At 48.0% G+C, this 238,547-nt stretch overlaps 12 protein-coding genes and 6 long non-coding RNA genes across 29 annotated transcripts; 7 read left to right on the top strand and 11 right to left on the bottom strand.

The window, feature by feature from the left end:
• Positions 1-1,280: 1,280 nt before the first annotated feature.
• Positions 1,281-15,742, bottom strand: SLC7A8 (solute carrier family 7 member 8). Its single transcript, XM_082197727.1, has 11 exons — positions 14,052-15,742; positions 10,728-10,932; positions 10,439-10,590; positions 5,107-5,232; positions 4,638-4,791; positions 4,168-4,291; positions 3,965-4,068; positions 3,291-3,387; positions 2,898-3,047; positions 2,023-2,200; positions 1,281-1,905 (listed from the first exon to the last, which is right to left on the bottom strand). The coding sequence occupies exons 1-11, from the start codon at positions 14,176-14,178 to the stop codon at positions 1,757-1,759; spliced, it is 1,566 nt and encodes a 521-aa protein (XP_082053853.1). The 5' UTR covers positions 14,179-15,742; the 3' UTR covers positions 1,281-1,756.
• Positions 5,239-10,176, top strand: LOC309518150. The gene is made up of 2 exons (XR_014213365.1): positions 5,239-7,588; positions 7,620-10,176. It is a non-coding gene; the product is annotated as an uncharacterized lncRNA (long non-coding RNA).
• Positions 15,743-16,821: 1,079 nt separating the features above from the next.
• LOC309518130 lies at positions 16,822-19,707 on the bottom strand. Its single transcript, XR_014213337.1, has 4 exons — positions 19,485-19,707; positions 18,765-19,073; positions 17,507-17,677; positions 16,822-17,394 (listed from the first exon to the last, which is right to left on the bottom strand). It is a non-coding gene; the product is annotated as an uncharacterized lncRNA (long non-coding RNA).
• Positions 19,708-21,584: 1,877 nt separating this feature from the next.
• RNF212B (ring finger protein 212B) lies at positions 21,585-34,510 on the top strand. Of its 5 annotated transcripts, XR_014213331.1 has the most exons (15): positions 21,585-21,721; positions 22,196-22,248; positions 23,146-23,220; positions 26,294-26,354; positions 26,542-26,570; positions 26,760-26,806; positions 27,193-27,235; positions 27,518-27,623; positions 28,083-28,128; positions 29,973-30,012; positions 30,148-30,272; positions 30,490-30,551; positions 30,641-30,672; positions 31,490-31,642; positions 34,152-34,510. XR_014213331.1 is itself a non-coding variant. In XM_082197905.1 (14 exons), exons 3-14 carry the CDS (start codon positions 23,156-23,158, stop codon positions 31,524-31,526), a joined length of 693 nt encoding a protein of 230 aa, XP_082054031.1. In that variant the 5' UTR covers positions 21,585-21,721; positions 22,196-22,248; positions 23,146-23,155; the 3' UTR covers positions 31,527-32,353. The 5 variants fall into 5 exon arrangements, 4 of the variants coding, with proteins under 4 accessions (XP_082054031.1, XP_082054032.1, XP_082054033.1 ...); XM_082197905.1 differs by lacking the exon at positions 34,152-34,510 and having other exon boundaries at positions 31,490-32,353; XM_082197906.1 differs by lacking the exon at positions 34,152-34,510 and having other exon boundaries at positions 21,592-21,721; positions 27,566-27,623; positions 31,490-32,353.
• LOC309518143 lies at positions 31,953-33,791 on the bottom strand. The gene is made up of 2 exons (XR_014213354.1): positions 33,329-33,791; positions 31,953-32,489 (listed from the first exon to the last, which is right to left on the bottom strand). It is a non-coding gene; the product is annotated as an uncharacterized lncRNA (long non-coding RNA).
• Positions 34,511-34,644: 134 nt separating the features above from the next.
• Positions 34,645-43,638, bottom strand: HOMEZ (homeobox and leucine zipper encoding). Of its 6 annotated transcripts, none has more exons than XM_082197740.1 (2): positions 43,518-43,638; positions 34,645-36,393 (listed from the first exon to the last, which is right to left on the bottom strand). In XM_082197740.1, the coding sequence occupies exon 2, from the start codon at positions 36,329-36,331 to the stop codon at positions 34,877-34,879; it is 1,455 nt and encodes a 484-aa protein (XP_082053866.1). In that variant the 5' UTR covers positions 36,332-36,393; positions 43,518-43,638; the 3' UTR covers positions 34,645-34,876. The 6 variants fall into 6 exon arrangements, with proteins under 6 accessions (XP_082053866.1, XP_082053863.1, XP_082053867.1 ...); XM_082197737.1 differs by lacking the exon at positions 43,518-43,638 and adding an exon at positions 43,254-43,472; XM_082197741.1 differs by lacking the exon at positions 43,518-43,638 and adding an exon at positions 40,177-40,302.
• A 4,520-nt stretch (positions 43,639-48,158) lies between these two features.
• On the bottom strand, positions 48,159-55,229 carry LOC309518091 (twisted gastrulation protein homolog 1-like; the record flags this gene model as incomplete). The annotated part of the gene is made up of 5 exons (XM_082197918.1): positions 55,035-55,229; positions 53,724-53,875; positions 49,911-50,010; positions 49,288-49,503; positions 48,159-48,379 (listed from the first exon to the last, which is right to left on the bottom strand). The coding sequence occupies exons 2-5, from the start codon at positions 53,835-53,837 to the stop codon at positions 48,159-48,161; spliced, it is 651 nt and encodes a 216-aa protein (XP_082054044.1). The 5' UTR covers positions 53,838-53,875; positions 55,035-55,229.
• A 1,388-nt stretch (positions 55,230-56,617) lies between these two features.
• Positions 56,618-66,583, bottom strand: PPP1R3E (protein phosphatase 1 regulatory subunit 3E). The gene is made up of 2 exons (XM_082197859.1): positions 64,415-66,583; positions 56,618-59,914 (listed from the first exon to the last, which is right to left on the bottom strand). Exons 1-2 carry the CDS (start codon positions 64,865-64,867, stop codon positions 59,435-59,437), a joined length of 933 nt encoding a protein of 310 aa, XP_082053985.1. The 5' UTR covers positions 64,868-66,583; the 3' UTR covers positions 56,618-59,434.
• LOC309518141 lies at positions 60,696-66,675 on the top strand. The gene is made up of 3 exons (XR_014213351.1): positions 60,696-62,385; positions 62,712-63,653; positions 66,578-66,675. It is a non-coding gene; the product is annotated as an uncharacterized lncRNA (long non-coding RNA).
• Positions 66,676-69,250: 2,575 nt separating this feature from the next.
• Positions 69,251-79,233, top strand: PABPN1 (poly(A) binding protein nuclear 1). Of its 2 annotated transcripts, none has more exons than XM_082197829.1 (7): positions 69,251-69,416; positions 72,371-72,485; positions 75,663-75,730; positions 75,818-75,924; positions 76,024-76,111; positions 77,095-77,249; positions 77,905-79,233. In XM_082197829.1, exons 2-7 carry the CDS (start codon positions 72,404-72,406, stop codon positions 77,942-77,944), a joined length of 540 nt encoding a protein of 179 aa, XP_082053955.1. In that variant the 5' UTR covers positions 69,251-69,416; positions 72,371-72,403; the 3' UTR covers positions 77,945-79,233. The 2 variants fall into 2 exon arrangements, with proteins under 2 accessions (XP_082053955.1, XP_082053954.1); XM_082197828.1 differs by lacking the exon at positions 69,251-69,416 and adding an exon at positions 69,755-70,198.
• A 5,577-nt stretch (positions 79,234-84,810) lies between these two features.
• Positions 84,811-107,879, bottom strand: SLC22A17 (solute carrier family 22 member 17). The gene is made up of 10 exons (XM_082197723.1): positions 107,708-107,879; positions 105,747-106,086; positions 104,096-104,199; positions 100,977-101,131; positions 98,598-98,763; positions 95,103-95,236; positions 94,412-94,517; positions 92,508-92,731; positions 88,642-88,753; positions 84,811-86,749 (listed from the first exon to the last, which is right to left on the bottom strand). Exons 2-10 carry the CDS (start codon positions 106,074-106,076, stop codon positions 86,434-86,436), a joined length of 1,647 nt encoding a protein of 548 aa, XP_082053849.1. The 5' UTR covers positions 106,077-106,086; positions 107,708-107,879; the 3' UTR covers positions 84,811-86,433.
• Positions 107,880-109,807: 1,928 nt separating this feature from the next.
• On the bottom strand, positions 109,808-126,318 carry EFS (embryonal Fyn-associated substrate). Its single transcript, XM_082197725.1, has 6 exons — positions 123,321-126,318; positions 118,830-119,174; positions 117,588-117,686; positions 114,334-115,008; positions 113,066-113,155; positions 109,808-111,543 (listed from the first exon to the last, which is right to left on the bottom strand). The coding sequence occupies exons 1-6, from the start codon at positions 123,324-123,326 to the stop codon at positions 111,130-111,132; spliced, it is 1,629 nt and encodes a 542-aa protein (XP_082053851.1). The 5' UTR covers positions 123,327-126,318; the 3' UTR covers positions 109,808-111,129.
• Positions 126,319-132,288: 5,970 nt separating this feature from the next.
• LOC309516708 (interleukin-25-like) lies at positions 132,289-136,336 on the bottom strand. Its single transcript, XM_082195503.1, has 3 exons — positions 135,053-136,336; positions 133,719-133,969; positions 132,289-133,089 (listed from the first exon to the last, which is right to left on the bottom strand). The coding sequence occupies exons 1-3, from the start codon at positions 135,095-135,097 to the stop codon at positions 132,822-132,824; spliced, it is 564 nt and encodes a 187-aa protein (XP_082051629.1). The 5' UTR covers positions 135,098-136,336; the 3' UTR covers positions 132,289-132,821.
• A 5,792-nt stretch (positions 136,337-142,128) lies between these two features.
• IL25 (interleukin 25) lies at positions 142,129-150,282 on the top strand. 2 transcript variants are annotated; one of them, XM_082197944.1, is made up of 4 exons: positions 142,129-142,247; positions 146,040-146,144; positions 148,165-148,388; positions 149,017-150,282. In XM_082197944.1, the coding sequence occupies exons 2-4, from the start codon at positions 146,127-146,129 to the stop codon at positions 149,282-149,284; spliced, it is 510 nt and encodes a 169-aa protein (XP_082054070.1). In that variant the 5' UTR covers positions 142,129-142,247; positions 146,040-146,126; the 3' UTR covers positions 149,285-150,282. The 2 variants fall into 2 exon arrangements, with proteins under 2 accessions (XP_082054070.1, XP_082054069.1); XM_082197943.1 differs by lacking the exon at positions 142,129-142,247 and having other exon boundaries at positions 145,754-146,144.
• Positions 150,283-150,546: 264 nt separating this feature from the next.
• LOC309518161 lies at positions 150,547-158,329 on the bottom strand. Its single transcript, XR_014213376.1, has 3 exons — positions 158,272-158,329; positions 151,722-151,870; positions 150,547-150,865 (listed from the first exon to the last, which is right to left on the bottom strand). It is a non-coding gene; the product is annotated as an uncharacterized lncRNA (long non-coding RNA).
• On the top strand, positions 153,819-159,594 carry CMTM5 (CKLF like MARVEL transmembrane domain containing 5). Its single transcript, XM_082197956.1, has 5 exons — positions 153,819-154,441; positions 157,270-157,422; positions 157,920-158,015; positions 158,292-158,370; positions 159,452-159,594. Exons 1-5 carry the CDS (start codon positions 154,343-154,345, stop codon positions 159,466-159,468), a joined length of 444 nt encoding a protein of 147 aa, XP_082054082.1. The 5' UTR covers positions 153,819-154,342; the 3' UTR covers positions 159,469-159,594.
• Positions 159,595-161,826: 2,232 nt separating this feature from the next.
• On the bottom strand, positions 161,827-216,854 carry LOC309517901 (myosin-6). Its single transcript, XM_082197468.1, has 41 exons — positions 216,766-216,854; positions 214,760-214,791; positions 213,177-213,378; positions 210,920-211,063; positions 210,140-210,296; positions 209,646-209,673; positions 209,401-209,509; positions 208,083-208,175; positions 207,233-207,296; positions 205,668-205,766; positions 202,929-203,032; positions 202,077-202,215; positions 201,142-201,260; positions 197,406-197,555; positions 196,454-196,624; positions 195,045-195,354; positions 193,138-193,211; positions 192,681-192,768; positions 191,344-191,461; positions 189,967-190,090; positions 185,163-185,299; positions 183,334-183,460; positions 182,421-182,549; positions 180,361-180,603; positions 178,375-178,551; positions 176,729-176,874; positions 175,233-175,323; positions 174,603-174,992; positions 174,077-174,203; positions 173,605-173,723; positions 173,186-173,382; positions 171,892-172,075; positions 171,610-171,775; positions 171,362-171,486; positions 169,803-170,111; positions 168,965-169,168; positions 167,982-168,107; positions 167,320-167,595; positions 165,216-165,311; positions 162,989-163,123; positions 161,827-161,963 (listed from the first exon to the last, which is right to left on the bottom strand). The coding sequence occupies exons 1-41, from the start codon at positions 216,829-216,831 to the stop codon at positions 161,943-161,945; spliced, it is 5,916 nt and encodes a 1,971-aa protein (XP_082053594.1). The 5' UTR covers positions 216,832-216,854; the 3' UTR covers positions 161,827-161,942.
• Positions 216,855-218,283: 1,429 nt separating this feature from the next.
• On the top strand, positions 218,284-220,525 carry LOC309518147. The gene is made up of 3 exons (XR_014213359.1): positions 218,284-218,486; positions 219,809-219,976; positions 220,210-220,525. It is a non-coding gene; the product is annotated as an uncharacterized lncRNA (long non-coding RNA).
• Positions 220,526-238,547: the final 18,022 nt, after the last annotated feature.

The following is a 238,547-nucleotide window of genomic DNA, read 5'->3' as shown; positions in this document are numbered from 1 at the left end:
AACATAAGGTGCAGGTGTGACCCAAGTCTCCCCAGCTGACACGCACTCTAACCACATGGGCATTTCGGCCATCAGACCTTTCCCTCCTGTTGTAGGGGTAAAGCTAACTCTCTTGCTCATCTGACCATCTTCAGTGGTCCTTTGGAGGCTTGGAACCTGTCAGTCCAGCTGACTCCAGCAGCAAGAGGACACAATTATTATTCAGGATTGTGCAAACCCCAAAAGCTCTGAAATGGCATTTCTAAACTGGGTGAATGGGCAGTGTTGTCTTTAGAACTCAGCAGGGAGGAGGATGGGGGCAGAACTATGAATTGGCTCTGCCTTTCATTGGCTCTGGCTCCACCTGCCATTGATGTTCCTACCTCCCACCGTACCAGTCCCAGCAGGGACCAGGCACCACTGAGACCTGTCAAGGCCTGTTTCCCATCCCAGTGAAATATAACCACTATGTTCTGTTGCCACTACTGTACATCAGGAACCAGTTGCTGGAGGAGGTCTGCGTACTACATGCCCAGCTTATGGGTGTGAAACTAGGCAGACCTTCAATTAAATCTAGTGGGACTCTTCTCATCTTCTTGGAGGACGGGGTAATTTGTGGGTGTGAGGGCCACTCCTGTCCCGAAAGCGAAAGTCTTCATGCCCTACCTTCTCACACTGCAGTGCAGGAGTTAACCTTTCCTCACTCCGTAAGATCTCTCTGATACTCCTGAGTCAGTTTCTACCAGCATGCTATGCCAATGAAAATATTACATCGCCTTCTGGCCAACGTGTTCTGGAAATGGAGGTTTATCTTTCAAAATTTCATTGAGTGGAAAGACTGGCATGCCCATCAAAATAGCGCAATACTTGTCAAGGTGGTAGCAATCTCTGTGAAATAATTCCGCTGCGAAAGCAGAATGGATGGTGTGTACAAAGCAGTACAGTGGTGCCCCGCAAGACGAATGCCTCGCAAGACGGAAAACTCGCTAGACGAAAGAGTCTTCCGTTTTGGAGGTGCTTCGCAAAACGAATCTCCTATGGGCTTGCTTCGCAAGACGAAAATGTCTTGCGAGTTCCTGCGGGTTTTTCCCCTCCCCCCTTTTTCTAAGCCGCTAAGCCGCTTATCAGCTGATCCGATAAGCCGCTAAAAGCCGCTAATGGCGCTAATCCGTCAATGGGCTTGCTTTGCAAGATGAAAAAACCGCTAGACGAAGAGAATCACAGAACGGATTCTTTTCGTCTTGCGAGGCACCACTGTATTTTACACATCCTAGAATCCAGCGTTTAAGGCAACAGGGATGGCAAGTTTAGCTTAATTTATTACATCAAAAAAAGAGAAAGAGAGAAAAGTGAAAAATACAAGGACACAAAAACCATGGGAGAGGACCCTCTCCCACGAAATGAGGTTCAAACCCAAAGAGAATATTCCCAACAATATAAGGCAACAATAACGAAGGAGCCCCTTCCAGCAGGGTGCGCCGGGGATGTGGGTGTGGGGTCGTTGGCTGTGAGGAGAGCTCCCATCTTTTCCAGCTCCAGCAGGGGGCACTGCTGGTGGGGAGTGGCGGTACTCCAGCCCCAGCAGGGGTTTAGTGCAGGAAACTGGGTGAGGCACTAGTGAGGCATTCCCAGCTATTCCAGTCCCAGCGTGTGGTGCTGTTGGGAGCAAGAAGAGAGCTTTATCTGTGCAGGGAGCTCCCATTTACTTCAGCGCCCCCAAAGGGTACTGCGCAGCCCATCACTGGCTGCTTCTTCTACCCCCAGCCACCAAGGAGGCTCAGTTCTGAGGATACTTCGTGTCTTCAGTTCCACACATTGGCTCCAGCTGCTCTTTGGTCTCTTTGCTGAGGTTGGTTTTAGGTTTCCCTGAATCCATTTCAGGGTACACAACAACACAAAGCTTCTGTCCTAGCCGAGTCACTACCTCTGCAAGAAAATAAGAGTAAGCGGGTGAGCTTTAAGATAGGAGAGGAAAACCCACAGCATCATTTTTCAAAACAGAATTGCAAAAAATTCCCACCCAATTATCTGCTCATGACTCACCAATAAACGTGTGGAAGGCAGGTGGTTTGTTCTGCCAATGCACACCTAGGTAGTAGACTGGGACACCTGTCAGCATGATGGCTAGGCCAATCCCACACACCACAGGTTCTGACCATAAGCTGAACACCAACAGGAAGGCCCAGAACAGCAGGTAGATTATGGGGAAGAACAGGCTCACCTGGGGAGGAAAGAGATGGGTTGGATCTGGGCAGGAGCATCAGGAAGTGGGATGCAAGGGAAAAGGTTGGGAGAATAGAGGTTTCTTTATCAAGAACAAAGCTAGCAGATGTGGGATGAATCCTAGCCCAGTGGTAGAGGACATGCCTTGCATCCAGAAGGTCCCAAGCTCAGCCTCCAGCACCTCTAGCAATGGGGATCTAGTCAAAATAGGCCAAAAGTGGACCCACACTCTAAGACACCCACCAGTTTTGTTAGCAGTGGTGGTGCCACGGGGAAATTCTTTGCTGAGTGCTGCAGGAACAAGAAGTGGTAGTCTGCTCTGCTCCAGTGTCTCCCAGACCCTCAGCCTTTGCCCTCACTCAGGAAACACTCAGGTTCTGGATTATGTTCCTAGGTCATATAGGATCCTGTGGCCCTTTAAGAGCATCTGAAGCTCCCATCAGCTCTAGCTAGCAAGGCCAATGGCCAGGAACACTGGGAATGTTCAGCAACAACTGGAGGACTACAGGTTCTGGTATAAAGGTTTGATTCAGTTGGAAACAGGAAATTTAAAACCATGTGTTTTAAATCAGTGATGTGACACTGATTCAGCTCAATCCATCCTGTGTGGTTCCAAGGGAAGACAACATTGGTGTGAGAAGGTGACAGGGGCTGACATAAATAGAGCAGCAGAAATGTGATGGCCGGCATCTTACCTTGATGGGACGGTGTCGGTGAGGTTCCCGCCAGCGCAGCACAACTTGCCCAGCCACAGTCACTCCATAGAACAGGTAGTTGATGAAGCCCACATAATTGATCAGGGTATATATATCACTTGTTACTAGCATAAGCAATGTTGAAAGACACTGCCAGAGACAGACAAAAGGAGAGAGAAAATGCAATTATATTGTTTTCAGAGAAATCGCCCAAGGCACTTGGTCTGCCACACTGACAGCACCTGCTGGCTAATCCCCTCAATTCCCAGGAAAATGCCCTTGCCAAGTTCTTCAGTCACTGGCAATTCTAACTCTGTACTGGCAGTCACTTTCTCCTCATCCCTCACTGATGCATCAACTGTCCCCCTCCCAACTCTTTTTTTGATGACTCACAGTGAAAAGTAGGGCAGGTATGGGAGTGCAGCGTCGCACGTGGATCATAGCCAATACGCTGGGCAGGTGGCCTTCCCGGGCTCCAGCAAAAAATAGTCTGTGAATGTTGGAGAGAGAACATCATAAATGCAAGCAGTGTGCTGCAATATTATTTACTTACTTTGATCAGCACTGAGGAAGGAAGCTGGCTCCACACTGTGAACAGGCCTTATTAAAGAAAAGATCCCGGGAAAGAATGGGGAAGGCTTAAATGGATGAAGGGCCAACTTAGTTCCCCAGTCCTAATATAGGTGTTAAAGTAGAGCTGAATTAGAGAGGCAGCACTATGAAGATATGGGTGAGCAATGCAGTTGTGTGTGGAAGGGGAGATGCTGCTGTAATGGAACTTGATAGCCGAGGATTTCAGCAGATGGAACTTGTAAATGAGAATACCTCACTGAATGTCTGCTGAAGGCAGTGGGTTGTGTCCACTGGTGCAGTGGGATTTGTGGTTCCTCTCCTCCTCCCATGCCCACCCAAATCTGCTCCAGGGGGTACACAATCCTTCAGAGCTGAATTTGAGGGTGCACAAGGGTGCTGCATGAGACAGAAGAGGAAGCTTAATTGCACACACAAAAGTCTGTTGTGCCAGCAGAGCTGCAGCTCTTGGGGTATATACTCCCATGTTTACTCACCTAGAGGAAGTGAAAAGTGATCCGTTTACTCCTCCAAAAGTGGAAAGGGCAACAGAGATGGGCATGATCCAAGCCATGACTCCTAACAGTTTCTCTCCAAATGTCTGTGAGGAAGGGAGCAGGAAGAGAGCATGTGGTTAGGGACATTGCATTTGGAAACAAGGGGAAGGTGAATTTGCACAATGGTGTAGATGGGGCCTCACCACTGCGACAGCATTGGAGGCCAACAACTCCTGGGGCGACATGGCAGTGACATAGGCCACATTGGCGAAGACGTAGACGAAGGTGACCAGGGGAATGGAGATGAAGATGGCTCGAGGCAGGTTCCTGTGAGGAAAAACAATTACAGTCGTACCTTGGTTCTAAAACGCCTTGGCTCCCAAACAAATCGGCTCCTGAACGACCAAAACCCAGAAGTGAGTGTTCCGGTTTTCGAACTATTTTCGGAAGCCGAACATCCAGCACGGCTTCTGCAGCTTCCAATTGGCTGCAGGCTGCTCCTGCAGCCAATCGGGAGCCGCGCCTTGCTTTTTGAACAGTTCCAGGAGTTGAACAGACTCCCAGAATGCATTCTGTTGGAGAACAAAGGTACGACTGTGTAGTGGAAGAGAGGAATAAGAGTCAACGTGGGTCTCATTCGCCTGTATCACCACCAAGGGGGACACTGACTCACTTGTAAGGGTCAACCAGCTCTTCAGTGACATAGTTGAGGAAGTTCCAGCCCCCGTAGGCAAAAGAGCCCTGTAAGAAGGATAAGGCCACCAATCCTACATCTGGTGTCTGGAAAAACTCAAAAGCATGCTTCGGCTCCAGCCAGAAGTATTCACCTGCACAAAGGAGATATTGAAATACAAAAAAAGTTCTTTAAACAAAACAGGTGGGCTGTTCTCTCTCCCTTTCCCTGGGTCAGCTAATTCTCCCCCTCTCTGATACAGACTGGGACAGGAAACTATGGAAGCCAATCCAGTCTCTAAATCTGCTTACTAAGGAATGTTGATAACCCTGAATTTAAAACCCTGCAGCTTATTCTCCTTGGGGTGTGTGTGTGTGTGTGTGTGTATGTGGGGCGGGTGGGGGGAGGCAAATACAGTGTGTTGGGGAGACTCCTGTCCCCTTCTTTGTCTGACCAGGCTGGGCCTCACCTTTGCAGATCTGTACGACTCCCATAACAATGATAAGTCCCAACGCCAGCAGTTTCCCTGCCGTGAAGATATCCTGGACACGTGTGGCCCAACGGACGCTGGCACAGTTCACCCAAGTCAGCAGTACTGTGGAGAAGCAGGAAAGTCAGTGGGGGAAGGGACAGTCAACATTCCTATTCTGGCCTAAATCTCTCAGTCAAGGCCAGTTTCATGACTGTTGGACACAACGCTGGAGCAAGATAATGCCGGGAGCAATGTGTTTCGTTAGGGGCAAATTCAGATGCTGCACTGGCACTTTCCAGGAACAAACAAGGGCAGCTTTCTGGTTCAGAGCAGCCACAGCCTTCCTTGGTTTTTGACTGAGATTGTGATTATGGCCTGGGTTATATTCTGTAAATCTCTTATGATATCACCACCTCTCATAATAAAATAATGGTACAAATATATTCTGCTCCTACAACTGTTTAAGGGTGAAGCTATTCAGAACAATTTATGATCAGCGGACAAGTGATCACAGATAGTATTTCCTGGGCTGTCCCTTATTATTTGAAGGGGACCAAGGTACATGACCCACCCCTCAGGATTGTAATCTGAGGTTAAATCTGTGCCCTGCAGTATATGGGAAGGAAAAAACCACAGTTCCTATAAATGTTCCTGGAAGTTTGAGGGAATGAAAAACAAACAGATGAGGGAGGGGGAGGTGGTGACCTATTTGGCACCCAGCCTGACTGCATCAAAACATCCCGTCAGCACAAACAGCCCCTGGCCCCTGGTAACCTAACACAACACAAACAGGGTTTACAGACAGGCAGATAGGTAGAAACCCTTACTCCCCTAAACCTTCCAGTGCCTACCCACCACAGCAAACAGGACTGACAAATCAGACCTTCCATTTATCCTGCCCAAATCCATCACACAATCCATCACACTGCCACACTCCCCACAATATAGGCACAAAACTTTCACAATAGTCAAAATGTAGAGGCAAGCTATCACACATACAAATGGTCTTATAAAAGGCTGCAGTCGCAACAAAGAATTATTTGGATAACTATGGGGCCCTCCAGATGTTGCGGGACTACAGGTCCCAGCATCCCTGACTAATGGCCATGCTGGCTGCAGGGGCTGATACGAGTTGGAGTCCAATGGCATCAGGAGGGCCACTGGCTTTCCCATTCGCCACTCCTGATATAGCATATCAATACTCAAATTCAGCAACCCCACCAAGGCATAACTGCATGCGCACATTTACACTCTGGTATACACAAAGAAGCAGTTCTTTTACAAAACATGCAAAATCACCCTAGCACAAGAGCTTAATGCTTTGTTTGCAATGCAGGGAGAAAAGAAACTTGACATCTAGGATCACATACATACACACGCTCTCTTTCATGTCAACTCTTTTTTAACTTGACAATTCCACAACAAGTTGGCATTAAAGTTTGAAAAAAAAATTAAACATCTCTGAGGAGTGAGGTACCTGTTCTCCAGATACATAGTCTGTTTACATTATATGAAAAGTGCCACCACTGTGGGGGGATGACAAAATGCGGGTGGCACTCTCCATGGGGCCTGCAGTGTGCCCGAGCCACACATTTCTCCTGGGAGTGACGCAGTGGCTTGGGCACCCGCAGGCTCCCCGCTGCCCCAAATGGTCCACCTGCTTCCTCCCCCTCAGCTGTAGGGTAGTTGAGTGGGAGGAGGCAGGCAGACTTCTTGGAGCCCCCCCACCCCGACACAGGGCACGTGCACCGCCCCAGCCACCCAATTAGCTTGCTTCGCCGCTGGCGAGAGGTAAAAATGTATCTCATTCGTGCTCTGTCTAATGTCCTCACATTGCTTTTTTCTTTGGCGGGTGGGAGAGAAGGAAGAGAGAGTTAACAGGACCCCCAAAACACAACAGACCAAGAGGAAGTGGAAACTTCTCTGCTTACTCTGCATCCCTTTGCACAATCAGTTCAAGTCCAAAAGGCTCAAAACAGGAAGCCTGGAGGCAGCTTAACAGAAAACCAGTCTGGAGCTGGGGAGAGGAGAGTGGTGTGTGCATTTATGTGTGCATTTTAAGGCTGCTTAACACATAAATTTTATCTATAAAACAGAGAGATTCTCCACATAGGAGATTATGTGGAGGTTGGCTGGCCATCTGTCATGGAAGCGTTAGTTGATATTCCAGCACTGCAGGGAGTTAGACTAGATGGCCCTTGAGGACCCTTCTAACTATGATTGTATTATACATAGTTATGTAATAGTTATGTACATTCGCTGCATACAAGTTGGAAACCTATATGACCGCCTTTAAACTATACTGTTTGTTAATCACCCTGAAGAAGCAACAGAGCATTTAACATGTCTTAAGAGGTAAGTAGTGCACATTTATTGCCCTTGAATATGTACTTTAAAGAACTTGGTTTCATCAGGAACATATTCCATACGCTTCAAGGGGGGTTGTATATGTGAGGGATTACAGTGACATTGAAGTTATGTGGTCAATTACGTATGAATGGAGGGTGAAGGTAGTGAGGATGAGAGTTTGATCTCCTTTCCAGGATAATGTTGGGTCACAGAGACCCAATCTGTTTCTGCAGATCCCCAAACAAGGATCAGAGATCAAGAGCTACATTTGGTTTGAAGATCCCAATAATAGATTAGGGCTGCCTAAGGTTTTGGAAAGGGATCTTAGGAGTAGTCCAGGAATAACTCCAGGATGAATGGGTGGATCTGAGTGTAGGATTCTATGGGGAAATATGTTGTGATTTGGTGTGGGGAGTAGTAGCGTCAAACTGGTACCGGAATGAGTATTTATGGGGTGGGAGGCGGGAGATCTGGCTTCACAATATTACAGGAACATATGTTATTGCCTTATGTTCCAACTCAGAGTCAAAACTCCTGGAAGTTCCCTTGTTTCTCAGTATCTCTGGCACTCGGCAGGACTGGATTAAGGCCAGTGAGTCTCCAATTCCATGGGATCCTTTCAGACACAGAATCTCAGAGCTGATGCTAGAGCCAGAGGGTGTGGCTCAGATCTGTTGCTAATTTTTTTAGCACATACTGTCCCAGGGGCTAATCAAAACCAGCCACCCTATTCCTGACCTCAAAATAGATCCAGTGCTTCATTCAGAGAGGTCAGAGACCAGCAATGCCACTTCCACGGCATCTCTGTGTCCTCCTTTAAAGTACCAACAAATTTATCCAGGCCAGTCTGTGACTACCAAGCTGGGACTGGTACAGGAAAACAACATTCTGGCCTGTTCTAGGCTGCTTGCTTACGTCAGTCAGCACTGGAGATACTAAACAGAAACCATAGTACACTAGATAAAGCGGATTAAGTCTTGCTTCACAAGGCTCTGGTGACACTGCCCAATTCCAGTCTCACAGCGATTACCTCCAATCATCAGCCATAGCCTCATCAGTCTTCCTGCTAAATTTTACTACTGGCTATTCTGAACCACCAGTATTATCTCTGTTTGAGTGATTGAATTAATTTATGAATCACTCCACACAAAGCATCCTGAAGTGATTTAACAATAAAAACATCAACATATAAATGAAATTTCTAGGTGAATATAGATAAAGGCTGGGATAAAAATCTTCACTTGAAAGGCATGCTGGAAGAGAAACAAGACTTCAATCCTTCAACTGTAATTGACAGTCTAATGTTATCTGTTTCCAATCCCTCCCGTCTGGTTGTTGTTCTTTACTAATTCCACAGCCTTTGCATTCCAGTATTCGATTTCAAAATTTGGCCAAAAGGCCCATTAGTAAGCAGCTCCTCGTTGTTGAGGTCTGGAGGCATACATTTTTCTTCTTCCCTGCCTCTCTTTCATATGCACATATAATCTCTCCCTTTTTAGCTGACTCAGCTGCTGAGTAACTGGCTTTAACTCGATGGATAAACTCTTGCTGAGCTGCTGCAGCTGGCTTGCATAAGCGCCTCAGCCAAATCCCCTCCCTGGCTGGTGCTTGTCTTTCCCCACCCCCACCCCTGCCTTGGAGCTAGAAAGGAACGAAACTAGTTCAGGCCTGATTTTTCCAGCAACTGATGTCCTAAAGTAACCTCAGGGGGAATTATCCCTCCTAAATGTCTTTGAGTTCATGGGGAGCACAGCTGCCCACTCCCCACTGATTCAGATTGGGGCAACTGTGCAGACATCCAAGACAGGACAGGTGGCGGGGAGCCTGTAGACAGACGGACAGAAATGGCTTAAAGCTTTGGTGGAAAGAATCTCCTGGCATTTGGGCGTTCCTTCTACTTCCTGTGTTCCTCACCCTGACCCTTCTAACCTTTCTGCTCCTGTCTTGTACTCATTGCATGTGGGGTGCTTTTAGAGTGAGGCTGCAAACACACCATACATTTAAAGCACACACACACACACTCCAAGAATCCTGAGCACTGCACCCCCTCACAGAGCTCCATGTCCCAGCACCCTTAGCAAACTATATTTCCCAGAATTATTTGGAGGAGAAATTCCAATGCTGCTTACACAGCTGTGGGTAAGGAGCCCTATTTCAGATTAGTAGGATACAAGATGCACACCAAAGGATGCTCAATAATAAATTGCAAAAAGTACCCTATTTTAAGAACGTTTGTTGTCACTATTTGTATTTTATAGCTCACAGTACCTAGAACATAGGTCAAGCAGTGATACACCTTTCCAAAAGAGTGGAAGAATTTGTTCTTTTGGTATGCAGACCAAATGCACATTATTCCACACATTTGTACCCACTCCAACTCCAAAGAGCTCAGAGTGGCTTACATAGATGTGAGTTAACCTGTTTTATTCTTACAACAACCTTGAAAAGTAGACTAGGTGTGAGAGAGGGACTGGCCCAAGGTCACTCAGTAAATTTAGTAGGCCAAACAAAGATGCAAACTTATATCTTTCTGGTCCAAGTATAACAGCCCAGCTTCAACATCACAGTGGATATTGGAATTACTAAATGTGTAGAAATGGTGAGTTGGCCATAGCTATACATGCCTCTGAGGAATAACTACACATGGTTTGAAACTCTTGATGGAGAATCTGCTGTTGGCTAGATCAACTGTAACATAACTCCAGGGTCTTTGAGTAGATAAAAAGTGCTTCCAGAATGTCACTATTTTGGAGTGTGATTCAGTCACATACCAGCAAATTCAGGTTGTTACATCATCATTGATGGGGGGGGGTTGCAGTAAGGAAAGTGATGGGGAAATGAACTGGACACTGTGTGATAACTCTTGTCTTGGCACAATGTCATCTAACCTCCCTGCAAGGAACTTACAAACTGCCAGTTCAGTCAATCTGAATCAGCCCAATATTCATGGCTAATGGATGGTAGTGGGCTCAGTACTTACAAAGGCAGACCCCAGCGAGCAGTCGCAATCCGGTTTCTGGGGGAAGGCAGGTAGGGAAGAGTGGCTGCAGTACGTAGTTTGAGAAAGTGAGGGCAATAACAGCCTGGTTGGTGGGATAGATCACCAGGACGGCAATCCATAACCGCAGGAACCTTGAGAGAAATATTCCAAGTGTGAAAGAGTTAGACAATCTGCCTCTCAAAACCCCTCCTACTTTTAATCCTGCTCCACTTCCCCATCACATACACAGCCACCTACTTACATCCTTATTTCTTCTTTCCTCACTTACCCAGCCAGTCCCCCGAAAATGTCCTTGACATAGGAATAGTCGCCTCCAGATTTGGGGATGGTGACTCCCAGTTCTGCATAGCACAGAGCCCCCACAGCTGTGATAAGACCCGTTACAATCCACACAATTAGTGCCAGTCCTACTGAGCCTGCATTCTCCAGCACACCCTTTGGTGACACAAAGATCCCTGATCCAATAATGTTACCTGGAGAAGAAACAAAGGGGTACAGAGAGATTAGAAATCATAGAGGGAAATGGTGAGAGGGAAGACTCTCTCTAGTGCAGAGGCTCTCCAGATGCCATTGGACTCCAACTCCCATCAGCTCCAGCCAGCATGACCAATGATCAGGGGTTTTGGGAACTGGAATGCAGCAAATTTCAGAGGGCCACATGCTAGCTACTGCTTCTCTAGTGCAACAAACATTGTAGTTATCTATATGGGTTTGCAGAGTCTAAGATATTGGCCCAAGAAGTGGAACTACCCTCCGTGTCTAATAAGAAAGGTTAACTTAGGGTGACATTTAAATGTCAGCTTCTTCATATATCACCAGCTGGAGAACACACTACCTCTTGTACTAATCAAATTCTCTGGTAAGAAGAAATAGAAATATCTATGTTTGTGTTATAAAACTTTTCAGAATGGAAATTGTTTATACCACTTTGTTATTTAACATATTTTCTATTTCTATAACACCAAAGATGATATAATGTAATATAATAATATATAATAATATATACCCATTTTTTAAGGTGAAAAGGAAAGTCTCAGACTGAGACTATTTAAAGTCAACTCATGTTGATTTAACGTAAGAATAATAGAAACAAGCACTTAATTCTTAGCAAATAGATTTAGGACTGGGAGGTAATGATCTAATTTTTCCCCTACAGGTGGCCTGATTGCACACATATGCCAAGTACTTGCAGATCACGTCTCCTGTGTCTGGGGAGGCCAGGACTGTATGCTTAGCAACTAGCCTATCTGTGATTCCAAACCTTCCATTTTTTGTAGCCTTGCTTTGCTTCAGCATACTGAATCTGTATTGCAGAAATGGCCCCATGGCCAAAGCAGGGAGGTTACCACTTTTAAAAGCAAACCTCTGGCCGTATAATTCCAGCTGTGGCTTCAATGCGTATAGAGGACATTGTGTGCAAGGGATGATCTTCTATAACCTGGGAGATGCTCCAAAGGCATCGCTGGGGATCTCAGTCTGGCACATTTCTCTTTGTGGAAAAGAGCTTTAAAATTATCAAATAAAATAAAATTCCACTGGAATATTCGTCCAGATCAGGCATAGGCAAACTCGGCCCTCCAGGTGTTTTGAGACTACAGTTCCCATCATCCCTGACCACTGGTCCTGTTAGAGGGGGATGGTGGGAGCTATTATTTATATATTTGTCCCTGTCACTACATTGCTGGCTGAATACCTCAGAGTGTGCACTGTCCAGCTTTCCATGCTTGTGGACACATTCTGGCTCTATTCCCATCGCACAGAATCATTCCACTATTTTTCATTAAGAAAATTAAAACTCTGCAGATGTGAATTGAAGCCAAAGGGCTGGGTGGAGGTGTGGCTGAAAGTACCAGCCGCAGGGTAGGGTTGGACTGCATTGCAACAGGCCAGTGGAAGTGAGAGGGGCCAGAGAATTATACACAAAACTTGAGAAGATGGGGCAGGGGGTGGCTAAGGGAAGAAAGAGGGATGAAGGAAAGGCTGGAGTGGTTTGAATTTGTGAAAAGAAATACAGGAGGAACTGGTTATGTGTCGTGCTTCGGGATAGTGGAAACTTACCCTAAGGTGGGCTTTAATGATCCTTCTGATCAAGAAGGAACCAAAGAAGCAGGGTAATGAATACTGAGAAGTGCGGATAGATGACAACTTGCCATCCTAGCATGCAGAGATGGAGAGAGAGCATAGAGCAGTGCAGTACACTGTGGAATGCGGGGCAGAGGCAGTGGGAGGAGAGCTCAATAAGTAGATAGAATTTGGGTATTAGTGAGGCTTGGACAAGTAGAGAAGCAAGGGTTTTCTCTTTCAAAGCGCGTCCTCATCCTCCTCTGTTTGTTCAGCGGTCTCCTGGCACCTGCTGAAACAAAGCCATCTGGAATGAGACTGATGGAGTTGGAACAAACATGCTCCGAGAGAGCCACGTTCCAGCTGCACTGGGGTGGAAAACAAACTCCAGTCACTAACTGTTTGGGGAACTGTAAAGGTACGATCTGCTCCTGCATGGCTCTGCTGGCAGCCTTTAAATCAGAAGTCCCCTAGGCCGTGGAACCCTACATAATTTTATTTGTATGCTGCTTTTCTGCGGTTCAAACCATGCTCACAGCAGCTTACATGGGAAAAAAATGCATAACTAAAGAAGTTGTAAACAATAAAACAAACATAAAAATACATAACCAAACTGAAAAAATTCCACATAAATCTCAAGATACAAAAAACCAAAAGCAACCATCTCCACAGCAAAAAAATCCGAACCACACCACAGCCCAAGAGTCTAAGTTGCATCTCCGTATGAGGCAGGGACAACTGGAGGACTTCATTGCTTGTCCAGCTCAGAGAGCTGGCTACTTTGGCAAGGGGGCAGTTCAGAGAAATCTTGCCCGCCATGAATTTGCAACCCCATCCGGTGCAAAGCAGCTGTGTATGCTCCCATTCTTGCTTGTTCCTGAGATCCATCTCCTTCTGGGCCATGACAGCAGTATATACAAGCATTCCACACCCACTGCTGAGATGCTAACGTTTTTAGGGCTGTATATATTTATCAGCGATTGTGTGTGTCCCAAAACATAGAAGGGCTTAAGGGTGGAGTACCACAGCAAAATGAGCTGGGAATTGGCCAGGAATCTGGTTATCTCAATGGAGAATGAAACAGGCTGGGGTTAAGAGGAATTCAAGTTGGTGGTGCTGGAACTGCTTCAGGGAGGGGAAGACTAGCTCTAATCGGATTGGTGATGTGAACTGACAGCTCTAAGGTATTTATAGAAAGGAGGGAAAGGAAGACAAACAGGAAAAAAAGAAATGGTGGCTAAATTTAGAAAGGAGCATAAATAAATAAAGAGAAGGAAGGTTTTCATCCCTCATTCTGGTAACTGCAGAATATGAGACACAAGCCTCCTAGCCAAGTTGGGGCATGGTGCTAATCACTGCTACAGGAAAGACAGAAGATCCAAGGCTAAGATAGAGGGTTGTGGCAGGACCTCTGCTTCCTGGGTTATAGGGGACGATGAATATCACCCAATGTTAGACGAATATGAGAAGATAGTATTGTCCAGTTCAGGGCAAACAGGGAAAATAACATCCCACCAGAGTCCCCACTCACCCACTATAATGCCACATGCGCTCATCAGCCCAATCTCTTTCTTGAGTGCAACACCACCTTCTTCTGTTTTTTCAGGGCTATCCGAACCCTTCTCAGAACCACCTCGATGACGTGCTCCATCCTCCATAGTGTTGAACTGGTCAGCACCAAGTAACTATGGGTTAGAGGTTGTGGACGGCTCTCCTAGAACTGGAATGACTCTGGATTCACTCTGTGTCTGCTGATCCAGTTACAGGCGTGAATCTTTTGAAAATGGACTTCTGCAAACTTTCCAGCTCCAAATTACAGTATACCTGTTCCTAGTCTTGCTCTGCCAGTCCACTTTGGGGATCTCTGTCTGAAATATTTAGAGTCGGGATGTCCCAGTCTGTGCTTCAGGTGATGGCCAGATCTGCTGTCTCTCTTCTAGAAGCAAATCAGTTGAATCTTCTTCCTGATTAGAAACTTCCTTTCTAATACCAGAAAATGCTGGATTTGCTTTGGTTCTAGCACCAACCTTGTTAGAACTGAGTTAGGTCTCTCTATCAGCTTTGATCTGGGTGTCCGCAGCAAGATTTTCTTTGGTTCTGATATCCAACTGACCCTCTCTCACATGCAGTAAGTACTAGATATTTTCCGCTCCAAATCACAGGTGCAGATGATGTGGGATTCCTCTCCCACGTTGTTGTTGCCGTGTCTTCTTGTGTAGTTTGCCCTGAAGGGAAGGAGGAGAACCGCACAACAGTGCAGGGGAAGCCGACTGGTTTGATCTTGTTTGTGCAGCTCCCACACACCCACTACCACAGTTTTATTCTGATCAGTGGCGGTTATTCTAAAGATTTCCCTAGATCTTCCTTGTGGCTCAGTTTGGACAGGGATCGCTCTAGGTGCCAGGGTGGTTTCTCATTACAGCGTTTCTCTCGCTTTGATGGTTGATTCGCCGGTTTTGTTGTCCCAGCTGAGCTTCTCTCCCCACCAGGTCTCTCGGCTTCTCATTCCTTCTCGCAGACCAGCTCTCGCGCTTCTCCGCTCTGCATTTGTTTTTCTCCCTCTTGAGTTTCTTTCCCCTGCTCTTGTGCTGAACCAGCCGCTGCCGGTCCTGGGGCGAGGCGGGGGGAGATAATTCTCCGCTCCAGGAGAGGCAGAGACAGACTCCTCCTCCCTCTCGCCTTACCTCTCCGCTTAAAACTCATCCACGGAAACTGGTCGTGTTGTCGCTTTGGGATCTCGCTCGCCTTCCGATGCCACTGGCTCTAGTTATGCCTTGTTCGGTCTCGTCTTCTAATAGTATCAAAGGTCCGCTGTTGCAGGGGGTGGGGAACACGCATTAGTCGACATGAGCCTAACCCGCGAGACACCAGCTCGTTACCTGAGCAGATTGATCCACCATAATCCGCGACCCCCGTGGAAACGTATCTGATCGCTCTGGAATCTAGCCCCAACAACTGCTACATTATTACATATCGTCGTGGGACCACGTGACATATAGTTCCTCAGGTTAACCGGTGCCTTTCATTTCCGAAAGAAATGACCAACTCTTTCATTGCACAATTTCAAAGAATTCTCACTATACATAAATATGTTCACACTATTGTACTGGTATTCCTCTTTCTACACCCCCTTTCAATCTTTTTCTCCACGTAAGCTTTTAGGTCACAGATCAAACTTAACTTTGCTGCATTGTTTTATTGTGCATTATATTATTTGCGTGTTTTATTACTATGACCCGCCCTGGAGTCATTGGAGGAAGGGCGGGATAGAATCCTAGAGTTGGAAGAGACCACAAGGGCCATCGAGTCCAACCCCCTGCCAAGCAGGAAACCCCATCAGAGCACTCCTGACATATGGTTGTCAAGCCTCTGCTTAAAGACCTCCAAAGTAGGAGACTCCACCACACTCCTTGGCAGCAAATTCCACTGTCGAACAGCTCTTACTGTCAGGAAGTTCTTCCTAATGTTTATGTGGAATCTTCTTTCTTGTAGTTTGGATCCATTGCTCCGTGTCCGCTTCTCCGGAGCAGCAGAAAACAACCTTTCTCCCTCCTCTATGTGACATCCTTTTATATATTTGAACATGGCTATCATATCACCCCTTAACCTCCTCTTCTCCAGGCTAAACATGCCCAGCTCCCTTAGCCGTTCCTCATAAGGCATCATTTCCAGGCCTTTGACCATTTTGGTTGCCCTCCTCTGGACACGTTCCAGTTTGTCAGTGTCCTTCTTGAATTGTGGTGCCCAGACCTGGACACAGTACTCCAGGTGTGGTCTGACCAGAGCAGAATACAGTGGCACTATTACTTCCCTTGATCTAGATGCTATACTCCTATTGATGCAGCCCAGAATTGCATTGGCTTTTTTAGCTGCCGCGTCACACTGTTGGCTCATGTCACGTTTGTGGTCAACCAAGACTCCTAGATCCTTTTCACATGTACTGCTCTCAAGCCAGGTGTCCCCCATCTTGTATTTGTGCCTCTCATTTTTTTTTGCCCAAGTGCAAGTGTTTTGGCCCAGTTCTCTAATCTGTCAAGGTCGTTTTGAAGTGTGATCCTGTCCTCTGGGGTGTTAGCCACCCCTCCCAGTTTGGTGTCATCTGCAAATTTCATCAGGATGCCCTTGAGTCCATCATCCAAGTTGTTGATAAAGATGTTGAATAAGACCGGGCCCAAGACAGAACCCTGTAGCACCCCACTAGTCACTCTTCTCCAGGATGAAGAGGAACCATTGATGAGCACCCTTTGGGTTCAGTCAGTCAGCCAGTTACAAATCCACTGGGTGGTAGCATAGTCAAGACCGGGATGTAAGTTTTAAAAATAAAGCTTTCCTTTAGTTAACCCCAATACTTTTCTGCAATACTGTAAGCACGCAATGCCAAGTTTACACGCTGCTGGATTTCCTCACAAAACTCATATCCAATCCAGAGCTTTACCAATCTCTTCTTTTCCTCCTCCACCCCTGCAACTGTGGCTCCCTCTTGTTACGTTTCAGATTGCAAGAACATCAGTTTAGGTTCATCCCACCCCCCCACCCCCGCCAAGTCTTGTAAAGTACCCTGTGCTGACATTCACTCCAAGCCTTTTGGTAAGGGCACACACCGACAAAATTGTTCTCTGCAAATAATAGCGATGTTTCCGGAAACAGGTTCCTCCGCCTCTGCTCCCCTGGGCCGCTACCATTCACTGTGGTGATGCTTCAGTTTATCTGTTTATTGCTCAATAGCATCTATTAACGATCTTAATCTTTCTCCCTACTCAGCTTGATGTGTGTGTGCACCGCCAATATACTGTAATCCCCTTGTAAAAGGGGCAGGAGTGCCAATTTTGCTCCATGATGGACCTGTTTTTTTGGAAGCCCCTCAACTTCCAGACCTGGAAAATCAGAAAAGAGACTTGACAACAGGAAAAAAAAGGACCAGAATGACAGGATTTTGTGTGCCCCCACTTTTCCTGTGTACTATTCCTCTTCCTTCTTCCCCCGCACCTTCTGTTCAATGTCCCCACTTCGCCTTGCTTGGCACATTTCTCCCTCTGCTATCTCTGCTGATCTCGCACGTTCTCCTGCAATGTGGGGGTGAAGTCCAGCCTTTGGGGAGCACCCTTGACTCTTTTTTATCGTCATCTCAGCAGGAACAGGCTAGAGCAAAGGTCAGGGCTGGGAAGGAGAGAAGATAACAGCAGAGGATGAGAAAAAGCAGGAGGGTGTGGGGACTCAGCAGCAGCAGCGACTGCACGACAATCCATTAGAGTTGTGGGCTAAGGCAGTCACGTGAACGAAAGAAAAAGGGGAATAACAAGATCAAAGTGGAACTGACATGAAGCAAAACTGCAGTAAACATCTCATGACTAATTCCTTCCTTCCACATCCCCATCTCAAAATTTATGGTAACTAGGATTCAACTGCTCCCTATAGTTTGAGAGTGCTTCTGGATCCAGTTCTCTGATTTGGAGACTCCACAGTGGCTAGAAGTGCATTTTAGCAACTGCGACCGGCATGGGTGTAAAGAAATAAAAATACTTAACTAACTGACCAATTGCATTGCAGATATCTTGGGTTTGCCCCCTCCGCCCAGCATGATGGCTGCCCCCCTAAAACAAACCCTGGCTACCCCCATGGTGCCTGGTTAGAGAGCTACGGTCATTCCTGGGCCATGAGGCCTTGCCACAGTAGTTCACACGTTGGTTACTTCAAGACCGGATTGCTGCAATGTGCTCTATGTGGGGCTTCCCTTGCGCTTGATTCAGAAGGTGCAGTTGGTGCAGAATGCTGCAGCACAATTGCTGACAGGGGCAAGGCCTTGTCAGCATATAGCACCTGCGCTCGGGGATCTGCGCTGGCTACTGATTTGCTACCGAGCCAAGCTCAAGGCATATTCATATTAGCATATAAAGCCCTGAATAACTTGGGACCAGTTTATCTCTGAGATCATACCCTTCAAGCATCTACTTGGCCGCTTCAATCGGCAGAATTGGCACTGCCACAGGTGCCACATAATCCCCGCTCCGCATTTGTAAGAGCTCAATTGTTTAGCGTGGCAGTGACACTTTGGAACTCCCTGCCAATTGACATCAAGCAGGCGCCTTTCCTGTACTCTTTTCCAGCACCTGCTAAAAACATTCCAGTTTAGACACACCTACCCAGATGCTTGGAAAATTGAAGCACTGCAATTTTAATCTGTTTTAGTATTTTAATTTATGTTTTAAAGTAGGGTTGTGAATTCGTCTTCATTTTACCGGATTACCTTTTTGTAAACTGCTTTGAGGGTTGTTGTGGTTTTTTTAAACAATCAAATGGTGTATTAATTCTATGAAATAAAATCCATCCTGGCCTTGCTGGTTCTGCCTCCTTCTGGTATCAGTTTAAAAGGACCACAGCTCCACAGATTAGGATCCCAAACCCTCCAGATTTAGGTTCTCCTCCCTGTTCTAGACTCCTGCTGCATCTACGGCCCTCAAAAGCCATTTTATCCCCTTACTGCTCCTCACTTCCTCCAAAGTATTTTGGCAGGTTTCTCTTATTAAGCAGCAGGAGATTCCAGCAGCGCAGCTTCCTGAGGCAAAGAAAAATCGGGTTGGAAATGCTTGGATCTGCTGGATCTCCCTGTGCAGCTTACTGACAAGTGTCGACCATTTCCCCTACAGCTAACCCAAGGACAGATCCAAGGAGCCAGCGAGGAGGTTGAGCTGGAAGATGCACAACCCGTGCCGAAACCCCTTTGCTTTTTCTCACCAACGAGGCACCACAAAATTGCCCACTGAGCTGGCGCAGATATTATGCCTTTAAGGGCAAGAAAAATAGCGACCAGAAACGTGTCCCGCCCCCATTCAAACCCCAGCTGGACCATGAACCAAACTCAGAGAGTGGGGAGGGGGACTCATGGAAATTAATGGGCACAAGTTGTTCATCGTTTTCAGCGGGTCAACTCTTGAGTAATACTAAATTGAATCCCACCCACTTTTACCTCAGAAACTCCCTGCCCGTCCTCACCTACTCTCGGAGCCCACTTTCAGATTCCCCAAACTCTCTCCTCGCCTCCATTCCTTTTTTCACACAGTATCCCCCTTCCTACCCAAAAAAGCCCCTTCCTCACCCACCCCACCCCGCCATTTTTATACGCCTGCTTCTCCAGAGCCACAACGCCGCCCGCCATCTGCGCCCCTCCCCCTCTTCTCCTTAATCCCCTTCAGTCCTCGCGCCGGATTCCTTCGCGCTCCCCCACTCCCCCGGCAACCCGTTTCCCGCCTTTTTTAACGGTCGTTTTTCGCTCAGCGCGAGGCGGCCAAGTAGTCTCGAGAAAAAGGCGGGAAACAGGCAGCGGCCGGGTTAGGAACTTGCCTTGCCTATGGGCGTGTGAAGCGAGCCTGCCTTGAATTATAAATTTGAGAATTTTATACAGTACTGTAATTGACTTTTCAGACGGCAATCGCTGCATGAAAAACAGGCGGGTTAGAAGAGTGGGGGTAGAAAGAAAAGAGGTAATGAAGGAGCTGGTGAAAATCCTTTTTATTAGTGGGGGTGGGACCCTGGTCCCTGACCCTCCTTCACTTAGAAATTTTGGGAAAGCTGCTTTCAAAATGTGGATTCCTTCAGCACTTCCTTTAAGTCATGTTCTTCCTTTCTTGTTCTCAATAGGAATTTGCCTCCAGCTGTCTCTGGATGGCAGGGACAGTCCCTATTTTCTAGTACCTGCCCCTGATACCATAAATTGTCCCTGCTTTCAGACAGTTGTCCCTTTTAGTCCGTTTTAGGAGACACAACATACACTTAAAAGACTAATACTAATCTATTGTGTGCATAAAACAGGTGGATCCTCCTAAATTCATTTGATTTTTGTGTGCAGGCCACAAAAAAACACCCTCAAACCATTTTCAACATCCTTTTCCAGGGACTGCACTATAAAAGCACAGACCTAAATGCACCTAAGGTGCTTCCATGGCGCAGAAACATGAATCCAAGATACAGATCCTGCCACCAAATCGCCACTCATATCTGTATCCATTGACTCGCATAGTAAAAAATAATCGATCAAACACACCAGGTTGTAAGTGTGTGAAAACATGTATATTTTGGATTTCGCCCTCCGAAATCTACCATCAAATCACACTCTTCAGATTGAACAGTAAAAAAATAATGGTTTCAGCACACTGGCACATCAGTGTGGTGCAAAAAATGAATCTGGATCCACATTGTTGCACATTACGGTACCTCAAATCCACTGTCAAATCCTAACCATGCATTCAGGTCCATGGGCTACATTGTAAAAGTCATAGACCCAGTGTTTGTTGCCATCCATATGTCACAGTGGAGAAGCATGCCTTTTGGGGTGAAATCAAAAACTGTTGAAAGGCTGAAGCACCTGTTGTGGCTGTAGAGATTGATACGCCAGTGGTGCAAACAACAACAACCCAAAAACCATAGTTATGAGGCACAGAGACCCATCAATCTGCTCGTGAATTTTGCATGCCACTGGGGTGGACTTTGGTAATATGGTGCCCTGACTGAGCCCAAAATTTGGTGCCCCCAAATGGATCTTCTCAATTACTGATTTTCTTGATTTTGTGTCCCCTGGCTCAGTACCCTACACGGGGCAACTGCCCAAACCAACCCTAAATCTGGTGCTGAGGCCAGAAAAAGCTGCTGCTTCACCAATGCAAACAAATGACACCATAAAAATTATAGATCTGGTTGCCTCTGTTGCAGCACCACTGTGGAAAGAAAAATCAATATGACAAAACAGATGTGAACTGTCATTTCAAAGCAGGAGGATAGTGTTGCTGTTAAAAAAAAACAACCATGAGGATCTGCACTTCAGATTCACGTTTCTGTCTTATGGTGGTGGCCACAAAGTACTGGACTCTTGGCTAAGAGTGCAGTAGAATTGCATCTCATAATATTTTCTTCTTTACTGCTACAGTTTTAAATCCTGTGATTTTCTGAACCTATTCAAAGGGAAGGGATTAAGTTTAACTATTCCATTGAAATCAATGGGTCTTAAATGTGCCATGGACTGGTAAAAATTGACATATCCTCCTTATATACTGCACCTTTCTTAACAGAAGCTGAGGGAGGACCTCTGCCTCACCTGTCCTTCTTGCAACATGGACTGGTTTCATTGCAATCAGTGCTTTATCCAGGACGCATCTGACTATTACGTCACCAGCTGTGGACACATATTTTGCAAAAAATGTGCTGGTACAGGTAAGAGTAACAGCGTGATGTTTATACCATGTCTGGGATGCAACATTCAGTCACCAATGCTGCCTTCCTACACACACCTTCAGAAGATGACTAGGTAGTGAACTTTCCTATGAGTTTCTTGCATCCTGCACATGAAAACATATTGCTCATGTTTGATTTGTCAGCTGTACAACAGAACTTGACTGATCAAAAGCCAGCAGTCAGAAATACTAAAATTTTCAAATCTGCTTTTTAAAGACCATCTAATGCAAGGGAAGCCAACATGGTACCCTCCATATATTACTGGATTCCCAACTCCCATGAACATGGATAATGGGACTCACATTTGGAACTCACTATATAGGTCACCTCTGATCTAACAAATTTGAAGATTGGTTCATAATTGGACCCATCTTCTGATATAAGAACTTTTATATTATTTATAATAAATTTCCACATATTATTCTAACACCTTTTGCATTTTAATCCTGACAGATAAATGCCCATCATGTGGAACCAGCTGCAAATACTTGTTTCTCAATAATAATGTAAGTTGTAGTTTTTCGAAAGCAGAATCTTATATTCTCCTTTGTTTTCATGGACTTTCTGAAACACAGATGTTCTAGTTGTACCACATCCATTTTGGCTAATGTATGGAGTTATTTCTTATAAGGCTAAAATGTTACAATTTTGAAAACACTTGTCTCATTTAATTAGCTGTTAATACAGGGCTGGGGACTGGCAGGAGTTGGACTGACCAAGGTAGCCCAGTAAGATTGTCTTCAATGAATATGGTCTTAACAGTGAGTCCGTAAGTGACTGTGGAGACAAATTCTGGATCTATATGTCCTTCCACAGTAGGGACATAGGTTTCTGGGCGGGAGTTGATCATGTTGAGGGTTTGCCAAACCCACCTTCCTCTTAGTTTGTTTCTCTGAACAGTACACCCATCTGGGGATGCAATTAAAATCCAGTATGTAAAATGCACTTTTAATTTGCAAAGTAGTTTCAATCCATATTCTTACTTACCTTTTTGCCCTACTCTTTCCAGTCACAAGTCCATGCTTAAAAGCTCTATGTCCTAGTGTTAGTTATTTTTGCCCTGAAGCTTTCCTTTCCCTGTGAAAACCCGCTTTTTAGTGCTCAATTGGAGCTAACATCAATTCAGGTTTTCTGAAGAAACAGTAAAGTGGCCATGTGTTTTGCTGTGAAAACATGCAGGTGTGTGCAGCAGGGCCAGGGAATGAATGAAGTAACTCTGCTGTTAATGCTTGCATGCTTGTGCATTCACACTTAGCCATGGTTTGTACAAGGGATTTGAACATCAGTCTCTTCAATACATTACCAGCTGATTAAACCTAGAATATCTCAGTTTGCTTTGCCTCTTTGGAAGATAATAAAGAGTCTGGGCCTTATCTTGTCCTCTTTGTGTTTCTGATCTACAGATGAAAGAAGATGAAAAAAAGTTTTTCAAAAGTCCTGTTGAAACTGCTCTCAACCATATCACCCATCTATCTCAGGTAAGAATGACATCCCTGTGAGCATTGTCTCATAGGTCCTAAAATGCTGGTGACAGTCAAGAAACATGGAGTGAATTTGTGGAATTGTGGGTCTCTGAGAAAAAGCAGGTTAGCTTAAAAACAGTGTCTGCAATCCAGTCAGAAAAGGCAGGTTAGCTTAAAGATAGTGGGAGAAGTGTATGATGAAAATGTATTCAGAAGTATGTTTAAGGGGTCCTTCCTGCAAACAAGAAGAAACCAAAATTGCTTCAGGCAACTTGTTTATTGAGCATTGATCTCATTTGTTTGCGCAATGTTTTCAGGGAGGTTCTGTGAAACTGGCTGCATAATGAACATTGATTCCAATTTGTTTGTAGGGAGGTTATACCAAGCAAATATCTCTCACTTTCCAGTACATGTTTTATCACTTTCCTTATCCCTCAAAAGCTTGTTCTTTAAAAATAGGCTTGTGTTAAGTAAACTAAACACTGAGCAACCTGGATTTGCTAATACTATATGCGATTGAATCCTGCTGCAAAATAGCAAGTCTGGAAGCAGCTGTAGCAGCTTAATTTCCTAGCCTAATAAACAAAGAATATGATTTGAAAAGAAGTTACATTTCACCCCATTTCCAATAGCTTGGGGCTATGGGGGTGGGGTTAAATCTAAGGTCATTTATAGGAGTAGTTAATAACCAATCTGGGGAAGGGTTAATAATAATAGTGGTCCTCTTTGCCAACTTAGCTAATTAATTACTATAACAAATCTAGATAAAAGAGCCATATAAATATACAGACCAACTAGTTAATAATCAGATAGAATTTCAGCAGAATCAGCAGCACCTGAACATTAAAATCTGCCAGGATTGCCATTTTATGTATATCTCACAAGCCTTGGTAATTACCCTGAGCAATATACTACTACTCCCTCCCCTGAGCAAGATACTACTTCTCATTGGTGGATATTACTGTAGTGACAATAATAAAGGTATTTATTTATTTGGGAAATGTGTATATATCACACCTTCAACAACAAAGTTCCTAAGGTAGTCTACAAGTATTTTTAAAAACAACAAAAGAATAGTCTAATGAAAACAGTGATAAAACAGTAGAATCAAGCAGTATTTAAAACAGTGAAAACATTTATAAGGCCTGTAAAAATTAAAGGGTCTTCACCTGCTGCTGAAAATATGGCAATGTAGATGCCGGGAAAGCTGACCATGGGAGAGAATTCTAAAAACAGGGTGCCACAAGTGTAAAGGGTGTCTCTCTATCTAGTAATTTCAGGTAGGTGAATATTGTAATTGCTGCATTTCCAATATTTTCAGGAAGCTCTCCATTTCTGACCTTCCCCTTTGCACTCCACTAGCTTTGCATGCCCACCACAGTACCTCAGATGTCTATCGACTTGATACACTTTTGCAACATGTTTTTCCAACATTTTTGAAACAGGAGTTTTATCTCCAAAGTTGTTATTGTGTCTTTATTTTGCACTTCAAGTACGTGGTAGATACCCTGTCATTCGTACTTACCTTTAGCCAACTGTTTGACTGCAGCAAGCTTTCAGCTCCCTCAAAGTATTAGCAGGCAAAGGCTAGGCACATATGCCAGAGTTTTCTGTCAATTTTCCTTTCTAAAAGCTCCCCCTAGCAAACTCATGGGTTGTTTCTTAATTTCTCAGAGTTAAAAAACAATTTAGGGACTCTTATCACTTTGTTCAATTACAGCCATTAGCACAAACTCTGAGTCGCTTGTGCAACATGATGTGCATCTCATATGACTGGAGTGAACATGCAAAACTATATAACCTTAAGTCCGACAACTCTTTCATTTAGCCCAGTCTACTCTGATTAGTAGACATTGAACCTGTGTCCTGTGGTGGCTGGTGCCCATTGGGAATGGCAGGGCAGCAGGCAAAGAGGTCCACCATAGGTGGAACCTAAGACAGACAGAGCCCACTAATTCTGGTTTTGTTCCTGTCTTTCTCCCTGTCGAGTTGCACAAGGGTAAAACTGAGTCCAAGGAGGAGGAAGCTGACAGCCAGTACCACTCACAGGGCTGGTTGTAAGGAGGTAGGCAAGTGGGGACTAACTGAGGACAGACTGAAGTGAGTGGGTCACTGCTCCATTTACCCTGTGACCATCTATATGTAAGGCAAATGCTGTACCACTGCACTATGCCACTTGCTTCCTGTCTAGTATGTTCCCTAGAGTTGAAAGGACCCATATTCCATTTCTGATCTCCTGAAGCAAGTCACAGTCCCCAAATTTGACCACATAATAATATTAACTTTATTATTTTTACCCCGCCCATCAGACTGGGTTGCCCCCACATGCTTTTCAATCCTTTTATTTCATTCCCTTCGTTTCTCTTCCTAGGTGTGCATGTTCCAGAAGGGCCAGATGGAGCTTTTAGTTTCTTTCTACAAACACAATGCTTCAAAAGCAGAGGGAGCTCTTCAGGAAGCTCACCAGAAACTAACTATCCAAGAAAAGCAGGTTGTGTTCCCATGAACTAAGGCAAACAGTGTTAGTTGTAGCTGCAGGATTTAGTAGAGCCGTCATGAGGAAGACCATCGAAGTGTTGAACTAGGATTGCAGAAGCCTAAGTTCAAATCCCTGTTTAGTCCTGAGACTCACTTGGTAATCTTGGGCCAGTCATTATCTCCCTATTCCCCCTCCTGAAAACAATATAAAGAAGGTTCATATGAAATATTCTTGAATTCTCGTTTAATTTGTAAGCAACTCTTTTATTATTGATTGATGGCAGAATCCTGGTAAGGGGTGGAGTGAGCTCCTGCATTAACATTATACACATAAAGCAACCAAATGGGGATAAATATGTATACTGTTATTTTAAAAGGACCATATTCCTATTCCATTAGTACTAGATATTATGACATGTTAATGTGAAATGGAACTATTGGTCTGCATGACCCCACAGACATACATCCCACATCTCTCTGCCAAAATGTTCTTGCCTAAAGGGTCAACAGTATAACTGGATGTAATATAATGTATTAATGTAAGGCAATGCAATATAATTAGTCAGACCACCTATCTTCCATTTCTTTCCCCTTACTCCCCTTGGCTTAGGAATTTGGAAGCAATACGGAGAGAGAACAGGGAACTGAAGAAAAAGTGTAACAACATGAAGGTAGGAGCCCTTTGCTGGAAACAAATCACATTTTTGGGGATTGAGTTCCAGACACCATCTGCTGGTAGAAACAAGTTCTGCTCCTCCGTGCCTTTGTCAATGTTGGGATGGGAAAAGTGAATCAACCTCCCTGCAGGTTACTTATATTTGCATTTGGTCCTGCAAACCCACCCTTTTCTCTCAACAGGCTTTTCCGAGACACCGCCAGAGTAGCAGGTCAGTGTGTTAGTTCTGCCTTCTTGGAACATTTGCCAGGAACTGCAGCACATAAAATGTAGACACCAACCAACGTATCTGTGGCAAAACGATAGAGCTGAGTTTGAGGCCACAGGGCAGCAAAACATCTGGGGCACAGTCACATGCCTTTGACCCTGACTGAACAAAATTCATTTCAATTTGCTGCAGAAACAGCACTCCGAGGCCAGTCGGTGTCACACACCCATCACCCAGAGGTAGGTAGAAAGATGGGGCCTCTGTAGGCATGCATCAATGCCCTTGAGCAAATGTTCACATTACAGTGTATCTGTTTGTTTATGAGCATGTGAATGCATGTGTTCTGGCCCTGAACACATAGCAATAAGTGGCTACTTACCTATCTAAAAAATGCCTTTGCACATGTACACACATGCAATCCAACATGTTTCCCTGAGAGGGATGGACAGGTACAAACATATGCTCAAATATTTCTCTATAAAATCAGGGTAAAGGTTTGCACATGTCTTTTTGGCCCTTGAAGATGCATATTTATTACCTTCCTTATAATGACTCAGACCAACATCTTTTCTCTAGCACAGTATGTTGTTACTGTCTCTACAGTAACCTATTTCATATTTTGCAGTTACACCACAACCTATTTCCCAGCACTCCAGTGAGGTAGTCAGGTAGGTGGATCAGGAAATTCATATTCTTTGGTTGTAGGTGTGAGGCATTGTTATAAAAACAACAGCAAAAATGTAGGCATTTGCTCACAATTCCAGAGGAATTTCAGTTTATTTTTTTCCTCTTTAAGTAAAACAAAATTCCAACTCTAAACACAGTACACTTCATGCTATGATCTTTCCTCTGTACAGTATCCTATCATCAAAAATTGAATTCTAGTTTAGGAATCTAGACCTCTTAGTAGAGGCAATGCATAGATATTATCTGTCTGCTTGCCTATCTAGCCTTCCCACCAGTGACTCCTGGACTTTTTGTGCCTCTATTCTCCGTAGTCGCTCATCTTCCATGGATGCCATCTCTTCCAGAGCCAGCCAGCTATCAAACTGGCAAGTGAGTCTCCGCCACTGCTGTCCTTTACCTAGAAAAGGAAAAGATAAGATGGATATGTTGTTTTTGTTCTTCAAAAACTCAGTGTCACAGAGAATTCTGAGAACCAGGAGCCATTGATATAATATGCCCATGAAAAGAGAAGCCTTGTCCTCGTCACACACTGTTTACTGTTTTGTGTTATCAAGGCTTAGTGCTCAGTACTTAATACATTGCCATGGCAAAAGAACTATTCTCCTGTTGCCAACAAGGACTCACCAAGGCAATAACTGCAACAAGGTCAGTAGGAGCTGTTAATATCATCTGTCTGATAAGGCCTACAGGACACATAAATAACAAGTGCAGATTGAATTGTAATGTAAAATTTAAAATTAAGGTGTTTATAATGTTGTTGCCTTATTTTACCATGTAATAACTTTTCTAGATAATATTAAAAAGCAGAGATTTCTCACTTGTACCCAGCATGCCACAGGATCCACTAGGATGACCCCAGCTGACTCTATAAATGGTAAGAAATAGCTTCAAATAAAAGGTAGGGAACACAACTAGACAATAAGAGATTGGGGTGGGGGAAATAATTCAAGGATCACACTACCAAAATCACTAAGAGCAACACTAAAGTATTTTTATATACATTAGAAGCAGGAAACCAGCTAGGGAGGCAGTTAGACCTGTGGATGATAAAGGAGTCAAAGGTGTGCTAAAGGAGGAAGAGGAGCTTGCAGACAAGCTGAATGAATGCTTTACATTGGTTTTCATTGCACAAGACATAGGGCAGGTCACTATGTCTGAACTAATTTTCTCAGGAAGAGAGCCTGAGGAACCAAGGGAAATAGTGGTGACAAGAGATGAAGTCCTAGGCCATACTGACAAATTAAAAACAAATTAACTTATCATATCCAAACGGCATCCATTCAAGAATTCTTAAAGAACTCAAAGGTGAAACTGCTGATCTTTTATTGGAAATATGTAACTTGTCTGTAAGATCAGCCCCCACACTGGAGGACTGGAAAATCGCCGATGTAACATCAATTTTTAAAAGGGGGATCCAAGGAGATCTAGGATAGTACTGCCCAGTTAGCTTAATGTCAGTTGTAGGAAAGCTGGCGGAGAGCATTATGAAGAATTGCCAAACATAAAAAGACTTGCTGAATAAAAACTAGCATGTTTACTAGAAGTGTAATACTTGTCCCATTAACATTATTCAGTTCTTTGGGAGTGTCAAACATAGTGCCAAACACTTTCAAAACATTTCTCATCAAAAACTCCTGAGTATGATTACCAACCATGGGATAAGAGGACAGATCCTCACTTACATCAGTAACTAGCTAAAGAGGGAACAGAGAGTAAGAATAAATAGAATTTTCATAACACTATATTTTATTACAATACTGGTCATCAATTAGTACTTTTGCTTTTTAACCTGTGCAGAAACGATCTGGAATAAGAGATGAGCAGTGAGATGCCTATGAGGCCAAATTGTACAGGATAGTAAGAGAAGGGGTGATATATCCAATACAATTATACACATCTATGGTGCAACCATACTTGAGAATACTGTGCACAGTTCTGGTAACACACCTTAAAAAATATATTGTAGAACAGGAAAAGGTTAAGAAAAAGGTAATGAATATCATCAAGGGACTGGAGCAACTTGCTTATGAGGAAAATCTACATGGGGGGGGGTTAGTTTAGAGAAATTGTGAATAAGGTGGAAGGACGAGAATGAAGTGTCTAAATTTATGCATGGTATGGAGAAGCTGCATAGAGTTTTTCTCCTCATAATACTAGAAGCCAATAGATATTTTATAATGAATTTGGCAGATGAAAGGAAGTTCTTAGTCACACATGGGGTCACAAAGAGTCGGACACAACTACTCGACTAAACAACAACTACTTAGTCACACAGTACATCATTTAACTCTGGAATTTGCTACCAGACAAAGTTGTAATGGTCAGCACTTTGGATGGCTTTAAAAATGTGTTTTAGACAAATTGATGAAGCATAAGACTATTGAAGGCTGCTAGTGGCATATACCTCCAGTATCAGAAATAGTATACCTCAGAATCCCAGACTCTGTTCTTATGAATGCTGTATATGTTTTGACTACAAATAATACAAAAGACCAAAAGGTGGCAATGGAAGACCAGGAATAGGAGAGTGCAAGATTCAGCCTCCAAAGCTTATTCAATGTCCAAGAGGGGAAATTGTCCCCTCTTTTAAATGGGCAAATACATTATTGTATCTAAGAAAAGTAAAGTCCTACATGCTTACCTTTGTTCTTCTCCTGTCACCTTTCCACAGACTCTCCAATAATCACTTGAGGCTTAATACTTTGTTCTATTTTGCAGCTACTCCTTCTTCAGGTTCCACTCAAAGTTTATTCTTCAGGTGAGTTCCAGGGTGAGGGATGATATTCCCTCCAGGATACTATTATCACATGACCATGAAAAGGCCATGGCACTAGTATTATTTGCCACAGTAATTTGCATTTCTCATCACCATTCATCTCTCCATTTCTTTCAGGCCTTCTCCTGCCTTTTCTCACACCTCCAGCATGAATGTCAACTCACACACCCCCATGGCGAGGCAAAATCAAAGTGCTAGGCAGCAACAAGAAACCCCATACTTCAACCTCAACATCTTCTCTGGTGAGAAAGTACCCTGCTGCTAACAGATGCACCTTTTATTCTTCCATATTCCCTCCAGTACTCAACAATGCTATCATTGTACACTATAGTTCACTGTAGTAATACCGTAATTACAATGCAAGCTGCATTCTAAGGGTTGGGTGACACATACCACTCAGCCTCAGAATCCCACCATATACTTTCTAATTATCCATTCTCTATTGGCTTTAACCCACAGATCAGACAGAGGGGGTTTCTATGCCAGAACATCGTAGCAGTGAGAGACTACGGCCTATACAGGTGAGGAGCAGTCTGTGAAATGAGTATGGACTGGGCAAAGCTTATCATTGGAGCATTTTGAACAACTGCTTTTCTTTTTGTCTTCTCAGCTGAGATTCACCCCTCGCTCCTTTCACTGCAGGTAAGTGGTAACCTGTTTAGTTCACCATCCTCTCACCCAGAGGCATACCTAGGCACACTTGTGCCCTTGGCATGGAGATGTATCAGTGCCTCTGAAGCTGGGAGAAACCATGGACTAGAAACTCAAAAAGTCACACTTCTAACAGCACCACTGGCTGACTGGGGAGAGAGCCCTCGCTCAGAGCAGCAGAGAAACAGCCTGTGGAGTGCATGGAGGGGCAGGTGGGCTCTTAGCCACTCCAAGCCAGAGTGGAGAAGTGAGGTTTTTGTGCCACTCCTGAGCCTGTGCACTTAGCAGGGGCCAACCCCTAGACATGCCCCTGCTCCCACCAGGAATTAGGGCTGTGCCCCCCACAACACATTATTTGTGGACACCTTTGGGCACTCCCATTTGGGTTTAATTTGAAGAGGGTTGCCTTTATTTTTTGCTTATGTTTTTTATTTTGGGCTGTATTTTGCCCACTTTTATGGGATCAGGCTTCAAACCCTCTAAGCCAAAAAATGTTGAGTTAGGAGACTACAAGGGCTTGTAAAAGAGAGCTTGGGAGGGGGGGGGTAATACAAGGTTTTGAACTTCTGGAATTTGCAGTATCAAGTATTCCGTCACTTCCTCCTTCTGCTGAGCCAAGCCAGGTACTTGATCTGCGTAAGACACAAACTCCTGCCTAAGCCCGATATTGTGCTCTAGATACAGGCTGAAGTGCATTACTTAACCACAAACAGAAAAGTTTTGTTGAACATAACTGAGTAATAAGCTGCATTTGTAACTAAAGTGTGAACCCTACAGTATGCAACTAGCTCATTTTATTTTCTCACAGGCATTCATCCAACAGCCAAGACCACCAACAAAAATAGGGAGGACAAAAGCAACTCTCTGCTTACCAATCTCAACATGGGCAAGATGATATTTCCTGTTTCTGCATAAACTCTGCTGAATTTTTGGGGCCTTGGTGAAAAGCCATCCACTAAAAGTATTCTCTCTCTCTCTAGTAACACTATAGTTTCAGGAGATCTAACATGTGATAGACTTAAGTGGTGTAATATATATTTGCAGGGTCTCTTGTTGAAGGAAAGGTGATCAAAGGCAGACTTAGTAGGCTTATTTCAAGGCTCAGTGTTACTAGGCTAGGGAATTTTCTAGCAGACTCTATTGCAACTTATTAAGCAGTTCGTAGATCATAAAATAAACTTGCCAAAATTGAAATCAGATTTATTTGTTGAGAAGATAGCAAGTATTTTTGAAGTTCTCAGCTGCAATTTAGCCACTAGTAACTCAGTGGGAAACTTCCTTCTTTTTTATTCCAGTTGCATGGAATATAGGACTACTTTCTCCATACTGTATAACCAAAGTTGCTTTCCAGAGTGAGGACCTGACAAGTATTTCTTTGAAAGATAAAAAAGAAGCTGTATTTTTATCATTATTATTAAGGAAAAGACTAATTATCAAGAGAATCCCTCAGTTATGGCTATTTGAACTAAATCCACACCTCAGTCTATTTTATTTATCTCCTTCAATATCACACAAGTTTGTACAGTCCCATGTTCAGCCTTCTCTCTCTCTGCACAACTGACCAACTTATACCAATATTTTTAGTATTTCTAGCAGGGGGAAGAGGTGTTGCCTTTTCAGCCACTCTGTAAAAATGCTTGAAACGGTGATTTAATAAATAGGGTTGTTGTTTTTTAAATGCAGATTAGTATCACTATGTACAATCTTCTGCCTACTCATCGCTCTATAAATCTCAGAATCCATCTTCCCCATAACCCCTTATAAATGATCTAAGGCCAGTTCTGAGAGTTTACAGCAGCTTTCGATCCCTAAGATCAGTGTTTCCCAACCTTTTTTGGGCAAAGGCACACTTGTTTCATGAAAAAAATCTCGAGGCACACCACCATGCCAGATGGGGAAAGGTCACTTTTTACTTATGTTAAAAAAAATAAAAAAATAGTAACAGCATAGAAAGTAATGGTTAGGCTAGCATCCCTCTTCCAAATATGCTAGGTTTTTATTTGCAGGGACTGTTCTACATGGGAAAGCATTCAGCACTGTCATTCTCCCATCTGCCATCTGAATTGGTACTATTCTGGGTCAACTTACTCTGCTGCATGTGTAGATGAAAATGGCACCAAGTGTGGGGGAGGGGGCAGAACAGATTTCAGATACAGGATATTAAGCATACACGTACTTCAGATTGAACTGGTTGCTTGCTTTGCAAGTTTTCATTTCCCAAATGACTGCCTTGGCAAGCGCAATACCTACCAGGCTCAACGCCGGTCTCGCGCTGCCGCTTCCCGCGCTCTCAAGGACCCGGGAGCAGGAAGGCGTGAAGGGAATCCCGAAGGCGCGAAAACCTCGCGCATGCGCAGGCCTTCCGCCTGCGACAGTAGGCCGGCCGAAGCGAGCGGCGATGGGATGTGGGAGGGAGCTCGCTCGCCGCCCCGCGTGTGCCTATGTGGGGCACGTTACAGCCCCGTGACGTCAGCGCCACGCAGGCAGCCAGGCAGGCAGACGGCGAGAGCCCCGCGCTGGGCGGCCTCTCCTCGCCGCTGCCGCCCCGCCTCTCGCCGCCCGACTCGCCCGCCTCCCTCCCACGGCACACCAGGCAACGTCTCGCGGCACACTAGTGTGCCGCGGAACACCGGTTGGGAAACACTGCCTTAGATTCTGGGGCGGGGAGCAGGGTAGGAAACACATTCCTGTCTCAATGATGGTATTGGCTTTGTGAATGGAACAAAGATGGCATACAAACAGCAATGCTTCCTCCATTTCTTCCATAAAGGAAATGGTCTCTACATCACACCTCACCTTCAAGTAAGCTGCTGTGGGAAGTGGTGGCTTTCAGTTCATAGCCATCACCCATCTAGTTCAAAATGGATATATGACCAAAGTGAAAACTGACGGATCAAGGCACCAGTAAAGGGAGAGCACAGGAATGAATAAAAAAGGGTGATGACATCCACCTAGGGAGCTCAGTCGGTAGAGCATGAGACTCTTACCCATGAGACCCATGGATCTCAGGGTCATGGGTTTGAGCCCCAAGTTGGGCAAAAGATTCCTGCACTGCAGGGGGTTGGACTAGATGATGCCCGTGGTCCTTTCTAACGCTACAATTCTATTATTCTAAGATCATCAAGAGCAGAAGAAAAGTTAGAAGCTGTACAAAGAAGAGGCAATTAAAATGCAAGGAGAGAATGAAACGGAAGACAACTGAGATTAAGGCACAAAGTCGCCATCCTTGATTGGCAACTGCCAAAAATCAAATATTTATAACTGTAATTTTGGGCCACAATTTTAAAAATGAAAACAAAATCCCATAAGTAAACAAACGGGGGGGGGGGGGAGCCAAGGAGGGGTGCGTTAGAGCTAAAAGCCTGGAAGAGCTTAGTCTAAATTACATTTTTTTAATGTGTTCTGTCAGTAAAGGGACTTTGATTTGTAAAGCCAAAAAAAAAAAAAAGTTTCTTCATTGTATTCCCTAGGTTGCTGCTTCACTTAGCAGAATGAAATAGGATTGATACATGGGAGAGTAGCCAGATGTTATATATTTTCTGGATGGAATTTGAAAAAAGACATTGTTCCGTAAATGAAGGTACAGAGAGTCATATAAGCCATGTCACTGTGCCAGTGAGGAAAACACTGACAGAAGCAGGAGTCAAATAATTAGTTGGAAGCAGTGAGACAAAGCAGAATCAACATGGTTTTCTCATCCCAGATACCCCCTTTAAAATGAGGGAACAGTAGCAGCTTTAGAACTCAAGAACGGCAAGAAAGAAAAATGCATCAGGATTCTAGAAGAAGGAAACAATTTGGACTCTATGAGCACAACACAAAGGCTGCAATTCGAAAGTTCGATAAGAAAGAAATTTATAGGTCCAGCACACTACTGAACGGGCTCATTCTATGGATTCTGGAGAAAGGGTGTGGGAAGCCCCCTATCCTACACCTTTTTAACTCTCTGATTAAACACACCACTGCATGGTACAAATTTGTTTTACTTCAATTCTAAAACTTGAAAAAACACACACATAAATATGCTGGAACAGAAAAGGGGACCAAATTCAGTGTTTTGGAATCATGGCTAAGGGCAGGAATTTGGTGGAACAGAACCTCATAACACATTTGCCAGTTGCATCTTGATCCCTCCCCCAGACCTATCTCAGAAGTCCAGAATCGCTAGCATCCATCCAACATTCACACAAGAGCCCTAGGCAACCCAGTCTTCATCGTCCTCCTCCTCCTCGTCCTCATTATCATCATCTTCCTCATAGTCTTCATCTTCTACTTTTACCATAGCGGCTGCCACCTCCTCATCTACTTCGTCCTCATCCCCCAAGCACACCTCTACCTCACATGGTGCTGGCGAGTGTGAATTGAAATACTTCAGCACCTGCTCAGCCTCTATGCCAGACTCATGGCACAGTGCCGACAAGTTGTTTTCCTGCAGCTGCAGGTCGCTTGCACGATACCGTTTCAGTGGGCTTATGTCTGGATGGTGAGCATGCAGTGGGTGAGAAGGTAATGAGGAGACAGGCTCTGGATTCTGTCCTGCATTGTCCCGAAACCATTTCAGCTGGCCGTGTTTGAGGGCATAGCGAGTGTCTCCAAACCACTGGATGATCTCTGCTCGTGGTAACCCAGTGATCTTCTCCAGCTGGTGATAATCCTCTCTCCTGGCCCACTGACGACGAAGGAAGAAGGACTTTAACATATCCAGTTGTTCCTTTGTTTTTCGCCTAGGTTTGCGAAGAATGTCCGAGAGGTAACCTGAAGCCTGCTGCTGATCCCCCACAGTGCACTGATAGTTCTGAAGGCTGTGTGACTCAACATTGGTTGTAGCTGTAGAGGATGATGGGGTAGCTTTGGCGGAAGAGACCGCTGGAAGAATCACTGGGTGATGCCCACCATTCACTGCAGGGGTGACAGGTTCAGCCGGCTGCAGGGATGCTTTGGTGAGACCCCAGGTCATAGGGTGAGAGTTATGGAAGTTGCGATCCAAGCTGGTGGTTGTGGTAGGTAGATAAGAACTAGAAAGAATTTCTTTGGTATTGTGAAGCTGCACGGAGGTTCCTGAAGGTTCACAGTTCTCCTGAACTTTGTTATGGTGGGACAAGACATTCCCCTTCAATTCCCAAATGTCCTGAGTGATTCTCCCAAGTTCCCTCATTCCTTGGGCTGTGGTGAAGTGGCTTAAGGGAGTTATGGAAGACTGCTGGTTCGGCGGATATTTAGTGGAATGGTGCACAGAGGTAGGAACCGATTGGTGATATTCCTGACTCTTACAAGTTTGGTGCCAGGGGTCATCATCATTCCTGGCAAGCAGGCAGCTAAAGTGAAGTTGGTCCTGATGGTAGATGAGGCGAGCTCGAGTCTCTTCAATTTCCTCTGCACTCCAACTGATGCCACAGCGTAGGCGCTGTGCCATGAACCAGGCCTTGACCTTTTCCATGTGGAGGCCATGACGCAGGCAGAGCAAGGCCAGATCAGAGAGGCTGGGGTATGGAAAATAGCTGAAAGTTTGTAGCAGATGCTGGTTGCCATCAAGGTCGCTTGTCTGTGCTGCCTGTGTCCACACCAACTGGAGGTCCTCAGAGATGGGTGGTAGGCAGATCAAACCGGGAGGTGAGCCAAGGCAGCCAGGGGCATCCTTGTTGGGGGGCATGACTGCTGTCGTCTACAAGAAGTCTTCTATCTCCGGGGATCAGCTTCTGTCCCTCAGAACAGCTAGAACCAAAGAGTAAGGGAAGAATATGGGTCAAAAGAAGAAGAAGAAATTACATCAGAGGAAGTGGGGACAGGAGAGATAGCACCACAATGAGGAAATTGTAGTGTTCACTTCCAGGTGAAGAAAAGAAATATTTCCTGTACAGTGGTACGTCGGGTTACAGACGCTTCAGGTTACAGACTCCGCTAACCAGAAATAATACCTCGGGTTAAGAACTTTGCTTCAGGATGAGAACAGAAATGGCACGGCGGTGGCAGCGGGAGGCCCTATTAGCTAAAGTGGTACATCAGGTTAAGAACAGTTTCAGGTTAAGAATGGACCTCCAGAATGAATTAAGTTCTTAACCTGAGGTACCACTGTATATAGCAAGCCACTGTGTTTGGGAGAGGAGTTCTAACCTAGCCTTCTATCTATGTGCAGAGAATTGGTCAGGGTGGTGTGGGGTGATAGAAAAGCATTTACAGTGGTACCTCAGTTTAAGAACAGTCCTGTTTGGTTTATGAATTCTGGAAAACCAGAAGTAGTGTCCCAGTTTGCAAACTTTACCTCAGTCTAAGAACGGAATCCGAACAGTGGAAGGGCACCGGCAGCAGGAGGCCTCATTAGGGAAAGTGCACTTTGGTTTAAGAATGGTTTTGGTTTAAGAACAGACTTCCGGAACGGATTAAGCTCATAAACCAAGGTACCACTGTGGTTATCATTAGAGGTGCCACCTGCAATCCCAAAGTGCTACAGCCTAAACACAGGCTCACTGCTTTAGAGTCACGGGACTGTTTTACTGATGCAGACCAACACAGCCTCCCTTCTAAATAACATTTAGCAATTAAATGGCCTTTTGGCCTGCTTCAGAAGTAACTTATCAGCCCCCAAACAAACTGCATGCCATTGCACTCATTCCAGACCCCTTCCCTCCTCTCATGCTCCCAGATTTGCTGCCAATATTAAAGGTAAAGGTACCCCTGCCCAAACGGGCCAGTCTTGCCAGACTCTGGGGTTTGTGCGCCCATCTCACATTTATTGGCCGGGGGCCAGCGCTGTCCGGAGACACTTCCGGGTCACGTGGCCAGCGTGACAACGCTGCTCTGGCGAGCCAGAGCCGCACACGGAACGCCGTTTACCTTCCCGCTGGTAAGCGGTACCTATTTATCTACTTGCCCCCGGGGGTGCTTTCGAACTGCTAGGTGGGCAGGCGCTGGGACCGAGCAGCGGGAGCGCACCCCGCCGCGGGGATTCGAACCGCCGACCTTTCGATCGGCAAGCCCTAGGCGCTGAGGCTTTAGCCCACAGCGCCACCCGCGTCCCGCTGCCAATATTAAGGCTTATTTAAACCAGTTTTCCATACATCCAAGCTGGCAAACAGTTTTAATTTCCTTCTTATTAAGCAAGCTATGAAGCCAGAATTAGATCTGGTTTGAGACTAGAAAAACACGTAGGGTCTGCAACAAAATGTTACAGTGTGCAATTCCATCGTTCAGGAGTCCAGCTGCTCCATCCCCCTCCCCATCAGTTCTCTGCCTCCGCTACCCTGCCCCAAACATCCAACCAGCAATTCTATGGCCACTGAATATGCTCAGTCTTCATTTGGGTGTTTGGGTTTCTGTTTTAGGCATTTTCCTCTGACTTTTTTTTGTCCTTCTGTAAACCTTGGGGTCCCCCAAAGCCTGCTGATGCCCCCTAAAACAGGGTTTCCCAAACATCTGAGTTCATTTACCCCATGATAAGCTTATAAAGTTGTCATCAACAAGTGAAACAATTTTTTGTTTTGTTTTTTAAATCAATATATAATAAACATTCCTCATAGGCAAGGAAGGTATCCTCTGTACACTCCCATGCCTTTTATTTCTGATAACTCATAATTCCTGATTAAATTTTCAAACTATACACAGAAATTTTATTTTCCACTCCTAGTCCTTTTCAGTGTTCAACACTCCCATTGTTCTAGGTTCATTTTGAGACAGGGAATTTCATTAGTGCAGGCAGTTTCTGAGCTAAGGGCTCAGTTCAGTGCCTAAGATTTCAGATTAAAACTGCAGAGTGGAAAGAAAGGAGGACCTTTTTCTTCCTCCCCTCTTCCAGCTACTCTCTGGAGGAGAGACCCTCTTAAGAATATTAGGGGAGTGGGCAGGGAAAAGACTAGACCATGTGAAAGATGAACACAATATTTTAGGTGCAGTTAATTCACTTTCAGCTTTGTATTCTTGTTATAAAAAAGCATACCAATACATTCCATTGTTGCGCCCATAACCTAGGTTTAAGGTGCCGTTTAGCTCCTAGCTTTCATATCTCAGTTTCTAACACTGGTCCTCTTCTGGTACGGGTTTGCCCCCTTTGACTCTGAGGTCTGTATTCACTCCCTGCACAGTTCTATCAACCTGGGGTGTGGGGAGCTATATTAGCCATCACTTTGGAAAAAACTGCTCTAGAGCATGGAAAGATATATAGCTCAGTTTCAACACTGTGTGCATCTGTTTAGTTCCATTATATATGTTCTAGAATTGTTCACTTGGGACTCCAGTTTGATCCAATTTCCGCATTTACCTTCTGCTATCTCACGTGTTCCTTCGTATTCATCCAAATCTTTTAAACTGCAAGCCTCTGGGGAGCCTGTTATGTATTTCAGCATACAATGATTTACACACACACACACACACACACACACACACGTACACACGTGTCTGTCTGTCTGTATATGTCTGTACACACACACAGCACTGATCAGCCAGACAGAAATTCCAATTTTTCTCTAATAGTTTTAGAAAGCAGATGGCCTTTAATTAAATAGGATAATGAAGCAACAATGGAGCAATGAATGCCAATTTCCAAAGGCACCAGAAGATTAAATGCCCCAAAAGTCAGCATTAATACAAAATAAATCACAAATCCATCAAAAAGCAGACAGCATTCTCCAAGGTTTTGCAACTAACTATGTAAACATCATAGTACTAGCTGCCCAGATCCGCTTCATTCGATCTTTGAGGGGAGGAATTTTGAAGAATATGTGTCTGTGTATAACTATTCTCCAGGTACTCAGACATAAGCATCCCCAAAGGAGGACCGTTTACTCAACCGATATCCTGAGATTTCACAGTCCCACCCCCTTTTGCCAGCAACCTACTTTAACTTCAACATTTCTCTTTCCAGCACTGCCTAACCTTCCCTCTTGCTTTTCCTCCCTAGGTCAAAATCCCCTCCCATCTCCCAAAGCCTGAATTCTCTCCTCTATACAGTACTCACTTTTCTCCCTTGACTCCTCCCCCACTTCAGGACTTTCCTTCCTTCTTTCTCTTCCCTGCTCCCTGCAGTGCACGCTGGGAAACAGAGGGAAGAAGGCGGGGTTTCTCAATCCCCAGGAAGCTGGCCCTTTAAGGGGAGCCAGACACTTCGGGTCCTCTATCCTAACTTGCATTTACTTGGGTTTTTTATTTATTTATTTATTTAAGGGGTGCTTTCCTTAACCTTTTTCATTTTCTCCATCAGCTTCTGCAGATCTGCTCCCATTAAGTTGCCCAAAACTCCCCACCCCTTTAAAAAATAGCTTAACCCTAGTGTTTATACACTGAAAATAAATACAATTTATTATAAAAAAGATTTAAGAACTTTTAACCCATCTTGTTTTCAAAAGAAAGTTAAAGTCGTTAACAAATTCTGACGTCGCAACAAAATGATTTTCAAAAACTCATAAAAATAAAGCCATCTAGCAAAAAGCTGAGGAAATAAGTGAAATAAATAAATAAATGTGGAGGAATTTGTCCACCTGTACTCAGAGCCAAGGCCCGTCCCACCTCTGCCACCTGCTGACTGCATAGCCCTTGGCAAAGTCCCTCTCTTTCAATCTCAGCGCCTCACATCCAGCTCCAGCACCTAGCAAGGTCCATGGGAGTTCAGAGGCCCACTGTAGAATGGGAATGGCACAGCAAAGACAAACAGAACAGCAACTGAATGGAATTCTGCATGTGAAATGGTTCTGCAGAACTGATGAGTTAACATTCATCCAGTCACCCCCTGCCACTGGCTCCTTAATCCCATATCTGGTGGCTGTCTGTGTTACTGGGTACACCCAGCGACAGAAAAAAGGTGCTGTGTGTAGCAGGAAACCCCCCCCCCAAGCATTCAGTTTGTACAAACTTCACACACACTCACACTCACACACTACATACGCTACACTTCTGTTATAAATTCATAGAAAATCAACCATACATCGGATTTGCACTGTTCCACTTTTATTTTACTCCATGAAGGAAAGACTACAAAATGGGGAAGGTTTGATACAGGGCACCATAATCCCTTCACCATACCAGCACATCCACAGGAGCCCTGCCCAGTTGCTATGCCAACCCTGATGATCCCAGACAGAAGACAATCAAGATCACAAAGAACTTTCATATGGGAGTGGATTCTGCATGGACCGGAACAAAGGACAATGATCAGATCTTCCCTCAGGGGGCAGGAAACTGCGACTACCTTTTGTCTTCAGAAAATGACTCATGGGGAGGGTAGAAGGGAACCAGCGAGGTGACAGGACACTCAGGTTACCACCACAACTCCTCCCTCAACCCCTCCTTTCTGTAATGTATGCATGATGTTTCTGGGGGTGGGCTTGACCTAGAGGATAGGAAATTCAAAAGTTTTTATAAGGTCTTGCACACCATTTTCTGTGTCTTTTCCTCTCTCCTGCAAGTGAGGGGAACACCCTGTTGCAACAGTTCAATAAAGGCCAAGCCTACAGGCTGCTGATTTGCTCCAATTTACTCTGGTTGGTGTCTTTACTTTTTGTCCAAGGGAGCCCTCAGATTTTTCCGGTAACACGTGCAGCCAAATCCCAAATGACTGGGGGTGGGGGTGGGTAGCCAATGTGTCCTTCAGATGTTGTTGGACTACAGTTCCCATCACCACTGGCCTTTTGCCATGCTAGCAGGGGCTCGTGGGAGCTGTAGTGTAACAACACCCAAAGGGCACCATGTTGGCAGTCCTGGACCAGATTGGCATTATGTTCCCTAGCCCACAAGGAGGGCATAAGCACAGTTCACTCTTTTGCTCATTCCCATCACCAGCAAATGGATTTCAGAGGCAGACTGCCTCCAATACTGCACACAGCCACCTCAACAGCTTTCTGCTTAACCAATTTGTTTAACTGAGTGTAGGTATTGTTCAGGAGTTCAGCGCCACTGAATTAAATGGGGCTTACTCCCAAGTAAGTGTGCATAAGATTGAAACCTTAGCATGTGTTCTAAGAATTCAAAGGTCTGAAATATAGAATAAATGTTCATAAATGTATAAGGCAAACACATACCTAAGTACCGTATATAAACCACGTGTCTGAAATAGTACAGGAGAACAATCCTGAAGCCATTTTGACTCTCCCAAATTGACCTCAAATATTTCTCTGCAAGGAGGAAGGAAATGGGGAAAGCTTTCCAATTGTCTTTTGATTGTAGGAGCTTACACCTCCCTTTTCAACTACAGCCTGGCAAGTCGAAATAAATAAAAAATTGTCCAGTAGCACCTTAGAGACCAACAAAGTTTGTTCTGGGTATAAGCTTTCATGTGCATGCATGAAATCTAGAGTCTGGCAAGTATCTGTTATCAATATGCGTAAGAGATTCAGGAACTAAGTATTTACCATCTCAAAGGAATGGCCAGGCAACCCAGAAAATGCAATCAAGTAAGGCATTACCAGGTATCCTAGCAGACAGGAGAGTTGCAACACTCTCAAATTTCTGATGGAGACTGCCTCCTTCTATAATGTATGTATGATTTTTTTTTTTTTTGGGGGGGGTCCTTGGGCCAGAGGGTGGGCAATTTCAAAGGTCTATACAGTGGTACCTCAGTTTACGAACTTAATCCATTCCGGAAGTCTGTTCTTAAACCAAACCCGTTCTTAAACCAAGGTGTGCTTTCCCTTATACGGCCTCCTGCCGCTGTAAACTCCTAGTGAAGGAAGAGGGGAACGGGGCAGGGACCTGTCTTGTTAGTCTGTAAGGATTCAATCCTGCCACCTGCAATGGTTTGCTTCTTCACTGCATTCCCTGCAGAGAACACCCTGGCAAAGCAGTACCCAGCAAAACTGAACTCTGCCTCCCTAGACTCTAGTCTCTGTCCATTAGCTGGTGTCACTTGGTAGTTGTGGGGAACCACAGGCCAACCGGGATCTCCCGGGCTGCCATTCCCAGCCTCTGCTGTAAAACTTCAGGCACACCACTGCTGACACAACCCCATACTGTCTCCCGCCCAATTCACCCCCAAATCTTTTTGCAGCATCTTGCAGTCCTCCCCACTTGCCCCCCCCCGTCCCTATCCCGTACCCCTGACTACCTGCTTTAACTACAGTCTCACTTAATTGTGAGCATGCCTTACTCTCTCCTCCTCTCTACTCTGCCACTTCTCTCCCAGGGCTCCCACTTTGCCCAGGCACGCTTCCCAAAACAAATAAGGAAGGAAACCGGAAGACTGCTGTTTATTTTTCTCCCCACCTTCCTCGCTCCACCGCAATATCGTCTTATTATAGCAGTTTTGGGAAGAGGTGGTAAACAAAAGAGAAAGAAGGAGGGATGGACAGGCCGAAAGAGGTGGAGGGGTAGGGCGAGTGGAGGAAGAGAAAAGGATGAGAGGAGATGGGAATCGGTGGAAAGGGGGAATATTTTGCATGTGGAAGACGAGAGAGAGAGAGCAATCTAAAGAAAGAGAGCAGAAAAGAGGAGCAGAGTTCCCGGGAGAAAAGCCAGGAAGAGGAAAAGGAGGGATGTAGCACCAAGGGGAGGCAATGAAGGAAAGGCTCAGTAGAGCAGGGATCGCAGCAGGCCCAGGCGAAACGGAAGAGGGGAGGGCGCAGCTGATGCTCCTGCCGACCATGGCCACTCACCCGCTAGGGCCTGCTCCGGCTCTTCTTCCCCCTTGCAGTCGGGTTCCGCCCGCTTGGGGAGCCGGCGGGGATGGAGGAGGTTGGGCTGGGCAGCCGTACGGGCCGGGGACCTGCCATTGGCTGGAAGAGGCAGCCGGCCAGCAAAGCCGGACTCCTGGGATCTCCAAGCAGAGCGAGGCGCCCAACCCGCAGGATTCCTGGGTTCCCCTCAGGACGGCCTTCTGTTTTTGAATAGGAACCAAGGTTCAAGCCACACCCCCTTACCTGAAACCCCAGCCCCTTCGCCCCACATGTGTGGGAATGGTTCTTTACTCTGAATGTGCTCAGAAGCATCTTTGCGCCCTCTCCCCTTCATTGTGGCTTCAGGCGTTCCAGAATGCTCAGGGCATAAAGGCTGCTCTGTGTCCGATGGGGAGGAACTGCGATTTTAATATATCTTTGTATGTGGAGGCTTGTGTGTGGGTGAATAAGTCGAAATAATGTCAATTGCGAGGATGAGAAAGCATCTGCTTCCCCCCTGAGGCTATTGGGATGGTATGGGACCACATTAGGGTAGAGATCTGAAGCTTTGTTCAAAACTCAGGGCGGCATTCAACTAAGTTTTATTCAGAGCTGACCTATAGAAAACAATTAACATGACAAACATTGCTCCATTAATTTCAGTGGACCCACGCTCTGAATGAAACTTAAGTTGATTAGCAGTTTGTTAACAGTCCAGCTGGGATTTGGTGACCTTTCTGGTCATCATATGTCTTGCACATAAACCATTACTCTACACCGGCTTTATAGTTGATTTTGGGGTGCCACATTAGTAATATAATAATAATAATAATTTATTATTTATACCCCGCCCATCTGGCTGGGCCTCCCCAGCCACTCTGGGCGGCTTCCATAAAAACCAAAAATATAGTAAAATATCACACGTTAAAAACTTCCCTGAACAGGGCTGCCTCAAGATGTCTTCTGAATGTCAGGTAGTTGTTTATCGCTTTGACATCTGCTGGAAGGGCGTTCCACAGGGCGGGTGCCACTACCTAGAAGGCCCTCTGCCTGGTTCCCTGTAGCTTTGCTTCTCACAATGAGGGAACCGCCAGAAGGCCCTCAGCGCTGGACCTCAGCATCCGGGCAGAATGCTGGGGGTGGAGATGCTCCTTCAGGTATACTGGACCGAGGCCGTTTAGGGCTTTAAAGGTCAGCACCAACACTTTGAATTGTGCTCGGAAATGTACTGGGAGCCAATGCAGATCTCTCAGAACCGGTGTTATGTGGTCTCTGCGGCCGCTCCCAGTCACCGGTCTAGCTGCCGCATTCTGGATTAGTTGTAGTTTCCGAGTCACCTTCAAAGGTAGTCCCACGTAGAGCGCATTGCAGTAGTCCAAGTGGGAGATAACCAGAGCATGCACCACTCCGGCGAGGCAGTCCGCAGGCAGGTAGGGTCTCAGCCTGCGTACCAGATGGAGCTGGTAAACAGCTGCCCTGGACACAGATTTGACCTGTGCCTCCATGGACAGCTGTGAGTCCAAAATGACTCCCAGGCTGCGCACCTGGTCCTTCAGGGGCACAGTTACCCCATTCAGGACAAATGGGTTAAACAAGATGACTGATTTTGCAGTGCTTCATTAGTAAAACAGGAATTGTTGATCTTCCATCTCCACTCAACTTCCTCTTTACTCTTTGAATCTATCATTGGACAACTGCCTTGTAGAAAGCATGTTCATAATGTCGAGGGAAAGCCATTCTGCACATGCTCAGAGGCACTATTGGGAAAAATACATTATATGTGAGGGATAAACTCTAGTGAGGGAGATGTGCACAGCCTTTGGCCCGCCTGACGTGACTGAACTACACCTCCTCTCATTCCTGGTCCATCAGCTATGCTTGGCCCTTAGATGCTGATGAGAATGGTAGTCCAGCCACATTTAGAGGTCCCCCACACATAAGCAGAGAGACGGCTGCAGGAATTCCTACACCAGATAAATATGCAGAGTTTACAGCACTGGTGATCTGGGTCCTTGCAGAAGGGACAGAGGTGGCCCGTCATGTTTGGCCACCTGAAGCAAAATTTTGGGAAGGTGCTGACCACCCCCTTGCTGCCCCCACCAAAGCCTCGCTTACCAGAGTTGTGCAGCTGTGGCTTCCAGTGAGACCTCGTAAGAGCCACGAGTGGAGACCTCCACGAGATCTCACTGGAACCCACTGCAGATTCTTCTCCTTGCTTTGGCAGGGCATCCCCGAGAAGGGATGGATGCTCGCGAGGGTCAGCCGTGTTGGTGTAATGTGAACATTGACTGAAATTAAAGTGTTTGGTCTCATGTCTTGAGTTAGCACATCCCCCATGTCTGGATGTCCTGAGATAAGGGTACCAGGTGCACTGGGTTACCGTAGCAACACCAGTGAGCTGGAGCGCATGACTTGCTGACTCTGCATTTGTGAGAGTCGGGGGAAGAGGCTGTGGGTTTTACACAGCATGGTGATGTTAGTGGATCTCTGTACATGTGCATCTTTACTTCAAGGACTAGAATAACTGTATATAGTACACAGTAGCATTGTGTTTTGTCTCGTATCTGGAGTCACCAACAAGTCAGAATGGCTTAGCCCTCTTGCTGAAGAGCAGGACTCCAGGATCTCATCTGGAAACATAAGGTCCACTATTGTACAGTGGTACCTTGGGTTAAGTACTTAATTCGTTCCGGAGGTCTGTACTTAACCTGAAACTGTTCTTAACCTGAAGCACCACTTTAGCTAATGGGGCCTCCTGCTGCCGCTGCGCAGCCGGAGCACAATTTCTGTTCTCATCCTGAAGCAAAGTTCTTAACCTGAAGCACTATTTCTGGGTTAGCGGAGTCTGTAACTTGAAGCATATGTAACCTGAAGCGTATGTAACCTGAAGCGTATGTAACCCGAGGTACCACTGTAGCAATGAAACTTTGGGGAGCTGTCAAATGGGAGTTTGGCACAGAGTGTCATCTCAACGCTCCTGTCATATCTCTGCATTCCATCTGAAGCCGGAGAGGCTGTGAAGGTGTCAGACCAGTGTCTGGAAGCAGTGATGGAGGCCAATAAACTGAGACCTCTGGGTGGTGTTGCACTCCCTCAGAAGAAACAAGCTCAGAGTCTGGGGATGCTGCCAGATTGCAACTTGTCACACAAGTCCGAAGAGGCTGCTGTGGCTAGGAATGCTCAGGCCCAGTTTAGGCTGCTTCACCAGCCACGTCTGATCTGGTCTTGTTTGTCTATGATCTGGTGACCTCCCGCCTGGACCGCTGCAGTGCGCTGTACGTGGGGCTTCCCAGAAGCTGCAGCTACTAAGCAGCTAGGCTGAAAAGTGGGGCAGCCTTGATGCTCTTTCCTGTGTTTCCCCCTGGAAAGCTAGTTTCTGGTTGTTTCTTATTATCCAGGTCGTGATAGCTTTGTCATCCCCATATAAAAGCTGTATGTAAGTAGAACAACCTATTAATAAGGACCTCAAGGACTGCCTCTTTCCCTATGAACCTACCCAGACCCTGAGATCATCTTCTGAGGCCCTCCTTCGTGTGCCTCCTCCTCGAGAGGTCTGTAGGGTGGCAACACGAGAACAAGGCCTTCTCTGCAGTGGCTCCCCGTCTGTGGAATGCTCTCCCCAGGGATGTTCGCCTGCCACCTTCATTATACACCTTTAGGAACCGGGCAAAAACGTTCCTTTTTAACCAGGCCTTTGGTTGATCTGATTTACATCCTATTTCCTTTTAAAACGTGTTTGTTTTGGGTGGAAGGCTATTGGCTTGTTTTTATTTTTATTATGTATTTTGTAGTTTTATGTCTTGATTTTATTCTGTGATCCGCCCTGAGACCTCCGGGTTTAGCGTGGTATAGAAATTCAATAAATAATATAAAAATCAGCTCAGAAGATAATCGGGCGGATGAGGCTTCTGCAACACAACTGCCTTGTCTTCTGAACTGCCCCGAGACCTTGTGATGAAGGACAATATATAAAATGAATAAAGAACAACAAGAACAACAACAGTACAGGTAAAAAGATTCATTTTATTATCATTACAAAGATGGGAAACTGACAAAAGTCTTTATATCTAGGTCCGTGAAGCAATTGACTTGGACGAGGAGTTCAGAAAACTTGGGGCTGCGGAGGGATTGAAAAAAGGGCATCCCCCCCCACAAGGTGGCTATAGGCAGGTACCTAGGATACCTTTTTCCCAGGTGCAGTGCTTATAAGCAGAAGGCGTTTTCTCTGTTGGGAGGGGTGCCTTAAACAGCGAGCATTAGGGAATACAGTGGTGCCTCGCAAGACGAAAAGAATTCGTTCTGTGATTCTCTTCGTCTAGCGGTTTTTTCGTCTTGCGAAGCAAGCCCATTGACGGATTAGTGGATTAGCACTATTAGCGGCTTTTAGCGGCTTATCTGCTGATCAGATCAGCTGATAAGCGGCTTAGCGGCTTAGAAAAGGGGGGGGAGGGGAAAAACAGCAGGAACTCGCAAGACATTGTCGTCTTGCGAAGCAAGCCCATAGGAAATTCGTTTTGCGAAGCAGCTCCAAAACGGAAAACTCTTTCGTCTAGTGAGTTTTCCGTCTTGCGGGGCACCACTGTAAGGCAAAGTCAGCTGGGTTGTAAGAAAAAGCAGAGAGAGGGGACTGTAGCTGGCAAGATACCCATAATAAGCAGAGGGAGAAGGTGGGGCAGAAGCCGCTGTTGCTTGGGAGGACCATCGTAGACCAGTGCCGGGGAATGGAGGAGTCCAGAGGGGTCCATAGAACCAAAAAGGTTAATGAACAGCAACAAAAAGCAAATGCTTCCTTCATGTTTGCTCAGTGAAGAAAGGAAGACTGGGTGTGACTGGGGCAGGCAGCCCAAGCAGAGGCTAGGGCAAGGCGAGTGGGTGTTTTTTGAGGGGGCGAGAGACCCAGAGATCTCAGTCCCGGCAACTGGAACATTGTGCGTGGGCTCCCCCATAGCCCAGGCAGTCTGGCCCCAGACATTGGCAGCAGGCATTGTGGAACCAGCGGTAGCGCCAGGCGCCCACCGACTGGCAAGCCGTCCGGCACCGGCTCATGGACAGGCACTCGTTGAAGAAAATGGACTGACACGGTGGCATGGTGGCATTGAAGCCCTTGGCATCTGAGAGGGCCAAGCCTGGAAGCGAGAGGAGAGAAGGTTTGCGGCCGTTGCGGTTGAACCCAGGACAAAAGCTGCGGCTCAGATGTCGTGTGTCTGCTTTGCACAAAGAATGTTCCAGGCTCAGTCCCAAGGTAGGGCTAGGAGAGAATCTAGACTGAGACCCTGGAGAGCTGCTGCCAGCCTGTGTAGGCAGTATGGAGCTAGCCTGGCCAATGGGAAGGCTGAGAGGCAACGGCTGGGAATGACGAGCTCATGTGTGAATTGAACCAGGGCCTTTTAGAAATAGAATCATAGAGTTGGAAGAGACCACAAGGGCCATCGAGTCCAACCCCCTGCCAAGCAGGAAACACCATCAGAGCACTCCTGACATATGGTTGTCAAGCCTCTGCTTAAAGACCTCCAAAGGAGGAGACTCCACCACACTCCTTGGCAGCAAATTCCACTGTCAAACAGCTCTTACCGTCAGGAAGTTCTTCCTAACAGAATAAGCTGTCTTATTCCGAGTCAGATTAAAAGTCCATCTAACCCTGTATTGTCTGCACTGACTGGCAGCAGTGCTCCAGGGTTTCAGACAAGACATTCCCAGTGCTACCGGAAGATGAACCTACGACCTTCTGTGTGCAAAGCAGATGTTCTGTCCCTGGGCAATGGCCCTTCTAGGTTACAGCACACGTCACTCAATTAACCCCCACGCCAATCCCAAAAAACCCTCAGGTGCCATTGTGAACAGGTATGTGTCAATCTGAATGTTTCCTGTCGTGTATTACTGTAGCTCAAGCCCTGCTCCCCGAGGCTCTAGTCTGAAGCTCTAACCACTATACCATGCTGCCTCTTAACCCACCTCCCCCATGCAAGTGCCATGTATCCTTCCAGCGCCACCTGTCTCCCAACAGCCCCCTCTCCCCCCACCACCACACGCGTACCTGTGTGAGGCCCCAGGAGGAGGTGGCCGGTCTCCGCGTGGTTCTGCCGCAGCTCCTCTTCGACTGGTAGGGTCAGGATGCTCCAGCCCATGGGAGGGTCGTTGTCGGAGATGGCCATGAGTGCCCGGAAGAGCGAGGGCACCGGGGACATCAGGTTGTGCATGGAGCTCCGCAGGGCAGGGCGGGGGGCCGAGGAGGGGCGTTCGTCACACAGCCCTTGCGGAGAGGAGAAATCAAGTCGGAATTCCTCATGGACCACAGTTCAGCCACTGGGAAGAAGCGGGCAGTTTCCTGCATCTGGTAACCCTCCTCCCAGCCATATTTTCGCGGTTTAGGGGATGGGGCCCAAGCTCAATGGTAGAACACCTCTTGCATGCAGCACCAAGAGGACTCCAGCTTCCTCAAAGGCCTCACGGTTTCCCCCCGGAAAAAATAAAAAAAGTGTGTGGAATATTCAAACTATATCAAACTGCTCTTTTCATTTTTTTCCAGGGAAAAAACGGCTTTGGAAACCCCCCTTATTTCCGTTTTTTCCCCAGAGCTTCCCATCTCTACTTTGGCCCCCACTTTTCCCCCCACCCTGCAATGTGACGGGCGTTTGGCACCCCCTGGAATTCACTCACCCATGCATTCACAGCAGGACTCCCAGAGATTGCCCAAGCAGAAAGCACATTCCCGACAGCATGGGCACCCGGCTCTGTTGGCCTCGCACTGGCACACTTCCTGCCAAGAGATATCAAGTGGGGGTGTTAACATTGACCTCCTGTAGTAAAGTAGACAATAATTAGAAATCATTCCTTGGTCAAGTAAAAGACTGTGGCCTTGTAGGTATTTCATCAGCCACAAGGACCCTGGGAAAGGGAGTTGTGTTTCTTTAAACTCTAGACAATCTGGCTCCTTGGCGTGAGAGGTTTATGGGAATAAAGGAATCCTTGATTTAATGAAAGGCCTGACACCTGGCTTTCAGGGTGTGAACCTTTCCCCCCCCCCCCCAATGATGTTATCTGTCCTTGAAGGGCTTGGGAATGAGGATCTGGTTAATTTCCGTGAAAGGGAGGAAATTCTTTGATTTGGGTTCGGACCCTATAAATTGACCCAGCTGCAAAAGGGTAAATTGGTTAATTAGGACTTATGATTGGCTGGAAAGTTACAAAGCCAAGAGCAAATTGTAAATAAAAGATCAAGGAATTGTTAGAGAAGTTGCTCTTTGCTCTCTGCCATTGCTCACTGCAATCCGCAAAGATGCCCGGCTGTGATGTCCACCTAATAGCCGTTTCGTCTTTTGAAATGGAAATCCTCAAACACCTTCAATACGCAGATGCTTGAAAAGACTTTGACTATCCTAGCTGTGTTTGTCTTTGTGAGTATGTAGTTTTTATTTTCCTTACTTGTAAGTTCCATAAGAAGTGCCTGTTGTTTCAACATGTTTTCTGTTATTCTTTTAAAATAAATTTTTAAAGAAGAACCTGTTTGGTATCCGTGCCTTTTCCGGGGGAATAGCTAAATCCTAGCCTTACGCTTAGTTACGCTCTACCGTGAGAATTTCTGTCTGCAAGTCTGTGGATTCAGCTTGTAGAGGCGGGGAATTGCCAGTGTGGATTCAGCTTGTAGAGGGGGGGAATTGCCAGTCTAACGGGACACACCTTTCTCCCTGGGTTGTGGCTCTGGGTTCCCCGGAACAAAGGGAGTGGTGGCAGCCCTACCGGGTGTGATTCGGCCTGTGTTTCTGAAAAAGTAACCTCGCCAGCCAGTGTGCTCAAGAAACCTGTTCTGGCCGGAGAGCAAAGACAGGTGAGGGAGGGGCAGCTGGGGGCGAAGGTTTACCACACCTCCCCCCTGCCTGGTTTCCCTTTGTAAAACGATCACACCAAACGCGCACACAAATCAGCCCGTTTTGCCCCCAAAATGAGGATGGCCAATTCGACAAGTACAGCCCCATAACCGAGAAGGCCCTCTGCCTGGTTCCCTGTAATTTGGCTTCTTGCAGGGAGGGAACCGCCAGAAGGCCCTTGGTGTCCGGGCTGAACGATGGGGGTGGAGATGCTCCTTCAGGTATACTGGGCCTTTGAGGCCGTTTAGGGCTTTCAAGGTCAGCACCAACACTTTGAACTGTGCTCGGAAACGCCCTGGGAGCCGATGCAGGTTCTTTCAGGACCAGTGTTACAAACTGACTTCAAATTAAATAGTTACATTTTTCATATATTGACTTCCCACCCACACCACATTGTTTTTGTTCATACCCATTTCTACTACATTATACTGTATATCAATATTTTATCTATTACAGAAATCCCTCTAATGCAATCACTTTATCCTTTCTTCTCAAATCCTGCCCGCAATTTCATTTTATAGTGCTTTTTCAAATAGTCCAAAAAAGTCCCCCATTCTTCCAAAATGTGTGAGTGTTGAGAAATAATTATTTTTAAAATAATTTTAATTAAGTTTTCATATTTAAGTACATCTCATTACACAGATCGTGTGTTGAGAAATAATTACCGTATTTTTCGCTCTATAACACGCACCCGACCACAACACGCACGTAGTTTTTGGAGGAGGAAAACAAGAAAAAAAATATTCTAAATGAAACAGTGGATGTATGATTTTTGTGGTTCATGCTGTGGCCACAGACATGTGATCTGACAGTGAGTTTGGAATAGCCCAATGCAAAAATCCTGAGGATCCATGTGGATCCATGCTTTGTAACCATGTTTTTGCACCACTGCGGCCCCAGGCAACAGTGGGTGCGTGATTTTTTTGGTGCAAGATGTAGCCATGGACATGCTATGTGATCTGATGGTGAATTTTGGGTGACCCAGTGCAAAAATCCTGAGGATCCATGTGGATCTGTGCTTTGTAACCACGTTTTAAGTGGGGAGGACAGGAAAAGCACTCAAGGGACAAGGAGCACGCGTGGGGTGGGTAGAGAACAATGCTGCTAATAATGCAGAAGAGGGGTTTAAGGGGAGAAGAAGCATGCGTGGGGTGGGTGGAGAAGGATGCTGCTAACAGTGAAGAAGAGGGGTATAAGGGGAGAAGGCTCCTCTCCTCTCCCGCTTTGCTCCTTTAAAGCAAGCAGGCTCTCTGTCCCTCTCTCCTCCCCACTCAGCGGCTCTTCTCCCGCTTTGCTGTTTCAAAGTGAGCCACGGAGGAGTGAAGGAAGGGGAACCATGGATCCTCTGCTCACGACTGCAGCAGATCCCACCCCCCCGCCACCCGTAGGTATTCCCTCCATAACACGCACAGACATTTCCCCTTACTTTCTAGGAGGAAAAAAGTGAGTGTTATGGTGCAAAAAATACGGTAAATACTTAGCAGATCCTGTGAACTCAGGTTTACCCTCCCAGAGGAGGAGGTTGCCCACTGCCTCTCTGCCTGATGCCCTGGCCTCAACTCTGTCCAGTCAGCCCCCTGCCATGAATGCACTGCTCTCCCCTGATTGCTGCATCAGCTGTGACCGGGTAGTTCAGCCTCCCCAAATGAAGAGGTTGCCTTGCTGTGCTTCTGCGTGAGTGACTGTTCTGGGCTGCCAATCCAAAGGAAGCCCGTGGTAGCGGCTCATGCAGATACATAGAGGGTTGATCACCACCGAGAAGTACTTGTCACGCATTCTAACCACATTTTGTGTGAGAGCACTGGTTAGTGGTGTGACTGAGCCTCCCATTCAAGGGGGAGAAGGGATCTCAGGAGCAGTGCTGGATTTACGTATAAGTTAAACAAGCTATAGCTTAGGGCTATATTTCTTGGGGGCCCAAAAAAATTTAAAGGGGAAAAAACTGGATGTGCATTTCCAAAATGTAAGGTAAAAAAAATACAGTGGACGCTTGGATTGCGAACGTGATCCGTGTGGGAGACACGTTCGCAACCCGCAGCATTCGCAACCCACAGCGCCGCATCTGCGCATGCGCGGGTTGTGATTCGGTGCTTCTGCGCAAGTAACTCGTTCCGGTACTTCCAGGTTTGGTGCAGTGCGCAACCCGAAAACACACAACCTGAGGTGTCTGTAACCCGAGGTATGACAGTGAAACAAAACCTACATACAGCAACAGTGTTTTGTGTTGTGTAGGCTCCTATGATGTAAGTCATGAGCCCCGCCTGCTAGCCTGTTCCCTAAAATATCACTGGTTTGCTCATTTCTATATATAGGGTGCCTACATTCTGCACGGACTGGTTGCATGGCAACATGGGCAAATGGCTTTAGAAACCTATTAGGCCCATAAATGACCATATAGCATATATTCAACGCGAAAAACAGTGACAATATGTTGTTGACAAAGGACAGCTGGACATATAAAGGGCCCCATTACCTTCAGTAGCTGAGGGCCTCATCAAACCTAAATCCAGCCCTGCTCAGGAGCTTGGAAAACGCCCGTCCCAAATCCAAGTCTGCAGGTCTGCAACAAGATCTGATGTGAGGCAGCGCTTTCCCAACCTCTTACCTGCAGCAAGCACTTGCTGACGTCGCTGGCGCAGAGGGCCTTATTGCACCCATCAGCACGGGAGACCACAGCCCATGTGGCTGCCACCAAAAGGAAGGCCACACCGTGGGGCATTGCTACAATGTGGGGCAGTAGGGGGAGGGTAGACAGACCTGGAAGAAAGTGGAAGATAAATGGTTACCTATGGGGAGAGGAACATCAATCAGTTGACAAAAAATTGAGTAGCCCACAAACACGTTTATTCACCAGCTGCCCCACAGATACCTTTTGGGTCCTAAACAAATGTGGGGGGCGCTACCCCTATCAACACAGATTCTAAATAAAAAAATTCCTTCCAGTAGCACCTTAAAGACCAACTAAGTTAGTTCTTGGTATGAGCTTTCGTGTGCATGCACACTTCTTCAGATACACTGAAACAGAAGTTGCCAGATCCTTCTATATAGTGAGAAGGTGGGGAGGGGTATTACTCAGAAGGGTAATACACACGAAAGCTCATACCAAGAACTAACTTAGTTGGTCTTTAAGGTGCTACTGGAAGGATTTTTTTTATTTTGACTATGGCAGACCAACACGGCTACCTATCTGTAACTGAAGCACAGATTCTGTAACACTTCCCTGATGCCTCTTTAATAAGTATTACAAATTTAGTTCCTGCAGCTGCAAAGTGGTTATATTAACATTTCCCCCTTTCCTCTGTTATACTTCCCATCTAGATCTACTCTAACCGACCAAGGGATCTGTTGATCTCCCCCACGACTTTTCAATACAGATTACTATGCTGGGGGATGGGGTCTCTTCTCTCCACTATAGGAACATTGGGGGAGAGAAGTAGCTAATCTGGGTTAAACTATTTATAGGTAGGTAGCCGTGTTGGTCTGCCGTAGTCGAAAGAAAACAAAACAAATAGAATTAAATTTTAAAATTGGTATGAGCTTTCATACCAATTAAACTAGTACTAGTACATTTCATACCAAGTTAAACTAGTACATTATAAAAGCATCTTGGGGATTGCATATCATGGGCTAAAGTAGCTAACACTCTTCCCCCCCTCAAGTAAATCATAAATAAAACTGAGTAGTAACAGGAGGAATTACAAAGATGTAGGACCCCCCACCCCCATTCAAAGTATGGACGTAGCCCGCGGCCAAGGACTCTCTCTCGACCCCCTCCCCATATTTCCAGGCCTTTTTTTGGGACGGCGTGGGGGCACATAGTGATGGCTAAGAGTTGGGGAAAGTGCTCGCCCCCTCCCGCATGCAACCAAGACGACGCGACGAAGAAGAAAACTTAGTTAAGTGTCGATCGACTTACCCGGAGAGGGGGGTGAAGTCTGCGATGGAAGTAGGGCTTTTTTTTGAGGGGGTCCGGACCACAGTCGCCCCCCTCTCTCAGTCTCTGTCTGGTAGGAAAAAGAGGAGGGATCTGGAAGAAGGGAGGGCTGAGAGGGGTTGGGAGAAGGGGAGATGGAGGAGGGAAGGGATAGGAGGGAGGGAGAGCGAAAGAAAGAAAGGAAGAAAGGAAGAAAGGAAGAAAGGAAGAAAGGAAGAAAGGAAGAAAGGAAGAAAGAAAGAAAGAAAGAAAGAAAGAAAGAAAGAAAGAAAGAAAGGAAGGAAGGAAGGAAGGAAGGAAGGAAGGAAGGAAGGGTGGGGGAGACAGCCAGCACCCAACTCTTCCAACTCTCTCGCCCCTCCAGAGGACCAAAGAGCAATCCTTTTGTTCTTTTTTCAAGGCTGCAGAAGAAATAAAATAATAAAAGCAGCGTGGCAGCAGGCGGTGGTTTGTTAAGCTTTCTGGGAACTGTAGCTCTGTGAGCGGTGAACTACAGTTCCCAGGATTGTTAGGGAGGAATTCGTGTGCTTTCAATGCATGGCGTGTTCTCAGCCTTTGTGTAGGGCTTGCTCCTGAGATATTTCTTCTCCCAAAGATATCCCACAAGGCAGCAGAGGTTTAGGATCAGGGTTTTCCTTCTCTAAGGTGGGCTCCCTTCCCTGGTTGACGAGCCCCACCTGCCCCTCACTTCCCTCTGTAGCATTTTGCAGGAACTGCATTATTGACCATTGGACTATTGGTCTTTCCTGCTCGATCTGCCAGAGCCTGTATTTGCCCGCAGAGGAAGTCCCAAACTCACTGAGGGTTTGACACCCGTCAATCACCCCCTCCTGGCTTAGCCTGCCCCTAGAAGCCATTTCTGTGGTGCGGCCGGTGTCACATGCAGGCAGCTTCCAGGAGCCAGAGGTGAGAGCTGAGTGCAGGGTGGAGACCAAAGGTGGACAAACTACCCCAGAAGCATGATGTGTCCCCCACCAGAGGTACTACGCCTCCCCTAACACCCCATATATCATGCTCTGAATACCCGTTGCTGGGAATTGCAAGTGAGGAGAATACTCTTGTGCTCAGATCCTGCTCACAGGCTTCCCACAGGCATCTGGTTGCCACCATGAGAATAAGATGCTCGACAAAAGAGGTTACTGCCCTGATCCAGTAGGCTCGTCTTAGATACCTAAAGGTAAAGGGACCCCTGACCATTAGGTCCAGTCGTGACCGACTCTGGGGTTGCAGCGCTCATCTTGCTTTATTGGCCAAGGGAGCCAATACAGCTTCTGGGTCATGTGGCAGCATGACTAAGCCGCTTCTGGCGAACCAGAGCAGCGCACAGAAACACCGTTTACCTTCCCGCCGGAGCGGTACCTATTTATCTACTTGCGCGTTGACGTGCTTTCGAACTGCTAGGTTGGCAGGAGCTGGGACCGAGCAACGGGAGCTCACCCCGTTGCGGGAATTCGAACCGCCAACCTTCTGATTGGCAAGCCTTAGGCTCTGTGGTTTAACCCACAGCGCCACCCACGTCCCTCTTAGATCTTTAGAGGTATGCAAATATAACGTGAGTCCGAGACTTTTCACAGTCTTTTTCACTTTTTTATTTCTTTGGTTTTTCAGTCCAATTGCTTGTTTTGGTCAGTTACAAACATTAATGTAAACTTTGGTTCACTGGTGCCATTTCATTGTTACATTATGGAACACACCAAAAGTACACATCACTGATCCAATTTCTGCCCAAGCCTAGCGTCTTCCCTCTGTGGTCCAGACAAACAGCCCATTTACCCCATAATCTTCTGCCTGGGTTGGACTAGGGAGCAGATGGCCCCCAGTAATTAGAGGTGATTTTAGGTAGCCAAACCAATCTATATTTTGGAAAATGGATTGTCTGTTTTCTATGGGTTCAGATACTACTTGAGACATGATCACCAAACTTCTCATGAAGGCTCCAGCAGCCTTCATCGATATTTGGATGCCAGTCACCACTTCAAATCAAGATAGTGAAGTAGAACATGACTGGTGTGACTTTGCCTGATTTTTGGTGTGATGGGCCCAAACTCACAAGTTGCACTAGCTATTTGAAAGTCACAATATTTTTGGGTTTCTACAGATTCCCAAGCAGTGCCAGGCACTCCTCATTAGTATGATATAAAGAGGTTATCAGTTATTTCTTCCCATTAATAACTGGAGGTCTGCCTTTTCCCTTAAACACCAGCCAGATCACTGCAATTTTCTAGAGAAGACCACCTGCCTGACATTGCCACATGTTCATTTAGCTTCTACTTGAACCAAGAGCAGTAGTACATCATAAGGACTGGATTAGGCCAAGGCTTTCAGTGTAATGGCACTGGTATTTTAGAGCATTGCTCCTATAGCAATTAGACAGGCACCTACAATTCTGATGTTCTCTCAATACTGAAAACATTTGTTTTGTCAAACATTTTCAGAGACTTCATTCTGCTAATTGTTGGCCTTTTGGTTTTGTGTTTTACGATGTTTTCATATTTTATTGTAGTTTTTCGTTGTACATTCTTGTTATACACAGCTGCACTGCTTTGCTCGTGAAAGGATGGTTTGAACTGCTAGTAGGCACCAAGAACGCACCTAGAACAATGACCGAGTCACGCAGAGAATGGACTATTTTTGCACACATTAAAATAAATATTTTCAGGTGCAAGAGTGAAGAATGCTTTCAATTGTAAGAGAATACATTCATCAGAACTTTGAGAAACACTATTATGGAGACTTCAGTTGTTAGGGGTCTTGTGGGTCATGGAAATTTAGAAATTGCACACATTGCACACCACTGTAAACTGCCCTGGACACCATTTTGAATAGTGCTGCTTCTACACAAGACTTTTTTTTGCAACATGAAGATAATGAATTTGGCGCAAGTGTTCATTACCACCCCACTCCCCGCTTAAACACACAGATCAGGCAGCTACTCTCTGCTTGATCAGTGAAGTGATCTCACAACGACATAATGAAACATGCGCAAGGAACCAGTTCAGAACACTCAAGTTGAGAGAACAGCAATACAATTACATGTAAACATTCATACATTCCACATTTCCCGTCTATTCATGCAGGGAGATGTGGGTGGAATTAGCATGTGTGAACAAGTCCTCAGGATGAAAACTCATTGTTCTTAGTGCCACCCAGAATCTGGTGACGGACGCCGAGGAAATCCACCTCCACGATATATAGCAGTGGATCTTGTCCATCTTTTGTTTCACCAGAATTCAGTCTTTTTCACCTTACTCCTAGGCCAGAATTTCTTCCTTCTCTCCCTCACGTATGTGTATTTAGCTTACACTTGCTCAATTCTCATGTAAAGGCACCAGTGAGACCCCAACAAAGGGAAGGGATCTCTTGATGACCCTCAAGATGCACATATGTTGCTTAGCAACATACAAGTTATATGGGGTGGGGATGGTACTTTGAAGGCTAGCCACTTTATGCGGATGTTGTTCAGAGAGCCCCCAGCCGAACAATGCTAGATTACTGGGTGGGAGTCTTGAGTTCGAATCCTAGCTTACAACAGATTCAAGTCACTCCCTTAGGACCTCCTGTTCCCTAACTGTAAAATGAGAACAAAGGGCTGATTTGCCTGACCTTTTCTCAATATTTCTCACTCGATATTTGTTTGGTGAAATAGACTGGTGAAAGCACACACAGCTAGATAGCAAGTTAGTATATTGTGGGAAACAGAGTATGTGGTGAACGTTACTGCCCTACTTCAGAGGCTGATTTTTGGATTTGTCAGATATCACTCAGGTAGAAACTCCACAGCAGACTTGCAGAATGTCATGCTAGGGAGCCTGGGAGCAAACCCAAATCATCTACCTCAAACCTTTGCATACATCTGCTATATGTATAATATATAGGAAAGTTGTTTGCTATGCATTTGGATGCTTCTTAAGAAAAAGTAACTGAAATTTGCATAATGGCTCTTGAGATCAAGAAGCAGGTTTCTGTCTATATTTTGATACAGTGGGATGCCATTTTGAATCCAGATGGCGGATGGAACCTTTCAAGAACGTGCTGAATTTTACCGCATTTTGCATGATTGTTCCTGAGATCAATGAGCCGTTTTTGGCCTATGTTTTGATACCGTTGGGTGCCATTTTGAATCAAGATGGCGGACTTTCAAAACTGATTTTAACCACTGATTGCACAATTGCACTGATCTTTTGGGTTTCTTTGAATTCCCAAGCGTTGCATGAGGCCTCTAGCATATTGATAGTTGCCACCCACCCTATTCTTAGGGCTCAGTGCAAGTACCCAACAGCACCCCCCTAACAGAGACATTTGGCAAGTCCCCCCCTTCTGCTCTGTTCTGTCCTTTGGTTCCTGCCCTTCCTCCTGTCTGATTGGGATGGCTCTATGTTCCCTTAGAGGAAGTGTATCCACCCTGTCTCACAGCAATCGGCCGTGGGGCTGGGGGGCTCCTCCTCCTCATCCACACAGGGCGGAGGCCTCAGGCAATAGTTGCGGCCTTGGTTGTTGTCCCAGAACTCTTCTGCCCCCACAAGGTAGCAAATGGCAAACTCTAGGACAACCCCAGGGACCAGCGGGGTGAGCAGCGGAAGGCGGAAGGCAAAGCGGTCGGCGTGGTCCCGATCCCGGCCTGCAGGAGCGGCGTAGGATGCCCGAACTTCGTGTTGCATAGCCCAAGAATCCCAGGTGTATCGCACGGAGACCCGTTTTTCGTAGGCTAGGTTGAGGACCCGGATGGTGCCGGAGACGCAGGAGCCTTCGGCCCGGGCTCCTTCGAGGAGAACGCACTGCGCCAGGAGGCGCGGTAAGAAATCTGGCATGGACAGGGGGTCTGGGAAGGTGGGCTCCAGCAAGTATCGAAGACTCAAAGGATCCTGGAGAGACAAAAGGAAGAGGGGAGTGAGAATTTTGGAAGGGCCGTGGCTCAGAGGCAGGTCACAGGTTGCTGGAGACAAAGTTGATATGTTTGATTGGAGAAAAACCATTGATGAAATTTATTATTGTTAATAATAATAATAATCAGAGAACCCCTTTTGGAGTTTTGGTGTAAAAAAGAAAATGAATCGGAGGCATTTGGGGTGGAAGACTGGGAAACTACTGCCTAACGGAAAGAAGATGAGTTGGATGTCATGCTAGAGCAAATATTTTGACTAATTTGATTGTTTGATTATTTGATTGTTGTTAGCCGCCCTGAGCCCGGCTTTGGCTGGGGAGGGCAGGATATAAATAAAATTTTATTATTATTATTATTATTATTATTATTAATTTCTTTTATGAAACTGACAGACAGAAAATCTGAAGTCCTTTTAATTTCTTCTCTTTCATTTTGTTTCTTCTATTTTTTTTTCTTTTCCTTTGGTTTTTTCATTTTTTTCTCACCTTGTTTTTATTTAGATTATTTCTTAGATCATATTTCATTATGAAAAAGTTTTAATAAAATTTTATTTAAGAAGACGGTCACAGGTTCAATTTTAGGGAAGTTTGTAATGTTTGATGTTTTATCGTGTTTTTAATATTCTGCTGGGAGCCGCCCAGAGTGGCTGGGGAAACCCAGCCAGATGGGCAGGGTATATAATAATAATAATAATAATAATAATAATAATAATAATAATAATAATAATAATATTTCTTGGCATTTCCACGTTGGTCTGGGAAAGATCTGAAACCTTGGCGAACCAGTCAGTGTAGACAGGATATAAGATGGACCATTCGGTCTGACTCAGTATAATAAGGCATCTGCCTATGTTCCTAATTAGAAAATGGAGCACATGAAGGACTATTTAGGTGTTAGGGACGAAATAGAGGGGATTAAGGGACAATAAAGACAGAATGACTGAAGAAATTTGTGGATGATGAAGAAAAATGAATAGGAAGGTATTAAAATAGAGGGTAGGGGGGAAATGGTGAGTGGGAACAAACCATGAGAATTTAGAAAGAAAAGACTAAATAAGACAGAAAGGGAAAGCCAATACATTATACAGGATACGACTATATAAATTTAAACAAGTGAAAAGAAAACAGAAGGAATTCTAGAGAACACAGGCAGAAAGATACTAAAGGCTGGCAGGAAACAGTGTGTGTCCATGTGGTAAAATGTTTTGAATGTGGGACTCGGACCTGGGTTCAAATCCTCACTAGGCCAGGAAGCTCCCTGGGTCAGTCTTTGTCTCTCAGATTAACATTCTTCACCCAGTTGTCATGAGGATAAAATGGGAAAGAGAACTGCGTAACCACCTTGAAGGAAAAATGGGATATAATAAGCATGTGACCAAGTAAATAAAGAGGAGTTGAGTTCTCGAATCAGGTCAGGAGGACCAAGAAGGAGGAAAGTCAATGAACGGGAGGTGAGGAAAAGGGGCAATAAAGATGAAAGATAAAGATACTGGCTGGCCAGCAGAAAAAGAACAGGAGGAAAACAAGAGAGGGAGATGGAGGAAGGGGATGAGAAAGAGAAAGAGGAGCGAGGGCTAAATATACACTATGGCCACATTTGCACCATACATTTTAGACACTCTGATGCTTCTTTAAACAATTATGGCTTCCCCCAAAGAATCCTGGGAACTGTAGTTTGTTAAGGGTGTTGAGAGTTGATTGGCAGCCCCTATTCCCCTCATGGAGTTACAATTCCCCAGGAACGATAGCTCCCAGAATTCTTTGGGGGAAGCGATGACTGTTTCAAGTGGTACCATAACGCTTTAAACGTATAGTGTGGATGTGGCTCTTTAAAGCACATTCTTTCCCCTCAAAGGATTCTGGGCACTGTAGTCGACCCCTCACAAAAGTGACAATTCCCAGCGACCCTTAACAAACTCCAGTGCCCAGAATTCTTTGAGGGGAAAAGAATGTGCTTTGAATGTGCCTTAAATGTACAAGTCACACAGGGGAAAGGAAAGAAGTCAGGGGGGAGATGAAAGGATGGGACAAGGCGGAGAAGAGGAGAGACTGGAGATCCAAGATGGCAGCATGTGGAGAAGGGAAGGGCGGGAGGAGGATGAGCTAGAAAGCGAGGAGGCAGGCAAGGTGGAAAGCAAGGGAGGCGTTGATGGATCCTGAGTGCCATTTGAGAGTCACTTTCAGGAAAGAGAAGAAGAGAGACTTCTGGTCTCCGGACAACATTTAAAAAACCCTTTTCCCAGCACCACCAGCCCATCTCTGTTAATTCCTTTGGCTGGAATGCAGTCGTTATGGAGTCATCCCTAATGCAGCCAGCAAAACTCTCACCAGCCCAAGCAAGCACAACCACTTTGGACCACAATTCCCATCAACAGCAGCCAGCCACAGAGTTATGGTCCAAAATGTCTGGAGGGCACCTGGTTTGCGAAGGCAAGGCTCCCTTTATACAGTGGTGCCTCGCAAGACGAAAAGAATCCGTTCTGTGATTCTCTTCGTCTAGCGGTTTTTTCGTCTTGCGAAGCAAGCCCATTGACGGATTAGCGGATTAGCGCTATTAGCGGCTTATCTGCTGATCGGATCAGCTGATAAGTGGCTTAGCGGCTTAGAAAAAGGGGGGAAAGGAAAAAAACCAGCAGGAACTCGCAAGACATTGTCGTCTTGCGAAGCAAGCCCATAGGAGATTCGTTTTGCGAAGCAGCTCATAAACGGAAAACCCTTTCGTCTAGCGAGTTTTCCGTCTTGCGAGGCATTCGTCTTGCGGGGCACCACTGTATAAAGGCCCTACGAGCAGACTAGTGAGGGCTGGGGGCCCAAAAGAAGAACCTTTTTTCGTGTTGGCATGACTGCGTGGTCTCAGAATGGGAGGAAGGGCTTTCCTTTAAACCTGAGGACTCTCTTTGGAGACGGAGGGATCCCCTCAGCTTGCCAAGGGTGAGGAGATCTTATATCCCCTCCCAGCTCCTTGCACAACCACCATCTTTGGAGATTTGGGGCCATCTCAAGAGATGCTCAATAATTCTCAGGGGGGAAAGCTTAAGGCAAACTGTGAAAGACTTTAACTGTCCAAAGGTGGACAGGATCCTGAATGCCTCTGAAGCCTTGTAGGTTAGCTCCACCTGGAAACTGCGGAAACAACCTTTCAAGGCATATTTTGGATTCATGCCTTTTGTATAGTCATAATAGATCTAAGGCCTCTTCTGGGGCTATGAAGAGGGAAATGTAAACGCAAAGAGAGGGGCAAAGCGGATTAGTATCCATGCCCCATCGCTCTTTCTGCCTCTTAACTCTTGGAAGGCGACTGACTGTAAGAAGGAGACACCTGTATCTGTGGAGGCCTCTTGACACGTTTTAAGAACCTCCTGTTATGCCAAATTTGAAAATGCATGGGGAATCTCTGTGGATACGAAAGGATCTGTGCTTGAGAGCGTTGCTTTGTAAAGTAGGAAGGCAGGGAGGGAGTGGGAATGATGGCAGAGAGGCTTGCATCTTCACAACACTCCTCTCTCAGCAACCACAGAATCACAGAATTGTAGAATTAGAAGGGACCCTACGGGTCATCTAGTCCAACCCCCTGCAATGCAGAAATCAATGCAGGAGTTCACTTTAACACTGAAAGAAACATACTGGCCAGTTACTTTTTCTTCCCTATTTACAGGACTCCTGCAAAGACTCAGAGACGTGGATATAGGTTACTACAGGTTAATGACATGTGACTTTATGGTAAGAAGCAAAGGCTCAATCCCATGTACACTTATCTTGGGACAAGGGTCACAGCTGGTCCAAGTTCAATCCCAAGTGGCAACTCCTCAGGTAAGGATGGGAATGCCCTCTGCTTGAAACCCGGAGAGCCACTGCCAGCTAGGGCAGCCCATGTGCTGCCTTCCCTAGTGTTACAACTCCCATCAGCCCCAGGCAACAGGATCAAAACTTGCAGCAAGTAAATACAGAGCACTATTTATTTAGACCTAGCTGCCTGTTTTGAAGCTGATGTCTCACAGCCTCTGGATGGCACCAGCTTCCCCCCATGGCCAAAAGCGGCATTGCACATGGGAATATGGGAAGCTGCTTTCTACTGAGTCAGACCTCTGGTCCACCTTACTTAGTATTGTCTGCACTGACAGGTAGCAGCCCTATCTGGGAGATGCCAGGGTTTGAGCCTGGGATCTTGTGCATGCAACACAAATGTTCTACCTCTGGGCTATAGCCCTTATCTGAAAAATCTACATCTTCCATTGCTAGTTGACACAATATGATGCATTTTGGACCAGTGCAATGCTGGTTATCTGGCCCTTTAAAGCCCTTGTGGGGGATAAAGAATAAGAATGATTATTCTCTATGGAATTAATGCTTCCTTTGCCCTCAGAAAGGAGATGCTGAAGGGAAATCTATGATTGATTTCCTTCCCTCCCACCTTTCTGCCACTTCCCATTCTGCCCCAAGATTCATCCCACCACTAGGCTGGCTTAACCCCCCCCCGTTACCTTCACAGGTGGGCAAAAAGGCAGGCATGGGGCAAAGTGGCTGAGTGAGTCGCGCCTCAGCTGGGCATGGACACGCTCCGGCACCTCTGGGAGGTCGTTGGGCCAGAACTGGCGGACGCTGGTGAGCTCCAGGCCCAGGGAGTCGGCGAAGCGAACCCTCTTGCGTGTCCCGGGGCTGCGGCTGCGCGAGGCCCCCCGACTTCTGCCCCGGGCAGGGGCCGAGCGAGTCCGGCGCCTTCCTTTCCGCTTGTGCCCTCCAAAGACGTGGCGTCGCCTCCGGGGCCTGCTCCGGGGCCTGCTCTCCGACTCGGATTCGGAGCCCTCGGTCCCCGAGTCCTCTGCTATGCTCGGCCGGGCGGTGCGGTAGTAGGCTCTCTCGTACAGGCCTGCGATGTAGCTCAGGTTCCGCGGGATGTTGCTAGGGGTCAGAGGTGACGGTGGGGCACGAGCCATGGGGGCAAAGCTGCAGACCCCAAGGCTTGGCTCTTCTACGCAGCTCAGGCCCAAGAATCACGTTTCAGGAGTATGTGGTGGCAACCCAGTTCTTCACGCCCTTCGCCGGACCTTCCTCCACTGTTGCTCCGTTTGGGACTGCCTTATCGCACGTTTGGGAGGAAAGATGTTCCTTTGCAGCTCTGCTGTCCACCGCCCTGCCTCTCAGTCTTCTTCAGCACTCTGGTTCTCCCTCAGCATGTTACCTCCTCTGATTTCTCCTGCTAGAGTCTCTTTGCCATGCTTCCGGTTGTCTGCAGGGCTCTCGGTCTGTCTGTGGGTCACTTCTTCATTTATTACCACTCCATCATCTTCTGCTCTCCCTCCCTCCCTCCATCTGGTCTGGTGTTTTCGCTCTGCCTTTCCATTTTTCAGTGTATTCCGCTGCTCTTCCTTCTGAAGACTTTCTCTCTCTCTCGTTCTACCTCATTCTTTTGCTTTGTCACTGTTCCTTTTGGAGATGCTCTGTGTTTTATTATTCCATCCGTGCTCTGTCTCTTTCTGTTGATTCAACTGTGTGACTTTGCCTTCTCCTTCCCAAGGACACCGTCACTCTCGTCTGCCTTTGAGGAGTCAAGTCGGTCAGGTCGTCTGTCTGCTCTCTCCTGTCTCTTTTCACTCTACTTGATCTCTGATACTCTCTGTGTATATTTAAAATTTTATATGTGTCTGTATCAAGGTATCTTTCCCTCGCTGCTGCTTCTTCCTTCTTCTATCTGTCCATCGCTTCACTTCCACGCTGTCCCACTCCAGAGATTCCCGGACTCTCTCTCTCTCTCTCTGGAAGATGCTGTTAAATATTTTTGCTTCCTGGAGAGTTTTCAGTCTCTCTAGCTTTTTATTCAGTGTGGTCCAGCTAAAGGTGACTCAGAGATTACCATAATCCTCAGAGCTGCAGCTCCTTGAAAACTGCCTGCCCATCCAGAATCTGAAGGTCCGGTACTCCAGAGTAGATCTCTCCACAGAATGCAAACAGGCACAACTCACTCAGTCAAGAACGGGAGGCTTGGGCTGGTGGGAAGGAGAAGATCTTTGCTTCCAGACCCAAAAAGGTTTTATTACTGCTAGGAAAAGGGCTCCCTCTCCCTCACACCTTGCCCCTCTAGGTTCCAGAGACAAGATGTACCTTTAAAAAGTATACGTGCCCAGAAATGTTTCTTTGGGAGATGAATTATTCAGAAGAGAAAATGGAACTAATGGATTATGCAAGAGCAAGAAAGCCCCACAAAGATCAGGAAAAAGGGGGGTGGGATTCAAAATTGGGGGCAGATTTGGCAGTCAGAGCTCAGATATGGGAAATGTGTGTGTTTGGGTGGGGTGGGGGGCTTCAAGCTGGCAGCAAGGGACACCAGTAGAACTGGGGAGGCTGTTTTGGGGGCAGAAATGAAGCTGTTAACTGAGATGGAGCTGCTCCTTTGGCTTCATGCCGCGTTAACCAGGTGCCTGAGAGCGTCTCTGTACATGAAACTGCAGGCATCCGGTCATGAATAATGGAGCAAGCCTAAAGCTTTCTGTCCTCCTCTCCTTAACATCCCCTCCTGCCTCCTCTCACCACAAAGCACAAAAGGGGTTACATGATGTTTACTGTACTACTTTTATTGCGAAGGAAGGAGCCTGTTCTCTCTCCCTTCCCTAAATTGATAGAATCACACCTTTCCTTTCCACTGACAGCCACCTCAGATCAGCTTCAGAAAACAGGCAACCACATCACGCCACCTCCCTGAATCTAATGAAGGTACAGAAATGGTTACGGACAGCTCTACAAATACGTAGCCTTCTCTCTCTCTTGGGAGCAGGGTGAGTTCAATGACATCCTCCTCATCTTATTTTTATTGCAGCTGCTCTGTCCCTCTGCTCAACCTGCCTCATTTCCCAAGGTCATAGGAAATTGAGCTTGGTTTGTCTCGGGCCCGAACGCTAACGCAATCCTTGCAGACACACGCAAACAGCCAATGTTTGTTTTGCACCTAAAACAATCCATCTGTCTCTTACACCTATGAAGTTTGGCTTTTTACACTGTGCACCATTTCTCTGGGACAGCCTTGGCTCACTAGGCAAAGGAGTTACAATGGATTACAATTCTCATCAGACTGTGCCAATATGGCTGTGTCAGCAGGTGTTGATGGGAGTCGTAATCCAACAATATCCGGAGGGCACCTGGTGGCTGAAGGCCGACATATACCTAGGAAATGACCGGGCACACATTTCCATGTTGTGCCTTTTTCACTTGCCTTTATCACTTGCCGAAAGGTGTTTCATTACCAGTTACCTCTCCACAGCTGGAGACAGCCCACAGGTCCACTGACAGACAATTCAGTGTCTTTGGGGATTAATTCCGAGCGACGGGATCCATTAAGCAGTAGTCTCAAAGAACCAAGGAGCAGGTGAATGTCGTGGTTAAAGAAATATTTTAAAAACACAACAGAAATGCAGCCCCAACCCCAAAGTCCACCATGATCTGCTGACTTCCAGTTCTAATTAGAATGAGCGCCAGGAGTGGTGAGAGCACAGAAAAAGAAAAAAATAATGTGAAAATGTTAACAAAGAAAGAAGCATTCATGGCACACTGTGAACCCGGTGTCACTTTGCGAGAATCACAAGAACAGCACTGGGCTCACAGGGCGGCATGAGCGAGGACGCACAACGTCCTGTCCCCCCAAACTGTATCCAGAGTGATGACCCCCCCCAGCCCCCCTGCTACGCCTCTGGTCTGACATTTGCCACAACATCCTTGAGCTGCATGCATCTATGTGGTGTTTTTTATCCAGTTGGCTGGTTGTAAGTCACTGTGCGTTGCTCTGGGCAAGATAAAGCGACTAACAACTTCAACAAATAACAATAATAATCTGTCTCCTTATTTTCAGATGGACTACAATTCTGAACTTCTTCTGGTGGTTGAACAGACTGGCAAGTAGACAGCAGACAAGAGAGACGCTTGTTATTCAGCAGATGAACTTAATGTCTCTTGCTTATAAATAAGAGATTTCCTGGTACTTGTAAATTTGGAAACATCCCTATGCATGTTTACTCAGAAGAAAATCCCACTTTAATTTTAAAATCTCATTTTGATGCAATATACTCCCAAGTAATTCTGCAAAGTGTTGCCAGCTCAGCAATCCTCTAAAGATAGGAAGCCGCCTTATGGCCTATATAGTCCAAAAGTGAGAGACAGCAAGTCTCTAGAGTTTAAGGCAGAGAGTCTTTCCCTTCACCTGGAATCCTTTCAGCCAGACACGACTTTCTGCCCGCAAAGCAGAAAAGCTCTCCTGCCTGCCTCGTTTTGCTGCAAGTAACACTAGCAGTCTGCTTAGAATTTAAATATCTGATTGACCCAAAATTTGAAAGAACCCATCAGAAAAATAATCCAGACAAGATGGTTTGCTAGCAGAGAGGCAGAAAAGGGTGGTTGTAGCCTGCTCACCCTGATAATGGAGTTTTGCCTTCAGCTGTCATGACCAAAAAGCTGCTGATAGGCCTCTACACCTCGTTCAATTTGTCTAACCTCCCTTTAAATCTGCCTTAGTCAAGCGCCACCCCAACATCTTGTGGCATCAAACAGCAAATATAAAGATCTGAAAACGCTGACAGCATTAAGACAAATTCAACAGTGTAAATAAGTTTTGATGGATTCAGTAATGGAATACTGAATGGTATAGTTTTTGTAAAATATGCAGGGATTTATGATATGTAAAATGAGCTATGGAACGAGAAGAATGGAAGTAATTTAAGGATGTAAAATGGGTATTTTGAAGGAAATAACAGTCTGACTGCAGCAGCCATGGGAAACAGGGCCTTTTCAGTGGTGGCTCCCGTCTCCTGCAATTCCTTTCTGAGAGAAATACAACAGGCTTCATTAGTTCCAAGTTTTGAAGAAAGTTTTCCCTGGCTTCTAATTTAATGATCTTATTGTATATTCTACTTCTGGAGTTTTTGATAGTGAAATGAATTTTTATTTATTTAAAACTGTTTTATTATCCTACATTTGATTGTATGTTTTCATATTACTGCTACTATCGATAACATTGTATATAATGCAGCCCCCCCCCCCCGGGAAGGCTTGTAGGAAGCACGGAAGGCCGTTAAACGGCTTTTCCAGTAGCTACAGAGACGTTGGCGCTATTAGCCAATCAGAAACTGCAGCTTCAAACGCGATAGAGAAAAGGGCCCGGACCAAAGCGGCGTTCTACCACTTACAGTAGAACTTGAGGAATCTCTCCTTGGCCAATAAGAGAGCTACTCTAGATATGATTGGCACAACTCCATCCAATGGTTTCAGACCCAATGAAAATACGAATGTATGTAATTGACAGGCATCTCACCCAATAATCACGTGAGGCGGGTCAAAAATGAAAAAGCAATCGTTATTTCTCTGTGGCTAACCAATAATGTACTACGGTCCGATTGATGGAAGCATAGCGTTAGCCGCGGAGAAGGCGGACTATGATAATTTGCCTGCCCCAATGAGAACACTCCGATTTGGTCCTTCAGCGCTCTGATAAATCATTTCCCTGTACGTTTTGATTGGCGTGCCTGCTCTCCAATTCAACTTCGCGACGGGGGCAAATCGGGCAGGCGGGCGGGAAACTTCGCGAAGCCACCCAATCATACAGAAACGCGGCTAAGGCGGGCGCAAGACAACCCTTTCCCAGCTCCGATCCAATCGCCGATCGAAACCTTTCGAGCGGCGGCGTTCCCCAGCCAATGCCTGCAGAGCCTGCGTTCGCGAGACGGCGGGCTGCCCCGCCGACCAATGGCAGGAGGGCGCCTGGCCTCTGGGCGAGCCAATGAGCGCGTCGACGGGCGGTCAGCCAATCAGAGCGCGTCGGCGGGCGGCTAGTGCGGCAGGCGGCTGCGGCGGGGTCTATGGCGTCCGTGCGGGGCCCGAGCAGCGTCGGCGGCGGGCGAGGGGCCGCGGCGGCCTTGGGGGGCGAAGGGGAGCCCGGCGGGGGGCTGGTTGGGGGTCCGCCTTCCTCCCAGTACGGGAACGGGCTGGGGGGGAGCGGACCCGGGGGGGAGCAGGGCGGGGGGCTCCGCGAGCTGGAGGAGGAGGAGGAGGAGGGGCTGCTGCTCGAGGCCGCGACGGGCGGAGGGGCCGCGGGCGGCGGCGGCGGCGGGATCCGAGGCTCCGGCCCGCGGGGCGCCCTTTCCTCCTCCTCCTCTTCCTCCCACGCGCCCTCCAGGGCCGGCCAGGCGGGAGTGGGGGGGCCCCACCACCACCCTCACTCCGAAGAGCTGGAGGAGGAGGCCGGCCTGGGAGAGAGCGACCCCGGAGACTCCGCCATCGAAGACCCGGTGAGTGGCCCCCGGGGGCGCGGAGGAGAGAGAGCCAAGGGGTCCGAATTGCTCTCCCGCGTGATCTTTGGCCCCCCCCCCACCCGTCTCTCTTTCAGCGTAGCCTACCTCGCAGGAGTGTCGCGAGGCGTTGCTTATTTATTTGCCGCCTTTATAGTCCGCCTTTCTCTCCCCGAGGGGCTCAAGGCGGCGCACGTGGCTCTCCCCACCCCCGTCTGATCCTCGCAGCCACCCTGTGAGGTAGGGGAGGATTGGAGAGGGGTTGACTGGCCCGAGGTCGCCCAGTGAGCTTCGTGGCTGAGTGGGAATTCGAACCCTTGTCTCCCAGATCACATAGTTCGACCTTAGTTCTAACCATTGCACCGCACTGGCTTAAGAGAAAGAGAGTGGTGGTGGATGAGGAGGTAACGTGTGTGTGGAATAATAGAATTACGGTGTTGAAAAGAACCACGAGGGTCATCAAAGTGATAAATAACTACCTGACATTTAGAAGACATCTTAAGGCAGCCCTGTTCAGGGAAGTTTTTAATCTGTGATATTTTACTGTATTTTTGGTTTCTATGGAAGCCGCCCAGAGTGGCTGGGGAAACCCAGCCAGATGGGCGGGGTACAAATAATAAATTATTATTATTATTATTATTATTATTATTATTATTATCTTCTTGTCCAGAGGTCAGCAAACTTTTTCAGCAGGGGGCCGGTCCTGTGCCCCACAAATAACGCAGAGATGCATTTTAAGTGAAAGGACACAGTTTACTCATGTAAAAACACGCTGATTCCCGGACCGTCTGTGGGCCGGATTTAGAAGGCGATTGGGCTGGATCTGGCCCCCAGGCCTTAGTTTACCTACCCATGATGTAGTCCAACCCGCTCCAATGCAGGAATCCTTAGCTCAATGTGGGGCTCGAACCCACAACCGTGAGATTGAGTCTCTTACTTTTTATATACTGGGAACAGTTGCAAAGAAATGATTACCGTATTTTTCGCCCTATAGGACACACCTTTCCCCCTCCAAAAACGAAGGGGAAATGTGTGTGCGTCCTATGGGGTGAATGCAGGCTTTGCGCACCTCTCTGCAAGCAGCGGGAGCCCGGCGCTGGGCTCCCGCTGTTTGCGGAAGGTTGCCTGCATGCTGAATCCTGCGCATGCTGAGCTCAGCGCGTCCAGCCTTCGCGCACCTCTCCGCAAGCAGCAGGAGCCCGGCGGTGGGCTATCACGGCTTGCAGAGAGCTGCCTGTTCTGGGGTCGAGCTTCCCCCGCGCCTGGGGGGAAATAATTCCCCCCCTTTATTTCATCCCAAAAAAACTAGGTGCGCCTTATGGGACGGTGCGTCCTATAGGGCGAAAAATACGGTATTCAGAAATTGCATATACAGCACACTTGGCTGCTTATTTTGCGTTTATATCCCACCTTTTTCTCCAAGGAGCTCAAGAGGGTGTATGTGGTCCCCCCCCAAAAAAAATCCTATTGTTCCCACAACATGAGGGAGGATTAGGCTGAGAGGCAGTGAGTGGACCCAAGGTCATGCAGTGAGTGGGGGATTCAAATCCTGGTCTATCTCTGGTCCTGGCTCACTACTTCCTAAGGAGAGAGCGTGGCTTCGGGGAGGGGATTCTTCTCTAATGGGGGATGGAGGGCAAAAAATGTACCGGAAGGTACATTCAAAACTATTAATATGGGATGCTCAGTGATAGTGCAGAAGCAGTTTTAATTTGCACCTGCTGACTTGGGCAGATGAGAAGTTCATTATAGTGTAAAAATGAAGTCTGGGGTTGCCATTTGGCAATTGGATGCAGATTATATCTTTGACACTGATTTGTAGAAGCAAAAAAGTGGGCAGAGCTAAGGCCCTGCGTAGTGGGTGGCGACAGTAAGATTGGAAAGAGCAGAGGCAGAGTGGGAAAACAGCTAAAACCGTGGGAAAGACAGCACTTTGAGGGAGAGATCAGATGAAGCAAATGCCGGCAGAGCTGTCTTGGCATAAACAAGTGGATGGGAGTAGATAACTGTAGAATGTCTTACAGCAGTAACCTTGAGAAGTACTAGTAATCAGTGGCATTAAAGAAGTGGAAGAAGAGAAGGGAGTCTCAGTTGGATGTGAGCTCTTAAGAACTGCAAGAATGTTTCTTAATTTGCTCCCCACTTTTCCCTGCCCGTTCTTCCGACTCTCAGGAGTTGGAAGCCATTAAAGCTCGAGTGCGAGAGATGGAGGAGGAAGCAGAGAAGTTAAAAGAGCTGCAGAACGAAGTTGAGAAACAAATGAATATGAGCCCGCCGCCTGGCAACGGTAAGTCTCCTTAAGTTTCTTATAATTAATTTGTGCTCGCTCCTCATCTTCCTCCCCCCACCTCCCGCAAAAGGTGGCAAGTATTCAGATACGGGGGGGGGGATGGGGAGAAGTTAGGAATTGTGTAATGGATAAGAAACATCTGTAGAGGTCTCTTAAGTACGCAAACGAGACGTTGTTGCTGACACTTTGAGGCTCTTGAATTCTGTGTTGGCCAGATCAAATTGATGTCCTTTTAAAAAATAGCCTAAGAGGGATGACATGGGAAAATTACATTGGAACAAAGGAAGATGCTTTATCCATGGTCCATCTAGCTCAGGTACAAGGGTTTATGCACATCTCGAGCTCCTCTACCTGCAGAAATTTCATTAATGTAGAATAGGCTAAATGGCTCATCTGGGCGTTGGAGTTGTTCTGGGAGATCGCATTCATGGATTGTTTTTTTTAAAGTTTTTGTAAACCTCTTCCATAGGAAAATATAGTAAGGCAGGATACAGCACAAAGACAACAACGGCCTTGGTTTAACCCCCCCCCCTAAAAAAAGTTTAATTTCCTTGGCATTGTCTTTACAGGGGTTTGTAAAAATCCCAGTTTGGGCTCTGGTATACATTAGCTAACCAGAGGCTGGAATTAAAACACTTTACAAGCTGCAGCATTGCTGAAGTACAAGAAATTACCTATCAGTATGAGGCACTTTCACTGCACTGTTTTCAACAGCTGCTAAAGAATATTTTGGTTAAGCAAGCCAGACATGTAACTTTATTGTGTCTACTTGTTTTTAAACAAAATAAATGCAGCATAGAGCTAGAACAATTCCAGTGCAGAGCAGAACAAAGCAAGCTACTTTCCTTAACAGTTAGGGTAAATGGAAGGTTAACCTGATGCCTTTAAAATTCACTTCTGGGAATTCATTTTTCCCTTGTCAGCAGAGGACATAGGAGTGTGTTTTAGATGATATGCGTTCACCCCATTCATTTATCGGCTGTGGGGTTCCAAATTCTGTGCGAGTCTTGTGGCATTGAAGTGGGATGAATGATTTGTTTCATAATATATATTTGAATGTAAAAAACTTACAAAAGCTTACAAAAGTTAAAATGGTAAAATCGAGACAGATTCACAACCCTACTTTAAAACGTAAACATTAAAATTACTTGAACTTTCTAAGCATCTGAGTAGGTGTGTCTAACAGACATGTTTAAGCAGACACGTGCTTGATCTCAAAAGGCGGGGAGTTCCAAAGTGTAGGCGCTGCCACCACACTTAACAATCAAGTTCTTACAAATGCAGGACACCTGTGGTAGAGAAAGGAAGTTGCTTAAAGCACGTCCAAACCTCTGATTCTCCATCGCAAATGGAATTACCGTATTTTTCGCTCTATAAGACGCACCAGACCACAAGACGCACCTAGTTTTTGGAGGAGGAAAACAAGAAAAAAAAATTCTGAATCTCAGAATCCAGAACAGCAAGAGGGATCGCTACGCAGTGAAAGCAGCAATCCCTCTTGCTGTTCTGGCTTCTGGGATAGCTGCGCAGCCTGCATTCGCTCCATAAGACGCACACACATTCCCCCTTACTTTTTAGGAGGGAAAAAGTGAGTCTTATAGAGCAAAAAATACGGTACATTACTTTAGCAAACAGCTTTGTGGAGATGACCTGATTAAGACTGGATTGTTTTGCTGTATCAGATGTGTAGCTAGTCACTTTTGAATATAGTTTTCTAGAAAGGCAGGATAGAAGTGTGTTAAATAAGTCTAAAAAAATAAAAATGTAGCTGTGCCTAAAGTCTGGAGACTTGTTTTGCCAGGTGTCTTGTCCCAAACGAAGATGTGCTTGTGTAGGTGAGAGGCATTTTGCAGATGAATGAAGAGGTGTTTCAGTTGGGTGTTTCAGCTCTTACAGCATTAACATTGTATGACTAAGGATTTTGAGCTCGCTTCTTCCTCTTTCCCACCCACCCCCTTTGCTGGAAACTTCAATCAGTCAAATACAGGCTGGTGCTGATGGGAGTTGCAGCCCAGCAAAATCTGGAGGGCGCCAAATTTTGCTTTATATCTAGGAAGTCTCAGGTTCAACCTCTGGCCTCCCCAGGTAGACCTGGTAATGCCCCCCTGCTTGAAATCCTGGAGAATTGCTGCCACAAAGGTGGCTTCCTTTGTTCCTAGTTAAGGTAAAGGGACCCCTGACCATTAGGTCCAGTTGTAGCCGACTCTGGGGTTGTGGCGCTCATCTCGCTTTATTGGCCGAGGGAGCCGGCGTACATCTTCCGGGTCATGTGGCCAGCAGGACTAAGCCGCTTCTGGCGAGCCAGAGCAGCGCACAGAAACGCCATTTACCTTCCCGCCGGAGCCGTACCTATTTATCTACTTGCACTTTGACGTGCTTTCGAACTGCTAGGTTGGCAGGAGCAGGGGCCGAGCAACGGGAGCTCACCCCGTCATGGGGATTCAAACCGCCGACCTTCTGATCGGCAAGTCCTAGGCTCTGTGGTTTAACCCTCAGTGCCACCCGCGTCCCTTGTTCCTAGTTAAAATTGTTCAAACCAACTTTTAGGTGCTAAAAGAAAGGTGCTGTGTTGTACTTACCTGGAGAGAGAATCCCATGCAGAGGGTTTGTGAGGCTGGCGGTGTCGCAGTCCAAAACAGTGTCAAGATTGCTTTGCCCAGGTGCTGGGCCTTTCCCCGCCTCATTTTGTTGCTTTCCTGCAGACTTGGCTTGCCACTTCTGGAGGAAGCACTGGCCAATCAGCATGTGCTTTTCCCCAGGCCCCAGAATCAGAGGCAATTCTTCCTCCTCCAGCATTTCCCCGGCTTTACACCAGTGTTCGAAATTTGCCAGATGCATTTTGTACCTGGTTATCAGCCACTTGCGACCAAGTGAAGATGCCCGGGCGCCAAGATGGCACCTGATGTTTCCACCATCTGGAGCTGCATGCCTGGGGATCCCTGGATTTTGACTGTTTTCACACACTAGCAACACATCCTGTAGAATTCTATCCGTTATATTTTATCTGCGCTATCGGAACGAATTTCAGGAACCAAAAGGTCGTATTAAAAAATACGATTTTCGAGCCATCTGGTCCATTTTGGTGACTGTAACCCTGGCTTAAGAAGCCATTTGCTGCCCAGCTTATATATCCGAGTGTCTTAACGCTGCCTTTCACTGTTTCTTTCTCTCCAGCTGGCCCAGTCATCATGTCTTTAGAAGAAAAGATGGAAGCAGATGCCAGGTCCATATATGTAGGCAACGTAAGTCTGTTCCCTGCAGCCCAGCTCAATCAGGAGGCCAAGAGATGTATCTTGGGTTTCCTCACCATTTTCAATCCTCGGTTTCAGGTGGATTACGGGGCGACAGCAGAGGAGCTGGAGGCTCACTTCCACGGTTGCGGCTCCGTCAACCGGGTGACCATCCTCTGCGATAAGTACACTGGCCATCCCAAGGGGTGAGTGCGTGTGACGGGGTGGGGAAGCCGGGTGTGTTTTTCCGTCTCGGTGAGTGATTGCCTTTTAAGCCTGCCCATTCTCTTCCCTCTGCCCTCCAGGTTTGCCTACATTGAATTCTCGGACAAGGAGTCGGTGAGGACGTCCTTAGCGTTAGATGAGTCGTTGTTTAGGGGAAGACAGATTAAGGTGTGTACACTCTTCGACCAGGCCCCTTCCGCCTCTGAAACATCATTTTGTGGGCAAGACGTTTGTGTAGTGCAGTGGCTGGGCAATGAAGGCTCTGAGTTGCTTGATCCTTTTCAAGGTTTTAAATTTATTTATTTATTTACTGATACTTAATTCAGGACTACACAAAAATTCATGCCCATTACAAAGTATCTTTTTATAATATAAGCAGCTACTTAGTCTAAAAAAAGAACAAAGGCAGAAAGGAGAAAAGGCAAGGAGAAGGAAAAGAGAGAAAGAGAAAAGATTAGAAAAATACAAGAATAAAAGCACTTCTGGCTTTCTGTCCTGCATCTATAGTATTCACTCCTTAAGATCCAACCATTCTATCTTCTATAGAGCAGTATGTAATGCAATTGTAAGCAGAGTTTAAAAACAGTTGCATAAGGGACATTTACCTTTGAAACATAAAAGTATCTTTCCGAAAAAACCAGAGTCCTTTTTGTTGGGGATAATTCAGAGGGAAATTCCCAGGTGTCAAAAAACGATGTATGGTACTACTGCGGCCCAAGAATGGAAACTTAAACTGATGGTATACACACAGCTTGCAGATTTAACATATAGAATAAGAGAACTAGAAGAATACACATTTAAAGAAGACTGGGAAATGTTTACTGAATATAGGAGTAAAAGCTGTGTTCATTTAAAAATCCTGTCAGCATTAAGTTGAATTCAACAGTGCAAATAAGATTTGATGGATGTAATAATGGATTACCGAATGGTTGAGTTCATGTAGAATATGCGGGGATGTATGTAATGCAAAATGAACCACCGAAAAAGAAGAAGGGAAGTCACTGATTTAAGGTTGTCTAAATGAATATTTTGAAATGTAACTTAGAAAATATAATAAAAATTATATATAGAAAAGTTGCAAAAGGATGGGCTGGGGGTGGTTTCTGGGATACCCTTGCTCTTGAGGCTAAGCGGATCTTCTCCTTTTGAAGGTGATTCCCAAACGGACCAACCGCCCTGGGATCAGCACCACAGACCGGGGTTTCCCCCGGACCCGGTACAGAGGGAGAGGATCCGGCTACAGCAGTTCCCGGGCCCGTTTCTACAGCGGCTTTAGCAGCAGGCCACCCCGAGGGCGCGCATACAGGTCTGGCACGACGGTGGCGGCAGGTTGGGGGAGGCGCTTCTATGCTCCTGCCTTGCAGGGGTTCCTGTGGGGTGGTGGCTGGAGTAGGGGAGATCTATTGGCTTAGAGTGGGAGGACTCTTGATGCCCCCAGACTGGAAGTAGACTGCACCAAGTGAGAGAGGTGATGGGCTGGGAACCACGACTGCTCTTGTTAAGCAGCAGTGCTGAGACAAAACAACTTTATAACTTGAACCAGCATTTTAATGACATTTCCAGTTGTAGATGCTGCTGGATTTGGGACTTCGAAGGAGGAAGCAATTCCAAGTATTGGAGTTGGGTCAGTTTTAATGTCATCTTGCCAGTATTTCAATCTGAGTGTTCTTCAGTCAGATTTGTTAACTTTGGAAAGCCAGAGTTTTGGGTTGGGGTGTTTATTATTACTGAAAGGTTGTCAGGTTCTCAATCACGGGCTTTAGAATTTTTTAGTCAGGGCAGAAACTTTGCAAACCAGAAAAAAAACACCTTAAAAACTCAAAACCTGGCTTGCACAGACGAAAGCAAGCCACTCTCAAGGAGCTGAGCATTGTCCCAACTCTGAGGTCTTTAGGGTTTTGAGTTACTTAGCAAACCTTTTGTCTCTCTTTCATTAACCTGTGTCCTTCTTCTCTCCACAGGGGCCGGGCCAGAGCGACCTCATGGTATTCCCCTTACTAAAAACAAAAAAAAAAGTGGTTGTTTTAGGAAGGAGGAAAAAAAAAAGAAAAAAAATGAAGATTGTTACCATGACGGAAAAAAAAAATACTGTTGGTGGGAGGTGGAAGTGTCTAATGCTGTGCAGAAAAAGAGGGCTGACTTATTGGGAGGGGGGAAGATGTAAACACGGGGCAGGGGGTCAAATCCTGTTGTCAAATTTCCACCTGCTGGTATTGCTGACTTGAGCCCTGTCCCCCCACCCCCCGTCCAGCTCCTCATCCTTTTCTCTTCCATCTGCAGAGATTGTTGGGCATAACCGAGCCATTCTTCCTCTCATGCCTTTTTTTTTAAATTGTTGCCCTGCATTTGGGGGAGGGAGCCGATGTGAGGGAGGGTTTGCCGACACCCCGAAACCTTTTGTGTTACTATTTTTTTGTGTGTGTGTGTGAGAGAGAGTTTTGTAGTTTTTGTTCATCTTCCCAACCTTTCCCTCTGCAGCCTTTGCCCATTCCGGTATGCCTGTTTCCCCCGCTCTCTCTCTCGTGTACTTGGTTTTCCCCAAATCTCGTTTCCTTCCCCTCCTCTTTGCTTCAGGAATTAGCAGGGAGCGGGACCTGGGGTTCCTGCCTCCCGCGGTGCTGATCCTGCCCATTCCCAGACGTCCACCACTCTTTCTCACTTTGGGCAGACGAGTCTCGGCATCCCTCTCTAGGTGTGTGTCTGTGTATGTGTGTCTACGTCAGACGTGGGGAGTCTGCCTTGGGGTTTTCTCTTACCCCATTGATCCCAAACTCCCCAATGGAGAAATGCCCCTGAAATGCTAATTCTAAAACGGGCTGGCGGGTGGGGAAGGTCCTGTAAAAATAGGCACCCCTCCCTCAGAGCCACACATAACTGCGGCTGCGTCCCATTTTGTTCTTCCTGTCTTTGCCCCTGCGTCGCTGCCTCTCCCACCACCCCTGGGGGTATGTTATATGCCTTGTTTGAGTGTCTTTATCTTTACAGGTTTCTTTATTTTTTAGCCTGAAGAAATGACACCGAAACCTGAAGCTGTAGAGACCAGGGGCCGGGGAGAGGACACCCTTTTTGGGGGCAGGGGGTGGGGGGATGGAGGGAGTGGGGAGGAATTGAGGCCCATATTTCCATGTGGGAGAATGGTTTTTTTTAAAAAAAGAGAGAGAGAAAGAGAGATAGGGGGAGGAGAGCCAGATTGGGCTGGAGGGCAGGGAAGAGGAAAGGGGGAGAAATAGAATAAAATGTTATGAGGGCAAAAAAAATTAATAAAAAATAAAGATGTTTTTTGGAAGAAAGATGAGTGTTGAGTGATTTATTATAATTTTTATTAGTTTTCGATTACAATCCACTAATAGCCTCATTGTAACGATTCCAATTTATAATACAATTATTAATACCAATCATTCAAATATCGGATTATATAATTTAGATAAAGTGGCCCTCCGCATGCTAGATTTGATGGTTTGGTTATTTTCTTTATTTCTGCGTTCAAGAAATAATTTCCATTGCATTCTGGTCATAATAATAATCCCTTACAACAACTGCAGTATTAATAGCTTCTATTCGTGTTGGCACATTAAATGATTTATAAAGCCGCAAGTGAAGAACTCAAAACTATATCCTCCTTCCTGTGTGTGGCAATTAATCTTTCTTTGGCGTTTCTTCCCGTCCTTGTAAGATGTTATGTCTTCCTTTCCCCCAGTTGTTGCTGTTTCCCGTCATGCCTTGGGCAGAACTGATGAGTATTGAGTGATCTTGCAGCTAGGACTCCTGGGTTCCACTCCTACAAATAAAGACACATACCTCTTCCTTTTGGAAGATTTGATTTAATTTCGTGCACACTTTAACTGCTTTCCTCAAAAGCAGGAAGTTGATTTTAGAAATGAGAGCACAGTCCAGGACTTCTGCCGGTCCTTAGCAAGTAAGCAGCTCCTCTGGCTGACAGAAACATCACCTGCCTGCATCAACTTGCCTTCAGCCAGATGGGAAAATAAGCAAAACACACACAGAGAGAGACACACAGAGTGGCTGCGGTGTCAGCAATGAGCTGTGGCAGCTGCTCTCCCTTTTCTAGTTAGAGCCGCAGAGCGCCGATGTGGCCGTTGGCTCTTCCCGTGGGACTGTGGCGGGTGATCCTTAAGTGAGCAAGCAAGGAGGACGTTGCATGGCTGAATCAGCAGCTGAGAGTTTGCAAAGTGGGTGCTTAGGGCAAGGAAACAAGCTGGGAGACTGCTTGGATGCCAGTGGAGGAAAAGCGGTCGAAAACAAGTGGGGGGCTAAACGTTGAGCCTCCTTGGTGGCAGCGAAGGCAGAAAATAAGGCGTATTTTGCCTCCATTGTTCCGGGTCCCGTCTGGCTTGAAGAAGGTGGTGGAACAGACGGAAGCTCACTGTTGACTTGTTTGCAAAGCATTTTGAGGACGAACCTTTAATTCCCTGGAACCTTGGTTGCTGTTAACAGCAGATGGATCTCAAGGCTTTCGCAGAACACAGTCTAGTGCTGTTGCGTTGGATGAGTTTTGCTTTGTAAGGCTCGATGGACAAGGTCATCAGGATTAGTCAGGAAAGCCACGTGTGCTCTGGGCCCTGGCCTAAGGAGGCATTAATCCAGCTCCCTGGCTCAGCCAGTTGTCTCCCTGTTTTTATCAGCCACAAGGGACGGAGTCAGAGCACAAGTGGCTGTCCTGCCTGATCCAAACAACGAGGCAGAAATAACTACTATATAGTGGTACCTTGGGTTACATACGCTTCAGGTTACAGACTCCGCTAACCCAGAAATAGTGCTTCAGGTTAAGAACTTTGCTTCAGGATGAGAACAGAAATCGGACTTCAGCAGCAGCAGGAGGCCCCATTAGCTAAAGTGGTGCTTCAGGTTAAGAACAGTTTCAGGTTAAGTATGGACCTGCGGAACAAATTAAGTACTTAACCCAAGGTACCACTGTATAAAATTTTATTAGTTTTTTAACATACCATTTTCAACAGTAATTAAACATACTTTTACATCTTATTCAATTTTTTTGACTTCTATCAGTCCTGTCTGAAAATTTTCCAATCTAATCTCTTAGTATGCATTTCTTATTTTCCCTATTACATTTCAAAATCATAACCAATATATCTTTTTCTACTTTGTAACACTTCGTATATTTCTCCTTACAAAACTTCTTGTAGTCCTACTAGCGTAATTTGTTGATTACAGTTGCTTTTCAAATACTTCATATACTTCTTCCAATCTTCTGTAAATCTCTGGTCCCGCAGGTTTCGAATCCTTCCTGTCATTTTGCCCAATTCTGCGTAGTCCATTAATTTCGTCTGCCATTCTTCTTTTGTCAGAATTTCTTCTTGCTTCCATTTCTGGGCTAACAGTACTCTTGCCACTGTTGTTGCATATAAGAACAATTTAAAATAAGCATTTAAAAATGCTTCTGGTTTTTTTAAGAATATGCATTTCAACATCTTTTTCATCTCATTATATATCAGGGAAATGTTAAATAACTACTGGCCAATTGCCAATCTCCCTTTGGGAAGGGTTCTACAGCAGGTAGAGGTGGATCAGATCCGGAGCTCTTAGAAAAAAACTGATTTTCTACATCCATTCCAATCAGGGTTTTGGCACAGAAACTGCTTTGATTGCCCTGTATGAAGAACAGTTGGGAGACAGACGGGAAATGTCCCCCGTTAATTCTCAACCTCTCAGCGGCTTTCGATACCAAGTTTTGGGTGGGTGGCACCGCTTGGGGTCGTTCTGGTCCTACTTGGATGCTCATTTGGGAAGTGGTCTCCAGGGCCCCTGACAATTTCATTGTCAACAATACAGTGTTACCTCAGGTTAAGTACTTAATTCGTTCCGGAGGTCTGTACTTAACCTGAAACTGTTCTTAACCTGAAGCACCACTTTAACTAATGGGGGCCTCCTGCTGTTGCCGCGCCGCAGGAGCACAATTTCTGTTCTCATCCTGAAGCAAAGTGCTTAACCTGAAGCACTATTTCTGGGTTAGCGGAGTCTGTAACCTGAAGTATATGTAACCTGAGGTACCACTGTATGCTGATGACACCCAGCTCCACTTTACATCTGCCTTGGTAATGGACTGGATGAGAGCCAACAAACTGAAGGTCAATCCAGATTAAGACCGAAGCCCAGCTATGCCCCTATCTGGGCAGGGATAACCTAACCTGTTGTCTCTGCTCTCATAACCGGGTTTGGAAACTTCAGCTTGTGCCGAATTAGGAGGCCATTTTGAGCCTATTGCACCAATCCTGGCTCAATCGCACTGGCTGCCAATTAACTTCTGGGCCCAATTAAAAGTGCCGGTGTTTGACATATAAAGTTTTAAGCGACTCATGACTACGATACCTCAAGGACTACCTCCCCATATGAACTGACCCTGTGATCAGCACCTGAGGCCAGTGGTGTAGCGTGGGGGGTGCAGGGGGGGCCGGCCGCTCCGGGCGCAACATCTGGGGGTTAGGGTTAGGGGGCGCAAATCCACAGGTTAGGGGGCGCAAATTACTTGCCTTGCCCCGGGTGCTGACAACCCACGCTACGCCACTGCCTGAGGCCCTTCTTCGTCTGCCTCCACAAGAGGTCTGGTCGGGCAGCAACACTAGGATGGACCTTTTTTTCTGTGGTGGCTGTTTGTGCCAGAGAGACTCACCTTGCTCCTTCATTATATATCTTTAGGTCCCAGATGAAAACATTCTTCTCCCAGGCCTTTGGATGATCAATATTCTACGGCCTTGGAAATGTGTTGGGTGTGTGTTACTGGTTTGTTTTTATTACCCATTTTGTGTTCTCATGTATTTTTATGTTGCGAACTATCCTGTGATCTTCAGGTGAAGGGCAGTATACAAATTTAATAAATAATAATAGTAAGAATGTAGTCCCATGGGAGCAATGCTACCATTGTGGGCTTTAGAAGTCTGGTGAAATGGAATTAGCTTCTGCTAGAAATCCTGGCCATCTTTGGGGGAATCTGCAGTATGTGCATGTGTGTGAGAGAGAATATACAGTGGTACCTCGGGTTACATACGCTTCAGGTTACAGACTCCGCTAACCCAGAAATATTACCTCAGGTTAAGAACTTTGCTTCAGGATGAGAACAGAAATTGTGCAGCGGCAGCAGGAGGCTCCATTAGCGAAAGTGGTGCTTCAGGTTAAGAACAGTTTCAGGTTAAGAACAGACCTCCAGAACATATTAAGTACTTAACCCGAGGTACCACTGTACAGGCAAGCCCCAAACTTAGTGCCTGAGCTTGCCCGCATGTTGTCTTTCTGCCTCCCGGTTTATTGGTCTACATACTTCTCTAAAACGGCTCTTCTGTCTTCAGAGTGTCTGGATCACTGCCAGAAATACTCCGCTGCAGGCTGCAGATTTTGCGTACCTCCTACTCAATGCTTTCTTGCTGCAGGAATTTTCCTGCGTTTTAAAAAAATCCCTACTTCAGTGCAGCACAGATTTCTCAGCATAACGGCATGTTGCATAACTGGATTGCTGGGTTCCCCAACAACAGAGATGCAAGAGAGGGGCAGTGTGTTAACTTGTCCAGTGAGCTGAGCAGGACCCCCCTATTTGGAGCAGGAGCTTTTCACACAAATGACCATTGCGGGGGTACAGGATTATCCGACCCATCTTCCCTGAACTCACTGCTTGGAGTTGATGGGAGCAGGAGTCCTGGACCAACAGGTGCAGAAAAACGGATGTGTGTCCCAAATATTTTTTTACCATAAAGGGGTATGTGCAGGGAAGAGTATTGTGGGATGCTGTAAATGTGGGTCTTGCCCTGTCTTTTTGCATGTCGAAAGGACAAAATATGCTCTGGAAAGCAAGAATGATGGAAGAGGTGCCAGAAGTCCCCTGCTACAGCAGACTGAAAAAATGAACAATCGGGTACCATAATAGAAAGCAGGGAGGTTGAAGTAGAGATGCGTAAAGGTAAAGGGACCCCTGACCATTAGGTCCAGTCATGACCAACTCTGGGGTTGCGGCTCTCATCTCGCTTTATTGGCTGAGGGAGCCAGCGTACAGCTTCCGGGTTATGTGGCCAGCATCACTAAGCCGCTTCTGGCGAACCAGAGCAGCGCACAGAAACGCTGTTTACCTTCCAGCCGGAGAGGTACCTATTGACCTACTTGCACTTTGATGTGCTTTTGAACTTCTAGGTTGGCAGGAGCAGGGACCGAGCAACGGGAGCTCACCCCGTCGCGGGGATTTGAACCGCCGACCTTCTGATCGGAAAGTCCTAGGCTCTGTGGCTTAACCCACAGCGCCACCCGCATCCCTAGAGATGCTTGGGTGTGTTTAAAGAATTTTTACATGGCGAGTCGAGAGATGAGCAGCTCCCATTTACTGCAGAGTTTGGAGATTTCTCTCATTTGCACATCAAACAGGGAAATGTGTTTCTGCAACAACTTTGCACCTGCCCCTTTCCCAGCATTTGAGCAGCAAACTGGCTGGCCATGCCATGCAACTCTGCATCAAAAGAGACCCAGTAGGCTTTTCCATGCAAGGACCTCTCAGGGCAGCCTTTTCTCCAGATGCTCCGAACTACAACTCCCATCAGCCCCAGGTTAGGAGAGGATGCTTTAGGGCAGGGGAGCCTCTGCACCCCCCCAAGGTCTTGAGAACGCCCAACTCCCACCATCCCTGCCCATTGGCCATACTGTCTGGAGTGGGAAGGAGCTGAAATATCAGGAGGGCTGCAGGCTCCTTACCTGCGTTTGAGGGAAATGCTAGCCTTTTTTTTGGGGGGGGGTGTCCTGGCACAGTTGCTGTTCCATGTTGAGGAAAGACATCAGTTGCAGTTGCACCCAAACTCCATGAGGAACCCGGACAAACGTTTCTAGCACCGCCAAAATAAATGGGGCGAAGCAAATGATTCTCAAGAAGTGCCCCCCACTTTAATTTGTATTTAGCTTATTAACAGTCAGTAGTTTCCCGTAGAAAGCAGCCAACCGTCTTCCCGGAGTCTCCTGTGTGGGTTGTGTTTTGAGTTGCCAAAAGAGCAGGCGGAGTGGCCCAGTCTGTTACTTCCCACATTCAGGCATCTCTCTCCCCCCCCCCCTTCCTCCTTGGTGATAAAAATTAGCATTTTCCTTGGGCCCAGAGGGGTGGAACAACCAATTGTACCTGATGTGGTGTGCATGTCAATGCTTTATAAAGTATACAAATAGGCAGGGAGGAGGGAAGAGAAGGAATTAAGTTTCCAGCTCGCTGCTTCCTTTTGGCAGTAAGGAAGCAGAAATCCAACAGGGTTTTGCTCCCTCCAGGATGATAACACGGGGAAATGACACCCAGCTTATAAGAGGCAATCCTGACCCCCAAGTATTGAGTAATGGCCATGGAGTGCAGCAGGGGATTGTGGGATAGGGATTGAGTGAGCAGCCATCTTTCGCAAGATCATGGAGAAGAATATAGAACAGCCCACTTTTAAAAGGCTCTTGCTTCCATTTTGGGGTTAAGTCAACTCTGGCAAGAGTGACATTCAAAGCCCTTTGTACACGGAGATGTGCTATCAAAACGATGACTGAATGTAGTGCATAGGTTGAAAGCTCTGACCCTGACCTTGAAACTGGCCCGTAAACGTTCCATCTTGGCCTCAGTTTCCTAAAACTGTGAAATGGGAACAGAAACAATCTGATCCGAATGAATCCTCTACGGTTCAGTATCTTGGGGCAAGTTATACCCCCAAGATGGTTAAATATCCAATACTGTATGGATGTTTTTTCCAGAATGGAAAGCAGCCAAGCATTTTAAGGAAAAAACTATCAAAACAGATGGGAGGTGAGGAAACACCTCTCTAAATCTGGCACCCTATTTCTGCCAGGGCTCCTGGGCCTTTTAACACCTGACTGCCAGAAATCTGGCAGGGAAATAATAATAATAATTTATTATTTGTACCCTGCCCATCTGGCTGGGTAGCTTTCCCTAGTCCCCCATTCTCCAATTTGGACAGAGCTTCACCTGTCCATTTCCACTTGAAGAGGCGGTCAAGATGAGGGATCAAGGCAGATAGCTGCTCTTTCGGGGCAGGGAACTCTGAGAAAGGACCTGGCTTTCTGGAAATACTGTACCTAGGAGCTTATTATTATTGCACACAGAGCGGTCTAGTTTTGTGAGGGTTCGCCATCCCAACCACGAAAGCCTGCACGGTCAGGGTGTGTGTGTGTGGTCTTGGGCCGGACCTCGTCCGGTGAGCCACACCGAATCGCCAACTGAACTGCGTGTGTGCGAGGAGCGGGGGCGAGCCAGTTTGTAGGCTTATAAAAAAACAGAAAGGAAAAAAGATAAATGATCAGCGTTGCGGATGGTTTACCCCCACCCAGCCTGCGACACGGAGGAAAGGGCAGCTCTCCGGCAGAACGAAACGGAGAAAAGTGGAGGTCGCTTGGCAACGTCTTCTTCTGCCCTTGCGAGGCCTCAGTGAAGTCCCAAACCAGGCAGCGGGCAAAGGAGGTCCAGATCCAGCCAGGGCGTGTGTACGGCGGCGGCAGAGGGTGCATCAGCTGGCCGGGTTCGGCGTGGACAGCAGAGGCACGTCGTCCCGCCGGGTGGCTCCTTCCGAGTCCCGGCTCTCTCCTCCTCCGGCCCGGCGTAGCAGCGAAGGCCTCCGGTAGAGTTCCCCGTCGCGAAGGCCCTCGGGCAGCCCCTTCCGCTTGCTCTCGGGCAGCAGCATCAGGCAGAGGAGAGCCAGGATGTTGAGGGAGGCCAGGACGATGTGCTCGAGGAAAGAGCCGTGCTGCTCTCGCAGCCGCAGCAGAGGGGCGCTCAGGCCGCCCAGGGACGCCACGGCCAGGATCAGGCCCAGGCCCTTGCCCCTGTGGAGGGAGAAAGAGAGAGGGCCTTGGTGACGTGAAGCTGAAACCAGTTGCCATAGGGACGTTATCGCCAAGGTCCCGGAGCTCCCCGTGCCTCAAGGACAAGGCTGAACCAGCGGCAGGAAGGGCTCGGCGGATGTTGTTAATCCTTGCTCCTGCGTTATCTAACAAAGTTCGCCAAAACAGGTGGACGGCGAAGGCTAGAGAAAGAGCTGTGAGCGGAAGGGGGGTCCTTTTCCCAAGGCTGCCGTAAATGGAGCGAAAGAGAATATAGAATTGTCGGCTTGGAATAGGCCCTGGGGGTCATCCAGACCAACCCCCTGAAATGCAGGAATCTGAACTAAAGCCGCCATGCCAGACGGCCGTCCAACCTCTGCTTAAAAACCTCCAGAGGAAGGGGAGTAAACAAGTATGAGGGGGAAATGGAAATTCTTCCTAAAGTGCTTGGTGGCTTATGGAGTTTCAAAGGGCTCTGCATGACATTTTACTTGCGTTAGTCGCAAAACGTTACGCAGGGCACTGAAAGATGAATCCCGACTGCTAAATACACCTCAGCTCCTGCCATTCACCTGCTTTCCTTGCTCTCAGCATTTTAGAGAGTTCAGCAAGCTGTGCCCATGTGCCGATGTTCCCAGTCTTAAGGACTAGAAACTTATTTTATTTTATATATACATAATTTTTATTACATTTTCTGTTTTACAATTTAGAATACTTATTTAAACATCCTTAAAATATCAGTGAACTTCCCTTCTTCTCTTTCCATGGTTCATTTTGCGTATCATAAATCCCTGAATATTTTACAAAAACTATACCATTCAGTATTCCATTATTACATCTGTCAAAACTTACACAGTTGAATTTATCTTAATGCTGCCAAAGTTTTCAATTGTACAATTTGCCCCCGTATATTCAATAAACATTTTCCAATCTTCTCTAAACTTATGTTCTTCTTGTTCTCTTATTCAGTATGTTAAGCCTGCAAGCTGCACATATTCTGTCAGCTAAAGTTGCCATTCTTTTCTAGTTGGTACCTCGCTCATTTTCCAGGGACTAGAAACTTTTTATTTAAAAGGACAGCATGGTTTTCATGAAGCAGAACTCTGTCCTGATACCAGTACCAAATTCTTTTAGTTTCTTTTTGATTTTTATAGTTCTTTAGATATACCTTCTGTTTTAATACTGTTTAACTTTCCAAAATGTTTTATAGATTCTAAATGATTGCGCTCCACCCTACTTATGCTAGTCTATGACTGTAATAAAGATTTGACTGATTGAGTACCAAATTCTGTGCATGTGTGGCAATGCCGCACAAATTTATAGAGACACAGGAATATACTGCTGGTCTATCTAGGATTCCCAGCCCTACCTTCAGATGTGAGGAGCTGAAACCTGGAACCTTTCAAAGCAGGCATTAGACCAGGCATGGCCAAACTTGGCCCTCCAGCTGTTTTGGGACTACAATTCCCATCATCCCTGACCACTGGTCCTGTTGGCTAGGGATGATGGGAGTTGTAGTCCCAAAACAGCTGGAGGGCCAAGTTTGGCCACGTCTGCATTAGACCCTACTGAGCTACGGCACTTCCTCACCTGCTGCTGCTGGGGAAGCGAAATAAGGAAAGCAACAAAATGGCCACAATACGAAGGCTAGAAACGTGAAAGAGAAAAATGGGGGCCAGGGCGGCTGTTCCCAAGCAGTTGTCGAATGAAGGGTGGACTGTACTACCAAAGGAGATATAGCCAGGGTGGAGTTTTAAAATAGGGCCACCTTCTCGCAGTTTCCCAACTCCCCGTCCACAACCTTACATGACGGTACAGCTTCTTTCCCCCAAAGAATCCTGGGAGCTGTAGTTTGTTAAGGGCCTGAGAGAGGCCTCTCGCTCTCTCCACCTCACCTGATCACGGTGGGGATGACCTCGGAGGCAAAGAGGATGCTGAGGGATCCAGCTGCGTGGGAGGAGAAGAGGCCAAGGATGGAGAAGGTTCTCCGCGCAGCATCGTTGAGATCTGCAACGCGGAGGGAGGGAAGGGCAGAAACGGTGAAAAGGCGACACCAACCGGTCCCTAAGAGAGGTCTCAACCAACAGAAGTGGCTCCTAATATTTTTCCACTCAAAGCAGAAGAAGCTTATCTGTTCACTTATACCTCTATATAATACAGTGGTACCTCGGGTTACATATGCTTTGGGTTACATACGCTTCAGGTTACACACTCCGCTAACCCAGAAATAGTGCTTCAGGTTAAGAACTTTGCTTGAGGATGAGAACAGAAATCGTGCTCCGGTGGCACGGCAGCAGCAGGAGGCCCCATTAGCTAAAGTGGTGCTTCAGGTTAAGAACAGTTTCAGGTTAAGTACGGACCTCTGTATATCAAAAGTATATAATAATACTTTTGGCCTTTAACTATCTGTGGTCTTTTCGAAGTGGGTGGGGTGTTTTTAATGTATTTATTTATCCTCTTGGTTTTAATATATCTATGTGGGGTCTTCTGTCTGTCTGTCTATCTATTTGTAAGTTGTTTTTTGCCCTGGGCAAGATAAAGCAACTAACCAATTACTGTATGATCATTATTCTTACGGTGGTTCAAAATGTGAAAACACAAAAATACATAGCCTACCAACAAACAACAACAATAATGAATAATAATAATATGCAAATTAAAACAAGAAAAATGTATCCTTTGAAATATAGAAATTACGTGCAAAGACATGACACTAATTGGCCCTGCACAGGTGTGACTCAACAGGGCTTTATAGGTTCTTCTTCTTCTTAATTTCATTTCTAAACTACGTTATATTTTTAAGGAAAAAAACCTTGAAGCGGCTTACAAGCTACATTAAAACATCAAACAAAACAATCCAGAATAAAACACGACTGAAGAAAGTCAGGTATACATTCAAAGCAACATACTTAAAGGTAAAGGGACCCCTGACCATTAGGTCCAGTCGTGACCAACTCTGGTGTTGCGACGCTCATCTCGCTTTATTGGCCGAGGGAGCTGGCATACAGCTTCCGCGTCATGTGGCCAGCAGGACTAAGCCGCTTCTGGCGAACCAGAGCAGCGCACGGAAACGCCGTTTACCTTCCCGCCAGAGTGGTACCTATTTATCTACTTGCACTTTGACGTGCTTTCGAACTGCTAGGTTGGCAGGAGCAGGGACCGAGCAACGGGAGCTCACCCCATGGCGGGGATTCGAACCGCCGACCTTCCAATCGGCAAGTCCTAGGCTCTGTGGTTTAACACACAGCGCCACCTATGTCCCTCCCACAACATACTTAAGAAAAGATAATATCTTTAAAAGGTTTCAAAAGGAAACATTGCAAACGAGGTCAACTACAGCAGTGTTTCCCAAACGTTTTTGGGCAACGGCACACCTGTTTACCGGGAAAAAATCTCGCGGCACACCACCATTAAAGCCCCGCCCCGTGACGTCAGCGCGCAGCGTCATGCCGGGAGGGACGCACAAAAGTGAAAGTTTTTTCCCTTCCCCTTGCCGGGGTGGGAGGAGGCAGCAGAGCGAGGGATTGAGGGACGGCGGCAGCTGACGCGGCGGCGGCTGTTGTGGTGGTGGCGGCGATAGCGGGCGGAGGAGGAGCCGTCGCCGGGAGTTGCTGCTGCTGCTGTTGCTGCTGCTGCCCGGACATGCCGGCCTCCTCCTCCTCCGCTGTCTCGCGCTCCTCCCTTTTGCGCGCGCTGCCCCGCCGCTCGGCACCAGCACCGCGGAGCCGCCCCCGGCTCGACGCGGATCCTCGCCGCCGCCGCCTCTCGCCGCCCGACTCGCCCGCCTCCCTCCCACGGCACACCAGCCGGTGTCTCACGGCACACTAGTGTGCCGCGGAACACCGGTTGGGAAACACTGAACTACAGAATGCACATATAACACAGCTAAGTTAACAACAACAACAGCATCATTATCTTAAACATGTCAAAAGAAAGCATCACTAAAGGAAATGCACATTTAAATTCATTCACAAGAGGCTAAAAAGTTATCACATGCATAGAAGACACTGAGAGTCAGGCCTAGATCAAGCAGTAGTTCCTCACCTGCAACTGTGATATTTCAAAGGGGTGCTACCCATTCTAGATTGCAACAGACTGAACACTGCCTCTCTAATTACAGAATTGCATACTGACTGTACCTCTGACTTCTATGGATTGAGCTTCACTATGCTGGATTACATTTTACTAATTTGAGGGGCTGTTTCTGCCCAGCAGCAACCTCTCCATCTACATTTTTTTAAAGCTACTTTATTTTGACAAAGCAATAATCATGAATAAGTAAGAACAAAAATGTGCACCCCACCACCGAGATCATTCCAACTATCCAGCCTTCCAAAATTTCAACCCCTTTCCGTTTTATTCTACAGGCACCCTCCATATCTCCTCAGAATTTCTCCTGCATATTTCTCCTGCCTTACCTTAATGGCACATGTTAATTTATCATTTATAGCAGTGTCCCAAACCTCTTTATACCATTCTTCCATTTTATATCCTGCTTGCCCCTTCCACTTCCTAGCTATAATAACTCGTGCAGCTGTCAATAAATTTGCGAGCAAGTCCTTCTTAGCCTGCAAACCTTCCACCCCATCGTAAATTGATAAAAATGCCACCCCTGGACTTTCGGGTCAGCTTCCCATCTACATTTGATGGGGGAAAGAGAATGAACAGGACTGGTTATCAGCCTACTGAGTCCTCGATCTGCGGCCATGTCTCCGCAATCTGCCTAGTGCATCTTTCTGGAAGGGCACAGGAGCCCTGCGACACACATCCTCATTTTGGGCGTGACCATGATTGCAAATGAAACTCCTTAGCGGCTTTTTTAATAATAATAATAATAATAATAATAATAATAATAATAATAATAATAATAATAATTTATTATTTATACCCCGCCCATCTGGCTGGGCCTCCCCAGCCACTCTGGGCGGCTTCCATAGAAACCAAAAATACAGTAAAATATCACACGTTAAAAACTTCCCGAAACAGGGCTGCCTTCAGATGTCTTCTAAAAGCCTGGTAGTTGTTGTTCTCTTTGACATCGGGTGGGAGGGCGTTCCACAGGGCGGGCGCCACTACCGAGAAGGCCCTCTGCCTGGTTCCCTGTAGCTTTGCTTCTCGCAATGAGGGAACCGCCAGAAGGCCCTCGGTGCTAGACCTCAGCGTCCGGGCTGAACGATGGGGGTGGAGATGCTCCTTCAGGTATACTGGACCGAGGCCGTTTAGGGCTTTAAAGGTCAGCACCAACACTTTGAATTGTGCTCGGAAATGTACTGGGAGCCAATGTAGGTCTTTCAAGACCGGTGTTATGTGGTCTCTGTGGCCGCTCCCAGTCACCAGTCTAGCTGCTGCGTTCTGGATTAGTTGTAGTTTCCGGGTCACCTTCAAAGGTAGCCCCACGTAGAGCGCATTGCAGTAGTCCAAGCGGGAGATAACCAGAGCATGCACCACTCTGGCGAGACAGTCTGCGGGCAGATAGGGTCTCAGCCTGCGTACCAGATGGAGCTGGTAAACAGCTGCCCTGGACACAGATTTGACCTGTGCCTCCATGGACAGCTGTGAGTCCAATGACTCCCAGGCTGCGCACCTGGTCCTTCAGGGGCACAGTTACCCCATTCAGGGCCAGGGAATCCTCCACACCTGCCTGCCTCCTGTCCCCCAAAAACAGTGCTTCTGTCTTGTCAGGATTCAACCTCAATCTGTTAGCCGCCATCCATCCTCCAACCGGAAAAGGAAAAAGGAAAAGGAACTCGAAGCCACTTACACTCTCCCAGGCCCAGCAGGATCAGGGAAGCGATGCCGGCCAGCGTGGTGGTGAGGAGGAGAATCCCGCGGCGTCCGTAACGGTCCACGCTCAGGCACAGGAAGAGACAGGCAAGGCCCGCACTGCCGGATGACAGCAGGTAGGAGAGGTAGAAGTTGGCCCGTGGATCCTCCAGGGATTCCCAGGCCAGCAGGTAACAGTGGCAGATGGCGTGGGCGATGAATCTGGAGAGGTGCCATGCAGAAAACAACAACAACATCAATGCAGTTTAGTTTTTTACAGTACAGTGGTAAAAGGTAAAGGTAAAGGGACCCCTGACCATTAGGTCCAGTCGTGGCAGACTCTGGGGTTGTGGCGCTCATCTCGCTTTATTGGCCGAGGGAGCTGGCGTACAGCTTCTGGGTCATGTGGCCAGCATGACTAAGCCGCTTCTGGCGAACCAGGGCAGCGCACGGAAACGCCGTTTACCTTCCCGCTGGAGTGGTACCTATTTATCTACTTGCACTTTGACGTGCTTTCGAACTGCTAGGTTGGCAGGAGCAGGGACCGAGGAACGGGAGCTCACCGCATCACGGGGATTCGAACTGCCAACCTTCAGATCGGCAAGTCCTAGGCTCTGTGGTTTAACCCACAGCGCCACCCGCGTCCCTTTTTACAGTGGTACCTTGGGTTAAGTACTTAATTCATTCCAGAGGTCCGTTCTTAACCTGAAACTGTTCTTAACCTGAAGCACCACTTTAGCTAATGGGGCCTCCTGCTGTCGCCACGCCGCTGGAGCACGATTTCTGTTCTCATCCTGAAGCAAAGTTCTTAACTTGCGGTAATATTTCTGGGTTAGTGGAATCTGTAACCTGAAGTGTATGTAACCCGAGGTACCACTGTATATCCAATTTTGGGGGATTGTAGGGAATGAAAGGTGTCCCAGAAACTACAACTAATCCAGAATGCGGCAGCCAGACTGATGACTGGGAGTGGCCACCGAGACCATATAACACCAGTCCTGAAAGACCTACATTGGCTCCCAGTACATTTCCGAGCACAATTCAAGGTGTTGGTGCTGACCTTTAAAGCCCTAACCGGCCTTGGCCCAGTATACCTGAAGGAGCGTCTCCACCTCTATCATTCTGCCCGGACACTGAGGTCCAGCTCTGAGGGCCTTCTGGCGGTTCCCTCACTGCAAGAAGTGAGGTTACAGGGAACCAGACAGAGGGCCTTCTCAGTGGTGGCGCCTGCCCTGTGGAACGCCCTCCCACCAGATGTCAAGGAAATAAAAAACTATCTGACTTTTAGAAGACATCTGAAGGCAGCCCTGTTTAGGGACGTTTTTAATGTTTGATGTCTTACTGTGTTTTTAATATCCTGTTGGTAGCCGCCCAGAGTGGCTGGGGAAACCCAGCCAGATGGACAGGATATAAATAATAAATAATATTAATATTAATAATATTGAAACAGCTTGCGGGAAGAAAAAGCACCCCAATGAAAAACAAAAAGAAAACAGAAGGAAAAAAATTAAAGCAGCAGGAGTTTTTTAAATATAAAAATCATGGAAACGTAGAGTTGGGAGAAAATAACAGGGAAAACTGACGAATATCTTTTAAAATATTTTAAAAAGAGCAACCAAACAGTGACCCACTCAGCTTTGATAAAGTTGTAAGTGGTAGTGCGTAAATCTCATAGTTTCTCTCAAGGGAAGTTGAGATGAAATTGTATGTTATAAAAAGGAAAGGAATTAGGACCACTGGAATGGTTATATGCATTCTAGATCCTTGCATGGGGTGATGGCGGATTAAAAGTTAAAAGCCACCCGGTGGTCTGTGATCTTGGCCCCCCCCCCCCGTATATACCTCCCCAACCCCCACCAATGCCAAGACTTTCTGGTTCAGGACAAAGATAGGTGGACTTACGTAGTGAAACCGAGGATGAGAACATTCTTCCAGATGTTTCTGCAGGACAGAACGGCCCGGAACGAAATCTGGGCTGCAGCGGGGAGGTGGCAGGCATTGTCAAGTTCTTCAGAAGCAGATTTGGGGAAAAACCACACAAAATAAAGGAGTTGAAAAGAAGGGCATTCCACCCATGAGGAGAAGTTACAGCCAAACGGCTCTCCTCCTGTATTGCTCCTTTTACAGAAATCTATGCAAAGTCTTCATTGAGCCCCATTTATTAAATCTGCCAGACCATCAAAAGGCATCTCTCACTTTCAAAACTTGCCGGGAATTGACCCCAGACATTTTGCAGCCTCCCTCTTTGGAGTTCGTGACAGGCCTATAAATTCTAATTTTCTTGCTGCCTATATAATCTCTTGCGACTTTCATTTATGTTGTTCTGCCCTTTAATATGTATCTGAATAAATGTGCTTTAAAAATAAAATAAAATCCCTTTGCTTTCTTAATGCTGGTTATTGTCCGCCTCAATAAAGGTTTGAGAGAGAGAGATATATTTCTATAAATATTTTAAAGGGGCAGGTGGAAAGGAGGGCAGAGGCTTCCCACTTCACCTAGAGGCCAGCTCTTCAAGCAGAAATTGGCATGCCCTCTGTAAAGGCTCCCAGTCTTTGGATCAAGGCCCTCTGGGCATGCTCTTCTTGAGACTCACCTTCCAAGGCCTCCTGAGCTTCCGACTCCTGGCTGCCGCTGCCCTGAGCCAGGGCTAACAGGATCTCCTTGGCTTGGGCTGTCCGTCGAGTGGCCAAGAGCCACCGGGGTGAGTCTGGGTACAATCCAGGGCACCTAAGCAGGATCGGGGCGGGGGGGGGGAAATCAGGGGTATCAGGCAATGTTAGAAACTGAGATATGAAAGCTAGGACCTAAATGACACCTTAAACCTAGGTTATGGGCGCAACAACGGAATGTCTAGGCACACTTTTTTAATAACAAGAATACAAAGCTGAAAATGAATGGACTGCAGCTAAAATTTTATACAGTGGTACCTCTGGATGCGAACGGGATCCGTTCCGGAACCCCGTTCCCATCCTAAAGCGAATGCAACTTGCGTCTGCGTGTGGCACGATTCACTGCTTCCGTGCATGCGTGTGACGTCATTTTGAGTGTCTGGGCATGCAGCAAAACCCGGAAGTAACGCGTTCCGTTACTTCTGGATCGCCGCGGAGTATAACCTGAAAACGCTCAACCTGAAGCATATTTAACCCGAGGTATGACTGTATTCATTTTTTGCATAGTCTAATCCTCATCTGAAGACTGCAGAAAACAACAACAACAACAACTTATTATTTATACCCCACGCATCTGGCCAGGCCTTCTCAGCCACTCTGGGCGGCTCCCAACAGAATATTAAAAACACGATAAAATATCAAACATTAAAAACTTCCCTAAACAAAGCTGCCTTCAGATGCCTTCCAAAAGTCAGATAGTTGTTTATTTCCCTGACATCTGATGGGAGGGTGTTCCACAGGGTGGGCACCACCACCGAGAAGGCCCTCTGCCTGGTTCCTTGTAACTTTAATTCTCACAGTGAAGGAACCGCCAGAAGGCCCTAAGCGCTGGACCTCAGTGTCCGGGCTGAACGATGGGGGTGGAGACGCTCCTTCAGGTCTACTTGGCCTTTGAGGCCGTTTATGGCTTTAAAGGTCAGCACCAACACTTGGAATTGTGCCGGGTGGTAGTTTCCCGTGCCGGGTGCAACTAGCAAAAAGGCTTTCAGCCTCATTATAACAATGCCAAATTATAATGCAATTACTAATACCAATCATTCAGATGCCAAATTATGTAATTTAGGTGATCCCCCGCATGCTAGAATTGGTGGTTTGATGATTTACTTTATTTCTGTGTCCCCAAATCTTATGAATTTCAATTACGCTCCAGGCAAAATAGCAATCCCTTATACAACAACCGCCCAACAATCATTCGTACTGACACATTAAATGATTTATAAATCTACAGATGAAGCGTTCAAACTATATCCTTGTTCTTCCTGCGTGTGGCAAGTATTCTGTCCGTGATGTTTCTTTTCTGTGCTTGTAAAATATTATGTTTACCGTACTTTTTGCACCATAGGACACACTTTTCCCGTCTTAAAAACTAAGGGGAAAAGTCTGTGCGTCCTATGGAGCGAATGCAGGGGGGAGGCAGGCAGGAAAAGCCCTCAAGAGCCCCACACAAGCGTCACGCGGCTCTTGCGGGCTTTTCCCGAGAGGGAGAAGGGACTGACACCGCCAGTCAGTCCCTTCTCCCTCCTCTAGAAAAGCCTTGCACAACCTCTCCAGCCGGGGGGAGGCTCCGCAAGGCTAAAGAGGAAGCCAGGGCAGGGAGCGCGATCCATCCCGTTCGCTGCCCTGGCTTCCTCTTTAGCCTTGTGCACCCCTCCAGCCGCGGGGGGCTGTGCAAGGCTAAAGAGGAAACCAGGGCAGCCAGCGCGATCCATCCCGTTCGCTGCCTTGGCTTCCTCTTTAGACTTGCGCGCCTCTGGGGGGGGGGGAGGCTTCGCAAGGCTAAAGAGGAAGCCAGGGCAGGGAACGCGATCCATCCCGTTCGCTGCCTTGGCTTCCTCTTAAGACTTGCGCGCCTGGGGGGGGGGGGGAGGAGGCTTCACAAGGCTAAAGAGGAAGCCAGGGCAGGGAACGCGATCCATCCCGTTCGCTGCCTTGGCTTTCTCTTTAGACTTGCGCGCCTCTCCAGCGGGGGGAGGGGGGGAGGAGGCTTCGCAAGGCTAAAGAGGAAGCCAGGGCAGCGAGCGCGATCCATCCCGTTCGCTGCCTTGGCTTCCTCTTTAGACTTGCGCGCCTCTCCAGCGGGGGGAGGGGGGGAGGAGGCTTCGCAAGGCTAAAGAGGAAGCCAGGGCAGCCAGCGCGATCCATCCCGTTCGCTGCCTTGGCTTCCTCTTTAGACTTGCGCGCCTCTCCAGCGGGGGGGAGGGGGGGAGGAGGCTTCGCAAGGCTAAAGAGGGAGCCAGGGCAGGGAACGCGATCCATCCCACTGCCCTGGCTTCCTCTTTAGCCTTGCGTGCCTCTCCAGCCGCAAGAGATCTACCAGAGGTAGATCTTAACCCTTGCCTCACCTGGGAGCTTCTCTGGGCAGGAATTCCCTTAGCTTAAGTGGGGTGGGGGAAGTGTGGCAGGTAGGGGGGTACCTGCCTAGACACTGAAGCCACATGTGTCTCAGATGAAAATTGAGAGTGGGCATTGTGTGAAGTGGTCTGATGGTGGGCATTGTGTGAAGTGGTCTGATGGTGGGCATTGTGTGAAGTGGTCTGATGGTGTTTCCTGCTTGGCAGGGGATTGGACTTGATGGCCCTTGTGGTCTATTCCAACTCTATGATTCTATGATTCTAAGTGGCTGTGGATCTCCTGCTGCAGAACTGTAGGACTGTATAGAGTTGGGAGGGCCACCCGAGGGTCATCTAGCCCAGCCCCCTCACAATGTAGGAATCACAGCTAAAGAACGCCAGGCAGATGGTCCCCCAACCGCTGCTTAAAAGCCTCCAGTGGTGGAGACCCCAAACACCTTCCGAGGTCATAGAATTGCAGGGTTTGAAGGGAACCCCAGGAGTCATCTAGTCCAGCCCCGGTGGACAGCGGGCGCAATCCATCCCGTTGCGCAAGACTAAAGATGCTGCGCAAGGCTAAAGAGGAAGCCAGGGCACTGAGTGGGATGGATCGCACTCACTGCCTTGTCTTCTTTAGCCGCGCTGGAGAGGTTTAGCTCCTGGCTGGAGAGGTTGCGCGGCTATGGATCCCGTGCGCTGTCTTGGCTTCTTTGCTCTTTGGGGCTGGTGGGGGAACCCGGGCTTCCCCCGCAGCCCCGAGAAGCTCTGGGAGAAGCAGACAGGCTGCACGCAGCCTGTCCGTTGCTCTTTGGGGCTGGGGGGGGAGGGATAATATTTTTTCCCTTGATTTTCCCCTGTAAAAACTAGGTGCGTCCTGTGGTCTGGTGCGTCCAATAGAGCGAAAAATACGGTACCTTTTCCCGGTTGTTGCTGTTCTCCTTCATGCCTTGGGCAGAGCTAATATCCCATTCTTATAACGAGGCTATTATTGCATTATTGTAATTGAAAACTAATAAAAATATTATCCCCCCCCCCAAGGCCTTCTGCCTGGTTTTGGCGAGGGGTTTCAGTGACGCGGCCACAACTTACCCATAGAGGAGGCAGAGGCCCAGCCCAGCCGCCATAACACCCTGTAAGACCCTCCAACCTCCGCACGCCAATGCCAGCCCCAGAAGAAGGAAGTGCCCCCCGACCATGAGGAGGTCTGCCGCCATGGTCACGGGCAGCCGCTGGGAGGGGCAGCACAGCTCCAAGCCTGGAAAAGCGGAAAGGAAGAGAGGCAGTGGGCGAGTCAAGGCATGGCCAGGCAAAAAGGATGGGGGGCAAATTTCTAAGCCGCAATTAAATATTTTCCAGGGGTAACAGAGTGGCGGTTGACATGGAAAACAATGAGAACGCCAGATGAAAACATCAACGAAACTCCCTAAACCAGGGGTGCCCAATCGTTTTTTGGCCATGCCCCACCTAGGTAAAGGTAAAGGGACCCCTGACCCTTAGGTCCAGTCGTGGCCAAATCTTGGGTTGTGGCACTCATCTCGCTTTATTGGCCGAAGGAGCCGGCGTCCTGCTTCCGGGTCATGTGGCCAGCATGACTAAGCCATTTCTGGTGAACCAGAGCAGCGCACAGAAATGCCGTTTACCTTCCCGCTGGAGTGGTACCTATTTATCTACTTGCACTTTGACGTGCTTTCGAACTGCTAGGTTGGGAGGAGCAGGGACCAAGCAATGGGAGCTCACCCTGTCGCGGGGATTCAAACCACGGACCTTCTGATCGGCAAGCCCTAGGCTCTGTGGTTTGGACCACAGCGCCACCCACGTCTCTAGTCTGCACCACCTAAGTATCTCTAAAATCCTGATGCGCCCCCCCCCATGACATATAATTCTTATTATTCAAAAAGTGAACTCCTATTCACGTGGAGGAAGCCTAAAAGGCCATCAACTGTTAATAACTCATTCTCGAATTTCCCTCCTTAAAAATCAAATTGTTGGGAACCACGGCCCTAAAGCTAAGTAAAAGAGCAAAACTAAGTACAGTCTTGGATCTTGAACACCTTGGCTCCCGAATGATCGAAACCTGGAAGTGAGTGTTCCAGTTTTCGAATGGTTTTCGGAACCCGAACGTCCGACGGGGCTTCTGATTGGCTGCAGGAGCTTCCAGAACAGATTCCGTTCGACTTCCAAGGTACAACTGTATCTCACAGAGTTAATATTTCAGAGTCAAACTCCTGAAAGGCCGTAGCTCAGGGTTAAAGTGTCTGCTTTGGACGCAGAAGACCCCAGATTCAAATCCCTGCAGGCATCTCTGGGTAGGACTATGAAATTCAGGAGAGCATTTACCAGTCTACTAGATAAGGTCATTTTCTCGCCACTGCCCCCTTGGTTCCAGCAACTTATCTCCAGTGCCTACTCTGTAAAAATGCACGATAAACCGTGGTTTGCACAATCAACTAAGGAATATAATAACACAAAACAGCAACAAACCATTGCACCTTTAGGTTAAAAAAAAGGTAAAGGACCCCTGGACGGTTAAGTCCAGTCAAAGGAGACTATGGGGTTGTGGCGCTCATCTCGCTTTCAGGCTGAGGAAGCCGGTGTTTATCCACAGACAGCTTTCCGGGTCACGTGGCAAGCAGGACTAAACTGCTACTGGCACATGGAGGACCGTGATGGAAACCAGAGGGCACGGAAATGCCGTTTACCTTTCTGCTGCAGCAGTACCTATTTATCTACTTGCACTGGCGTGCTTTCGAATTGCTAGGCTGGCAGAAGCTGGGGCAGAGCAACGGGAGCTCACTCCATCGTGGGGATTTGAACTGCCAACCTTCCGATCAGCAAGCCCAAGAGGCTCAGTGAGGTGTGGTGGTTAAGAGTGGTAGATTCGTAATCTGGGGAACTGGGTTCGATTCCCTGCTCCTCCACATGCAGCTGCTGGGTGACCTTGGGCTAGTCACACTTCTCTGAAGTCTCTCAGCCCCACTCACCCCACAGAGTGTTTGTTGTGGGGGAGGAAGGGAAAGGAGAATATTAGCCGCTTTGAGACTCCTTCGGGTAGTGATAAAGCGGGATATCAAATCCAAACGCTTCTTCAGTGGTTTAGACCACAGCGCCACCCGCGTCCCAACAATCCATTCCACCTTCATTCAAACCCCAATTAAAACTACTGAATGAATGCAACAAAAATGATTCATTTTAATTAACGCAACCAAACAAAGCTGGATTCAGGGCCGGCAGGCTGTCAAGTCGGATGGTCATTTACACCCACTGCCCCTTTCCTCTTCGCCACCCCCCTAGTGAAACCCACCGTCTCCCACGGGGCCACAGCACCCATTTAGAGAACCACTGAGCTAGGTGCACCAATGACTTGATTCAGCCCAAGGCAGCGTCTTGTGTTTCCTACGCTGCGGCCTTCAATGGAGGAACCCTCCCAACCGATGGATTCGCTTGCGCAACGTAGGAGCGGATACTCACGGCTAAGGTAGAGGCAGAGCTGTATGCCCCCCAGCATCGCCCCCCAGAGGCAACGTCCCAACATGAAGACGGAGGGCGAGGCGGCAAAGGCAGCCAAGACGCCCGCAGGGCAACCCAGGGCTAGGGCCAGGAGAAGGGTCCCACGCCGCCCCACGCTGTGGATGAAAAGACAAAGAGGGTGAGAGGTTGCTCTGCCGATTCTCCTCTCCCTCCTTCCTAGCCCAAGCTCCTCCGAGTCTTCCACAAAGGTCTGGATAAAAAGGCCAGCTTTGTGACTTTCTTGAGGAAGCAGCTAAGCAGTAAACCCTATGCAAATCCGGGCTCAGGGATTTTTATTATTTTCATCAAGGTTCGGGGATTTATTTATTTTTTAATTGTAAGTTGCGTGTCCTCGTTTCTCAGTCTGATCCTTTGAAATGGTTTTGTATGTTTTGTGGTACAGTCATACCTCGGAAGCCGTTCCAGAAGTCCGTTTGACTACCAAAATGTTTGGAAACCAAAGCGCGGCTTCCGATTGGCTGTAAGAAGCTCCTGCAGCCAATCGGAAGCCGCAGAAGCCCCGTCAGACAATCAGGTTCCAAAGAACGTTCGCAAACTGGAACAGTTTGCAGCATTTGGGAGCCAAAACGTTCGACTCACGAGGCATTCAGGATCCAAGGCACGATTGTATTTCATGCACTGTGACTTGCCATTATTTTTATTGATCGTAGTTTAGTAATTTTTGTATTCTGGGTCTTTATTGTAAACCGTTCAATTATTACTTGCTGATATTTAATTTTACTTTTTCCTATACCTGAATGGATTATTGAATATTGCTTTGTTTGGTTTAAGTCATTCATTTTAAAGTTATGTTTTTATTACGGCTTTTTTTGAACCGGATCAGATTGTTGTTACGGGTGTGATTTTTAGCTGTCTTGTTTTGTTGTTTCTTCGGCTCGCAAACCACCTTGTGCAGAGTAATACAGAAATGCGGGGCACAAATTAAAAGTGAAATGAAATGGGGGGAAAATGAAATCCTGAGCAGAGTCCCTAAGGGGGTTGCCTGGTACACCTTTCCCGCCGAAGTGGTACCTATTTATCTACTTGCACTGGCATGCTTTCAAACTGCTAGGTTGGCAGGAGCTGGGACAGAGCAATGGGAGCTCACCCCGTCACAGGGATTCAAACCACCGACCTTCTGATCGGCAACTCCTAGCCTCTGTGGTTTAACCCACAGCACCACCAGCACTGAAGGGTATCCTATCTTTATTTTCCCCATTCCCAAAGCAGGACTTGAGTATAGCAGCCCTCTCTCCGCATTTGTGCCCCCCAAAAACTGGCCCTCAGAGCCAGGCTACCTCCAACAAGGGAGATGGAACATAACTATCGTCGCAAGTAACCGACGATAGCCCTATAGCCTCCATTCACCTGTCAGATCCTCTTTTGAAGCCACCCCAGCTGGTGGCCATGAGAGGAATGCTGGGAGATTCAGGAGGCAAAAAAAGTGCGTGCTGCTTCTCACAGGGCCGGGTTAAACTGTGGAACTCACTCCCACAAGAGGCAGTGACGTCACCAACTGGAATGGCTTTCAAAGAACGCTGTACATGGTCATGTACAGGGCCGGATTTAGGTCAGATGAGGCCCTCAGCTACTGAAGGTAATGGGGCCCTTTATATGTCCAGTTGTCCTTTGTCAGCAACAAATTGTTGCCTTTTTTGTGTGTTGAATATATGTTATATGGTAATTTATGGACCTCATAGGTATCTCAAGCCATTTGCCCATGTTGCCCTGCAACCCGTCCATGCAGAATGTAGGCACCCTATATATAGAAAGGAGCAAAGATGTGGTGGTCAGGTGGGATTGCTATGAGGAATTATGAAAAATGCAGCATGCCATTGTGCCAGCGATAAAAGCATTGCTTTGACTGGGCTTGCGCCACTTGACATGATTTCTGATCAAATCCCACAAGCCTTTGCACCTCTGCCATTTTCTTTCTCTACACCTGACAGGCACGTATAAGCATTCTGAAACAAAGACCAGTTGCTTCACCAGGCCATAAAGATAGAAGGTAGCTTTGATGTAGCTTTTGTTAGTTTTGTTAATCTTTAGATAGATCTTAAGGGCCAGGAACAGAGTTTACATGGAGATGGTAAATGTGTCTTTCTTTCCTATGGGTTTATGACCTTCGGGGGTACTAAATGCATTCGTCCTTGGTTCCTGTTTATTTAGCTTAACCATGTATGCATGCTCAAGTAGGAAATAGTTTCTTTGTAGTTAAAAGGATTTCTCTGATCTGACTTTGTCCCACGTGGGGGATTTTTCGAAATGCTCAGAGGAAATCTGATTGGTTCTTACAAAGGCTGTGTTAAGAGTTCTTTTGTTAATAAAACGGACCTGGGCCGGGGTGTGGCAGGATTATTATTTGCACTTCCTCCCGGAGTCTTGCTGGCCAAGCCTTGTGTGAATTTTATTAACCAGGGTCCAATCCTTCCTTTGGCATCGGAATGCAACACAAACCAGTAATATTTTAGGGAGCAGGCTAGGCCCATGACTTACATCATAGGAGCCTACACAACACAAAACACTGTTGCTGTATGTCGGTTTTGTTTTATTTGTTTTTTATCTTATATTTTGGAAATGTAGATCCAGTTTCTTCTCCCTTTAATTTTTTTTGGGCCCCCAAGAGAGTGGGGCCCGAAGCTATAGCTTGTTTAGCTTATACAGTGGTACCTCAGGTTACATACGCTTCAGGTTACATACGCTACAGGTTACAGACTCCGCTAACCCAGAAATAGTGCTTCAGGTTAAGAACTTTGCTTCAGGATGAGAACAGAAATTGTGCTCCGGCGGCGCGGCGGCAGCAGGAGGCCCCATTAGCTAAAGTGGTGCTTCAGGTTAAGAACAGTTTCAGGTTAAGTACGGACCTCCGGAACGAATTAAGTACTTAACCTGCGGTACCATTGTACGTAAATGCGGCACTGATCATGTAGGATAGAAGCTGAAATGGATGTGCTTGACTGAATGGGCTCGATCCGGCAGGCTTTCCTTATGGATCTCGTGGGAGCAAATGTCTTCATGACAAATGGCTCCCCCTGCCAGCTGCCCCATCGACAGGCCGGCTGCCTCACCTTCTGGCTTACCTGTCTGCCAGGTGTCCCAGCAGCAGTGCGCCTGCAGCAAAACCCAGGAGGAAGCAGAGCTGCTCCAAGGGAACTATCCATCCACGGAAACAGTCCAGGGACCACTGAGGAGAAAGAGAGGTTAAAAGCAGCGGAACAATGGAGAACATGACGTTTATAGGAGGGCAGGAATATGGGTGGGTGGATGCAGCCCCTCTCAGAGGTCCAGAGAGGCTCGGGTCACTTCCAGCTTTTGAGGCCCATAACTGTAACTAAAATAAAAATAAAAAGGAGCACCAGCCAGTAGAGCAAGAGACTCTTAGGGTTGTGGGTTTGAGCCCCACGTTAGATTCCTCCATTGAAGGGGGTTGGACTAGATTGCCCTCGGGGTCCCTTCGAACTCTACGATTCCGTGACCCCCCACAAAAAAACAAATCCAGCTTTCCCCCGTACCAAAGAGTGAGTGGTTTGTTTCTATAATCAGCTGATGGGAAAGGTCTAATCTTGTGCCATCAGAACCAATATATTTATTAACATTTATATGCACATTTCTCAGTACAGTGGCACCTCGCAAGACAAATGCCTCGCAAGACAAAAGAGTTTTTCGTTTTTTGAGTTGCTTCACAAGACAAATTTCCCTATGGGCTTGCTTCGCAAGACGAAAACGTCTTGCAAGTTTGTTTCCTTTTTCTTAAAACCATTAATGCCCAGGGTGCATTGCTTGAAGAGGTGCAGTTGCGACTTGACCGTGCTTCGCAAAACGAAAAATTCGCAAGGTGAAAAAACTTGCAGAACGAATTAATTTCGTCTTGCGAGGCACCACTTTATTTAATATGCCAAAATCTTTATCAGCCATATAGATTTTTACCAAATGCTTCTCTTATTTGCTTAAATTTGCAGCTCTGAGTTGAGAGAGTTGCAACGCATTTTCGCTCGCATGTAAAAACAGGTTGCGAAAAATTACCAATAACCCCCAAATGAACAAGGATCTAAATTTGAGATCCTAGAAGTCCGGGGTCAAGTTAGCTCAGAATGGATGCATTCTTGCGGCAGCAGACGTCAAAGAGCTGGAAGGGAGGATGGGGCAAGTGTGACCTACAAGTGTGACCCCCATGTTCCCCGATCCTGGTTTCAGGATCTGGCAGTGACTATCCAGCAGCACAGGAACAGGGAGAAAATACCCCATACATGCTCTGGAGCACTCCTGTCGCCACAGCTCAGATGCAATCTCATTATTATTATTATTATTATTATTATTATTATTATTATTATTATTATTATATCTTGTGATTCAGGGTTGAGCCAAGCATTGAAAGCCAGTTTAGGGACTGGCTCCAATTAAGTGCTTTGTGTAGGAGTGAAGGAACATGTTCTGTAAGAAAGTTTCTGGCACTATATATATGTGTGTGTGTGTTTGTGTCTGCCTCCTTTAAAGAGCTAAGAACAGGCATAACTGGTTATTCCCACTCCGTCCATTTTATAGACACAACCACCATGTAATGCAGCCTGGCCCAAGAGCACACTCAGTTAACTTCCTGGGGATTCGAACTCGGGTCTCCTTGGTCTAGCACGAGAACCACTGCACCCTTCTGCCTCTCCTGGGTACGGCGAGGGTGGGGGGCCAGGAAGTGGACCTGGGTGGCAAAGTCGAGAGGGGATTTGGGGCTCTCACCTCGGTCACCGGATTGTTGGTGAGAGCTGGGAGACCCCCGTATTCCCAGCTCTGGCAGTGGGGGTCCCAGCAGGTTGCGTTGTCTGGGAACCGGGTGCTGTTGGGGTCCCGGCAGTGGCGTGGAGGCGTCAGAGTGAAGAGGGCGTCCGAGCCGGCTCCAAGCCCCAGGAGGAGGCATGGGAGGCAGGTCAGGGCCAGGAAGAGGCGCTGCCTTCGCCCCCCAGCTCCCAGCCGCCCCAGAAGCCCCTCAAAAGACGGGGGTCCTTGGTCAGAAGCCGCAAAGTCCCTCCGCGGGCCCCCGGGGTCTGGAGTCGGGGGGCTGGTATCCATGGAGCAGCGTCTGCAGTGAGAGAAAGAGCAGATCATAGAATTGTGCAGTTGTAAGGGACCCAAGGGACGCGGGTGGCGCTGTGGACTTGCTGATCAGAAGGTCGGCGGTTCGAATCCCCGCCACGGGTGAGCTCCCGTTGCTCAGTCCCTGCTCCTGCCAACCTAGCAGTTTGAAAGCACATAAAAGTGCAAGTAGATAAATAGGTACCGCTCTGGCGGGAAGGTAAACGGCGTTTCCGTGCGCTGCTCTGGTTCGCCAGAAGCGGCTTAGTCATGCTGGCCACATGACCCGGAAGCTGTACGCCAGCTCCCTCGGCCAATAAAGCGAGATGAGTGCCATAACCCCAGAGTCGGTCACGACTGGACCGAATGGTCAGGGGTCCCTTTACCTTTAAGGGACCCTCAGGAGTCATCTAGCCTTACCCGCTACCATAAAAAATTGTTGACGCTCGGCAACGTCTCTCTACACCAAGGAGCCTTCAGTTGAGAACAGGGGTCCCCAAACTTCGACCCCAGTTGTCAGACTATGGCCAGGAAGACCTGGGTGAACGTGGGCAAGTCTCACGCTCTCTGCCAAGCCCTACCTCTCAGGGGTGTTGAGAGAACGGAAGAGAGAGGAATGAACTGTGCACGTAGCTCTGACCGCCTTGAAGTGTCCCCCACCTCTTTAAATGTAATAATTAACTAAATCCAGTACTACGCCATCGAGGTCAACAATAAAGCAGTCGGCCGCTCGGGTTTCATCCCGCAATTCCCCAAATGAAAAGAAGCGTAAAAGGTGGGATGAATTAATTAGGGGGAACAGAAGGAATGGAAGGGAGGAGGGCAGGTGGCAGGAACAGGGAGGGCCTGGAAAGGATACAAAAGGGGGCTGGACTGTGGGGCAGAGGAGAAGAAGGGGTCCACACTTATCTTGCTTAGGGGTAAAGCATCTGCCTTGAATGCGGAACGCCCCCAATTCAATCCCTGGGATGTCTAGGGTGAACTAGGTTGAATGAAGCGGGCACTGTGGTCTTGCGTAGTGGTTAGAGTGTCCTCGGACTAGGACCCAGGTGAGAGACCTGGGTTCGAATCCCCACCTGGCCACGAAGGCGTGACCTTGAGCCCAGTCACCCGCCTCTTAGCCAAACCTACTTTAAAGGAGTGGGGTGGCGTGGGGAGCACCATAAAGCCCACCCCCTTGAGAAAAAGGTGGGGATAGAAATGCAAATACAGGGGGCAGAGGTGGAGGTAAGCAAAAAAATCGGGTGGGTGGGGCCGTTTTCGCTGCAGGGAGGGAAACTCATAGTAACTGCGTGTGCTTGAAGGGTGGGGAGGGTTCAAAAGGGGAGAAGGGGGTGTGGGCGATGGAGGGAGCCGGGAGACGGACGGGGGGTCCCATGGCGTGGAGAGCCGAGGCAGGCCTCCTGTTTCCGCATTCCGGGTCCCAGGGAGGCGGAGAGAAAGAAAAATAGGAATAGGGAGAGGGAGAAGGAGGCGGGACATGGGGGGGGCATAAGTCTTGGGGGAGAAAAGAGAGAAGGGCGGATGGATGGATGGATGAGGCCGGGGGAGGGATGGAGAGGGGGGCGCGCAAAGAGGGAGAGGAGAAAGGGAGACAAAGGACGGGCGCCCCGGGTGCCCAGACTCACCACCAGGCGCGGGGCGAGGGCAGGTGGCCGCGCTCCGGGAGGGTCCCCATGGGCGAAGAAGGGGGCTGGAGCGGTGGCGGAGGCGGCCGGGGGGACGCTGCGCCCCGAGATCGGGCTCCGTGCGCCTCCGGAGGCTGGGATCGCGCAAGGGGGCGACGCAGGCCGGGGCGGAGCGAGGCTGCCTCCGCCCCACACGGCCGCGTCCCCCGGCACAGCCTGCTCCGCCCCGCAACCTCCAGCCGGGCAGGGAGACCGGCCAAGGGCGAGAGAGCGCGATCCGCGGCGCCGCCGCCACCGGCGCTCCTCTCCCTCTCCAAATGCGCTCAGCCGGTGCGTCACGCGCCCCGCGCCTCTTGGCGCATCAGCGAATCCGGATTATTCGCAACCCGTCTGCTCCAGAATCTCTTTTTGGGGTCTAGCTCAGCTCAGGTTTCGCTGGCCAACCCGGCGCAGGTGGTTGGGTCAAAGGGATCTCCTGGAAATGTTTGGCCTTGCCAAGGCAGTGTAGCACAGTGGTTAGAGTCCTGGGCTAAATCTGGGTTCAAATGGCTTTTTGGCCACTAAGGCTCCCAGGGCGACCTCTCAGGAAGGTGCACTGCAGGTCTGTCTAACTCAGAATTGTCCACACTGGCTGGCGGTGGATCCCAGTATGTTTCCGAGCACAATTCAAAGTGTTGGTGCTGCCCTTTAAAGCCCTAAACGGCCTCGGTCCAGTATACCTGAAGGAGCGTCTCCACCCCCATCGTTCTGCCCGGACGCTGAGGTCCAGCACCGAGGGCCTTCTGGCGGTTCCCTCACTGCGAGAAGCAAAGTTACAGGGAACCAGGCAGAGGGCCTTCTCGGTGGTGGCACCTGCCCTGTGGAACACCCTCCCACCAGATGTGAAAGAGAACAACAACTACCACCAGACTTTTTAGAAGACAACTGAAGGCAGCCCTGTTTAGGGAAGCTTTTAATGTTTAATAGACTATTGTATTTTAATATTCTGTTCGAAGCCGCCCATAGTGGCTGGGGAAGCCCAGCCAGATGGGCAGAGTATAAATAATAAATTATTATTATTATTATCATCATCATCATCATCATCTCAAACCTAACTGGACACACCGGGGATTGAACCCAAGGCAGGTGAAGCAGATGCTCAACCACTGAGCCCTTTTCTTAGCCTAATCTACTTCGCAAGACTGTTGTGGCATGGGCACTGCTCCAAGTTCCTCAGAGAAAGGGACAGAAATGAAATTACTAATTGAAATGTATTTGGTGAAAAATAAATGCAACACCACACTGAAAAGCACGTGAATTCAAGACTCTATTGAAAGGGCGGAGAGATTCTCTTGCTTAATTTTGCAGTGCAGTTTTCGCCTCTCGCTGGCCTTGGGCAAACTCTCGCCTCTGCACCTCACCAGTCATTCTAGGCCAATAAACAGGATCAGTGTTCACGTTCCTTCGCTTCTTAACTGTTTATAGGCACAAGTCTTCTAGACCCCGTGACTAAAGCATGGACCTGGGGAAGGGTGTCAAGAACGGGAATTGCAGGAGGCAGATATAGAAATATAATTGAGGTTTTTCAAAATTTTACAGGGTGGTACTCCACTAAACGTTACTCAGAGAAGCCCTGTCAAAACGAATGGACCAAATTTAAGTCATATTTCAGTGGGTATACTCTGAATTAAACTTAGTTGAATACCAGCCAGTTTTTAATTTTGCAGCTTTGAAATTCATTCTGGCATTTAATGACCTTGGACCCACACATCATTCTCTCATTGCTGCCCGGTGGTCAACTTTTATTAGATCTCGCAGAGCCTTTTTTTGTAAAACTCTTACATTCATTCCCAGTTTGCCTTTGGAAACGGATTGCTGTCTCCCCCTAGTTTATGGCTGTTTTGCCGTGTTGTTTCTTGTGTGGGGGTGTGTCTGCTTGTAACAGCTGCTTTATCGTTTTTTTGTTGCTTATATTTTAAATCTGCAAGTTATATTTCCTGAACAGCAGCGTATCAATAATCAGAAATGGAATCAAAGCACGCCAGAGTTGTCGGGGGAGATTTGCGGGGAGGGGAGAGGGAAACCAATCAGGATGTGGAAGGAAGCAACACAACATGGGTGTTTGTTTTTTCACCCATTTTTATTATGATCAAACCTAGAAAATAACTTGGCAAATATTTCCTGAGAGAGAGATTCTTGACCCCGTTTGTTTCCTGGTGAGGAAGTGAGATGAGGGTCTTCGCAGGGAGCAGGTGGGGCCGGATGCTGTAAACTGCAGAATTGTCTGGCGGCCGTCCAATATCTAGAGGGGGGTTTTTCAGAGGAAGACAACAAACCTGAGGAATGAATCCATAGATCAAGCTGAAGGACTTCTATTATTAAGATTACTGACCCCTTCCAGGTGCTGGCTCTATTCCGCTGACCTAGCAGTGGCTCAATAACCCCCCTGCCCAGTTATTTGTGTTGCTAGTTCACACTGTGCATCGTAACAAGTGTCCGTACTGACCCGTCCCCGTTGTCCTTTTTTTAATCATTTCCTGTTCACCCTCAGCTTCCTCCCTTCTGCCCCAGATTAATTTGCTTCTTTTCACATTTGGCTGCCTCTCTGCGTTTTGTTTTCTTTTGCCCCTGTTGGCAATTTCCCATAACCCTCTCTGCTGCAGCAATATTGGCCATTCTCCCAATTCCCCCTCTTTCTTCAGCCGTTGCTCCAGAATCTTTTGTTACGGGATGACAAGGGTCATTTCCCATCAATTCTGTCTGTCTTCAGCTCCTTTCCCATTCAGGGTTTTTGTTTTGTTTTGTTGTTTTTTTGCACTCTTAAAGAACTGTTGTCAAGTCTACGAAGAGCCAGTGGGGAGACGTGTCTTTGGTCTTACGACCTCACGCCACCATCTTTATCGAGGGGTGTCTTTGAAAAATCAATGTTTTCAGGAAGGAACCTATGTCAGAATTAGCAAAACCTAACTGGAGCAGGGAAATGAGTGTCATGATGCGCAGTGTTGGGTCAGAGGCTGAAGGTCCGGAACGTTCTTTGGTTAGGAAACCGTCCAAGATGGCTGGTCGCAGGTGCAAGGGCTAGGGAGTAAAAGCAAAGAGGCAAAGGTGACAAGGACCATTTCTTGTCACGAAGTCAAGCAAGGCTGTCTCCTCTGTGGGTCGAAACTGAGCACCCGAGGGTCGAAGGTCACTAAACGTTGCTTCTGGCTGCAGGCGCTGAACGCCATGGGGGTTAAGAGGCCCTGACAAGATGGCAGCTGGAACCCGAGGGAAACGTTTTGTTTTTAGGCGAGGGCCTGAGTTATCCAGGGGGCAGGTTCAGGCCTGCTCGCTTCCAGAAAACCACCAAGCAGTGCTGCAGTTATTGCCACAGGAGGGGGTCGTAGTGTCTCACAGCTTCAGGGCAGGAGTTTGCTGGTGGCGAATCGGCACTGGCGCGGGATTCAAGATGGCGCCAGGGTGCCAAGCAAGGAAGTGAAGGCCAAGGCTTGCCGGGAGAGCTCTGCCACGCACTCGCGCATCTCCCGGGCGGCGGGCGGCGAGGGGTAGTGCAGGGCAGCCCCCTTGACCGAGAGCACGGCGTCCTTCAGGGCCTGGCAGAGGGTGCTGCTCGCCGCCCCCACCCTCGCCCGCACGGTGGCAGAGGACGCCAGGCGGGACACGGTGTCCCCCACAAAGACCAGTTTGTGCGCCGTGACGATGACGAACTTCCCGTGGGGCACGAAGACCCACGGGGGCTGGTGGGCCCCGGCGCTGGCCAGGAGCGCCTCGATGGCCGAGAGCAGGGTGGTGTAATGCGTTTGGCACTGCCCCGTGTAGAACTGCAAAAGCTGGCTGTCCTCGGGGGAAGGCGGAGCCTATAAACCGAAGAGAAAAAGGTTAGACGGCTGCCATTTTGTTCACTCTGGCTGTGTGTTTGTGTGCATTATTTTTTTAGAGGCGAGAGATGGTTGCCTACTTCCTTCGCCTGGAAAATCTTTCCCGTTGTGTGCCAGAGAAACATGTCTGTGTGCAATTCTGAAAATCCAAGCAGATCAAACATGGGGAGACTTATTTAAGTGGCATGCTTTTTACAACAGAACGAAAATCTCCCTCATTGGCACAAGAGAAGACTTGAGGGGGGCAATTTGATGGTTTTGAGGCCAAGGACCTCAAAATTCCCTGATGCTCTTCTCTGTTCCTCGCTGCTGCTCCAATTTCCCATAATGCCCCCAGAACTACCCTAGCTGCCATGATCAGAGGATCTCTTGCATTGCACATGTCAGAGGAACCAAGTGAGGATGAGATCCGGGCTTCTTCCTTGTGGGGGGGACGGGGACAGGAGCCTCAGGTCCTCCATAGCCTCACATCAGGCCCTCGGGTCTCTCTCTAGGCCATGCCCCTCCTTACCACACTCTCCTCAAGTGCTTCCGTGTGGCTGGAATATGGCTTTCTAAGCTGAAATTAAGAGTCTGTGGCTGCCTCCACTTTCTGCCTCTGGCCCTGGAACATGGCCCCCAAGCTGTCAAAAAGGCCCCACTTCTTGCTTGTGTCTTATTTGGGGCCTTCCTGGCTGGAGGACGCCAAAGTTTTCACCGGGAGGAAGAGCCGAGCAAAATCCTGGTCTACGTAAGGCTTCAGTGGGAGCTAACTGTCTCATCTGTAGCCGCCTTGTTGTATGTGTGTCTCCTTGGCTCTTGGGACATAACCAAGTCCAGTTATGTAGCATCCCTCCCAGGGCATTATGGGAAATTCAAGATGGCAGCCGCCTTCCCCCTCTGCCTGCTTATATTTTAAGGGTGCATGTGTGTCATGCACACTGCTGGACCAAGAGTGTGGTTTGTGGGAAGACCATCTTAGAACCCGGCTCTAGGTAAAGGACACCTGGACGGTTAAGTCCAGTCAAAGGCGACTATGGGGTTGCGGTGCTCATCTCACTTTCAGGCCAAGGGAGCCAGCGTTTGTCCACAGACATCTTTCCAGGTCATGCGGACAGCAGGACTAAATCGCTTCTGTCACAAAGGGACACTGTGATGGAAACCAGAGCGCACGGAAAAGCCGTTTACCTTCCCACCTCAGAGGTACCTATTTATCTACTTGCACTGGCGTGCTTTCGAACTGCTAGGTTGGCAGGAGCTGGGGCAGAGCAATGGGAGCTCACCCCGTTGCGGGGATTCGAACCGCCGACCTTCTGATCGGCAAGCCCAAGAGGCTCAGTGGTTTAGACTGCAGCGCCACCCAGGTCCCACCCCACCTTGGCCTTGGCAGAGTCTCTTCTCAGCTCTCCTTTGGGGGGGGGGGACCCCAAAAAACCAAGAGGACAAATTTCATAAGGAAATGCTGGCATCCGTCCCCAGCCTAAGCTGAAGACATTCGTACATTTTAAAAAGCGAGACGTACCATTTCTTCCGCCTGGGCTGTGTCTCCAGAAAGGGCCAGTCCGAGGCTTCCTTCAGAAGTTGTAGCTTTGGGCTGGGTTTTATCTGCTCCCTAGGAAGGAAGGGAGAGGCAGGATTGTGGGGATGTGTGCAAGGGAAGTGGAACAGAAAGCTTAGAAGGTGATAAAGTGTTTGGTCTCCCAAGAAGATCAAATTTCGTATCAAAAGATCCAGAAATGCCATCAGTAACACAACACAGAAGCCAGCCACATATCCAGTACATTCAGGTAGCCTTCACAGGTCCTTGCAACTTGTTCCTGCTGCTTTATGCCTTATTACGGTTTGACCCTGTCCCCCCACCCCTTTCCCAGTCTCCTTGAGAAACGTAATGGTCTCATGTTCGGCGGGAATGTCGATGCCTTTGGGGGGGGGAGTCTTTTATCTGACCTCCAAAATTGCTACACAATCTAGCTATCCACACAGAATGAGACCCTCTGCTCAGAGATCTGCCTCCTCAGACATATAATGTATTTATCTCTGTTTGTTTTAAGAGTTTTACCAATTTTATCTGTGTTTTATTGATCTTGTATATATTGGTTTCGGTGACAGTTTCATAACTTTTGCTGTTTCACAGGTAGTTTTATTTATTAGAGCTTTGTGATTAAGCAATGTACAAATATTTTTTTTGTAAATATTTTTTTTAAAAAACACACCATGTAAATGATGCACAGTTGAGCTTTTTTGCCACGGATTTTGGGTGAAGACCACAGAAACGTGGCGGCGATGGCGATAATAATGGTTCTTGGGAGATGGAAGCAGAACTGAGGCATAGCTTTGCTGCAAATGTGGCTCTGGTGTTTTAAAATCTGGTTCAGCCGTCAAGACACCCCAGGGATTGCATTTCATGAGGATGCTATGTTTAGAGAACGCTGATCCCATTTCCCAGGATCCCTTGGGATTTTCAGAGTGAGGATACAGTGATGGAAAAACCTGTTGGATTTCTGCCTGCCATTCAGCAGCTAAGCAGATTTAGCTTTCCCCATCACTATCCTGGAAAATCACCGCCACTTACTGAACTTCACTGAAATAACAATAACAACAGCAGTACAATTAAACCGATGAAAACAATTAATTTCAGTGCAGGAAAAGAAATGATTTTTGTGTGTGAGAGCCTCGTCGGATCAAATGCAAACCTAGAGCGATGATGAAGGGGTTTCTGACCCTGCCTTGGCCCTGGGGTCAAAGGCTGACCCACACACATTGCGGCAAGCCGTTCGCCGCTGAACTCACCTTAAGGTGAACGTAGTCGTATTCCTCCGCCAGCCGGATCCCCTCGTATTCGTTGTGCCCATCATCTGCGACTTGCTCCAGCTGCTCTCCTGCCCCAAGGCCCCCCAGCCGGGGTGGGGGCGGGGGCAGAGGGCGGTCCTGGATGCTCCCTTTCCGCACAATACTCGGGGACGGCGGCGGGGGCTCGACGGAAAGCCGTTCCTCGCTGGGTAGGGCGGGCAGGGGGCGCCGTGACAGGCTTTCGGCCGAGGGCAAGCGGGGTCTTGAAGGGGGTCCCGGATCCCGCAAACTCAGTCCCTGCAGCGCACCCTCAAGGGGCGGGGAGCCGGGCGCCAGCAGAGGGACGTCGTAGATGCCCCCGTCCTCTTCCTCCTCTCCGCCTCCCGCCAACACTTCCTCAGGCGACTCGTACAAGTTCAGCAAGGCCGAGGCACGGCGCAAGTTTGACGGGGTGGCATAGACGAGGGGCCCCTCTGGGCCCCCGTCATCCGCCTCCCCGTCCTCCTCTGGACCGGCGGGCTTCTTGAAGGCGAGGGGCACGTCGTAGGGGTCGTCGGAGGGCGGAGGGGCCGAGGGCTGAGGGGCAACGCGGGCCACTTTCTTCGGGCAAGGGGAAGGCGAGTCGTAGGTGTCGGACAGAGAGTCTCGGATGAGGGAGGAGGGGACGTCGTAAACCTGAGGAGCACAGAAGAATAGGGATGATGATGACGATAAAGGAGAGAGAGAACGAGGTTTAAGGTACTGGGTGGAAACGCCAAACTTTGGGTTCATATCCATCACTTTTTATAACGTTGCCTGGAGTGCACTGTTTCACGTAGGGAGTGAGGAGTCGCATCAAAATCTCCTCACCTGTTGAAAACCTGCCAGCTTGTGAGAAGGTTTGAGGCTTCACCTACTTGTGGACACACACACACACACAGCTCCTGTCCTTTTTTGCTCCGCTTGCCAGCTCCGCTTACCTGCCAACCCTCTTTCCCAAACACCTGGCCTGCCCTTTCTCCCTTTACACCTCACCCCTCCTCTCGCCCAACCCCCCACAACCCTTTTTAAAGAGGGGGTGGCGCTTCAGAGAGGGGTTTGCCAAACAGCTTGCCTGAGCCACCTGCCCACTCCCCCGCTCCTTGCTTGTTTGCCTGCCTTTCTGCTGTCACTCTGGATTCAAACTCTAGCATGACAACAGCCTTATGTTTCTATGTATATAGGAGGAGGTGTCTTATCTGGAGATATGGGGAAGTGCTTGGATATATACAACCCCCTAACATCAGACTGAAATGGTAGCCTCCCAGGAATTCTGTACTATGTTAATCAACTCCAGGAAACAAGAGAGAAAGGAGGAGAACAACGGATTTGGGAGGGAGGGGATTTCTGGATCGTTCACAACAGGGGTGGCAAACTCTTGGCACTTGGGGGGTGTATATCTCATCATGGGCAAACCTCCAAGGGCCACAGGTAGGGTGGGTAGGGTCAGAGGGGGGGGGAAACCCTGCAAAGAACTGGTGCACATAGAATTGAACCCCACCTCTCAGTGAGTGTCACCTGCCCACTGGAGTGATGCCAAATGATTGACAAGTGGGCATGCCTTTGAAGATATGGCCTTGTGGGCCAGTCCGGTACCCCTGACCATGGGCTGTAGGTTGCTCACTCTTAATAGGGACACTTCTGACCTACATGGAGCAACGGTGTAACTTGGTATACAATAGCTTTTGACGTTCCCACCATTTTAAGTATTCGCTCCTGGCTTCCTGATCCCAAACAAATTCTCCTTGAAGAGACGCCCCCCCCAACCCCAAAGAGCCCCACGGCAGATGTCTGCAGCCTGTTCCCCCAAAATACTGCCCCCATCCTTTGGCACAGACCCACACACTCGGCACCCCCAAACTCAAGAGTGTATCTCTTACATTCAGCCCTTCAGCTCCACTGGCCCCCTCTCTAACCAACCCCACCTGCCACTCCCCACCAAGCTTTCGTCCATCTAGGGCAACCTCTGCCTCAGCTGAGGGGCTGAAAAGGACACTGGTTTGCTTTAGAGACAGCAGTCTCCGCATTTGGGCTGAGATACAGTTACCCTCGGAGACCGGCACGGCCGCAGCTGTCTTTAGCAACAGACGGGTCCAGCTGTCCACAAAGGCAGCTCTCCAACGGAGGGGGGATGCTTGACAGCAGGCAGCCGAATCCCAGTTGTCTTAAATGGCACGGTTATCAAATGCATCTTCCCACCCACAGCTTGGGCTACAAGGCAGGGCCTTCACCCTTGGGAAAAGGTTAAAACAGGACTCTGGGTGGGGGAAGCCCTGGGAGCTGAGGAATTAGCGGGCTAGATTTCGAACGAATGTACTGCTAGTGCGGCAAAGCGGAAGGCTCTTATTAGCCTTACTACTGCGACACTGCATACAAAAGTGTCGTTGAGTTGGAAGGGACCCCTGAGGGTCATCTAGCCCAACCCGCGGCAACACAGGAATCGTTGGTGCTTTGCAATGGCTCCCTGCCCCAACCAGCCTCCAGTTGGAAACAGGGGTCCTTAAACTTTGGCCTGCAGGCACCCAGCAAACTGAAGCCCTTTTTCCAACTGAAAAATGCTGCTTCCGCCATCTGCAGTCCCTGTGCCAATCCTACAGGCAGTGTGGCGCTGTGGCCGGAGTGTCAGACGACAGCCAAGAAGACCTGGCTTCAAATAATAATAATTTAATAATTTAATAATAATACCCTGCCCATGTGACTGGGTCTCCCCAGCCACTCTGGGTGGCTTCCAACCAAATATTAAAAACAATACAGCGTCAGACCTAAACAGGACCGCCTTCAGTTGTCTTTTAAAAGTAAAATAGTTGTTTATTGCCTTGACATCTCGTGGGAGGGCGTTCCACAGGGTGGGTGCCACCACCAAGAAGGCCCTCTGCCTGGTTCCCTGTAACCTCACTTTTCGCAGCGAGAGAACCGCCAGAAGGCCCTCAGAGCTGGACCTCAGTGTCTGGGCTGGAAGATGGGGGTGGAGACGCTCCTTCAGGTATACAGGACTGAGGCCAAATCACCCATGAAGCTCCTAGTCACATGCCTTCTCCCCAGCCTACCTCTCAGGGTTGTTGAGAGGACAGAAGAGAGAGGGATAAACCGTGTGCATAGCTCCGATCTCCTTGAAGGGATTGTGATTTTTAAAACGTGTTAATTAACTAAATACAGTACGCCATCGCGGTCAACAATAATGTAGCCAGCCACTCGGATTTCATCATGCAATTCTCCCAGTGAGTGTAAGCACTAACCTCGGCAGGGTCCCCGTCTCGTCTGGTGCTGCGAGGCACCCTATAGATCCCCTCGGGGGGCAGAGGGCAGGGTCTGGCGGGTGGCGGCACCTCATAAACCTGCAGGCGGAGGAGGAAGGGAGAGAAATCAAACCAGGAATGACAAAAGGAAGTTGTGGCTTCATCCTGAGGTTCCTGGTTGGGATTGTTTTGCGGTAACGAAAGCCAGCCAGTACAAGCCGTGAGATTTGGCCGTAGTCCCAGAGGAATACCTTAAGAGCAACCTTCGCCAACCCGGTGCCCTCTGGGTGTTTTGGAAAACAACACTGGCAGGAATGACTTACAAAGGCTTATAAGGCTGAAAATCCTACCTTTTTACAGAAAAATTAAATAGGACAAGGGAATAATGTAAGGTAAAAACGGGGAAATTACAAATGTGACGATACAGCAAAGAAATAAAGAAACCATGAGGTGGGAAGGGGGGAAGTCGATGAGCTCAAATGTGTTTGAACTTATGTGAAAAAACAAAGATTGTATTTATATGTTATAAAATGGAAAATCAATAAATATCGTTTTTTTAAAAAAGGGAAAACAACTCCCACTGGCCTCAGCCATGTTGAGGGCCAAAACATCTGGTGGGGGAAGGCTGCTTTAAATAAATTTACTCCAGAGAGGTCCGGAGGGCGGCAACATGAGAACAGGGCCTTTTCTGTGGTGGCTCCCCATTTGTGAGACAATCTCCCCAGGGAGGCTTGCCTGGCTCCTGCATTATACACCTTTAGGCACCAGGCAAAAACGTTCCTCTTCAACCAGGCCTTTGGCTGATTTAATATTCCACGGCCTTTTAAATGTGTTGTGGACGGGGGAATTATTGGTTCATCATTGTTCTTATTTTTCACTGCGTACTTTGTGTTTGTTATATTTGTGTTGTGCACCACCCCGAGATTTACGGCTAAAGTACACAATTTTAATTAATAACGACAAGAATGCCAAGGGGAGGTGGCAGCGCTAAAGGGGGCGTGGCTAAAAGAGAAGGGGTGGAGCTAAGAAACCAGTAGCTGCACACACCCACACACACCCTGGGTTACACCTAGTGGAATATTGGCCTCGAATCTCAAGGTTTGCTGTAGTTTGGGGTTCTAGGGAATAGTGCTCAATCTATTGCAGAGGGTCCAAAATTTGATTTCTGACAGCAGCTCCAAGCAGGGCCCAGGAGAGATTCCCCATCTGAAATTCTGGAGTGTCAATAAACAAATTCCTCACCTCCTGCTCCTCCTTCCTGTGCCCCCTCCTCCTCCGCTCATCTTGGGGCGCTTCGTAGGCCGTCCCAGCCGCCGCCGCTGCCGCCGCCGCCTCCTTCCTGGGCACCTGGTAGACGTCCGCTGGGACGTGGTTCCGGCGAGGGGTGGGCCCTGGAGACCCCGGCTCGGGGAGGACTCTGACCCGGTTGGCTGGCACAATCCCCTGCTGGCCGTGCAAGGAGCAGAGGTGCCAGCCCTCCAGGCCCGGGGCTTCGGGCTGCAGCAGGACCATCAGGTCGCCCTTGCGGAAGGAGAGCTCGTCCGGGCACTCGGCGGCGTTGTCGTACAGGGCGCGGCAGAGCTGGGCCTGGCAGAAGCAGAGGGCAGGTCAGGAATCCCTCAAAATGCTGATGAAGTCACTACATCTCTGTATGAGCTCACAGAATCACAGAGCTGGAAGGGACCACAAGGGTCGTCTAGCCCCACCCCCTCATAGCTGTCAACTTACAGATTTGAAAACCGCTGGGAAGCGCTGAGCAAAGGCGAGTCCTCAGGCAACTCGGCTGATTTGATAGCACAAGGCATGCAAGCTCCACCCCCCGTCATTCTCAGACTCCTTATTGGGTGAGCAACGCAACCAAGCAACACAGTTGGAGCCTCCCTCCTCCCTGGCCGGCAGGGAGGGAGGGAGGGAGAGGAGCTGCTTCCTTTGAAACCCGGGAAATTTAAGGGACATCATCAATAAGGGACAGCAGCGGGACACAGTGCTGGGATAAGGGACTTTCCCGCCAAATAAGGGACGGTTGACAGCTATGCACCCCCTGCAGTGTAGGAATCTTTTGCCCAACGTGGGGCTCGAACCCACAACCCTGAGGTTAAGAAGAGTCTCCTGCTCTGCTAACTGAGGTGTATCTTCTCCACAAAACTCCACATATGCCAACTAGACTGCTTCAATCTGCCCAACTTGCTCTGGATGTCCCCTAATACTTAATCTGCATTGAATATTTGTTCCATTTGTGTGGCAGTGCCTAGACTTTTTTTAATTATTTTTCGAATCGCTGTTCTTCGCTCTTTTCGCAAACCGCTTTGAAGTCCACCCCTTCCCAATCAAGCAGTGTATAAATTTAAAGAAACAAAAACGTGAAATGATATCCCAGTACAGACTGCAGTCTTCTCCCAGGGATGTGCAAATCACACACAGAGAGAGAACCTGAGAGGTTCTTGAGGGTCTGCCTACCCAGTGTGTTTCTCAAACTTGGGTCCCAAGCTGCTGTTGGACTATAACTCCCATCATCCCTGTCCACTGGTCCTGCTAGCTAGGGATGATGGGAGTTGTAGTCCCAACGGCAGCCAGGACCCCAGCTTTCAGAAGCACCCTGCATTTCACAACCACCATCAGATGCTACCAGGAAGCACATGAGGAAGGCACAAAGATCACACACCCCCTTCCACGCTGTTTGTCCCTGTCTAGGTTGCATTTAGCTCCAAGGCCTTTGATAAGGCAGCGTCAACAGAAAGGTGGAAAGGGGTCGCTGCCTCAAACAAAAGACCTGGCTTGCTTAAGTACCATAAAGTTTGATCGGCGCCAGAGAGATGCCTTCGGGAGGGTGGGTCAGTTCTGGATTTGGCCCCAGGCACTTGAGCGTACCCAGGAGAGGCGAACGCCCAGACTTGCCTGCTTGGTGGTAGTTTTAAGGACGTAACACGCAGCCGTAAGGACACGCCACCCCACAGCCAGATGGGCACATGCTGTCCTTTTTGGGGGATGCTCAGACACAGCGAGACTCAGCAGGAACAAACCCTTAGCGTACAACCCTGTGTCCAAGACAGGCGCTCGAAACTTCACCTACAGATCAACAGCAACACAGAGTCTGTACCCCCTTTTCCTGACTCCGCACAACCCTAAAAATGACTCGTTCCCCCAAAAGAGGACACAAGCTGCGCTGCCTTTGCAATCTGCAATGGTGTGATGTCTGTATCCTTCTGATCCACAACCCCCATCCTCCCTGGCTCTTTGTCATGCTGGCCAAGCCCCATGTTGGGTGAGAGATTCCTTCGTTACAGGGGGTTGGACTGGATGACCCTCGGGATCCCAACTCTACAGTCCTGTGATTCTATACTTTGTGGTTCTATACTCCTTGGCTGGGAGCTGGAGAACCCACCCATTCGCCACATGGGATATATTGCATCACAAGGGTTGTCCCTCAATCCAGGGTGTTTCCCAGACAGAGCTGCTCCAAATGCAGATGTTCACACTGTTGCGTTAACCCTGGATAGCGAAGATCCCAGATGCCGGTAACCCAGTTAGTTAGATGCAGCCCAGGAAGCGATAAATGAGCTCTGGGCGAGACCCCTATCCGGTGCGGAGCAAAGCATTCTCTCCAACACTCTCGCTTTCGCCACCCAAATCCCCCTAAATCCCAGGCTGCCATCTGTTTCTCCCAAGTCGTAGCTTATAATTCACGGCCACCCGCACAGGCAGGCAAAAGTCCAAATGTGGCAGGGACTTCTGGAGGGGGCGACCGGCTAAGCGGAAGTGCATGCAGACACAAAGAGACACAAGCAGACACACAAAACAGGTACAGCCCTCCCTGCCTTTTGGAAGTGGGGCTCTGCCACTTTAAAGAGCAGAGAGTTGCAGAGCAGGATTCAAACCCCCCCCCCCCATATTCTGAAGTGGTATAGTCCAAGGAAGGCTGTACCATGATTTATTTATTTATTTGGATGCATGCATCTGCCTTCCCTTTTTAATATTGCCCGCTTGAAACTCTTCCTGGGGTGGAAGAGCTCAACAGATGCCTTCCTAAGAGGGGGATTTTATCCAGTCATACCTTGGATCTTGAACGCCTTGGCTCCCAAACAAATCGGCTCCTGAACGATCGAAACCCGGAAGTGAGTGTTCCGGTTTTCGAATGATTTTCGGAAGCCAAACGCCTGGTGTGGCTTCCGATTGGCCGCAGGAGCTTCCTACAGCCAATCAGAGGCCACGCTTTGGTTTTCGAATGTTTTGGAAGTCGAACAGACTTCTGGAACGGGTTCCGTTCGACTTCCAAGGTACAACTGCACTGCTCAGAGATATATATACCCATTTTCCAGATGGCATTTGCATTTCGCAACACAAATTGGAAGCCCTTTGCAGGTATCCAGGCTCCACAGTAAAGTTGCCTCATCTATCAGTCAGAGCACATTAGTAAGAGATGCTACGGATCATGCATATTCACACTCCGAATGACTTGCAAATGTGAACATTCAAATCCCAAAGGATAGATGTGACATTGAATCGAGACTTTGGGTTTGTTTTTTGCTGAAATGACTGACTCATCTGGAAATCCCTCACTCCCACAACTTTGAAAAGCAATGGGTTGTATCTAATACTCAAAAGAAGACCCATTGAAGTTAATGGCTATGACTAACTTAGGTCCATTCATTCCAATGGGTCAGCTCTGTGTAGGGTTAGCAGTGACCTTTACATTATGCGCAAAAAAGGGGGCATTTTATTGTGTTGCTGATCCCTTAATTAAAATTTAGGAAGAGTTTCTGGGGGGCGGTGGCAGATAAAATAGCCCTTAGGGCGCCAGATCCCTGTCGCTACTGCTAACTTGCTTTCCAGTCAAACCAGTTCCGAAAGTGGCTTACGACAATAAAAATAATCAGATTAAAATATAATGCAGATCTTGGCCACTAATAGGATATGCTCTTTGTTATTCCAGTACTGGAGGAGAAATTCAGAGTATTTGGTAATCAAGGGGTGGGGGGAGGGAAAGAGCCAATTTGGGTGCTGACAGATAATTCTTTGCCAGGGATGATCTCATTAGGGAGTTGGGTGAATGACTGCTCTGAAATGAGGGCAACGTTCAATAAGTTAACATGTGTTTCTCTATACGGGGAGAGTCCCTGCTGAGGAATCCCTGTCCTTCTCTCTCTCTTTCTTTGGCAAAGCTGCAGAAAGTAAGATAAAATAAACTGAGACGTGCCTTGATTTGAGAAAGTTGAAAGACCCGGGGGGGGGGGGTCAAACCTACAAATGCAGCCAGATTCTCTGCCCCCGAATGTATTAAGTCACGTTATTAAGCAAAGACCTACTGAATATAGTTGGGGACACTTGGCTGTTCTGAGCTTCAGCATTCAAACAGGTGCTGGGGCCAAGGCCCAGTGAAAGCCACAACCTCCCTTCAACCAAACGAGCTGAGCAACGCCATCCAATTTCACCTGAAGCAAAATCTCAGGTGAATTTGGGACCCACACGCACAGATTAAACATCTGCAGGGAATTATGAGGGAAATTAAAAATGGTTTTCCATTGGAAAACGTTCCCAGGAGAGGTTTTTTTACAGCTCTGTACTTTTCCCCCTAGTCTTCACTGTTTGTACACCTGGAACCTGCTGTGGCCCAGTGACCCCGAAACGAATCTTTTGTCCAAGGTCAAAAGAGCTCTCGATTCCCGATTCCACTCTAGACTTTGCTCTCAGGGCTAGCTAAATATTTGGCTCTCTTTCCTAGCTGAACATACTTACAGACATGTTGCTTCGCAAAAGGCAGGGTGTGAAACACGGAGAAGTGGAAAAGGAACAACCGCAGACCCAGGAGAGTGTGAACGAAGATTACACCTCTGTTCTGCCGGCTTCTGAAAACAATATCCCTGCCTCTAGGTGCATTATTTGTCCAAGCACTTGGTCGTTCCGAAACGAAGAAGCGATTCCTGTGAAATTTCTTATATCCTTGAAAAATATATATCCAATGCTTTGGGGATGGAAGAAGCGAGAACAGATCCAAAACAAAGAGTTTCTCAAAAAAACAAAAACAAAAAAGTTGGCAAATTTGTTGCAAAACACTATCCCGACGCAAAGTGGGAGGGAAAGGTAATTTCCAACCGAACTCAAACACTCCCTGTCCTTTGATTGCTAAGAGTCTGGTTTCTCAGAAGTCCAGCCACTTTCAATTTGCAATTCCCTTTCCCCCACACCCCAGAAGTTTTTGTAAGCCTTCCCAAATCTCTTGGGTCAGCAAAAGCTTCCCAGAAAAACCATCTGATTAGGCCTGGCTGCTTCCAGGCCGTGCAGGCTGCATGGATTGATGAGGCAGGCGAGGCGAAAGAGTAACAAGTTGGAACATGGGCTTGTGTTGCAACCACAGAGTGGAATTGCAACCCAAAACAGAGGCATTTGCAATACTGTACTTCTCTCCAAAGGTCCTTGTTTAAAAAAACCCTGGCACGCTCAGAAGAACGACCAGGGATTTTTGCATCGTCATGAAATCCAGAAAGCCTGAGCTATTCCTTTCAAGCCAAAAGGCTTGCCAGCAGAGTCTGTAGATCCACAGATGCTAACAAACTTTCCTACTTATCCAAAATACCATATCCGAAATAGATTAAAAAAGCACACACACACACATCCAGCAGGTCAGTTTTTTCCTGAGAATGCAGGCAGTATTTACCATGTCTTGAAATTTCCAGATGTTTTGCAGACTTTCTCCAGGCCCCAGGCCACTAAATTCTTCATTAAATCCTGAGGTTTGATCCAGTTTTTCTCCCAAATAATAATAATAAAAATGTATGTGTACAAATCCAGCCTGTTTTGCAGAAAGCTCCAAATCTTCAGGAGACGTGAAGCTTGAAAATGCGAATACTGACAAAAATCAAACTTCAAAAATCATGATGTACATTAATGTAAGCTCATTGTCTAAGAAGACCCATGTTTTCTCCCTCAAACTACAGGGGAAATGTAAGATTTGGTGATGTGGGAGATGACACACCGTAATTTTAACTTCTTCAAAGCATGGGGAACTTGATGCTCTTCAGAAAACTCCCAAAATCATTTGTAAACTTTGAGGAATTCCACATGATGTTGTTTCCACACCCCTTATAATCCAGAAAAATCAGTGTTTTCCCAACAACAACAAAAAGTAATTTGGAGGGCTGCCAAAATCTAGAAAAATAACTTGTTAGCAGAAATATTCAATTCAGAATCAGTGTTGACAAATGACAGAGTCCAACATCCAGAAAATGTATACGTGCTGCAACCCCAACCCGAGTGGACACAGGTGGACTTTAGAAGTTGAATTAATCTTCAGCATCCAGAAAAAGACTGCACAATCCAGATGAAAAAGCAGCGGATCCAAACCAACTGTACTCCTCTCTGTCATTTGCCATAAGCAAAGTCCAAACAGTCAGCTTGGATAAACTAGACTCCGGCTTTCCATATTAACCTAAAGTAGCAATTTTCTCTCTCAAGACTCCCAAGTTATGTTTTCCCTCTTCTGTGGGTTTAAAATGAGGGATTGGCGGTTTGCTTTCCAGATGCTCTGCATTTTGGAGGGAGACCAGTTCTCTGGAAAGGTCGCAGGTCCATCATTTTTCCTTTCTTTTTTGGGGAAAAAAATATTATTGGCTCTTTCCTACACAAATCTATTTTATGCTGAGGCAGGCAGACTGGGTTTGCTACAGGCTTAATTTTGGGGGGAACTCTCTTCCAAGGAAAAGCAGATACCCACACCCACAAATTTAGGGTTTTGGCCTTTTCCCCCTTCGGCTGGGATCCTGGCTCCCACTCAAGCCAATAATAGAAGGGTCCGGCCTGCTCCTTCCTCGCAAGGTAGCAATTTATCTGGCTCAGGGAGCGTCCCAAGTCAGAAAGCAAGTTGCTGGATGGAAACTGGGTAATGGGGAAAGAAAGGAGGCCAGTCGAGAAAAGGAAAATTACAGCTGGCTGGGAGGCAGAAAGTAGGCGACGAAGAGGAAAAGGAGGGGAGGCGAAAGAGGGGACGAGGAGGAGAAAGCAGGGATCAGGTGGAAGGGAGGGAAACGGGCGATCCTGGCGCGCAATCCTGGCGCGCAAAGCGACCCGGGGAAAGGAGGTCGTGGGGAAAGAAAGGAATGAATGAGAGTTGGGGAAGAAAAGCAGAAAGAGGGCAGGAGGTGGAAGCAGAGCGGAGGCTCCTCGAGGACTTCAAAGCGCCTTCTCCATCATTGTCTCCTTCCTTCTTTCTTTCTTTTGCTTCCTTCCTTCTCTCCTCGCGCGTCTCTCCTTTCTCTTTCCCTCCCTCCCAGTTTGGGCGAAGGGATTACTTCTTCTCGCTCCCATCTGTCGGAGGGCGAGCGGCGCCCTCGCCTCCTCCTCCCTCTCCCATTTTCTCCTCTTCCCTTCTTTCTCCCTGCAAAAGTCTCGCCTCCCGCCCCCTCTCCGGCTCCGGTATGCCGGATGTGCCACTTCTTCTCCTTTCAGCTTTCGCCACTCTTTCTTTCTTTCTCTTTCTCTCTTTCCTCCTTCCCGCGGCTGCCGGGAGAATCTCCTCCTCCCTTTCTCTCGCCCGTCCTTTCCTTTCTCTTCTTTCTTTTCTGCTCTCCTCCTTTTGCGATCGGTTCCTTCCTCCTTTTCTTTGCCACCAAAACGTGCTGAGCGCGAGAGAGAGACCTTTAGAAAAAGGGAGAGAGGGGAGGGGGGGAAAGGGCGAAGGAGGGAAAAAAAAAAAGGCAGGCAGCTGGATTTGGCTCCCAGCCCAGCTCCCTCCCCTCCCCGGGCTCACACTCGCGTCTATTCCTTCTCCAGACCCCACCCTCTCTCCTGCCTCCAAGTCCCGGGTCCTAGAGGCTGCGTCCTCCCCGGAAAGAAAGGAAGAACAAGAAGATCTTGCAAAATCTTAAGGACTAGCGGCATGGTTGGAAGAAGCCGGCAGCTCAAAACATTGGCCCTCTACCTGGGGGCACTGTCATACAGTGGTTCCGCTCCATCCTGGGCCGTGTTCAGAAAGTGGTGGGGGGGGATGAGTGTTCAGACCCCTGGACCCTCACTTGTGGGGTGCCTCAGGGTTCCGTCCTCCCCCCATGCTTTTTAACATCTATATGAAGCCGCTGGGAGAGATCATCAGGGGATTTGGACTGGGTGTCCATCAATATGCAGATGATACCCAGCTCTACCTCTCTTTCAAATCAGAACCAGTGAAGGCGGTGAAGGTCATGTGTGAGTGTCTGGAGGCGGTTGGAGGATGGATGGCGGCTAACAGATTGAGGTTGAATCCTGACAAGACAGAAGTACTGTTTTAAGGGGACAGGGGGCGGGCTGGTGTGGAGGATTCCCTGGTCCTGAATGGGGTAACTGTGCCCCTGAAGGACCAGGTGCGCAGCCTGGGAGTCATTTTGGACTCACAGCTGTCCATGGAGGCGCAGGTCAATTCTGTATCCAGGGCAGCTGTCTACCAGCTCCATCTGGTACGCAGGATGAGACCCTACCTGCCCACGGACTGTCTCGCCAGAGTGGTGCATGCTCTGGTTATCTCTCGCTTGGACTACTGCAATGCGCTCTATGTGGAGCTACCTTTGAAGGTGGCCCGGAAACTACAACTAATCTATAATGCGGCAGCTAGACTGGTGACTGGGAGCGGCCACAGAGACCACATAACACCAGTCCTGAGAGATCTGCATTGGCTCCCAGTACGTTTCCGGGCACAATTCAAAGTGCTGGTGTTGACCTTTAAATCCCTAAACGGCCTCGGCCCAGTATACCCGAAGGAGCGTCTCCACCCCCATCGTTCATCCTGGACACTGAGGTCCAGCTCCGAGGGCCTTCTGGTGGTTCCCTCATTGTGAGAAGCAAAGCTGCAGGGAACCAGGCAGAGGGCCTTCTCGGTGGTGGCGCCCGCCCTGTGGAACACCCTCCCGTCAGATGTCAAAGAGATAAACAACTACCTGACATTCAGAAGACATCTTAAGGCAGCCTTGTTCAGGGAAGTTTTTAATGTATGACATATTAGTGTATTTTTGGTCTTTGTGGAAGCCGCCCAGAGTGGCTGGGGAAACCCAGCCAGATGGGCAGGGTACAAATAAATTATTATTATTATTATTATTATTATTATTATTAAAGCAAACACATCTGCCCAAAGCATCCTGGGAACTGTAGTTTGCCCCTCGTAGAGCTACATTTCCCCCCAGAAGGATGGGAAAAGAAAAGAAAGAATCCTATGGAATCTTGAGGACTACAGCAGCCCATTTGGCAGAAGCTGACCCAAAGCTTCGGCTGTTTACGCACTATGCCGTTAAAGCACACCCCTCCCTCTGATGTAACCTGAAGCGTCTGTAACCCGAGGTACCACTGCACAAATATCTGTGGTCAGCAGGAGGCTAGCCTAGGGAAGGCAGGCCAGGCCAGGCCATGTGGCCCACACCACTATTCAGCGCTCCTCAGAATCTGCCGCCTGAGGCACTCCATACACAGTAGCCTTCTTGTGAGTCAACCATTCATCCATTTAGCCCAGTATTGCCTACGCTTTCCAAGGATCCAGGCCCCTGCCTTGAGATCCCAGGGACTGAACCTAGGACCTCCTGCCCGCAGATCAGATGCCGCGCCCCTGAACTACGGCCCGTTCCCCACCCGACCCTCTTGCCAAACGGCAGGGCCAGCCCTGTTTCACAGACTGAAGCCCACAATGTGAACTGTTATCCTTGACTGGCACACGCAAACACGTGAGCGCATGCACACCGACGGGAGGGGTTGGGGGCCAGAATTGTAAACAGTGAGTTCAAAAGAGACGAGATTTGCATGAGATCCAGTCTGGGGACATTTCTCTACAGAGCTACAATGCCTGTGAGATAAACGCACAATGATCACTCACTCTCAAGGGCAGCCGGGCATTTTTGGCTATCCTGAGACCCGTGCTCTTGCTCAACGTGGCCTCTATCCTTATCTGGTTTAGATTTGAGCTCCCAACCATCCTTTTTATTACCAACCTTTCCCAAGTCTGCATCTGTCTTGGAATCACTTTTAGATGTTGTAATCGCTTTGTGTGTCGGCTGCTCTGGACTCCTTTGAAAGGAAGAGCAGGATATAAATTTAATAAATAATAATGGAATAATAATTGCAGTGGGTTGCCTCAAAGATACCAAGGATGATTATAAGTGTTGTTTGTTTGTTGATAAACTGCATTTTTAGTTACAGGTAGGTAGCCGTGTTGGTCTGCCGTAGTCTAAACAAAATTTAAATATTCCTTCCAGTAGCACCTTAGAGCCCAACTAAGTTAGTTCTTGGTATGAGCTTTCGTGTGCATGCACACTTCTTCAGATACACTGAAACAGAAGTCACCAGACCCTTATTTGTAGTGAGAGGGTGGGGAGAGGTATTACTCAGAAGGGTGGTAGGAATGGGTGATTAGAATAGAGAAATTGGATTCTTATCTCATTATACATGATAAGCTATTTTTAGCCATTTCACCCTTTCCTTTTTTCTGTAAGACCAATTGCAGTCCTTAACAGTCGTCAACAGGTTTACCACACCTATCAGCCAATCACCCATTCCCACCACCCTTCTGAGTAATACCCCTCCCCAACTTCTCACTATATATAAGGGTCTGGTGACTTCTGTTTCAGTGTGCATGCATACGAAAGCTCATACAAATAACAAACATAGGTGGTCTCTAGGGTACTACTTGGGACGCGGGTGGCGCTGTGGGTTAAACCACAGAGCCTAGGACTTGCTGATCAGAAGGTTGGTGGTTCAAATCCCCGTGATGGGGTGAGCTCCTGTTGCTCGGTCCCTGCTCCTGCCAACCTAGCAGTTCGAAAGCACCTCAAAGTGCAAGTAGATAAATAGATACCGCTCCGGCGGGAAGGTAAACGCCGTTTCCGTGCGCTGCTCTGGTTCGCCAGAAGCGGCTTGGTCATGCTGGCCACATGACCCGGAAGCTGTACGTTGGCTCCCTCGGCCAATAAAGTGAGATGAGTGCTGCAACCCCAGAGTCGGCCACGACTGGACCTAATGGTCAGGGGTTCCTTTACCCTTTACCTTTTAAGGTGCTACTGGAAGGAATTTTTTAATTTTGTTTTGACTGCATTTTTAGGCCACATTTTTTACTCCCAAGAGCTAAAAAATATATTCAATATATTGATACAAGTCACAAATAATAGTCAGGTTTCCCCCCCAACCACACCAGTGAGATCCCAAAGAACCGGAAATCTCTAGATGTTGATCTCAGGAGCCCAGTTGCCCCCCCACCGTCCACCTGCTCGATCCAGAGTCCACACTCCACCTGGTTCTGGCAGAGAACTCCCATTCCTGATCTTCCAGGCTTCCCCGAACTCTCCTGCTCTGTCCCAAACCCACCCCCTGGATCTGATTCTGGCAGACAGGCAGACAATGTGGTCAGAGTGACAGACATTTATAAAAATACAAATAGCAGAAAAGACATGTAGAGAGACAGAGTCTTCTTTTGTCCTTATGGTCGCTGTTTTCTTTCTCCAGGATTCCCTTCACTCTGATGTGTGATGGAGGTGTTCCTGGGTGGGGCAGGTGGGGCAGAGCCCCCTTCACCCCCCACCTGCCAGAGGTTTTTCTCCTGTCTCCCAGGGACACCCGTGTCACTTTGTTTCGGAAGGAAATCCCAGCCAGCTTTCCATGGCTACTGCAGGAGATTTGCATCTCACTCCGCGGTTTAGACGGGCAGGAAAATACCTGCGATAATACGCTGGGTAACCATGGCAAAGTAAACAGAGTGGGAATCCCAAGAACGGGAATGCTATGGATGTGAATTATGGGGCACGGGGGGGGGGGTAGCGAGCTCTCCTTTTCCCTGGGCCCAAGCAGCCTCGGATTCCACCTTCCAAAATCTCCATCCCAGAAGTCAAAATTCCATCCGAGAATATGTACAGTAACCAACACAGGCAAGGCCTCTTTGAGCATGTGCAGAGTGCCACCACCCCATCACTGTGTAGCTACAACTCACACACAAAGGGAGGAAGTCCCAGGAAGGTTCTCACACCTTTTCTTGCCTGGAAAAAGTTGGCACTAATATGGGGGAATTTGGTGTCTGTAATATCCAGCTCACCATCTCTCTCATTGAAGCCAGATAAGCCACACTGACCTTGGGAGGTAGCATTGCCCAGTGGTCAGAGAGCGGGATCCCATCTCCCGCCGCCCTGGCTGGACTTCTGAGCCTGGATCTTGTGTGCAGCAGGAGGAAATGCAACAGGTGATGCGTTCTCTTTCCTGTGTACTGTCTTGCATCACCTGTGACATCTCTGTCCGTTCGACAGCTGCTCCCTGCACCAGATTCTTGCCCCAAATGAAGGTGAGTGACATTGTAAACCTGGCAAATTCACGGCACAAGCTGGTTCTCTGTGCTCTTGGGTGGTGGCAAGTATGATGACATCACGCGGCAGGCACCGTGACATCATTGTTGCAGGTAGCAGTGGGGATCCATTAAGCCTTAAGTATATTCCCAAAGGAAAAGTAGTGTAACAGCGTCATTCGGGAATCATGCAAAAAATCTAAGGCGGGAGCAGTCAGCACACTTTGGCGAGAGAGGAAAGAGGAGGGAGAGGAAAAGATATTCCTTGGGATAAGTCTGGGACTCTCACGGAAAGGCCATCGACGTATCAGCCGCAGGGAATCACAGAATCGTAGAAGGGCTGAGTTGGAAGGGACCCAGGGGATCATCGAGCCCAGGGGTCCTCAAACTACGGACTGCGGGCTGCATCCAGCCCTCTAACACAGCCTTTCTCAACCTGTGGTTCCCCAGATGATGTTGAACTACAACTCCCATCACCCCTAGCTAGCAAGGCCAGAGCTCAGGGATGATGGGAGTTGTAGTCCAACAACATCTGGGGACCCACAAGTTGAGAACTGCTGCTAACGGGTCTACGCATGTTTCCATCCTCCCTCCCCACACTGCGTGGAGGAGACTAGAGGAGGGAGGCAGAAAGGAAGGAAAGGAAGGAAGAAGCCAGTCAGCGATGTCACAGGCGCCGTCGCGAAAAGATATTCCTCGGGATAATAATAATAATAATAATAAGTCTGGGACTCTCAAGGCAAGGGAGAGTCGGCAGCAGAGGGGTGGGCGCCATTGGCGTATCCGCCGCAGGGAATCACAGAATCGTAGAAGGGCTAAATTGGAAGTGACCCAGTGGATCATCTAGCCCAACCACCTGCAAAGGGAGGGGAAGTCCTGTTTTCTCTGGATTAAAAAGGCAAGACACATTCTGCTGTCTTTAGAATGTTTTATTGAATTTTTTTAAAAAAATATGGCAAGATGGTTAAGTTTCTTTGAGACAGCAGACAAGAGACAGCGGATTTTAGTGCAAGCATTCAAATAGTTGAGAAATGATCCTGACCTATAAATGTGGGCGTTGCTGGCTATAGGGATGAGCAGAGGGTCACACACGCAAGCCAGGATAGGGGATGGCAAGGCTTATCAGGGAATACTCTTCTGTAACAAGTTGCTCCGGCAACAATTCATGCGTGAACATTTCCCCCGTGGCCATTTCCTTTGCCTCTCGCTAACTTTATTCTCTAATGTCCCTTAGAGTTGCCAGCTTTTTCTGTGGACCCTGCTCCTATGTCTTTAGAAGTATCTGGCCAGATGTAGCGATATTTAGTGGGTGGCCAACTTTTTTCCCTTGCGAATGCTCCTCTACTTCTAACAGAAACTTCACAGCTATGCACACGTTAGAAGGCAGAGGAGCGTTTGCAGGAGAAAAGGTTGAGTCCTGACTTTGGCAGAGTGGGCAAACTGCAGTAAGAGAGAGAAAAGGATTTACTTAATCTGGGTTGATCTGCAATAGAATCCAATATTCCCCAACTGATATATCTGAGTGTGTTAGAACAAGCCCTTTCGCTTTCTCCCTGCATGGTCTACACTACAAAGCCCAACCATCTCTAGGATACGCTGTCCTGACAGCCCCCCAAAGGGCCCAGAGGGGGCTGGGATTCTGCAACAGCCCCAGAAATGACATCCCCAATCCCTGTTCCTTACTGAGGCTGTTCCAGCTGCTCTTCAGCGACCTTTGGGGGAAGCCAAAGATTTGAACCCGATTTCAACCGGTCAGTTGAGGGTGCTTTTCCTTTTCACTGCAATTAATTCTGAAGTTAGAATTGAGCAAAGAGACAGCGAGGTTCTGGTGTACCCAGGTCCTGTGGGTGGACATGTGGGTGGCAGCCTGTGAGGGAAATGAACTCTGCACATGTTCAGAGGCCCCCTCCCTCTGAATCCCATTCACGGTTTTGCTCCGGGGATCCCCTTCCCGCTTCGAAGCCTCACTGTGTGGCCACACAGGTGCAGGCCACGGGCAAAGGATATTTCCGCCGCTCAAGGTAGAAGGACTTGTTGACATTCGCACAAGGCCTCCGATAGTAGACGGTCATGTCAGCAAAGATCTGGACAGACTTCCCGTTTCCCTCCTTATGGACGAAGCTCTTTTGGGTGGCATTTTCCACAGGGTGCCTCAGGGAGACGCAGGAATCTTGGCAGATACACTGGGCACTCCAGAGGAGTCGAGGGTAGCGGGAGTCCTGGACGTCTTCCCTGGGGGAGGCAAGAAAAAGGACAGGTCTGTCTTTGAGCCATTATGACTGGGTGGTGGTCTGATGGGGGAGTCCGCTGAGATGCCGGTTGTGGAGTGAAAGGGAAAATAAATAAAATAAAATAAAATGTGTGGGAAGAGGCGCTTTGGGGGACTAATGCTGGGTTAGATTAGCCTTCCCCAAGCTGGTGCCCTCCAGATATCTTGGAAAGGAACTCCAGTCACCCCTGACACTGGTCGGACTGGAAGGGACCCTGAGGAGCAACCAATCCCTCAAGGCAGGAATATTCGGGGATCAAAGCTGCAACCTCGGCCCCCTCCGCCCCCTGCTCTAACCAGCTGAGCCCTCTGGGAAATCTAGAGGGCGCTGTTGGTGGTGCCTGGAAGGGCCAAAGGAATGCCTCTTTATTTCCAGTCAGTGGTGCAGCTATAAAAGTGCAAGCACATTCGTAAAGCTAAGCAGGGTCCAGTATGGTTTCAAATTGGATGGGAGACCACACTTGGAGATTCCTGCATTGCAGGGGGTGGGGTGGACTAGAGGACCCTGGGGGTCCCTTCCGACTCTCCGATTCTATGAAAATGGGACGGATGAGGAGGCAAAGGAATAAAAGGTACGATTGTTCTCTCTTACACATATCGCCAAGGAGAACTGGAGGCCATGTTCTTTACACCAGGAATCGAGCGGCAGTCGTCAGAGGAAGACACGGACCAGGAGGAACGGGAGGAACGGGCGGACTGGGAGGACTGGGAGGAGTGGGAGGAGTGGGCGGTGAGTTTCTTCACGACTTCATTGAGTGTTGTCTCTTCACAACAGTTCAAGGAGGACATGCATTGGAAGGCCTGGCTGGCCACAAACGTCGAGAGCAGGAAGCACATCGCAGCCTAGGAGAAGGAGGGAAGGAAGGAAGGAGGGAAGGAGGGAAGGAAGGAAGGAAGGAAGGAAGGAAGGAAGGAAGGAAGGAAGGAAGGAAGGGCAAGAGGGGGCAGGGTCACAACTGGTCGTGGTGGAACAGCCCAAAGATGACTGTTCAAAGCATTCATTTGCCTTACAGAGAAATCTAGTAGCCCATTTCCCACCCCCTTTTCCTCGCAGCCTTCCTAAGTTGGAGTACAGTGGTACCTCGAGTTAAGAACTTAATTCGTTCCAGAGGTCCGTTCTTAACCTGAAACTGTTTTTAACCTGAAGCACCACTTTAGCTAATGGGGCCGCCTGCTGCCGCCGCTCTGCTGGAGCACGATTTCTGTTCCCATCCTGAAGCAAAGTTCTTAACCCAAGGCACTATTTCTTGGTTAGTGGGATCTGTAACCTGTAGTGTATGTAACCCAAGGTACCACTGTATTCTATTCCCAGAATAACGTAGGCAGGGATCTCTCCAAAAACCTGCCTGCAAAATTGGCAGAATCAAGTGGTACAGTCTTTCCTGGACTGTGTAATTTCAACCAAAATACAGGGATCAATATGGCTGCTGTGTCCCTAGTCCCACCTCACACCTATCAAGTTTCCAGATGGACAGAAATTAAACAGATAATGAGTCAATGAATAATATAGAGCACAATGAATGATCAATTATCAGATTCCATTTAGATTCAGATCAGAATCAGAATCAGATTCGGGTGGGGGAGACCCAGTTTGTGCGGCTAGACTACAACACCCATCATCCCTGACCCCTGGTCCGGCGTCCTAGGGATGATGGGAGTTGTAGTCCAACAACACTGGAGACCCACGTTTGAGAAACGCTAGACTGGGAGTCATCGCAGAAAGGAGACTTGAGAAAGGTGGGCAAGATAATAAATCAATGGGTTGTCCTCCGGGTATATTTAAAGCTACAGTCAACAGCACAATTCCTAGCCCCCCAAACATCTCTGGGAACTAGCAGCAGAACCCAAAGGGCCTCCCCGCGGACCCTGCTTCAGCCTTCCCCCTTCCTCTTCCCTCCGTGTAAGGAGCAGGATTGGTGCCCTTACCATCTGAGTCTTCTCCATGTCAGATCTCCGGGAGCAGGACCTCATAGACGGCTCAGGGAACTGCTGTCACTCTGAGCCTTGGGATCCCTATTTTATCGCCTGCAAGATTCCATTCATTTATTCCATGCAAATTTTGGAATAATAAAAAAAAGAACTGAGCGCCTATTTCCTGAACGTATAATCAATGTCTCTTTTGTTTACCTTATGCTGGATGGGTAATAGAAGGTGCCCCCTAGGATCAAGGGACTCAGGCCCAGTGAGATATTAGCACCTGAGAAAATTGAATTTGCCTGCCTGCCTGCCTTCCTTTCTTCCTTTCTTCCTTCCAAGATGGGATCAGCTTTTAAATAGCAGGACTTTCTCACCTATTCGTAACTTGCTTTGACTTTTTACAGATTAAATCTTCTGGTCCAGACATTTGACCCACAAGCACCCAAGAGTTTGTGCCATGAACTAGATAAGGATGGAGAAATTCTCGCTTGGAGCATCATCTCTAGAACAAACACACCTTGCAATTTCTCTGAGAAGACCTGATTCTTTGGATCAGGACCGATTGCCCAGCGTCCGTCCGTTGTGCTCAGGTCCTGTTTGCCTGCTTCCGTCTGGGGCATCTGATTGGCCAGTGGGAGAACAGGATGATGGAGCAGACAGGCCACAGGCCTCATCCAGATGGACTCGTCTTATTGAACTCTGAATCCAGAGTCTTTCTCCTGAGAGCAGACACTACTCAAGAAAACCCAAGATGAGCCATGAGAGTACGAGTTCTTCCCTGCCACCTCCACTCTGCTACCTGGTATTTAGAGAAGATAGACTGCCCCTGACCATGGAGGTTCTCTCTGTTGCTCCACAGCTTCCTGCAAGGCTCTCCCTAAAAGGGCTGTTGCACCAGCACTGAGCAATGGGGGCTGAGAACGTTTAATGCCCCCTCTCTTCTTGGAAGCACATGGAGTCATGGACTGGGGAATAGCTTCATGGGTCAAGAGCGAGCCAGCAGTAGATCACAGCCTGCACATTGCAGTTAACTCTTCATTAGCAAAACTATGTTCCGCAGAGGGGTGTCAGGCCTCATGAGCACAGCAACTCCTCCTCTCTGGCAGGTCTTTCCTCCGTGAAGCAGTGCTGAGACTGAGGGCTCCTGCCTCCCCACAGCTGCCCCTCCTCTCCAGGGTTTGCCCCTAGCAATCAGAGACTGCGCCAGCGTGAAGCCAACCTCTCCTCCGCCCTTTTCATGCCTCTACTGGCTCCTGGAGACCAGGTGGAGGGGAGCTTATTGCAGGAGGAGGAGGAGACATCCAGGACTCTGTACCAGTCTGACCCCTCTCTGCCTCTTGGCCCCCTCCTCTCCTGCTTCAGCTTCTGCCAGACTCTCCCCACTCGCTAAACCCTGTTGCCTCTTCCGTCCCTGACACCTTCCCCCGCCCCACAGTCTTCTCCCTCTGAGCACCCATCTTCCTCCGACTGCTGATTCTCAGGCTCTAAGCTATCTTCCCTTGCGGGTCCCCCAGCTGGTTCCTCCCACCATTCCTCTGGGGCCACCAGTCCCTGACAATGGGGTTGGCCCCCCACCTGGGCCAGAGGAGGGGGCCCTGCAACCTGGAAATGTGTCGCTAGCCTTGACCTTCGCCCAGGTCCTCTGGGTCCCTGGCATCTCAGTTCCCAGGGGTGGCAGCACCCCAGCCAGACCCCACAGCCTCTGCAAAGTTCGAGATGCTGAGCTCAGGAGCCGAGCTGCCCCCCCCCCCCGTCCACCTGCTCGGTCCAGAGTCCCCCCCCCTCCTGGTTCTGGCAGAGAGCCCAGGCCGTGTGGTCAAGGTGTGGTCCTGGCGGAGGGATGTCCCCTCAGGCAAGCAGTTTGATGTGTGGGCAGCCATGTTGATCTTTGGCCTGGGCTCTCCTGGTGGTTATGAAAATTCGGAAAGCTATTTTGTTTTTCTAGGATTCCCTCTTCCAAAGCTGCTTCTCAGAAGGCGGCTGGCCCTTCCCTGAAAGATAAGGCGGCTGTCCCTGAGTCACTCAGTCAAATGAGGAGCTGCGGCAGGGAGGGTTGACCCCCGTGAGACACCGTCGCTGCACATCACCCCAAAGCGGCTACAGTTGGGGGGTACCTTCTTTGTACACCACAGCTGAACCCCAGGACCTTCCTTTTCTGATCTCCAGGGCTCAGCGGCGACTCCTTTTTTCCTCTGCCCTCAGTGAGGCTTTTCCTCTGCTGCCTTTCTCCTTTGCTCAAAGCCACAAGAGGCTGCAAAACACAGGGGAACCTTCCTCAGTCAGGACAGGGCCGCATCGCTCGTTGCATATTAAAATGCCGTCATGTTGGAAACGTATAGAAATATTAGTGAATTTCAGTGGCGTGCAGGAGTAGTGAATGGCAGCAGCAGAAGGGCGCAGAGCGTGCAGACATCCAGGCCCTGCAGGGATGGTGTGCAATGTTGGAAAACCCCCCACACACACACACTTCTGGGGCCCAGCAAGTGGGGGGCACACAGCAGGGATGCAGGAGAAAGGTTCAGCTATTCTGGAGGACCAGGAACGCCATGCAGGGACACAGCACAACATCCCTGCCACGCGAGGGCGAAAGCATCTTGCAAGGGAAGCAGATCTGCTGGGAGAAACACAGCAAGAGGGAACTGGGGGTGGGGGGTTAAGCACCAGGAAGCGGAGAGGGCTGCTAAAAGGCGGAGCTCGCTTTTTTGGGAGGGGGGAGGACTCTGCCAGCGACAATGATTTTGCTTCTTGCTCTGCTAATGCACAGAGCCATTTCCTTTGTTCCCTTGAGGATCCGCACTTAGGCCAATTCCTCACCTGGAAGGTAGCTTGGCTATTCCGGGAATTGAACCTGTGCTGGATCTGGGAATTAGAAGGGGGTTCAGGCACACAGCGTACCCCTGCCCTGCCCAAACTCACAATAATACATACTGCCCAGTCCCCCGTCTCTCTGCCTCCTCCTCACCACCCCATAATTCCTCTCTGTCCAGCCCTCATTCAAATTATGTCCTATTTGAAGCTGGAGGACAATATTTACGTTAACAACCACACGACCCATTTTTTTATGTGTCACCAAGGCATTTCTGCAGAAAGGGTGGATCAGGTGAGGGGGAGCCCTTTCCCCCAGGTACACCTACTTGCCAGAGGTTTCCCTCCTGTCTCCCAGGGACACCTGTCTCCCTTTGTTTCGGAGATAAATCCCAGCTGGCTTTCCATGGCTATTGCAGGAGATTTGCATCTCTGAGGTTTTGACCGGCAGGAAAATGCCTGCGATAATACGATGGGTAACCATAGCAAAGTAAACAGAGTGGGAATCCCAAGAACAGGGATATTAGGGATGGGTGGATCACGGGGAATGAAGCTGGGGGAGCAGTGATCTCTAATTTTCTTCGGGTTTAAGCAGCCTCAAGTCTCACCCCTCGGATCTCTCAAATCTCCGCCCTGGAATGTGTGCATCAATACCCGAGGTAAGGCCTCAATGGACATGTGCAAAGTGCCACCCCCCTTCACTCATAACCCCCACACAAATGAAGGTTTTTCCAGGAAGGATTCGATACCCTTCCTTACTTTGCATGCACAACCACTGGTTCTGGAGAACTCAGGGTGAGAATGACCCAGATCAGCCCCCGGCTCTGTGGCTCTGAGGTTTCCCAAAGACGCTGCCTGTACCTCGAGGAACTAAGTTAGTTCTTGGTATGAGCTTTCGTGTGCATGCACACGAAAGCTCATACCAAGAACTAACTTAGTTGGTCTTTAAGGTGCTACTGGAAGGAATTTTTTTATTTTGACTATGGCAGACCAACACGGCTACCTATCTGTAACTGTACCTCGAGGGTTAGAGAGCCGGATACCACCTTTTCCCCTTTGCCAGGCTTCTGCCACTCGATCTACTCAGCAGCAGGCAGAAATCCAACCGGTAATTTGCTTTTTGGTGCAGATAGGATGCCCAGAACAGCTGCCCTGCAGAAATATCGTAAGAAATGGTGTTCAGCAAGGCAGTGGCAGCCAAACACTTCACCTGTTGAATTTCTTCCTGCTCACAGTTGACCGGGGCACAAAGGCCTTGAACCGGGTTTGTGTGTGGAATGTGGTGTCATGCTCTCTTGGCACTAGGCCAGGCTATTCCTTTAGGGAGCCAGTGTGGTGTAGTGGTTAAGAGCGGTAGACTCGTAATCTGGTGAACCGGGTTCGATTCCCCGCTCCTCCACATGCAGCTGCTGGGTGACCTTGGGCCAGTCACACTTCTCTGAAGTATCTCAGCCCCACTCACCTCACAGAGTGTTTGTTGTGGGGGAGGAAGGGAAAGGAGAATGTTAGCCGCTTTGAGACTCCTTTGGGTAGTGATAAAGCGGGATATCAAATCCAAACTCTTCTTCTTCTTCTTAGGTATGTGTGGCATCTTCGGCTGTGGGAGCACACACCTGGCAATGCCAAGCCTGGAGCTGTTTTCCAAAATCGGTGGTTATATTTGAAATGTAGGTATAGGTATAGAATCCTTCCTGGAGCTGCCGATCCTTGTTTGTGGGTCATGTGACTACTCAGTGCTGCGGGGTTTCACTGCACACGCTCTTGAAGACCTTGCCTGTGTCACAACTGTACATATTATAAGGATGGACATTTAACTTTGAAACAGATTCCTGTGGTGAGGTTTGGTAGGTCGAACCAGAGGCTGTTGAGACCCAGAAAAAATGAGAACATACCTTCCAAGTGCCCCCCCAAAAAACCGGACACCTCGTTTTTTCGTGCCACATCTCAGTGGGGAAGATTGCTTCTTGTGGGTTCAAGTATGGAGGCTCATTCTCAGATTCCCAGGCAGCCAGAATTTACTCAGGGATGCATTACAGGACAGAACCCAAGAGTCTGTGAGAACATTTCCTTTGGGACAAACACTATAGGCAAACATACCGTATGTCATCTTATGGCTCATTCACGCCCCTCTGCTTTGCCCCAAGGAGAAGCGCTCTTCAGCACTCAATCAGAGCAAACGGTAATTTGGGTTTTGTCCGAATTGATGTTTGCTCCGATTTAGCACTAAGGAGTGGATTTTCCCTGGGAAAGGAGCAAGGCAAGGGCGAAAGCAAAAGTGTAGGTGAGCCCTTAGCTGTTCAGCTTCTACCCAAAATCATGGGTGGGCTGGATGCCAAGGAGGGGTGGCAGGGACCAGCTGCAGAACCCCCAGGGGAAGAAGGCTCAGAGCCAGGGGATTGATGGTGTTGGGATGACGATGAGTGGCCAGAGGGCGAAGAGGGAGCAGACCGGGAGGAAGAGGTAACAGGGTTTTGTGAGCAGGAAGAGTCGGTGGCAGAAAGCAGTCCAGAGAAGAAGAAGAAGAAGAAGAGTTGGATTTGATATCCCGCTTTATCACTACCCTAAGGAGTCTCAAAGTGGCTAACATTCTCCTTTCTCTTCATCCCCCACAACAAACACTCTGTGAGGTGAGTGAGGCTGAGAGACTTCAGAGAAGTGTGACTAGAGTAAGTCACCCAGCAGCTGCAGGTGGAGGAGCGGGGAATCGAACCCAGTTCCCCAGATTACAAGTCTATCGCTCTTAACCACTACACCACAGAAGAGGAGGCTGGAGAGGAACAAGGCTCAAGAGGCAGAGATGCTGAAGGAACCAGGGCGACCAGCTCCCCTCCCTCCTGGTCTCCAGAACCAGGAGAGGCATGAAGAGAGAGAAGCAGAGCCAGACCCCTTGACGGAGTCTCAGATTGCTTGGGAAGGACTCAGGAGAGGAGGAGGGAAGGCGGAGACTTTCGGCCCTTGCAACTGCGTCATTGGGGCAATATCTACTGGGAAGAGAAGCTGAGCTCACCAGGCCTGGCCTCTTGAACTGTTTATTTATTTCAATAAAGAGTTAACTTCACTAAAGCCATGTGTGCTACCCATGACCTGCTTCTGACACCCAAACACCCCAGGACCTCACCATCTCTCCGCCGGCCACAACCCATGAGGCACAATTTGCTCAACCTGTTTTTTACTACATCTTCATGTATGCCACAACAGCCGCGAGAGTTTTAATAGCACAAGGATGGAAGACTGAAGAAACCCCAACTAAAGAATCATGGCAAGAAAAATTGATGGACTATGCAGAACTGGCAAAATGACATACAAGCTGCGGGACAAGGATAATGGTGACTTTAAAGACGAATGGGAACCCTTTACAAAGTATTTGAAGACGCAACAAAGCGAACTGGACTCCTTGGCTGGTTTTGAATAAACATTCACAAACTTTTTATTGATAATTATCAGCTAAATAGTTTGAGGATCTCTACAACTGTGTAACATGCAGAAAACAGCATTTTTAGAGAAATCAAAGACTGGAACTGAGGGAAGTCGGAGGTGGGGGTGAGTGGGCTTGGGGGAGAGAGGAAAAATGGGGAAAAATAAGGATGATATGTTTTTGGATAATATATTTTGTTTTGTTGTTGTTGTTTAGTCGTGTCCGACTCTTCGTGACCCCCTGGACCAGAGCACGCCAGGCACTCCTGTCTTCCACTGCCTCCCGCAGTTTGGTCAGACTCATGTTTGTAGCTTCGAGAACACTGTCCCACCATCTCATCCTCCGTCGTCCCCTTCTCCTTGTGCCCTCCATCTTTCCCAGCATCAGGGTCTTTTCCAGGGAGTCTTCTCTTCTCATGAGGTGGCCAAAGTCTTGGAGCCTCAGCTTCAGGATCTGTCCTTCCAGTGAGCGCTCAGGGCTGATTTCCTTCAGAATGGAGAGGTTGGATCTTCTTGCAGTCCATGGGACTCTCAAGAGTCTCCTCCAGCACCATATTTTGTTTTAATTTTGAATAAAAAAGTAATTAAAACAAAACAAAACAAAATCCCCCTGTTTTTTTACTGCACGTGTCTGGACTCTCCTTGAACCTTAATTGGAGCCATTTCCCACTAACGCTGGTCAGTTCTTACCAGCCTTGTGGTCGGGTCGCATTCCTGCGTACGTGACACAGTCCTCACTCGCCAATAATGGGCCTAAAGGTGATTGCACCTTAACTCTGGGAGGCTCCTGTGGCCGAGGGAATCCCGGAAAAAGGAAACAGCGTGCAGGATTTCCATAACCACGAGGAACCCCTTTCCCCAAAACCAATGTGAAAATGAGGAGCGATACGCCCACCCCTGACCGCCACCCACCCACCGGTTCCTGGGATCCCCACTCTGCTTACTTCGCCATGGTTACCCAGCGTATTATCATCCAACCGCACAGGTATTTCCCTGCCCAGCTCAACTGCAAAGTGAGATGCAAATCGGCAGCAGCCGTGGAAAGCTGGCTGGGATTTCTCTCCGAAACAAAGCAATGGGGCGACGTGTCCCTGGGAGACAGGAGGGAAGCCTCCATCGGGGGGGGAAGGGGAGGAAAAGTTTCTTCCCCGAAAAGCTCGCGCCACCCTTTCTCCAGAAACACCTTGGCGAGGCAGAAGAAAATGGGAAGGACAAATTGTTCAGCAGCAGCTTTCCGACGACGACCTGAGGATTGACAACCCCAGAGATGGACGGATAAGGATTACGTGGCGTTGGTGAGGAGCGACAGGGTTGAACAAAATTCTTGCTCCTATCTATCCTCACACCCGCAATAGAAATATTATATAACCTGATGTTGACTTTGACTGGATATATAATGCGCACAAATGCATCTATGAGTGTACAATCTGGATAATGTCAGAAAAGTGGTAATTGTTGACATTTACCAGTGTTTAGACTATTGCATATGCATGTATGTGTGTGTGTGCGTGCCCCTGCATATCATCCAAGTGTCCCTATTTTCCAGAGTCAGTCCAAGATTTACAGAAGCCATCCCAGTTTCCAGTTTGATCCCAGTACATCCCGCTTTTCCTTCGGACGTCGCTATTTTCATTGGATAAATGTTGCAGGGTATGGAGTTAAGCAACCAGCGAGCCAAGGAAATCAGTAACCATACAACCTTTAGAAGACAACTGAAGGCAGCCCTGCAAAGAGGAGTTTCTTTAATGTTTAATGTTTTATTAGGTTTTTATTTTTTACGTACTGTATGTTCAAAGCCGCCCAGGGTGGCTGGAACTATTATTCCATTATGGAACCGGACACCCCTATTTTCATCAGAGAAATGTTGGAGGTTATGTTCCTGTGCACAGTACCCTCATTTGGAAATACCCACCCCAGCTCGCTCTCCACTCAAATACAAGACTCTTCCAGCATTCTGCATTTTCTCACCCCAACCTTCACCATCAGCAAGCTCTGCTTATGCAAGTCACGTTGCAGAGGAGCCTGCGAGCGCAGAAAAGTTGGCAACCCTATTTTGTTCAAGGACCAGTCTCCACAACTCAGCCCTTTCCATGCACGTGGGGATGCCAGAGGACTCACTTCTGGGGAGCGTTAGCAGAGCAAGAAGCAAAATCATTCTCGCTGGCAGTCCCCCTACCCCAAGAAAGTGAAATTTGCCTTTTAGCAGCCCTCTCCTCTTCCCGGGCCTTAACCCGCCACCACCAGTTCCCTCTTGCTGTGTTTCTCCCAGCAGATCTGCTTCCCTTGCAAGATGCTTTCGCCCTCGCGTGGCAGGGATGTTGTGCTGTGTCCCTGCATGGCGTTCCTGGTCCTCCAGAATATCTGAACCTTTCTCCTGCATCCTTCCTGTGTGAGCCCCACTTGCTGGGCCCCAGAAGTGTCGGAGAGGTGTTTCCAACATTGCATGCTATCCCTGCAGGGCCCGGATGTCTGCAACCTCTCTGCCCTTCTGCCGCTGCCAGGCCATTGATGATTCCTGCACGCCACTGAAATTCACTAATATTTCTATACGTTTCCAACATGACGGCATTTTAATATGCAACGAGCGATGCAGCCCTGTTCTGACTGAGGAAGGTTCCCCTGTGTTTTGCAGCCTCTCGTGGCTTTGAGCAAAGGAGAAAGGCAGCAGAGGAAAAGCTTCACTGAGGGCAGAGGAAAAAAGGAGTCGCCGCTGAGCCCTGGAGATCAGAAAAGGGAGGTCCTGGGGTTCAGCTGTGGTGTACAAAGAAGGTACCCCCCAATTGTAGCCGCTTTGGGGTGATGTGCAGCGAGGGTGTCTCACGGGGGTCAACCCTGCCTGCCGCAGCTCCTCATTTGACTGAGTGACTCAGGGACAGCCGTCTTATCTTTCAGGGAAGGGACAGCAGCCTTCTGAGAAGCAGCTTTGGAGGAGGGAATCCTAGAAAAACAAAATAGCTTTCCGAATTTTCATAACCACCAGGAGAGCCCAGGCCAAAGATCAACATGGCTGCCCACGCATCAAACTGCTTGCCTGAGGGGACATCCCTCCGCCAGGACCACACCTTGACCACACGGCCTGGGCTCTCTGCCAGAACCAGGGGGGGGTGGACTCTGGACCGAGCAGGTGGACGGGGGGGGGGGCAGCTCGGCTCCTGAGCTCAGCATCTAGATCCTTCCGGAGGCTGTGGGGTCTGGCTGGGGTGCTGCCACCCCTGGGAACTGAGATGCCAGGGACCCAGAGGGCCTGGGAGAAGGTCAAGGCTAGCGACACATTTCCAGGTTGCAGGGCCCCCTCCTCTGGCCCAGGTGGGGGGCCAGCCCCATTGTCAGGGACTGGTGGCCCCGGAGGAATGGTGGGAGGAACCAGCTGGGGGACCCCAAGGGAAGAGGGCTCAGAGCCTGAGGATCAGCAGTCGGAGGAAGATGGGTGCTCAGAGGGAGAAGGCTGTGGGGCGGGGGAAGGTGCCAGGGATGGAAGAGGCAACAGGGTTTAGCGAGTGGGGAGAGTCTGGCAGAAGCTGAAGCAGGAGAGAGGGAGGCCAAGAGGCAGAGAGGGGTCAGACTGGAACAGAGTCCTAGATGTCTCCTCCGCCTCCTGCAACAAGCTCCCCTCCACCTGGTCTCCAGGAGCCAGTAGAGGCATGAAAAGGGCGGAGGAGAGGTTGGCTTCACGCTGGCGCAGTCTCTGATTGCTAGGGGCAAACCCTGGAGAGGAGGGGCAGCTGTGGGGAGGCAGGAGCCCTCAGTCTCAGCACTGCTTCCTGGAGGCAAGACCTGCCAGAGAGGAGGAGTTGCTGCGCTCATGAGGCCTGACACCCCTCTGCGGAACATAGTTTTGCTAATGAAGAGTTAACTGGAACAAGCACATTGTGATCTACTGCTGGCTCACTCTTGACCCCATGAAGCTATTCCCCAGTCCATGACTCCATGTGCTTCCAAGAAGAGAGGGGGCATTAAATGTTCTTAGCCCCCATTGCTCATTGCTGGTGCAACAGCCCTTTGAGGGAGAGCCTTGCAGGAAGCTGTGGAGCAACAGAGAGAACCTCCATGGTCAGGGGCAGTCTATCTTCTCTGAATACCAGGTAGCAGAGTGGAGGTGGCAGGGAAGAACTCACACTCTCATGGCTCATCCTGGGTTTTCTTGAGTAGTGTCTGCTCTCAGGAGAAAACTCTGGATTCAGAGTTCAATAAGACGAGTCCGTCTGGATGAGGCCGGTGGCCTGTCTGCTCCATCATCCTGTTCTCCCACTGGCCAATGAGGTGCCCCAGAGGGAAGCAGGAAAACAGGACCTGAGCACAACGGACGGACGCTGGGCAATTGGTCCTGATCCAAGAGGGCTCCTCTGGTCTTCTCAGAGAAATTGCAAGGTGTGTTTGTTCTAGAGATGATGCTCCTAACGATAATTTCTCCATCCTTATCTAGTTCATGGCACAAACTCTTGGGTGCTTGTGGGTCAAATGTCTGGACCAGAAGATTTAATCTGTAAAAAGTCAAAGCAAGTTATGAATAGGTGAGAAAGTCCTGCTATTGAAAAGCTGATCCCATCTTGGAAGGAAGAAAGGAAGAAAGGAAGGCAGGCAGGCAGGCAAATTCAATTTTCTCAGGTGCTAATATCTCACTGGGCCTGAGTCCCTTGATCCTAGGGGGCACCTTCTATTACCCATCCAGCATAAGGTAAACAAAAGAGACATTGATTATACGTTCAGGAAACAGGCACTCAGTTCTTTTTATTATTATTCCAAAATTTGCATGGAATAAATGAATGGAATCTCGCAGGCGATAAAATAGGGATCCCAAGGCTCAGAGTGACAGCAGTTCCCTGAGCTGTCTACAGACACGAGGTCCTGCTCCCGGAGATCTGACATGGAGAAGACTCCGCTGGTAAGGGCACCAATCCTGCTCCTTACACGGAGGGAAGGGGGAAGGCTGAAGCAGGGTCCGCAGGGAGGCCCTTTGGTTTCTGCTGCTAGTTCCCAGAGATGTTTGGGGGGCTAGGAATTGTGCTGTTAACTTCCAAGCATATTAACAGATGAATAGCCCCCATCCTCAAAACCTACAAGCCTCTCTCATAAGAACCTAAGCAGGGTCTTCTGGGATCCAAGCGGAGATCCGTTCAGCTCCTGAGAGGGGGCAACCCGATGATTTTTCTGAGGCACTCGGAGGCCCAGCCCCCTCCCGCTCTTCCTTGCCAGTAACTGCTATGCAGTGGTAGAGTGCTGTTGCTCTTGGAGGTTCCATTTTTGTCCTTAAGGCTGAGACCTGTCCAAGGGCCTTCCCTCTTCTGCCACTGCTTCGCCTGATCCCCCTGTCAAAGCCACGTCAGACCAGGGCTTCGACCATCTTGTGGAGTGCGGGGAATTATTTTTAATGCCTCCTCCCCATCATTCCTCATATGAGCCAAGCTGGCTGGGACTGGTGAGTGTGGTAACTTTAAATATAACCGGAGGACAACCCATTGATGTATCATCTTGCCCACCTTTCTCAAGTTTCCTTTCTGCGATGACTCCCAGTCTAGCATTTCTCAAACTTGGATCTCCACTGTTGTTGGACTACAACTCCCATCATCCCTAGGAAGCAGGACCAGGGGTCAGGGATGATGGGTGTTGTAGTCTAGCCGCACGAACTGGGTCTCCCCCACCCGATCTACATGGAATCTGATTATTGATCCTTCGTTGTGCTCTATATTATTCATTGACTCCTCATCTGTTTAATTTCTGTCCATCTGGAAACTTGGTAGCTGTGAGGTGGGACTAGGGACACGGCAGCCATATTGATCCCTGTATTTTGGAGACGGGAATGAATTTCCACCCTCAGTTCACTCGGTCTAGCGATTGTGTGGGGCTGCCCCACTTTGCTCCCTGGCTCATTGAGGTGAGCTAGAAAAAGAGGGGGGAGAGCAAAGGCCACTTTGTCTGAAGGGCAAGCATTGTCCTGACTTTGGCACATGAGATTTCCAACTGGGGGACGAATGGCTGGGCTGTGAGTCTGAATTCCCACCCACCCCCCACTAAGTGGTGAGCACCCTAAATGTAAAAAAGGAAGCATGTCAGGGAAAGAGGACTAAGCCAGCCTTGTTCCTGGTATGCTAGATTTTGATGTGCAAGGAAGTTGCAGCTGTTGTCGTCTTCCTTCCATCCCTCTCATGGGGAAAATTCCAAGTTTCCTCATGCATTTACTTAGCAAGAATGACAAGCAGCTTCGTCAAAGAGCTCCAAGTGGTGTGTGGGGGGAAAATGCACATAAAACACAGCTTAAATTTTAAGCGTGTATCTATATCTGTATAGATATATTACATTGCTATATATAAAATATATCATCTACTATATAATATACTTATCATTAGAGCATATATGGTAAGTGTTTAAAATTATTTTATTTTACAAAAATGGTTGAAATGACACAGTCCAGGAAAGGCTGTACCACTTGATTCTGCCAATTTTGCAGGCAGGTTTTTGGAGAGATCCCTGCCCACGTCATTCTGGGAATAGAATACAGTGGTACCTCAGGTTACATACGCTTCAGGTAACAGACTCCGCTAACCAAGAAATAGTACCTTGGGTTAAGAACTTTGCTTCAGGATGGGAACAAAAATCTTGCTCCAGCAGCAGCAGGAGGCCCCATTAGCTAAAGTGGTGCTTCAGGTTAAGAACAGTTTCAGGTTAAGAACGGACCTCTGGAACAAATTAAGTTCTTAACCTGAGGTACCACTGTACTCCAACTTAGGAAGGCTGCGAGGAAAAGGAAGTGGGAAATGGGCTACTAGATTTCTCTGTAAGGCAAAATAATATTTGGAGCAGTCCTCTTTGGGCTGTTCCACCAGGACCAGTTGTGACCGCTGCCCCCTTTTGCCTTTCTTTCTTTCCTTCCTTCCTTCCTTCCTTCCTTCCTTCCTTCCTTCTAGGCTGCGATGTGCTTCCTGCTCTCGACGTTTGTGGCCAGCCAGGCCTTCCAATGCATGTCCTCCTTGAACTGTTGTGAAGAGACGACACTCAATGAAGTCGTGAAGAAACTCACTGAGCATTCCTCCCGTTCCGCCCGTTCCTCCCGGTCCGTGTCTTCCTCTGACGACTGCCGCTCGATTCCTGGTGTAAAGAACATGGCCTCCAGTTCTCCTTGGCGATATGTGTAAGAGAGAAGAATCATACCTTTTATTCCTCTGCCCCCTCATCCGTCCCATTTTCATAGAATTGTAGAGTCGGAAGGGACCCCAGGGTCCTCTAGTCCACCCCACCCCCTACAAGGCAGGAATCTCCAAGCGTGGTCTCCCATCCAATTTGAAACCATACCAGACCCTGCTTAGCTTTACGAATGTGCTTGCACTTTTATAGCTGCACCACTGACTGGAAATAAAGAGGCATCTCTTTGGCCCTGCCTGGCACCACCAACAGCGCCCTCTAGATTTCCCAGAGGGCTCAGCTGGTTAGAGCAGGGGGCTGAGGGGGCCGAGGTTGCAGCTTCGATCCCCGAATATTCCTGCCTTGAGGGATTGGTTGCTCCTCAGGGTCCCTGCCAGTCAGACCAGTGTCAGGGGTGACTGGAGTTCCTTTCCAAGATATCTTGAGGGCACTGGGTTGGGGAAGGCTAATCTAACCCAGCATTAGTCCCCCAAAGCTCCTCATCCCAGACATTTTATTTTATTTTATTTATTTTCCCTTTCACTCCACAACCGGCATCCCAGCGCACTCCCCCATCAGACCACCATCCAGTCATAATGGCTCAAAGACAGACCTGTCCTTTCTCTTGCCTCCCCCAGGGAAGACATTGAGGACTCCCGCTACCCTCGACTCCTCTGGGCTGCCCAGTGTATCTGCCAAGATTCCTGCGTCTCCCTGAGGCACCCTGTGGAAAATGCCACCCAAAAGAGCTTCGTCCATAAGGAGGGAAACGGGAGGTCCGTCCAGATCTTTGCTGACATGACCGTCTACTATCGGAGGCCTTGTGCGAATGTCAACAAGTCCTTCTACCTTGAGCGGCGGAAATATCCTTTGCCCGTGGCCTGCACCTGTGTGGCCACACAGTGAGGCTTCGAAGCGGGAAGGGGATCCCCGGAGCAAAACCGTGGATGGGATTCAGAGGGAGGGGGCCTCTGAACATGTGCAGAGTTCATTTCCCTCACAGGCTGCCACCCGCATGTCCACCCACAGGACCTGGGTACACCAGAACCTCGCTGTCTCTTTGCTCATTTCTAACTTCAGAATTAATTGCAGTGAAAAGGAAAAGCACCCTCAACTGACCGGTTGAAATCGGGTTCAAATCTTTGGCTTCCCCCAAAGGTCGCTGAGGAGCAGCTGGAACAGCCTCAGTAAGGAACAGGGATTGGGGATGTCATTTCTGGCGCTGTTGCAGAATCCCAGCCCCCTCTGGGCCCTTTGGGGGGCTGTCAGGACAGCGTATCCTAGAGATGGTTGGGCTTTGTAGTGTAGACCATGCAGGGAGAAAGCGAAAGGGCTTGTTCTAACACACTCAGATATACCAGTTGGGGGCTATTGGATTCTACTGCAGATCAACCCAGATTAAGTAAATCCTTGTCTCTCTCTTACTGCAGTTTGCCCACTCTGCCAAAAGTCGGGAGTCAACTTTTTCTCCTGCAAACGCTCCTCTGCCTTCTAACGTGTGCTTAGCTGTGAATTTTCTGTTAGAAGTAGAGGAGCATTCGCAAGGGAAAAAAGTTGGCCACCCACTAAATATCGCTACATCTGGCCAGATACTTCTAAAGACATAGGAGCAGGGTCCACAGAAAAAGCTGGCAACTCTAAGTGACATTAGAGAGTAAAGTTAGCGAGAGGCAAAGGAAATGGCAAGGGGGGAAATGTTCACGCATGAATTGTTGCCGGAGCAACTTGTTACAGAAGAGTATTCCCTGATAAGCCTTGCCATCCCCTATCCTGGCTTGTGTGTGTGACCCTCTGCTCATCCCTATAGTCAGCAATGCCCACATTTATAGGTCAGGATCATTTTTCAACTATTTGTACACTTGCACTAAAATCCGCTGTCTCTTGTCTGTTGTCTCAAAGAAACTTAACCATCTTGCCTTATTTTTTTAAAAAAATTCAATAAAACATTTCAAAGAAAGCAGAATGTGTCTTGCCATTTTAATCCAGAGAAAACAGGACTCCCCCTCCCTTTGGGGGTGGTTGGGCTAGATCAGTGGTCCTCAAACTTTTTAAACAGGGGGCGAGTTCACTGTCCCTCAGACACCGTTGGGGGCTGGACTATAGTTCGAAAAAAATATGAACGAATTCCTATGCACACTGCATATATTTTATTTGTGGTGCACCAAAAACAGGAAAAACAATACAATATTTAAAATGAAGAATGATTTGAATCAACATAAACTTAGAAGTATTTCAATGGGGAGTATGGGCCTGCTTTTGGCTAATGAGATGGTCAATATCCGGTTCCGTATTTGTCACTGCTAGTCGTAGCAAGTGGTGCAAGATTACCAAAGAGTCTTCCCTGGTCTTTCTCAGCTGCATGAAGAAGGGGGAAATACCTCACAATGTCAATGAGGAGAAAATTGTCTATGCTTGAGTATAACCTTGTTTGATTTCTTGCGATATTCAGTCGTCTGGTTTGCTACTTTGCAAAATACTAATAAACTGCTGCACAGAGAGAGAGAGAGGAAAAAAGAGAGAGAAATGAGAATGTAGCCTCGACTGACGTAAAAGTAAAAGTTTTCCCTCCCAGCACAGGCTAGGCTAGGCGCCCCCAGTCTCCCTCACCCTGGGAGTGCGGCCACCACAAGCCCAGCCAAGTGCTCCTCTGAGGCGAAAGAACGGGCGGGTGAGCGTGGGTGCGCGTTTTGATCTCAGGCCTCGCCGCTGCCTCTCTTCCTTCCCTGAACGGCAGAGAAGGGCTCCTCGCGACGGCGCCTGTGACATCGCTGACCGGCTTCTTCCTTCCTTTCCTTTCCTTCCTTTCTGCCTCCCTCCTCTAGTCTCCTCCACGCAGTGTGGGGAGGGAGGATGGAAACATGCGTAGACCCGTTAGCAGCAGTTCTCAACTTGTGGGTCCCCAGATGTTGTTGGACTACAACTCCCATCATCCCTGAGCTCTGGCCTTGCTAGCTAGGGGTGATGGGAGTTGTAGTTCAACAACATCTGGGGACCCACAGGTTGAGAAAGGCTGTGTTAGAGGGCTGGATTCAGGACCCTTGTGGGCCGGATGCAGCCCGCGGTCTGTAGTTTGAGGACCCCTGGGCTCGATGATCCACTGGGTCCCTTCCAACTCAGCCCTTCTACGATTCTGTGATTCCCTGCGGCTGATACGTCGATGGCCTTTCCGTGAGAGTCCCAGACTTACCCCAAGGAATATCTTTTCCTCTCCCTCCTCTTTCCTCTCTCGCCAAAGTGTGCTGACTGCTCCCGCCTTAGATTTTTTGCATGATTCCCGAATGACGCTGTTACACCACTTTTCCTTTGGGAATATACTTAAGGCTTAATGGATCCCCACTGCTACCTGCAACAATGATGTCACGGTGCCTGCTGCGTGATGTCATCATACTTGCCACCACCCAAGAGCACAGAGAACCAGCTTGTGCCGTGAATTTGCCAGGTTTACAATGTCACTCACCTTCATTTGGGGCTAGAATCTGGTGCAGGGAGCAGCTGTCGAACGGACAGAGATGTCACAGGTGATGCAAGACAGTACACAGGAAAGAGAACGCATCACCTGTTGCATTTCCTCCTGCTGCACACAAGATCCAGGCTCAGAAGTCCAGCCAGGGCAGCAGGAGATGGGATCCCGCTCTCTGACCACTGGGCGATGCTATCTCCCAAGGTCAGTGTGGCTTATCTGGCTTCAATGAGAGAGATGGTGAGCTGGATATTACAGACACCAAATTCCCCCATATTAGTGCCAACTTTTTCCAGGCAAGAAAAGGTGTGAGAACCTTCCTGGGACTTCCTCCCTTTGTGTGTGAGTTGTAGCTACACAGTGATGGGGTGGCGGCACTCTGCACATGCTCAAAGAGGCCTTGCCTGTGTTGGTTACTGTACATATTCTCGGATGGAACTTTGACTTCCGGGATTGAGATTTTGGAAGGTGGAATCCGAGGCTGCTTGGGCCCAGGGAAAAGGAGAGCTCACTACCCCACAGTGCCCCATAATTCACATCCATAGCATTCCCGTTCTTGGGATTCCCACTCTGTTTACTTTGCCATGGTTACCCAGCGTATTATCGCAGGTATTTTCCTGCCCGTCTAAACCGCGGAGTGAGATGCAAATCTCCTGCAGTAGCCATGGAAAGCCGGCTGGGATTTCCTTCCGAAACAAAGTGACACGGGTGTCCCTGGGAGACAAGAGAAAAACCTCTGGCAAGTGGGGGGTGAAGGGGGCTCTGCCCCACCTGCCCCACCCAGGAACACCTTCATGACACATCAGAGCGAAGGGAATCCTGGAAATAGAAAACAGTAAGGCAGTGATTTTCAACCTTTTTGAGTCCATGCCTCCCAACACTTACATTTGCCTGGATGGCTCACGTTAGTTAGAGCACAGTGCTGGTAATACCAGGGTTGCAGGTTCGAATCCCGGATGGGACAGCTGGATTAGAGTCGGGCCCCTTCCAACAGTTCTGTGACTCTTCTTGATCACTCCTGCCCCATTTGTGCCCATGCCCCCGATCCACTGCGCCTGGCTTTCTGAATCAGAGAACCTTAAAGACAGCATTGTTGTTTAGTTGTTTAGTCATGCCCCACTCTTTGTGACCCCCTGGACCAGAGCATGCCAGGCACTCCTGTTTTCCACTGCCTCCCACAGTTTGGTCAGACTCATGTTGATAGCTTTGAGAACACTGTCCAACCATCTCATCCTCTGTCATCCCCTTCTCCTTGTGCCCTCCATTTTTCCCAGCATCAGGGTCTCTTCCAGGGAGTCTTCTCTTCTCATGAGGTGGCCAAAGTATTGGAGCCTCAGCTTCAGGATCTGTCCTTCCAGTGAGCACTCAGGGCTGATTTCCTTCAGAATGGAGAGGTTTGATCTTCTTGCAGTCCATGGGACTCTCAAGAGTCTCCTCCAGCACCAGAATTCAAAAGCACCCATTCTTTGGCCATCAGCCTTCTTTATGGTCCAGCTCTCACTTCCATACATCACTACTGGGAAAACCATAGCTTTAACTATACAGACCTTTGTTGGCAAGGTGATGTCTCTGCTTTTTAAGATGCTGTCTAGGTTTGTCATTGCTTTTCTCCCAAGAAGCAGGCGTCTTTTAATTTCGTGGCTGCTGTCACCATCTGCAGTGATCATGGAGCCCAAGAAAGTAAAACCTCTCACTGCCTCCATTTCTTCCCCTTCTATTTGCCAGGAGACATCATTGGTTTTCCGCAACTCCCAAGGAAACCTTTCCAAGACAGCGGGACGCGCCCTGCCCTCTTCACCCAGCGACCCCTACTGGCGGAAAAGCGCAAGTCCCTTTCCCCAGTGTCCGAGGCACCGCCCCTGCTCTCTACCGCCTCCTGGCGGCCTTTTCTTGTCATTGCAGCCCCAGGGCCCGTCCACGCCCCCCCCGCGCCCCACACTTCTTTCTTTTCCTCCCACGCTCTTGCAAAGCATCTGAACGGGTCGCGGCGGAGAGAATGCGGTCCATTCACTTCTGCCCTCCGGCCTCCCGTCCCCCCAGACAATGCGGCCCTTGTTCTCCCCGGGGTAGCCCGTTCCTGGCCCTCGAGAGACAATCCCCCTCCTTGTCCGGCCATAGGGTGGGGGGGGGGGCTGAGTGGGCAGGTGGACCCATAGACCCCTCACCCGCGCCACGGCCACCCCTGGTGGTCCTGGGGGCCGGAGAGGCACTCGGGGGCCAGGAGGCAGAGTCTCCCTTCTGGAGCCTGGACGGGGCGGACCCTTTCGTCTCTCTCCATCCCTCTCCCTTCATTTCATTTTTCCTCCTCTTCTCCCTCCAGCCCCCTTTCTTCGGGCTTCCTCCCCGCCTCCCCGGCGTGGAAATCCGGCTGGGTGCCAGGCGGAGAGAAACAGGCTCCGTCTTTCATCTCTCTCCCCCCCTCTTTTTTTCCTTGGGTCTTTTCCCCCCCCCCCGACCCTCTTCCCCCAGCAGCGCCCTCCCTCCGGCCAGAGGCAGCCAGCAGGATGGGCGAGCCCCAGGAGGGACCTGGGGGGCTGCGGGGCTTCTCCCTCGACAAGGAATTCCTGCGCTCCCCCAAGGGGGTGGTGATGGAGGCAGAGCTGGTAACGGAAGACCCCCACCCACCGCACCCTCCTCCTCCTCCTTCTTCCCTGCTCCCCCCCTGTTTCTACCCCCCCCCTCTTTTCACCCAACACTTTCTCTCCATCCTCTAAGTCGGTGGTGCCATGAACTAATATTTTTTAAACTCCGGAGTCTGGATTTAAAATGGTCTTCTGGGGGGAAGCCCCTCTCTGAACTGCTCAGGGATCATGTTTCACTTAGCTAATTCAGAAGTGGGTCTGCCAATCCTGCTGGGGGGTTTTATTTGTGGGGGGTGGGCTATGGTCCGGCTCGTTCTTTTGAGTGGGGCCCTATCCTGGTGGCCCCTTTCTCCTTGCTTTCCTTTCCTTCTGCCTTTCTTCATTCATTTGATTCATCCCTTCCTTTTAAGGACTTTGCCTTTTTTTCCTTCCCCGTTTTCCCCTAATCGTTCCCCTCTTTTTTGTGCAAAAAACTAAAGAATTGGAGAGTTAGAAGTCTCGTCTAGTGCAACCCCTTGCACTGCAGAAACATCTGCTTTTCTTAATTCCTCATTCGCAGACCTTTTCCTCTGTTTGTCTTTCCATCTTTCCATCTGGCTGGCTTAATTTTCATTCCCTCCCTGCTAATACCTGTGAATGCCTTTTTTTGCTCCCCCTCCATTCTTTGGGAGGGGGTTCTCCTCTTTGATGGAGGCTTGGGTGGGTGGGGGTCCAAAATGCCAGCAGCGTAGCGTGGGGGGTGCAGGGGGGGCCCGGCCGCACCGGGCACAACATCTGGGAGTTAGGGTTAGGGGGCGCAAATCCACGGGTTAGGGGGCGCAAATTACTTGCCTTGCCCCGGGTGCTGACAACCCACGCTACGCCACTGCAAAATGCATAGCCCAGAGCTGGGGTAGGGAAGACGGTGGTTTTAAGGCAGGGACTGTGGGGGGAAAGGGCTTCTGGGAGATTTTATTCCAAAAGTCTGTGCCGTGGGGTGGATGGAGAAATGAGAGGGGGACAAGTTTTTGCTTTGAACAAAACCACTGATTTTCCACTGGCCCTGAGCACAGGTTGATTATCTTTGTGTATAAATCATATATACATTATTAATCATTATTATATATATTGATCTATAGAATCCAAAAAACGAAAGCACAGGTCTATGAGAGTGTCTGGATCCCATACACTCAAAGTTTCATTTTTAAAATCCTCTTTAAAAAAATTGAATTGCTTTGATTTTGATCATGGACCCCTTTCTAAATACGGACCACACTCCCATTCCCTCTTGGTATCTTTTATTATCAGCTCAGTAAATCACATAGCTAGTTCCAATACTTCTTACTGACAATTATGACAACTTTTCTTTTTTCAAAAAACCCCCAAACATTTTTTCTTTTTCTTTTTTTTCCTTTCTTTTCTTTTTTCTGAAATTCGTTTGCTGTTACAGGTATTAAATTTCAATTCAAATATTTTGCGGGGCGGAAACCAAATTTTTTTGGGGTGAGGGGAGAGCAGCCAAAATGTAGAATCACAGAATTGCATCTAGCTCCACCCCCTTGCAGTACAGGGATCTCAGCTAAAACATCCCTGGCAGAGACCCACACAACCTCTGCTTAAAAACCTCCGATGGAGTGGAGACCATAGCAGTGGGGTCCGCTTTTGAGTTCTCCAGAAATCTTCATGGGGGAGATGTCACTCAAAGCAGGGGGGGGCGGTTCACCTGAAAGGTATATTAGAACAGTGTTTCCCAAACTTTTTTGGGCAACGGCACACCTGTTTACTGAAAAAAATCTCGCGGCACACCACCATTACAGCCCCGTGACGTCAGCGCGCAGCGTCACGCCGGGAGGGACGCACGAAAGTGAAAGTTTTTTCCCTCCCCCTTGCCGGGGAACCTCCAAGCTTTGGGGGTGGGAGGAGGCAGCAGAGCGAGGGACTGAGGGGCGGCGGCGGCTGTTGTGGTGGTGGCGGCGATAGCGGGCGGAGGAGGGGGCGGCGGCGGGGCTTGAGGAGCCGTCGCCGGGAGTTGCTGCTGCTGTTGTTGCTGCTGCTGCCCGGACATGCCGGCCTCCTCCTCCTCCGCTGTCTCGCGCTCCTCCCTTTTGCATGCGCTGCCCCGCCGCTCGGCACCACCACCGCGGAGCCGCCCCCGGCTCGATGCGGATCCTCACCGCCGCCGCCTCTCACCGCCCAACTCGCCCGCCTCCCTCCCACGGCACACCAGCCAACGTCTCACAGCACAGTAGTGTGCCGCGGAACACCGGTTGGGAAACACTGTATTAGAAGGATGGAAGTGGTGGGAGTACAGTGGTACCTCGGGTTAAGTATTTAATTTGTTCTGGAGGTCCGTTCTTAACCTGAAGCTGTTCTTAACCTGAAGGTCCACTTTAGCTAATGGGGCCTCCTGCTGCCGCTGCACCGCTGCTGCGCAATTTCTGTTCTCATCCTGAAGCAAAGTTCTTAACCCGAGGTAATATTTCTGGGTTAGCGGAGTCTGTAACCTGAAGCGTCTCTAACCTGAAGTGTATGTAACCCGAAGTGTATGTAACCCGAAGTGTATGTAACCCGAGGTACCACTGTAGTTTCTGCTGGTTTTTTTCCAAAGGAAAAGTTCCAAATCTGCAACACTGAGCGCAGAGCTAAGAGGAGAGATCATAAATCCAGAGCAAGGGTGTGGGATTTTTGTGTGTGTGAAGATGAAATCAGGCTACAAATAATGCCATCCGGGATCATGAATTGCTGGGAAGGAGTGTGTGTGAGTCCATCTCAAAAGAGTAGGATTATATTTTATATATATGAAAGTGCGCCACATTTGGGACTGCACGTCACACTTGTCCTTTTGCCTCCCGCTTGCCCCCTTCCTCCAGGGCCTCTGCTTCCTGGTCTTCCTGCTGCTCACAGCTTCCATTTCCGCCTATATGGGTGCAGCCCTCCTGGAAGTGCTGGTGACACTGGCGTTCTTGGGACTGCGGGCGACGCACTACTACGAGCGCCTGACTCGCGTCAACTGGCCCTGCCTGGTGGGTAGCCATGCTTTCCCCATAATCTCCTTTGCAGCACTTAGTCATGCTCTCCAATCTCTTGCCGAAAGAGGCATTGGAGTCGACTGAGCAACACCGAAGCGTATTGACATGCCTTCCCCTGTGCCAGATTTCCTTCTCGTGCTGCGGCAGGACTGTAGCTTTGTCTGCCTTCCTGGATTGGATTTTGCCATTTGCACGCTTTCTGATACAGTGGTACCTCAGGTTAAGTACTTAATTCGTTCCGGAGGTCCGTTCTTAACCTGAAACTGTTCGCACCACTTTAGCTAATGGGGCCTCCTGCTGCTGCGCCGCCGCTGCTGCACGATTTCTGTTCTCATCCTGAAGCTAAGTTCTTAACCCAAGGTACTTTTTCTGGGTTAGCAGAGTCTGTAACCTGAAGTGTCTGTAACCTGAGGTACCACTGTACTGGTTTCAACTGGTCTTCTCGCCTTCAGCTCAGCCCTTGATGACCCTCCTCTCTCCTCCCGCCACAGGATTTCCTTCGCTGCATCAGCGCCGCAATAGTCTTCACGGTAGTGGCCTTTGCCGTCATTGCTGCCAGCCACGAGGGATCTGCCGTGTCTGCCTTTGTGAGTGATCAACCCTCTCCCTAAAAACTCCCCTTTCTGGCCACGCCCCTTATCGGAGCCCCTCCCCAAGGGGCGTGGCATATAGACAGCCAACCCACTGCAAGGCAGGATTGTGTGGGTTCTGTCAGAGACCTGGCTCGACCTAAGATATCCTTCCAAATGTGGGGTGCTTGAGGGGTACCACCCCCCAAAAAAATTCCACCTTCCCCCAATCTGTTATCGTTCCCTCCCCTCCTGCCTCCTGCCATTCACCCACAATTCTTGGTCCCTTCGCAGGTCTTCAGCCTGATCCTCATTGCTGTCTTCTGTTTCGATGCCTACAAAACATACAGGGCAGAAATGGGGGCAGACCAAGGTGAGCGGTGCTGGGGAGAGGGTGCTGCCAAGGGGTGGGTGCGATGGTGGCACGGATGAAGTCTGGGGCAGAAAAACGGGGGCCTCCCTGCAGCGGTGAATGGAACGATCCTCAACGTGCCTGGCATTTCATACCGAATTTAAGAGGGCAGGTCCCTGCCCCGCTGAGCTTACAGTCTAAAGTTTGACACAGCGGAAACAGGGGAGTGGGAAGGAAGTGGAGCAGGTCAGGGGTCTCCAACAGTGTGCTCGTGGGCACAGCGGTGCTCTTGAGTTCTTCCCCTGGTGCCCATGACACCCCTGAGCCCTTCCTCCCTGCCCCCTTGCTCATGGTGGTGGTGGTTACCTAGGATTACATAGAGTTGAAGGAGGAAGTTGGAAGAGTGACGCTCTGTCCCATTTCCTCTTTATGTGCTTTTAAGGCTCAGGTCAGTCCTGCCTGATGCAGCATTTATCGTATATTTCACTCTATAAGATGCACCAGACCACAAGACGCACCTAGTTTTTGGAGGAGGAAAACAAGAAAAAAAATATTCTGAATCTCAGAAGCCAGAACAGCAAGAGGGATCGCTGTGCAGTGAAAGCAGCGATCCCTCTTGCTGTTCTGGCTTCTGGGATAGCTGCGCAGCCTGCATTCGCTCCATAAGATGCACACACATTTTCCCTTACTTTTTAGGAGGGAAAAAGTGCGTCTTATAGAGCAAAAAATACGGTAGCTAGATCATTTGGAATAGCAGAGTGTGCATGCCTGCGTTCTCTCTCTCTCTCTCTCTCTCTCTCTCTCTCTCTCTCTCTCTCTCGGCACCTGCAATGCAACAATTTTTGCTAAACTTCCACCATGTTGCCTCCTACTTTCCTTTTCTCAGAACTTAAAAAGCCCCCAGGTGCTTCACCCTTCCTTCACCAGGTTTACTCTGAGTAGGGCTAGCAGCATTGAGCTTTGGCTGAGGGAGGGACAGAGAGGAAAGGCAGATCCACAGATGACGAAGAAAACAATGTACAACTTGCCGTCCTCACGGCAGGCTTGACTCCTCTGACCCAGAGATGCAACTGACCTTGTGAACGCTCTTTCTCTCTTGTAGACCCAGATCTGGGCTGAGAGTCCCTGCGATCAACACACAGCTGCTGCTGCTGCTGCCCCTCGCTCCCTGCCCCACAGCCTTTCTGCAGCTTCCTTGACCCCTTCTTCCTCGCTCTGAAGACAATGCTTCTACCTTCTTCCCCAAAGGCCCACCCCACAACAGACCCTCTTTGCTGAATCCCACCCCCCATCAAACTGGAACGTGGATCCTGGGTGGCTGAGCTCCTGGGTGTTTCCCCCCCTTCCCTTTTGTATTTAACTTGACGAGGAGACGAAATTAAAAGGTGCTTTTAATATGGTACGCTAGCCTCTTATGTGCCCACGCATGCACGAGTGAGGGGTGCACATGGGCAAGTGTGAGCGCATGAACGTACGACTGCTGCGCTCAGGTCCCGTTTGTGGGCTTCTGGTCGCTGCTGTGAATACAGGATTTCGGGTTGGATGGGTTGCAGGCCCGATCCTGTAGCAGGACTCTTCTAAGTTAGTTCTTGGTATGAGCTTTCGTGTGCATGCACACTTCTTCAGATACACTGAAACAGAAGTTGGCAGAAGAAGTTGGCCTGAAGAAGTTGGCCTGAAGAAGTGTGCATGCACACGAAAGCTCATACCAAGAACTAACTTAGTTGGTCTTTAAGGTGCTACTGGAAGGGATTTTTTTATTTTGACTATGGCAGACCAACACGGCTACCTATCTGTAACAGGACTCTTCTGATGCTCTTACGACTGCGCAAGGAGCACGTCCCGCGAGTGTGGGTGCACAAAAAATCTTGGGCTTTTGTCTCTGATCGCAGGCGCCTGGATTTGCGGGTGGCACACAGGGAGGTGCGGAGATGTGCGAATCTGAGGGAGTGTGCCAAAAGTGTGAGCTGAGAAAGAGGCGCGGAAGGAGGGTGATGGCTAGGAAAAAGAGAAGCAGAGCATTGCGGAGGGGATAGTCTCTTGGTAGAGATGAAATGAGATAATGCGAAGGCAGGATGAAAAGGCGGACAGGTCCATGTATTAAGTTGGAAACCATTGCCTGTAGGAGGCCCCACATATGTTCACACTCTAACTCATGGGTAGGCAAACTAAGGCCCGGGGGCTGGATCTGGCCCAATCGCCTTCTCAATCCGGCCCGCAGACGGTCCAGGAATCAGCGTGTTTTTACCTGAGTAAAATGTGCCCTTTTATTTAAACTGCATCTCTGGGTTATTTGTGGGGCATAGGAATTCGTTTGTTTTGGGTTTTTTTTTCAAAATATAGTCCGGCTCCCCACAAGGTCTGAGGGACGGTGGACCGGCCCCCTGCTGAAAAAGTTTGCTGACCCCTGCTCTAACTTCTGAGCGTGGGGATATCAGTCTCAGAGAAACCTTGGCAGGGACCTCTCCTGTCAATGTTCAGTTTGACCACCAGAGGGAACAACTGACACCAGTATGAGCCAGAGAAAGCTATTGAGAAAGATTCAAGCTATCACAGTTGTTTGGAAAACCAGATTTTCACATTAATAGGATAATGTGTGACGCGGCAGCTAAAAAAGCCAATGCAATTCTGGGCTGCATCAATAGGAGTATAGCATCTAGATCAAGGGAAGTAATAGTGCCACTGTGTTCTGCTCTGGTCAGACCTCACCTGGAGTACTGTGTCCAGTTCTGGGCACCACAGTTCAAGAAGGACACTGACAAACTGGAACGTGTCCAGAGGAGGGCAACCAAAATGGTCAAAGGCCTGGAAACGATGCCTTATGAGGAACGGCTAAGGGAGCTGGGCATGTTTAGCCTGGAGAAGAGGAGGTTAAGGGGTGATATGATAGCCATGTTCAAATATATAAAAGGATGTCACATAGAGGAGGGAGAAAGGTTGTTTTCTGCTGCTCCAGAGAAGCGGACACGGAGCAATGGATCCAAACTACAAGAAAGAAGATTCCACCTAAACATTAGGAAGAACTTCCTGACAGTAAGAGCTGTTCAACAGTGGAATTTGCTGCCAAGGAGTGTGGTGGAGTCTCCTACTTTGGAGGTCTTTAAGCAGAGGCTTGACAACCATATGTCAGGAGTGCTCTGATGGTGTTTCCTGCTTGGCAGGGGGTTGGACTCGATGGCCCTTGTGGCCTCTTCCAACTCTATGATTCTATGAAAGTCTTCTTTAAACAGCAACATAAGAAGCAGAGAGAGAGAGAGAGAGGGAGGCAGCTTTGTGTTAAGAGTTGCCCTCTTTTTTCCCCCTGGGGAGGGTCTTGTGCTTTTTCAATAGCTCCATGGCTGGCAGCCATTCAACAGGTGATGTCAAAAATCTATTCATGTTTAATTTCTGCCTGCTGCCAGGCTGTCAAAGGCACAGTGCAGCAACTCTATTCTCTCTGTTCAGCAGCCGGGCAGCACATGATGAGGACGGCAATGCCAGGATTAAATATGCTGTTCAACTTTATTAATTGGATTATATTAATGCTACATCTTATTCAGTGAAAGGGGCTGGAGATAAAGCCCTTCAGTTCAACCGAGGATCTGAAAACCTCCTCACTCTTCATCATGAAGTTTCTGGAAGAGAGAAACACAGAAGGAAAGGATGAAGGGGAAAAAATTAAAAGGAGGAGAGTATGATGAGCACAGAAATAAAAGAAGGGAGACAGGAGCAGGATGCAACATTTAAAAGGGTAGGAGATGTGCTCTGAAATCACCTTTGCTGCCATGAAAACGTGCATATGTATTCCTGTCCTAAGGAAAAACCTCCTAAACAATTCTGGAACTTTTCATTGTATTGGAGAAAAGCTAGATTTAAGCGGGGGGGGGGGGGTCTATTGGCTCATGCCAATGCCATCACCAACATACCAAAAACTACCTCCTAACATTTTGGAGCAGCTCTCCAATACGTTAACATTTTTGACTCAGAGAAGACCCGTTGAAATGAATTACCACGACTAACTATTAATTTCAGTGGATCTACTCTGAGTAAAAGTGACTTTACCTTTGTGAATTTTGGGAGGGAGGGATGGGGGCGAATGTGCAGGGTGTGGAGTTTAAGTGCGAATGCGCAGCCTGATTCACTGGAATGGGGGGAAAAACCGCCAAAGGCTTGTTCACACAATATGCTGAACCCAGGTACAAGCTGCCTCTACACATGCACAAGTGTTTGTCTGAAAGGGCGTACACTCGTTGATTTGTGCAGTGCAGTGAGCTGTGGAGGTTAGAGCATCAGACTAGGCCCTGGAAGATGAGGGTTCGAAATCCCCGCTCGGCCGTGAAGCTCACTGGGTGACTTTGGGTCAGTCTCTGCCCCTCAGCCTAGCGTACCTCCCAGGGCTGTTGTTGGAGATTAAACGAGGGGGAGAAGAGCTGCGTAGACCACCTTGAGCTCCAAGGCCGGGTATAAAGGCAATTAATAACGGAATGATAATAAATTGTGTACACAGACTGTACATGCATTGCACGTCACGTGCACAACTCAAGTTGTTTGTGTACACAGATTGCGGCCTGGCTGAACGTAATGTGTGAACAGGACAAAGGGCAAGCTGGGGTCTCTCCCCAGAGCTCACCTGCTGCCCTCAGCCAGCCACAACACTCACCTTCCCTCCCACATCGCGGGTCTTGGCCTTCAGCTTGTTGACTTGGGACTCGGCGATGTCCGCCCGCTCCTCGGCCTCATCCAGCTCGTGCTGAACTTTCCGGAACTTGGCTAGGTTGCTGTTGGCCTGCTCCTCCTGCGGGTGGGCCAGGGGGTAGAGGGGAAGAGAAGGTGGGAAAGCTCAGAAAAAGGCAGGCAGAATGATCCAGACTGTTATGTACTGAAGTTCTCACCCTGGGCCAGCAGGGGGATACTGTAGATAGTTATGCAAATAAGGGATTGAAAGTGACGTTCAGTGATTGGATAGTTTTAGAAAGTTGTTACAGTTGCATTGTAGTGGAGCTCTATATAAGCAGGCTGACTGAACCCTTCAGTTCAGTTCTGTTCTGGCCTCTGAATAAACAAGAGCTGTTTGAAGAATCGCTGTGTTGTTTGATATGTTCTCCCACAACTTAACACAGACTCCTCGATAAGGGAAGGCTGCAGTGGCTTTGGGCAGGCAGCATGAGGGCTGGGTGTCAACTGTGCCAAAAAAGGCTTTGAGGGCCACATGCGGCCCTCGGGCCACACCTTGGAGAAAGCACATTGGGAAGAGCTGACATAGAAGTTTATGAAATTTCACCTGGCAAAGGAGAAAGGGTAGGCAGCGATGGCCGCCAGCTTCGATGGCTTTGAAAAAGGATTAGGCAAATTCAAGGAGGGGAGGGCAATAAAGTCATAGGCAGTAATGCTTCTGAGTGCCAGTTGTGGATCCAGTAGGATCCAGCAGGATCTCCTTATGTTCTTAAGGACACCACGGTGGGTGGTGTTCATCAGATCTGCGTGACCCACTGCAAGGATTGGGGAGGAGAACGGAAGGTATTTACTGATCCACTTGTAAGAGAGATGGAACTGGGAAAAAGGCATGTGGTTACTGTATTTTTCACTCCATAAGACGCACCCGACCATAAGACGCACCTAGGGGGAGGGGGAAAGCAAGAAAAAAAAAATTCTGCACAGACCATGTAAGCGGCTCTTGCTTTTCTTGCTTTAAACCCTTCCGTCCCTCCTCCCACTTCGCTGAGAAGCCAGCAGAGCAAGAGCGATAGCTGCGCAGCGCCTCTTCTTCTGCTGGCTTCCCAGCAAAGCGGGATGAGACAAAAGGGAGCCCTTACAAGGGAGCGCTGAGCAGAGCCTGGGAGCGGCTCTTGCTGGCTTTTCCGGGAGGTGTGGGAAGGGACAGAGGGCAGCCCGTCAGTCCCTTCCATCTCGCGGGAAAGCCCCCAAGACTGCACACATTCTCTGCGCGGCTCTTTAAAGGGAGCACTGAGCAGAGCCTCCCGCCTGCATTCACTCCATAAAACGCACACACATTTCCCCTTACTTTTTAGGAGGGAAAAAGTGCGTCTTATGGAGCGAAAAATACGGTAATTCACCAGACTGTCTGAAATTTCAGCCAAGGGTTTCCAGATTAACTGCGTGCGTCCTTTACCACCACCGAAACATTATAACCTGCTTCAATTCATCACCTTCCACCCAACCTGACCTGTAGAACTTGATCATGAAAAGCCAACTAAGGTCTTGCAAAGTTTGTTCAGAAGACTTCAAATGAGAGCCACTAGTTGCTCAGGTTCAGGGAAGTTTTATCCTGCAAAGGAGCTCACGCACCATAAGGCCTGCTGTTTATACAGTCTAGCAAACTGTATCTTGCAAAGCATCAGGCAACCTTGGTTCAATCTAAGCATCCTGGCAGCTCAGGTTTAGCAAAGCTTTTCTTGATTTGCCAGGGAGTAGGCGCTGTGGGACCCCTGACCATTAGGTCCAGTCGTGACCGACTCTGGGGTTGCGGCCCTCATCTCGCTTTATTGGCTGAGGGAGCCGGCGTACAACTTCCGGGTCATGTGGCCAGCATGACTAAGCCGCTTCTGGCGAACCAGAGCAGCACACGGAAACGCTGTTTACCTTCCCGCTGGAGTGGTACCTATTTATCTACTTGCACTTTGACATGCTTTGGAAGTCCTAGGTTGGCAGGAGCAAGGACTGAGCAACGGGAGCTCACCCTGTTGCGGGGATTCGAACCGCCGACCTTCTGATTGGCAAGTCCTAGGCTCTGTGGTTTAACCCACAGTGCCACCCGCATCCCAGGCGCTGTGGAAGTGCTGTAATTTGACCTAGTGGCTATTGGGTCTCTGCAGCCATTGTTTTTGACAAGGCTGGCCGATAACTATGGAGAGAAGCTAGGAACTCACCGCTTCCTCTGCCTGTCTCTTGTAGGCTTTGACCTTCAGCTGCAACTTGTCCACCAGATCCTGGAGCCTCAGCAAGTTCTTCTTGTCCTCCTCAGTCTGCAGATGAGGAGAAATGGGAAGGAAAATGGGGGAGAAACCGTCACCTGGCATCCACAACAACTGTTTCTCCATAAATTGGTTCGCTTGCAACACCAAACCATGGTTTAAACTAATGCCATCTGACAAACCATAGTTTGCAAGTAGCCACCAAACCAGGATCCGAAATCAAGTTTTGAAGCTGGTTTGCAAACCGCAATTTGGGCAGGCTGTGTCCTGGGATTACATCTGAGTTTACAAAATGAGATTTGGAATAGTGCTCCTCCTGCCCTTGGAGGTCACTGTTTAGGCTAGAGTAAGGAGATTCTCAAAGAAGAAACTGCACAAACAGCCATTTTGCCTGTAAACCTAGAATGCAGGTTTGGTGTGTAAATGATGGCATAAATCACAGTTTGGAGTTACAGCTGAACCAACCCTATGTGTAACTTTCTATAGGTAAAATCAGTGCTTTTTTTTTCTTAAAAAATGTTTAGGGGTACTCTCATTTTGACTCAAGAAAATCACCATTTTATAGTTCAAAATGAAAAAAATAAATACAGTAAATGAACAAAAGTACAAAGATTCACAAAATGTTTAGGGATGTGCATCCCCCTGCGTCCCCCCAGAAAAAAACACTGGGTAAAATCATCTTTGGTGTGCATACATATGCAGCAAACCTCCAGCCTGACACAGGTGTGCTTGCACTTTGCACAGTCTCCTGATCAGAATTTCCCTTGACTTTCCAACTATGGAAATCAGTTAATTTAGGAATTTAAAAACAATCAAAACTGCAAGATGGGATCAAATGTCACCAGTGAATACTTTGTGTTATGGTTCTAACATTCATCCACCAGCCTTAAGATTTGCTTTCTTTTAAAAGTATCTATGGGATTTTAAAAAAAGAAACAACAGCAGTGGTTTTTTTAAAATAAAGAAAATTGGCCAAATTTTGAATTTCTGCAAAACTTCATTTGTACTGCTTTCTGTTTACAATGAAAACACCAAAGCAGTTCATGTAGTCCTAAAACCACAACAAAAGTATTAGGTAATAAAGCAATGGCGAGATGTGAATTTATATTGTCTCTAACAATGTAAACAGATACCGTATTTTTCGCTCTATAACACGCACCCGACCATAACACGTACGTAGTTTTTAGAGGAGGAAAATCCGTAGCCATGCCACCCGTAGGCATTCCCTCCATAACACGCACAGACATTTCCCCTTACTTTCTAGGAGGAAAAAAGTGAGTGTTATGGTGCAAAAAATACGGTAAATGAAACCTGGCTACAGCTAGCCTGCTGATCCTCTGCCACAAGGGGGAGGATCCAAATGTGGCCCCCAGAACTCTCTATCTGACCCTTGAGACTCTTCCTTAGCTACATCCCTCCCCAAGCCACACCCCTTGAGGGCTTTGGCCTGGCTGAGATGTCTCCTTGATCTCTAATAATGCTTCTTGTTTTTCTGGAGGAAGAGAGGGCACAGAGATGTATGTGTGGAAACCTCTGACTTTTGCAATGTAACCTCTAGTGCAGGGGGAGGCAACCTAAGGCCTTGGGCCGGATGCAGCCCAATCGCCTTCTCTGGGAATCAGCATGTTTATACATGAGTAGAATGTGTCCTTTTATTTAAAATGCATCTCTGGGTTATTTGTGGGGCACAGGAATTCGTTCATATTTTCTTTCAAAATATAGTCTGGCCCACCACATGGTCTGAGGGACGGTGGACCGGCCCACGGCTGAACAAGGTTGCTGACCCCTGCTCTAGTGCAAAAGGTGAGCGTTCCGGCCGCTGCCCCTAGCCCTGCCCACCCCTGGCAGGTGACCCCCTGAAAAGAAGTTCCTTATAATGGAATGCAGCCCTCCAGCTGAGAAAGGGTCCCAATTCTGCTCTGCGGCTCTCCTGTGTATTTTCCACGCTGGTCTCTTCTATGCTCAGAGAAAATACGATGCACCTTGATCGCCATATAATTGGTTTTAGCCTCGCAGCGTCCCCAGCTCATCCGGACGGACGCCACCTGAGCCCCCGCACCTGGTAGGTGAGTTCCTTGATGCGCCTCTCGCACTTGCGCATTCCCTTGACGGTCTCGCCATTGCGCTTCTGCTCCATCTCCAGCTCGTTCTCCAGCTCCCGCACTCGGACCTCCAGCTTCTGCAGCTGCTTCTTGCCGCCCTTCAGGGCCAGCTGTTCCGCCTCGTCCAGCCGCAGCTGCAGGTCCTTGATGGTCTGCTCCATGTTCTTCTTCATCCTCTCCAGGTGAGCGCTGGTGTCCTGCTCCTTCTTCAGCTCCTCCACCATCATGGCCGCCTGGAGGAAGCAGAGAGAATGCAGAGAATTACCTCAGCCTGGCAAACCCAACGCTGGCCTTAAAAATCCCGAGGGGAGGAGGTGATGGGGACAGGAGCCCATACTCCTCTCTTAAACAGGCGCCGCTACACCGAACCCCTGACCCTTCAGCCTTCAGGTGTTGGTGGTCCTTTGCTGAGACAACATCATCTTTCATGGCTCAGCCAACAGGGCCCACTGGGAGCTGTCTGTGGTCCTGAACTTGTGCAAATCCCAGCAGAACAAGATAGATGGCTAGAGGGTCAATACTTGCGAGGACAGACAATTGGTGAAAGGGAAGGGGCAGAACCAAACTTTAGGGTCACCGGTTGTGGATCCCACCTTTCCATGATCTGATTTGTACTCACATCAGTGATGGCCTTCTTGGCCTTCTCCTCAGCGTTCCTGCACTCCTGAATGGCCTCCTCCACCTCCGACTGAAGCTGGGACAGGTCAGTCTCCATCTTCTTCTTCTGGTTGATGAGGCTGGTGTTCTGAGGGGAGATGGGCGAGTCAGAATGAGAGAAGGTGGAGTAGCGTCATGGAACGTATTAGGCCAAATGTCCACCTGGTCCATCATTCTGTTCTCACAGCGGCCGACCAGATGCCCATTATAAGAATCCAGCAAGCAGGACATTAGCTCAACCTACTGGTGATTCCTAAAAATGGGCAGATTCAGAAGCACACCACCTCCGACAGTGGCTAGTAGTCATTCCTGGTCAATTCAGCTCAGATCCCATTACTTGGGTATGTGAAATTGGGAGTCAGGAGCTGCCCCTCTGTGGCTTCATCAGTCCCTCAAACCAACTGGAAGGTGATCTGGGTGGAGTGGAAGGGAAGAGGCAATGACAAGGAAGACACAGAGCAGCAGACCCAGCTGGAGGACAAAGTGTCAGCTGGCTGAGCTTCAGGAGAAGATGCTATCACTGGAAGCAGGCTAAATTGAGGGGTGAAAGATGGAGGCAATGAAGGAGATGAGAAGATGGAAGGAGGGGAGAGAGAGTGACAGGCAGGAATGGAGTTGGCCAGTGGAAGGGTGAGAGAAGGACTGGGGCAGGAAACCCCAATGGGGAGTCAAAGAGGAGGAGATGGAAGAGCGGGGATAGGCAGGGACTCTACACTCCAGAAAATATTGTCTCGGTTCAGGCAGAGGAATTCTGTAGTCCAGAACATGAAGCAAGGACAGGCTCTCACGATGACAAGAGCACCCAAGTTCACAAGACTGTGGGACTCGCCTGGCCTTTGAAAGTAACAGCACCCTGTCGTTCTGCAAAGGGAAGGTATCAGCCCCCTCAAATTAGTGCTTGTTTGTTTGTTTTCACATATGAAATCAGGGTCATCCCCTCTTCACCTGGGAGTGGAGGAGCTGCACCCGCTCACTGGCCTCGATCAACTCCTGCTCGGCGAGTTTCCGGCCGCGCTCCGTTTGCTCCACCACGCTGCGTAGCTCTTCGAGCTCGGCCTGCAGCAGGGAGTTCCGCCTCTCTACTATGGCAATGTTCTCCTTCAGGTCTTCGTTGGCTCGCAGGGCGTCATCCAGTTGGATCTGGTTGTCCTGGGCAACCACACACACAAACACACACACACTTATATTGTTTCAAGCTGTAAGTACAATTACAATTTCCGAGCACAATTCAAAGTGTTGGTGCTGACCTTTAAAGCCCTAAAGAGCCTTGGTCCTGTATACCTGAAGGAGCGTCTCCACCCCCATCGTCCAGCCCGGACACTGAGGTCCAGCACCGAGGGCCTTCTGGTGGTTCCCTCACTGTGCAGCTACAGGGAACCGGGCAGAGGGCCTTCTTGGTGGTGGCGCCCACCCCGTGGAACACCCTCCCTTCAGATGTGAAGGAAATAAGCAGCTATCCTATCTTTAAAAGACATCTGAAGGCAGCCCTGTTTAGGGAAGTTTTTAATATTTAATGCTGTACTGTTTTCAACACTTGATTGGGAGCCGCCCAGAGTGGCTGGGGAAACTCAGCAAGATGAGCGGGGTATAATTATTATTATTATTATTATTATTATTATTATTATTATTATTATTAAAGTAAGCCTCTTTCTTCCCATGGCAGGTATAAGCCTCCTCATAAATACCTCCCTGCCCTTTTGTGTGGGGCTGTGTGAACCTCCCCTCCCAGCCCCTCAGGCTGTGGTCCACTGAGGCGGGGGGCAAAGGCTTCGTGCCTCATTACCTTGAGGTGGGTGTGGGCAATCTTGAGGTGTTTCTGGGCCTCAGCTGCCACCCGGTTGGCTTGGCTGAGCTGGATCTCCATCTCGTTGAGGTCGCCCTCCATCTTCTTCTTGACCCTCAGCGCCTCGTTGCGGCTGCGGGTCTCGGCGTCGAGGGAGGCCTGGAGCGAGTCCACCATCCTCAAGTGGTTGCGCTTGGCCTGCTCCATCTCCTCATCCTTCTCGGCCAGCTTGCGCTCAATGTCGGCCTTGATCTGGTTGAACTCCAGCTGCGCCCGCAGGATCTTGCCTTCCTCGTGCTCCAGAGAGGCCTGGAAGGTCAGGAAATGATGGTGTAGAGCGAGAGGACAAATGGATGAGGGGAGAAGTGGAAGGAGAATCGGAGGAGACAAGACTGGAGGTCAAAATCCAGCTTCTTCCTCAACTCAAACTCTATCAGATAGGGCAGATGCTTTCTGGTGGGCCAAGGCTCTGTCATGTCAACAGTTACACAGTTGTTTCTATTTTGGGCCTGTTCTCCAGAATTGCTCATTATTTTTACGGGAAAGCCCTCAAGACAATGTTGATGCCAAGTCATTGCATTCCAGTGTTTTCGTCTTGGGTTTCCCCCTGACCTGATTTGCGCCAATGAAAAGCAATTGAAATGCCAGCCTGCCCAGTACAGAGGAGCAAAGCAATGTTGAAACCTTTAAGGACTACTGTGCCTTTAATTAAACACTTCCTGTTTGCAAGTTCTGCTCGTTTTATGGTTTCTTTTGGGATGTGGCTAAAGATAAGTGATGAATTGCTCCTTGTTGGCTTCTGTTCCCTACCCTACCCTACCCAACAAATGCTGTTTATATAGGCATAAAGAAAAAAAATATCAACACAAATAAACTGGCAATTATAGTTCTCACACCCCACACAAGGAGCAGAAGTTGCCGAAATAAGGGGCAATTCATCACTTATCCCACAGTCAGGATGTACAGAATGTGGGGGGGGGGGGGGACAGACAGAACCAGAATGGAGGAAGAGTTTAATTAATGTTGCAGAGGGTCTTTGTGCTGTGAGAGGTTTTTGTAAACATGATGGATGATCTTGGTTATGCGGTGGGCACTATTAAAATAATATAGCGCTATACTGTTTGTGCAGAACCTCAGTTTCCAGGTATTTCTGGGCTGGAGAGAGAGAGAACGAGGGAGGGAGGGATAAAGGCCCATAGCTCTGAGCAGGAAATGTTAGGAAAAGCTTATTTGGCCCCCAGAGGTCCAGACTTCAAGTGGTGCCTCTTGCCGAAAAACAACAATGATAAATTAAATAGCTGGTTGTTTCCTTTCCTTTCATGGTGCCCCAAACTGCCCCCTCCCAGCCTGCCTCATGGCGGAGCACACCGTTGAGCTAGTAAGAATTTCTTAACTGCCAGGGTTCCTTGTGTGGGGAAACTGTGATGATTAAAGTGATTTAAAATAGGGGAGGGGGATGGAAGTGAAGAGGAGGTGCAGAGAAAAGAAGCAGAAGCAGAGATAGGTGGACAAGGAGGGGCAAAGGTTGGTGGTTTAGGGGGAACAGCGTCTGGTATCACCTCCGCCTCTTCCAGAGCTGCCTGCAACTCCATCTTCTCGGCCTCCAGCTGCTTCCGGACCTTCTCTAGTTCGTGCATGCTCTTGCCCCCCTCGCCCAACTGCTCAGTGAGGTCGGAAATCTCCTCTGTGGGGAGAGAGGAGGGAGCGGGAGACTTGGCTCAGACCAGAGAGAAGGATAAGCTCAAGCGAGGGATAGGTTGTGAAGCAGCAAGGCTTTGCCAAAGGCCTCGTCCTCACCCTAACTCACCCTGTAAGTTCTTGTTCTCCCTCCTCAAGGTCTCCAGGTGCTCCAGAGACTCCTCGTAGGCGTTCTTCAGCTTGAAGAGCTCGGTGCTGAGCGCCCGGGACTCCTTCTGTGAGGCCTCCAGCTCTGCCTGGGTCTCCTCGTATTTCTGCTTCCACTCCGAGAGGATCTGAGGGGATGGAGGGGAAAGAGGGCAAACAACAACTCTAACTTGAGCTGGAGGACATGACCCTTGTTTCACTCTGAATTGCGCCCATTTCCCTTTCTCCCAGCTGAGTCACTCGCCTTGTCGAAGTTCCTCTGCTTCTTGTCCAGGGCAGCTGCGGCCGCGTTTGAGCGCTCCACGTCCACCATGAGGTCTTCGATCTCGTTCTGCAGGCGGTGCTTGGTCTTCTCCAGCGAGGAGCACTTGGCGTTCACGGCCTCCACCGCCTCCTCGGCGTCTTGCAGGCGCTGCGCCAGCTTCTTCCTGATATGCAAGTTTGTGGGTGGGTGGGGGGAAAGTGAATCAATTATTACCGCAGGTGGGGCTGGCTTGCTTCCTCAGTCTACGGATGAGGGAGAGGAGGAACAGCAGAGAGAAAATGGGCCTCCACAATGACCTCGCCAGGTCGCTCCGGGAAGTCGTCTCAATGGTCTTACCTCAGGGGTGGGCGGCCTTTCTTTTCCCAGCCCAGGGGCCACATTCCCTTGTGGCCAACCTTCCGAGGGCCGAATGCCAATGATTAGGGACAGAGGCCAAAGTAGACGGGCCAATGGCTTCAATTCTTACCTTTGTACTGTAGGCTACACTCCAGCCATACAGAAGTCAGAGGGTTTTATACACACAGAGAGAGAGGAGGAACACAGGCTGCTGGGGGGCCCAGGAGGGTCCCCCACCCCTGCTCTACCTGGGACAGCAGTCAACATAGGGGGGCAGAGTGTGGCTGCACAGGCGAGGGCCACAACTTGTGTGTCGTACCCCCAGCTCTGCTCTTTTGGCCTTGTTGGGCACAGTGAATGTACCCCCACCCCGGTCACCAACACCACAGCTCCTCCTACCTCAACCTACCTTAGTGCCTTTTTTTGTTTTGTTTTTTTAAGTGGGGGATTTCTCCTCCAACCAACAAGCTTTTTGCTCGTCTTATACGCTGCCATTTTAAAATATAACCCGAGCCAAAAGCTTCGCCGTTAGAGGAACCGAAGAGCGATGTCCGTGGGGCTTTGGGGGGACGGGCAGGGCTGGAGGGGGGGCAGTGGTGGTGTGTGATAGAGTCAGGCCCACAGCAGACCCCAAAGGCTGCCGAGGGGGCCCACATCCCCGTCTCGAGTGCCGGCCAAGGGAAGGAGTAGGAAAGAAAACCGGCCACCTGCTTCAGCAGCTGCCCAATCCCCTGATAGGCCAGAGGAGGCTGTGTGGCTATCAGAGCGGTCAGGCCAGGCCTGTTTCTTTGGTCTGAGCCTCCTGCTCCAAGCCAAATGTCTTGGCTTGTCCATCTCTGCCTGGACCCTTGAGCCCAGACGCCATTCCACAAGAGCCAGGCAGGCCTGTGAGCTGGCAGGGCTGAGGTAGACCTCCATTCCAGACCTTCTCACTTACTTGGCCTCCTCCAGCTCCTCCGTCCTCTGGATGGCGTCGGTTTCGTACTTGGTCCTCCACTGCGCCACCTCGGAGTTGGCCTTGGACAGAGAGCGCTGGAGCTCCGCTTTGGCCTCTACTTCTTCCTCATACTGCTCCCTCAGAAGGTCGCAGTCATGGCGGGCCGACTGCAGCGCATGGGCCAGAGCATTCTTGGCCTGAGTGAAGGACGGACATGAGAAAATTTGGTTGATCTCTCTCAACACCTGCTTCATGCCTTCTCCCACTGCAACCTCTGAATCCTGAATCCCTCTGATTCTCATATCCTACTGTTTTTCCTTCAGACTCTGATCCCTGACCCACAGTTCCTGCAATTCTCTCGTTCTGTTTTCTCTCAGCGTCCCTCTGCTTCAGACCAACAGTTCTCACGGCTCTTTTACCTTGGCCTCCTCTTCCAGCTGCCTCTTCAAGTCCTCCATTTGCTGGGTGTACGACTGCTTCCCTCGAGTGAGCTGAGAAATGAGTGCCTCCTTCTCTTCGAGTTGGCGGGCCAGTTCTCCTGAGGGGCAGGGAAGATGGCATGTTTGCTTCTGCAAAGCTGATGCACTCCGTCCGGGGCCCAAGACATTTCATGGCCTGAGGAGACGGCCAAGATGGCTGCCCACTCTCCATTCCACATACGGAAACCAAATGGACTGGAGGACGAACACTGGCTGAACCACCTCCATGGCACCTAAAGCCATGGCCTGGTTCGGGGCCCCAAGAAAAAGTGAGGGGCAACAAAGAGGAATGCCCCCAAATATCTAACACCTGAGGTGCTCACTATGCTTAACGACAGGGTAGCCCTGGATTTTGTTCCCTCTAGGAAAGTAAATAAACAGAAAGCCAGTGGGAAAACAATGTGTGTTATACCATTTTCCGTCTGGAGTTTGGCCCGCTGTGTGTTGGTGTCGTTGAGGGTCCTCTGGGTCTCCTCAAACTTGGCCCGGTAATCTGCGGCCTGGTCCTCCACGGTGCGACACATCTTCTCCAAATTCACCTGCCAGCCGAGAGGGGAAGAGGTGGAAGGGGCGAAAAGCGAGGAAGGTGAGAGAGGACCGAGGAGGACAGCTCCAGAGGCCAGCAAGGCAGCAACATGAGGAAGGTGTGCCAAAACCTTCAAGCAAACAGGCCACATGCTGCCTTTTTAGTCTTAATCAGGCTTAACTGAGCCCCGCAGTTTAAAGGAACATGCTGTATTTGTACACAGTGCTTCGGACAAGATGTCATTTGGAGACAGTCCACCAAAGGATATCCCTGTAGGATGCCCCTTGGCTCAGCTTGATCTCTAGGTGTCAGGATAATACCTTCCCAGCTTCCCCCTCTCCCCAGCTTCCACCTCCAGGTATCCAGGTACCCATTTGAGCTAACTTCAGCTGCTCCTCCATCCATACAGCACCTTGGCTTTCAGCAGCTGCTCCATGTTGGAGCCCACGTCGTCCAGCTCCAACTTCAACTCGCTCTTCTCCTTCTCCAGCTTCTGCTTCACGCGCTGAAGGTTGTCGATCTGCTCCCCCAGCTCAGCCACCGAGTCGGCGTGCTTCTTGCGGAGCGTGGCCGCCGTGGCCTCGTGGTGGAGAGTCGCCTCCTCCAGGTCGCGGCGCATCTTCTGGAATTCCGCCTCCCGCTTCTTGTTCAGCTCCACCTGCACGGTGGTGGCCCCGCCGGCCTCCTCCAGCCGCTCGCTGATCTCCTCCAGTTCCCGCGAGAGGTCGGAGCGCTGCTTCTCCACCTTGGCCCGGGATGCTCGCTCCGCCTCCAGCTCCTCTTCCAGCTCCTCGATCCGTGCCTGGACCACAGAAAAAAAGAAGACGGGTCCCTCAATCCATCCAGCATATTGGCTCAAGGGCAAGAACCTTTGCATGACATGTGGCTTGTCCCAGGGCCAAACTCACAGGGGGTTGGTTCTAGGTCAGAAGGTGGTTCTAGAATATAAAGCCAAGAGCTGGGGAAAGAGGGAAAGTCCATCCCTGGGCATTTCTAGAGCAGAGAGACACCTGAAAGCCGAAGGTCTAAGCAGGCCACCCACCTGCAGTTCCTTCAACTTCTTCTGCAGCTGTGAAGCCAGGGCCTGCTCATCTTCAATCTTGCTGTTCTGCTGGTTGATGTCAAACTCCTTCCTGAAAAAGGCATTTGGGGACGTAAACACCACCATCCTCCCATTCCTTCCCCCCACCCCATTCATATGTTAGATAATCCTCTAGAATACAAATAATCCTCTAGAATAAAATATCTTACTAGGGAAATGCTGAAGTTGCCCTTCAGCTGGAGCAGCTGGAGGCGGCAAAAGAGGCAGATCCCCGGCTATGCCTGCGTTAAATAGGGCAGGCCACGCCCCCCAAGCCAGCCAATTGGCTGTCCAGGGGATGACACAGCCGGGGATTCCCGCGGTGCGTGGTGGGGGCGTGAAGCCCGCAACACCACCTCCTTTTGAAGGCGGAAGTGGCTATATCTCAATTTTAACTCATGAGCTATTGCTGCAATCTGCTCCAATTGTATATTTTATCTTTATGAACACTGTTTTTAGTGTGTTATGTTACGTGAGCTGGTCTTTGACTGCAATAAATTATCTCTCTCTCTCTCTCTCTCTCTCTCTCTCTCTCTCTCTCCCCCCCCCCCCCGTTCTGCATGATTTTCGCCTGACCAACCACTGCATCATTCCCTGTGCCACCACCAGAATGAGGCCCTTTAGTCTAGACCAGGGCTCTTCCACCTTGGGTCTCCAGGCATGTTGCAGTAGTGTCAACAACACCCTCCTTAATCCCTGGTGGCCAAAACTGGACACAGCTCACATGCGTTTGTTTTAGATATTTATAAGTATATAAAGAAGAGCTTGCTGGATCAGGCCAGTGGTCCACGTAGTCCAGCATCCTGTTCTTGCGGTGACCAACTAGATGTCCCAGTGGGAAGCCAACAAGCGCAACCTGAGCACCAGAGCCCTCTACGCTCCTCTCCTCTCCAGCAAATGGTATTTGGAAAGATTACGGAGGTCCAGCTCCGAGGGCCTTCTGGCGGTTCCCTCCCTGCGAGAAGTGAGGCTACAGGGAACCAGGCAGAGGGCCTTCTTGGTGGTGGCACCCGCCCTGTGGAACGCCCTCCCACCAGATGTCAAGGCAGTAAGCAACTACCTGACTTTTAGAAGGCATCTGAAGGCAGCCCTGTTTAGGGAAGTTTTTAACGTTTGATATTTTATTTTGTTTTTAATATTCTGTTGGGAGCTGCCCAGGGTGGCTGGGGAAACTCAGCCAGATGGGCGGAGTATAAATACTAAATTATTATTATTATTATTATTATTATTATTATTATTATTACTACTACTACTGCCTCCAGCTATGAAGGCACAGCTCAGCCGTCAGGGCTACTAGCCATCCATAGCCCCCTCCTCCACGAATATGCTACCCAAGAATAAAGGGTGAAAACAGTGAAAAGAGTTTGGTAGTGGCGGGCAGAGAGGGGTGGCCTCTCCTCTCTCTCCTGTTTCCCAAGGCTCTTGCAAAGCGTGCTAAGATGAGGCACGTCCCCTACTTTTTCAGTTTATCCTCCAGCTGTTGCTTGTCGTTCTCCAGATCCATGATGTTCTCCTGGGTCAGCTTCAAGTCCCCTTCCAGCTTCCTCTTGGCCCGTTCCAAGTCCATACGGATCTTCCTCTCCTGTTCCAGGGAGCCTTCCAGCTGGTTGGAAAGAGGCAGACAAGAACAACAACAAGAAGAAACGGGTGTTACTCACAGGTGGTTTCTTGTGCTTTGGACTGCAGAATTCATTTGGGGGTGTCTACTAGATGGGACGTGGGTGGCGCTGTGGGTTAAACCACAGAGCCTAGGGCTTGCTGATCAGAAGGTCGGAGGTTCGAATCCCCGCTACGGGGTGAGCTCCCGTTGCTCTGTCCCTGCTCCTGCCAACCTAGCAGTTTGAAAGCACGAAGTGCAAGTAGATCAATCGGTACCGCTCCAGCGGGAAGGTAAACGGCATTTCTGTGCGCTGCCCTGGTTTGCCAGAAGCGGCTTAGTCCTGCTGGCCACATGACCCGGAAGCTGTACGCCGGCTCCCTCGGCCAATAAAGAGAGGTGAGCGCCGCAACCCCAGAGTCATCCACGACTGAACCTAATGGTCAGGGGTCCCTTTACCTTTAACTAGATCAAAGGTTGGCCAACCTTTTTTGGGGAGGTGGGACACATTTGCCTGGGTGGAGTATGGAAAGAGGGAGCCCTCCTAGATCAGGACAACAGCCCAATTAGTCCAGCGCCCCAGTCTCTCAGCAGCCCAACAGACACCCTGCTGGCTAGCAGGGCCAGAGAACAAGAGCCCTCGCTTCTCCTGTGGTTTCCAGCAACTGGCATTCAGAAGCTCTGTTGCCTTCCAGTCGTGGAGGCAGAGTGAAAGCACACCTATTAACCCACCCAATTTGACCTCTGTCCCCATCCACTGCTGGCACACGGCCTTGGGGAAATTGTTGACATGGCCCACAGGACGTAAATTGTCCCCTACCCCCGGGTCCCAACTGAAAAAGAATGGCAACTTAAGCTGGCAGAATATGCGCAGCTTGCCGACCTAACATACAGAATAAGAGAACGAGAAGAACATACGTTTGAAGAAGATTGGATAATGTTCACTGGAAAAAATGGTGGTAATTGTGTACACTTGAAAACACTGGCAACGTTAAGATAAATACAAGAGCATAAATTAAGTTTTGATGGATCTCATAATAGAATACTGAATGGTTTAGTTTATACAAAATATGCAGGGATTTATGTTTTGCAAAATGAACCACGGAAAGAGAAGAAGGGACGGTTTTGATATTTTAAGGTTGTTTAAATGAATATTCTAAATTGTAAAACAGGAAATGTAATAAAAATTATATTGAAAAAAATTAATAAAATGTCCCCCACCCCTGTGACAGAGAAACTGTGATAGCTAAAGGTGGGGAAAGCCCCTCTCTCCCACCAAGAAGATCTGCCAGAGCAAGAGATCTTTGGTTGGACGCAAGGATGGAGGATTTGTGTCCTTCTGGATGTTGATGGACTACATCTCCCATCGGCCTCAGCAGCCAGTGCAGCCAATGGTCAGGGCTGATGGGAGTTGGAGTCCAGCAGCACTTGGAAGGCTCCAGCTCTGAGAAGAGCTTCTTCTATGCTCATATTCATGAGACTCTCCAGTCTCTGCTGTTGACTCACATCGTCCGCCTGCTGCTCCAGCTTCAGCTTGGCTTTGGTGAGTGTGTTGACTTTGTCTTCTTCGACCTGCAGGTCATCCAGAGCTTGCTGGTGGGCCTCCTGCAAGGATTTCTTCTCCTTGGTCAGCTTGGCGATGATCTCATCCAGACCGGCCATCTCCTCCGTGAGATTTTTCACCTGGTGGGAAGGCCAAACCCCAGAGATGTCAGGAGTTGTGGGGAAGGGACAACTTTGAATCTACATATGGGGGTCCCAGGAGCATGTGGGGAGAAGCTCTGACCTAACTTATAAATAATAATAATAATAATAATAATAATTTATTTATATCCCACCCATCTGGCTGAGTTTCCCCAGCCACTCTGGGCGGCTCCAAATCAAGTGTTAAAAACAATACAGCATTAAATATGAAAAACTTCCCTAAACAGGGCTGCCTTCAGATGTCTCTTAAAGATAAGATAGCTGCTTATTTCCTTCACATCTGAAGGGAGGGCGTTCCACAGGGAGGGCGCCACCACCGAGAAGGCCCTCTGTCTGGTTCCCTGTAACCTCACTTCTCGCAATGAGGGAACCGCCAGAAGGCCCTCGGCGCTGGATCTCAGTGTCCGGGCTGAACGATGGGGGTGGAGAAACTCCTTCGGGTATATTGGGCCGAAGCCATTTAGGGCTTTAAAGGTCAGCACCAACACTTTGAATCGTGCTCGGAAACGTACTGGGAGCCAATGCAGATCTCTCAGGACCGGTGTTATGTGGTCCCGGCGGCCGCTCCCAGTCACCAGTCTAGGTGCCGCATTCTGGATTAATTGCAGTTTCCAAGGTCACCTTCAAAGATAGCCCCACGTAGAGCGCATTGCAGTAGTCCCTCTTGGGAGGGAATTCCACAATATGGGAGTGTGTTGAACCAAAGGTGAACCGTTCCGGAAGCATCTTGGTAGTCAAGAAAACCCTACAATTAATTGGTAGTGGTTGCAGCAATGGGCTCACATATGTTTATATTCATACACTAATTGGCCTGCTTTGATGCAATCCTTATCTGTTGAACTCGGGGCTGGGCTCTGAGCCAAGAAAGGAGAACTGTCTATAAGGTTTTGTCAGGGACTGGCCAGAGGTGGAATAGGGGAGACGGCCTCTCCATCCTGCCCCTTCCAAGGAGGAGGAAGAGGAGGACAGTGTAGGTTTACAACAGGGGTTTGAGGGAGGTCACAGCTCAGAGGCAGATGAGGGGGAAAGCTGGAAAATAATGGGAGAGGGGGAGGCAGGACTGGAGAGGCAGCTGGCTGACACAGTGTCATTAGAAAGCATCCATACCCTCCATCTCCCAGAACCCGGTGGGCCTTAAAAGTAGGAGAGCAAAGAGCTTGAAGGCAGAGGGCACATAGCAGCACCCGTAGAAGAGAAATGAGGAAGCGGGAGAGACGGAGGGTGGAGATTCACTCAGGACAGCACCATTATCCAAGAGGCTGGGTTCTATAGCCTCTCTGTAAATATTGAAATGAAAAAGGATGGTAAGAAACTTTTCCTTGTCTTTATACTTTCCTGGGCAACCAGTCGGGAGCTGCTGAAAGCATCCTGACAGGTTTGGGTATTTGCCACCTATGACCTCATCTAGTCGGGTGAAATGACATATGCTGCTCTCCTGTATTAAGAAGGTTTGTTTGGGTGTGGGCAAAGCCATCTCCTTGCTGCGGTGTCTTCAAAGGCTAGGAGAAACGGCAGGCTGCTTTGCCTAAGTCGACACCTTCTCTGGAACTGGCCATTCCGATGTTTTTGACATCCTTCTTTGGCCTCCCTGCACCCAACCACTCCCACAAGTCCTCCTTTGGAGCTGCAGTTCAGAACAGGGAGCCACCACCGAAAAGGCCCTCTCTTGTGTCCCCACCAGCTGTGCCACTGACGTCCAAGGGGCTGGGAGAAGGTGCTCACCTAAGGACCTTATCACCTGGGCAGGTTCACATAGGGAACTTGCCTCGCTGCCCCTCTTAAGCGCACCTTGTTCTCCGTGGCGTGCTTCTCCTTCTCCACTTTGGCCAGGGTCAGCTCCAGGTCGTCAATGTCCTTCTTGAGCTCCGAACACTCGTCCTCCAGCTTCCGCTTCTTGGCCGTCAGCTCGGCGTTCATCTCCTCCTCATCCTCCATTCTTTCAGTCATCTCCTTCACCTTGGCCTCCAGCTGAATCTTGTTCTTGATCAGCTGGTCGCACCGTTCCTCAGCATCGTTCAGATTATCTTGTTCCTGCGAAAGGAGAGGAAGGAAAGAAGGGGGTTTTCGGAAAAGCAAGCATCTCTTTAGGCATTTGAGGAGGACGGAGTAAACGGGAAGAAGGAGGTGCTGCAAAGAGATGAGACGTGAAAGGTCAAAAGTGCTTTTATTGTGATTTTATGTTGTGAACCACCCTGATATCTATGGGTAGAGGGCGGCATACAAATTTAATAAATAAAAATAAAACAAATACCTTAGGACTTTTTGATAATGTAAAAGGCTGTTTTGATCCCAACGTACCTTCCTGTCTTCTTAAGAGATAGCAACAGTGCACGTTGACCTTTGCTTCATATCTGCCCAGTATCCTGAACCGTTTTGTCAATTCCATATGCGCCCATTTCACAGAAACATAGGGAGCTGTCTTATACTGAGTCAGATTATTGGCTCATATAACTCAGTAATTTTCACCCTGACTGGCAGTGGCTATCCAGGGTTTCAGACAGGGGGAAATTTCTAGCCCTACCTGGAGATGCTGGAATTGAACTTGATATTTTCTGCTTGCTAAGCAAATGCTCTATCGCTGAGCTACGACCCTTTCCTCAAACAGCTTGTTTCTATAGAGGCCAATGCAATTAGGTGGGAAGGTTGCATGTCGTCCACACTGTCCACCCCCCAGGTGGCGCTGTGGTCTAAACCACTGAGCCTCTTGGGCATGGGTAGGCAAACTAAGGCCCAGGGGCTGGATCTGGCCCAATCGCCTTCTCAATCCGGCCCGCAGACGGTCCAAGAATCAGTGTGTTTTTACAGGAGTAGAGTGTGTGTTTTTATTTAAAATGCATCTCTGGGTTATTTGTGGGGCATAGGAATTCGTTCATATTTTTCCCCAAAATATAGTCTGGCCCCCCACAAGGTCTGAGGGACAGTGGACCAGCCCCCTGCTGAAAAAGTTTGCTGACCCCTGCTCTTGCGCTTGCCGATCAGAGGGTCGGCGGTTCGAATCCCCACAACGGGGTGAGCTCCCATTCGCAGCTCCTGCCAATCTAGCAGTTCGAAAGCACGCCAGTGCAAGTAGACAAATAGTTACTGCTGTGGCGGGAAGGTAAACGACATTTCCATGCACTCTGGTTTCCGTCACGGTGTCCCGTTGCGCCAGAAGCGGTTTAGTCCTGCTGGCCACACAACCCGGAAAGCTGTCTGTGGACAAACGCTGGCTCCCTTGGCCTGAAGAGAGATGAGTGCCGCAACCCCATAGTCGCCTTTGACTGGACTTAACCGTCCAGGGGTCATTTGCCTTTTACCTTTTTACCATCTACCAGGAAGGTAAAAATAGAGGTTGTTAATTACAGAGTCAAGTATTGCTGCCAAATGGTGTCAGTAGCTCGGTGGCAGAGCTGATGGTTTGCATTCAGAAGATCCCAGATTCAGACCCTGGCATCTCCAGGTACGACAGGGAAAGACCCCCATCTGAATCCTGCAGAGCTGCTGGCAGCCAGGGCAGTGGTAAGAAATCTGCAGGGCCCATCAGTGGCGCTAGATCACAGCTTCTTGCCAACTTTGGGTTGCCATTAAAGTTGATTCGTCGCGTAACAAGAGCGATAAGGAGAGAGATGAGGAAACAAATTTCAAAATGTGAGCTGATGCTTACTCAATGCAGCAGCCCCGACTCTCTCTGCAAGCAAACCAGAATCAACGCACAACAGATCACCAACGTCGTCTAACCTCCCCACAAACCTTATGCAAAGAAATCTGGAAATATGCTCAATGAGCAGGTCACATGGAAGCATCCAAGGACTCTCTCTCTCTCTCCAGGACCTTGCAGTTTGTCCCGGTAGCTTTATAAAGTCACTCACAGCTTGAACTTGCAGTTGGAGATCATTCTTCTCCTGCAACAGGGAGACCATCTTTTCCTCCAGCTCCTTCCTCCGAGTCTCCGATTTCTCCAGGGCTTCCTTCAGCCGCCCAAATTCTTCCTTCATTGTCTGTGGAGAAGAAAACAACACTGATGGACTCAACCGGCCAGCCAGCGGTAGCTGCTTAAAAGGAAAAGCAAATGGCAGGTTTATATATTGGGAAGGGATAGAGCAAAGCTGCTTCGAGACCTTTTTTAACTTCAGATTGAAGGTGTGAGGTTGGGTGCTTGAACGGTTTCGCAACCGGAAAATAACGGCCCTTGTTTGTAGAAGACTAGCATGCAAAGGGTTCAACCTGGCCTTCGCTGTTTGTGTATTTATTTCATAAAAAATTATATTCCACTTGATTGTAAAATAAAACCCCAGTGACCTCGGAGCAGGTTACAAACAGAATTTAAAAAATGAAACTATCAGCAAATAGTTTTTAAACAAATTGAAAACCTTCCAAAAAAAGTTATTAAAACCGATCAGCTAAAACTTACAATTAAAGCGTCAACACCCTACACATCCGGATAGGCTTGCCCAAACCAAAATATTTCCAGGAGGCACCGGAAGGAGTAACAGCAAAGGCCTGATGTCAGTTTCTTACAAATGTGGAATGAGCATCGTGTCAAACATGTAACAGGGCCAATTCTGCATTAATTACACTGTTGTGCAAGGTGTTCATATATTTGTGGAGTGCATGAACTGCCTGCTATGAACCCCTGTGAGCAAATCAGGGATAGCCTGGGGCACTCGATGGCCTTCCAGATGTTTTGGGATGGACTCAGTGTGGCAGCCCTTAATTTTTTGTTTGTTTGTTTAACCCTTAGCAGTTCTGGAGAAATTTCAGCCGTAATCCGAGAAACATTACCTGCATCTCCTTCTCGGTCTCTGCGCTCTTGAGCAGAGGCTTGATTTTGAAGAACAGCTTCATCCAAGGCCAGTTCTTCACCCCCATGAAGGCCCGGATGTTCCACTGAATCACCAGCAACGCATCCCTGGGGAAAGGAGGATAAGGAAACGGGGGATTTAGCCCCTAAGCGGGAGAAAGCGTCTCCCCCACCTCCCTGCCAGAAACCCTGGAGGGACTCTGCCTGTTGCAGTGGGCAATGCTGAGCTAGGGGACTCAATATTCCAACTTGGGGGTAAGGCAGCCCTCTATGTCCCTGTGGTTTTCAGTGATTGGTCAAAATTGCAACTCTTTACCCTCCAGGTCTTTGACCAATTGGCTGCCTTGCCTTCTCTTCCATTGCTGTGCACTGTATTCTGCGCCACTGCTTTCATTTATTTATTCTGATACGGATTGCTTTTTGAAAACGAGGTTCCAGGCAAGGAGAAAAAAAGAAACTGCAATTCGTGAGGTCTTGGTGGTCATTGTTGTAGAGTTCCACAGGTTTTTTTCTTCTTCTCTTTTTCACTTCATTTATTAATTTTATTAAATTTCCGTACTGCCCTTCATCTGAGGATCACCGGACAGTTTATGGTATAAAACGCAATATAAAATGATTTTTAAAATGATTCTAACCGTACGTTCTTGCTTATTTTAATTGTGTGTGCTTGTAACTCGCCCTGGGAACCATATGGCAAAGGACAGACTATAAGTGCAAATAAATAAGTACTGTGTAAGTACTAGCAAAATAAATTTTAAACAGGCAGGTTGCCCAGCAAAGCAACTGCCCACCAGCATTTCCGACAACCATCAAGAGCAGCTCTTCTTGTGACCGCAAAAGGTGCTTCCAGGCTGTTCCTATTTTCTTTTCTTTTTTAAAATATTTTTTATTACATTTTTCAGATACAAAGTCAGAGATATACACAAAATATAAGATATATAAGAAAGAAATAAGAGAAAAGAAAGAAAAAATCAACTTTCCAAAGCTTTTTCACACAACCAACTGGACTTCCCCACATCTCCCTCACCCTGTGTTCTTTACAATAAAAATATCAGCAAATTATTACCTTGTTTCATGTCTTATTTTACACCTTTCAGATGTTATGTTTCTGGATTTAAAATACTTTTTATCAATTACTTGTACCTTAAATTAAACATAATATTACTTTAAATTTCAACCTTTTCTTACTGATAACTTAGTTTCCTGTTTCACCAAATCTAATTGCTGAAGCTAAAATTTCCAAATCGTGCAAATTCTTAACATTCATACAACTTATAGTATTTTTGTAAATAGTCCTTAAATTTTTTCCAGTCCTCTTCCATTGTTTCTTCTCCCAAATCTCGGATTCTGCCAGTCATTTCAGCCAGTTCCATGTAGTCCATCAATTGCGTCTGCCACTAGGCTGTCCCTATTTTCAGATGGGGTTCCGTCCCATGCTGCTAAATTTCGGCTGCACAATTACAGTCGTTTGAGGATACAAGCCTGCCTGTCCCTAAAGACCAGACTTCTTTTTTCTGCGATAAGGAAAATGATGGGGTAATGCGCTTGCTTTGATGCAACGCCATCTGAGCACCAGTAAACAAATCGGGACAAATGCTCATTCAATAGCCAAAGCTGACTAAGATTCCCTGTGAACCAAACGCTCTGAAAGCGCATTCGGAAAGTGCCTGCAGCACGTTTGTTGAAATGGAATAACAGGTACCCCTGTGGAAATCTTGTTATTGTGAATCTCCCTCTTCCAGATACTGTGGAAATCGATTCCTACTCCCACCCAACCTGCAAGTTAAGAAGGGATAATCACAGCGCTCACCGACGCTCCATAATCTTCTTAAACTCGATGCGCATGAGCTGACCCCTGGCCTGCGCTTGGATGCGGGTGATGATGCGGGAAAGGCGTTCATCTCGCATTTCCTCCAATTGGCCCAGCAGCCCAGCCTTGAAAAACACCTGGAAGGAGAGGGAAAGATGGTAGGGATGTTGACATGAGCACCTCTGGCTAAGCCTCTATCTATATCTATCATCTATCTATCATACAATATTGCCCACAAGGGCACTAGATGAGTACCAGTCCTCCTCCTCCTCCTCCTCCTCCTCCTTCTTCTATCACTCGTAGCCGAGTAAGATTGTCTTCCATAAATACAGTCTTAACAATGAGTCTGTAAGTGACTGTGGAGGCCAATTCTGGATCCACACGTCCTTCCACAGTGGGGACATGGGTTTCTGGGCAGGAGTTGATCACAGAGAGGGTTTGCCAATTGTACCTTCCTCTTAGCACGTTTCTCCCTTGCGTCCTGAGTTCGAGTGTCTTCAAAGCCCATGACACCTTTGGCAAAGGCTGTTCTCCAATTCTCCACTTGCAGGCCAGCGTTTCCCAATTGTTGGTGTTTATACTACATTTTTAAAGACAGTCTTTAAACCTCTTTTGGTGACTGCAAGCATTACGCTTTCCATTTTTAAGTTTGGAATAGAGTAGTTGCTTTGGAAGACGACAATCAGGCATCCGCACAACATGACCAGTCCGACGAAGTTGATGTTGAAGAATCATTGCTTCAACACTGGTGATCTTTGCTTCTTCCAGTACACTGGCATTAGTTTGTCTGTCTTCCCAAGTGATGTGTAAAATTTTTTGGAGACACTGTTGATGGAATCTTTTGAGGAGTTGGAGATGGCATTTATAAGTAGTCCATGTTTCACAAGCATACAGTCAGGTTGGTAGTACAACAGCTATGTAAACAAGCTGTTTACATAGCTTGTGCCATTGAGAGCGTGCTCACTTGTGGAAGAGAGGACAATAAGGGATATGACAGAAATCAAAAAAGAATTTGAAAAATACTACAAAAAATTATATCAAAAAGATGAAGTGCCAATAGAAGAAATAGAGGAATATATAAAGAAAAATAAATTAATAGAGATAGCAGAAGAAGACCATAAATTATTAAATGAACCAATATCAACCATAGAAATTAAGGAATCAATTCAAAAATTAAAAATAGGGAAATCCCCAGGTCCAGATGGCATACCAGCAGAATACTACAAAGAAATGTTAAATGAATTAATTGACCCACTAAAAGAAGTAATAGAGGAAGCAGTAGAGAAGGGGAATGTTCCAGACTCTTGGACTCAAGGGTATATAACGCTCCTGCCAAAACAAGGTACGGATTTGGAATTGGTCTCAAATTATAGACCCATTTCATTGTTAAATTCCGATTATAAAATTTACGCAGGATTACTGGCTAATAGGTTGAAAAAAATTATAGGAAAAATAGTACATAAAAATCAGGCTGGATTTGTGGAAGGTAGACAAATAAAGGATAATATCAGAAATATAATAGACATAATGGAATATCTACAAGTAAGAAGAGACAAACAAGCAGCCCTGATTTCAATCGATGCGGAGAAGGCTTTCGACAAAATCTCATGGGAATTTATGAAAAAACTATTAAAAGAGTTGTGTTTAGGTGAAAAATTCCAAAAAGGTATAAATGCAATATATAACCAACAGAAAGCAAAAATTATTATTAATGGAGAGTTTGGAGAAGAAATCAACATCTTTAAAGGTACAAGACAAGGATGCCCCCTATCCCCAATGTTATTTATAATAGTATTAGAGGTTCTATTAAAGAAAATAAGGCAGGATAACCAAATAAGAGGAATAGCAGTTGGTGAAAAAAGATATAAGTTAAGAGCCTTTGCAGACGATGTTATGATCACAACAGAAAATCCCCTACAATGTACACCTAGAATATTGGAATGCATAAACGAATATGGCAGATTAGCAGGATTCAAATTAAACTATGGGAAAACCAAAATACTAGTGAAAAATATGGAAGAAAAAGATAAAGTGAAATTACAAGAAATTACAGGATTGGAAATTAAAAAGAAAATAAGGTATCTTGGAATAAATTTAACAACAAATACTATAGACTTAAGTAATGAGAACTATGGGAAAACATGGAATGAAATAAAAAATGACTTGCAAGTATGGGGAAAATTAAATCTTTCCTTACTAGGGAAAATATCGGTAATAAAGATGAACATATTACCAAGGATGATGTTTTTATTTCAAAGTATCCCAATACTAGGAGGAGATAAATGTTTTAATAACTGGAAAAGAGATTTGGCTAAATTCATATGGTCAGGAAAAAAACCAAGAATAAAACACAAAATAATGATAGATAAGAAGGAGAGAGGAGGATTTGGTCTCCCAGATATGGAGTTATATCACGATGCGGTGGGTCTGACCTGGCTAAATGAATGGATCAAATTAGATGACTCGGATGTATTGGATTTAGAAGGAGTAGAGACGAGATTTGGATGGCATGCCTATTTAATAGATGAAAAAGTGAGAGTGCATAAAGGCTTCCTAGGGCATATAATCAGAAAATCTATATACAAAATATGGGAGAAATATAAAAGACTTTTAGAACCGAAAACTCCCTGGTGGGCATCGCCAGCAGAGATTGTCGCAGTGAAAAAATTAAATATGAAAGAAAATTGGGCTACCTATAAAACTGTATTAAAGGAAGAAAACGGGGAATTGGAATTAAAGGACTACACACAAATTAAAGCTCATATTAGTGATTGGTTTCAATATATTCAAATTAAGTATAGATTAGCAAAAGACAAAAAGTTAGGATTTGAAAAAGAAATATCAAAATTCGATAAATATTTAATACAAGAAAAATCAAAAAATATATCTAAATTGTATAATCTGATTTTAGAGTGGGAAACAAAGGATGAACTGGTTAAAGCATCAATGATTAAATGGGCGCAAGACATTGGGAAAAATATTATGTTTGAACAATGGGAAAAATTCTGGAAAGAAGATATGAAATTCACCATGTGTTATATACTGAAAGAAAATTACCTTAAAATGCAACATAGATGGTATTTAACACCTGAAAGAATAGCAAAAATGAATAAAAACTGTAGCGATATCTGCTGGCGATGCAACACGGGAAAAGGTACTATGATACATATATGGTGGAGTTGTTTAAACATCAAACAATTTTGGGAAATAATATATAATGAAATGAAAAAAATGTTTAGATACTCATTTAGGAAAACACCAGAAGGTTTTCTATTGGGAATAGTACCAGGAAGCGTAAAGGAAGAAGATAAGACCTTATATTTATACGCAACAGTAGCAGCAAGGCTATTGATTGCGAAAAACTGGAAAAGTGGTATAATACCGACAAAAACAGAGTGGCTTGCCAAATTATTGGAGTATTACAATATATCCAAAACAATGGAAGAAATTGGAAGGATTTCAAAAGAAAAGATACATAGGGACTGGAAGGTGTTTAAAAGATACTTGCAAAATCATATCGAAAAATCAGAACTCCTATTAGAATAAACAAGTTCCGTTTCAAATACTGAAATATCAAATAAGATGGAAAACAACGTGTATTAGAAAAAGAAGCATGAAATTAGGGTAAAGGTGTGTGAAAGAAAGCAATAGAAGTGGAAAGATATTGTAATTGAGTAGATTGGAAGTCAACACAAAGGTGGGGTGAAGGGTCGGTGGATGGTGATGGGGAAAGGAACTATTTGTGGGATTGAGTGTAAGTATGTTTGAATATTTTTAAAGATTGTATGAAATGTATGTTTGTATGCTTGTATATGTGTATTAATGATAAAAAATAATAATAAAAAAAAGAAAGAAAAACAAAAAAAAGAAAAAGAAAAAAGAGAGCGTGCTCACTTATGGCTTATGTGTGTGGTACGGAAGCTGTACTACCCGGGACAGGTTGGGGTTGTGCAGAGTTGTTAAGGCAGCAGAGAGCATTGTTGGCTGCCCACTCTCCACCTTAGAGCAGATTTATGCCACAAGGTACCATAGGAAGGCACTGGACATAGTAAAAGATCCATCGCATCCTGGTCACTGTCTCTTCAAGCTCCTGCCATCGGGACGGAGATACAGGACGATACAGGACGATGAAGACAAGAACGAGCCGTCTTAAGAACAGCTTCTTCTCCAGAGCGATCTCGGCCCTGAATGGGAAGCCTGGACTTTGAAAGTCATCTAATCTTCCTTGCTGTATTATACTGTATTGTTTTAATTAGTGTTTTTATAGTTGTTTTGATTTTGTGTGGAGTGCCCTACCTGGGTGGATGGAGCAGCCAAGTAATTTCGTTGTCCCCGAGAGGGGGCAATGACAATAAATTTATTATTATTATTATTATTATTATTATTATTATTATTATTATTATTATTATTATTATTATTATTTTGAGTTCAGCTCTATACATCTGAGTCTCAATGCAGACAACACTTCCCTGTCGGACTGACGGGTGTCAATCACCCCAGTGGTATGAAGTTTTATCGCAGATTGCTTGCTTAGTGCAACAAATCCATGTGAACGTCTTGCAGTTCAGAAACTGACTGGGAAACACACCGAAAAGGGTGTTTGAACAAAATATGAAAGGGAATGTGTAGACACCCCACAAGCAAATTACTGTGATATAACCGCTCTATGAAAACAAATCAGAACAAATGCTCAATAAATACTGGATATTGTCTAATGACCACATAAGTTATGTGAAAGTTAATCAGGATGGATGCTGAATAAACAGGCTGTCTGGAAGCGGCTGCAAAGGCTCCACCCTCTCACCTTAGTGTGGCCAAACTTGTACTGGTTGTGGTCAATATCTAAGGAGCCCAAAAGCTTCTCTGCTCCCTTCCGGCTGTCGATGAACTGTCCCTCGGGGATGGCAGCTGGGTTCAGGATACGGTACCTGGTGGGGAGGGAAATATGCTGTTAGATTCCCCTGCCAAAGCTGTAAGATTCTTCTGATGGGAAGAAAGTACACGGGCGTAAAACCAGGACGGCATATTTCTTAATTGACCTGTAGGCCTATTTTCAATTTGGGTCAGTGAACGATTATTTATTTTTTAAGCGTCGTTGTTGTTGTTAATCAATTTATTAGTTCCAGAATAGCCTTCTAAGCAGTTTACAAGTATAAAGGCCAATGGTACAAACAATAAATAAGCACCCATAATGAAAACAGAAAATAAAGCAGTCCCATTAAAGCATGTTGTAATATACTATTCTTCTTAAACATTACTTATAGTATTTGGCATTATGGTTGGGGCGCAGAAGCAAGTGCCTGGGAGCAGTGCCGGATTTACGTATAAGCTAAACAAGCTATAGCTTAGGGCCCCACTCTCTGGGGGGCCCAAAAAAAATTAAAGGGGGGGAAACTTACATACAGCAACAGTGTTTTGTGTTGTGTAGGCTCCTATGATGTAAGTAATGGGCCCCGCCTGCTAGCCTGCTCCCTAAAATATCACTGGTTTGCTCATTTCTATATATAGGGTGCCTACATTCTGCACAGACTGGTTGCATGGCCAGATGTAGCATGCAGCTGCAGACTGCAGTGCAGCACAGTTGAATGTAGCTCAAGCTGTTGTACCTGTTATCTAACTACAAGTACTTTAAAGAGTGCTTGTAGACTGATGATCAGGCAGCATAGACTAATGGTAGGAGTCTTATGCCTACTGATTGATTTCATATATTCAACACAAACAAAAAACAGCGACAATTTGTTGTTGACAAAGGACAGCTGGACATATAAAGGGCCCCATTACCTTCAGTAGCTGAGGGCCTCATCAAACCTAAATCTGCCCCTGCTCAGGAGGCCATTCTAGTCCTAAGCGAACGCCAGAATTCTAGATTGCAATTCCATCTCCTCCAAAACCTTTTAAAGAATCATCGGACTGAGCAAAGCTACCATGCTGGTGTGTAAATACGACTCGTGCTCCAGATATTTTTACTGGCTAATTAATTGCACGTTGCTGTCCGTTGTCCGCCATCAATGACCAGGCCGTTTCATGACCTCCAAAGAGAGCCATTTGCCCTCACGAGAACAGTACTGTTATGAAAGGCATTTTTCAATGGCGGGGAAGGTAGCAAATGTTACAGTTTGCGACAGGCACAATACAGGGAAGGGCCACACTCCACCCAGCGTGACCCCGAAAGCAGATTCACCTTTGCCTGAAGTCCCCGTAAAGGATCCGGTTGGGGAATCCCTTCCGGCAGATCCGGATCCCCTCCAGGACTCCGTTACAGCGGAGCTGGTGCATGACCAGAGCATTATCCATCACTCCTGGCGAAGGGAAAGAGAGAGGGGAGGTGTCAGACGCCTTAGAAATGGGCCTCCTGTGTGCCCTTCATTTGGCTGGGGTCCCATCCAAGCTTAGTTTATGTCGTCACACATCCCATAGTGTCTCTCTAAAACAAGGGTGGGAAGTCTCAGGTCCAGGGGTCACGGCCTACACCGTTTTGCAACCTCCTTGAGTATCTTTGCCTGGATGGCATGTGTCATTAATGCCTCTTGCTTGCCTGGTTGGAGGAGAGAGAGGTGTGTGGGTGTGTTGAAACTAGCCTGACGTAAGGTAAAGGTAAAGGGACCCCTGACAGTTAAGACCAGTCGCAAACGACTCTGGGGTTGTGGCGCTCATCTCGCTTTATTGGCCGAGGGAGTCGGTGTACAGCTTCCAGGTCATGTGGCCAGCATGACTAAGCTGCTTCAGGCGAACCAGAGCAGCGCACGGAAATGCCGTTTACCTTCCTGCTGGAGCGGTACCTATTTATCTACTTGCACTTTGACGTGCTTTCGAACTGCTAGGTTGGAAGCAGGGACCGAGCAACGGGAGCTCAACCCATCCCGGGGATTCGAACCGCCGACCTTCTGATCTGCAAGCCCTAGGCTCTTTGGGTTAGACCACAGCGCCACCCGCGTCCCAATTTGCACCCATTGCTCTACCCTCTTTTTCTTTTGCCCCCACCCACAACTCCATCCCAGAAGGTTGCCCAGGATGGAATGTGGTGTCCAGGCAGAAAAAGGAGTCCACACTCCTGCGCCAGAACTGCAGAGCCAGAAGTCTGTAGAGAATGAGACTCTTAATCTCAGGGACATGGGTTCGAGCCCAGCATTGGGCAAAAGATTCCTGCACTGTGGGGGTTGGACACCCTTGGGGGACGCTTCCAATCCACAATTGTCTGGTTCTAGAGATCCCGGGCAAGGCATTGGGAGAGGAACCTGCCATACACTTAAGAAGTGATGTTTCTATTGCGCTGTGTGGCTCCTGTCCCGTTCCATTTGCCACTAGAGTTGTGCTAAATATGCCAATAGAGGCAGATTCCCTCCCTGTCTTTTGCACCACCGTTCCTTTTGTTGGTACGCATTTCAGCTAATCACTGCTGGGGGAACGTGAAACCCGTAGACACGTCCCTGTCTGTGAGTTAGCTGCCCAAGGGCCTCCCCAAACCAGCAAACCAGCACCTCCCAGTGCAGTCCACCAGCCCTGTCCCTGTCCTGTTACCAGGGGCCTTCCGTTCATTGGGGATGAGGCACCTCACAAAGTGAGGGTGGGTTGTTTTCAGGTTGGCCATCAGTTTGTTGAGGTTCTCCTGCCAGAGAAAGAGAGACAGAGAGGGAGAGAGGGGAGAAGATGGAGGGGAGATAAAGAGGGAGGGGAAAGGAGAGGGGGACAGAGGAGGGAGAGAGGGAGAGGCAGAAATGGGAGAGAGAGGGTGGGAGGGGAAAGTAGAAAGGAAGAGAAGAGGTGAGGGAAGACAGAAAAGGTGAGGGAAGAAGAGGCAGGGAAAGGGGGAAGACGAAAGGAGAGAAGGAGGAAAAGAGAGGGAGGAATGTGTGTCAATACTTATTTAGTTTCCAGCAATGTCTTCTTTGCTCCCCCTTGCTTGACTTAAAAAAAATCAAAATCAAACAAGCACCCCTCTCCCATCTTTTTCGTGGGGCGGCCTTTGGTTTCCTACCCGATGAACTGCAGAAACAGTCTGGAAAGATGATCCTTTCTTCTTCGATCCTTTTCCCTTCCCTCCATCTCCACCTGAGGACAGAAGCGCAGAGAGTGAAGGTTTTGAAAACTCAGGCAAGCCTCCCTCATCAAAGGAATGAGCAAATCAGGTCAATTTTGGTTTCTTTCAGTTGTTTCTCTTCTTCTTTTTCAGTCTTAAATTCAGTTCTCCTACACTGGTCTCCTTCCCAATGACTGTCATTGAAATCTCTCTAATTAACCACTACACTGTGCTGCTCTCATTCACAGAATAAAACCAAAATATAAAACCACAAAATACATAATCAAAATAAAACCAACAACCCAATACCCCCCCCACAAAAAACACACCTTCTAAAAAGGCATAGGATGCCAATCAAATCAACCAAATAAACGTTTTGACCTGGCGCCTAACAATTTATAATGAAGGCGCCAGGCGAACTTCCCTGGGGAGAGCATTCCACAGATGGGGAGCCACTGCAGAGAAGGCCCCGTTCTCGTGTTGCCACCCTCCAAACCTCTCGATGAGGCACACGAAGGAGGGCCTCAGAAGATGATCTCAGGGTCTGGGTAGGTTCATATGGAAAGAGGCGGTCCTTGAGGTATTGTGGTCCTGAGCCATTTAAGACTTTATTGGTCTAAACCAGCACTTTGAATTGGGCCCGGAAACTAATATTTAGCCAGTGCAGTTGGACCAGGATCAGTATAATATGCTCAAACCGTCTCGCTCCGGTGAGCAACCTGGCCGCTGAATTCTGCACTAGCTGAAGTTTCCGAACTGTCTTCAGAGGCAGCCCTACATGTAATGTATTGCAGTAATCTAACCTTGAAGTTACCAGAGCATAGGCAACAGTAGTTAGGCTATCCCTGTCCAGATACGGGTGTGGCTGGGTCACCAGCCGAAGCTGATGGAAGACACTCTGGGCATGTAACATCATGCCAAACTAGGACTGGTAGAAATTCAGTTCAGTGTAGATTTTAGCGTGAACCTCCCTCATCCATGCTTTCTGAAGCAATACGCAAACTGAAAGGCAGACGGCTTTTAAATTTGCACTTATCCGCATTATGTGATGCAGCTCTCCGGTGTGATGACACACACAAAAATGTGTATACTGGGGTGAGCCGTGCACTGTGCAAAGATATGCACATATGAGGGGAAAAGAACACACTGCTTTAGTGGAAATTGCTTGTGTTTAAATACTTTTTTGGAAGCCGCCCAGAGTGGCTGGGGAACCGCAGTCAGATGGGCGGCGTATACAAATTAAAATGATCATGATGATGTTTTTGTCAGGCAAAACTAAATACAGTGGTACCTCAGGTTAAGGACGCTTCAGGTTACAGACGCTTCAGGTTACAGACTCTGCTAACCCAGAAACAGTACCTCGGGTTAAGAACTTTGCTTCAAGATGAGAACAGAAATCGTGCTCTGGCGGCGCTGCGGCAGCGGGAGGCCCCATTAGCTAAAGTGGTGCTTCAGGTTAAAAACAGTTTCAGTTTAAGAACGGACCTCTGGAACGAATTAAGTTCTTAACCCGAGGTACCATCGTACTGAAAATGTGCATTGCTGGGAGAAATTTGCTTTGAATACTGACAAATTTCCATGAGGCTTTTCTTCTAAATAAAAAAAAAAGATAAATTGCAAACTGAAGCAGAAACGTAGGGAGGTGGACTTAAGGTTGGAAAAAATGAGAAGAAACAGAGAGAACCCAAAGCTAATAGATTCATCTGCCTCCTAATTTGGAGCGTTTTGGGAAATTAAAATGGCAGCCACCCCCCCACCCCCCGGAGTGCCCTGATGTTAGGGCAACTGCCCAAGGATTCTGAGTACTGGGCCTGATTTCCTCCTTTCCTCCTTCTCCCTCTCTCCTCCTCGCCCATCAATCTCACCGGCCTCCATGCCGGCGTAGCTGGAGAAAAGCGTAGCAAGGAGCTTGAGGGACGACTTCTGGTAGAGCCCCACCACCGTCTCGTTGAGGGGGTCCTTGTTTTTCTGCAGCCAGCCAAGGATGTTGTAGTCGACGGTGCCAGCGTAATGGACGAGGGAGAAATGGGCCTCCGGCTTGCCCTTGGTGTTACGGGGCTTCCCAAAGTTGTTCGACTTGCCCAGGTGGTTGTCGTACAGCTTGGCCTTGAAGGTCATGTCAGAAGCTTTCGGGAACATGCACTCCTCCTCCAGGATGGACATGATGCCCAGCGGCTGCACAGAAAGAGGGGGGAAATAGAGTCAAAGCAGCAAGTCAGGGAGACCCGGCTAACCATGGTTTCCTGTTGCATCCGAACTGGGAAACTATAGCAAATCGTTCCCTAACAAGCCAGAATATGAAGCCATGGTTTAAAGTTGTTTGGAAGCTGTTAGCGGTAGTGAAATCAGACGAAACCACAGAAGGAATTGGAAGAACGGGGGAAGAACCCAGAAGAGGTCGAACCTTGACCCACCTCCCCATGTATGGTAAAGCGAATTTATTTTAGCAAGGCACAACAAGGGTGCTAATGGCCAGTCCCCTTATATTCAGGGTTGTGTTACACAGTGGTAAGGGGCGAAGCAAATCCAGTAACTGGCATTGGGTGAAAAAGAAGGATTACTTGCCTTTAAAACAAACAAACAAACAAACAAACAAACAAACAAACAAACAAACAAGTTTCTAGCCCTTAACGTGGCAGGATTCTAGGCTGGGCTTCCACAATCACATCTCGGCTTAATAAATGGAGAGGCACATGAGCTTCATACAATCTCACTTTCTCCCACCCCTTTCATGCAAAGAAGGCAGGGAGCCACAGTTAACTGTAGATTCCTGTGCGGCTCATTACCAAACTCAAAACCATGGAGAGACATTGGATTCTTATCTCATTATACATGACTAAGCCATTTCTCACCTTCTCACCCCTTGCCTTTTCCTGTAAGACCTATTACAGTGTTAAGAGTCGTCAACAGGCTCATCTCAGCTATCTGCCAATCTCCCATTCCCACCACCCCTCCCCACCTTCTCACTATATAGAAGGTTCTGGCAACTTCTGTTTCAGTGTATCTGAAGAAGTGTGCATGCACACGAAAGCTCATACCAAGAACTGACTTAGTTGGTCTTTAAGGTGCTACTGGAAGGAATTTTTTTATTTTGTAGATTCCTGCTACCTCTGAACCAGGAACAATGCTTAATGGCTTCCTAGCACCTTAACATCATAGCTTCATAGTCTGGCAAATTGGGAAGCCAATGATAAACCCTTCCCCTCCCTCCTGTTTCCCTGATCTCAGTATGCAGGCGTGATTCCATCCCTCAGAGAACACCTCACAACCGCACCTTCTCGATGAGGTCGATGCAGGCTTGGAGGTCCATGCCGAAGTCAATGAAGACCCAGTCGATCCCTTCTTTCTTGTACTCTTCCTGCTCCAGCACAAACATGTGGTGGTTGAAGAACTGCTGCAGCTTCTCGTTGGTGAAGTTGATGCAGAGCTGCTCAAAGCTGTTGAACTGAGAGAGGGAGCGAGGAAGGGAAAGGAAATCAAGGACTCGAGCAATTTGAAAAACCAGTCTGTCCAGGGTTCATAGCCCCACTCAGCTATGATGATGATGATAATGATAACAACAATAATATTTACTTATACCCTGCTGATCTAGGTGGGTTTCCTCAGCCAGTCTGGGCGACTCCCAACATAATAATAATAATAATAATAATAATAATAATAATAATAATAATGGCAATAAAACACGAAACATTAAAAACTTCCCTAAACAGGGCTGCCTTCAGATGTCTTCTAGAAGTCACATAGTTGTTTATTTCCTTGACATCTGATGGGAAGGTGTTCCACAAGGCGGGCACCACTACCAAGAAGGCCCTGTAACCTGACTTCTCGCAGGGAGGAAACCGCCAGAAGGCCTTTGGAGCTGGACCTCAGTGTCCGGGTAGAATGGTGGGGGTGGAGATGCTCCTTCGGGTCTACTGGGCCTTTGAGGCTTGCTTAGGGCTTTAAAGGTCAGCACCAACACTTTGAATTGTGCTCAGAAACGTACTATGAGGCTGACTGGGTGACCTTGGGCAAATCACAAACCCTTAGCCTAACCTGGCCAAGCTGAGGACAGATGAGCAGCTCAGAAAACAAGTCACACTTGGAAAGAAACAAAACACGACAGGCTTGTGGTCTGCTGAACAAACCGTGTTCGCCCCCAATAGGATGAGACCAGTCCTCCAGGCAGGGGATATCTACTTAAGGACAATGATCCTATCTTGCGGCACCCACCGCAATGTACTCACGTCAAAGATCTCGAATCCTGCGATGTCCAGCACCCCGATGAAATACTGCCGTGGTTGTTTGGTCTCCAATGAGTTGTTGATCCTGACCACCATCCAGCTGAACATTTTTTCGTACACAGACTTAGCCAGGGCCCCAATGGAGTAGTACACCTGAGCGGAGGAGCCAGGGGAGGAAGGAAAGAAAAAGTGAGCAACACTTCATAGAATCATAGAATCATAGAGTTGGAAGAGACCACAAGGGCCATCGAGTCCAACCCCCTGCCAAGCAGGAAACACCATCAGAGCACTCCTGACATATGGTTGTCAAGCCTCTGCTTAAAGACCTCCAAAGTAGGAGACTCCACCACACTCCTTGGCAGCAAATTCCACTGTCAAACAGCTCTTACTGTCAGGAAGTTCTTCCTAATGTTTAGGTGGAATCTTCTTTCTTGTAGTTTGGATCCATTGCTCCGTGTCCGCTTCTCTGGAGCAGCAGAAAACAACCTTTCTCCCTCCTCTATATGACATCCTTTTATATATTTGAACATGGCTATCATATCACCCCTTAACCTCCTCTTCTCCAGGCTAAACATGCCCAGCTCCCTTAGCCGTTCCTCATAAGGCATCGTTTCCAGGCCTTTGACCATTTTGGTTGCCCTCCTCTAGACACGTTCCAGTTTGTCAGTGTCCTTCTTGAATTGTGGTGCCCAGAACTGGACACAGTACTCCAGGTGAGGTCTGACCAGAGCAGAATACAGCGGCGCTATTACTTCCCTTGATCTAGATGCTGTACTCCTATTGATGCAGCCCAGAACTGCATTGGCTTTTTTAGCTGCCGCGTCATGTCAAGTTTGGCTCATGTCAAGTTTGTGGTCAACCAAGAACTTCAGGGAAAGCAATCTGAGCCCCTGCGCCTGGTGGTGCTCTCCAGATTTTTTTGGACTCAGCTCCCACCAGCCCCAGCTGGCACACTTGGAGCAGGCCTCAGCACCAGATCCTGCACAAGCATGGCAGGGCCTGATGTCCTGGCCAAATAGAGTAAGCGAATGGAGCCTGGTCTTCTGGTGGTAAATCATTCAAACTGATTTTTAGTACTGTGTTTTTACGGTGTTGTAAGCTGCCCTGGAACCTCATTGTGAAGGGCAGAGAAGACTCCAGCATCGTGACTGCGGCTCTTGTTTCCTCAGATGGAAAAAGAGCAAAGTCACAATTAAAGAAGAATGGCAACTTAAAATGATGGAATGTGCACAACTTGCAGATCTGGCACATAGAATAAGAGAACAAGAAGAACATACGTTTAAAGAAGACTGGAAAATGTTTATTGAATATATGGAGGGAAACTGTGTTTATTTGAAAATGTGGGCAGCGTTAAGATAAATTCAGCAGTGTAAATAAGTTTTGAGGGACGTAATAATAGAATACTGAATGGTTTAGTTTATATAAAATATGCAGGGATTTATGCTATGCAAAATGAACCATGTAAAGAGAAGAAGAAGGGAAGTCATTAGTATTTTAAGGTTGTTTAAATGAATATTCTAAAATGTAAAACAGAAAATTTAATAAAAATTATAGGGGGAAAAGACATAATCTTCAGCAGCATCAAGTTATATGGACTCTGAGCAAGGAGTCCTGCTGCCTTCACTGTGAGCACCTCTCTCTTTATCTTTCAAAGGCAAGTCCCCAGCCCCCAAAACCACAGCATTTTTTTAAATGCCTCAGGGAAGCAGGACTTCAAAGAAGAAGGCAGACTGTCCGCTCATTCCTTGACCAGTGGTTCTCAAAGGGAGAGGATGGCAAGGACCATTAAAGAAACATATAAACATTTTCTGCGTAGTGTAGTATCAAAATATTTCTTCTTATCTGCAGGGTATGGATAGATATCTTTTCAAAACCAAGCACTGCTAGGAGTCATTTATTTTCTGTTTTCCAATGTACAGTGGTACCTCAGGTTACATACGCTTCAGGTTACAGTCCCCGCTAACCCAGAAATAGTGCTTCAGGTTAAGAACTTTGCTTCAGGATGAGAACAGAAATCGTGCTCCGGCAGCAGGAGGCCCCATTAGCTAAAGCGGTGCTTCAGGTTAAGAACAGTTTCAGGTTAAGTACGGAGCTCCGGAACAAATTAAGTACTTAACCCGAGGTACCACTGTACTGTATTTATCAATTAGAAAATTGGTGAGGCACAGGGAAATTTTTATTCCAAAACTGTGACCCAGAGGGGGGAAAATGTTTGTGAATCGCTGCCCTAGACCAAATGGATCCTCAGGTCAATAGTTCCTGTGGTGACCTCTGTTTTAACCCCCACACCACCCAATTTTGGGCACCTCGTACCCCATTTCGTGACTTTGCTACATGACCTGACTGCAAATAAGCCTGATCCCTGCTACGGTGGCTGATGATGATGAACTTGTGCATAAGGGATTTTATTTGCGGCCTCTGAACTGTTTGTTCCGTTAGTTTCAGCTGTCGAACTCAGGGCGGAGCGGATCGTCTGGGTGACAGGTGCACCCTGAACAGAGCCTGGCACCCCCCAAACCCAACGCCCCAGGCAGTCATCTGGGTCACCTGCCCCGAAATACAACTAGGCTCATTCCAGCTAAGCGGTTCTGGTTTTTTTTAGAAAGGTTTCGATCCCTCCTTTTTTTAGAAGGGTTTCTATCCTTTATTATGACAACAACAATTCAACAACCCTGGGCCTAACATTACATTTCTATTCACGATTAATTAGAAGTTGGTTTTCCCCGTTTCCACAACAGTTTGTGATGTTATTGTTTGTTTTAAAAAAGTTCTCGTGCGAATTCAACCGCATTTTAGTGCTCCAATCTCCTAATATAAACATTTTTGGGAATGCAACCTTGCCCAAAACACTCACGGTTGCAAAGCAACTTTCTCTAGTGTAATGCATGTTGATGTGTTATTTTCACTAATATATACACATTTTTGTGCACGTTAATTGTGATGGAGTGCGGGAACCGCATTGCAAGGTTTGGAGAGGTGCAAATTTCGAAGGAGGGCTGTGTTTCGGTTCACACATTGTTACAGAAAGTGCAAATTGCCTAAGTTTGCCTTTAAATGGACACTGGGTCAAATTTCACCCCATCTCCAGTCTGAACTGATGCGAATAATGAGGCCAGCACCGTCAACGCCAGCAGCTGCACCCATGTTGAGCTTGCCCAACTGTAAATACCCTATAATGGTGTTTTTCAACCTTGGACCCCCAGATGTTGTAGGACTACAACTCCCATCATTCCCTGTGTTATGTACTGAGTTGAATAGGATCCAAACTGCAGCAGTCTGATTGGTCCTAGAACAATAGGATCCAAATTGCAGCAGTCTGATTGGTCCGAGAACAATAGGATTCAGAATGCAGCAGTCTGATTGGTCCAAGAACAATGCAGCAGTATGATTGGTTGGCAGGAACCACCCAATCATGCTCCAGATATAAGTGAATCCACAACCTGATTGGCTTACAGTAGAATTCCAGAATTAACCAATCATGTGCAGCACATTGTGTAAATAATGTATATAAAGCAGATACTTTGAGGGGACATTCATTCATTCCTCCTCACCACTATGAGCTGAATAAAGAGCATGAAATCACTTTGCGGCTCTGAGTATATTTTACCCTGCTAGCTTAGCCAATAGCCAGGGGTGATGGCAGCTGTAGTGTTACAACACCTGGGAACCCAAGGCTGAAGAAAAATGGCCAACACACCTTCTGGAAGCCGAGGCCCCACCTGCAAAAAGAGATCCTCACCTGTTGGACATTTTGTCCCTTGGTGACATATTCATTGCCAACCTTCACCCTCGGGTGGCAGAGACCCTTGAGGAGGTCGGCTGAGTTCAGGCCCATCAAGTAGGCAGATTTATCTGCATCTGGGAAGGAAAGGAAATACGTATGGTACATACTGCAGGTGGGATCCTATATTTTCTACTCCTGCAACTTATTTTTTAAGGGGTAGAGACACCTGTCTGTTTCAGCTTTGCTACGTTTCTCCTTTCTTCAATCTTAAGGTCAGTTCTCCACCTCAATCTGCAATTTTATTTTATTTTTTAAAGCAAGCCCTCACCAACAAATTCCTCCTGGTACTACACACACAATGGTACGTCATTTTGCCTGATATTTGAACCTCTGCAAAGCAATTCCCCCTAATTTAATGCATATCCCTGCCCCCCATACATACATTTTAATATAAACACCATCCTAGTACAGTGGTACCTCAGGTTACATACGCTTCAGGTTACAGACTCCGCTAACCCAGAAATAGTGCTTCAGGTTAAGAACTTTGCTTCAGGATGAGAACAGAAATTGTGCTCCGGCGGCGCGGCGGCAGCAGGAGGCCCCATTAGCTAAAGTGGTGCTTCAGGTTAAGAACAGTTTCAGGTTAAGAATGGACCTCCGGAACGAATTAAGTACTTAACCTGAGGTACCACTGTATATGTATTCCTCGTGCACACGACTTGGCTGGAGAACTACAACATTCAGAGAAGTGCTCATTTCTGAGGACGGCTGTGCTTTGGTTGATGTATTTTTCGGAAAGTGCGAATCTCACAGGTCCAACTTCAAATGTACACCAAACCCCTTTTCTCCTCTGCCCCTGCTTCTTTCCCCTTCCGCAAATCCCTTTCCCGCTTCTCCCTGACATTCCCCTTTATCCGACAGATCTCTCCCACCCTTTGCAAACCACACACCTTCGGTCCCATCAGCCTCAGCCTGCTCCTCCCGCTGTTTCTGCTTAAATTTCATGTTGCCGTAGTGCATGATGGCGCCTGTCAGCTTGTAAACCCCGACTTTCTCCTCTGGGGTGAAACCCAGGACATCAAAGGCACTCTGTGTGTATATTGGAAGGGGGGAGAAAGAAAGAAAGAAAGAAAGAAAGAAAGAAAGAAAGAAAGAAAGAAAGAAAGAAAGAAAGAGTCACAGAGGACGCTTCTCAAATTGGCACCCTTCACTTTTGACACACACACCCTGTATTTCCTGCACTCCAGGAGCTGCCAGCAGGTGGTGCTGTTCCAGTTCTGTAGCTACAAGATAGCTCCCCCTTACGGAATATGCAGAAATGGAGAAACTTACTGGAAGAGTAAGAAATTAAGATAATTTTTTAAAATAAAAGAATGGAAATGGTTTATTGAGTATTGACAGATAAATTGTAAACAGGTAAGAACACTGGCAGGGTTACTGTAATAACCTGCAGTTTTATAAGAGTATATATTTAAAGTAGATGAAGAAATGAGCAAATTAAGTTCATTTGGATATGCAGAAGATATTAAAAACAAATTTAAGAAACTGCAGAAAGAAGGAGAAGGAAGTCAAGCTTTGAAATGTTAAAATGATTGTAAAATTAGTAAAATGTCTAAACCTCAAAAGCATTAAAGAAATACAAGATAGTTCTACCCAGGAATTGCTCCACCTAGGGTTTTGGTCATCTTTTTCAATATGGTGCCCTCTGCGAGATCAAATTTTGGAGCCCCTAAATGGATCTTAACACGTGGAACCATGGCTGATCTCCCTTCCCCTCCCTGTGTTTATGCAAAGAGACTCACGTCTGTAGCCATCAGTTCGTCTGAGTCGTCGATGGAGGCCACAGTCACCTCTCCTTGGGAGATGTAGCTGTAGTCGTAGGGGTTGTTTGTGACCAGAAGCAGGTCTTTTGGGGGAAGAAACAGGGGAATGAAGAGGGGGGTTAACAGCAGACTGTGTTCAGGGCATGACTCCCCAGAAACAATCGGCTCAAAGAACGATTTGGTTACAATGCGGATATTTCACTTAAACCCATTTAAACTTATTGTAGATTTATAAAAAAATTCCTTCCAGTAGCACCTTAAAGACCAACTAAGTTAGTTCTTGGTATGAGCTTTCGTGTGCATGCACACTTCTTCAGATACACTGCATGCACACGAAAGCTCATACCAAGAACTAACTTAGTTGGTCTTTAAGGTGCTACTGGAAGGAATTTTTTTATTTTGACTATGGCAGACCAACACGGCTACCTATCTGTAACTGTAGATTTATAGTTAGACTTGTTATCGCCTGGTTTCGGAAAGACTCGCATCCTTATCAAACTGGCTTAGCAGAGTTTGGTAACTGCCCCTAATGGGGAAACGGACCAAGAAAATACAGCGTAGCTAAAGGAAAAAGGAGACAGCGTGGTTTGGTGGTTAGAGCAGTGTTTCTCAAACCTGGGTCTCCAGCTGTTTTCAGACTACAATTCCCATCGTCCTTGACCGCCGGCTAGCAAGGGATGATGGGCATTGTAGTCCAAAAACAGCTGGTGATCCGAGTCTGGGAAACACTGGGTTAGAGTGTCAGACCAGAACCTGGGAGAGACCAGGGTTCGAATTCCCACTTGGCCATTAAGCTCACTGGGTGACTTTGGGCTGCTTGATGCCTCTCCGCCTAACCTACCTGGCAGGGTTGTTGTGAGAATAAAATAGAGAGGAAGAAGAGAACCATGAGCTCCTCAGAGGAAAGATGGGATAGAAATGTAATAAATAAATAATTTTACAACTGACCGGTACCGGTACTGACTGGCGGTTGGAGGTCGGATGGCGGCTAACAGATTGAGGTTGAATCCTGACAAGACAGAAGTACTGTTTTTGGGGGGACGGGGGCGGGTGGGTGTGGGGGACTCCCTGGTCCTGAATGGGGTAACTGTGCCCCTGAAGGACCAGGTGCGTAGCCTGGGAGTCATTTTGGACTCACAGCTGTCCATGGAGGCACAGGTCAAATCTGTGTCCAGGGCAGCTGTTTACCAGCTCCATCTGGTACGCAGGATGAGACCCTACCTGCCCACGGACTGTCTCGCCAGAGTGGTGCATGCTCTGGTTATCTCCCGCTTGGATTACTGCAATGCGCTCTACGTGGGGCTACCTTTGAAGGTGACCCGGAAACTGCAACTAATCCAGAACGCGGCAGCTAGACTGGTGACTGGGAGCGGCCGCAGAGACCACATAACACCGGTCTTGAAAGACCTACATTGGCTCCCAGTACGTTTCCGAGCACAATTCAAAGTGTTGGTGCTGACCTTTAAAGCCCTAAACGGCCTTGGTCCAGTATACCTGAAGGAGCGTCTCCACCCCCATCGTTCTACCCGGACACTGAGGTCCAGCACCGAGGGCCTTCTGACGGTTCCCTCATTGCGAGAAGCCAAGTTACAGGGAACCAGGCAGAGGGCCTTCTCGGTAGTGGCACCCTCCCTGTGGAACGCCCTCCCACCAGATGTCAAAGAGAACAACTATCAGGCTTTTAGAAGACATCTGAAGGCAGCCCTGTTTCGGGAAGCTTTTAATGTTTGATGTATTATAGTATTTTAATATTCTTTTGGAAGCCGCCCAGAGTGGCTGGGGAGGCCCAGCCAGATGGGCGGGGTATAAATAATAAATTATTATTATTATTATTATTATTATTATTATTATTATTATTCTGTGGATGAGGTAAGAATAGCAATCCTGAATTTCCACGGACATCAAGATTGTTCATCCCACACTTTTCAATGCAATTCCCTTTCCTGTACTGCAGAAAGTTCACCTGCTGCACTAGGCTGCCAGAGAGCTTTATTTTGCTTGACTACTGCAATGTGCTGCTTGTGGGGCTGCCCTTGTATATAGTCTAGAAGCTGCAGATAATGCAGAATGCGGTGGCCAAACGGTTCACGGGAGCAGGCTGCTGACAACACACTACACTTCTGCTGAGAGATGGGTTGCCACTTTGCTACTGAATCAAGTGCACGGTTCTTGTGTTAATTCACGAAACCCTAAACACCTCGGGACCAAATTCCCTTTAGGACCGTATGGGCCCTTACATTCTGCCTCGATCACTGAGATCCTCTGACGGGGCATTTCTGGTGGTTCCCCCATGTCCCAAAGGCTTGGTCAGCCTTCACTAGGGACCAAGCCTTGAGTGCAGCAGGACCTGGCCGGTGGAACTCCTTGCCACTAAAGGTTCAGCAGGAATCGCCCCAGCTTTCTTTTAGGCATCCCCGAAAAGCGGTGTTGTTTAGACAGGCCTTTGAATCTGGAACCTCCTTTTAGCTAATCAGCATTTATTTGATGTTTCTACTGATGTCTTCACGAATGTTTTTATTTACACTATTGTAAATTTGTTTACAGGATACTGCCTTGCTGTATTTTTTTATGACAGAGCAGTCTATAAAATCTAAAATAAAAATAAATAAATGTGCAAACCTAAAGTTCTGGTATGCACATGAATCCCTCTAGTACCCACTGGGAACTTTGGTATATACTCTCCCCCCTTATGGAGAAACACAAAACCCAAATACTCACCCAGAAGCTCTGGCTTCTTGTTGGACAGGATCTGGTAGAATATATGGTAGTTTCTCTCAGCTTTGAGCTGGAAAATCACCCGGGACTTTTCCAGGAGATCTGAGAGAGAAGGGACGGGGGGCTGTGTGAAAACTGAATTGATACAAGCTCTGTAAAATCTAGAACAGCCAGTTACACCTTGCCCAAAAACAACAACACAAAAAACACATAGTTGCACAGGATTGGCATATATTAATTCATATATCTAGATGCAAATTTAGATATCACTACTACATATAAGTATATAACTATTGCTTATCCTTTTAGGCTCTCTCAGCCCAGCGTACAAAATCAGTTCTAAGACACTCCTTGCCCTTAGGTATAGCAAATGGTTAGGTTACTGTAGTTGCTTTTAGAGTTTGTAGAGATGGTTTCATTGCATTAGAGTTTGCTGAATTGATATTATTGTTATTGTAGCTTGTGTTTCTATTTCATTCTGTTTTTACTGTGTTTTTACAGAAAACGTTGTTTCCTGTAAATTTGTTTTAATAATAACAACTGCTACTCTTTCTTAACTGGAGTATGTATGGCTGGATAAGGAATTTGAAGAGGGAGGCAGGAGTTGCCAAGCTTTTTGGGCCAGTGGAATTTTTGGGAAAGTGCAGTGGGTGCCAGTCACAAGATGGCTGCCGTGGGGTGTGTGGCATAGTACAAGGCAGCTGTTGCAGGGTGTGGGGTGTTAAGTTGTGGGTGAACATATCAGATGACACACCGATTCTTCAAACAGCTCTTGTTTATTCACAGGCCAGAAGAGAACTGAACTGAAGGGTTCAGCCAGCCTGCTTATATAGAGTTCCACTAGAACGCAACAGTAACCATTTTCTGTAACTATCCAATCACTGAACATCACTTTCAATCCCTTATTTGCATATGTGGACCTGAACTATCTACAGTATCCTCCTACTGGCCCAGAGTGAGAACTTCAGTACATAACATGTGGCATAGCACAAAATGGCTGCCGTGGGGTGTGTGGCATAGCAAAAGACAGCTGCCATGGTGTGTGTGGCATAACACAAGATGGCTGCCACAGGGTGTGTGGCATAGCACAAGATGGCTGCCGCAGGGTGTGTAGCATAACACAAGATGGCTGCCGTGGGGTGTGTGGCATAACACAAGATGGCTGCCACGGGGTGTGTGGCATAGTACAAGATGGCTGCTGCAGGGTGTGTGGCATAACACAAGATGGCTGCCGCGCGGTGTGTAGCATAACACAAGATGGCTGCCTTGGAGTATGTGGCATAACACAAGATGGCTGCTGTGGTGTGTGTGGCATAGCACAAGATGGCTACCGCAGGGTGTGTAGTATAACACAAGATGGCTGCCGTGGGATGTGTGGCATAACACAAGATGGCTGCTGAGGGGTGTGTGGCATAGCACAAGACGGCTACTGTGGGGTGTGTGGCATAGAACAAGACGGCTGCTGTGGGGTGTGTGGCATAACACAAAATGGTTGCCGCGGGGGACAAACACAGCTGGACACACAGATCAGACGGACTGATCAAACTTCCCTTCGCAGTCTGACTTACAGGTTTCTATGTCGGCTGACGCCAACTTTCCCGTTGCCCCGAAGTGGATTCGGATGAATTTACCCTAGACAGAAAAAGGAGGGCATGACTATATAAGAGCGCTGGACTCGTGATAAAGAAGTCTTGGGTTCAAATCATCCTCTAAGCTGTGAAGTTCATGGGGTGGCTTCGGGTAAGGCAGAAGCTACCTCTATGCTCTGCCAAGCCTACCTAGCAGGGGTGTTAGGCAACAATGCCATTCTGAACTATTTTGAGGGAGAACGTGAGACCCAGAGACAGAACAACAGCAATGTTTCATTGCAATCTAGGTTGCTTTGCATGCAGAAGGTCACAGGTTTGATGCCCGGCATCTGCAGGTTGGGCTGGGGGTGTCCAACCCTGGAGAGTTGCTGCCAATTAGTGTGGACAATACTTAGCTAGATGGAGTCCTGGTCAGACTCAGCTTCCTAGGTGCCCAAGGGCATAGGCTGATATACAGGACGCACACCCCGCTTGCATCCCGGAAAAACCGGGACATCCTCCCTGCCCCCCCCCCGCCCCCCGTGAGAGCATGCCAGCCATTTTGGGTGTTATGATCTCGTATGATTTCATGCCAACATCTCACCCTGAAAAAAGCACTTTTCTTGACCTGGCGGTTTTGCACAGCACCCAAAAATGCACGTTTTTGAGGGCTTGTGAGAGCACAGCCCCTCAGAAAAGCATGTATTTGGGGCTCTGTGATCTCACGTGGGGTCTTGTGAGGGGGTGCGGACGAGAAAACGCAGTTGTGGGATTCAACACGGAAGGCAGGCAGGGCTTTGATATTTGGGGGGTCTTCCACAAGCCTCCCTAACCAGCCAGATTCACTCACAAATCGGGACGAGTTGTCGTTCCGCAAGGTCTTGGCGTTGCCGAAGGCCTCCAGCGCAGGGTTGGCCTGGATGATTTGATCTTCCAGCGTCCCCTGAAAAAGCAGAGTGAATGGTTAGGGCAGCTTAAATCCACCCCCTCCACACATCTTCAGATCCCACGTCTGCTGTGGGGAAATTCAGAGCATGCTGTGGGGAATTTTTTCCGGCTGCAGGGGTTGCCATGTTGGATTAAACACAAGGCTGCATTTGCATTGCACGGTTAGGGCATTATGATGCCCGCTTTGAACAGTCATGGCTTCCCCCAAAGCATTCTGGGAGCTGCCTCTCTTTGCTGAGAGTTGTTAGGAGACCCCCATTCCCCTCACAGAGGTACAATTCTCAGAGTGGTCTAACGGCCAATCCCTCTTCCCAGATAATTGCGAGGGAAATGGGGTGGGGTGTGTGGGGGTCCCCTAACAACTCTCAGCACCATGAATAAGCCGCAGCTCCCAGAATTCTTTGGGGGGGAAGCCATGACGGCTCAAAGCAGTACGAGACCTCCCAGTGGTGCAGCAATAAAACCACTGGCACATTCGCAAAGCTAAGCAGGGTCTGATATGGTTTCCAGTTGGATGGGAGACAGTGTGTTGAGATTCCTGCAAAAGGAGTTGGACTAGACAACACTTGGGGTCACTCTGTGATTGAAATGTACGGTGTTAATGGGGCCTTAGCCAGCTATGCCAAGGGCCTAATTCTCCCTGGGGTGGGAAACCTGCGTCTGGGCTGCACCAATTTCAGATGTAAATGGGGGTTCCCGGAACAGATTCCCACGCAAGAACGCTAGCATGTCAGAAACCAGAGTTTCTTCACATCCATGCCTTCCTTTCAAGCAACTCTCAGGGAAACTGAGTTCTCCAAAGGGCAACACCGAGACTAAGGAGGACGAAGCTGGTTCCTGAGCTGGATATGCGAAGGGAGACATTTGGGGGCCGGCTGAGGTCAGTGAGGCAGTACCACCCCAATGGACGAGCCACGGCTTTGAGAGTCACGGCTTTCCCCAAAGAATCCTGGGAACTATAGCTTAAAAGAGCACCTTCCCCAGTATCAACCATCTTGGACTTTACAATCAGCTGGTGAGGCTCAACCCGCCTGGCAGTGACAGGGCCTTTTCGGTGGTGGCTCCCCGATTGTGGAATGCATTCCCTGTGCCTCTCTTCCTCGTTACAGACTTTCAAGAGGAATTTAAGAGCATTACTCGGCTGGAAGAGGAGGCGGGAGGCCTTCGCGCAGGAGGGAAAGGCCTGCGCTTCGCGCACGATCACGATCGCTCGTGGGTACCTTGTTGGTGTTGGCGGCATCCTTCTTGCGGTCGCCGATGGCAGCGATGCTGGCAAAGTACTGGATCACCCGCTTGGTGTTCACCGTCTTCCCTGCACCGGATTCTCCGCTGGAATGAGGACAGAATACGACGGTGAGGCAGCCGGGCAGATGGGGAAGCCTGCAACTGCTTATGCAGTCAGAAAATACTTTGGATTTTCTCAACATGCCAAATGGGGAGAAGGGGGTCATTTTGAGGCACTCACGTGATGAGGACAGACTGGTTTTCTCGGTCTGGAAGGAAAGAGAGAATGTAAGAATTGCCATGCTGGTTGAGATTAAGGACCAATGTCTCTGGCATTGAGCGGCTAACCAGAGGTTGCTCAGAAATATTCACATGCAAGGTAAGGTGCTGAAAGTTGCCCCCCTCTTTTACCCTTATTATCAGGTGGTCAAAGATAGAGTCCTTCGGAACATGGAAGTTCTATTGTTAGATGTCTTCAGTAAACAGGCTATGGGTTTCCCCAGTTCTCCAATTATTTATATAAAAATGGCACTTATACCTTGTAGCATCGTGGCATGCAGTGAATTTGAGCATATTATGAGTTGCATTGAGGCGATTTTAGACTAGCTTTTCACCGCCCAGATGTTTTGGGCTACAATTCCCCGGAGCAGATTAGCCAGGAGGGTTCTGGGAGAAACGTGTCCCTGCTGCCAGACAAAATAAAAACCCCACACAAGGGCAATAGATCCTTTGTACCCGTCAACATGTATTGGTACGCGTTGTCGGAGATGGAGAAGATGTGGGGAGGGGCTTCGCTTCGCTTCTTGCCCCTGTAGGCAGCGACCACCTCAGCGTTGTAGACCGGCAGCCATTTGTAAGGGTTAACAGTCACACAGAAGAGGCCGGAGTATGTCTGGGGGGGAAGAAAGGAAAAGGGAACAAAAAGCTGAAAGGAACACACCAAGATAGAATAAAATGTGAGCTTCATACCCTCCAACATTTATCCAATGAAAATAGGGACACCCCATTCCATCATTATAATTTTACTATTTATACCCTATGCATCTTTTTGGGTTGCCCCCAGGCGCTCCAGGCAACTTCCAGCATATATAAAAACATAATAAAACATTAAACATAAAAAAACCCTTCCCTATACAGGATTGTCTTTAGACGGCTCAGGGGTCAGATAGCTCCATACCCTCCAACATTTCTCCAATGAAAATAGGGAAAGGTGGGACATTCCAGGATGAAATCAGAAACCGGCTTCTCTAAATCAGGGATGTCCCTGGAAAACAGGGACACTGAATTTTTTTTGAAGATCTAGCAAAGAAACCATAGTTGACCAAAGGGGACTACGATTCCCATCAGCCCCAGTCAGTAGCTAGACTACAAATCCCATCGACACCAAGACAATCACCGTCACGAGATGGCTGTGCTGGCTGGTGCTGATGGGAGTTCTAGTCCAAAACTTTTGAAGGGCATCCGGTTGGGGAAGGTAGCCCCCTAGATGGTGGGGAGCCCTCCCGCCGGACTTACATAGATCATCCAGGCGGCGTAGCGCTCCTTCAGATTGTAGAGGACGGCCGCTTCGTGCAGGAAGGTCAACATGGCCATGTCTTCAATCTTGTCGAACTTGGGCGGGTTCTGCTGGTGGACGTCCGCCTCCTTCACTGTCACCGTCTGGGGGAGGGGTTAGCAGAAACCATCGTCCGGATCCCACAATCAAAAACCCCGACCCGCCAATTCCCATCGGACCTTTAAGCCTCCCACTTACCCTTTTGGGTCCTGGCCTTTGACAGACGCAAAAACCACAGCCCCATTTCCGCTGTCCTCGTCGAACATTGCCAGTTCGTTGGCTTTACACTATCCTGCTCTCCTCAAAAATCATCAGAACGTGAGAAAAGCCTGCCAAAGGCCAATCTCCTCCAGCATCCTGTTCTCACGGTGGCCAACCGGATGCCCACGGGATACCCGCAAGCGGCACCTGAGCGCACACTCTCCCCTCCTGCCAACCGGTACTCATTCCTGCCTCTGACCGCAGGGGCTGAAAATAGCCATGGTTAGCTTTGTCCTCCACAAACTGGTCCACAACCCACTTTTAAAGCCATCCAGATGAGCAACCATCACTGCCTCTTGTGGCAGGGAGTTCCGCGGTTTAATGATGCGCCGCAGAAAGAAGCACATTCTTTCCTCCTGCCCCAAATCTTCCAATATTCGGCTTCGCTGCAGATGAGCGCCCTCACAAACATGAACCCCTCCTTGGCCCACCCCCACCCCCGGAGCTTTCTTGTCAATGCTCTTCACCGTTCGAGCCCCAAGGATTCTCATTCCATTAGGGGACAGGCTCTTGCTTTGCACCCGGACGGTTCCAGGAACCGCCTCTCCTGGTATACCTCACAGAGGACCTTAAGGTCCATGAATAATCATAGTTCAGAGGTCCGGGGCCCTAAGGAAGTCAGACTATCCTCCACCAGGGCCAGGGCCTTTTCAGTGATGGCTCCGACCTGGCGGAATGCTCTGTCCCATGAGACTAGGGCCCTGCAGGATTTAACCTCCTTCCATTGGGCCTGTAAGACAGAGCTATTCCACCTGGCCTTTAATTTGAATTCAGCCTGATCTTTTATTTCCCTCCCCCCCTCCCCTTTTTATGAACATTGCCCGTTCTGAGACCCCACAGCTAATTCTCCCCTGGCCTCCTCGCTGGCCCAAGTAGGACCAATTCAGCCAGCTGGCCCTGGGGAATATCTAATACTTATTTCCCCTAAATTGATTTTTGAATTTTATTATTATTCATGTTTTTATACTGTATTTTATGCTGCTTTTATAATTAAGTGTTTTAAATTTGTTGTTATAGAATCATAGAATCATAGAGTTGGAAGAGACCACAAGGGCCATCGAGTCCAACCCCCTGCCAAGCAGGAAACACCACCAGAACACTCCTGACATATGGTTGTCAAGCCTCTGCTTAAAGACCTCCAAAGTAGGAGACTCCACCACACTCCTTGGCAGCAAAGTCCACTGTCAAACAGCTCTTACTGTCAGGAGGTTCTTCCTAATGTTTAGGTGGAATCTTCTTTCTTGTAGTTTGGATCCATTGCTCCGTGTCCGCTTCTCTGGAGCAGCAGAAAACAACCTTTCTCCCTCCTCTATGTGACATCCTTTTATATATTTGAACATGGCTATCATATCACCCCTTAACCTCCTCTTCTCCAGGCTAAACATGCCCAGCTCCCTTAGCCGTTCCTCATAAGGCATTGTTTCCAGGCCTTTGACCATTTTGGTTGCCCTCCTCTGGACACGTTCCAGTTTGTCCGTGTCCTTCTTGAATTGTGGTGCCCAGAACTGGACACAGTACTCCAGGTGTGGTCTGACCAGAGCAGAATACAGTGGCACTATTACTTCCCTTGATCTAGATGCTATACTCCTATTGATGCTATACTCCTATTGTTAGCCGCCCTGAGCCCGGTTTTGAACCGGGAAGGGCGGGGTATAAATTAAAATTTATTATTATTATTATTATTATTATTATTATTATTATTATTATTATTAATTCCTGGTGCCTCCAGATACAGCTAAGTCCTGGACAGCCTCTGCCATTCAGTGTAGACAACGCTGACCTAGATGGACCAGTGGGCCCTTCCTCAGGATGAGGCAGATTCCTATGTCCCTGCCCACCTCTTTCGCAAAGTCCAGACCCTGCTTTGAAGCGGGTTGGGATAGATGACCCTTAGGGTCCCTCCCTGCAATTCTGTGATTCTGTCCTCTGATTCTTTGCACCGCCCTTGCCACAGACCTTCCCATTCTCGGTTTGCACGGTGACCATGCCTCCCTCGCGGCTCGTGACCTTGCCCTTGACAAACTCTTCCTTCTCGTCGGGCACGAAGCACTCCGTGCGGATGTCGAAAATCCGAGTCTGGGCCTCCAGGCGCTCCTTGTCCGATTTCCGGAGGTAGGGAGCCGCCGCCCCGAACTCGGCCATCACAGCGTCACCCATCCTGCGCGGCAGAAGAAGGCAGGGAGGGCATGAGAGAACCAAGAGAAAGACTGCCATCCCTGGTACCCAGCACCCCCGGTAACTTTGCAGCAAAGATGGGGAGCCTGTGACCTTCTAAGGGCTGTTGGACTCCGATTCCCATAAGCGCCAGCAACCAGCATGATGGGAGTTGCAGTCCAACAACTTGTGGAAGCTACTGCATCGTTTCTCAGTGGCCTGCTCATGCCTAGTAGTGGGAGAATCTGTCAGTTCCAGTTTCTCACAAGCTGTGGACACACCATATACAGTGGTACCTCGGGTTACATACGCTTCAGGTTACAGACGCTTCAGGTTACAGACTCCGCTAACCCAGAAATAGTGCTTCAGGTAAAAAACTTTGCTTCAGGATAAGAACAGAAATCGTGTTCCGGCGGCGCAGCGGCAGCAGGAGGCCCCATTAGCTAAAGTGGTGCTTCAGATTAAGAACAGTTTCAGGTTAAGTACGGACCTTCCGAACGAATTAAGTACTTAACCCGAGGTACCACTGTATTTTAAGCGTGCAAACGCACACCTGAGACTCTTGGGAACTGTATTTTGTTACAGGAGTTGTAGTTCTGCAAGGGGTAAACTACAGTTCCCACGATTATCTGGGCTGGTGGGAAATGTGCTTTTAATCATCATCATCATCATCATCATCTTTATTGCGGTCCAAAAACCCGTAACATAGACACAGAATAAAATGCAGATTCATACAGACAACCGCCTGGGAGAGGGAGACTAAGACGATATTTGTTTAGTCTTAAGTATGTTGATCTTTGATACGTATGACTACCGAGAGAAACTTTGCCACGGCCACTGTGATATCATTAGACTTGTCGTCCAGAAGATATTTAGTATAGTAGGCTTCAGATTTACCCGGCCAATTTGTTGGTAGGGGTTTGATGTGCTTTTAATATATGATATCTCAGTTTCTATTTTTTTCAGCCTTAAGCGCTGAATCTAGACATATATAAAAAAACACTGTGAAAATGCTTTTTAAAAAAAGTTTCAAAACACATATGCAATTCCCCATTAGCTCATCATTGCCATCTAGTGACACATTTGTATAATGCTCTCAAAACACACAAAACATTATACAGTATCTGCAGCTGTATAGCTGAGTTGGCTCTCTGCATTTCTGTATCAGTTTGCAGTGAAAACAAAAAAAAAAAGTTGCCATGAAAGTTCATAAGCATTCTAAGGCGAATCTATCGTAATAGATGCTTGAATGAGCTTTTGCCTGATGACACATTTTTGCAGATAAGACACATTTCCCCCTATACAATTCATTTCATACAATTCAGTTCATATATGGGGAGATACAGAGGGGAATCGACAGAAAGGTTGAGACAAGGTCATCCTACCTGTTAGAGCCTTGGAGGAGGAAGATTGGAGTCTGAGAAAAGAAATAAAAAGAGTTGGTGGAGGAAGAATGAGTGTCAGGCTTGAGTCAGGAACCGGTCGCTGGCCATCTTCTTGCTGAGCAGGTGGGAAAAGCAGCTGGAGCAGCTGCCTCTTAGGAAAATCTGGGCCAAAAGGTTGGTGGGTGGAAGGGGAAGGGGTTGCAAAAACTCATAGCCTTATTGAGGAGCATAAATCTCCTTCTTCCATCCAAGCAACCGCCACATTTTTCTTCGCCTGTAATAGTCACCCACTCCTCCATCCAGCCTCTAACACAGGGCTCAGCAAACTTTTTCAGCAGGGGACCGGTCCACTGTCCCTCAGACCTTGTGGGAGGCCGGACTATATTTTGAAAAAAGAACGAATTCCTATGCCCCACAAATAACCCAGAGATGCATTTTCTATAAAAGCACACATTCTACTCATGTAAAAACACCAGGCAGGCCCCACAAATAACCCAGAGATGCATTTTAAATAAAAACACACATTCTACTCATGTAAAAACACGCTGATTCCTGTACCGTTTGCGGGCCGGATTTAGAAGGCAATTGGGCCAGATCCGGCCCCCGGGCCTTAGTTTGACTACCCATGCTCTAACATCTTCCTTCTTCCCTGCTCCAACTGTGAGCCGTGGCCTCACTCGCCCCCTCCCCATAATCTCCCCCCACATGCATACAGGGAACAGTAGTTCCTTACCCACTCGTCTCCAAACCCTCCTCTAGCCCTCCTTTGTCGCCTTCCACAAAAATATTTTTCTTCTTTCTTCGATTTATGTCACACACCTCCTCTCGGGGGGGGGGGGGACGACCCTCTACTATCCCTAGGACTTTCTTACTGCTCCGGACTGGACTGTTTACATTTAAAGCAGACACCCCACAAATAATTCTGGGAACTGTAGTTCCTTAAGGGGGCAGCAACCTGCAGCTCTGTGGTGGGTAAACTACAAAATTGCTTTGGGTGGGAACATGCTTGAAATCTGCGTTAAATGTGTGGTGCACACGCAGCCCAAGTGTTAATTTCAAGTTTCCAGTCCTCAGTGCTCTCGGAGCCCTCTCTTTGCCTTCATTTTCCTTCCCTGTTTACTACAAACTCTACTCGCCCCCCCCATATTGTCTCCTTCTTCAGTCAATGATATATAAATACCTCCTCCCTCTCTGTTAACTCGCCTCTCCCTCTGCCCCCTTGTAGGTGGTAGCAAGCATCTTTCTTCAAAAGCCCCGTCATCCACAAAGCTTTTCTTCACACACCTCACCCTCGTAGGTGACCGATAGATTTTTCCCAAGCCCCCTTTGGAACTCCGGAAAAAAGACCTGTGAAACTCAAAAGCTTACTTCCACAAACCAGAACCTCCATCCTCGCAGTTTGTTTGCTCATCCCAGACTTCATTGCCCTTGCCGTACGCCTGGCCTACAAACACCAGAGAGATGCACCCAGGTGTGTCTGAACCACACAGGTAAGTAGGCAGGTGTCTGTATGCCAGAGAGGTCACTGGCACTTCCGCAAATATGTAAGCCACTTACAGATTATTGCTATCATTTGTTCAGATAATAGATCAAACTTGCTAAAGAAATAAATGTTGATCCCTACGAAAGCAAACATGGACCAACTCGTCTAGGGTCACAGCTATACTACAATCTGAAACTCTCACCCCATGGCTTCCCCTAAAGAATCCTGGGAACTGTAGTTCACGCACCACAGAGCTGCAATTCCCAGCACCTGAAATAAACTACAGTTCTCAATAATCTTTGGGGGAACGTGGTGCTTACATGACCTCAGCAGCAACAGAAACAGCATCTCAGCCCTCTTATTCCGGGTCCAGCTTGGAAGAAAATATTTACAGCCGAAAGACATTTTACTTCCTTCGCATCCTTTCCTGACCCACACGTCCGAGCCCCCCAATTAATTTATTCCCTCCACTACGCCCACCCCACAAGCCCCACCGGACACCCCCAGACCAGAAATCTCTTACGCCAGGACACGGAGGTAACTCAGCCTGGAGTCCGAGCAAGATCTGAGCCTTTGGACCAACCCCCATCCCTTTATATCCTCCTGTCCGAAATAGCATCACCCCCAGCCCAGTCTTCCACCCCCCCCCCGAAACAGGCCCGTCGCAGCTGTGAGTGACATGATGACAAGGATTCGGAGAGATGGCTCCGCGAAGGACCAGCCTGACCATGAATGGCGCTCCTCTTCATCCCTTCAACTGTCCTCCCCCCTCCGCAACCTCTCCTCTCTGCAGCCCCTGATTCCCAGAGGAGGGAGGCACATTCCTCAGGGGAGGGGGACACTGCTGTCAGTGGCTGATAAGCGTCAGGGAAGTGAGATGGAATGACAGCATGTTTCACGTCTATGCAAGTGTATGAAGATGCTAGGCAAGGGAGGGAGGCAATGCAATGATAAGGAGAAGACTTTGCCAACGGAGAGGAGAGTCTGAGAGAGGAAGGAATCATGTGTTAAAAGTGCATATCTCTAAAACAAGGGGTTTGGGGGGGGGCACAAGTTATGCTCATATTATCTGTTTTTTAAAAAAGATAAGCATTTAAAAAAATCAGCAGTTTGCAGCAATTATCCATCGATGTTACAATGTAAAAAAATGGGAAAGCAGCTAACTATTATGGAAAGACGGCACAGTATTTTCAATTGCCTGCATAAGTTTCCAGCAGACCTTTAAAAACTGAAAAGGAATGTGCTTGCTGAATGTCTACTGGTACAGCATTCCAGACCTCTGGGACGATGACACTAAAGGCTGTACATGAATATAGACCAGAGCTTTCCAAATTTTGCATGTTGCTGGCACACTTCTTAGATTTGCGCCATTTCGCGCCACAGTAATTGTGTTTTGCATCGTTTCGCGACACAGTACAGTGGTACCTCGGGTTAAGTACTTAATTCGTTCTGGAGGTCCGTTCTTAACCTGAAACTGTTCTTAACCTGAAGCACCACTTTAGCTAATGGGGCCTCCCGTTGCTGCGCAATTTCTGTTCTCATCCTGAAGCAAAGTTATTAACCCGAGGTACTATTTCTGGGTTAGTGGAGTCTGTAACCTGAAGCATCTGCAACCTGAAGCATATGTAACCAGAGGTACCACTGTAGTTCAGTTTTAGTAGCAAACCAGAGGTTAAACTAACCCCTTTCCAGTCCTGGGAGGAGTGTGGGGAGCGTTCGTGCGACACACCAACACACTGCAGCCGACACACTAACATGTCGTGTGACACAGTTTGGAAAGCTCTGCTATAGGTGTTTAATCTAGGAATGACAGATTATTCTTATTGCTGGCATTAGCTGACGTGGCACCTTCCTTCTTCCTTTTTGTTAACATGCAGTAGAATAGAACGAATCATACCATCGTAGAATCACGATTGTAGAAAGTGGCTTCACAGTGCTTTCAATGTACAGTATGGCGCAAACAGGGTCTTACTTAGAGCGCAACTCGTATGATTTTATCGCTTATTAAATTTATATACCTCCCTTGCTCAGAAAAACACAGGATGGGATACAGTAGAGTCCTGCTGTGGAGCATCTGTGGCGTGAAAAGCTGCAAGATTTCGGAAGGAATGCACACCGATTGAAAACTGTAAGACGGCCATGAATTTTTGCAGCTGCAATACATTGCAGTGGGTTGGACTAGATGACCCTTGGTCACCAATTCTACGGTCCTACAATTCTTCACATGGCTGCCAATCATCACCGGTGCGCGGACAGGATGCCGCTTGCGAAGGAGGGATGACGCTCAAAGAATGCCGTGGGGGGGGGGAGATGGGAGAGAGGGAAATGTCTGGCTTTGACCTCTGCCCTCCCTTCCAAACCACCCTGGTCACCTTCCCTGACCTTGGGCGGACGGCATGGGGGTTGTTTGAGGGAACGGGGGGCCTCAGAGGGCGGTCAGAGATGGGGAGCTGGAATTAGCTCCACCCCCCCCCGGGAACTTCACGCCTTCCCAAGGCCTTTCTGACCATGGTGCTGATTCTCAGCTGCCATTGTTGACTGGCGCTGATTCTCAGCTGCTATTGTTGACCGGCCGAGGGAGGGATGGGGAATGGGGGACAGGTGCGCGGAGCCAGGATAAGCCCAGGGGTGGGATTAAGCAGCCGGAGGGGGGAGATGGAGGTTTTGGCAAGGTTTGGGGATTAACACCTGTTTTGTTTGTGGCACTAGGATGCTTTCGGATCATTTCCTGGGCCCGGCTCTCTTTTGTCGCAGAGGAGGGGGCAGGAAGCGGTCCGTGCTGGCGTGCAATGGCTGGTGGAAGGGGGGAGCCCAAAAGGCCCAGGGAAGTGAGAGCTAAGATGCTTTTTAGGTGGGGGTGGATGGCAGCAGCTGGACTGGGGTGCTGAGTGGGACGGGTGCCTCCCGGCAGGACAAAGGCAGGTGGAGCGCGAGATTGCAGGGCTCGATTTCGTTCTGACGCATCCGCAGCCCTTTGTATTTCCTGCGGAACTGTGGTGGTGCCTCTGCCACGGCAGAATCTGCTTTTGCCGCAAGATTCTAGTCCTCATCGCTGGCACGGTTAAAGGAGGTGGCAAGGAAGATCTTCTTGTGGCCACTAGGTGGGCCTTAACCATCCTGCAAAGCTCCCCACAAGTTGTAGGAGCAGAATAATTTGTCATTGAATTTATTTACGATTAAACTGCAGTCTATTCTGCTTCGTTCCTTCTGTACACAAGATTCATCTCTTCCTGGTGGATAACTTTATTTATTGTTATACAGCCCCTCATCTGAAGATCTCAGTGCGATTCGGAGCATTAAAAGGCAAAATTAATACACACAACTTGGACCAGGCACCCCCAAACTTGGCCCTCCAGATGTTTTGGGACTACAATCCCCATCATCCCTGACCACTGGTCCTGTTAGCTAGGGGTGATGGGAGTTGTAGTCCCAAAATATCTGGAGGGCTGAGTTTGGGGATGCCTGACTTAGACTGAAAGAAGCCGTATGGGGCATATCCTGGGCTTAAAACAGATATTCTGGCTTCTTCTCAGATTGAATAAATCTTTCTCCTTTTAAAATTGTAGAAGTTGTGACTCCCTGATGCAGAATTTTTGTCCTATGACTGCCAGGCACTTTGTCAGGTGGCCCTCGAGACTCGGATGCGAGGGAACGGCACACGGCACATGCTCAGAGGTTCCATGATGAACTGCCCCCAGTCTGGTTGCACACTGCATTGGTAACATACAGATCCAGTGAGTATTTGCTTTTATTTATTTATTTTGCAAGAACTATGGACGGTTTGATTATAACGAAACCTCAGAGTGGTTTACAGAAAGAATAAAGCAATGGTGTGTGTGTGGAGTTTAAGGCAACTATATGAAACATTCAGAAAATATAATTGAAATCAACGATGCGCTAAAGATAATACTAAAGCGTGTGTCAACACACTACATGTCTGGATAGACTTTTTTCTTTCTTTCCAAAGGTGCCTTTATTACCTGCGTATTTTCCAACGGATTTTCGATTGATAGCAAGGTGTCATATGCAAGTAAGCTTATTTTCTGTTTTCCATTTTCCCTTTTTCCTTTTATATTTCCATCTTCTCTAATTATATTGCCCAGAGAATCAATGCCCAATACAAATAAAATTGGGGAAAGAGGGCATCCTTGTCTTGTACCTCAGGCTAGTGTTCTTTGTTCTGTTATACCATCGTTCACTACAATGGATGGGTAAAAGGTAAAGGACCCCTGGATGGTTACGTCCAGTCAAAGGTGACTATGGGGTTGCGGCACTCATCTCGCTTTCAGGCCGAGAGAGCCGGCATTTGTCCACACACAGCTTTCTGGGTCATATGGCCAGCAGGACTAAACCGCTTATGGCGCAACGGGACACCGTGATGGAAACCAGAGCGCACAGAAACATTGTTTACCTTCCCGCTGTAGCCGTACCTATTTATCTACTTGCACTTTGACGTGCTTTCGAACAGCTAGGTTTGCAGGAGCTGGGACAGAGCAACGGGAGCTCACTCCGTCGTGGGGATTCGAACCGCCAACCTTCTGACTGGCAAGCCCAAGAGGCTCAGTGGCTTAGACCACAGCACCACCCGCATCCCGAAATGGACTACAATGCATAGTCTTGCCTAAAACAACAGCGTTTTTAAGCAGAGCACAAAAAGAGCGCAGTGAAAGTGAATTTCTGTTGTCAACAGGCAGCGAGTTCCAATGAGTGGGATAATGCAGTTCATTCGCACTCTTGCATTCTTTTGTCCCTTGGGGTAAGGGCAGGAAAGGATCATGTTATCTGGAACACCCAGCCCCCCATGTTACCAATACAACATGAAGCCACATGGTTTTCACAAGAAGACAGCAAATGACTCAGACCAAAGTCACCGTCATTACTTTGAGCGAGAACAAGATGCTGTTGGTTCCCATTTTCTGCTCATTTTCTGTATCACCCAAGCGCCAACTATGCCGGCCTGTTGATTTTTTTAAATATTACAAACTTTGGCCAAGCTTGGGGTTCTGCTGAACATACAGAGAGACTTTGCACCTGTGTGTCTTTAGTAACTATCAACCCCCCCCCCAAAAAAATTGGCTATTAGGAGTAATCCCGGAGTAAATTGCAGCAGAATTGCAGGCACAATAAACAAAGCGACTAGCAAAACAATAAATAATGGCATACAATAGGGTTGCCATACGTCTGGAATTTCCCAGACATAGCTGGTATTCAGCCCTTGCAAATAAAGCTCAACAACTTAATAACTTTTGTGTCTATATTTTCACTTTTTGAAATATGGCAACCCTACATAAGGAGAGCCTGCTGGAAGAGTTAATTATGGCCCATCTAGACATAGTGACTGGGACATTTGCAGGGAAACCAAAATGCTTGTTTACAAAGCTATTGTACTACCAACCTTCCTGTATGCTTGTGAAACATGGACCACTTATAAACGCCATCTCCAACTCCTCGAAAGATTCCATCAATGGTGTCTCTGAAAAATTTTACACATCACTTGGGAAGGCAGGCGAACTAATATCAGTGTACTGGAAGAAGCAAAGATCACCAGTGTCAAAGCGATGATTCTTCAACATCAACTTCGCTGGACTTGTCATGTTGTGCGGATGCCTGATTATCGTCTTTCCAAAGCAACTACTATATTCCGAACTTAAAAAGGGGAAGTGTAATGCTGATGGTCAATAAAAGAGGTTTAAAAACTCTCAAGGCAAATCTAAAAAAATGTAGTATAAAACCAACAATTGGGAAACACTGGCTTGCGAGCGCTCCAGTTGGAGAACAGCCAAAGGTGTCCTGGGCTTTGAAGACACTTGAACTCAGGACGCAAGGCAGAAACGTGCTAGGAGGAAGGCACATTTGGCAACCCTTCACCATGATCAACTATCATCTGGAAACCTACATCCCCACTGTGGAAGGACATGTGGATCCAGAATTGGCCTCCACAGTCACTTATGGACTCACTGTTAAGACCGTGTTCATGGAAGACAATCTTACTCGGCTACGAGTGATCGCCGAAGAAGAAGAAGTAGAAGAAAAGAAGCATATAGAGATGCCTGGGGATACCCACAGCAGGACCTGAGCACAACAGGACACTGTTTGCCTGTGGTTTCCATCAACTGGGGTTCAAGAAAACAGTTGAAAACAGTTTTAAAAACAACTCGCAGTCACAACAATCGGTTGGGTCCCAAAAACATGCACCTCAAGGGTTAAAAACCAGGATAAAGTGTGTTTTCAGAATCCTCCAGAAGTTGTAGAATGACAGCGCACGATGCACCACTGTGGGGGGATACATTTTTTTCTTTTCTTTTTTAAATCAAGTTTCCCCAATACAATGCATGCTTGCATCAGAAATAGATGACCAAGTTTTGCTATGTCTCCTTGTGTTGCAAGTTCCGGGAGTGGGAAGGGAAGGGAATCTGCTTAAAAATTAAACAGGGAAATGTTTGCATTTTTATGCACACTGTTTCACATTTCTTCACTCTTTTTTTCGGATGGAGAACAACACTGCAAAATCCATTTCGAACGAGAGCTGCGGTTTTGTTTGATGAATTGCTCTGGGAAGTGTGGAGTGGGCAGTTTGAATTTCTCCCCAACCCCCTGACATCCCTATCGGAGACCTACAGGCCGCTTCTGTGGTCTGTCTGGACAGGTGCGTGAGAGGAATGTGAAAAAGACACAACAACACGGGATGAGCCTTCTCTGGGGCCATCTAGCCCAGCCTCTTCTTCTCACAGTGGCTGACCACATGCCTATTGGAAACCCACCAGCAGGATTCGAACACAAGAGCCTTCTCCCCTCCTGTGGTTTCCAGCACAACTGGCATTCAGGAGCGTTTCTGCCTCTGACCATAGTCCTCTCCTCCATGAATTTGTCCAATCCTATTTTAAAGCCATCCAAGTTTGTGGCCATCTCTACCTCCTGCAGGAGGGAGTTCCACACTTACGCGCTGCGTAGTTTCCCTTCCACCTGTCCTGAATCTTCCAAAATTTAGCTTTGCTGGATGCCACCAAGCTCTAATATGGTGAGAGAGGAATTTCATTTCATCTCATATTTTATTTTTACGCTGCTCATCTGACTGGGTTGCCCCAGCCACTCTGGGCAGCTTCGAACCAATCAAAACATCTAACATTAAACATCTAACGCAGTAAAACATCTAACATTTTCCAACAGGAAAGCCCAAAATAACTTTTGTAAAAAAACACACACAAAAAAACCCCCAGAAGCTTTTCTTTTGGAAATTATAGGGACAGAACTACCTAAATTCTATAGAAATTTATTCATGTAGTGTTTGCTACTACAGTAGCAAGAATGCTACTTGCCCCAAAATGGAAATAACAGAAGTCTCAGCAAAGGAAGAGTGGATACAAAAACTTATGGAATATGTGGAAATGGTGAAACTTACCGGAAGAATAAGAAATCAAGATAACAAACGTTTTATAAAAGAATGGAAATGGTTTATTGAATATTTACAGAAAAAATTGTAAACAGATAAAAACATTGGCAGGGTTATTGTAATAACCTGCAGATTCATAAAAGTATCTATTGAAAGCAGATAATTAAAGGAGCAAATTAAATGAATTTGGATATGCAGGAAATATATATTAAAAAAAAGGAACTGCGGGAAGATGGGGAAGGAAGTCCAACTGCGAAATGTTAAATCGATTGTGAAACTAATGAAATGTATAAACTTGAAAAAGTGTGAATAAAAACATAAAAAGGAAAGGAAAGTCCCAAATGTCGTAACCTTCTCTCCCTCGCAGGGATGTCGCTCTAGCAAAGTCATAGCTGTCTGCCGACGTCTGTCTCTTTTAGTTGGGATATTTGGGGGTTTGGGGGGGGTTGAAACTGAGAGAGCCACACGTCAGTTGGGGGTTGGATGTGGGGAGCAAGGGGTCGGAGGCTGGGATCCTTGCTGTCGGTATCTGGGAGTGCTACATTCCCTGTCTCTGGCAAATATCTCTCTTCACACCCAGCTGCTGTTGACAGCTTCCCAGCCTTGGCTCGCTTTCTGGAATCCTGGTCTTTTTATATCGAGACAAAAAGAAGAAGGGGATAGCTTATGGGGTGGATGGCTGCAGTGGGTGGGGGGGGGGAGAGTTAATTATCTTGAGGCCTTTGTCTTTCCTCCTGCGCTAGCGAAAAAGCATCCGCAGGAGAGAGGCTGGAGGAATTGAATTTGGCCCGGTTCCCTGAACATAATGTCCACTTAGTTGGTATAAAGTGGTGATACCCAAACAAGAGTGCAACTGTTATCCAGGAAGAGGTGTGAGATTCCGGGGATTTGGAGGGGGGGCACACACGCACAAAGAGGGTGTCGGTGCAGAGATGCAACTGCGCAACCCAAGCCTAATGTCATCTGCAACAGAATTTGGGTTGAGTTGACCTCACTGCCGCCAAAACTGTGCCCCGTCCCCTGCTATGGGGAATTAGCTCTCACCGAGCCGTCTCTAAAAAGTAGAGACATCACCTTGCCAACAAAGGTCCGTACAGTAAAAGCTATGGTTTTCCCAGTAGTGATGTCTGGAAGTGAGAGCTGGACCATAAAGAAGGCTGATTGCCGAAGAATGGATGCTTTTGAATTCTGGTGCTGGAGGAGACTCTTGAGAGTCCCATGGACTGCAAGAAGATCAAACCTCTCCATTCTGAAGGAAATCAGCCCTGAGTGCTCACTGGAAGGACAGATCCTGAAGCTGAGGCCCCAAGACTTTGGCCTCCTCATGAGAAGAGAAGACTCCCTGGAAAAGACCCTGATGTTGGGAAAGATGGAGGGCACAAGGAGAAGGGGATGACAGAGGCCGAGATGGTTGGACAGTGTTCTCTGACCAAACAGCGGGAGGCAGTGGAAGACAGGAGTGCCTGGCGTGCTCTGGTCCAGGGGGTCACGAAGAGTCGGACACGACTAAACAACAACAACAAGAGCCGTCTCTGCTGGCCCCTTCTGTCCCGAGCCCCCAAACCCACAACTCGGGTCCCTCTTCTGTTCCTCCAATCTGGCCCTCAGCCCCCCAACCTCATGAACTCTGTTCCTTTGCTTGGCTGAGGCAAGCTCTTGTCTCCGAACCAGAAGGCTCAGTTGCCCCATACTTGCCTCTTCCTGCTCTAGCGGTGCCCCACAACCATCCTCAAGCCCTGACAAGTATCCTCATCACCCACAAAAAAATAGCCCCACACAGCCTGCATAGAGATACATCAGGGTTTCTCAGCTTGGGCCTGGGCCTTCCAACATCCCACCTTTATCCCAGTTCTGCTGATCTCTTTTACCAGACCCTCCAAGTGTCCCTAATTTCCAGGGACAGCCCCAGATTTAAAGAAGCCGTTCCGGTTTCTCATTTGATCCAAGAATGTCCCGCTTTTCCTTTGGACGTCTCTATTTTCACCGGAGAAATGTTGGAAGGTATGGAGTTAGGCGACCCCTGCAAGCCAAGGAGATAAGTAACTAGACAAGTTTTAGAAGACATCTGAAGGCAGCCCTGTATAGGGAAAGGTTTTGGTTTTTTTAAAATGTCTAATGTTTTATTACGTTTTTATATATAGTGGAAGCCACCCAGAGTGGCTGGGGCAACTCAGTCATATAGGTGGGGCACTATTATTTATCTAGGAACACAGACGTAACCGGATAAATAAGGCAAAGTGGACCCAGACAGATGGAATAGACACCATTACATGGATGGACCTTATGCATGAACTGACTGAAGAATGATCTGATCCACGGGGTCGTCTGCTTTGTTCGTTTGTTGAACTTTATGAGTCACTTCAGTTTGATGCAATGAATAGTATACCTTCTTTATCTAGGAACACAGCCGATTACGTCTTGTGTGTTTATTGAATATCCATGGTCAGAGGCAGCAGTGGTTCTGAATACCAGTTGCTGGAAACCGCAGAAAGTGAAAATTATATGCCTTTAGGTGCCAGGCAAAAAACGTTCCTCTTTAACCAGTCCTTTGGCTGATTGACATCCAACCAACGCCCTTTTAAAATGTGTTGGGCAGGTGTGGGATTGTTGGATTGTTCTTGTTCTTGTTTTTATTATGCGTTTTATGCTGTTGCGATTCTATCTTGTGAACCCCTGAGACCTGCGGGTATAGGGTGGTATACAAATTTAATTACAAATTTTAAAATGCTCTTGTGCCCGGGTCCCACTTGCAGGTTTCCTGTGGGCATCTAGTCTAAGGTTACCTGATTTTTTCCAGTGAATCCAGGACACTTTTCAACTTCCTACTAAATAGATGGATTTTGTCAGGGGATTGATTTGTAAATCCGGGGACTGTCCCCGGGAAACGGGGACGTCTGGCAACCTTAATCTAGTCAGTGAGAACGGGATCCTGGTCTCGATGGGTTCTGATCCAGCTGGGCTCGTCTGGTTTTCCTCTCATCCCTCGCATCAGCTTGCCTGACGCCTTCTAAGCCAGGCCCCAAACCCGCAAGAGACGAGGGTCAGCAGGGGGCTGGGCGAGAGAGAGACAACTGTCTTTCGGAGGGAGGAGTGGAGAAGGGAGGGGGTTTGGGTTGCCCTTGTTTTAATTCTCAGATTTAGAGCACCTGCTAGACCCAAAGACTCTGAGAACATCATGGCACGGCTGGGCGAGGCAAACACAAATCGTTTCGAAACTTTACAACTCTAGGTATTGAATGCGCCAGACTTGCCGCCTAGAGAGCTTCAGCAGTTGCCCTGGGGCCCAGGACACCGTAAGATATAGCAAAGGGCACTTAAGAACACGTTCCTGATGAAGGAATCTCACATATAGGGGAGGAAGAGAGAATAATATGTCTTAGGAAGGGGGAAACTAAGTGGGCACGAGCTCAGGTTATGAATTTTGTAAATGGGGGGGTTGTTCTCCACACTTTTCACCTTGCTGCCCTTTCCAGCTGGTAAGCACTCCGTCTGCAGGTAAGCTGCTTTCTGTTCATAGACTTATAGACTTGGAAGGGAACCTGAGAGTCGTTTAATCCAGGGGTCCCCAAACTAAGTCCCGCAGGCTGGATAAGGTCCGAGGGACTCGTTTATCTGGCCTGCGGCGACCCCCACCACCCGCTGCCGCTGCCCGCTCTTACCAGCGCTGCACTCCTTTCTTGCCATTTGAAGCTGTTGGTTTGAGTCCTGCCCTCCAGAGCAGGAGAAAACAAGCTCGCTCCATCTTTGTTGCAAAAGTACAGAGCATGGGCTATTATTTATGTGCAAAGTAAGTACTGTATTTTGTAGAGAAATAAATAAACTGACAAAACAAGATGGGAGTCATGGGATTCCATGGGGCTGAATCAGTTTGGAGCTGGTACAGATTAATAGGCAGAGGACTGACAAGTACATTGCTCCCCACTTTTCTTCCAGCTCACAGCTGTCTCCTGCCCCTCCCTCCCCACGACCTAAGACCCTCCCCTCGCCAGCCAGGGCAGCATCCCCTCCTCTGTCAGATTAATCCCAAGCAAGAAGAGGCAAGGGGATATTGAGTTCTGAAGCCCTCAGACCACCAGGTACTTTTGCATACTAGAAATGTATCAAGCTGTACATTTGGGCTGGGCTGGGCTGGGCTGGGCTGGGGAGGCACAGAGATTTCCTTTTCTGTAAATGTATTTTTATTTCCTTGTGTAACGTATACAAAACCACAGATGGAAATTGAAAGATGAGAGGCAAAACTATAAAGCAGGGGTAGAATGAGTTGTGCATGGGTTAAGTTTGGGAAAAGTGCAAGTAAAGAATATCGGCATGATTTGATTGTCAAGCGTCGTTTCAATTTTTCTGGGCTTGTTGATGAGGTTTGTCTTGAAATTGATGGTTCCGCCCAAATGATATAAAAAGCGTCCTGTCGAAATCTCAAATTATGAGTAGTTTTCTCCATTATTGCTATATTCCAGAGCGAGTGGCAAGATTCTGGGTTGTTTTCCATTGAGTTGCAATGACTATTTGAGCTGCCGAGACCATATACAAGACCAATTCTTTTGTCAATATATCTGTATTGAACTTATTCAGTAGCATTCATCTTGGACCATGGCGTAGAGATTTTCTATTGGGAAAAAGAGGCATTTCGGTGCCAAAAGGGAATATTTTGAGCTCCCTTTGTTTTCCATTCCCCACTAGATGCTCAGCTTGCCTAGGAGAAAGACACAGAGAGAAAGAAGAGCTGGTGTATGAAGCTTGCAAGAAGAGGCAAGCTTTGGAGCTACACAGAGCAGTTTATCACACGGGCCAGGAAGATAGCTCCATTCCCTGTTGTCTATAGGCACTTTAAGAGAGCAACATCGCCGGTTAAGGAGATGGTGCTGGGAGATTCAGATTCATTATCCTGTTGGTGCTGATCAATGTTTTAATGCACTTTTAAGTGGACATTAAACGTGTGTTGTGATTAGGCTGTTATCTTTCTGCCTGAAGTTAATGATGTCTGCATTTATAACCAAGCTGTCTTCCTGGGGAGCTGCTTGGAGGCAGTTTTGAACAGGGAGTTCCCCGACAGCTCCCTCCCACCGGGTACGATACGATACGATGATACGATAACCTTTATTGTCATTGTCCCATACAGAACAACGAAATTGAAAAATCTACATCAGACATTCAAAAACCAACAAGCCTGCTATCCCAGCTGTCCCAACCTGGTGAGCCCCCTAAAAACTCTGGTACCCCATTTTTAAATACAATATACTCCCATAGAGACTCCTTAAAGGTAAAGGTAAAGGGACCCCTTGACCCTTAGGTCCAGTTGTGGTCGACTCTGGGGTTGCAGCGCTCATCTCGCTTTATTGGCCGAGGGAGCCAGCGTACAGCTTCCGGGTCATGTGGCCAGCAAGACTAAGCCGCTTCTGGTGAACCAGAGCAGCTCATGGAAACGCCGTTCACCTTCCTGGCACAGTGGTACCTATTTATCTACTTGCACTTTGACGTGCTTTCAAACTGCTAGGTTGGCAGGAGCAGGGACCGAGCAACGGGAGCTCACCCTGTTGCGGGAATTCAAACCACCAACCTTCTGATCGGCAAGTCCTAAGCTCCTTACAATGTGTTTAAAACCAAAATCGCATTTGGGTAGAAACTGTTTCTCATGCGGCTAGTCCTAGTCTTTATAACCTTGTACCTTCTTCCAGAAGGCAGAAGCTGAAAGAGATCATTTCCGGGGTGCGCACTATCCTGCGCCATCTCTGCAGCTTTCTTGTGGCACCTGGAAGCATAGATTTGATCCAAGGTGAGAAGAGTGCACCCAATTATTCTCTCCGCAGTCTTTACAACCCTGGACAGCATTGTTTCCAAATATACTTTCCAGATATTCCACAAATTTCCCCCAGTCCTCGATGAACCTTTGGTCTCTTAAATATCTAATTTTCCCAGTCAATTTATCCAACTCAGCGTAGTCAAGTAGTTTCATTCTCCATTCTTCCACTGTCGGTATTTTCTGTTGTTTCCAAGTTTGGGCCAGCAGAACTCTTGCTGCAGTCGCTGCATATTAGGAAGGGAGATAAAAAGTAAGAATTGTAAATTGTTTCAATATGCAGCAACTGCAGCAAGAGTTCTGCTGGCCCAAACTTGGAAACAACAGAAAATACCGACAGTGGAAGAATGGAGAATGAAACTACTTGACTACGCTGAGTTGGATAAATTGACTGGGAAAATTAGATATTTAAGAGACCAAAGGTTCATCGAGGACTGGGGGAAATTTGTGGAATATCTGGAAAGTATTAGTGAGGGACAGATAACGCTAGTGGGGTTTAAAAGAGCACTGTGAAAAATGTAGGAGTATTGTCTAAAGAGAAATGGAATGCAAGGATATAAATAATGTCAATATAAATATGAAATGTGTATTGTAAAAAATGACTACGGATGATTTGTGAAGCTGAAGGAAGTCCAAAAAGAAAGTAATCTGTGAAAATAGGAAGTATAATTCTATGTATGTTTCGTTTTGTTGTAAATTACCGTATTTTTTGCACCATAACACTCACTTTTTTCCTCCTGAAAAGTAAGGGAAAATGTCTGTGCGTGTTATGGAGGGAATGCCTACAGGTGGCATGCCTATGGATTTTCCTCCTATAAAAACTATGTGCGTGTTATGGTCGGGTGCGTGTTATAGAGCGAAAAATACGGTAATAAAAATTATGTGGGGAGAAAAAAGCATTGTTTTTTCCCTGACTGTGCAGCTCCCAAACCACACACACAGACCATAAGTCCCGTAACAACAATCGTAGAGTTGGAAGGGACCCCGCGAGTCATCTAGTCCAACCCCCTGCAACCTGAGAGGGTGGAGGAAGCAGGAGAAGGCGTGTCCCTCATTGTTGACTCTCAACAGGTGGAGGTAAAGATGGCAGCAACGGTGAGGGAAAACTAGGCCACACAGCCATTCTGCAAGACCAAGGAACTGCCCGCGTCCCCACAGCACCCTGAAGGAGTACGACAGACACTGCTTGGATGGCTGAGGTAAGTCCAGGAGTTAATCCCAACCTCCAGAAACCAGAAGGTTATCTAGGATCCACCGTATGGATTAAGCCAGTCTGTGGCCCCTTCTCTTAGCAGTGGAACTGGCCGATGGGCCCCATGTCCATTGATAAGAAATAATATGCAAGAAGGGGACGCGGGTGGCGCTGTGGGTAAAACCTCAGCGCCTAGGACTTGCCGATCGCATGGTCGGCGGTTCAAATCCCCGCGGCGGGGTGAGCTCCCGTCGTTCGGTCCCAGCGCCTGCCAACCTAGCAGTTCGAAAGCACCTCCGGGTGCAAGTAGATAAATAGGGACCGCTTACCAGCGGGAAGGCAAACGGCGTTCCGTGTGCTGCGCTGGCTCGCCAGATGCAGCTTGTCACGCTGGCCACGTGACCCAGAAGTGTCTGCGGACAGCGCTGGCTCCCGGCCTATAGAGTGAGATGAGCGCACAACCCTAGATTCTGGCAAGACTGGCCCGTACGGGCAGGGGTACCTTTACCTTTAATATGCAAGAAGAGCTGGTTCAGACCAAATGTCCCTCTAGCCTAGCACCCTGCTCCCAAAAGAGGTCAATAATAATAATAAATAATAATAAATTTTATTTATACCCCACCCTCCCCAGCCTAGGCTGGGCTCAGGGCAGCTAACACCCGATATAAAAACAAATTGATTGAAATACAACTTAAAAACAAGATTAAAATACAACATTAAAACATTAATATACAGCCTCATTTCGATGGAAACTCAAATCAAAAACTTTTTGGGGGATGAAAACATCAAGTCTTTGCCAAGGCTAGGGTCAGCCAGGTCCCGTCCCCCCCACACACATAAGGAAGTTCATCAATAGGAAATTGCCTTATGCAGAGTCCATCTAGCTCAGCACTGCTTACACTGGCTGGCAGCCGCTTGCCAGGGTTTCAGGCCGGGAAATCACCCAGAGCTACCAGGAGGTGTCATTGGGGACTTTCGCTGTGCAAGGCAGATATCCCACCACAGAGCTTACAGGCCTAAGCCGGCTGTGAATATGTTGGGGGCCTCTTTCGTGTTCACAATATCGAGCTCAGAGTTGCCCTGCCTCTCGACACGGAGCTGGGAAATGAAATACTTCTCCTTCTTGCAGAGTCCCGGGCCGACTGAAATATTGCGGGCTCCGAATGACACGAATGGAATCGTTGAGTCCGAAGGGACCCCGAGGGTCATCCAGTCCAACCCCCTGCGTTGCAGAAATCTCAGTGGGACAGGTAGGCAGCGGGACAGGTAGGCGCTTGTGCATGAGAGGGGGTTGTTTTGGGGGTAGGGGGCAAGGCTGCGATTTAAGGGCGCGCGGCATCCTTCTCACGCCGCCCTTCCCCGAGCCGCTTTGCGAGGCTGGGATCTGATCAGACCCCCCCCCTTGGAAAATGCACCCCGCCTTTGTGTGTAGCTTGGCTCGCTCCCTCGAGCTGCGCGTCGCATTTTGCTCGCCATTTTCTTTCTCGGAGCGAAGAGCCCAAAGGCCCCCCTTCTCCCTTGCAGAAACAGGGCTGCTCCAGGATGCGAGGAACTGCCTGGACATTTTCCCAGAGAGGAATTTTTCAGTACAATTTTTGTAGCTGTTTCACGAAGTCAGATAGACTCTCCCAGGAATGGCCTCGTCGTGGGTATTTTTTTTTTTTTTTGTTTTGTTAAAAACAATATCTATCAATAGCCCCCTTCTAATCCTCCCAAGTCTATTTTAATAGTGCTGACCTATTTTAATCAGTTTAATCAAGGGATCCGGCGTAAGACAGCCTAATCTATACATCTGCGTGCTTTCATCTTTTCTAATCTCCCTGAATATTGGGCTTAATGCCTCTGATCCCTTTTAGGCACCTACCAGCCTGGCCTAATCTCATTTGCACATATGCATATTTTAATCTGCCTTTTGTTCAGCAGCTGACACCCCCTCGCCTTTCCTTTTGCATCCCCAACAAATTTTTCGATGGGAATTTTCTGCTGGGTGTGAAACAGGGTGGCGAGTCTCGTTTACAATAGGGGAAAACGTCCAGTTCTCTCTCCTGAGACTCCCCAAATCAGAACTTTCCCAGACAGTCGGTGAGGCTAGCTTATTCCATTATTCAGTTTATTCCTTCAATCTGATTGATTGATTGATTGATTGATTGATTGTCATTTGGGTCGATTAAAGGGGGGGAGGAATGCCCTGGATTAACCAAGCAGCTGTCTTTTATTTCTATTTTCATGGTTTCAATTCTCAGCACAAACAAAAATATATACAGTGGTACCTCGGGTTAAGTATTTAATTCTTTCCGGAGGTCTGTTCTTAACCTGAAAGTGTTCTTAACCTGAAGCACCACTTTAGCTAATGGGGCCTCCTGCTGCCGCCGCGCCGCCAGAGCAAGATTTCTGTTCTCATCCTGAAGCAGAGTTCTTATCCTGAGGCACTATTTCTGGGTTTGCAGAGTCTCTAACCTGAAGCATATGTAACCTGAAGCGTATGTAACCCGAGGTACCTCTGTACTGTAGATACAAACGACGCAAACCAGCAATTACAGGAACAGTACAGATAGCTATGATACTTGACAAGCTTAGCATCTGATTTTTTAAAAAGAAAAGTGTGAATTGTTTTGAATGCAAATGTTTGAAAGAGCTGTGAATAGCAGTGCCTGTTAACATAATGTGTCTTTAAGAGGCTGCCTGTTTTTGGTTCATATAAGGGTCCTGCTAGATCAAAGGTCAGGGTTTTTCTTTTCACTGGGGCAGATCGGATGCCTCCAGGATGCACACAAGCGGCGTCCTCCCCTGCTGTTGCACGTCTGAAACTGAAATTCAGAGCTACACTGTGTCTAAACATGGAAGTTCATCTAGCTAGCTATCATTGATAACAGCCATCAGCATACCTGTTGTCCACGAATTTGCCTAATCCCCTTCAAAAGACTCCCATGCTAGCACCCACCACCAGTTTCATGTGGCAGGCAGTTCCCCAAGTTAATTCTGTGGTGTGTGTGGTGGGGGGCTGTGTGGGTGGGTGTGAGAAGCAACCGCTTTGTCACCACTGCCACCAAACTTTACAGCAAGTTCAGCTATGGTGAGAGAAGGGGGGGGGGGACTTCTGTGTTCATTCTGCTGTGAATACATGCAGATTTCACTGACTAATTAAGCTGATTACAACTGGTACAATCAACCCACTAAGGGCAGGGAACCTTTGGCCTTTCAGGTATTCCCGGACTACAACTCCCATCAACCCTGGCCATTGGCCATGCTTGCTGGGGCTGATGGGAGTTGTAGTTCGGCAATGTATGAAAGGTCATAGTCATCCATTATGACTATGGTAAGAGAGAACTGTAGTCCACCCCTCACAGAGCTCCAATTCCCAGCATCCTCAACAAACTATAGCTCCCAGGATTCTTGGGTGGGGGGGGGAAGCTGTGTGCTTTAAATGTATGGCATGCATGTATCCGAAACTGGAGCATACTGGAGAACAGAAATGCACATAAATGTCCCTCTCCACCCAGACTGTGTTGGAAGGTAGTGGTGTTCTTCTTCACTAAGTTTTTTAAGCAGAAGGCGTGCCTTGCAGAGGATTTCCTGTGTTGGCCAACAAGGTTAGGCTAAAGGGCCTTTGAGACCCTTCCACCTCTGTGATTTGGCGAAAGGCTATTCCTGCTGTCACAAGGCTGGCACCAATCTGTGGTTTGGATACAGCATGGGACTTATAGGCTTTCTGCACAAAGGGCTGTGACTTGGGGGCAAAGCGCCGCAGGAATCACAAGCGCAGGTTTATAGCTGGGGTGGGGTGCTTGTGGGTCTCTGGGTGTCGCTGGGCTGCAGATCTCATTGGCCCACGGCTCCTGCCTGAAGCTCTGAGAACCGGGGCTCAGAGAGGAACGCCGGGCTGCTTGAAAGCGCTTTTGCAAAGGGCTCTCGCAAAGCCCCACAGCTGCTGTTTTCGGAGGCTCAGTCAGGAATGCCAAACTGCTTGGAAGCGCTTTCGCCAAAGGGCTTCGTGGCAGCCCCGCCAGGCTCCTGCCTGAGCCTCCCGAGGCTCAAAGAGGAATGCTGGGCTGAGCAGGATTTAACCCCCGTTAATCAGCTGACAAGTAGGGATTAAAACTGTGATCCTTGGGATGCTGAGGACCAATGCACCAGGTATCCCCCTAAGAGCAGGAGGGGGACTTTTGCAGAGTTTAGTTTCACTTTCGGCTCTCCCCAGAGGGGCTCATCTGGCGTCTTCATTACATATCTTTAGGCGCCAGGCGTAAACGTTTCTCTCTAACCAGACCTTTAGCTGATTAACATGCTATGGCCTTTTAATTGTGCTTGCAGATTGTTTCTGTTTTAATACTTTGCATTCTCATTTTCTATTATTGTGACACGAACCGCTCTGTGACCCTAGATGAAGAGCAGCACAGTTTTTAAAATAATAATAATGTCTGCTGCCTTGTCTGAGCTAGCCGGTTTCCTGCTAGATTTCACCCTGTCCTCAGCTGACATCAGCTGGTGGGTGGGTGTAATTTGGGGGGAAATGCCTTGTGGGCCAAATGGGGTGCCCTGGAGGGCCAAGACTGGCCTTTGGAACCCTGCTCTAGACCAGAGGTTGGCAACCTAAGGCCCATGGGCCGGAAGCAGCCCACGAGCCGCCCCAAACTGAGCCGCCCGCTTGGCGAGTCCCCGCACACTGCGCTAAACCGGCACAGCGCGTCATGGTGACTCTCTTCCGTTGCTCCGGAAATCGCTTCTGCGCATGCCCAGACACCGAAAATCATAGAATCATAGAATCCTAGAGTTGGAAGAGACCACAAGGGCCATCGAGTCCAACCCCCTGCCAAGCAGGAAACACCATCAGAGCACTCCTGACATATGGTTGTCAAGCCTCTGCTTAAAGACCTCCAAAGTAGGAGACTCCACCACACTCCTTGGCAGCAAATTCCACTGTCGAACAGCTCTTACTGTCAGGAAGTTCTTCCTAATGTTTAGGTGGAATCTTCTTTCTTGTAGTTTGGATCCATTGCTCCGTGTCCGCTTCTCTGGAGCAGCAGAAAACAACCTTTCTCCCTCCTCTATGTGACATCCTTTTATATATTTGAACATGGCTATCATATCACCCCTTAACCTCCTCTTCTCCAGGCTAAACATGCCCAGCTCCCTTAGCCGTTCCTCATAAGGCATCGTTTCCAGGCCTTTGACCATTTTGGTTGCCCTCCTCTGGACACGTTCCAGTTTGTCAGTGTCCTTCTTGAACTGTGGTGCCCAGAACTGGACACAGTACTCCAGGTGAGGTCTGACTTCTCAGTCACTGCTGCTCAGAAGCGTTTTTTGGCCTCTGGGCATGCACAGACGTGATTTCTGGCGTCGCGCTGCACCGGCCCAGCCCACGGAAGATCTCCGCGGGAGTGATCCGGCCCGTGCCCGGTAAGCCTTGCCGACACCTGCTCTAGACATTCAAATAGTGCACCTGAAATTATCAGTTATCTGATTTCTTACCCACCTTTTGCTTTAAGGTCCCAGAGATACAGTCCAGCGTTATAGCAACTTAAAAATAAGCTCAAAACTATCGCAAAGGAAATCTAAATCTTAGATATCCAAGTCCAGGAAGGGTAAAGATGTGTGCTTTCAGCATGTGATGGAGACTATATAATGATGCAAAACACACCACTTGGAGAAGGGAATTCCACAATTTAGGGGCTGCCACAATTATACTGTTAGATCTTTTTTAATGTCTGCATTATTCTTTCTTACTTGCGTGTAAATCAATTCAGGAATTTTAGTGACACCCAACACACAAATTTAATCAATCGAAAGCTAAGCCTCAAAGTCAGGGTTATAACCAATATTAGCGCCCCACTGTGTAAATCCACTGAAAAGAATGAACATGACTAAGGTCCGTTGATTCCAATGGGTCTAACTCTGAGTAGAATTCAGGCCACATTCATGCTACACATTTAAAGTGCTATGATACCACTTTAAACTGCCGTGGCTCTCCCCGCCCCCCATTAATTCTGGGAACTGTAGTTTGTTAAGAGAGCTGAGAGCAGCTTGGAGACCCCTCATTCCCCTCACAGAGCTACAGTTCCCAGAGTCCCCTAGGAAGAGGGGTTGATCGTTAAACCACTTTGTTAATTGTAGCTCTAGGAGGGGAAGAGGGCCCCACAACAACTCTCGGCTCCTTTAACAAACTACAGCTCCCGGAATTCTGTATGGTGTGATTGTGACCCTGTTATTGTTGTTTAGTCGTTTAGTCGTGTCCGCCTTTTCGTGGCCCCCTGGACCAGAGCACGCCAGGCACTCCTGTCTTCCACTGCCTCCCGCAGTTTGGTCAGACTCATGTTTGTAGCTTCGAGAACACTGTCCCACCATCTCGTCCTCCGTCGTCCCCTTCTCCTTGTGCCCTCCATCTTTCCCAACATCAGGGTCTTTTCCAGGGAGTCTTCTCTTCTCATGAGGAGGCCAAAGTCTTGGGGCCTCAGCTTCAGGATCTGTCCTTCCAGTGAGCACTCAGGGCTGATTTCCTTAAAAATGGATAGGTCTGATCTTGCAGTCCATGGGACTCTCAAGAGTCTCCTCCAGCACCAGAATTCAAAAGCATCGTTTTAGCAAATCTCTCTTCCTCACAAGGAAAGAGATTAGGCCCAATTAGCCAATAACAGGTGAAAGCCACAAGGTGGCAGCCGTTGTTCAGGAAGCGGCTTGAGATAGTGCTAGAAAACTGGGCAAAACACCAACTCTGGATACTTTGGGCAAAAGGGAACTTTGCCCTTTGCTGTGAATTTGGTGCTTCTACATCAGTGGAGAGGCAGACTCCCCCAGGGAGAAGAGCTTGGTCAAGGGTGCTGTCCTGAGAGGACCAGGGCTGCAACACAGAGGGCGTCTCCAGGCTGCATTTTGCATGGAGAGATTCAGACACATATCCGGAAACTCGGGTTTGCACAATTAAGATGGATTTAAGGGCTCTGTCCCCCTAGTGCCACAAATCCTCTTAAAAAGAGAGAGGGCTTCTTGCAGTGATGGGAACATACGTTGGAAAGTGTGGGGGGAACAAATGATGGGTGGGAATACGTATAAATACCCCGCAAACAGATCAGAAGCAACACTCAGTAAAAACCGGGAATAGCCTGACAGCTGTGTAAGCTTTGTGCAAGAAAAAAACAGGAGGAATGGGGTATAAACAGGTCGTCTGGATGAGCCCAGAGATTTTCTCTTTTCCTCAGAGCACAGATCTTCACCCCCTTGTACTTGGGGAAACCCAGCCAGATGAGCGGGGTACAATTATTATTATTATTATTATTATTATTATTATTATTATTAAGCAGCAATGCACCTTTCGTGCCACTAAATGCTTAGTAAAATCATGATTATTCCTTATAATTCTGATGTTTAGGCCATTGTTTCTGAAGCCCAAACAATACCACACACACAAAAAAACCCAGGCAGTACCATCATGTTTAGGGAGAACCACAAATTTGCAGAAGGACAACAGAAAATCTTTAGGGGGGAGGACTACTAAAGAGGAAGTAATCCCTAAAAAGAAAAACTCAGGGAGGACTGGGCAGACTTTGTGGCCACTAATAACCAAATATCTGCTGGGAAATGAAGCAAAAAGAAAACCAGGGGAAGAGTGAATGGAATGGTGTTTCCGGGGCAGGGCGGTGGAGCTCAGCTGGTTGGAGGACAGAGCTGGAGCACTTTATGCGGCAACATTTTATTGCAGCTCGCAGTTTGGTTTTATTTAAGTGATCTTGCAGCACCAGACCAAAAGGCTCCTGTAGCTCCAGCACAGTGATTTAGCAAAACGCCTTCTCTCTTGGCTTGCCTCTAGCAACTGGCATTCATTCGCATGTACAGTGGTACCTCGGGTTAAGTACTTAATTCGTTCCGGAGGTCCGTTCTTAACCTGTAACTGTTCTTAACCTGAAGCACCACTTTAGCTAATGGGGCCTCCTG

Source organism: Podarcis vaucheri (genome assembly GCF_965113315.1).
Source record: "Podarcis vaucheri genome assembly, chromosome: 13".
Taxonomy (NCBI): Eukaryota; Metazoa; Chordata; class Lepidosauria; order Squamata; family Lacertidae; genus Podarcis; species Podarcis vaucheri.
Note: the sequence above shows the minus strand (reverse complement) of the source record. Positions and strands in the feature narration are given on the sequence as shown.

What these genes read in the sequence shown, in the direction of transcription:
- PABPN1 (XM_082197828.1), top strand. Translation starts at nt 69,770, where the DNA reads ATGGCGTCCGTGCGGGGCCCGAGCAGCGTCGGCGGCGGGCGAGGGGCC. An exon ending in GGTCCATATATGTAGGCAAC is followed by an intron (nt 75,731 to 75,817) that starts GTAAGTCTGTTC and finishes CCTCGGTTTCAG; the next exon opens with GTGGATTACGGGGCGACAGC. An exon ending in CCCCGAGGGCGCGCATACAG is followed by an intron (nt 77,250 to 77,904) that starts GTCTGGCACGAC and finishes TTCTCTCCACAG; the next exon opens with GGGCCGGGCCAGAGCGACCT.
- SLC22A17 (XM_082197723.1), bottom strand. Translation starts at nt 106,076, where the DNA reads ATGGATACCAGCCCCCCGACTCCAGACCCCGGGGGCCCGCGGAGGGAC. An exon ending in GCTCTGCCTCTACCTTAGCC is followed by an intron (nt 98,764 to 100,976) that starts GTGAGTATCCGC and finishes CCGCTTTTCCAG; the next exon opens with GCTTGGAGCTGTGCTGCCCC. An exon ending in GGCCTCTGCCTCCTCTATGG is followed by an intron (nt 95,237 to 98,597) that starts GTAAGTTGTGGC and finishes GATCCTGCTTAG; the next exon opens with GTGCCCTGGATTGTACCCAG.
- LOC309516708 (XM_082195503.1), bottom strand. Translation starts at nt 135,097, where the DNA reads ATGAGGTCCTGCTCCCGGAGATCTGACATGGAGAAGACTCAGATG. An exon ending in ACATGGAGAAGACTCAGATG is followed by an intron (nt 133,970 to 135,052) that starts GTAAGGGCACCA and finishes TCCTTCTCCTAG; the next exon opens with GCTGCGATGTGCTTCCTGCT. An exon ending in AGTTCTCCTTGGCGATATGT is followed by an intron (nt 133,090 to 133,718) that starts GTAAGAGAGAAC and finishes TGCCTCCCCCAG; the next exon opens with GGAAGACGTCCAGGACTCCC.
- IL25 (XM_082197944.1), top strand. An exon ending in AGTTCTCCTTGGCGATATGT is followed by an intron (nt 148,389 to 149,016) that starts GTAAGAGAGAAG and finishes TGCCTCCCCCAG; the next exon opens with GGAAGACATTGAGGACTCCC.
- CMTM5 (XM_082197956.1), top strand. Translation starts at nt 154,343, where the DNA reads ATGGGCGAGCCCCAGGAGGGACCTGGGGGGCTGCGGGGCTTCTCCCTC. An exon ending in TGGTGATGGAGGCAGAGCTG is followed by an intron (nt 154,442 to 157,269) that starts GTAACGGAAGAC and finishes CCCTTCCTCCAG; the next exon opens with GGCCTCTGCTTCCTGGTCTT. An exon ending in GCGTCAACTGGCCCTGCCTG is followed by an intron (nt 157,423 to 157,919) that starts GTGGGTAGCCAT and finishes CTCCCGCCACAG; the next exon opens with GATTTCCTTCGCTGCATCAG.
- SLC7A8 (XM_082197727.1), bottom strand. Translation starts at nt 14,178, where the DNA reads ATGGAGGATGGAGCACGTCATCGAGGTGGTTCTGAGAAGGGTTCGGAT. An exon ending in CGCATGTGGCATTATAGTGG is followed by an intron (nt 10,933 to 14,051) that starts GTGAGTGGGGAC and finishes TTTCTTCTCCAG; the next exon opens with GTAACATTATTGGATCAGGG. An exon ending in CCTCCAATGCTGTCGCAGTG is followed by an intron (nt 4,069 to 4,167) that starts GTGAGGCCCCAT and finishes CCTTCCTCACAG; the next exon opens with ACATTTGGAGAGAAACTGTT.
- EFS (XM_082197725.1), bottom strand. An exon ending in ACAGGAAGGAGGAGCAGGAG is followed by an intron (nt 117,687 to 118,829) that starts GTGAGGAATTTG and finishes CTCCGCCTGCAG; the next exon opens with GTTTATGAGGTGCCGCCACC. An exon ending in GAGACGGGGACCCTGCCGAG is followed by an intron (nt 115,009 to 117,587) that starts GTTAGTGCTTAC and finishes TGTGCTCCTCAG; the next exon opens with GTTTACGACGTCCCCTCCTC.
- LOC309517901 (XM_082197468.1), bottom strand. Translation starts at nt 216,831, where the DNA reads ATGGGGGTTGGTCCAAAGGCTCAGATCTTGCTCGGACTCCAGGCTGAG. An exon ending in CTGTTTCTGCAGTTCATCGG is followed by an intron (nt 192,769 to 193,137) that starts GTAGGAAACCAA and finishes TTTCTCTGGCAG; the next exon opens with GAGAACCTCAACAAACTGAT. An exon ending in TCCAACTGCAAGTTCAAGCT is followed by an intron (nt 180,604 to 182,420) that starts GTGAGTGACTTT and finishes CTCCTTTCGCAG; the next exon opens with GAACAAGATAATCTGAACGA.
- RNF212B (XM_082197905.1), top strand. Translation starts at nt 23,156, where the DNA reads ATGAAAAAAAGTTTTTCAAAAGTCCTGTTGAAACTGCTCTCAACCATA. An exon ending in CACACACCCATCACCCAGAG is followed by an intron (nt 26,807 to 27,192) that starts GTAGGTAGAAAG and finishes CATATTTTGCAG; the next exon opens with TTACACCACAACCTATTTCC. An exon ending in ACTCAAAGTTTATTCTTCAG is followed by an intron (nt 30,013 to 30,147) that starts GTGAGTTCCAGG and finishes CATTTCTTTCAG; the next exon opens with GCCTTCTCCTGCCTTTTCTC.
- HOMEZ (XM_082197740.1), bottom strand. Translation starts at nt 36,331, where the DNA reads ATGCCCCCCAACAAGGATGCCCCTGGCTGCCTTGGCTCACCTCCCGGT.
- PPP1R3E (XM_082197859.1), bottom strand. Translation starts at nt 64,867, where the DNA reads ATGGCTCGTGCCCCACCGTCACCTCTGACCCCTAGCAACATCCCGCGG. An exon ending in CTTTTTGCCCACCTGTGAAG is followed by an intron (nt 59,915 to 64,414) that starts GTAACGGGGGGG and finishes TTGTCTCTCCAG; the next exon opens with GATCCTTTGAGTCTTCGATA.